This window comes from Pantherophis guttatus, chromosome 7 (assembly GCF_059756535.1).
Source record: "Pantherophis guttatus breed Tessera chromosome 7, ASM5975653v1, whole genome shotgun sequence".
Taxonomy (NCBI): domain Eukaryota; kingdom Metazoa; phylum Chordata; class Lepidosauria; order Squamata; family Colubridae; genus Pantherophis; species Pantherophis guttatus.
In genome coordinates this window covers 24,854,333-25,116,603 of record NC_142069.1, presented here as the reverse complement: position 1 = coordinate 25,116,603, position 262,271 = coordinate 24,854,333, and the positions used below count along the sequence as shown (strand labels likewise).

Here is a 262,271-nt window from a genome sequence, read left to right as displayed (position 1 = left end):
GTTGCACAGGGAACTTTTGGCCCAAATATCTCTTTACTGCTCCCATTGTTCATCTCTTCATGAAAAACTCAATGAGTTTTTAAATACAATTCAAGCAGAGGTGGTATTCAGCTGGTTTGGACTGGTTTGCCCAAACCGGTAGCAGAAATCACGGGCGCCCCGGCTCTATGCCATCCTATTTAGGCACGTTTTTGAGGCTGGGCACATGCGCAAAAGGTAGACACGGGCACGAACCAGGCACACACATGTATGAAGTGAGTGTGTGTGCGTGGCGAACCAGTAATAACATAATGTGAAACCCACCACTCTTCAAGGCAGAGCATCTTTAACAGAGGTTCTCAGTTGATTTGCTAAGTAGACAATGTGACACAAAGTCCAGGAATTGGTGGTAACTCAGCACAGATCACATGCACCTTGCTTTCAGGTTGAAAGAACTGCTGGTGTCTTGTAAACAACATTGCCTTCTCTCTATCTCAGGAAAAAGCAAGAAGGATAAAGAACTCGTGGGACAGGAGAATGCAGTGGTAGGATGGAACATGTCCAGGATGGAGAGGAGGTCTGCATTCTTACCATGGCATTGATCTCTGTGTTCTTCATACCGATGGCTATGGGCTGGCTTCATGCCAGAGACCCCTGAATATATGTAATACTCTCTTTTGTTGAATGCTAATATGATGAATAAAATACAAATTCATTTAAAACATTTCTGAATTCATAGTGGCTTTTAATCATGATGTTTTATTTTAGCCAACACATACTGAAAGTACAGCTAGTTCCAATTTTTTTAGCATTCAGTTTTCCCCTGGCGTTTTAAGAATAAATTAAATCTAAGATTAATTAAATTTTAAATTTGTTTGCTGGTTCTATAGTTTTTGTTCATTTAAATATACTACCCACATTAAGCCCTCAGATCCCTTTTAGTGGTGGGCTAGCACAGAAAAATTAAGACTTGAGGTCAAAATGTCCTGGGAAAAGCAAACAAAGTTGCAACCTATTTAGCCACCAAAGGGTGAAGGCGAGATAGGCACAAAGCATCGGTCTGATTTCAGACTGTAGTAGTAATTTGCTCCAACCGTTGGTAAGAATTAAATTAGGGTTTAATTTGGGCATTATGTTTTAAGAAAGTTGGTTCAAGGGTAAGATTAAAAGGCAAAAAGGGTTTTTTTAAAAAGGTTTTAAAAAAGAGCACCTGTTTTAGAAAAGAGTAAAATAAGTGATGGCTGTTCCCTTAAAAATTCATAAGAGGTTTCCAGTCCCAATGGATCTAAATATTGTCCTTTTTTAAATTTGTTGTTATGAGTTGCGAAGTCGTGTCCGACCCATCCAGGCCTTCCTGTCCTCTATCATCCTCTGGAGTCCATTTAAGCTCATGCCTAATGTTTTGGTGACTTCATCCAGCCACCTCATTCTCTGTCGTCCCCTTCTTCTTTTCCCCTCAGTCTTTCCCAGCATTAGGCTCTTCTTCAGTGAGTCCTTCCTTCTCATTAGGTCACCAAAGCATTTGAGTTTAATCTTCAGGATCTGGCCTTCTAAAGAGCAGTCAGGGTTGATCTCCTCTAGGACTGACCAGTTTGATTGCCTTACAGTCCAAGGGACTCTCAGGAGTCTTCTCCAGCACCATAGTTCAAAGGCCTCAATTCTTTGGCGCTCAGCCTTTCTTATGGTCCAACTTTCACAGCCATACATTGCAACTGGGAAAACCATAGCCTTGACTATACGCACTTTTGTTGGCAGGGTGATGTCTCTGCTTTTTAGAATGCTTTCTTTAATTAAAGACATCAATTTGTCCATCTCGGCAAATTCTGTCAATTTCACTACTCGTTCCTGATTGGTGGGTAATGCTGAGCTTTCCATCTTTGTGCATATAATCACCGCAGTAATTATATATAGAAATCATTTTGATTATCCAAGAAACAAATTAAATCAGGCCTTCCTCCTTTGATGAGGTCTGTGAAAGAAGACAAGTAAATAAATCTTGCTTTATAGCAATATAAAATGTTATTAACCATGTTAACATTGAATAAGACCCAATTGGCTAAAGTCATCTATGGTGCATAAACTGTGATGCACAAGTCACCATATCTATAAATAAATACATAAATAAATAAATAACTTTATTGTCATTATACATGTATACACAGTATACCCATACAACGAAATCCACTTAACACCCAAAGACCAGGTCCAACACACATAACAATCCCCAAACACACTCCCACCCACCACAATTTCCCACCCCTAAGCTACCCAAACTTCCACACAACAGACCAAGTAATACTGTCCAACAGCTCACTGATGGTGGCCCTTTAGTTCATTGTTGAGTGCAATTATAGCTCTGGGATAAAAACTATTCAGAAAACGTATGGTACGAGTTTTAATTGTTCTGTATCTTCTGCCAGAAGGCAACAGTCGAAAAAGATTGTAAGCAGGATGGGAAGAGTCTCTGAGAATGTTATGCAACTTTCTCAAACAGCGAGATACGAAGATGTCGTCCAGGGCTGGTAGCTGGAGTCCGATGATATTATGGTTAGTTTTAATGATTCTCTGTAAAGCTTTTTTGTCCTCTACAGAGCTGATCCCATACCATGCAAGAATGCCATATGTCAGGACACTCTCAATGATCCTGTGATAAGAGGACAGAAGTAGATGCTGAGATAGATTTATCTTCCTGAGCATTCTGCTTACAGAGTGAGTTAAACCCATATCAAACTAAATGAAAGAATGTGCTGATTATCACAGGGTTTGGTTGAAGATCTAGTACTCTCTAGATCAACTCCCAGACCTAAAAAGTATTCACACATTCTAGTGAGAGAGAAATTACCTGAGGATGGGCTCCAGCATGAGTTCAAAAGCTCAGAAGACTAGACCTCTGGTCCTGGTGACTGACCCAGATTGCATCCTAAAAGTTATTATTGCCTGGAGTTTGACACCACCAGTATCATTAGGATATTGCTCACCCAATTGATCAACAGTATCTTCTTAGAAAATTTCAATGTACAGTTAGGAGAGGTTCAGGATTTCATACCTTCTGTGATAACTAAGGGTCCATCTCAGCTAAAATCTTGCACCATACATAAAAGAGTTAGATTTAATATTCTATTCTGGTGGAGCTGGAGATCAGAAGGTGGAGGACTCCCATCTGACTTAAGTGTCACAAATATATCACTCTATCAGTGTTTTAGGCTTGACAGATAATATACACTAAAGCTCTACCCATTTGGAGTACCAGTTAAACTGGTTTGACTCAACCACCTCATGTGGTGACTAATCCTTCCATGAAGGTGGGATTTGTCCCTCCCTGCCTAGAGGAGGCAGCTATAAGACCTCTTGGAGGGGGGTGGGGAATTATTCACTTGGCCAGGAAATCTCTGCAATTACAGACTCATTCAAATGATATTTATGATCTGTCCCAATTTAACCAAGCTTTCAGCCAAGATATAGTTCTGAAACTAGTTACCTTATTGAATGACTTATGCCAGAAATTGGATAGCAGGTGTGTAGCCTTGCTGGCCTTCCTAAGGGAGTTTCAAGTTTCATCATGCATGGTAGTAGGAACAATGTTTCTAGAAGCCTTTTGTATCTCAAGAAAGATATAAAATCAGTTTATTGATTCAGATCCCCAAGAGTTAATACAGATCCTGATAAGTCAGATGAGAAGTTGTCCGTAATAAAGTGTTTTTCCTTTACATTTTATCTAATAGCCCTAGCAACATAGAGTTTGAGGTAACACATCTGCTGGGCTAACATTTTTTATTTCCCCTAGAAATTAGGAGTTGCCTGTATTTCATAAAAGAGTCTTCCTCCTGTGCTGATTTGAACACCGTTGTTGACAGACTGGCTGACTGTGTAATGGGACATTTGCCAGGGAGTCCAGCTGCTGCTGTCTCAAACAGCAGTGGAAGGGATGTGAGATTCTCATACTTTTGGTGTTATCAAAATAAAATCTAAAACCTTGTCCCAAGCAGGGCAACATTCAAGAAATTAGGATGGGATAATTAAGTACCTCTGATTTATTATAGCTTTGGTGAAGATTAAGATTTGTGGATGATTGAATTATGGTATTTTTTAATTTTTTATTATTGTTGTTGTATGTTATATTTTGATTTTTTTTTAATTGCTTAGATTTGATTGAGTTAAACATAACCATTTGTTATAACCATTTGTCTGAAAGGGTATAGGGTTTCTTGCCTAAGCAAGAGGTTGGACTAGAAGACCTCCAAGGTCCCTTCCAACTCTGTTATTCTATACTTAATAAAGTACAGATCTATCTATCTTAATTACCTTTCTTCCTTCTGAGCTTCATGGAAGGATTGAGCCTTGGGGACACTATACTACTTCTTGTCAGTGGTGGGTTGCCTCCAGTTCAGACCGGTTCACAAGAACCGGTAGTAAAACCAGTGGGAGGCTCTGCCCACTGATCCAGACGTCATCATAAGTGATCGGGGCATGCGCAGAAGCTTCTGCGCATGCACAGAAGAGCATGTGTGCGAGCGAAGCTAGCGCACACGCGCAGGCAAAATGCAAACCGGTAGTAAAGGTAAGTAGAACCCACCCCTGCTTCTTATGCTGTTCCTTCCTCTCAGGCTGTGTCCAGAAGGGGTGCTGGGAGATGGCCATAGTTGAACTGGTTCTATCTTATCTCCAGTGCTACTCAAGATGAATGTGAAATTGTTGAGTTAAATTAAGTGATAAAGTTCTTGGAGCTAAGATTCTTTCCAATGTTGTCAGATTTGGTTGTGTTATGACATCTTGGTTACATCTTACATGCATAAATACAATAGTTATCTACTACTGTATAATGCACTCTGGTTTGGGCTAACTTGAAAAATATCCTGAAACTCCTCCAATTTATGCCAAAATTGGAAGGCTGCTAATGGTGGAAAGTATGAGTCTTCTGAAGCCTGCAATGAAAGATCTTCATTGGTTGCCAAGTGTGCATCTGGCAAAATTTAAGATGCTGGTGCTGAAATTTAAAGTCCTGAAACACTTGATCAGCACAACTATTTTTTCTCTTACACACCACATTAGTTGATGTACTCTGTAGAATGAGTTTATTTGATGCTTCCATAGCAAGAAATTATTCCTTCTGGCATATAGGAGAGAGACTTGCACCCTATCAGAGTTGAGTTTTAATTCCATTTAGTGCAGCTGTAAGGAAACAGTTCATGTCCAGTTTTTAATAAATAATTATATTTAGAATTAATTGTATTATTAAATTAGTATTAAATTAAATTGCTTGTTTTAATTTTTTACCTCTCTTGAGTACTCCATAGAATAGAAAGGTAGAGGTATAAATAAGATAAATAAATGACTTACAGTTTTGCAGATGACATAAAATCAATATGGGATAAATGATAATTGATGTCTTAGAAAATGGAGAAAAAACCAACGAGAATGATCTTGACAGGTTGGGGAAAAGAAACTAAAAAATGAAACAGAAAAAGACAAATGCAAAACTCTTTACATATGAAAATTATGCTCAGATATTCAAAGGGAGATGCTAGATTCAGCAAAAATACATATGAAAAGGTTTGAGTTGGGTGTGGCATGTCAATCAAATTTTCATTCATTAACTTTAATAGTTAATTTTAAAAATTACTTTTTGAATTTTTCTATTTTAATTAATTATCATCTTGATTTTTGTGCTGTTTTTTCTTTTGAAGTTTAAGATGCCTAGAATCTGTTAGGCCTTCAGGGATGTTTAATCATCTTGTAATCAGCTGTAACTGACCACAAACTGAATAGAAGTCAATGGTGGGATGTGGCTTTTAAAAAAGGCAAACATAAATTTAAGATGTGTTGAAAGAAACATAGTTTTGAAATCATTGGGTATGTCTAGCTTAATGAAAAGAGGACTAGGAATGACATGATAGCACCTTCCAATATTTGAGGAGCTGCCACAAAGAAGAGGGGGTCAGTCAACCTATTCTCCAAAGTATCTGAAGGCAAAACAAGAAGCAATGGATGGAAATCGATCAAGAAGAGAAGCAACCTAGAACTAAGGAGAAATTTCCTGACAGTTAGAAGAATTAATCAGTGGAATGATTAATTTTTGCCTCCAGAAGTTGTGGGTGCTCCAACACCAGAGGTTTTTAAGAAGAGACAGGACAACCATTTTTTTTAAAATTTGATTTATATGCCGCCCTTCTCCGGAGACTCAGGGCGGCTTACAATGCGCTAAGCAATAGCCTTCATCCTTTTGTATATTTATACAAAGTCAGCTTATCGCCCCCACAACTGGGTCCTCAATTTACCTACCTTAGAAAGGATGGAAGGCTGAGTCAACCTTGAGCCTTGGCGAGATTCGAACCAGCAGTAATTGCAGGCAGCTGGTCTTAATAACCAGCTTAATAACAGGGTGCCTTAGACCACCATACTACCAAGGCTCTTTGTCTGAAATGGTATAGGGCAGTAATGACTAACGCTTTCTGGACTGAGTGCCCAAAGTGTGTGTGCGCAGACCCCCTCATGGGGCCCCAGCCCCCCGCACATGCGTGGCAGAGACCGATAACCAGCTGGCTGGTGGGAGGCGTGCAGGCATGTGCAGCAGAGCTGAACTGGGGCAATGTCTCATGTGCCCACAGAGAGGGCGCTGCGGGCCACCTCTGGCACACATGCTATAGGTTCGCCATCACAGGTATAGGGTCTCCTGCTTGAGCAGGGGGTTGAACCAGAAGACCTCCAAGGACCCCTCCAACTGTATTATTCTATTATACTTTATATATATTATTCTGTGTTGGTTAGACACCATCTGGCATACTGTCTCCAGTTCTAAGCACCACTATTTCCAAAGGGTTTAGATAAAGGGTTTAGAAAAGATGGTGAAAATGCTCAACAACTGGAAAGTTAAGTCCAATATGGAGAGATGAAGGAATTCTTTAACCCTGAGAAAAGAAAACTGACGATGGGTTGTGATAGCATTTTTCAAATGCTAAAGAAATGCCACAGCAAATCTGCTCTGATCATCCCAAAGGGCAAGATATAAAGTAGTGATGTTAAGTTGTAGAAAACTATATTGTAGCAAAATATTAGAACCCTAATTACTTTAGTATCATAAAGTATCAAAAGGCTAAAATAAAATTAAGTTGATTATTTTGCAATCTAATCTTTAAGGGGTCTAACAACAGTTTTTTTCAACATGACTGGCTTTATTTCTTATATTTCTATCTTGCCTTTCATTTAGGTGATCAACTCAGCAGAGGGATCCATGGAGGGAGAAGGAGTAAAAATGGTGGCTGGGGCCATGTAATTGTAGCCCTGTCCTTTTTTTCTATGCACTGTATTCACAGCTGCCATTTTGATAAAAAAAAAAAAAAAAAAAATCTCCTCCTCATAAGTCTCCTGCAAGGGAATGTACAAATCTCTCCCACCTCCATTTTTTCCCCACACTACCGCCATAAGATATGTTGGGTGGAGAGAATGTAGCTGGCTGAAGGTTACCAGTGAGCCTGCCTGGCTGAGGATGGATTAGCAATTGGGTCTCCCAGTCCAATTGTCCTAGTCAAACACCTTAATCATATACAATACCAGTCTAGTTCTCTGAGTGTATTTTTCTCCTATCCCCTAAAACCTGACACTATGACTTGTGACTCAAAGTGACTCATAGTGTCACTTTGAATGACACTATGAAAAGTGAGGTTTCCCATTTTAGTCAATTAATGAGCAGAGACCACAACTAACTAGAGTTTAGTTGTGTTTCTCAACCTTGACCACTCGAAGATGGCTGGACCCATGCTGGCTGGGAAATTTTGGGAACTGAAGCAGTGATGGGTTGCCCCCGGTTCGGACCGGTTTGCAAGAACCGGTAGTAAAACCGGTGACAGGCTCCGCCCACTAACCCGAATGTCATTATAGACAATCTGCACATGCAGACACGATGCAAACTGGTAGTAAAGGTAAGTAGAACCCACCCCTGAACTGAAGTCCATCCATCTTCGAGTTGCCATGGTGGAGAAACACCGAGCTACAGGTATGATGCTACTCGCTCCTGATTCTTGTTATTTTATATGATTAATCCATAAGAATCTGGAAATAACTTTCTCTCACCACTTATGAGGAATCACTCCCCATAAAGGACTGAAGGATGCTAAAATTTGCAACAAGAGCTGATTAAAAAGCCCAAACTATCCACTGTTAACCTCTGGGTTGGCAATTGGATGAGGGGAAAGATTTGGCCTCAAGGCCATTCTTTTTCTTTGTGAAATCTCCCCAAACTCAAAGGCAAACTAAAATTAATAACGAGAACATCATTTACCATGTAAGAAAAAAAAAATGAGATGACCTGTTTCAAGAAGACAGATCTCTTTGTGCTACAATCCCAGGAAAACCCCATCTTTCAAACCATACAGGCCCTCCTTTGGAAGGACTTCTCTTTGATCCTGTTCCAGATGTACAAGATGATTTCCCCCCCCCAATCTGTCACTTGTGTCTTGAAAACACCAATAAATAAGTGCCAAGCAAGCTGCCAACCAAACAACAAAAGGAGGAACAGTAAGACGATTAAGAGAGAGTGGATGTCAGTCCAACTATAATAAAGCTAGTATCAGTTCAGTCTGCAGTGATTTAAAACAGCTGCCGGCCGGCCATAGCCTGTGGTGGAGCAGGGCCAAATTCTTGGACACTGAGTTATTCTTAGAAATATGCATACAAGCATTGGCAAGCTTTGTTGAAAGCTGCCTGTTGCCAGGGCCCTATCAAATTCATGTGCCAATGGATCTTAGAGCTATTGTTCATATTTATGAAAAAATAATGTGGCTTTGCTTCAAATTGCCCAAAGGTCAAAGAGATGGAATAGCCAACATGCTTCAAATTCAGTTTTATACCATCAAATAATAAAGTTGATTGTGCTGTTGCTTAACAAGACAAAAGGTACCATCTATCATCCATCACCAATTTTATGTTAAAGTAAGCAGAGTAGAACATTTTCTCCAACCCGCTGATGGAAAGTGAACTGGGCAATTTTGTGTTTGAAGTATCTGGACATGTGTGCAACTCCTCAGTGTGATGAATCTCTTCTTAAGGAAGAACCTTCAAACCCTGGGAACTAACAGGGCCCACCCACATAGGCTTTTCAATTTTTTTGGACAGAAAGAAGTATAAAAGACTTTCAGTTGACCATTTTGTTAAGATTTTTTTCTGAATTCTGGTATGTCATGAATGTCTCATGTGTTCTAATCTGGTTTTGATCCTGGGTTCTATCTTCTGTTGCAGTCTCAGCTTCCTGTCAAGGTTCCAAGTAATACACCCTGTCAACCTTGAAGCTGACCTGACCAAAGCCATTTTGAAGCTTTAGTGTTGCCACTTCCCTTGCAGGCTCAGGTACAGCTACAGCTACACAGTCTAGTGGTAATAAAATGAATTATACTGAATCTATCCAAAGGATTATCCAGTTAAAAAACTTTCCCCACAATAGCCAGGTAGGACCAGGTAGCACTGGCCAACTAATGATACCCCACAGCTTGACTTCAAAGTATGTCTGATATTCATGTGTTTGTCCCCTTTTAAACTGTCCAGGTTGGCAGCTATCATTTTTTTCTCCAACTTAATATGATAGAAGCCTAAAGTCATTTTTCATTATATCTGTCCTGTATTCCTTCCAGTGAACTTCCTTAGTCCCTTTGGGTTCTACTATTATTGGTGATAGTGAAAAATTCCCTGTTTACTCTTCCCACGTCTTGCATGATTCCATATGCTTCATCTTTTTTCTAAACTAAAAAACAAAACAACCCATATATACTTTTTCCACACAAAAAAGATGATTCACTCCTTTTTACGTGTTTTGATAACTTTCTCAGCATTTCAGCATTTCAACAGTCCTCCACCCTCCCTTCTATAATCTGGTGAATATTGGACATATTTTGAAATAATATAACAGATAGGAATATACAGTAAACCTCCAAACAGAGCAGTATTACAGATAACCTAAAGAATGTCCTGTTAGACAATCTATGCAAGGCCTAGTGGGGAAATCAGGTTTAGGGCCATTTTTGAGGTATGGTGATCGCAGGTCCTACAAATCCTAGCTGCTGGCTGCCTATGGTTTAATCCTGACACTCTCTCCTGACAGGCATGACCTAAATAACTTCAGAAATGGTTTGCTTGTTTCCTAAGAAAGAGTAGCTTGACAGGATAACAATTTCTTGGTGAGCTAGTGGTCTCCCCTTCACCAGATGTGTTAGAGACTGTGTCAATCAGGGATGTTTTCTTTGGAATCCTGCACTGAGTTGCAAGTTGGCCTCAATCTGACACATAGTCAAAAAGACCTTGACTATGTGTCAGATTGGTCTAACAAGTGGCAACTTCAAATCTAAACCAACAAATGCTCTGTCTTACACATTGGCAAAAAAATTCAAAACATAAAATACAAATTAGATGGACATGACCTTGTAGATGACCCTCACTCTGTCAAGGACCTTGGAGTACTCATTTCTAAAGATCTAAGTGCCCGAGCCCACTGTAACAACATTGCCAAAAAGGCTTTAAGAATTGTTAACCTAATCTTGCGTAGCTTCTTCTCTGGTAATGTTTTATTATTAACTAGAGCATACAAAACATTTGCTAGACCAATTCTTGAATACAGCTCATCTGTCTGGAACCCGCAATGTATATTGGACATAAATACAGTCAAGAGAGTCCAGAGATATTTTACGAGAAGAGTCCTCCATTCCTCTAACTGCAATAAAATACCTTATGCCACCAGACTCCAAATTTTGGGCTTAGACAATTTAGAACTACGCCAATTTCAGTCTGACCTAAGCATAGTACATAAAATTATCTGCCACAATGTCCTTCCTGTCAATGACTACTTCAGCTTCAACCACAACAATACACAAGCAAATAATAGATACAAATTCAAGGTAAACCATTCCAAACTCGATTGCAGAAAATATGACTTCAGTAACAGAGTGGTCAATGCCTGGAATGCACTACCTGACTCTGTAGTTTCTTCCCCAAAGCCCCAAAACTTTAACCTTAAACTGTCTACTGCTGACCTCACCCCATTCCTAAGAGGTCTGTAAGAGGGGTGCATAAGTGCACCAGCGTGCCTACCATCCCTGTCCTAATATTCCTTTTTACTTACTCTTTTCATGTATTCAAATTATGTTTATACTTTTACCTGTTATCCTATATATGCTTGACAAATAAATAAACTTAAACTTAAACAATGGCTACTTCCAATGCTAGGTTGCTTTTAATTAAGTGCACTACTACAGTCATTTTATCATGATAGGAAAATGAATCAGTCTAAAACTAAGATGACTACCTACCTGGGAGTGGTTCAGTTAAGCAATCCTTTAGTTGGCCTATTCCAATGTATCATACCGTTTATAGGAATTCTTTTCAAATAATTGTTGTTGCATCTTTCTTGGGCAGAAAGATGTTGTTCTATCACTTCGAAAATTGAAACTGAAACATAAGTGGAATTTTTGAAAAAAAAAATCCCCAATTGAAAGATAACATTTCTATTCTCCTGACTATTGGGATAGGTTGTTTTGCTCAGTTTCTCATTTTCCAAGCTTTCCATTTTTTCTAATAACTTTCTGTAATAAATGTGTTGCTGCTATGTTTTGGGTGTACTGACCAAGGTATACATATGTATTTATGTAACTCGTATAGTTTATTTCTCTATTATTTCTCTATTATTTCTAATATTTATTTCTCTAATATTTCTCTATTGCACACATTGCACACATCTAATAATATTTCTCTAATATTTCTCTATTGCACACATTTATTGTTTTTGAAGGGTAAAGTTAAATACTTGGACATATGTTACTCCTACTACTTTGAGAAAAGGTTAGTTTCTGTAGAGCGATGTGTCCATTAGAAATTTCCTTTTAAAAAGTGAATTTGTTTTGTATTTTTATGACTCTTCATATTTTAACCCAAGATTACAAATAAGACAATTTAATTTAAAGCTGAAATATAAATTTTGTTAAGCTAGGTGACAGACTCTGCCATGTGAGAATTGGAAATAAACAATTAAGCTGTGTTCTTTTGACTGAACTAAACATAAAAAGCTTTTTCTTGGACTAAATTGCTTTGTTTGTTTGTTTCAAAGGAATTCCTGGAATGTAGAAAGAATCTATATTAAATTAAATTGAAACAGGATCCTACCTTTATTATGCATGGCTAGTTTTTGTTGATCGCAAAAACAAAAAAGCATGCTGACAGAAGATTAATTTCTTAACAAGAGGCAAGTGTCAACAAATTAAGCTGCTAGAACAATTCTAGATAATATTCCATAAAATGTTTTAATCAGGAATTATTTATGTTTTAATCATCTCTAAAGCCTTATGCTGTTGGCGCATTTGTGATCTCAAACATGGAACAATGCCAGTGGGAAGCTAAAAATGTTTTTGATTATTATCTTGGAAGTCTAAAATTCCTTAGGTGAAATTTAGTATGAAATGCATCCATGCAGTCATGAAGGTGAGTGTGTATGTCAACATCTGTGCTTTATTAAATCTGAACTATTTTTACTAGGCAGTGAACTGGAGAGACCAAATTCTCTGATAAAACCAGAAACTCTTGGAATGGGTTGTTGAAGACATTCCTTGCTGCATTGTTCATCAAGAAAATGCAAGTGTTTTATGTTTATTCTCTACCCATCCCCAAACCCTAAGAGAAAGAAAAGTTAAAAGAGCATCAATTTCTTAATTTTTGTATATCATATTTCAGATGCATTACAGTATCTCAGTTTGGGTGAACCATTGATAGTAATTAAAATCCCCACCAAACAACATAAACTTCTAATACTAAGTATTATGTATACATTGCTGAACGGTAAAGTATGCAACCCAAGTGAACAGTGGCATCAATTCCAGATAGCAAAGCAGTGGCAAGCAATTGAAATATCAACAAACAGAAATAGCTCCCAGTAAATGTGCCACAGCCAGATGATTTATCGAGAAAGACTTCTATAATAAGGAGCTCCCATTTAAGGCTGCTATCCCAATAGAAGGGAATAAATCCAGTTTTGCTGAGAGGAATGTGCTTTCAGAGTAAAACATTTCAATTTTACCAAACATTTTAGACTCCTAGGCACTCATGGGAAGCCAAAGCATCTTGCAAGTATTTATTGCTATTACCTTCATATAATTCATATTCTTCCCAATACGGTTATTAATTTCTCCAAAGTGGGGATGAGGATGGCTAGTATCATTTATTTGAATAAAATGATGCAAAGCAGAGAGGCTACTGCCAAGGCTGAACTATAAGCAGCTGTCAGATATGAGCTATAAAGCAAAGCCGAAGAACAAAGCCAGGAAGTTGGAAGTCAAAAGCCAGGAAAACAGATACTAGGGATGCGCACTGCTTCAGATTTGAAGGCCAAGATGTCCTTCAGATCATGTCAAGTTGCATATTCCTTAAACCAAGTATGCCTTTTCCTGGGATTGTGGGCCATTGTCACATTAAACATTACAATATGCTGGTAATTTCTGGTAGAACTCTAGAGGCCACATCTAAGATTATACATTGTTGTTAGGTTGGGCTACCAGTTATCTGTGCTGTTCCATTCATTCTCCTATGCAGACTACCTTCTTGTCTTAATAAGTAAAGAATGAAAAGCAATGGTATAAATTTAGGAAGCACAGAAAATGTTCTGTGCTGCCTGTTACAACCTTGCCATTGCTTGCAGATAGTTAGATATTTATTGCAGCCATAAATCTTTAATCAAAGTAGGAAAAAAAAGCATGTTGCAGACTGCATCGAAAACAAGCTCAAGTGTTTTGCAAAAGAGTTTGAAGAAATAAATCTCAGATTTAGAAATTTTAAGGATAGTCCCTTTCCAGTCCAAGCTGCATCTTTTTTATATAATCCAAGCTGGCAGTTTAGTAGTTAGGATTGCTAATGTTTAGTGGTATTGCAGTATTACTTAATAGTACATAAGGTAAAGGTTCCCCTCGCACATATGTGCTAGTCGTTCCCGATTCTAGGGTGCTCATCTCCGTTTCCAAGATGAAGAGCCAGCGCTATCTGAAGACGTCTCCATGGTCCTGTGACCGGCATGACTAAACGCCAAAGGCGCACGGAACGCTGTTACCTTCCCACCAGAGGTGGTCCATATTTTTTCTACTTGCATTTTTTACATGCTTTCAAGCTACTAGGTTGGCAGAAGCTGAGTCAAGTAACAGGAGCTCACCCCCGTTACGTGGCGCTAGGGATTCGAACCGCTGAACTGCCAACCTTTCGATTGACAAGTCTTAGCCACTGAGCCACCGTATCCCTAATTAATACTATATAGTAATATTCTATTCACACCTAATAGTGATTAAAGGCACCTGGTTAAAAGCACCAGGCTTAAACTTGAGAGACTGAGTTCGTCCTGCTATGTGATTTTGGCCTATCACTTTCTCTGAATCCTAGAAAGAACTAATGGTACCACACTACAGAAAATGCTGCCAAGAAAACTGGATGGATTTGTCCAAGCAGTCACTGGAAGACAATAATGACTCAGAGCACGAAAAAACAAAACAAAACAAAACAGTTTAACTAATTTGCTGAATACTCAAATAGACTCTTCCTTTCTTTGAAGTGGAGAATTTAATCCCCCCCCCTCATTCTTTGGTCGTAATTTGCAGGCTTTTCACAGGTTTGAGATCCAGGCTCTGGATCAGCTGACTAGCTGGCACCATGTCTCCTCCAGGTGTTTTTCTATCACTACATTCCCTTCAGTTAATTTCTCTGCTTCTCCTAGAAATGCAATCCGGTTAAGTTTTGCATCTTCTGAATCTGAAGACACTCGGATGTAATCAAGGTCTTCTGTTAAATACTTACCCAATTGTGCCACATGAGTTTTAGGGAAAGTCTATACTGATATTAGCTTTCAAAAGTTGGAAGATATTTACCATGGTGAAAATCAAAGGGTACATTTGGCAATTTTAACTGAATGTCTCCATAGATCAGGGTTGTCAAACTCGCGACCCACAGGCTGGATGCATCACATGCTGGCCATGCTCACCCTCGGTTTAGCAAAAGGGAAAAAAGTGATACGTCATGTGACAACGTATCATCATGAGTTTGACAGCCCTGCCATAGATTATGAAGACAAAGTATATTTAATATTTTTCATCATGTGTTCCTATCAATTTGCTGTTTCTGCTTACAATAAGTTTATCCTGACTGCTTTTTTATTAGCAGATGTTAATATTTTATTATTCAGATGTTGAAGTTGGGGAAAAAAATCTATCGATAACCCCATGCAACATCCAGCATAGGACTACTTCTGCACACAGTGAGAAATTAAAATAGCACTGAATATTTTATCCTTCAGAAAAAAGGATTAAGGGGATAGGATGGTGGAGAAGCATAGTACTCTTCAAATATCTGAAAAGATGTTACTTAGATGATCAAACCTTACTGTCTGTTACTCTGCAGTGCAGAGCAAAGGATAAAGGATTTCAGGTAAAGGAGGGCATATTCAGTAGAAGGGAATCACGAGTAAGAGCACTTTAACAATGGAATAAATTACTCAGAAAAGAGGTGAGCTCCTTTCTGCTGGATGTGTTCAGTCACAGGCTGGAGTGCCATTTCTCTGGGATAATTTTATATGGATTCCTGCACTCAGTGGGGATTGGCCTCTTCCAACAATGGGTTTCTGTGACTTTCTTCACCCTTTAGTTCCCCCAAGCTGTCAATGCTCACTGTTTTTATTTTCTGGGACTGTTTCCATTGACTGAAAACTTTTCATGCTTTCATAAATTTGTAGTTAACATAGTGTCAGGCGTGAACACTTAGTGTGCAAAGCTCCTCATCCACCACATGCTGCCTGCAGGATAATCTCTCAAGTGATTGGCTTTTGAACAAATTATTCTACTCCAAATGAAGCTGTCTCTCATAAAACCTATGAAGGAAATTAATATTTATTATAAAACAAGTGAATGCTATAAATAGTATCCAGAATCAAAATCCTTACCCTTACCAAAGTTTACAACTTTAAAGGCTAGCTATGAATCAGAGGTGGGTTTCAGCAAGTTCTGACCACTTCTGGAGAACCGGTAGTGGAAATTTTGAGTAGTCCGGAGAACCGGTAGTAAAAAATTCTGACTGGCCCATCTATTCTCTGCCTCCGAAGTCCCAGCTGATCAGGAGGATATGGGGATTTTACAGTATCCTTCCCCTGCCATGCCCACCAAGCCATGCCCACCAAGCCATGCCACGCCCACCAAGCCACACCCACAGAACCGGTAGTAAAAAAATTTGAAACCCACCACTGCTATGAATGTTAAGCTATCACCTAGAGTCAGAAGCAGAGTGAGGTATATTTGCCGGTAACAACTGCAGGAAAACTCTATTGTATCCATGTTCCATTTGTAAGCTTCCCATACAGCGTCTGGTTGGTCATGGGAAGAAGCACAGTGTCGGCCATGAGACGGTTTTGCTTCCATCCTGCATAGCCTTTGCTATGTTAATACCTGGTGTACTGGTAAAGATTGGCCAAGCCCATGTTCTAGTGTACCCAGTGGTGGGATTCAAATAATTTAACAACCGGTTCTCTGCCCTAATGACCGACTGGGTGGGTGTGGCCATGGGGGTGTGACACTCGGCCTCCTGCTCCCCCCTGGGAGCAAAAACGGGCTGTGGGGAGGCTGCACCGCCAACCCCCGTGCCCTGTTTTGGGCCTAGTAGGACTCCCTGCAGCCTCCTGGGAGCAAAAATGGGCTATGGGGGAGCCACACCACACACCCCACTCCCTGTTTTGGGTCTAGTAGGCCTCCCTGCACTTACCTGGGAGCCAAATGGGGCGCATGGGGACTCCTGGAAGGGGCAGGGAGGGGCCAGCCAATTTAATTACCGGTTCTCCCAAACCAGCCCGAACTGGCTGAATCCCACCACTGAGTGTACCCTTAATTATAGAAATCAGTTGGTTAACTTTAGGCTATTAACATACTGTATATTTTTGAAAGAAACATAATAGGACTGTTGTATGTAGAACTGTGAACTTGGTTGTCACAACTTGGAAAGCAACCATCCCGGATGGAAGGAAGGCTCAAGGCCAAGTCTGGGAAGATTACTGTACTATAGGAAGATAACAATAAAATAGCCAGTAAAAGATCTGGTTGTTCACGCCTGACATACATAATTCTTGCTGGATCAGCACTTACTTATAAAGGTTCCTTGAGAAACCAGTCCAAAGAGTTTGAGACTTTCTCTTTCAGCAAAATATTCACGACACAAGCAACAACTGCATCCATTCTGTCAATTTACTTGTGAAAATAAAGTTTCATTTCCTCAGTCAGTAGCCTGTCTTATATACAAAGATCAGATATTAACTGCAAACATCCAGAGGATCACTACATGGTAACAATGAGAGCTTCTGTATCTCTTTGCTGCTGTTTAGTGATCATTTGCATTTTTGCAACCCAGGTTTAGGGTTAGGGTTAGCAGACAAATACTGTTTTAGATTCCTGATATGCAACATGTCAAGCCTAATATGAGACCCAATTGTTTGCCAATTGTCTGAGTTCCTTTCTAAGGCTATAAGAATAGAAGATATGGTTAATTAACTCCCAGGACTGCAAAAACTGAAAAGTTGACAATTTGCCAGACGCTTTAGGATCTGTGGTTGAGCACATGAATAGCCAGTTATCAATAGGACTAGGTACTTCATCCAAGCACTTCCCCAGTTGACTGGAAAACAAGTAAGGAGATGGAATCTCTATCAGTTTCATAAATCTCCCAGGTTAAATGGAAATAAAAGCTTCTTTAGAAGATCCAAACAAACCGTTCTTAAACTGGAGAAAAGAACAGTATGATGGATGTGGACATAGATAATATTTGCTCTCCTGTCCCATGAGGGCAGGAGTAAACGGTGGGGAAGGATGCCTTCTGTATATATTTCTGAAATGTGCATACGGTAGATCCATAGACATTAAACAGGAAGCTAAGCACAGTTCTGTTTCAAGTTTATATCCATAACTCTGCCGGGCTAATAATTTAAAAGTCCTGTCATCCAATGCAATGTCCCCTGGTTTTTAGAATGGGGTTCTTTCATATTTTAAAGAGATGTTAAAAGTCCAGAGGAAGTGTCCCACATTTGAAATAATGCCATTTTCATTACAATCAACACAAGTCACGTTGATTTACTTGAGCAGAGAGAATTTGGCAGTCGAAACAAAACGAGGCTAATAATAAGCCATTTTTATTTTTTTTGTTTGAGCCTCCAATGGCCCGGCTTTGTTTTTCCTATTTCCATCATGTTGTCAAATGGAATAATCATCAAAATGTTTTTGAATTTAAGCCTCTCTCCCAAAGGCAAAATAAAAATACCCACCACGTTATTTCACTGCTCCTTGCCTGCAATAAGAAACTTACGCCTGCCATTTATCTGGAAGAGAGAGTTGGCAGCTGAAAAAGATAACATTCTGAACATATTTCCTCACATTGTTTTACCTGCTCTAACTGTTCACAGATGGTGTCTCTAAATCTTGCTTTATATGTTATTAGAAAGAGATACACATAGCTTCAAGACCACACCTCACTTCAGAAGCATTCCAGCTACAAATTAATCCAACCCTCTGCCAAAGATGGCTTAGGAATTTCCTTCCTAATTTCCCCCTTTTTTTTCCAGCTTAGCGTCTACAGAATTGCTAGGAATAGTCTCTCACCGGCATGCCCTCTCTAGGGTCAGAAACTTAATTCCTTCCCTGTATTTAGTGGCAGCACAGAACAATTCTAAACAACATTAGTCGTCCTTAAATATGATTGAGTTCCATGGGCCTTAATCACAATTCATTTGTCCTCTTGATTTCAAAGGAACTCTAGAAACACTACTCCCCATTATTTTTCGGGTCTCTCTCTCACTTCCTCTCTCTCTCTCTCTCTCTCTCCCTCCCTCCCTCCTTCCCCCCTCTCTCTCCTACATGAGATTCTAATGGCTTTTACACAATCTTTTAGGGCGAATCTATGGCACGCGTTCCAGAGTGGCACGCAGCGCCCTCTCTGTGGGCACTCGAGCCGTTGCCCCAGTTCAGCTCCGCCGTGCATGTGTGCACACCTCCCACCAGCCAGCTGATCTTCAGGTCTCTGCCATGCATGTGTGGCGGAGGGGCGCGTGCGGGGGTTGTGCATGCATGCATGGGGGCGGGGCGCATGCAGGGGCCACGCACACATGTGTGGGGGCAGGGCACATGCGTGGGGGCCGCACATGCTTTGGGCACTTGGTCCGGAAAAGGTTAGCCATCACTGTTTTAGGACCATGTCTTACATTTAGATTTTGACTTTATGCTGGGGCCATAGACCATAAAGTGCGAGGGATCAGGAATTTTTTCTCAATTAATTCCTTTGGCCAGTTTGTGGGTCAGTCTGAGTAATAAAGACAGAGCTTGAAAATATTTTGGCCATGATATCACCATTTCCTTCTTTCTCACAAACAAATATAGATCCAGACCTCCCATAGTCTTAGAATAATTAGAACACGTCCTTGTAAGTGTGGCCTTCAAAAAGAAAGATATTCTTTCCAAAAAAAAAAAAAATCTACTCCAGATTTTAGTAGTTGTTATAATGCAGTTTTCCTTTCTGAACATTTTTACTCATCAAAATAAAAAACTTTCACACCTTAGCCAATTAGCTCGTCAGTTTTCTGAAGACCTTTCAAAGCTTTCATTCTTCAGGTTTTAAGTCAAGCATGACTCTTATTTCTCAGGAATTGGTTTATTGGTTCTACATGATAAACAATTGTAGTTACAAATAATTAAGTATGTTGCTTACATGCCAACAGCCCAGGTTGCTTCTTTGCATTCTCAAGCACATAAATGCACTGGTACATTATGAGGATTCTTTCCACATTTATAACTGCAGTCAATCTTTAAAATATTTTTCCATAGCTGAATCTATATAGCACACCTTTGAACACATCCTCCTTTCCTGTGAACATTTTTGAAGCCTCTTTGCCTGACACTGATGAATCTGAAATGTTGCCCCACCTTGCCTCATCATTATCTGTCTTCGTAATGCCTCTTTTTTTGAGATGTATTGCAGTGGGCAACTGTCAGTAAAAGGTAAACATAAGAAATGGTGCATGAAATATGTCCTATGGTGGTAAGCAGAGGCCTCTGAAGATCCAGAAGGTTATCATGACAACAGCTTATTCTCTATTGTCAATTGGCCCAAGAATGACTTTATGGGGCTAGCTCGAAAGATAAATTTACATGTGATTTGTAGCAGTGGATTGTTGATGTGTGTTGTATGTCAATGTATGAAAGGGGGAGGGGAAGGTCCAGCAAGAAAAAGAAAGGCTACTGTCAAGCATTATAGTCACTGTTTTGATGTCACATTTGTAGTTTGGATGTTACTTTATATTGCTACTCTTAACATATGTATACTTTTTCTTCTGTTAATGGATTTGGATATATGTAATAAAATTACATTGCCTTGTCTTCCTGCCTCTGCCAAAGAAAGTCTTAGTGTCAGTCCAATCTGCATCTTTTAAGTGAGTTGTTAGAACAGAATTACGGAGAAAAATAAACAGCAAAAATCAAAATCCTTGTAAACTAAATACGATAAGCGAATTAAATTTACTTACTAAACATTTTCTTAGCAATGTTTTTGATCAGCCACCTAAAGCAATGGAAGAGAGCCTTCCTTGGAAGAAAGTTTCATAATGTTGCAACAAGCATCTCAAGGCTATTTGTTCATAGATTCATCCATCATATTAATGGATGTTTTGTTGGTTAAGTACATTAACCCATAATCCTTGCTTTACACACACTTCATGCTAAACCAAAGCCAAACAAGCCAGATCAAAGCAACACACTGTGGGAACCGAGTTTAAAGATTATTTCAGTAGACAGGCAAAAAGCACCTTCTTTTTTCTTTTTTTCAAATATCCTGGTTCAAAACTTGGGAAAACTAGAGAAGAGACACTTATTGTCCAATTGTTGCTGAACTAAACTCTCAGCATCTCTCTTGATTGATCAGACTGACTGAGGAGATGTCGATCAGTAACCCGTAAAAGGCCACTTTTGCCTAAACAAACAGGATTTTCTAAATATCTTCAATATGATTTGCAAACAAATTTGAAACTTCCATAGGTTTCATTAAGATATGGTAGATATTTGTGATAGTTATACAGCTTTCCCCCTTGCAAGTTTCACATCTTTGAGGAACTTTCCTATCCAACTTGAATATGCATAAAGAAGTCATCACCTAATTCCTGGACACTGATGATGGTGTGCTGAGACAAGTAGACAGACATACAGTAGATATAAAACACAATACCCTACACACTGTCTGTCTGTCTGAATACATAATCAGAAGTCATATTATGTGAACAAATAATACTGTATGTTATATCTATTATTATTACTGTATTCCCCCCAAAATAAGACCCTGTCTTATATTTTTTTGAACCCTGAAATAAGCGCTTGGCCTTATTTTCAGGGAGGTCTTATTATTTTGGGGTGCGTGGAGCAAGATGGGGCTCCTCTTGTCATCTTACCTGATTTCCAGCTCTGTCTCCCTAAACCTAACCAGAGGAAATGGCGGGGACCAGCTGCGCATGCGGTTAAATATTTTGGGGGAGGACTTATTTTTGGGGAGGTCTTATTTTCAGGGGAGGGTTTATTGTTGGGGGAGGTCTTATTTTCAGGAGAGGTCTTATTTTCGGGGAAACACGGTATATAATACTGTTGTTATACAGTATGCCATGAATGTCTGAGCATTTATTGTATTATGTAAGGAAAAATTATCCTGTAGTGCATCGTCTTTTTTTCTATTTCTTGGAAGCTGACCTATAAAATGCTGCTTACATTTTTGTTGTAATTCTGGCTCTACTTCAATAAAGAAATATTTGCAAATTTTTGTTCATAAGTCTCAACCATAAATAGAATTCTGTAAAGTTTTCATTTGAAAATATAGGGATTGTTGTCTACTTAAGTCATTTCTTGGGTGAAATCTAGAACTCTTGTGGCTGTTATTTCTAATAAACTCTTATTCTATTTCATGTTATATGTTTTTCTTTCTTTGAATTCTCTTTTACATTAACCATAGTTAGAACAATCCTCCTGGTCCTAAATAATTCTCAGTGGACAATGATGTTGAAAAGGAGTGTGCCTAGTATGTATCAAAATAAATGAAATGGACTAGATTTCTCCAAGCCTTTTATAATTAACTGAAAGATGCTCAATTTTCACCAAAGATTTTCAAGTAAGCTGAAAGTTGACAATTACAATAAGGTGGATATCAGAAAAGTTCACTTTTTATTTAACCAACTAGTTATATATAATGTCATTAGGGACCACAGTATGTTGATTAAATAGCTGGCGCAGTATATTTATATATAACTATTTGGAGCCTGATTATTTATATTTGCATATATATAAAGAACTTAGACTGACAAACTTAATTGGCTTTAGAATTTTGCACACTTCTGGGACTGAATTACAGGCCGTTCATGTCAGAGCACAAAGGGCTAAGCTGTTCTCAGTGCGCCATCAAATTAGCCCTATTAATTAGTATCTGGAAAAACAAACCTCTAGGTGCAACCAGGCAATTGGCAATTTATTCATGGCATAGTGGACTGGCTCTAATTGCTCAAACTGTCATTCAGAACACAGCACAACTATTAACTTGTGGAAATAAACAAGGCAAAAGTGGGGTGAGGGAAAAACCAGATTAAAGCGGCAAAACTAGAAGAAATATCTTGCCTAATGCTGGATGAATATCTAGGGACCAATTGGTTTCATAAGCTATGAATTGGTTCTTTCACTTGAAATCTGATACTGGTCTGTACTGTACTGAAGGAATGTGAATTAATTTTGTAATCCTTAATGCAGTTATTTGCAACCTGGGACCTGTCACCCCATAGATGGCTTCTGTGGACCCTTAAAATAAAAGATTATATATGTATGTATATATGTATGTATGTATATATGTATGTATGTCTTGGGGTATTTGGGTCTTTTCCCGTGTAAGATTGAGAGTATTTTGGCAATGTTTCGGCAGAATCTCATCTATGATAAATATATTTATCAGCAAATATAAATTTGATATAAAATGGTTTGTCGTGAATGTGACTGCTTGAGGGCTCCTGGACTGGAGCTGAAAGGCGAAAGGGAAGCAGTATGCTCCCCAAAAATACACAAAGATGGAATACCTCTCAGACCCATAGTAAGTTCCATAGGCTCACCTTTACAAAATCTAGCCAGATATTTAGCAAAACATCTTCAACCTTACGCAGAATCTGCTGCTTCATATGTACAGAACTCATACCATTTCATACAAATAATAAAAAAGCAACACATAAAAGAAAGTGACCTTCTTGTAAGCTTTGATGTTGTATCACTATTCACACAAATACCTGTCAAAGAAGCCTTGTCATCAATTAAAAACAAATATCAACTACCAAAACATATCACAAACTTAACAGAACATTGTTTATCCAACACATATTTCATACACAGAGGACAGAGATATAAACAAGTAGAAGGTGCACCAATGGGATCACCATTATCACCAGTCATCGCTAATCTTTTCATGGAAGAATTCGAATCCAATGCCTTAGAAAAAACTGTTAACAAACCAAAATTATGGCTCAGATACGTTGATGACACCTTTGTGATCTGGCCACATGGAAGAGATAAATTGGAAAACTTCTTAGTACATTTGAACAGCCTCCATCCCAAAATAAAGTTCACCATGGAGATAGAATCAGAAAACCAGTTACCTTTCCTCGATGTATTAATTTATAAAAAATCTGATGGCACTTTAGGACATACCATCTATCAAAAGAAGACACATACGAACCGCTATCTCAACGCCAAATCACACCACCATCCAGCACAAATAAACTCTGTTGCCAAAACATTAACCACAAGAACTAAACGTCTGGCTGATGAAGCACATTTACAAACTGAATTATATACACTAACTAATGTACTGACATCAAATGGGTTCTGTAGAAATAAAGTCATCAATATGATCAAACATACAACACCAAGACAGAATAAAAAACAACAAGAGGAACAAAACAATGGGAAAGCCATCTTGCCCTATATAAGGGGAACAACAGATAAAATTAGCAAAGTACTACAAAAACACAACATCAAAACCATATTTTGCACAGATAGAAAGATATCGTCCATTCTGAGAAACCCCAAAGACAAAATAGAATTAGAAGATCAAGGCATATATGAAATCCCATGTGCTTCCTGCCCATCAACATACATTGGACAGACCAACAGAAGAATGAGTGTGCGCATCGAGGAACACAAAAACTCAATACAAAAGCAAGAACACACATCATCATTAGTTCAACATATAAATACAACAGGACACAACATTAATTTTAATAAAACAAAAACAGTTGCAAAAATAGAACATCTCAATGGCAGGATAATCAGAGAAGCAATAGAAATGGAAAAAAGACCATATTGCATGAATAAACGGGATGACACTTCACGTCTGCCTACTATTTGGAAACCTGCTCTCATAGATAGACGAATCTTGACACCATATGTGGAACATGGACCAAACATTGCACAAAAAAATCCCAACCAAATCATATTCAAACCAGCCACAAAGATAAAGCCCTGCCACCTAGTGGAGAAAAACCGACCATACACCCGAAGCCAAGCCAATAAACACATACTGGGACTCCCAACCAATCAGAATGAAAAGGTGGAGCCATCCCAGAATACCAGCACCAGATTTGAAATTCCAACGTCAGTTAGTGCAAAATGACTACTGGCATAAGCCTGATGATGGCAGATGGGATTCTGCCGAAACGTCGCTTCTACCCTTTTAGGGATATATCCACAATTACACGGGAAGAAACCCGAAATATTAACTATACACACACACACACACACATATATATATATATATATATATATATAGGTCTTTGGTTATTCGGGTCTTCTCCCACGTAAAATTGGAAGTGTCTTGGCGATGTTTCGACGAAGTCTCATTCGTCATCTTCAGGCTGGTGTTCTCGGCTTCGTGCTTCCAGGAAGCACGAAGCCGAGAACACCAGCCTGAAGATGACGAATGAGACTTCGTCGAAACGTCGCCAAGACACTTCCAATTTTACGTGGGAGAAGACCCGAATAACCAAAGACCTACATACAAACACCCGCGAAAACCTGAGAAAACATATATATATATATATATATATATATATATATATATATATATATATATATATATATATTATATATATATATATATAATTCATAGGTTCAAATGTATAATACTTTTTTAGTCAGGGTTTTCTCCTATGTAGATTAAGTTGTTTACTTGGCCATAGTGGGGTGATATCTCAAAATCACCACTTTCAGGCTTTTATGTGTGTGTGTGTGTGTGTGTGTGTGTGTGTGTGTGTGTGTGTATTATATTTGCTGATAAAGAAATAAAGGGAGACTAGTATACATCTATTTCAAGCTATTTAGCTCCCATCAGCCAGCGATTCTGCTAATCTTGTGAGATCGCGACCATTTTATTTTTGGTTATCCAGTATATAAAAAGATTGTTGATCCCTGCATTAAGGACATAACAGCCTCTAGAACCTTCCCAATATATTCTGGTCCAGGAGGCCTTCTTCAGTCTGGTGACATCCACAAGCATAGGGATTATAGTACCAAGATTCATCTGCACAGCACTAAATTTGGGCAGGCTGATCTGAAACCTTTCTGTAGACCTTTTTATTTTAGTTTTAATTTCAGCCTCTACAAGATGTTGGGTTCATCCCTATTGGCTAATTAGTTACCACCACTTTCAAGGACCTTGGCTTATATATACAGGGTTCAGAATACATAATTTTCCCTGAAGACATGCAGATGATTTATTATCGGGGTCAAAATATAATGAATTAGCCATATGAGATTCAAAACCGTGGTTTTCTCTGTTGAATCATAGATCTAATTAAGACTAGCCATGGGTTTGGCTATGCCGCTAATAGTTACTTTCCTATGGGGATGTTTGGTTTTGTTTTTAACTGAAGAAGAGAGCATTTATTTCTGTGGGTTCCTCATCTGCAGTTATGAAAAGGAGGACAAAGTCATATAAAACCTTTGCATTTTAGAGAAAACAGCTATGTGTTAGGTTGAAACAGGTGGTCTAAAAAGAATTAGCTGATTTGACTTGATCCCAGAAAACTAAGTTAGTAATTGATGGGAGACCACAGGAAATTCCCAAGTCTGTAGACTAGACAGGGAATTTAAAAAATCTGAGAAGAAGACAGTGACAAATAATTTTGCTACTTTCCCACAACTACATGGTTGTGTCAGGAAATCATCAGGATTCAAGCGGAGGTCTAGGTGCCTTTACTTTTACAAGGGAAAATTAAAATCTGTTTTCTTGCTTGGGTCGTTCATGGGGTGGAATGGGGATGGGGTGTCTCAGTTCATACTGTGAAGTGCAGGGGAGCAGACGATAGGCATCAGTACCTAAGAAGATTCTAGAGCATTTTCATTTTTTGTTTGGGAAACTTTCTTAATAAATTGTAAGAATGCTGTAGACATGGTTTATTAACTTCAACACAGTACCGGTATTTCACACATGCTGATATGCTGATTGAAAGCTACTTGAGTAGGGGTTGGATGACATGACAATAAAGCAGGGGTGAAATCCAGCAGGTTCTGACAGGTTCTGGAGAATCGGTAGTGGAAATTTTGAGTAGTTCAGAGAACCAGCAAATACCACCTGTGGCTGGCCCCAGAGTGGGGTGGGAATGGAGATTCTGCAATATCCTTCCCCCAGGAGTGGGGGAGGGAATGGAGATTTTGCAGTATCCTTCCCCTGCCATGCCCACCAAGCCATGCCCACAGAACCAGTAGTAAAAAAATTTGGATTTCACCACTGCAATAAAGTGAAGGCAGGATATGGCATACTGTAATGTCTTATACTAAATGAAAGCAGGTTTCAGTTGATCATGAGGATGTTATTTTATTGATGGAAAGAACTTCTGTGTTCAAGAAAAAGCAAATGCCGTCAGACAACAGGCTGGATGGGGTGAAATCAGGGAGAGGAGAATTGCTACACAAGCGTGACCATTTTCTGCCTACTGAGAAGCCCTCCATATGTGGGACCTAGAAGCCATTAAGAAAGTACCAGCTGATGGTCTGTATTTTGTTCCAACACTCTTGAGATGCCACCTGAGACAGTCATCTTCCATTCAAAAAGGATGGGAGCATTGATTAATCCCTATGTCGTTCATTTAATCATGGAGAAAATCTATCTGTCGATAATGATGACACATAATTAATCAGCCCAATCAATCCATCTTTTCTCCTAGCCCAAGTTCATGTCCAGCAATAATATAGGACTTGGCTAGAGGTGGTCCCTATCTAATCTTTCTTTCTTTAGATATGATTACAGCAATCTCATTAAACCTAGAATGGGGATGAAATTTTTACCAGTTTGCACAGAATGAGAGATGGAGGCATATACATTTGTGCCTTAGTGATTGTGTGTTCCATTCATGAGGCCCCACCATCCATCTTCACTCCACTTGAATTATATTTAGAAGAAATACAGAAATGTACAACAGACAGAAACTAGCAATCCAGGCATAATTTCACAGCAGAAATCACAAACTGGACTAATAATATATTAATTTTCTCAGCTTTGGTTCATTTTAAGTGCACTTCTGTGACCTTGACTCTCTTCCATTCAACATATTTCAGATTTTTAAAAAACTCCATTGCGAAGAAATAAAACAGTGTGCACACGTTATGATTTAAAGACAGTGGAAGTATTCATTTTAGCTTTAAAAAAATAACATCCATAAAGCTAAAGAACAGCCAAGGCATTGTTTAAAAGCCAAGATTTTATTGCAAGCTGTTATTGAAATTCAGGGTGGTCTTCCTTCTCCGGCAAATATGGGACTTTTTAGCTGAAAACTTTACTAAATACTGCTTGGAATTTAAACACCAGAATATGCATCGTTTTATGATAAATTCTGTGATGACCTTCAGAATGCTTTGTTGTTACCTCTTTTGATAGTAACTTCAATCATCCCAAACAGCAGGGCCGTTATATACTGCAGGCTTCCAAAAGTCTAGATCATGCTGCATAACCATGGTTGGAGAAGAAGAGAGACTAGAAGCAAAATTGCTTGAATCTATAGCCCTCACCGCCAGGAGCTGGTGCTCCTGCCAATTCTTTAATTGTAGCTCACCCTCCGTGGAGATCATGAGAATGTGGAAGGCTGGGCTTGAATATTGGAATAGAACTAAGGAGAAATTGGTCCAAACTCTCTCCTTGGGCACAAAATTCACACTGTTACTCTGGGTAACTAAGTTCACATATTGTGCTAAACAGTGGTGGGTTTCAAAATTTTTACTACCGGTTCTGTGGGTGTGGCTTGGTGGGAGTGGCATGGCTTGGTGGGCGTGGCTTGGTGGGCATGGCAGGGGAAGATACTGTAAAATCTCCATTCCCACCCCACTCCAAGGGAAGGATACTGTAAAATCTCCATTCCCTCCCCAATCCAGGGGAAGGTTACTGTAAAATTCCCATTTCCTCCCAATCAGCTGGGACCTGGGAGGCAGAGAATAGATGGGGGCAGGGCCAGTCAGAATTTTTACTACTGGTTCTCCGAACTACTCAAAATTTCTACTACCGGTTCTCCAGAACTGGTCAGAACCTGCTGAAACCCACCTCTGGTGCTAAATCATAATGCAGTACAGTAGGCTTGGCTTAGTGCAATATGCGATCCAATTCTTTTGTGTTTTGGCTTCATCAACAACTGTAATCAAAGACCCCATATTTTAGTGTAATATATGATTGTCCAAGCAAACATTGAGGAAGGGTGTTAAGATAAAATGTATGAAAGTTTCTTAAAGGAAAGAGGAATGAAAATGCATTAAGTAACATAGATTTCTTATGTGACTTTTCAACCTGGGCATCTCATTTTATGTTACCCATGAAAGACAAAGGAACTTATAACTATTTTGCCCATGTAAAGTTGAGCATAGAATAGAATAGAATAACAGAGTTGGAAGGGACCCTGTAGGTCACCGAGTCCAACCCACTGCTCAAACAGGAAACCCTATACCATTGGCAGTCCAGTCTCTTCTTGAAAACTTCCGGTGATGATGCTCCATCTCCCTTCCTCCAATAAAGGCTGGGCTAAGTCAAATTTGCAAATATTTCTAATTATAAAGGCTGAAAAAATGTAGCTCATTTTGAGTGAAAATTTGGAAGATCATTTTGGACTGAATTATTGCTTTTTATTTGTTTTCTACCCTGTTTCCCCCAAAATAAGACACTCCCTGATAATAAGCCCAATCGGGCTTTTGAGCGCATGGCAATAAGGCCAAGTGCTTATTTCAGGGTTCAAAAAAATATAAGACAGGGTCTTATTTTTGGGGAAACATGGTATTACTAGGCAATGTTGTGGGATAGTTTAATATTAGCCCCAGCTCCAAGTTTTCAGAAGTCCTCAGGCAAGTGGGTCCTTTCTTTTCCATGTGTTTCTAGCACTTTGCATTGTCAACCAATGAAAGAGGAGAGAGAACTGAAGAACAACAACAAAAAAACCCTTCTCAAAAAGATAAAGGGAATTGTGAACAAGGAGTGACAATTATGATTCTTTCCAGCTTGTAATGACTTATACTAGTGTCCTAAGTTGCCATCTTAGCCACATGACCACACAGAAAGAATGGGTGACAATAGGAAGATGAGCAACAAGGCAACTGTCCTCTCATGGTGGCATGGTTTTCAGCAGATGCGTTGATGCCAATCAAATAATATTAGCTTCATAGGGAAGGGGAGGTTGAGGCTGAGAGAATGGGATTCACCAATGGTGAATTGGAAGTTGACCTGATCCCACTGAAGGCTTCTTCATTAACATGATTAGATACTATCCTTGGTTTGAGCAATGGGAGATAGACACAATCAACTACCCTGTTACCCAAAAATAAGACATTCCCTGATAATAAGCCCAATCAAGCTTTTGAGCACATGCGCTAAAATAAGCCTCCCCCCGAAAATAAGCCTTCCCCAAAAATATTTAAATGCAGAGCTGGAAATCAGGTAAGACAGCAAGAGGAACCCCATCTTGCTCCACGTGCCCCGAAATAATAAGACCTCCCTGAAAATAAGGCCAAGTGCTTATTTCGGGGTTTGAAAAAAATAAGACAGGGTCTTATTTTCTGAGAAACACAGTAATATGTAATCATAGTTTATAAGCCACTAAGTCAAAACCAAACAAAACACATAGTGGCATTGAAAAATAGATACATCTGGTCCCTGTGGATGCAAATTTTGAAATTTGTCAGATTGGTGGGTTTCTTCTTAATGTAGCTTCCATCCAGTTCCTTCCCATGCGTTCTGATCAATTCTAATCAGCAGGCAATGTTCTACACCAGGAGTGTCAAACTCGCATCGTCATGTCATCATCACATAGACTTTTTCTCCCTTCGCTAAACCAGGGCCGTGTCACCATGGGCCATGAGTTTGAAACCCCTGCTCTACACAGTCAGCAGTCTGGAAGTCAATTAAAAACTAAGTTCCACTGAATTAGTTGTGGGTAACTTCCAGAGAGGATCATACAGCAATAAAGACTCTTCATCGTAGCTTTTAGTCCCTGGCTCCTGAATAACTATTTTAAATTCTGGAAGGAGGAGGTGGTAAAATAAACTGTTCAGATTCCAGTAGGCATATTTATAGTCCCTTTCCAAAATTGTTTGTGCTGGAAAGCAACTTTCATTTCCAGATGTGGACTTTCAGGGCAGAGTAACCTTTGCACTCCCAAACATATTCAAAAGACTATTGCAATGATTTGTTTGTATTTATCCCATGCTTTACCTACATTACATATTAATTTAAGAAGATAGCAGATTTTAAGATATTGGGGTGTGATTGAGAGAGTAGCATAAGGAGGAAAAGTCTATCAAAATAGACATGCTCTCTAGTTCTTCAAAATGGGTTTCTTCCAATATCATCCTTGTCTGATCATAACCAGCTGTCACCTATAGCTTTTACTGGAGCTCTCCTGCCCTCTGCTGAAAAAATTCAAAAAATGGTTTTAAAAAAACCAATAATAGAAATCCTATTGGAACAAAATTGTGTGTATATAATATAAAGGTGTTCTAAATTTTTTTTAATTATATCACAACTAGGTTTCAATTAACAATGAGCTTGCTAATTTCTATCACCAAATAGCCTTTTTCTTACAGGTTTCTTAGCTATTGGATTCAAACACCAACTCATTTTTAGCCAGCTTCCCTTTTAAAATCATATTTTGTTTATGTGCTACATAAAAGAACACATTGTTGATATATTGATTGCACATATATTTTAATCCTATTGTAAGCTGCTTAGCTAGGCACTTAGGCATTCATAAATATGTAATTCAAAATAGATTTGAACGTTTCGGTCTCTGGCTGCCAGGTAGAAATTAAAAATGGATGCCACCTCTTCCATTTACAGTCCTTTTGCACAATGCAATACATTCTTTCTGTCACAAAGGAAGCCTTGAACTGGTGTACAGCCCTACTCTGTGTACAGTAATAAGTTCACCAGTTCCTGAATTAAGCCTTCTCTCAGGGATACTAACACAAGGCTATGGAGCCTGTTTGGATCACTTATTATTTGTTCATTTGTACAAAGATTCTCTGATGATGGGCCGGTGCATATGTGTGTGTGTCTGTGTGTATACACAAAATAGCCACCAAAAAGCACTTCCACTATGTTTGAGTTCAGTTATTGCACTAATGGTTGTCTGAATTTGGCTTCAGATATTGTGTGAATCCAACTATTATCATCTGTCAATCATATTTTATTCTTTAGTGGGTTGTGAAACTCAGCCAACCATTGGATTTCCAACAAAACATGGCTAAACAAATAATTGTTTAAGAACCAGTTCTATTATACCGGTACTTTTAAAACAGATATGTGATAAATCACTAGAAAGTTGAATAGTTAAGAGTTCTGGAATTGATAAGGTAAAAGTAAAGGTTTCCCTCACACATACGTGCTAGTTGTTCCCGACTCTAGGGGGCAGTGCTCATCTCCGTTTCAAAGCTGAAGAGCCAGCGCTGTCCAAAGACGTCTCTGGGTCATGTGGCTGGCATAACTAAACGCCAAAGGCACCCGGAACGCTGTTATCTTCCCACCAAAGGTGGTCCCTATTTTTCTACTTGCATTTTTACGTGCTTTCGAACTGCTAGGTTGGCAGAAGCTGGGACAAGTAACAGGAGCTCACCCCATTACGCGGCACTAGGGATTCGAACCGCTGAACTGTCGACCTTTCAATCGACAAGCTCAGTGTCTTAGCCTCTGAGCCACTGCAGAATTGATACAAGTTACTTATTCACCTAAAACGCAACCAGTTAATGAGTTTCTAGCTTTCACATTCTACCTGAGCCTTCCTAAAGGCATTCTACTAACTTTGGAAGCACGATGTTGGGCTACAAGCTAGGACTAGTGTACTGTACAAATAAATTCCAAGGACCAGCCTAGATCAGACTCTTAGTCTGATCCTTCAAGAACATTTTCAAAACTTCATAATCTTATTTTTGCTTCTTATTGAGTATCAACCCCATGAAATACCAGACTTTGTGGCAGACTCATGACATATGGATTATATCCATTTCTACCTATCATTTTATTTTTTTGGCTGCCTGTATAATTTTGTTACTCAAAAGCAGAACAACAAAAGTATCATTGTTCCCAGGACAGGGGAACCAGTAATGAATATTCTCAGGAAGGAGAAACGATTTTCATTTGTCAGAAAAATCAAAATGCCCCTTGAAATAAGCAGTAGTTAAATTAAATTATTAGAGTTCCATTACCGATGGCATTTCAGACCAAATATTTCAAATATTATCTCAAACTGTAGTCGCTCCCAGAAGCTAAAATTAAATTTATTGTTGCATTGCTAAAAGCACAACTGAAATTAGACAAATTCTCCCCCTCAATATACACAATTACTAAAATATTTAGTGGTAAGGGGAATTATCCTAAAACATATTATAGCGTCTCTACAGGAAGCCCTCAACTTACAGTTTGAAGGTTTAAAATATCAGATAATGAAAAGTAAATATCATAGCAATAAAAACAGCTGCGCTGGTGGCCAAGTCAACTCCAAAACAATATTTATTTCATTGGGGCTTTCCTGGAATTCCTTTGCAAGCACAACAGACCAAGCTACAGTTGTTTCGCTGTGGTATCTGCCATACCTACCATTACATTTTCTAAAATCTTATGAGAAACAGAAGATATAACACAAGCATTTGGGAGGAAGCAGCTATTTCTTTTAATGTTAACAGGAATGAATGAATAAATGAAAGAGGAAAAAACAGTACAAACCACTGAGAAAATTACAATCAATTTTTAGTAATCTCTTAGTAAGAGGTTCACAGCAGGGGTGAAATCCAGCAGGTTCTGGCAGGTTCTGGAGAACGGGTAGTGGAAATTTTGAGTAGTTCTGAGAACCAGCGAATACCACCTCTGGCTGGCCCCAGAGTGGGGAGGGAATAGAGATTTTGCAATATCCTTCCCCCAGGAGTGGGGTGGGAATGGAGATTTTGCAGTATCCTTCCCCTGTCACACCCACAAAGCCACGCCCACCAAGCCACGCCCACAGAACTGGTAGTAAAAAAAATTGGATTTCACCACTGCAATAAAGTGAAGGCAGGATATGGCATACTGTAATGTCTTATACTAAATGAAAGCAGGTTTCAGTTGATCGTGAGGATGTTATTTTATTGATGGAGAGAACTTCTGTGATCAAGACTGTGTTCACAGTCAATATAAAAGCTACTGATAATCAAAGGGATCTAACCTGGAACCCTTATCTAAATTCCAAAACCTGCTTTTTGAATATATGATTCAAATAACCTTATTACTCTTAAGTAAGTCAGTAATTATTGTAGCATCAGCTTAGGAGCACTTGAATGAACAATAGATTTATTTATTTTTTAGTTAAAAAGGCTATCAAAAATACAGGAAGCAAAGTGTTATTCAAAATATTAGCAACAGCAGCATGCATTCTTGGGCAGAATTGCCCTATATCTACTAATTAATGCAGCATTAAATGGCATCAAAATCGTCCATAAAATTTGATTCTTCTTTCATTTCATTTCAGCACTCCGCTTGATTCACGGTTCCAGCTCTTTCAGGCTTTTTACGTGATGCGATCTTTCTGTGTAATTCACTTGGCAACGAGTGATCTTTGAAGATAACTGATTAAGAAAGAAAAAAACCAGCATGTGCATAATAAATAGTATAGTACTTTCAGAATGTTAAAATAAATTCTAAATTCTAAGATGAAAGGCGGGGAATCATCCTCAGGGATGAAGTGATTAAGCAAATGCTCATTGTACTAATATCAGGAAGCTGCATATTGGAAAGAGCGTCACAGTTCTTATTTCTTATATTATTCGTATTAATCGAATCTCTATTGCTGAAAAGTATGGCAAATAATAGTTCACTGTCATCTAGATATAAAATTAATCAGATAGTAATCAAGTACAATCCAACACAGTAATCCTCGATTTACGACTACAACTGAGCCCAAAATTTCTGTTGCTAAATGAGACATTTGTTAAGTAATTTTTGCTCTATTTTATGAACTTTCTTGCCACAGTTGTTAAGTGAACTACTGCTGCTGTTAAATTTGTAACACAGTTAAGTGAATCCGGCTTCCCCACTGACTTTGTCAGAAGATTGCAACAGGTGATCATATGACCTCGGGACCAGGCGTGGTATTAACTTACCTTCGTTACCAGTTCGCAAATGTGAGCGCACGCATGCGCAGAGGGTCAAAAATGGGACATGATGACGTCCGGGTGGGCGGGCGGAGCCTCCCACTGCCAGTGTTACCGGATCGTGAGATCCGGATAGAACCGGCTGAATTTCACCACTGCTCATGCAACCGACATAAATATGAGTCAGTGGCCAAGCGTCTGAATTTTGATCACATGATCATGAAGATGCTGCAATGATCATAAGTCTGAAAAACGGTCATAAGTCACTTTTTCGGTGCCGTTGTAACTTTAGTCACCAAATGAATTGTTGTAAGTCAGGAAATACCTGTACAAATGATCAAACCCACTGAAATAAGCCACAGAACGCCATAGTAAAGATGCAAGGAGAAGGATTGTTTCTTGGACTTTAGAGAGGATAATTTTCTGAATGTTTGCCTGTCCCAACCTTCTGTGCATAAGAAGGCAATTTTTCAGAAAGAAACAGTGTAATGCTCTTTAAAAAGGCTTGCTTGGAATATATAAATACAACATGGCATTTCCCTGAAACCTGAAGTAATGATTTAAGACAGAGGCTTGCTTCAAAGCTGGTAAGTGATTTCCAGATTTGGATGCTAACAGGAAACTAAAATTAAGTAGACGTTTCTTGATTTATCGAGGTATGCCATCAAAGAAACTACAGAGGAGTTGAATACACAAGCAAAAAAATATTTACATACATTAGCAACGTACCTACATCTGTTCCAAGCTCATAAAATGATGGGCTGACTCTCCCTTAGAATTTGTCTCCCAAAAGTCTGTTCTCCAGATTGTTCTCTCTGGTCAGGTTCCTATTTTGGGAAGAAATCAGACTGGTAGAAAGGTGATTAATGGCAAGGATACTATGTGGGCATGACTTTAAGCTAGTTATTTAGGACTGCACTCAGGAAGTTCTTAAATTCAGCAGAGTTGATTTACCATATTTTGATGTAACCTAAAACATTTTACAGTTTTTAAAAAATCTTCCCTTTATATGACAATGAAGTCCTAAAATTATCTAACTTCACTGTAGCTTGTACACTAACATAGAGTCAGTGCTGGATTACTTCGTCTCTACAAACTTGAAAACTTAAAAATGCCTTATTTTCTAAATACCTTCTTTTCTAATACCTTCTTTTCTAAGTCTTGCAATATGGAAAAGATCTGCCAAGTGCCAACCCAACCCATTTAAGTCTGATTCTGTCAAAAACATTGTAAGAATTGCTAAACTACAAGAATTGGATACAGCAATCCAACAGAGAAAGGGAAACAGTTCATTATCCTTACATCTGACCTATAGTTAGATGAGGGTATATGAAAAGTATATCTTATGAATATAGGTGGAGAAACAAAGATCAAAGGATTAGACAGAAAGAGCAAATGCCTGCATTTCTTCATTGCTGAAATGGGTGGTTCCCTTGAATATTAGCTTGAAAACGATAAACAGCTAAACAGGATTTTCTCTCTTTCTATTTTTATCCATATTCAGTTCTCTTATGTGTACTTGTGTGTTTCTATGTGAGTGGTTTCTGCATTATATGATTTCTGCTTGGGATAATAATTCAATTTAGATTAATTGGGGTGCCATTTTTCTACAAGTGTTCCATTTTGATGAAGAGTAATTATTTTTCCTTCCCTCCCCTTTTCTCTCTCCACTATCTTGTATCTGTCCATTATTTCAGAACCTGGATATAGGAAACACAGATACATAAATGTGCATATGTGTATTATATGTACCCATTTGTTAAGGGGTACAAATTGACATGCCAGAGAAGCATCATGGACAATTTTTGTTTTTACGTTTTTTACATATCGTTCCTCCTGGGAAATGGGAGGTTAATATCAGAAACTCTTAGGAGTATGGCCCTGGAATAATTTGTATAAAAATTCATTGTATTTATTTCTAAATGGCACAGAACTTTTAAAAGGCTTGGTATAAGGTCTGAGTGGCTTATAAAGTATTAAAGTTCCAAGTTTCTTAATTAATATTTTAAAGCCTTGAAACATTTCAAGACATGTCTAATCTAAATGTATATTTTTTCAGATCCATAGAGACACTTGAGCTGAATCACTTAGGGATGCTATTAGAATTGATTTAAATTTTAAATTTAGGCTTTGCAGATGAATCATCAAAGTCTCTAAATCACTTCATGATTTGGTAAAGTGAAAATCAATGCAATGAGAATCTGATATTTGGTAAAGGTAACTTCATACAAATTGCAGCAGGCTTTTGCTGCCTTCAAATTTCATTGTATTGGTAGCCCTGATAGGAAATATCAAATTCCAATAAGACAGACAGTCAGCCTATGCTGAGGATGTCAGACTGAAGATCGGTTTCATGTTCACAGAAATACTTTCACAACTCCTATATTTTGATGAGGTCAAGCTGGTTCTTGCTATCAGATCATATAACTCAGGGCTCTCAATCTATAGTCTGTTTTGCCAAGAAAGATTTAAAATCACAGACTGACAACCTGATGACTACGGCTGCTGACTCTAAAGGTGACTCCCTCACTTAGCATAGTGAATGTAGTGGAAATTAACTTAACTGTTTGCCTTTCTAGAGAGCCGTGGTGGTGCAATGGTGAGAATGCAGTAGTGCAGGCTAATTCTGCCCACTGTCAGCAGTTCAATCCTGACCAGCTCAAAGTTGACTCAGCCCTCCATCCTTCCAAGGTCAGTAAAATGAGGATCCAGATTGTTAGGGGCAATATGCTGATTCTGTAAACCCACTTAGGAAGGGCTGTAGAGCATTATAAAGTGACATATACCGTATTTTTCAGACTATAAGACCCACCGGTGTATAAGACGCACCAAGATTTCAAAGAGGTAAGCAAGAAAAAAACATTTCTGCCCTCCTCGGCCCCCAGGAGCACTCTGCAGGCCTCCCAAACCCTTTGCGTGCCCCGTTTTTTGCAAAAACGGGATGTGCAGCTCAGGGCTTTGGGAGGCCAAAAATTGCTGTATTAAGTGTATAAGATGCACCAACATTTCTTTTAAGGGGGAAAGAAGTGTGTTTTATACTACGAAAAATATGGTAAGTCTAAGTGCTATTGCTATGGTTATCTTGCTGTGCCTAAACTTCATGGAGTGACTTAGGACCTCCATTTATCTTAAAAACGTTTTAAAGCTTCAAATGATAAAGTGTCTCTCCTAAGCATGATGATAAATGTTAGAAACTGGAAGTACTGAAAAACAGTGGTTTAAAAAAAATACCTTTAGGTGCTGTTTTTGTCTGGCTGGAAATCTTGGCTGCTGCAACAGGTAAGCCAACATAAACACCTCCATAATCTCTTAATGAAAAAGACACGAAAGCCATGATTGGATGCCATAGTAAAAGTATAACCTTACACACAGCAAAATGTTTTAATCTTTTTTGGACCGTGTGTTACATTATTTAGTTTAAATGCTCTCTCAAAAGTGAAATTTGGGCACTCTGCACATTACTCATCCTACACTTAAGTATTACTCGTTCTGTTACATTAAAAATTACAATCCAAATTGTAACCTTTGGAGGGGCACTTGAGATATACTTAGGAGGGATATTTAAGCAAGAAGCTCCAGGTGTGTGTCTGCTTACGACTTCTAATTAGTCAAAGCACTTCACATACAAAAGCTCAATGCAGTCCTACAGCAACTATGAGACTAGTATTTGGGAGACTCCATGTTAGAGCATTTTTGCATTTTCCTCACAAAAAAGTGAGCAGGCTAAAATGAGTGGGATAACTTCACACACTCACTCTCAGCCACACATAGACACATATATATCAATGGGAAATAATCCACATATATGTATTCATATGTTCAGATTTACATGTGCCGTCGGCCAAACAATGTTGACTGGCGGCCCCTAGGGGGAGAGCCTTCTCTGTGGGGGCACCTATGATCTGGAATGAGCTTCTCCCGGAGATACGGAGGATCCCGGATCTGCGCACCTTCCTTCGCGCGCTTAAGACTTTTTTATTTCATCAAACTGGACTGGCCTAAACCTTCTCCCCTTTTTAAATGTAAATTTTAATTTGTTTTTAAATTATGGGGTATTTTAAATTTGTTCAGCCAAATTATTTAATTCGTTTTTAATTTATTTTTAAATTTTTGTATTTATGTGTTTTATCTTGTGGCTGTTCACCGCCCTGAGTCCTCCGGGAGAAGGGCGGTATAGAAATTTAATAAAATACAAATACAAAAATACAAAATACAAATACATACTTTTTCATATGAATGTATTACAAAGAAACATACTAATATACCCAGGTTAAAACTAGACCACACTTGAAGTCAGTTGCATAGAAACAAAATGGAGGGGAATTGTGACTCCCCTCCTCCCAAAGGACTCCCATGGAACAATTTACTTCTGAAAGAAAGTATTTCAATGGCTACCGGAAGCAGTTTTCTATATTAATAGCTTGGTAAAATAGAATGCTTGTTTTGTTGGTCAAGATATCTGATGGTTCTCCACAGATGCTAAGTCAGTATTATTATCTCTCCTAACGTATTCCTGTCATGTTCACAATACAAAATTGTTGAAGACATCTGCATCTTAGCTCAATATGTCAGCCATATGCTGGAAGAATGGCCTTGAGCTATCCAGAAGAGAACTTTTGAGAGAAAATGGTGAACTAAAGCTGTAAAATGCAAACACATGACCATGGGATGGTAAAAATGGCTTAAATGCAGCCCATTGTCAAGTACCATATTTTTCAGACTATAAGATGCTCCGGACTATAACACACACCTAGTTTTTGGGGAGGAAAACAAGATTAAAAAAATCTGCCTCTGCTTCCCAGCAATTTGCCTGATTTAGCACAAGCAGCTATTGGCGGTTGGATCTGCCTCCCGGAATACCATCGATCAGCTGTTCCAGGCTGCAGGGATTGCTGCCACCCATCAGCGCCAGCACCACCCATCACCGCTGCCACCTATCGCCGCCTCCACGTGCCCCATTTTCGCCACCATGTGTCCCATTTTCAGCCTTTGCGTGCCCCATTTTCAGCCTCTGGGCGGTCCATTTTCAGCCTGTTCCAGGAGGCAGGGATCCCAGCCACCGCTGCCTATCCCCGCCACCTGGAACGGGCCGAAAATGGGAAGTGCGGAGGCCGAAAATAGGACACATGGAGGCGGAGATAAGTGGCAGTGGTGATGGGCTACAGCGACGATGGGCGGCAGTGGCAATCGGCAGTAACGGTGGCAATGGGCGGCGGTGATTCCCACAGCCTGGAACACCCAATCGGTGGTATACTGGGAGGCAGATCCAACCACCAATCAGCTGCTCATTCTAAATCAGGCTGTGCTGAAGCTGACCAGGCTGTTTGCTGTTTGCTGCAAGGAAGCAAATTGCTGGGAGGCAGAGGCTGGCGGGTGGGGGCAGGCGGGTGGGCAGGGTTTCAGCAACATTCGCTTTATAAGACACACAGACATTTCCACCCACTTTGGGGGGGGGAAGTGCATCTTATAGTCCGAAAAATACGGTACCTCGTTTGGTCATGTGATTGCAGGGGGAGAACGGCTGTCAGAACTCTGAATCCAGATTGTAAATTGGTAAATCCATTGTAAATAAGTACTAAACAACAGTCGTAAGTTAAAGACTACCTTTATTGTGTTTATTGGTTTAGAAGAAAAATTAAAATACTTCATTAAAAACCAATTCTTTAATCTGTGGAGGTTATAATCCCTCTGTTGTAATATATCAGCATAAGACTATATAATACTTTCTGTCTCAATAAGTTTAATTGGATAACCTTGCATACCTTTCAATATTTTGTTCTTTACATCAGTCCATGTTGTTTTATTCCTTATAAAATGGCATGGGTATCTGGCTGAACCAAATGATATAAATTTTAAATCCAGAATTTCTTTGATGAAAATGAACATGCTTTTATAACAGGGCTACCAGATCTTGGCTGCAAAAATACAACAGCAAAGCGGTCATCTGTATTTTTTCCATTCCTGATCCAGTATCTTATTATCTGAATCAGCATAAATATTTGAAACAAGCATTTAATTATATTTGGATGTCAATATCCGCAGTGATAATCTGAGCACACAGAGGCTCATGGAGCATTCCTGTAATAAACTTGATACTATTATGAAACTATAATGCTGCAACTATTTCCCAGGGACAGACTACAAGACAATAAAATGACAGGTTTTCTTAGTTAAAATCTGAACTCCGATTGGACAAACAAATAGGAAGCTGTTGGATTGGGGCTTATAAAACACATTTTAAATAATTTTCTTGACTTCTTTCTCATGACATAGCAGCCTACTTTTGATCAATGCAATTTCAGTCCAGTTCATTGTCAACGCACCTCCTTTTGTCATCTTCTGACACTGATTCATCTGTTCTGCAATTAACAGAAAGAAAGAAGGAAGATTGCTTGTTTTATTTAATCCATTTACATATTGTAAGCAATACTGTAAAATAAAAATATACCGTGCATCGGATGTTTATTTATTATTTATTTATTAATTTTATTTCTATACCGCCCTTCTCCTGAAGGACTCAGGGCGGTGTACAGCCTAATTAAAAACACAAAGACAGACAAAATTTAAAAATAATTAAAATTATTAAATAATAGGCCCAATTTATAAAACCCCAAATTTAAAAACCCATTTAAAACCAATTAAAATCTTTACATTGATAGCCCAGCCTGGCGGAACAACATGGTTTTGAGGGCACAGCAAAATACACAGAGATCAGAGATTTTACGAATTTCTAGGGCAGTTCATTCCAAAGGGCAGGGGCTCCCACAGAGAAGGCCCTCCCCCTGGGTGTCGCCAGCCAACATAAACCAAAAATCACCTGATAGCCATTTAAAGTTAGAGCACTGCAAATTAAAAATCATTATAATATTAAAATATTTTACAATTTAAGTTTTGAATTTAAAAGTTAGTACATTTTAATAATTTAAAAGAAGCGTTTAAAAGCCCAACCTGGACCAGATCTCAAATCTCCTATATCTACGCTTCTCTTCAGGAAAGTACACGTGATCACTGCCATTTGAAAGACAGATATGGATCTTGTACAGCTGTGGTGGCGCAGTGGTTAGAATGCAGTACTGCAGGCTACTTCTGCTGACTGCTGGCTGCCTGCAATTTGGCTATTCAAATCTCACCAGGCTCAAGATTGACTCAGCCTTCCATTCTTCTGAGGTAGGTAAAATGAGGACCCAGATTGTTGGGGGCAATATGCTGACTCTGTAAACCGCTTAGATAGGGCTGTAAAATCACTGTGAAGCGGCATATAAATCTAAGTGCTACAGTGTTTCTCCAAAAAGACGACTCATCTTGAAAAGAAGCCCTATCAAGTTTTTGAGCGCATGCGATCAAATTAAGCCCACCCACAAAATTAGCCCTAATTAAGACCCCGCCCACCCCAGGGTTCAGGGGGTGCGGCAAGGCACACAAGTAAAAAATAAGCTAGGGTGGGGAGGGGGAACCGCCCTACTTACCAGGCCTCGCACACTCCGACACCTGCCTTGTCTTCTTCTGCAACCGTTTGCCACCACTCGCACACATTGCCCTGGCCTCTGTTTCACTTTCAGATGCCTGCCGGAAGGCATCTGCAGCCTATAACAAGTTCCGGTAGGCATCTGAAGGTGAAATGGAGGCCGGGGTGATGCTTGCGAGTGGCGAGTGGTGGCAAATGGCTGCAGAAGAAGTGGGCAACAGTGGGCTCCTGCTGGGCGGGACCGATGGTGCCACCGCCGCGAGGTGAGTCAATAATTAGAACCCTCCAAAAAGAAGGCCTAGCCGTTTTTCCAGGGGTCAAAAGAAAATAAGACCTGAAAAAGACGTGTTTCTTTTTGGAGAAACACGTTATTGCTATTGCTATTGGAAAGCTATCAGAAAACCTGCCTGCTGATTCACTGGAAGATCAAGCATCTGCTCACTTTTTATATCCACCCTATGTCAAGAGAGCTTACTGTGAACGTTTTTTGTCCATATATTTCAGGGAAGTTCTTTCCTGTTTTAATTGAAAGCTTCCTTTATTTTCTGAACATCATCACTTTATAGCGAAGGTTGTTGAGTCCGTGGTGGCACACCAACTTCCACAATTCCTGGAGGAAACAGATTATCTAGACCCGTACCAATCAGGCTTCAGGTGCAGACACAGCACGGAAACAGCATTGGTCGCCCTGGTGAATGATCCCTGGCGGGCCAGGGATAGGGATTATTCCTCTATCCTGGTCCTACTTGACCTCTCAGCGGCTTTTGATACAATCGACCATGGTATCCTACTGCGAAGACTTGGGGGGTTGGGGGTGGGGGGCACTGTTTTACAGTGGTTCTCCTCCTACCTCTTGGGTTGCACGCAATTTGTCTGGGCAGGGGGACAGAAATCCTCCCCAAGGCCCCTCATTTGTGGGGTACCTCAGGGATTGGTTCTCTCCCTCTTGCTCTTTAACATCTATATAAAGCCGCTGGGTGAGATCATTTGTAGTTTCGGGGTGAGGTATCAGCAATATGCTGATGATACCCAGCTTTACAACTCCACCCCAGACCAACCCAGGGATGCCCTTTCCGTGATGTCTAAGTGTCTGGAAGCAGTACAGGTCTGGATGGAACAGGCTCAAACTCAACCCCTCCAAGACGGAGTGGCTGTGGATGCCGGCATCCCCTGATCTAGTGACCCCATCACTCTTGATGGGAGGGGAGTTGCTTACTCCCTCTGAAAGGGTTTGCAATCTTGGGGTCCTCCTGGATTCACGGCTGTCCTTAGTTGACCACCTGACAGCCGTGACCAGCGGGGCTTTTGCGCAGGTTCACCTGGTGCGCCAGTTGCGACCTTTCCTAGATAGGGATGCCCTCCGTACAGTCACTCATGCTCTCGTTATCTCTCTTCTGGACTACTGCAATGCCCTCTACATGGGGCTGCCCTTGTGGTGCACCCGAAGGCTCCAGCTGGTCCAGAATGCAGCCGCACAGGTTGTTATGGGAGCTTCCCATTACTCCCGTGTTACACCTCTCCTGCAAGAGCTGCACTGGTTGCCGGTGGTCCTTCAGATCCGCTTCGGGGTACTTGCAGGACCACCTCCTACCGGCCTCCCACCGCCCAGTGTGCTCACATAGGACTGCCCATCTCCGGATGCCATCGGCCAGACAATGTTGCCTGTTGGTGCCCAGGATGAGGGTGTTCTCTGTGGCCGCACCGACCCTCTGGAACGAGTTACCCACTGGGCTCCAGATGGCCCCCAACCTCCGCTCTTTCCGTGGTGACCTGAAGATGTGGCTTTTTCAACAAATCTCCTGATCTGTTGGGGGTTTTAGTTTTTAACGGTCAGGGATTTTAATTGGATTATTTTAGTATTCATTTTACTGTCTTGTTGTTTTATTGTTGTGAGCCGCCCCGAGTCCTTCAGGAGAAGGGCGGCATATAAGTATGATAAAAATAAATAAATAAATAAATAAATCACCGCAAAGAGCTTTCTTCTTTCACTCAATTGCTGTCTGATACAGGTAGTCCTCGACTTATAACAGTTTGCTTAGTGACCTTTCAAAGTTAGAGTGGCACTGAAAAAAGTGACCATTTTTCATACTTATAACCATTGCAGCGTCTCCATGGTCTCATGATCAACCTTCATATGCTGGGCAACTGACTCATACTTATGATGGGTGCAGTGTCCTGGGGTCATGTGATCAGCTTTTGCGACCTTCTGACAAGCAAAGTCAATGGGGAAGATTCACTTAACAACCGTGTTACCTATTTAACAACTACAGTGATTCACTTAACAAACGTGGCAAAAGAAGTCATAAAAGGGGGTAAAATTCATTTAACAAATTTCTCACTAGTAACATAAATGTTGGGCTCAGTTGTAGTCATAAGTTGAGGACTAGCTGTATAACATTCACTGCGGTTTGCTATAGTGGCTCTCAGTGTTCAGTAGAGAAAGAGAAATTAGCAATGTTTTCAAGCCTGATTGAGTAAAGATCTACTACTTCCTTCTTTGTCAATAAGCATCTGAACACCTACTCTTTTCAGGTAGGTTCAGGAAAGCAACAGTAAATAGGAAACTTCTTGAGAATTCAGTGTTAATCAGTCCAGGCTCCAATAAAATAGCAGAGAGGTTATCTAAAAGGGCCTCCTCTAGTCTATCTCACTAACTCCTCTAGTCTATCTCACTAACTCCTATTGCTTCCTACAATATTTTCATCTTGTCTTCTGTCTATTGTCTCGTTTCTTTCTTCCACTACATAGCACCATGATGGCGAACCTGTGGCATGCGTGCCAGAGGTGGCACGCAGAGCCCTCTCTGTGGGCACGCGCACCATCAGCAGCTGCTCTTCTGGGTTCCATTGCGTGCATGCCTACCAGCCAGCTGCTCTCTTCCGGGTTCCACCGCGTGCACACCAGTGGTGAAATCCGGCCGGATCTATCCAGCTCGCGCGATCCAGTAGGGCTGGCGGCAGAAGGCTCTGCCCACCCGCCAGGATATCATCACACCCTATTTTTGACCCTCTGTACGAAGAGGCACGTGCGCTCACATTTCCGATCCAGTAGCGAAGGTAAGTGCATTTTACCCCTGGTGCACACATGTGCACGCGCTCCAGTTTCGGCACTTGGTGCTGAAGAGGTTAACCATCACTGCATTTTACCATTGCTACATTTAGAGCATGTAGATCATTAGATAGCACAATTTTCTACACTCCGGAGCCTTAGCACTGTTCCGTGCCAACTCACAACTAAGGCAGCTTCCTTGATTCATCTCACAGAAAGTCAATAAAAAGAGTTGGTATGAGTATCTCCTTTTATCAAGTACAAGAAAATGGGAAATTCCACAATAAACACATGCAGTTGGAACATGTAAATTCATTTTAGAAATTTTAAAATATGTCAGGACTTTGATATTAGTCCTACAGTGTTTTGCAACCTTAGCAAGATGTCTGGACTTCGACTCCCAGAATTCCCCATGCTGCCTGATGAATTCTGGAAGTTGATATCCACAGATTTTAAAGTTGCCAAGTTTAAACAACACTGCTCTAACAGTACCAGGAGTGGTATTCACTTACTTTCCCTATCGGTTCGCAAATGTGAGCACGCACGCGCCCTCTCTTCCCTCACATGTGTCCACGCATGCACCCGGCCTTCCATGTATGTACTTTGCTTGTGCACGCACCTTCCACGCATGCACCCAGCCTCAAAAATATGCCTAAATAGGATGGCATAGAGCTGGGGCGAGGGGGGGCGGGCCACTTGCGATTTCCGCTACCAATTCGGGTGAACCGGTCCGAACCGGCTGAATACTATCTCTGAACAGTACTGTACTAAACTGCAGCCTCCCGAGCACAAAATAGCAAAAGTAAATGCAACCAATAGTAACAATAATGAAGCAAAGTGTGAACTTTCACAGTTCCTACAAATAAGGATTAATAAGGAAAAATAAGGGGGGGAAAATAAGAATTTGTTAGACGAAAAATCATTTAAGAAATTACTTTGCAAAATCATAATAATCATACCTTGACTACAGCATATATTGAGAAACTCTATATTTAAAGAAACCATGAAAAAAGTTCCTTTTATAAACAGTTTGATTCAAAGCACTTAACAAATTAGTAGAATCATATATCTTAAAATACAGAGTTTTCTATATTTCTTGGCATCGTTTTAGTGGTCATCTGGATTTTTGCATCCCAGATTTAAACCCTTATAATGTGGTTTATTTGATTTATGAGGCTGTCAACTTTTTTTTAAAGAGGGCAAGGAGTTTTAACTTGTAATAAATAACAAATTGCAAATCCCACCTCATATTTACTGACAGACAGCCAATTGGCATCAGAATTTCAATCAACATTCACCAGGGAAAGTTGAGTTATATCATATAGGTACAGAGAAGTGGCTCAATTTCTAAATTTTTTGCTGGATTTATGAGATTTATGATAGTTTTTTTATTTAAAAAAAGATGGAACTTCTGTGCAATGGAGCAAGCAGGTGTGTGCTAAGAAAAAGGGAAAAAAGCTGAATTATTTCCAGCCTCTGATTAAAATGGAGTTTACAAGAAACAATTTTAACAGAGATGGTATTTATTTTAAGGGTCCGATCTATATATATATAAAAGCAAAAACCACTCATGCCGTAATCACGAAATCTCCAGAAGCATAAAGCCTACAAACTTGAAATTTGCCACGTATGTTCCTCTTGGCTTCTAGGTGCTCACTAAGAAAGGATTTTTCGAAATGACTATCAGAGTATTAGTATTTCCTATATTATTAATAACATGCTCTGATGCTAAGGAGTTCTACTCCCGCTCCCCACCTCAAAAGAAATCTGTTCCAAATGCAAAACACAAGCAGAGGAGACGAGTTTCACTTTCAGTTTTACTTTCACAGCAGCAAGCAGCTTTACTTCAGAACAGTTGAGCTAAGCCACGCCCAGCCTCCTTCTTGTCTCCTTCTTGCTCACACAGCAATACTGTTTCAGTTTCCAAATATCCCTCAACTCTCTCACACACTGACAGGCTGCTAACCAGATAAATATCGATGGATGCTGCGAGCTGGGACATTCTACTCCCCCTCCCCGTCTGTTCCAACTGCCAGTTGCATTATATTAACACACTCTGATGCTACTGAGTTACACATTCTGCATTAAGTTTCAGGCTGTAAGTGTCAATTTATCAAGCCCGAGCACATAGTTTCGTAGCGAAGCATGGGCGTCCAGCTACTTGAATTATGAAAGGTAGAGTGCAAAGTACAATTTTAAACGTATCTCCTTGTGTCTAAATAGGAAGGAGAATAAGTAGAGCCTTGTGGCAAGTACCCACTACTTTTACACCCTTTAAGCTTTTCCATTCTTTCTAATAGATGAAATCATAAAATATCTGTAATTTGGGGCATTTCAAGTATCTAATTAATCAATATAATGATATTCTAAGTGCAATTACATTGCAAAGAATAATCAATTTCACAGCTCAAGGAACGAAGTATTCTGTTTCTTCCATGCCATTAATAGTTTGAGAAATATCTTGGACTTGATTAGACCTCCTGCTAGAAAATATTGAAAAGACACAACTCAAAGAAGAGATAATGGTTGTGTAATACAGGTGTTCAGATGAATACACATGTTGTTGCACACTAGTGAAACAGATTTTAGTATACTTTGAAATTAGTCTATTTTGGTGTATCTGTTATACTTTTTACTTTTTTTACTTCTTCTGTTCAGTCATGATTGATTCTCAAAGACTGCCTGGACAAGTCCTTGCAAGGTTTTTCAGAAGTGATTTGCTATTGCCTCCTTCCTAGGGCTGAGAGAGAGTGACTGGCCCAAGGCCACCCAGGTGGCTTTGTGACCAAGGCAGGATTAGACCTCACAGTCTCCCAGTTTCTGACCTGGTGCTTTAACCATTACATTAAATTGGCTCTCATTATAGCTTTACGGTCTTTTTAATGGTTTTTCTATGGATTTGCATTTGGAAAAGGGCAAGGTGCATTTCTGGTGACAATCTAGGTATGATTATTTTATAGTAAACATTTTGATGACTCAGTATTTATTTATTTATTTATTTATTTATTTATTTATTCGATTTCTCTAGCCGCCCATCTCAGTCAATGACTGGGTGTCTTACAATTTTTTTAAAAAAAGGCAATTAAAAATGCTAAAAACATTTAAAAACAATAAAAATACTAGAAAGATTAAATGCACATAGGAGCAAGATGCTTGGCCAGTTAGCAATACAGTCAGGAAACGGGATCCTTAATGCACTCGGGACCCCAGGCATGGGAACATAGACAGATTTTTAGGACCTTATGAAAGGCTAGCAGAATTGGGCCATTCTGATCTCCGAAGGGAGGATGTTCCATAGGGCAGGAATAACTGCAGAAAAAAAAAGCTTGTATTATATATTAGATAAGACCTACTGTATATTAAGTTTCTTTTTTTCTGACCAATTATCTCTGCCCAATCTACAGGAATTTTTAAGATTTTCTGTTTTGACTTCCATGGCAAGCTATGTGCAATATCATAACAGACCAGTGCCATCTTGTGGTCTACTGAATACTGCATTGTGTTTTATTTTTGCAATTCTCTTTTAAAATATTGTCCCAAATGTCTGTCATTTTTTAAAAACAATTGTAACCAACACTTTTTGGATTTTAATATGCAAAGTTAAAAATAATTTATTTCTTTATCTATTTCTTTTATATTTATTTTATTTTATTTATTTTATTACAAAAATCTATGTACCCTAAATCCATGGAACTCTGGGCAGCAAACAGTTTTCATATTTTATCTTTTCTCCGTTCCAAATAAAATTTGATTTTGTTTATTTCTGCTGAGATTATTCTGTCTCTCAAGGAGGAGAAGGGCCAGATATCTAGTTACCTGATTCTAAACCACACATCTAAGAATTTATAGCATATAAAGTATTTCATTTTTCCATGTTTATCTTTTCAATAAACATGGCAGTACAAGTTATGGGAGCCCTCTCTCATTCTTACACCAGGGTTAGGGGGAGGATATCAGGTGATGCATCCTGTTAAAGATAGGTAGGGGGAGCAGTACCTATCAACCAGTTGCACCAAGACATTCTCTGGGGCTAGAGTACAAAAGCTCAGAGGGTTTCAAGAGGAGGCAGAAGTTCCCCTTCCACTCTATAATCTCAGATACATAAGCCTTTAAGAACAACAACAACATATGATTCATCAGTGACATCTTCTCCTTCACTACATTTTTTTCTTGAGAAATCCTTACCTATTAATTTGTCATTGGCTAAGCTTTGATTAGCTTCTGGCTACAAAATGGTCACAAATTTTTAGATATGAGCACTTTGCATTTTCAGCTTCACATAGATGTTCCGAGAATGATGTTTCTAAGGCACTTATGACTACTATTATAATTGGATTCACAAGTATTGTAATTTCATTTCTGCCTAATTGTCCCCGACTAAACAAAACCCATTGCTTCGTCGTCATCCAATTCTTGTAATACCTGTTCTACCAATAAGACAACCTTAAGAGAAAGCGTGCAATTATTATTATTATTTCATTATGAGACTGGTTTGCAAAATAAGCCACAACTGATTGGGTTAACACAACATATTAAACCATGACTTATATAACACAAAACCTGGGTTCATGCGTCACACTAAGCCAAAATCAAGAAATCACATTTTGGTTGGCATGAACAAATAAAGACTAGGTTCCTAAAACATCTTAAGTCAGGGATGTCCAACCTTGGCAACATTTAAGACTTGTGGACTTCAAAACATCCCCAGCCAATATGGCTGCCTGGGGAATTCTGGGAGTTGATCAGGGGTGAAATTCACTTACCTTTCCTACCGGTTCACAAATGTGCACACACCATTGTTTGCGCATGTGCAAAGCCTTTAGAGGCTGAAAATCGTAGCAAAAAAGGGACATCATGATGTCTGTGTGAGTGGATGGGGCTTTGTGCAGTCGGCTCTACTGTATCACGTAATCCAGTAAGAAACAGCTGAAGTTCACCCCTGGAGTTGATGTCCCTGGTCTAAACTATCAATAAGCAACCCACATTTCAAGTTAGCAGGAGTTTGTAGTAGTACCGGTATATACATGCTAATATACCATCCCTGTCCTAATATTCCTTTTTACTCTTACTCTTTTCATGTATTCAAATTATGTTTATACTTTTACCTGTTATCTTATATATGCTTGACAAATAAAATAAAATAAAATAAAAACATGCTAAGTCATGCAACATGCTTTTGTAACATGCTATGTCATTCGACATACCAAGTTGTACGAACATAATAATTGTAGTTTGGTTTTGGTGCCTTCAAATCAGTTTTTGATTCTGGTGATTACCTGGACTGGTCCTTGCAGTTTTCTTGACAAGTTTTTTCAGAAGTGGTTTACCATTGCCTCCCTCATAGGCCTAAGAGAGTGGGACTGGCCAAGGTCACCCAACTGTCCTTGTGCCTTAAGGGTGCACTAGAACTCATGGTTTCCAGCTTTTAGCCTGATATTTAACCACAATACCAAACAGGCTTTTTTGTTCAATAAACTGTGGCTAAACAAAATAGGGCTTAGCGTGATCTAATTGACAATCTACTCAAACTACTTAGAAGCTATCTTGATCTTGTTATGTATTCTGTAATACTTGGAAAACATAACAGAAAATAGAAAAAACATATCAAAATATATACTTACATTACTTTTGATGTTGCTGTGGTACCTGGAATGAAAAAAATGTGAAAACATGTTTGTGAACTTAGAAGTTACATTTTTCCCTCCATATATCTGACCAACAGTAGTTATGGGAAGCCTAAAATGACCCCCTTTCAAGAACAGTGACTTCCAATGTTCTGCAAATATCATTCATTTTTCCCACCTCCACTTTCTTTAGTAAGATCAGTTTCAGGATAATTTAATCAGGAAACCATTGTCCATGGTTTAATATGTTGTGTTAACTGTGAATACATCTAGACCTTTCACATTCACAAAGCTTTTTCTCACCTTGCTACTTATTTGCCCACAATTTGATTCAGTCAAATCATTCAGGCAAATCATTGCCTACAAAAGCAAAATATTTTATTTGTTCCAGCTGGGTATGGAGCAGGAACTTTGCACAGGAGTGAGAATACAATCAGACATCAGGTAAAAAATAATTAGGATGGTAAAAACAATCACGTTGATGCACCTATTTTGTTTATAAACCAGACTGATGACCTCACAGCCTTAGCCTAAAACAGCCATTACCGTAGAAATTTTCTGCATTAAGTGCTGCATCTGCATAAAATCTCTTTTAGTGTTTCCGGTAGCTGACTGAAAGTGTTAGAAGAGGCTTCTGTCCATGCCCAGAATAAAGTATAGAAGCTTTTATGTTATTAAAAGTGCTAGCTTGAGCCTGTGAGGCCATGAAAAACAAATCAACATGTACTTTTGCTCCATGTTTTGTTTTGTTTTTTCCCAAGGACTGGACACACAATAACATAGCAGATATGTACGCAATGCTTTACAGCAGCGGTCACCAACAGGTGGTCCATGGACCACTGGTGGTCCGTGAGAAAATTTTGGTGGTCCGCAGAAAAATTATTTGCATTTTTTATATTGCACTAAAACAGGGGTCCTCAAACTATGGCCCCTGGGACAGATACGTACAATGAATGTTTGTGTTTCTGCAGAGAGTCTCGCCCTTCGGGCCTCCTTAGGACCCCCTTTTTGTGTGGGTCAGAGTGGGGCAGAAATTTCGACTTGGGGTCTGCTTCAGCCTCCTGGTGCGGGGCTTTGGGCAAAGGCTGGAGGGAAGAGGGCCTTGTTCCAATGAGACTGCATCATGCCTGGAACTGGCTGTCCATCTCAGCCCTCTGTGCCTCCAGGCACAGGTACCTGGCCTTGCACTCCCACATGTCTTCCCTCTGCTTGGAAAGCCTATGCTCGTAGTCCTCAGTGAGGTGCTTCTGCCAAGCCTCCATCTTAGTCAGATCCAATTTGAACTGAGCCAGCTGTTTTGCCAACTATTTCCCATGGTGGCTGCTTAGCTCCAACAACTGCTTCCTGTTGGGGCCCTAAGGAGCCTGGGTGGGGAGGCGAGGAGTGGCAGGGAGGGGAGGGGTGAGTAGAGGCCAGTGAGGCACCCCTCAACATGAGTGACCGAGTTGGCCACACCCACCCAGTCACATGACCACCTAGCCACACCCACCCAGCCAGTCATTAGGCAGATCATATTAGTGGTCCGCGGGATTTAAAATTATGCATTTAGTGGTCCCTGAGGTCCGAAAGGTTTGTGACCCTGCTTTACAGGACACACCTTCTCCAACAACAGGCTCTGGTTGCTGTCAAGCTCCAGGCCGAACTCCTACCAGGATATGCTGCTCACTATAGATTGTGCTCCTGGCAGTTGACTTATACTCTCCTTGCCTCCGTGTAATAGCTGCCAATCTCCAGACATTGCTTCCACTTCCTAGTTTGCTTGCCATTTTCTGATCTCCCTTTTTTCTACACACCTACGCACACTCTGTCTTAGGATTTGTTTTTGTAAGCTAAAGGCCTGGGTGGGGTGAAGCTATCTCTGAACATCAGCACATCCTTGAAAATGCCAGGGTGTAGCTTAAATAGTCAGGTAGCTGAAATACTGTTTGTGAGTAAGATTGTGAGTAAAGTAGTGAGTGAGTGAATGCACAAGGAAAGTAGGGTGGGAAGCAGTTCTGCCTGGCTGCAGCTGCTTTTCCCAAGCACAAACTACTATCCCTGCTTCACTTCCTCACACATGAGGATGACACATTGCTTCATGGAACTACTTAATACGGCAATTCAGTCAAATCACTGTGAAATTGAATCACTCCTTCAAAGCTTTGCACAGCTTTACTAGTTAGTAAATTAGGGGTTTATGACTTAATGGACTGTGTAAGGCTAACAACAATGGCTCATTTAACAAAGCAAGTTTTTGGCTTTTACAGATAAGAAAATAAACACATCTTCGTTGCTTGTTTAGACCAATTTCTAGTTTATTTGTAAATATGCTGCCAGGCACAAATAACCATGAGTATTCGTTGCATTTAAAGCACAGAAGAATGTATTACTGTAACTTATACACAAGAATCTAGTCAATTAAAGGTCAATCCTAAAGTGGCACAAGATAAAGATCAATGGAATTCATGGGGCGCGGGACTCTTCTGGCAACACAATGACTCCAAACTTATAGCGTAGTTAACTCCGCCCTCCAGCTCTGCCTGCTTTGCTGCATATGCTTTTGTAAATTGATTAGTGTACACAGGTGTTCAGAGGAATAATTGGAAAATTCAAAACAGTGACCGTGCATCACCCACTTTTTACATGTGCCATATTTGCAATGCGCATAAAAGAAACAGGATTTTGATTTTAATTTTAATTTTAATTTTTTTTAACTTCCCTACAGATGCTCTTATATAAAATGAGTTATATAAAAAGCAACAGTAGCTAGAAAGATGTCAGGAAACTACAAACAAATTATTTACTCGTGTTTGCATATCATTGTAAGAAGTAAGCACACATCCTTCTCCTAGGAAAATGAGATATTTTAGGAAATATTAAAAGGGCAGAATATTTCCCCTAAAAGGGAGGCAGAAACTCCACCACCACCCCCTTTATCAATGGGCCATTAAGGCCTGACCCAGTCTATTCAACATAACAAAGATCTACCTTCTTCAGGCGGAGCCATAGTATGAATTGTCCAAAGCCCTTTCATTACATCATCACCCAGCAAGATTCATCCAAACTTAACACACAAACAACCTAAAAAGCTAGCTATGACCTCTGACAGCAACCAATCAGGATACTCTTCCTGTGCCCTAGGAAGTTCAAAGCCAGAGGGGGTATAAAACCCAGGGACTCTCAGCATATCTTCCATTTTCTGCCCAGGACCTCAAGCCTTAAACCTTCTTTCCAAGCAACTTCCATGAATCCAGTGTCTTTTTCCCCACTTGGAACTGAACCCAGAGGGACATTTCTTCCAACACATTCTAATCAAGCAACAAACAATGATGCCATTCTGTGCTTGATTGCCTTAAAGCAACTTATGTTTTATTCAATGACTACAGTTTGCACATCATTACATTTTAAATAGGGGTTCTCATCTTTTGGGGGGGAAGACAGTTTGGAGTTGTGGCTGCCTTGGAGAAACCGTGTCTATTTGTGGAATGGCCATCACTGTGAGTACCTTGCCTGATTGGTAAAACCCAAACCTACCTGTTAAGATACTTTTTCAAACAGTTGTTCCCCAAAAGAGGAGAATTCAGGTAAGCCTTGGTATATACAGTAACACAACTCCATAGTATCTATTCTGTGCTCTGCTTACAGTAATTCATGTTCTTGTAACCTCTAGGCTAGACCATTGGAACATACTCTACATGGGGCTGCCCCTGAAGACCATTTGAAAATTTCAACTGATGCAGAATGTGGCTGCATGCGTAGTAAATAGTGCCAGATGTACAGAACACGTAACAACACTTCTGCATGAACTACATTGGTTACCAGAATGTTTCCGGATGCAATTTAAGTTACTGGTATAAAATCCTGCATGGCTCGAGAGTGCGGTACCTGAGGGCTCAGCTTTTTTCCAAGAGTCTCTACCTGTCCAACTAGGTGGAGCATAGTAGGCATGCTGCAGATCCTGTCAGGCAGAGTGCCAGCTAATGGAGACCATAAGACAAGCTTTTTTTTTCTGCAGTGATTCCTGCTCTAAGGAACATCTTCCCTTCGGAGATCAGAATGCCCCCAATTTTGCTAGCCTTTCATAAGGTCCTAAAAATCTGTCTATGTTCCCATGCCTGGGGTCCCGAGTGCATTAAGGATCCCGTTTCCCGACTGTATTGCTAACCGGCCAAGCATCTTGTTCCTATGTGCATTTAATCTTTTTAGCATTTTTAATTGCCTTTAAAAAAAATTGTAAGCCACCCAGTCATTGACTGAGATGGGTGGCTAGAGAAATTGAATTAATAAATAAATACTGAGTCATCAAAATGTTTACTCTAAAATAATCATACCTAGATTGTCACCAGAAATGCACCTTGCCCTTTTCCAAATGCAAATCCATAGAAAAACCATTAAAAAGACCGTAAAGCTATAATGAGAGCCAGTTTAATATAATGGTTAAAACATCAGGTCAGAAACCGAGAGATTGTGAATTCTAATCCTGCCTTGGTCACAAAGCCACCTGGGTGGCCTTCGGCCAGTCACTCTCTCTCAGCTCTAAGAAGGAAGCAATAGCAAATCACCTCTGAAAAACCTTGCAGAGACTTGTCCTGGCAGTCTTTGAGAATCAATCATGACTGAACAGAAGAAGTAAAAAAAGTAAAAAGTATAACAGATACACCAAAATAGACTAATTTCAAAGTATACTAAAATCTGCTTCATTAGTGTACAACAATAGATGTATTCATCTGAACACCTATATTACACAACCATTATCTCTTCTTTGAGTTGTGTCTTTTCAATATTTTCTAGCAGGAGGTCTAATCAAGTTCAAGATATTTCTCAAACTATTAATGGCATGGAAGAAACATAATAATTCATTCCTTGAGCTGTGAAATTGATTATTCTTTGCAATGTAATTGCACTTAGAATATCATTATATTGATTAATGAGATACTTGAAATGCCTCAAATTACAGATATTTTATGACTTAATCTATTAGAAAGAATGGAAAAGCTTAAAGGATGTAAAAGTAGTGGGTATTTGCCACAAGGCTCTACTTATTCTTCTTCCTATATAGACACAAGGAGATACGTTTAAAATTGTACTTTGCACTCTACATTTCATAATTCAATAGTCTTCCACCACTCCCAAGTGTTGACACATGAAGTCTGAAATAAATGCACTCAAAACTGTCTATTTTGAGGGAAAAGGGAATGAATATAACTGAATTGGGCAAAGAACACTAAAAATCTTAATGTTTATTTTCATCATTACTTTTTAAAGTGTCAATGTAAAACATATTCCCTTAGATTACAGTACAGGAAACATTTTTAAGATTAATGTTTGCATACAATGGAGAATATTAAAAGTAGAAAAAAGTAGAACTTAGAGTAGTATATGTATATCCAAAATTATGCTAACAGAACAAGGCGCATACTTATTTATAAGTCCCATTGAAATCAGTGGAGCAGCTTCAGTGTCACAAGGATGAAAAAAACATATATATTGTTAGGATTAAGCTGTGCTGATTTTAGTTAAGACTTGTTTCTGAACCAGCCACAACATTGGGATAGAATAGAATAGAATTCTTTATTGGCCAAGTGTGATTGGACACACAAGGTCTTTGGTGTATATGCTCTCAATGTACATAAGGAGAATAAAATACATTCATCGAGAATAAAAAGATACAACACTTAGTGATAATCAAGGTCACTAATAAGCTATCAAATCATACTATGAAACAAAGACAATATAAATTGAAAGATACAAGCAACATGGTTATAGTAATAAGTGGGAAGAGATAAGATACTAGTAAGGAAGAGAAGAATAATAGTAATAGAGTCTTAGTAAATTATTTGACAGTGTTGTGGGAATTAGTTGATTACAGTATGATTAGCAATCATACTGTAATCATTTACAAAGCAAGAGTGATAAATATACGTGATGGTGCAATTAAAATAATTGAATATGTTGTCTTAGGCACAAATAAATCCTCAAAGCTATTTCGTTCCTGCAGAAAAAGAGGAAAGGCATGCATGCATTGCTGCCACGCCCTCCACACACACCCAGCAGACAAACACAGACAGTTTGCCCCCCACCCCAGCCTCTTCTTGCCTCCCCAAAACTGCTACAGCAGAACTTTCTTTCCAGTTCTAGAAGTGCGCGCCCGCGCGCTCTTCCTTCTCCTCGCCAGGCGCAAAAGAAAAACAGCAGCTTCTAGGACAGATGGAGCCTCTTCCTCCTCCAGTAGTTTCTCTCTTTTTAAAAAAATTCCATTCACTCGACTCTATTTCTTGACCCGCGACTCCTCCTGTCCTTTGCCGCCACCCCACTCCGGAGTCTTCCAGCTTTCCCCTCCCACTCCCGTTTTGCGTGCGCCTTTTCCTGCACCGCCTTATTCCGCGCTCACCTTTGCTGCCAGCGCTGGTGACCGTGGAGTTCCCACAGCCCATCGCTGGCAACTCCAGCCGGTTCCCTCGCTGGGGCGCGCTTCGAGCGAAGCCCCCCCCCCCCCGAGGAGGACTCCACTCCTCCCGAAACAGCCTGGAACGACAAAACGATCCGCTTCGTAGTGCGGCGACAAGGGGGCGGGGATGGAGAAGACGAGGAGATGATGGTAGAAGTCGCTGGAGGAGCGAGAGAAGAATCCGTGCCGAGGGGACCACTTGTCTTTTCTCCCGATCCGTCGTCTTGGCAACAACAGAAGCCAATCAGCGTTCCCTTCATCTTTTAAGGATGCTTTCCTACTGGCCTAGCAGAAAGGAGCGGGGTTTCGAATGGAGAAGGAATTGGGTGCGGTTAAAAACTCAAGACTTGGACCAGCAATTCATAGGGAAGTCCACTAGAATGGTCATTGGTGAAGATTATTATTTTTTAAAAAAATTGATTTATATGCCGCCCTTCTCCGGAGACTCAGGGCAGCTTACAATGCGTTAAGCAATAGCCTTCATACTTTTGTATATTTATACAAAGTCAGCTTATTGCCCCCACAAACTGGGTCCTCAATTTACCTACCTTAGAAAGGATGGAAGGCTGAGTCAACCTTGAGCCTGGTGAGATTTGAACTTACAGTAATTGCAGGCAGCTGGTGTTAATCACAATGCTATCAGTCTGCTGAGCCACCAAGCCCTGTAATTATTATTGCTTTTCTCACCTTGCAATCCTTCCCTAACAACTATTCAGTGCTACACTGCCTTTGAAATTTGCCATTTTCTTTCCTTATCTATTTATTTTACATCCCGCATCACCATTATGTATACTTCTTATTTTCTTTGCAACAGCTACTCTGGCAGTGGGCTGGACTGAGAAGAGTGACTGGCCCAAAGCCACCCAACTGGCTTTCATGCCTAAGAATTATGCCAGCTGATTCATAGGGAGGCTGTTTCCTGGTTTCTAGCCCAGCACCTTAACCACTACACCAGACTTGCTAATAGATATCTTATCCAGTTAGGTATACAGAAATATATGTGGAGTGAATGGTTGGACCCACAGGTCTCCTCAGGGTGCCATCGGCCAAGTTATGTCAGCTGGCGACACCCAGGGGGAGGGCCTTCTCTGTGGGAGCCCCAGCCCTGTGGAACGAACTGCCCCCGGAAATTCGTAAGATCTCCGACCTCCGGGTGTTTCGCTGCGCACTGAAGACCCTGTTGTTCCGCCAGGCCGGACTATCAACACAATAGTTTTAAATTGGGGTATTTAAATTTTTGGGGTTTTAAATCTGAGCCAATTTATTTAATTATTTTAAATTTTACATTGTTGTTTTGTCTGTGTTTTTAAATAGGTTGTACACCGCCCTGAGTCCTTCGGGAGAAGGGCGGTATAGAAATAAAATTATTATTATTATTATTATTATTATTATTATTATTATTATTATTATTATTATTATTATTATTTATTTATTTATATATTTATATATTTATCTGTTACTGTTATCTATATCTAATTTAAGGAGACATGAGTACTTCCAAGAAGGTTTAAAATAGTATCATTAATGAAATAACAATGCTAGATTCTCTACCAATAGAGACCAGATTGCCACCTTCCTTTATAGCATTCAAGAGGATGGTGAAAATCAAGCTGTTCTGGACAGTGTTCTAATTAGTTTTGACCATCATTATTTTTTATATTTCCTTTTATTTATCTGTATTTGTTCTTTCTTAATTATCTTTTTTTCCCTATTTTAATATGTACTGTGGTTATTTTCATGTTTTTATATCTTTTAACAAAATTGCTCTAAATGATTGTGGCTGGAGCAAGTATGGAACATTCTCTCAGCTCCTGGTTCTTCTGACCATCCAGAGACCATTGCTTTGCAGTGTCCTTGTGAAAAGCAACCATACAACATGCAGCTTGGGTGATCTCACATCATTTCTTTATCCAGAGAGGGTTGAAGGAATCAATTTACTGGTTGACTCTCTGTTCTTGGCCACAATCATTGGCTCTACTTTACATGGGGCCATCTTTTACCCATCATTCTTTTTTGGATTTTCAGTATCTCTTTGTGAATGTGCAAATAAATGTGTCTTTCTGAGAATAATTTCTAGGAGCCAGTTCAAAGTCAATAGAGTTTTGAAGAAACTTTGGTGTAGTATGCATGCTGTAAGACCAGTTTTAATAGATCGTGATTAGCTTTCATTGAAAAATTCCCTGGAAATATATATTTTAATAAGGTAATCTAACAGCATATTTATGTATAAATCTATTTACTTCATGTTATATCAATTTATACCTCTCTCGCTCCCTTGAGCGTTGGGAAACCTACTTGTTTCTCAGTTAATACAATATCACAAAGTTTTTGTATTTGGCAATCGATTTCTTGCAAAACAGTGAGTATCTACAGAGGGAAAAGGACAATGTAGGTGTGATGTCATCAGGCAAATGCCATTACTTTTATAGCAGACATTGTGACATAAGTATTCAGTGATGGCTATTGCATGTTGAAGTGTGTATTGTTATTTTGGTGCCATTGGGATGTGTTATTTTAGTGGATATGCAAACTCCACTATGCATAAGTATGAGTAGAAAGAGGAAAAGGTGAGAACAAGAGAAAGTGACAGCTTCAGATGTTGTTTCTGAGTGATGCAGAAGAAAGTAGTGAGTTGCAGTTAGAAACAGAATCACAGAACAGGTAACATTTGATCTGACGTATTAACATTATTTTTTAAATATACTTCTAAATAGTGAAACTCTGCAAGCTATGCATACTCTGTGTTTAATGGGATTTACTGCCAGATAGATAGCAGTCTGAGTAATTAACATTAGCTAGGTTCACTCATCGTTCATTGTAACCCATGATTTAACCATAGCATATTGAACAAGCCATTGAATCTGATTAATACATACCGATACAATCATCCATTCTTTTTAAATTCAGCATTTCATTGTCTCTCTTTGTCATGTTAAAGTTTAGTCTTTTCTTCTCATTATAATACTAAGACCACTTCATCATGCCTTCTAAATGTGACTTTGCTTATAGTTAATAGTTAGGATACTGTGAGAGGAATCTAGGTGTCTTAGTGGGTCACCATTTAAGTATGAGCCAGCAGTGTGCTCAGCTGCCTAAAAAGCCAATGCAACTCTAGACTGCATCAATATAGGGATAGCGTTAAGATAACTAGAAGTGATAGTATTACTTTACACTGTGTTGGTGACACCACATTTGGAATATTGTGTCCATTTCTGGTCACAAATGTTAATTACTTATACAAAAAGATGCTGAAATCCTGGAAAGTGTGCAAAGAAGAGGAACAAATATGATAAAGGATCTGGAGGTTAAATCGTACGATGAACAGTTGAGGGAACTACTGTAGATATATTTAGCCTATCAAAGAGAAGGATGGGGGGAACATGACAGCTGTCTTCCAGTACTTGAGCGGCTGATACAAAGAAGAGGGGATTGACTTAATTCTCCAAGGCACCAGAGGGCAGGACAAGAAGTAATGGGTGGAAGCTTGTTAAAGAGAGATATATAATCTAGAAGTAAGGATAAATTTTCTGACAGTGAGAGCGACTGATCAATGATAGTTTGTTTCCTGAGGTTGTGGGGTACTCCATCACTGGAGATTTTCAAAAATATACTGGACAACCATTTGACTGGCATAAGGGCTCCTGCCTTGAGCAGGAGGTTGAACTAGAACAGGGGTCTCCAATCTTGGCAACTTGAAGACTTGTGGATTTCAACTCCCAGAATTCTGGGAGTTGAAGTCCACAAGTCTTCAAGTTGCCAAAGTTGGAGACCCCTGAACTAGAAGACCTCCAAGATCACTTCCAGCCCTATGATTTTACAATGATTTTATATTTGTTTATTAATGGGACTCTGGATTTTTTGTTGACACCTGGATTGGAGAAGACGTTCTTTATGGATTTGCTATAGTTAAGAGTTGAAATTTGGAATCAAATGTTTTTTATGTTAATTAAGAGGAGATGAGAAATAGTAAAACTGTTTATAGTTGTGATGAGAAGTTGCTTTCTTAGAAGGGGCTCTATTTTTTTTTCTTTTTCTTACACCTTTTATTCTACCTTTTTGTTTTCTTTTTTAGTTTTTAAAAAGACTAAAGTTTTTAGTATTTACTGTTGTTATTGCAACTTTTAATATACTTATTTTAAAAAATAGGTACTGACAGAGACGCATAAAAGCCTGTTTCTACTGCTTTGTATGGCACAGAATCTTGTTTCTTTTCAGTCCTCCATAATAGCAGGCTCTTAGAAAAATAAATCATAAATCATTGGTAATCATTGATTTTTATTTAGCAGTACAGTCCTTATCTTCCTGAAAGGATGACAGTTTTATTGTGCAATTTCAAAGGTGTAAAATGTCAAGCTTGTTTGCCACCCAAAGTGTTCAAAGCTGAAATCTCTTCTTTAAGCTGTTGTATTTGGAGTGCTTACTGGGGCTGGTGGGCACCTAACTGGTTGGCAAACTGCTTCCCTCAGCTTGAGGTGCCAACCTATAAGCAGTTACCTAACAGAACAGATGAGGCACAGTTAGCTGTTATTTAAGCTGTTACCATTACAATTTGCACTACACAACTGGGGGCACCATTTGCGGTTCCTCATGAGAATCATATTTACTCCCATTTTATAAATGCAAATAGTACATCGTCAAAACTTCAAAGATAACAAGGAACAAAATCAATACATCTTTAGAATAGAAACATTAACATGGGAATACATACAGTCAGGTCCAGAAATATTGGGGCATCGACACAATTCTAACATCTTTGGCTCTATACACCACCACAATGGAGTTGGAATGAAACAAATACAATGTGCGTTAACTGCAGACTGTCAGCTTTAATTTGAGGGTATGTACATCCAACTCAGGTGAACGGTGTAGGACTTACAGCAGTTTGCATATGTGCCTCCCACTTGTTAAGGGACCAAAAGTAATGGGACAGAATAATAATCATAAATCAAACTTTCCCTTCTTAATACTTGGTTGCAAATCCTTTGCAGTCAATCACAGCCTGAAGTCTGGAACGCATAGACATTACCAGATGCTGGGTTTCATCCCTGGTGATGCTCTGCCAGGCCTCTACTGCAACTGTCTTCAGTTCCTGCTTGTTCTTGGGGCATTTTCCCTTCAGTTTTGTCTTCAGCAAGTGAAATGCATGCTCAATGGGATTCAGGTCAGGTGATTGACTTGGCCATTGCATAACATTCCACTTCTGTCCGTTCAAAAACTCTTTGGTTGCTTTTGCAGTATGCTTTGGGTCATTGTCCATCTGCACTGTGAAGCGCCGTCCAATGAGTTCTGCAGCATTTGGCTGAATGTGAGCAGATAATATTGCCCAAAACACTTCAGAATCTTCATTCCAACTCCATTGTGGTGGTGTATAGAGCCAAAGGTGTTAGAATTGTGTCGATGTCCCAATATTTCTGGACCTGACTGTATATAGGTAGTCCTCAACTTGCAACCGCCATTGAGCCCAAAATTTCCATTGCTAAGCTAGGCAGCTCAGTGAATTTTACGGTTTTTTTGCTACAGTTGTTAAGTGAATCATGCAGTTGTTAAGTGAATCATGCAGTTGTTAAGCAAAACTAGCTTCCTCCATTGTCGTTGGTTTTTAGAAGCCAGCTAGGAAGGTTACAAATGGCATCATCTGACCCTGGGCAGATCAACTATCATAAATATATGCCCAGATGCCAGATGCTCACATTTTGACCACTTGACCATGTGGATGCTGCAACACTCATAAGTGTGAGAACTGGTCATAAGTCATTTTTTTCAATGCCATTGTAACTTCCAATGGTCATTAAACAAATAGTTGTAATTCAAGGATTACCCATATTTTTTTTCTATCTATCTATCTATCTATCTTATCTATCTATCAGAATAGAGCTGGAAAGGACTTTGGAGGTCTTCTAGTCCAACGAAGGATTTTGGAGGTCTTCTAGTCCAACCAACCAATCAAGCAGGAGATCTTATACCAGTCTCTTCTTAAAAACCTCCAGTGATGAAACACCTATAATGTCTGACAGCAAGCTGTTCCACTGGTTAACTGTCCTCACTGTTAGGAAGTTTCTCCTTAGTTTCAAGGTTGCTTCTCTCCTTAATTATTTTCCATCCATTGTTTCTTGTCCTGCCTACAAGTGCTTTGGTAAACAGGTTGACCCATTCTTCTTTGTGGCAACCTCTCAAATACTGAAATACTACCATATCACCCCTAGTCTTTTTTTTCTCTAGACTAGCCAAACCCAAATCCTGCAACCATTCTTCATGTTTTAGTCTCTAAGTCTTTTAATCATCTTAGCTGTCTTCTTTACACTTTTTCCAGAGTCTCAACAACTTTTTTGTAATGTGGTGACCAAAACTGCATCCAGGTGTGATCTTACTACCATAAGGCTTTATAAAGTGGTACTAATGCTTCACATGATTTTGATTCTATGCCTGTTTATACAACCAAAGCTTGTATTAGCTTTTTTGTCTGCCGCCAAACAGCTGACTTATATTTAAGTGATCTTTAATTGATGGTTTTCTTTTCTTGAAATCATTTTCATGGTAAATTAAAATGTTTTTTAATTTTTTTTCCATTTTATTTAGTTTTTAAAAAGAACTGGGTGAAAATGGTACCTCGGAGAAAAGCACACACAAACCTGTGTAATTAACAATTACATCAGTGGCTTTTTCAAATTACAATGCAAGCACCATCCTTGTCTCACATTTGAGACTGGGGGAATGGGAGTTTTAAGTATAGTTCCAACCTGGATCACAGGAGGGAATGCTTGCTTTATGCACCAAGGAAAAAGCCAAGGGAGGTAAATAGGATCCTACAGCAGCTTTTTTTCCCATTGCAAATAGGAAATTATCACAGATGAATTAGAACCTTTTTTGGGACTTTTCTGTGATTCTGAAAACAGTCAAAAACATTTGGGGGGGCATCATTTCTTCTAATGCATTATTTCAAATAGCTGAAGCAGAACGCACAAAACAAATGTATTGTGTTTACTTTTAGACTAAGCCCACTTGCTGGATTAATATAATCACTTGCAGTTGCAGTTTTGAATGCAGCTAGATTGCCCTCCTTTGTATAAAATGCCATGGCAGAATTTCAAGGAATGTTTGAAGAACTTTGGGCTTAGTTCAGAACAAGCTTGCTGCTCTTTGCTTTGGTTCTTCCCACCAGAAAGCAAGGCTAACAGAATAGACGGTCCTATTCAGTGGATTAATTAATGCAGATCTAAGAGGTTGGAGGTGGGGGGTTGATGGGCATTTTTTCAATTTTATGATCATGTCATCAGCAGGACTGAAAGTTGTTGGTCACAAAAATCAACTATTTATAAATTTGGTAGCCATTTCCTCAGTTTCCAGAATATATTCTGTATTTATGCTGGTCTATGACCATAATGAATTCCCTATACCTCTTTTTCTTTATTTTTTTCTCAACTGGTAGGGTTTTTTTCCACACTGCAGATTTTCTAAAAAATGACTCTGAGTCACTCTCGGAAGTAAAGATAATGCTAAAGATTACAGTAGTACTTTTATTTAGTCTTGTGCTGACCTTTTAAATCACTCAAAAACTGCTATTCGAGTGTAAAGTTCAATTGAAAATGCATACATGCTTCATGCTTACAAAACATTTAAAAAAAAAACAACATACAAAAACTGTACAGTAAATATAATCATCAAGTGCAGCGGACTGCATGATGATTATCATCTGCAGTTAACAATAGCAATAAATACAGAATTGAAACTCTAATGATAGACCAGGAAATCTTTCAAGGGCTCACACTTTAGGGAACATAAGTATATATATATATATACATATGCGGTTCACTAAGCAGCAAAGGCAGCTGAGGAACATCCTCACCACCATCACGGGCCCAGGAAGGAACAAAAGAATCAGCATTCTAAGAAAATCTCCAAATTCTGCAAAACTGATATTTAAACAGGGAGCAATCCTCCTTCGAAGTAGCCCCATGAACACTGAGAATACTCAAGAGGGGAGGGGAAACTAAGGCGAGAGACTTGAACTGCAGCATGCTTGGGGTGGGGGGGGAGAGAAGGCCTGACTGCCTAACAACTTGGCTGGGGGACCCTCCACACTGTAACATTTAGTTATAACCCTCCCTTGTTGTTTGCACTTTGCGCCTCGGCTCTTTGCCTTAAGGTTGTGAGTAACCAGGGCGGAATGCAACACAGAAGAGTTAATGAGGAAGATCCTCAATGCCACACTTCCTGCTGCTCTCCATTTCTCGTCCTGCCAGAAACAGGAACCAGGAGGAGGAGGAGTCCTAGGCGAGGCGTTTGCCCTGCCTTGTTGACCGGGGCTGGGCATGCAACAGGCGGGAGACGTACAACCTGTTTAACACACCCCTGGGTTCCTGGACTGCGCCCCTGACCCCTTTCTCCCTGCATTTTAGTGTGGAAGAAAGGAGAAAAAAGGAGGCTCCGGAGGAAAGACGCCGGATTCCGCAGGCTGTTTTGCTCGCGCGTTCGGTCTCCTGGGCGAAGCCGACCCGAATCCGACGTGTCAGCAAGAACGTTTGGCCAGCGCTCTCCGCTGCGAAACCAGCCTAACGCGATTCCCGATCGCCTCTCTCTCTCTCTCTCTCCAGCGCCAGGCAATGCCCGCCGTCGACAAACTTCGCTTAGAAGACGCTCTGCAAGATAGTCCGCAGGTATCCGATCCTGGACCAGGCTTGAGTGCACCTGATCTGCGGTTTGGGAAGGGATGGCGCAGCAGATGCCGTGCAAAAGCTACCTGCCGTCGGGGCGAGGGACGGGGGACGTGGGCAAGGAGGGGGTTAGAAGGAAAGAAAGGTCGACGGTAGTGACCGGGAAGACGCGATTTAGCCGAGCTGTCTTTATAGGATAGAGTTTTTTACGGTCGCATCAAAGCAAATCTGAGACTGAATTTATCTTTTCCCAACAAAGCATAGGAAAATGACGTTCTGCAAAGACTGCAGTCTCCCCAACTATTATCCAAATGATACTGTCGCGCCTTCTTCCTTCTGTTCTCTATTATTCTCTTTTGTGGTACCAAGAGAATAACAATATTATTTAAACTGATCAAGCGCTATCACTAAAATATTCAAAGTGCTTTGGAGAGCAGAGACGTGCGTTGCAGCACAATAATGACAAGCCAAACTTGTAGTATTTACAGATCCTGGTCATACGGATCATATAAAAAAAAAGAGCAGGGTACTTAACAGTCGTAATAAAAATAATGCTCACCCGGATACTGTACTGTGAAAACACCCCTTCCGAGCAGTTGCTGTTAATGTGTCAGGTCTCAGGTTACAACTTGGAAAGGAAGGGGAGCAGGGAAGGGTTAACAAGGACTGGAGGCAGTATACTCTGAAAATATTAATGAGCTTTTGGATGGAGGAGGTGGAGACAGGAAATACTGCAGCTTTATTAGTGTATTCGCTCCAATTTGACAAATCTAGGTCACTCTGAAGAAAAGGGAGGAATTTTGCAAGAAAGAAAAACAATCCCTCTACCTGAAAGCAATTGGGAAAAAAACCCAATGGTTTGGAATGATAGGGTGTTAATTAAGGTTAAATATTGAGAGGCCACAATTAAAAATTATGTAGGACAATTCAATGTGGAAGGAGGAGATTGATTGTTCAAGGCTGGTGAATTTGGGGCCTTGGTAAATCCTTCTGGTCAGTCAACTGCCTCTTGTTAGCAAGGACCAAATGACTTTATTAGCAAACAGCCCTCTCACTCTTCTGGTTTTAGATCTTTGTTAAGCATAGCAAAGGGGGATTTTGGTTTGTGGACAAACAAAGCAATATAGTATGATTCATCCAAATGGATGCAGGTGCTTAAAAGTCTTGGATGGTTCCTGATTGCTGTTTTGTGCCAAGGGACCAGGACAATAAAGTGAATGTAAAACAATTTTTTAAATAGTTTTTTTAAGAAGTCATTCCCACAATTGCTGAAAGTCTAGCGTTCATGCTTGTTTATAATTTATAAAATGCACATGTTTCCTTGATTTGTAGATGTCTTAGATATAGTTGCTTAGCTACCTGGACACAATTTTTTAGTGAAGGAGTGTTGACAGAAATAACTTGGAACTTGAGATATTCCAGAAAAATAATAAAGGTCTATCACATTATTGTGTCAATACATATTGAGAGATCCGAGATGTAATACTTTGGGCTAATAAATTAATTTCAGTTTTTATTTTGGTCTAGAGGCAGTTCAAAGTGCAAGCACATGGAGGACAATTTGTAGTTGTAGTTTAGTTCTGAGGTAGCTAAACTACAACTCCCATCATTCTCACTATGGCTGTGATAAGTAAGAGTGAAGGGAGTTGCCATTGGACTGGTGGACATCTGGGTGGGAAGGGACAGCACATGCATTTTAATGTTACTGTGCAAAAGAAGCAAATTACATGAATTGTGCAATAATATGCAAGCATCAGTTGCACAGTGAAATCCTCATGGCTTGAATCTAACATCTGTATTTGGACCCCATGGAAGGCCACTTACCCATTTTGTTCCACTGATACATGCTTGCACATTTCATATGTATATAATCATTTTTTCAAGGAATGCCATCTCCCCCAGCGTGTTGTCCACCATATGTGTTGAATTATAATTTAGATCACCCATGTTGATTAGGGATAATGAAGTTGTCCTTCATATTTGAATACTTTGGATAAAAACTGATGGGGCTGGTGTAGGTGGGTTTAGGAACCACACTCAGAAAATATATTCTTTTAAAAATTGATATTTTAATCATGCTAACTTTTGTTTGTAATATATCTTCCATCAGGAAATATACTTTGAAAGCTATTCATTGTCAATAATTATGCTGCTTAGGTGTTATGTTGCAAAACAAAACTTCTTAAATCCAACTCTTCATAGGTCCTTTCTCTTCAACAGCTGAAAGTCTTCAGTGTAAATACAGAAATGAGTCTTGGATTATAATCCCTATATTCTTTTTAAAAATTAGCCAGAGGATAAACAATAATATTTAGAGGGGATACCCAATTATCACACCCCCACAGACATCAATAAATACTAATTTCAAATAATTTTGTATATCTAACACATACCATCAGATCTCTTATAATGGGACTATTATCTTACAGAAATAGTTTGCTCCATAGTAACTTGAGAGCTGTAATAGGGTATGTATTGTGTGGCATTCCCATAAATATGTGAATATTTTGAACAGTAAAGATTTCCTAGTCAATATTCCAAAATGTATTTTGTTATTATTGCGGCAGGATTTTTTTTTATAGTTCTGAATTCATTTTGCTGCTTTGCTAAGAGTATCCCATCATTCTAATTTGCCTCCTGTTGTTTTGATTTACCTGATAAGAAAACATTTTCCATTGTGGCTTTAAATAATTCCATTAGGGAGACAATCAAGATTGCAAAATGGAGTTATAGAGATGTGGCGGGCTCTATTTTGATCAGAAGAAAAATGTCAGATTCCATATTTTGACAAGTAATTTTATTAGACTAATTGCTGTGCAGCTTCTTCAGAGCTATTCATCAGGCTAGATCAGTGATGGCTAACCTTTTCAGGACCAAGTGCCCAAAGTGCGTGTGCCCGAACCCCCAAAATGCAACGCACGCACACACACCCCGCACGCCCCTTGCCCCCGCTCATGCACATGTGGCCCCTCCGCACACACCCCCAGCATGTGCACATGTCCCCCCCACATGTGGCCTGCCCCCTAACCTTGATGACCAGCTGGCCGGCAGGAGGCACACGCGCATGCGCGGCGGAGCTGAACTGGGGCGACAGCTCATGTGCTCACAGAGAGGGTGCTGCGTGCCACTTGTGGCACACGTGCCATAGGTTCGCCATTACAGGGCTAGATTTTTTTTTTTTTATTTATTTTTTATTTATATGCCGCCCTTCTCCAGAGACTCAGGGCGGTTTACAGTGCGTTAAGCAATAGCCTTCATACTTTATTTATACAAAGTCAGCTTATTGCCCCCACAAACTGGGTCCTCAATTTACCTACCTTAGAAAGGATGGAAGGCTGAGTCAACCTTGAGCCTGGCAAGATTCGATCTTACTTTAATTGCAGACAGCTGGTGTTAAATTACAGTGCTTCTGTCTGTTGAGCTAAACCAGGCTCTTTAGATAATAGACAAAGCCCTCCCAACATACCTCCTAAGTGGCAAAATCCATGGAAATGACTCTCATCACAAATTAGGCTCTGCCAGGAACTCCAATACAATTCTTAAGATTTAGATGGATGAAGAATCAAACCATTTTTAAAGGGTTTAATTTTTAAACCATTTATTCCACACAGGAAACAATTTTTATTTATTTATTAGTCATATTTCTATGACTAATATGCCCACTCTCCGAGGACTCTGGGCGGCTTACACCAAAGACAGTATACTAAATAGCATATTGCCCCCAACAATCTGGTTCCTCATTTTACCCACCTCGGAAGGATGGAAGGCTGAGTCAACCTTGAGCCAGTGAGATTTGATCCGCTGATCTGCTGAATTAGCAGTCAGCTGAAGTAGCTGCAGTACTGCACTCTAACCACTGCGCCACCTCTGCTCTTTAACATTAACTACAATAAAAAATGAACAGATTTAAAGTGAACAGCAGTTAAAATTCTATAAAAGCAACAAAATTCATATACACCATGATATAATCACAAGAAAAATAACATGTTTACCATCATTAAATGTAGTTTACTATCTAACTTACTGCTGCCCTCAACATTTGCTTCACTTCTATCAATCATCTCACTTTATTAAATAAACAAGTGTTCAGATCCCTCTTAAATTACGGTATTTGTCCAATGAAGAATGAAGAAGCTTCTCAAAACATTTCCCCCTAGACCAGGTTTCAGACATAGAACATGATCAAATCCTTCTTCTTCTAAAACCTCTAAATACTTTTTCTCTGAAGTTGTCCTGTGTATTAACATAAACTCTCTGGCTTCATGCCTTAATTTGTCAGTAATCATTTGGTAAAGCCTACATAACTAGTCATTGCAGTACATAATTGTTTTATGGATTTTCTCTGTTTTCCTGACCATGTTGCCTCCCCTTTTAATAATCTCATTTGAAGCATTTCCTGACATTCTTCCTTAAAAATTACACAATCCTCCTCTAATCTGGTATCCTCGGGAGCTTGGATTAAAACTCCCTTTTTATCACCCTGTAATCTCCAAGTATTCTTTGTTTGTTTGCCTCCATTCCACTTTCCCTTATTCTCTGGTTTCTCCTGCAGTAACTTGTTAATTGACAGAATTACCCTTTCATGCTCAGTAATGGGTTAATGCAAATAATGCAAATTGTCATATGGAGTGTTAAGATTGGCTTATGCTCTATTATGATATCTTGCCACATCATTTCTTATTACATTTTAAATTATGTAAACCCTATGTAATGCGGTACACATTGCCATGCATTTTTCTACAGCATATAAATGAAAATATAACATACTTTTGGAAATAAAAACCTCCCCCACAGTTACAGTTGTCAGGAAAAATCTTTTCTAAGCCTAGATCTGTTTCGAGAAGAAATTCTTCTTTTGAAGTTAATAGAATGTCTGAATGGCCCCTAAGTCCCCCTTAGAGTTTTTAGTTTGAAGGGGTAACCCATAGTAAACATCCAAAACTAAATAGGTTAGCTGGTCACACCCTTCCCTATTACAATGTAATGTATTGAAGCATTTATTCCAAATCTGGTATAAATATTTATTATCCCACAAACATGTCCAACAAGCTTGTGCCCTTTTTTGCACCTTTCCCTTTCATTAGTGACTATGCAAGGAATTTTCCACAATGCAAGCAACCCTTTCAAAACATTTATCTCAGTATTTTTCAACCTTGGCCGCTTGAAGAAGTGTGGACTACAACTCCCAGAGTTCCCCAGCCAGCTGTCTGGGGAATTCTGGGCGTTGAAGTCTACACATCTTCAAGTCGCCAAGGTTGAAAAGCACTGATCTAACTGATAACTGATAAGCCAGGGTCATCTAATAAATAGAGGGAGTCTTTCATAGATGGCGTGGTTTTACTATTGAATTTATTCCACCACTATATAGTAACATCTACCAGATTTAATTCTACAAGAAAAGACTATGGGCGGTCACTAGTTCCAGTGGCTCTGTGTACAGTAATAACAATTGTTGGGTCCCTGGGCTTATGTCCCACTTGTGAACTTCTTGTCAACAACTTGGTGAACAGAACTCTGGATCACCGAATCTTTGGCAGATAGCTATCTCTGCTGAATGATTTTTTTTATAATTAAGGTGTTGCTAACGGAAGAAAAAAAGATGCGAGAACTTTTGAATGATACCTTTATTCAAGATTTCATTTATATGTTTGTTTTTAAATGCCTCAGACCCGCTCTTTGCTGAGCGTATTTGAAGAAGATGCAGGAACACTCACAGAGTACACCAACCAACTGCTTCAAGCAATGCAGAGAGTCTATGGGGCACAGGTAAATTAGTTTCCATGAAATACACTGGATATTTTTTTTCCTTTCCTTTTCCAAAATACATTTTTAATTCTTCTTACAGTTCAAGCTACTATTAATACAGGTAGTCCTCGACTTTTACAACAGTTCATTTAGTATCAGTTCAAAGTTACAACAGCACTGTAAAAAGTGACTTATGACCATTTTTCACACTTATGACCGCTGCAGCATCTCCATGGTCACGTAATCAAAATTCAGGCCCTGGGCAACTGATTCATATTTATGACGTTTGCAGTGTTCTGAGGTCATGTGATCCCATTTTGTGACCTGACAAGCAAAGTCAATGGGGAATCCAGATTCATTTAACAACCATTACTAACTTAAACACGGCAGTGATTCACTTAACAACCATGGCAAGAAATGTCATTAAATGGGGCAATACTCACTTAACAAATGTCTCACTTAGCAACAGAAATTTTGGATTCAGTTGTGGTCATAAGTTGAGGACTACTTGCATTTGAGTAGTGATTTGGCCCAGAAATTTTGGACATCAATTTCCATCAGCCTGGCCAACATAGCTGTTGGCAAGGAATTATCAGAGTTGTTGCCCAATATATTTTGAGGACATAAATTGTGATTCCTAATCTATTTATACATCATGTGATTTGATTTTACCTCTTCTGAGGTAAGAGAAGAGTTTTGCTGTTATTGATCACTGTATGCGAAAGAGATGTTACAGAAATAAAGGAGCCCTTTAAATTTTCATATCTTCTTCGTTTTCTTTACCTTGATCTAACTGTGTATACAAAGTCCAACCCTTCCTATTGTTTAGATATGAGTTCTTTAAATTGTAGCTGTGGATTGCATCACCACCCTTAAATGCCAGGTGGAAAATCTGAAGCTCAGCATTTTATGGAGCACCTCTCCCTGACCTCGTTGGACTTGCATCTTATTTCAAGAATATGTTCATCAGAAAAGCAATTTATTAACATATTTTGAATTACTGTAGAGATGAGTGTTAGTGATTTTGCACAACATATTTTTCTTAACGATTATTTGAAAAAAGTGGTAAAGGCAATTGTTCTTTGTAAAGTATGTAACATTTTGTGATAGGTTTCAGCTACAGTGTAAGTTTTATTGCAGAGCAATACAGTTTTATTGCAGAGCAATTTTGTGAATAGTATAAAAATTAGCTTTATTGAAATAATTGACATAAAAGGAATGAAATTGCTGTGACTTTAAAACAAAGATGATTTTGCTGAAAAACTTGCGTATTTTTTTTAAATTTTCATGCTGCCTTCTCTTTTTTCTTCCTACGTAACTGGAAAAACCTTACCAGGACTGTATGTCCTCTCACTTACTTGAAAAGCTGGCCTGCCATGTATAAATCCTGATTGATTACCACTTTTCAACTTATAGCTTCAAGATAGTTTCTTTAGAAGTTGAATAACATTTGTTTTAAATTATGAACTTTAATTCAGGCATAATGACAAAGTAAAAAAAGCAGGACTAAAATGTGACAGCAGTGGCTTTTTATTACCACAATTTGATCTGTAATCTTTCCTCATTTGTGTGGTGAAAATAGCAACAGATAACCAATAATGAGCAATGTGCTAAAGAGCACTGCAGATTTCTGTTTATTTAGGAGGCAGATTTCAGGAGATCCAGAAATGTATGGATTCATGTATTGATTTATTAATCTGTTCTTTGGGGAGAGGAATTTAAGACCCTAAAATCATACAATCTGCCTCCAATCCAGAGATATGCTTCTAAGGAATAATTGTTATATAGATTAGAAATAGAATAAATACAAACAACCCGATTTGAGGTGAAGCCTGTGATTGTAATACAAAATTGGAGTCTTAGATTATATTTTTTTAAAGTCTTGGCTATGCCTAGAGGCTCACTGAGATTTGTTGCTTTGTCACAGTTATAACCTGCTTTTTGATAAGAACTCAAGGTGGTTGTAGTGTTACTTCCTCCCATCTTTTTCACCACTCCAATAAGTCAGGTTGGGCTAAGAGAGAGTGGCCAAAGTCTCCCACAGAGCTTCAGTAGCTGAAGGCAGACATGATCCTGGGTCCAAATATTACCCAGTCCTGATTCTACATAGCTGGATAGAGTCTTTTTTAATAGTTGGCTTTAATGTGAATTCTCTTCTTTAATAGTATCCAATAAAAGACATTGCCTAAGCAACATCTTGGCCCAATCTGCCACTTTTTGCAATAGAGCATGTCATTTAAAAGGCAAATGCAGTCCTCCTTTGGAAACAGTTGTGCAGTCCTTTCATTGTAAATCTTTAAGTAGTTGTGCAAATCAGTAAAGAGACACATTCTCTCTTTATAGAATGAAATGTGCCTGGCAACACAACAGCTTTCCAAGCATCTTCTTGCCTATGAAAAACAGGTATGTACAGTCTTCTCCTGAGCAATTTCCACATTGTGGAGATGAAAAGTAGACAGAGTTTAACCTTCCCCTAGTTTTGCTTGATCATCTGCAGAGATTACAAGGAGACTAACTTGTTCTGACATATTCTGGTGGCCAGAAGTGTGGCAGCTTTTAAGGGCCTGCTTTCTTCATTTGAAACGGCACATGGAATTGATTCTTAAAACTCAAACAACGGTGTCACTTGTGATCGTTTCTCTGTTCACAGTAGCGGTGAGGTACCTAGGATGTTTGCAGGGAAGGTAGAAAATGTCAGGATGACAATCACAGCCACACAGTAGAAGCTTTAAAAAGGGGTACAGCTTCAAGCCTACCTATCTTGACTTTTTGCACCCCTTTCTAGATACCCCGGGAGGAACATCTGGCCCTCTGATGTTGAGGAAGATACTGCTGGCATTTCTTTCAGTGGGTCATATTGGTAGGAAACTTTAGAAATGTTAGGAAGCCTATATGTAAGGGAATCATACTGGTATTTTGCAGAAATTTGCCAAAGATTATATTTTGCAGTGTGATTATAATCTATCCCTAGTGGTTGAGTGTAGAAGGTGGTGGGGTAGAGCTTCTATCACTTTGGGTTAGAAATAATGAGAAGCAGGCTCCTTTTTCTGTCTGGCTCACAAATACCCTTAATCTTGCTGAATGAAATACTTCTGATTGGGCTAAATGTGAGCTGAACCTTCTTAGACTCATTCTCATTTCCTTCTTTGATTAAGTGCTGCCATTAATCCTTGTTAATTTGCAGAATTTTGCCTTGGGGAAAGGAGATGAAGAAGTGATATCTACGCTTCAGTCCTTCTCAAAAATTGTGGATGAGGTAATCCAAATTATAACTCGCTTTTCTCTCTTTCACTCTCCTGATTAGAACATAAGGATGCTAGAAAATAAAAAAAAAGCAGTTAATGCAGAGAATAGGGTTTGCTATTATCACTATTACTATTATTATTTACTAGTGCATAAAATACTCTGGATGTTATTGCCATTTGAGAATTTTTCTATTTTCACCAATTAGCATGGTGGTGCTAATTCACAAAATTAGCATTTTCTATTTTCACCAATTAGCAGAGATGAGAACTAGTTCACGAAGATAGTGTTTATGAGGAAATTGAGTCATAATAAATGTGTTAATCTGTAAAGTGTTTATTTTTGTAGTTTGTACTTAATATTGTCATCATTGCCCAAATGCAGTAAAACCATTTCTGAGTTTTTACAATGTAAGGCAGAGATAAAACACTTCTAGCCTTCCAATTAATTGCTGAACTTCAAAATCGTATGAGGCTAAATGTCATAGTTTAAAGGCCTATGAATTTCCCCATTCATGTTCATAGACTTTTTGCCATATTCTTGTCGTCAGATGTTCTAAGATGATTCCTCCACAATTTCTATTACTGTCCACAGTTTTTCAGAGGCAGACAGGGATTTTTTTTTTTTTTTTTTTTTTGCTTTTTCCAGCAAGTTGGTTTCTGCTATATCTTCCATTTTGTCTTGTTCTCAAACAACTTCATTATTTCAAATTTGTTTTCTCTTAGGTATTTCACACCCTTTCCCATCTGGTTTTCATTGTTTAATTACATCCAACCAAAATCCACAATTTCGTGAGCCCCTCAACACTAAAACAATAATACCTTTTGTAGAGCATTAGCTGTTGCAATTTATCCTAAACAGTCTTAAGGTTTGTATTTGGGGGGGTGGGGAGAGAATTCTTTAATCTCTCCATCATGTAGCTGACTTGGTTAAGTCTGTAAGAGTTGGTCCTGATTAGTACTTGGTTGGGAGACCACTAGGAAATCCAGTAGCTGTAAACTAGACTAAGAAGAAGAAAAGACATTCTGGAAGAAAAAAGCCACTAGCTTCTTTCATATTGTTGGCAAAAGAAAAGCTATATGGAAGGAACAAGGGAGATTTTCTTTTTTTTCCTGAGAGTTCACTAATCTCTACTCACCAAGGTATAATATACTGGAGAGAAAAAAAATTCAGTCTCTTTTAATAGCTCAGTTCTGTGTATGACTCTGCATACACAAAAGCACCTCAGACAAAATGTATCAGCAATTCAAGTATACAGAATAATTTTTGTTGAAGAGTCCATTATCCTGTCCATCTTTTTAACAGAACACTTAACAGAGGTATCCTGGTGCCAAAATGTGGCAGGGGGTTTGTCAAATACATACAATACTAGGTCTTCAAAGAAAGTTTTGATGTTTTTCCCCAGATGCTCTCCCTTTCCCACAGTGTAAACCATTTAGTGGCCCTTGTATTTGTCAATGATGATGAATCATACCTTTAGTCTCCTTCTTGTATTTATGTATCAACCCACACTTGAAAATCAATAACCATTTAAAAACCTCCCTTGGATACTACAGTGTTCTGCTAGGAAAAGGAAAAGAAAGAAAAACATAACAGCTATTTGGTTTGGCTAAAACAGCCACATGGGCAAAGCAATACAATATGTGCAAATGAAACTGAAGTTTGCAGAATCAATATAAACATCCAAGTTAATTTTGCTTCAGAGCCTCTCCTTAAGTAAACTCTCCAGTCATTTGATAACCTTGGAGACTTGCTTGCTCAACTGTAGCTATACAGTGGGGTCTTATTTGTGAGTTGAGTCTTTGCATTTTGTAAAGTAAATTCCCTTGGAACATTTGAGGGAATAACCTTAGTGTTCAGCTTCATACACTTTTAAGATATGATTAGTTTCGTCACTAGAGGCAATTCACAGGATACATGCAGATATTCCGGATTTTAAACTTGGATACCATGTGGGAAAACTACAGAGTTTTTCTCTTGATCAGTCTTTACAAGATGCTACCTTCTGAATGTGTTAAGTTGTGCTCCTATCATCCTTATGCTGGTTGGAGAAAAGTTGCACTACAGGTAGCCCCCGACTTACAACAGTTCATTTAGTGACTCTTCAAAGTTACAATGCAACTTTAAAAAGTGACTTATGACTGTTTTTCACAGTTACAACCTTTGCAGCATCCCCATGATTATGTGATCAAAATTCAGAGGCTTGGCAACTGATTCATACTTATGACCATTGCTGTGTCCTGGGGTCATGTGATCCCCTTTTGCGACCTTTTGACAAGCAAAGTCAATGGGGAAGTCAGATTCATTTAACAACCAGGTTACTAACTTATCAACTGCAATGTTTCACTTAACAACTGTGGCAAGAAAGATTGCAAAATGGGACAAAACTCACTTAACAAATGTCTCACTTAACAGAAATTTTGGGCTCAATTTCTGGTCATAAATCGAGGACTACCTGTACACAACTGGGGGCACCACCTCCATTTCTTCATGAGAATCAGATTTTCCCCTGTTTTATAAACGCAAGTAGTAAATCCTCAAAATGTCAACAAGGTACAAAATCAATATATCTTTAGAGTGCAAACATTAATATTGGAATACATGTACAGGTAATCCTTGATTTACTACCACAGTTGAGCCCAACATTTCTGTTACTAAGCAAGGCAGTTGTTCAGTTAATTTTGTCCCATTTTATAACCTTTTTTTGCCACCGTTGTTAAGTGAATCACTCCAGTTATTAAATGCGTTGGTTAAGTGAATCTGGCTTCCCCCATTGACTTTACTTGTCAGAAGCTGTCGGGGAAGGTTACAAATGGTGATCATATAACCCCAGAATAATGCAACTGTCATAAATACATACCAGTTGCCAAGTGCCCAAATTTTGATCATGTGATCATGGAGATCAATGCTGAAATGCTTGTAAGTGTGAAAATCACTTTTTCTGGTGCCATTGTAACTTAGAACGGTCAGTAAATGAATGGTTGTAAGTCAAGGACTATTTGTAAATATAAACTGAGGAAGAGTTGTGGTGAAATCATTTACAATCAAAACTTCACTCCATAAATTTTTTTGTATAGATGAAGATAAATCTGCTGAGATCTACTTTATAGATATAACTTATTCTGTAAAACCAAGCATGGATGAGTCCTTAAGGAAGTTTTTAAGACTCTTACTGGTTAATTTGTCTTCCCTTCTCCCTCCTTCCCTCCCATACTGTTCATCAAAACAAATGCACTTTAAGTACTCTTTTATTGCTCAAAAGATGTTCCACAAAAAATACATCAGACTGCTAACTTCATATTTAGATTGATTTATTTTTAAGGTTTCCTGCAGTGAACAGGAGATAGGACTTGACAGCTAAAAGGGCAACTGTCTGTCAGTCATTTAATCCCTGCAATTATAACAGAGTTTAATAGTAATAAACAAAATTCAATATTTAACTATTCTACATTAAAAAGTTGATAATTCTGTATTGATTTTGAAGATAAATATTGTTCTTACATATATGTATGTATGTATGTATGTATGTATGTATGTATGTATGTATGTATTTTATATATATTAGAGAGGATACCAATCTAGCTATATAGGTGAAAAGAAATAATGTTGGTTTTCTCCAATCCAATGTCGATTTTTTCTTCCTTTCTCTAATTTCCTTTGCTTATATCAGCTTTATTATGATTATTATCTAGAGGTGAAATTGAGGCTGAGAAATATTTCCAGGATTGTAGTACCAAGATAGTATCATTGCTTTCCTGTTTTTCAGCTTAACGTTTTACATTCTGAACTGGCAAAACAGCTTGCAGACACAATGGTTCTTCCTGTCATCCAGTTTCGTGAGAAAGATCTTACAGGTAAATAATTGAAATGTTTCTTCCTGGTTGAGAATTTCCACAGGCTGTTTTCTCATTACCAGGTAGTCCTCACTTAATGTCCATCGTTTCAGTGACCAGAAAAGTGTTGAACGAAGGGACTTACGACGGTCCTTGAAGCCCTTGCAGTGGTCACGTGAACAAAATTTTCCCCCTCCTTCAGTCCCACCCACATTTACAGCTTCCTTTTGGCCACCTGTCTATGTGTTGCTGCCAGCTGCTTCTGCTGACCAGCCCAGTGCATGTGCCACAAATGCAACTTCTTTTGTGCCAGTGCAGTGAGGGTCTCTGTCAGGGGTGAAATGCTCTGAAGTCTGCTACCGGTTCGCTTTGCTACCGGTTTGCTTTGTGTGTGCATGCACAGTGCACACCAAATGCGTGCACATGCACCATGCGCACAAGTGTGCATGCATGCATGGTGTGCACCAAATGCATGCTTTGCATGCATGTGTGCCACAGGCCGTACTGCGCAGCGCTGGAAAAGGAGGATTAAGGAGGATTCAGAGTCTGCAAAGGTAAGTAGAACAGTCGGGGGGGAACAGCTGTGCTGGGGGGGAACAGCTGTGCCACGCGATTTACATTCGCTAGAAGCAGGATTTCCTGCTTTCTAGCGAATATAAATCGTGCAGCACAGCTGATCGTCAGAAATAGCATTTATTACTAACCTGTTCAGGCGAACAAGTCCGAACCGATAGCATTTCACCCTGGTCTCTGTTGTGCCCCACCAAGGGCCTGTGCTCATGTTCTGTTCAAGGCTTCCATTTGAGCCACATCCAGGGCTTCTGTTCATTAAACAAGGACTTGTCTGGCATGCAAAAGAAGGCGAGTGCAGAAACCAAGGCCCTAATCAACGTTCAGAAGAAAGACCCAGCTGCCCTAGGACCATAGAAGTCAGTGTAAAAGAAGACCCCGACTGATAGCAATGCAAAGTGAGGTGGGTGTGGTGGCTGGCAGGGCTGGGGGAAGGAGCAGCTGGCAGCAATGGGTAGATGTGTTGCCAACAGGGCAGAGATGAGAGAGAGATAAATGGATGGGGATAAGTTGAAGCAGAAGCAGCCCCTACTCTTGGGGAACTGTTGCTAAATGGAGCATTTATGTGATATTTCATTTAACAACCCTGACACTTAGCAACAGGTAGGGTAGTTAAGTGAGGACTATCTTTTTATGATTTCCCCGAGAGAATATGTGAATAGAAAATTAAAGGGAAGTATAAGATTTGTAAACTAATAAATTCCTTCTCTCTTTCAAATCTGTAAGATGGGCAGTTGGTTATTTAACTGCCCTACTTTAGTTAAATGGAACTGTCAATAAATCTGAACGTTTTAACTTACACACCAAGTAAATGTACCAGAGATTAGAAGTTGGATTTAAATTTAAAAGTTTACACTACTTAATTTTCTACATTAATTGTATCCAAGCTCATTAAAAAGAAGACTTCAAATGTCAAAAAAGAAAAGAAAATTAAAGGGAAGAAGTACACTATTTTTTATTTAAGAAATCTCAAAAGATATAAACAGGAATAATATATCTAATAATAACAATACTGAACACAGAACAGCTTACCAGTACATTTCTCTACATACTTACTTCAAACTAAGAAAGACAATCCTGGTGGGTGTGGTTATATTATAAAAATGGGGAAAAAATGAAGAAAATGTGATCTTGTCTACAACCTTCAAGCTTTTACCCATCCTAGTCCTTTCTAGATAGGCTGCCAGATTTCCCTGCTGTAAAGTAATTGGATTCAAAACAGAAATTGTAATAAAACAAAGATGTTACGAGGACAGCAGCTTTCCTTCCTAAGTTTTCTTGGATTGATTAATGAAACCTATTTGGTGAGAACTGTATAGAAATTTTTAAGTAAAGCAGATGGAAATTAAATTTAAAGGAAGAGTTCTATTTCTGTCCAGGATTTAATCCACATATCTGGAAAAAATATGCAATACATACATTGTTGGTTTATCTTCTTTACTTTCTCCCTAGAAGTAAGCACTTTAAAGGATCTCTTCAGTCTTGCAAGCAATGGTATGTCTTACATTTTATCTTTGGTTTAATAGAATTCCTTGGTGCATATGCAGCTTCAGTTGTGAGGCTCAAAGGTTACCTTTTCTTTCAGAACATGACATCTCCATGGCCAGGTACAGCAGGCTACCCAAAAAGAAAGAGAATGGAAAGGTATGCGTTCCCAGTTTTAGGATTATTTTTTTTTAAAAAAAACCAAATTCTGGGCGTGTAGAAAAAAATTCAAACGGGCAGAAAGTTGAATGCGACACATCTATTTCATACAAATAAAAATGTGATGGAAACGATTGCTTAAAATGTATGGTAGCATTTGAATTATTTGGAAGTGCCTTCCAAATGATGGGTGCAGTTCTCAGGATGAGAGTCCTGAATGTTGAAATATGCAATAGAGGCCAAGTGCTTTCAATAGACTTTGATGTGATCTTATCTTTTGTATGTTGCATTCTTCAGCCTCTTTTGAGAAAAAAAAAAAAAAAGTAAAAAGCTGTCTGCTGATACTTGTCTGGATTTTATAAACATTTTATTATTCAGCTAAAGGCTGAAGTTGCCAAAGAGGTCGCCAGTGCCCGAAGGAAGCAGCATCTGTCATCATTACAATATTACTGTGCCTTGAATGCTTTACAGTATCGTAAAAGAATTGCTATAATGGAGCCCATGCTGGGATATGCACGCTCACAGGTATGTAGTTCTAAGCAGCACAGTTTTGTAGCTAAGGAGCTGTGAATTATTTTTCAGTGCAGTGGGATATCTCATTTGCAAATGGTGCTTCGTATATGTCTGAGCCTGATATAGCTCCCTAATATTTCAGCCACTTTATATTCAAAGCACCTGTGTTCCTTAACGTTGTAAACCAAAGCTTTGATCATTTTTATGCGTGATTGATAAAAAGTATGAATAATAGCCTACTCTTAAACTAACAAATGTAAGGCTTGTTAAATAGATTGTGTACATCAACTTCCATGGGTTTTAATTGAAATGAGGAATACTGATGCTACAAGACAGAATGCTTACAATTATTTCGAGAGAGGATGGGGAGAAGGAGGGAGGGAGAGGGAGAGAGAGAGATGGATGTGCAAGATCAGAGACTGAATTTAAGTTGAATTTCAAGGAGATATTTTGCCTATAAACAGTGTTTCTCTTGGTGCCTGCCAGGCTTTTTCTTTTTAATCATTTTAATAATGATTTGAATTTTTCAGAGCATCTAGGACCATGATGGCGAACCTATGGCACGTGTGCCACAGGTGGCACACAGAGCCATATCTGTGGGCACGCAAGTATTGCCCTAGTTCAGCCAGCTGATTTTCAGGCCTTCTGGGCCCATCAGAAGTCAGCAAACGTGCTGTTTCCAGCCTCCGGAGGGCTTGGGGAAGGCTGTTTTTGCCCTCCCTGGGCTCCAAGAAAGCCTCTGGAGCCTGGGGAGGGTGAAAAACTGGCCTTCTGGGCCCAACTGGGAAATGGGCCGTTATGGCCTCCAGAGGGCCTCCGGGGACTGGAGAAGGCCGTTTTCACACTCCCCAGGCTCCTAGAAAGCCTCTGGAGCCTGGGGAGGGTGAAAAACGGGCCTTCTGGTCCCACCAGAAGTCGGGAAATGGGCTATTTCTGGCCTCCAGAGGGCCTCTGGGGGGGGGGAGGCCGTTTTTGCCCTCCCCAGGCTCCAATAAAACCTCTGGACCTGGGGAGGGCAAAAAATAGGCCTACTGGGCCCGCCATGCCATCGCGTGCCAAAAGTGGGGAGAGTGCAGGGGGGCAAGCGGGGAGAGTGCAGGGGGGTGGGGCGCATTGAATTATGGGTGGGCATGTGTGTGCGTGACCCACCCGCGCTCCCCCAGTTTTTGGCACACAATGGCAAAAAGCTTAGCCATCACTGATCTAGGATCATATTTTATTTCTAAAAAATAGTCTCGACTTTCACATTGTTCCATAGATATTCAAAAGACTAAAAATAAGATGCAAATTAAGAATGAGTCTCCTGCCAGGGTTAGGCAACTACTGCAAGTGTTTTAGACTGACTGTGCCCATGGTGATGCTGTTTTATGAATGGCCAAGCCCCCATTTTCTTTGAGGATCCACAAAAAGCTCTGAAAAGGCAAAGTACAACTACTGGCTTCTCAATCATATGGAGCGAGCCATTTGCTAGTCAAAGTCTTCAGCTTCCTTTTTTATACTCTTCAGATTAATTTTTTGAAGAAAGGAGCAGAGATGTTTTCAAAAAGGCTGGATGGCTTTTTAACATCGGTTACAAATACAGTGCAGAGGTAACATTATATTCCTGTTTATATTGCTTTGCAGTTTGGGGGAAGGAGGAAAGCTGTTGCTTGTATTGCTCTTATCTACATGAGCAAGAAGAGAGAAGGGGAGAGAAAAAGGGAGATATAATTGTTTTGATGTGAAAATACTATCAAAAGCCTGTTCAACTATGATTTATATTGAAATCCAACTGATATTTTGCCATGCTGGCATGAGTTTGACACTCCTGGTCTAGAGCTAAGATGCAACAAAAGTGATTCCTGAAAAGTGTTGTCTGCATTTTACAGGGAACCTGATTTGGAGCTATGATCAGCTTAGAACTTTCATCATATAAGATATATATGAAATCATGCTGCTATTGTGATTCATAATTACTTGCAAATGCACATTCTTACCCTGGTTTGTAGCTCTTAAGTGCTTATGAAAAACATATTTGTAAATAACCTTTTAATGCCCAGCTGTATTAATTACATACATAAAAGTTCACCAGAGGTAGCGTGAAGGTGAAGTGCTTTAATTTTATTTATGTATTACAGCATCCAAGAAGAATCAGATGCTGAAGTTGAAGCCATGCGGGTATCTCAGCAAGATCTGCTTTCAGTTGGTGAATCAGTATATACGCCCGATTTTGATGCTTCTCCTGTCATCAACAAAAACCTCATCCAGAAAGCAGGCTACCTAAACCTTAGAAAGTAATGTGAAAGCTCAGGAATGTTTTATTTATCTTGGTAGATCGGTCATTTCAGCTTTTTTTTTTTTTTAACTATCAGTACTTCTACCTAATTTGGACAATAAGAGGGCTAAAAATATACGAAACACCATTTTTTACATTTACTTTGAATCGGAAAGGGTGATAAGATGCTTCTTGTACTATGGAAAAATACACTAATAATTACAATAAAGTGCCTAGGATCCAGATGTTTGGGTTGAATAAAATATTTACCTATGTGTATATGAGGGTCTTTTTAAAGGTCCATGCACAGTAACTTCAACAGAAGAGCTGGGAAAAAAAACTATTTCTCTTTTTTTTCTTTTTTCCATTTAGCCTCTGCTTATGGAAGTTTATTAATATCTAGATATGCTTTAGACATTGCAAATATCAGTTCCATTTGTGGGATGCATCTAATAGTGGTAAAAGTAACAGTCTCCACTTGTCCAGCCATATTTAGTAACTGTATAGGCAGGTTACTGATCGGGACATTTCAGATAATGAAACCTGACTCACCAATGTAGCAGCGTTATAAAATCCAACATCTGAAAGTATATAAAAGCTGTAACCAGTGATATAGCCATGACAAAATATAGACTTAAAAATCCATGCGCTGAAGACAATCAGACGGGCTTGTTGGAATGAATTTGGCAAATATGTTCCAGTGCTATTTTTTTAAAATCTTGAAATGGTATATATATATATATATTTGCAGCAAAACAGGCCTTGTGACAACCACGTGGGACAGGCTGTATTTCTTCACTCAGGGTGGAAACTTGATGTGTCAGCCCAGGGGTGCAGTCGCTGGTGGATTGATTCAAGATTTGGACAACTGCTCTGTGATGGCCATTGACTGTGAAGACCGACGTTACTGCTTTCAGATCACCACTCCAACAGGAAAACCGTATGTGGGTCAGGAGATGGGGATCAAAGCATCTGCTAGAAGGAAAGCTTTGTCGTTCTTGGCGAGGTTGCATTAACTGAGCTGCTTTGTGTACTCCACTTAATCTAAATCAAGTTTTTCTGGATTATATAGGAATTACTGCAAAAGTAATTTTGGTGTTATACATGTCTTTCCAGTTAAAGTTGTAGCACATAATCAGTTTAAAGTAGCCAAGAGGCAGGGACTGCAGCAATTTTTTTTCAGTTACACCCCCATATTATGGAATAGCCTCTCATGAGTTTAGGTAAGTGCCCTCCCTCTTGAATGTGAGCCATCAGGAATAACATTTGGAATTTAGCAGTATAGAAATTTAAAAAGGACACTGTTGTCAGCATCTAAGAAAGAACAATATAGGCATTGTATAATAATTAGGTGTATTGCACTATTTCAAGTGGTGTGGTGTGTCCGAGTTTGTTGCAGCACACACAGTCAGACTATTCAGCAGGATTCAAATGTCTTTATATACATAATGACACATAAGGGATACAATACCCTTGTAGGTTTTTCCACATTGTAGAGAAGAGAAATAGCAAGTACAAACAGCACAAAATGAAGAAGGCAAACTGGAGGAAAGAGAAGCTAGTGCCCTCAAACTTATATACAGAACAGTTAAGCCACACCCAGGCTCCAAACTGTCTCTTATACAACAAATACTATGTTTCAGTTACCAAACAGCCCTCATTGGCTGACCTGTTGCTATGCCCTATTCCAGTACATGAATATACTCTGACACAGTGGCCTAGAGATGGAGCTCTCACCTCACAATCAGGAGACTGTGAGTTCAATCCTAGGTAAAGGCAGATATTTCTCTCTCTGGGCACACTGAGAAATATATTTGCTGAAAAAAACTCCGCATAGATGACAGGAAGAACATCCAGCCAGTAAACACTCAGCTCCATTCAGTTGCCCAGACTCCACTCTGCAAGGGATTATGGGGTCATTAAAAGAGGATGATGATGATGATGATTGTACTATTTCAGCGAACAGGAGCCAATTTGGTTAAGGAGGTTAAGGCTTCAGCCTAGAACCAGAAGTGGTTTAGCAGGCAATGCTAAACCACTTCTAAAACTCCAGGGGTTTGTCCAGACAATTACCAGGAGTCAGTTCTGACTTGAAGGCACACAAGCACATTTCAGCAAATACAAATAACCTTATATCTGTACACCAAGCAGCAAATGCCAAATTGGCTTTTTCTTTGCAGTTCTAATAGTTTCAAGGCCTATCCATCAGGCGTTTGATCCAGAATGTTTAATCTAAAAGTTCGAAAACATTTTGATTTGATTTCTAAGGCTGCCCAACTCAAACAATGTGATTCTGGGAAGGTTATTTTTTGCTCTAAGCTTAAGTCACTTTTTTGCCCACACATGTGAATATTTTATGCTTGGCTGATTTCACAACATTAATATTCTCCCACCATTAATATCCTGCGAATTCAAACTTTTAGATCTCAAATTGTATTGTGTTGTATTTTTCATTCATGCAGTCTTGAGCAAGAATGATACATATGTGATACTCCAGTGAAATAGTACTAATGGCTGTGTATTTTTTTTTTAGAGGCATAACCCTCCAGGCAGAAAGCAAAAAGGAATATGAGGAGGTAAAACATTTCACTGTGAAAGGAAGGTTTTAATTTGTTAGATAAAATCAATTCTACCAATTAAGAATTCAAGAATATCCAGGTGCCTTGTTTTAAATATTTGCTTTGTTGTTACAGTGGATAAGTGCAATCAACAACATTTCACGACAGATCTATCTGACTGACAACCCAGAAGTGAGCATGTTTCAATTTTTTTTTCCAAATTTATTTATCTTAGAAGATATGTTCACTTATGATTCTGTGTTTATGCAAGAACTTTAAACAGTATTACTTAAAGATGCACTTCTCTTTTATCTCAGGCAGTTGCCATTAGGTTAAATCAGACAGCACTGCAAGCTGTGACTCCAATTACGAGCTTTGAAACGAAGCAAGGTAGTCACTCCTCCAGGTACCTTCATGTTCGCCTTGTATTTTGTCCTTCCCCATTGAATATAAAACCTTCTTTTCCGCTAACATGCAATTTTAGTGTAAACCGAGAGTTCTATCCTGGGGGAATATTTAATCCTGCATCTCCTCTTCTGGTTATGAAGTGGAGAACTGTTCCACCACACAATAAAGGGGTCATATAGCAATAGTACTTAGACTTATATACTGCTTCACAATGCTTTGCACCCCTCTCTAAGTGGTTTACAGAATCAGCATATTGCCCCCAACAATCTGGGTCCTCATTTTACCGACCTCAGAAGGATGGCAGGCTGAGTCAACCTTGAGCCTGGTGAGATTCGATCTGCCAAACTGCTGGCAGCCAGTGATCAGCAGAAGTAGGCTGCACTACTGCATTCTAACCACTGCGCCGCCACGGCTCATCATATATTTATCAATCACATGCCAATGAACGAATATTCGCTTAAAATATACTCTCTGCTTCAGTGGTGAAATCCAAATTTTTTTACTACCGGTTCTGTGGGTGTGGCTTGGTGGGAATGGTGTGGCTTGGTGGGTGTGGCTTGGTGGGCGTGGCAGGGGAAGGATACTGCAAAATCCCCATTCCCTCCCCACTCCTGGGGGAAGGATATTGCAAAATCTCCATTCCCATCCCACTCTCGGGCCAGCCAGAGGTGGTATTTGCCGGTTCTCTGAACTACTCAAAATTTCCACTACTGGTTCTCTGAACTGCTCAAAATTTCCGCTACCGGTTTTCCAGAACCTGTCAGAACCTGCTGGATTTCACCCCTGCTCTGCTTATTATTCTTTCTCATTCAGCCTTTGAAACTAGTAAAACGCATGAAAAATGGTAACCTTAGTTATTTTTTAATGGATTTTCCATTCATAATAATCCGTCATGCTTTTTGACTGCATATTTCAAATGGCCCCCTTCCTGTCTCTTTTCCTTTAGCCAGGATGGGAAGTGCATGGATATTCTAAATGACCAGACAGTTCCAGAGGAGTCTGCTGAAGCTCTCATCCCCACGGAGTTAATTGCACCTGGAACTCCCATTCAGTTTGACATTGTGCTTCCTGCAACAGAGTTCCTAGATCAGCACAGGGGTGGAAGGTACGGGCTGCCAACAATCTTTCTTTTGACAAGGAACTCTATTTTTTAAAAACTTTTCTTAGTATTGGAAAATGGTCTTTTAGAAATGATACTGTTCTGTTGCAGACGTACCAATCCTTTTGGAGAATCGGAAAACGGCGAGAAAGAGGATGAAGCAGGTAGATACTCTAAGCGCTGTTCATCGCTGCTTGCTTTGGTCTCAAAGTCATCCAGGTTAATGTCCCACTTTCGGAGACAGAGCCATTTTGCCTGTGCTATTAAGGCCACCTGGTAGTCTGTTTATTGTCTGTTAAATGTGGCTGTGGGATGTGCAGAATAACGATTTCCTTTGGCTTAAAAATGTATAAGCAGAAGTCAACAGTGTTTCCGATCTCTGTAGGATGGGGACTAAGTTGATTTTAATTTTCTCATCCTGCCTACCTGTGGGCAGGATGAGAAAAGAGCCCAGTATCAGCTACGCATGTTAAGTGTACCCATGATATACCACTCTTCACGCACATTTTTAAAATCATTTTTTCCCCTTCATACATTAGCTTTATTTATAATGATGGACGGAATGACTGAGGGCACTTTTCATAATTATCATTCTCATTGCACAATTTCTCAGTTATTAGAAGAGTTTAAGTGGTGACTAGAAGGGTGCAAAAATTAACTTGTAGCCCATCCCCATCTTTCCTTTCTGCTGCACTTTTTTTCTGTGGTAGCTTGGAAAGGAAAAGTCTAGTTTCCATGAGGGCAAGCAGTAAACATTGGTGAAAGGATACATTTAGTGCTAAAATGGCTAAGAACCTGGGGGTGGAGATGAGGAGATTCCTACCAGGAGGAAGCCGTCAAGCTATGCAAATATGATAAAGAAATAGATAAAAATAAGCTTCAGCATTTGTGCTGCAAACTGCATTTGCATTGATTCCATGTTTACAAAGACAGATTGCAAAGGGTTGCTAATTATTTCATACTCAGGATGTGATAGTTTATAACTGAATATGTGAACTGCCCCATTGAAAGAATGTTTATGAATGCACTGCATAGGAAGAGACAATCTGGAGTTTATATACATGTGCAAGCTTTAGCTTAATCTCGAAAGCCCCTTGTAAATGATCAGACCAGCTTCTGGTCAAAGCAGTCTCTCTCTCCCCCAGTGTCTTGCTACGTGAAAAGGCGAGTAAGGAAATACAGGAGGAAATACAAGTAGTCCTCTTTTAGCAACGGACTCATTTAGCAACTGTTCATAGTTACAATGGTGTTGAAAAAGTAACTTTACAACCAATCGTGGCATTTTTCATAGGTCTGTAAAGCAAAGGAAAGCTAAAGTAAGATCATAAGCATGGTGGCAGTTTCTTAGTGGCCATTTCACCTAGAGACCAAGTTGCTGGTTCCGACTGTGGTTGCTAAACAAGGACCACCTGTAGTAGAAAGGAAGTGCTGCTCCTTCCTTGCTTTGGTTTCTTGTCCATACTTCCATCAGTATATAGCACCCTAAAAAAAAGCAGCCCTCCATGAAAAAAAATGAATGTAGCCCTGATATTATATGTTTTAGAGCAGGGGTGTCAAACTCAATTTCATTGAGGGCCGCATCAGGGTTGTGTTTGACCTCGGGGGGGGCTGGGGGGTGTGTGGCCAGCTCAACATCACTTGTGTCGGGGGACCCTGTGGTGGCCCAAGCATTCTGCCAGCAAAAACACTTCCTGCAACCTTCTGCCAGTGAAAATGGAGCTCAGGAGTGACACATGTGGCCCTCCTGAGCTCCTTTTTCGCTGGCAGAGGCACTTCGAGCTGGTCCTTTGCTGTTTCTAGGGCAACCCCGCGGGCCAAATCTAAGCACCCCACGGACCAGATCCATCCCCAGGCATTGAGTTTGACACCCCTGTTTTAGAGTATTTATCACCACTTAAGCATCTATATGTAAACTAGGATTTGATATATATTGCAGATGGGGAGACCTCTTTGAAGTAATAATCATTTTTTCAGGAATCTATTGAAGAAAATTGTTCTTATGTCAAAAGGCAATATAAACAGATTTCCTTCCATTTCTCTCTCCCCATCCCCACCTCCAGATTCACTCCTACAGCACATGTTTGTAGTTCGGTTTTTAGGCTCTATGGCTGTCAGATCTGACCATACAGTGGAGGTGATATATGAAGCAATGCGGCAGGTGTTGGCAGCTCGGGCTATTCATAATATTTTCCGTACAACTGAATCCCATCTCTTGGTCACCAGCAATGACCTGAAGTAAGCAAAGTTTGCCTTCTCTGATCCATTTACACTTATCTTTCCCTCTTTTAGTTTTGTTGCCCTCTTTGTAGTTTTCGTTGTAAAGTCATCCTAAGAATGGAATCAGTCAGAGAAAAAGCATTAGGGAAAGGAGGCAGATTTTGTTCTCTGATGCACATCTGCTTGTGTTTTGTGGGAGGGGCTAAGAACTAAGAAAGAGTTTTGCTAGATCAAAGGCATGTCTAGTCAATCATCTTTATACTCTTCAGTGCTCAATTTAATAGCCAAGACCTTGTGTATCCCAACCTGCTAGTAGTGAAAAGTATTACTGATGATGAAGGCAATACCTAGCCTTCAGGAGTGGTAGTTATTGATCACAGTTCTTCAGGGCCTGGAAAGGGAAGGGAGATGCCACACCCCACCCCTTATTACAGGAGTTTCAACTGCATCAAAAATCCTTTTGTTCATAGAAGATTTCCTCTGGATTCAATCGGTAATCATGATGAGAGTTTATTGCCCTTTAAACTTGAACATATTTTTTTTCCATTAACAGATTGATAGATCCTCAAACACAAGTTACAAGATCAAATGTAAGCATATGCTTTTCTTTTATCACCACAGAAAGATTGCAGTCCCCGAGAATTTAGGTAAATTTATATTATTACCACTTTCTTTTTCAGTTTGAACTAGCCAATGTGACACAGTTTGCTGCTCACAAGGAAAACAAGAGGCTGTTTGGGTTTGTGGTTTGTGTCTCTGAATTGTCAGGTGAAGACGGAATGAGTGCTTATGTGTTTGAGAGTAACACCGAAGGTGAAAAGGTATGGAAATAGCTTTGTTGTATAATTAAAATTAATGCATGTAACTGCTTTCTTCAATTAAATGGAGTGTCATTAGGTAATGACCCAATCTGTTTTGTAAAATGAAGTCAAATAAAAACAGCAGTAGCAGCAAGTTCATTATAAGAGTATAAAATGTGCAACTAGCAAGATTTGCAAGCCTCAGAATGGATTGGGCCAAACATTTTGCAAGTTTTATTTCCAGGGTTTTGTTTTTTGGGTTTTTTTTTTTTTTTGGAGTTCCAATTCTTAAAACCTCCCAATAGCTTGTTAATAATCTGATTCACCACAAAATTGGTCCTGGTCTTGTCCAATTTCAAATTATAGTGCACAAAACTTAATGCAGCCTTCAATCCAGTAGACTTTGATTTACTAAACCATTCATTTAATGATGGTTTGAAGTTACGCTAGTGCTGAAAAAAGTGACTTAGATTCCATCCTTGAAGTTATAAATGTTGCATGATCTCAACTGTCTTGTGATCATGATTTGGGCACTTGGCAACCGGCTCACGTTTACAATGGTTACAGCATCCGACGGTCACAATCATCCCCCATTGACTTTGCTTATCGGAAGGCGCTGGGAAGGTTGAAATCACAATCATTGGAAACCCGACTCCCCAGCCGGCTTCCAATAAGCAAAGTCAGTGGGAGGTGCCGGATTCGCTTAATGACATCAATTCACTTAATGGCCATGGTAAAATGGCCGTAAAATCAGGTCCAGCTACATGATGACTCACTTAACAAATAAATTGCTTAGCAATTGAAATTCTGGCCTAGCTGTATTTGTAAGTCAAGGAGTACCTGTAACCTTGATATAATGGCTTATTAATCAGTTCAAGTAAGTTAATTTTTTTCCTACCTTTATTATTTTTGTAGATAACTCAAGGCAGCAGTTTATTTGTATCACAATTTTATTATTTATTTATTTTACAAATAACTCAAGGCAGTGAACACATCCAACATACCTTCCTCCTATTTTCCCCACATCTTTGTGAGGTGAATTGGGCTATGTGAGGTGAGAGTGTGACTGGCCTTGAAACGGAATGTTTTCTTCTGGTTATAGTATCCAGTTAAAGTGATCCATTGGTAGAATTTCATTTGTTAATTCCAACCTGTGGCTTGGAAATAGAGCAGCATTACTATAAAATGAGGTATGGTTTGTGTTGCCTTATGCAGGTTGTTGGATTACAATTTCCTTTAGCCATAGCTAATATTATGAGCATTACAGTCAGTATATGGATTGTTATATGGCTAGTGCCAGACAAATAATTTCGTACAATTTCCTTTAGCCATAGCTAATTATATTATGAGTATTATAGTCAATATCTGGATGGTTACATGGCTAGTGCCAGACAAATAATTGGAAGTAAACATCTGTTCTAAACGCCTGCCAGTGCCAGAAAGCTGTTGCTTCAGCAACAGTCTGAAACATCTTTCTTTGTCATAAATGCTGCTAATACAGCATTGTAAAGCTTTCACAGACTATTTGGTGGTCTTAATATTATTGGGAATTCTGCCATATAATTTCTGAGGCTGTAATCCAGATCCAATAATAGGAGAAATTATTTGGGAAATACTGAGCTTTGTCTATTTATTTGCAGTTTTAAATAGGTAGTATAATCAACAACAAAAAATGTAAGTGGTACTGAGGCAGATTCTGTTTTTTCTGTAGATTTGCTATGCAATAAATCTGGGGAAGGAAATCATTGAGGCTCGAAAGGTAATATTTTTAACTTCATGTTCCTTATCCTCTGAATTAAATCTTGCTTTTGATTCTCTGGTATTGTTATGACTACACAGAATTCAAACAAATCATCTTTACTTTGGAATTAAGAGGATATGATCTGGAGCTAATTCTATCTAATAACTAAGTGATTTCAATGTTTTGTATAGTGCCAGCAGTGTGCATGTGATGTGCTTAGGGAGTCCTTCAGCCAATAACCAGACATAAATAAATAACATCTAATTTGCTTACAGAACAGGTATTTACTTTTGCTGAACTTAAACATGTTTTCAATGAACATTAGGCTGAGCCAAAAATGAGTTTCATAATGAAGGATTATGAAAATCAATATAAGGTCAAAGAAATAAGCTTTGAAAAGTTCTTGCTTCCCTTCAAATATCACCCTCTGTTGTCTTGATATAACAGCAGTGAGTTTTAGGACTTCAGTTTGTTTCTTGTCAAAACAAAGAGTCAATTTGGTGTTGTGGTTAAGGCATCGGGCTAGAAACTGGGAGATCATGAGTTCTAGTTTTACCTTAGGCACAAAGCCAATAGGGTGACCTTGGGCAGTCACTTTCTCTCAGCCCTAGGAAGCATGCAATGGCAAATCATTCTGAAATCATGCCAAGAAAAGTAAATGGAGTAGTCAAGGCAGTTGCCAGGAGTCAAAAACTGACTCAAAGGTTGGGGGGGGAGGGGGGGAAGAGGGAGGATTTCTTGGGCCCATATAGACCCCTTTAGAAATTATACATTAAACATGACGAATCCAGTCATTTGTTTGGAGCTTATAATTTTACACATCCACTTTAGCCTAAACCAAGTATTGCAGGGTGTGCTATTATCATTTTGTCTTCCGACAAGCAGGTAGGTGCTTATGTCACTAACTTTAGAAGCCATTTTGTGGGAGTACCCAAAATAATCTTAAAACTCCACATGTGAAAAATTAGGCCATCCTTATTTGATTTCCATTTCCATTTCTCTAGTCTAATTCAAGAAATATACACAGGAATTTTTGCACTCACATGAACTGATATTCTGAGAAGTTAAGAACTCTTGTTTTTCTATTGTCTAATAGAATCATTTTGTCATTAAAAGTACAAAAGCATTCCAATATGAGGAAAATGGTTCTAGATATTATTTCAGTTGGAATTTAAAATGTCAACTGAATAACTGACTCCAGGAAAGTAAAAATATGAAGTCAGTTTACAGTGTTTGTAAAATGATTAACAAATCTTTCTCTAGCCATGTGAATTGTTAAGATATACAGTACCTTATGAGAACTTTTGAGAAAGTCACTGCAGGCATAAATAGCAAAAGCTTTTAGGGGCTGATCTGGTTTGGGAACACAACAGAAAGGAAACTGGTCCTCTTGATTTATAGGCTGCTTTTTGAAAAGCCATTTATGAAATTACATTTTATTTGCCTTGAATAATTTCCATTTGTCATTTTAATTATAGGATCCAAAAGCTCTAGCTCAATTAATATCATCCATGCCTCTTACTAACGATGGAAAATTCAAGTTACTGAATGAGCGATCAGAAGAGGACAATGCTGTACATGGAGAAGGACAGGAGTCAGAAGCATAACTGATAATTTCTCTCAGTGGAGATGATGGTGCCCATAAAAGAGTATGCCCTGTGCTCTCAGCTGTGGTCCAACATAGGTGGGCTAGAGGAAACCCCAACAGATGAGAACTTGATCCAGATATTTGGTATAGAAACTGACAGACTTTTAAAAATTCTTCATCAGTACCAAGACATCCTGATACTGATGAGAGGACCACAAGGTCATCACTACCACCAGCAAAGATTTAATTGCTCATGAACATGCATTCACAAAATTTATAAATAAATACACACCTGTTTCACATAATTCTATTAGCTATAGTAGAGAGGAAGAAATTGCACAGGCCACAAAGTTTCTGAAAGTCTGAATTAAAATACAGAGGCACTTCACAGAAAAAAAATAATATTTTGCATCTTAAGCAAAATAGGTAGAAGAATTTAAATGTTTGGAATATAGTTTAGATAGCAGAATTGAAGTGTTTGGATTATAATCTCAGTGATAAATACTTTATTTGCTCCTATTTGCATACCTTTTAAAAAGTAATGGGAAAGCTATTTTAAACTAGGCTATTTAGAAAGCGATTCAATAGCAGTTTCTACTAATATTTATTTTTATACTTTTATCTGAGTTAAGCTTTCAAAATTAAGTGCCTAATTTGTGATAATATAAAACAAATAACTCAAGCGAATAGAAAATAAAAGGACCAGAAAGCAAGTTAGAACGATTATGAATCTCAGTTATTTACCAAGGCTGAAGGAAAGATGAACGAGTGGTTGTCACTGCTATTCAAATAAGCCTGTTGGCTAACATTTTTGCACTGTTCTGTAAGATGAGATAATGGCTTTCCTACTTTCACATGGAAGTTTACAAATTTGATAGAAGAGGGACTCCATTCCTCAGACAAAACAATTTCTTCCAACCTAGATATAAGTAGCACCAGAAGCATTTTCGCACTGCCCTGGGAAATGCAGTTTCTTCAGAAAGAAGATCAAGCTAGCCAGTGCTTATACTATCTTCCTTATTTGATATTCTTCCTTGTGGGGCCAGCACAAATTTGGATATATGTGTTTTGGCAGCTTTAGGTTTACTCTTTTAAATTATAAACACATTGTAAGTAAATTACAATGATAGCTGGATCTCATGAAGAATTTTATCTGTCTTTGATGGTTTATATGTTAAAAACAAGGTCCACATCTTGCACTACAACAGTTTCAGCAATAATGGTTAAAGTAAGAGCCTGAAAAATAGGTGAGAATTTATGTAAATTATAGTACAGGACATGTTATGATTTAGTAACATCTTAAAAAGATTTTTAAACCAGAAGGCTAGAAAAATATCAGTACATTTTCTGAAAGAGTATTGTACTGAAGTTTTCTGCATTAATGATATTTGAATTGTTCTACTTAGTACAATAGATATGAGCAGAGGTGGGTTTCAGCAGGTTCTGACCGGTTCTGAAGAACCGGTAGCGGAAATTTTGAGTAGTTCGGAGAACCGGTAGTAAAAATGCTGACTGTCCGTGCCCCCATCTATTCTCTGCCTCCCAAGTCCCAGCTGATTGGGAGGAAATGGGAATTTTGCTGTAACCTTCCCCTGGAGTGGGGAGGGAATGGAGATTTTACAGTATCCTTCCCCTGCCACGCCCACCAAGCCACGCCCCCAGAACCAGTAGTAAAAAAATTTGAAACCCACCATTGGATGTAAGTAGATCAAATCATTTAAGTGCAATAAGCTTATAATAGCTGAAGCTGCTCCCAGGTTAATATTAACGTCCAATCTAGTTGATATAAACTATATGCAGTGAAACAGAAATGGATCATAATTAGACTGCTTTAGAGCAGGCCTGTCAAACTGGCGGCCTGCAGGCCCGATAATGGCCCATGCAGGCCACACCCACCCCACCCCTGCAAAGCAAAAACACTGTGATACCCCTGCTCTAGGGATTGAAGCAGAAGGTATTGTAGAGATTCCACACAGGTATCTTAGTGGTGATTCATCCATAAATGAAGAATTATTAGAACTGACTGACAAATGATTATATTTAAGCAAGTATACTTCACTGTTTTTGTTATCCATTAGGAAGAACACATTTCTAAAGGAAATTTATTTCAATACTTACTACAGAATAAATTATATTTCAGTTAGCCCTATGAAGTTGATTAAATCAATCCTAGCGTTCTGGCTTAGCTGTAGATTGAAGTATCTACATTGGCAAACCTGGTTCTCATTAAAGATAACAGCACATTCAAGGAAGTCAAAACATTCCAGGCTTGTGACCACTATATACAAATCCATTTTTTTTCCAAAGTTGCATTTATTAACATTATGTACAGAATATCTAACAGAATAAAGTATTGAGGTAACAGGTTTTTTTGTTTTGTTTCATTTCGTTTTTGTAAATGAATTTAAGAGTAAGACATGTTATAATTTTGTCCCTTTCATTCCTGAGAATTTGAACATAGGTGGAATAGATCAGAGTAATAGATCAATGACAACAGGATCTCCCTTTCAGAAACTTTGGCAGAAGCTCAAACATACAAATGTACAAAATATTCATGGCTTTGCTGAGTCAATCCCTATCACTCCTGGTAGGCCTTGTGATTTTATTCTGGAAGACCATGTAATAAATAGCCAAAAGGACCTTAACTGGAAGTGACCTAGACATTTGTGTTCAATTATGTATTTCATAGAAAATAAAAAGATTCCTTACAAATAAAGATTAAGAATTTGAAAGAGAAAAATCTCTCTGTGGCATGCTTTTGTAAATAAAATACATGGAGAAGATGCCATAGCTACTGTCTCCATGTTGGAAGACAGATTATTCAAAAGATGAAACGGGAGAAGGCAAACAATAATTCCATATCTTACTGAACCCACCACCGATCCCATACAGTTATGTTAAATAATTCCTAATTCCCCTGTTTAATCTGCCACACATGTAACAGCCCTGAAAGGCTTGTATCTACTGAAAGGCCAAGTAGTATAACAACTCTTTCTGTGGCAGAAGGACACGATATTAGGCTCCCAAGAACTGTTTTTCATTCAAGGCCCCAATTACCATATTTTTGCATTACTTGCTTTTACAATTTCAATGTTTGTAAGAGTAGCAACCATCACTATATTCACAAAGCTCTATGTATACATATTCACAACAACATTGCATATACTGTACATGCTTTTAGAATCTAGACAATTTCAGGATGCTTTTTTCAGTATCTCACAAAGATGTCAGTTTGGTTAACACTGTACAGTTTAGCCGTGTATCTAAAATAGGAGTCTCTCAAATTAAATGCCAAAAAGGTATGAAAATGAGTATGTTTATTACAGCACATAGCTACCTTAAGCTTAGTATGCTTATACAGTCTCTGGGACAATACAAGTTGTCCATTTAAGTCAGCAGTTTAATTGGTAAAGTCTATGAATTAGACAGGGTTTTTTTTTTCCAAGGGGAATTATATGCACTAGGAAAACAAGCAGTAACAACCATATTAAGGATGTAATTTGATGCATTTACTATTATTGAATCCATTAGGTATAAGAATATTTTAAAACTTTCTAATAACAAATTTGCCCCCTTTTCAATCACATCTTAGATCAAAATAGCATATGTGTCTGGAACTCCAAATACTGTGCTGAGTGAGTATTACAATAAATTATGTGATATTTCACAGCACGTCTGGATCGCTATTAGACCGATGAGGTGGATGTTCTATGTCAATCTGGTCCCATCAATTTCAACAAATCACAGTTGCTCTAGAGTTCTATAGAACACAAAACAACACATAAATCAAACTATACATTCTGAGAAACATTCCCCTTTTTCAACCCCCTCCCAAATTATCCCTGATCCCGCCCAGGAGCAGATTTAAGTGAAGAAGAAGAAAAGGAATCTATTAGTAGACAAGCACAACTTAAAAACTATTTTTAAAGATTAAAGCCCTCTTGTTTTAAAATTTTAATTTGTTAGTTTTTATTATTCATATTTTCTTTCTTTGCAAAGTCAAATGGTAATCAGAACAATTATGTTTTTTTTTAAAAAGCATTTTGGGGGAAAAATCAGTGAAACTGCACTTTGTAATTAGGGCTCTGCACCCTTTGAAAAGTATTCAGAAGAAACAATTCAGACCTCATGCAAAGACAGCACTTATCAGATACTCATTTAAGTAGGCATCTGTGTGAAACTCATGAGACAACTGGACTTTCTTGGGTTTTTTTTTTCTTTTGACGACTTTTCAAGTCATCCAAGAAGCTTCTTCAGCTCTGACAGGATAGTGGGGAATAGAAGGATGACCCTGAGGACACAGATAAACCTCCAAGTGCTTCAATGACCCTCTAAAACAGTGGCTCTCAACCTTCCTAATGCTGCAACCCTTTAATACAGTTCCTCATGTTGTGGTGACCCCCAACAATAAAATTATTTAAAACCATTGAAAATATGTGTTTTCCGATGGTCTTAGGCAACCCCTGTGAAAGGGTCATTCGACCCCCTAAGGGGTCCCGACCCACAGGTTGAGAACCACTGCTCTAAAAGGATGCAAATTACCAGCTGTCTGCAAGGAATATAAATCTTTCCATTCCCCACTATCCTGTCAGCTGAAGAAGCTTCTTGGATGAGAAGCAAAACGTCTTTAAAAAAAACAAAAAAACAAGAAAGTCCAGTTGCCTCCTGAAAAAGCACCTTTCGGACAACCATGACCTGGATGACTAAGAATCTCTCCAGACTTTCATCTGTGTGAAAGGTACATTTTTAAAGATTTGGTACAAACACCTCTCTCAAAGCAGCATGCTTTCCTTTCTTCTGAGGAAACCTGGAAAAAAATCAGCTAAAGAGATGCTGTCTGATGCAAATCCTAAATTGCTTCTTCCAAATCATTTTTCAAAATGTACACAGTTCTCTTTTATGCTATCTCACTGAGGTACTATTTGCTTTTTGCAATTTTGCTGGATAAGAACTTACTCTGAACCAGAATCTATAAACTAATCATTATTTTCTCAGCCACTGCTTTTGGATGGGTAAGCCCATCCAAATTCAGTGCAATTATTGTTCCCCCTTTATAAAATAAGTAATCAGAAATCACGGTTGTATCACGGTACGGGATTTCAATATACTGCCGTTAAGGGTGTATGCAATTTAAACCAATATTTAACATTTCGTCTAGGTTTGGCAGAAATATATAGAACAAGTGCAAGTAATTTCAGGGTAGGAGTTTTTGTCTTTGGGGAGGAACATAAATTATTATTTCTGAATGCTGCAAAACTTGTCTTATTTTAATAGAGTTTCTAAATTGTAAATACTATTAAGAAAAGCCATACAATCGCATCCGTAAATTAACCATACCAGAGCTCTCATTTTACAAGAGGATCTGCAGAAGAAGAATTTGAAAGGTCGTTGCTTGTTTTTGTGGATTCTTCTGTAATACAAAAAGCTAATTTCAACAATCTTATATTGTGAATATTGAGTAAAAAAAAAGGAAGATTTTAATACATTTTTTTAAAATCATGCAATTAATTCTGAATTAATAATTTCCAATGGACAGCTGTTTGTGAAGGGATTTTATATGGGCGTAGAATCAGAAGGAATTTGTCCCTAAATATCAGGAGAAATAAAAGAGTGAAATGCCAAGAAACAAAAATATGGGTACCATTTATCTAAACAGCAACAAACATGTGTAAGTTGCCTCAAAATGCAAAAATATTCCACACTCAAAAACTATTCTGTGAATAGATTATGCCACAATCTGAAATTCCTATACTTCGTTTTCTGTTAAGACTACAGTTCGTTGTTCTCTCTTCTAAACATAAATTATATACTTTCCAAAAGGACGACATTCTATTTATCTGATGAAGTGGACTGTGCCCCATAAGGACATAGGCTATAATAAATGCATTATTTTTAAAGTATTACAGATCTTTGTTTTATTTACCACTACAGGTAGCCCTCAACTTACAGCCATTCACTTAGTGACCACTCAAAGTTACAACAGCATTGAAAAAATGACTTATGACTGTTTTTACACGACCGTTGCAACTTCCCCATGGTCACATGATGCAAATTTGGATATTTGGCACCCGGTTCATATTCATGATGGTTGCAGCATCCCAGGGATCATATGATCACCTTTTGTGACCTTCTGTCAAGTAAAGTCAATGGGGAAGCCAAATTCACTTAACAACCATGTCACTTATTTAGCAACTGCTGTGATTCACTTAACAACTATGGCAAGAAAGGTCATAAAATGGGGCAAAAGTCACTTAACAACTGTCATTTAGCAACAGAAATTTTGGGCTAGATTGTGGTTGTAAGGATCCCTATAGTAGCCTACTATTTCATTATTTTTCCTAGCATCATTATTTAATCTGCTCAGTGAAAAACCACAACATGAATCTACTATTGCTTCTAACTTATATAACTTATAGCTTAGTGTACATAGGAACAGAAAATCATTTGCATTCAGCACCAGAACTCCCCAGAGAGCAGAATATTTCCTACTAACCTTCACTGTCTTTTTTATCTTGGTTTTCTTCTGCTGCAGTTTTATCTGCTCTAAAAAAGATCCTTGCGCTGCTTAGTGAGAAATAAAGCAGTTCAAATTCCTATGAGAAATGAAAAAAAGATCTGCATGTTTTAACATGCCACATAATCACAAAATCTCCAAGTTATTTTAAGGGGCATAAATATATGAAACTCCCATTAATATTGTGCACAATTTATACCTGAATTATCAATAGCATCTTTTACATCTTTTATATATTATCAACATAATATAGTGAAGAATATCATTCAAAGCATAAAATTAAATTTATTTTTCTTCATTTTGCTTTTTAATGTCCTATTTATAATGTACTTATTTCTAACTACTTGTGCTCCTTTGGACATTTTCTTGTCCAAGATCAATTATTTATAATCCATTAATAAAATTTGCTCCAGATGTCATTATCTCAAAGGGAGAAATCATTTTTTGTTGGCCGTTCTGGATAGTTAAAGGGAATTGTTTCAGCCTGCATTATTTGCATTATTTTGGATGACTTGCATTATTTGGATGATTCATGGACAACATTAGTGCCTTAAGCCTTGAATTAATTTAACACTTCAACCCATTAAAAAAAGAATCGGACTCAAATGATTTCTTTAAAACAGTTGATTATCCTGAAGCTTCCAGGGAAGGAGAACTGTAGATGACTCTACAAAAGATCAAGGAACTGATAAGTAGACCAGTCCCTTGGAACCTCTCCAGATAAAGACAGGATGAGAGTTTGCCCACATACGCTCAGTGGTGGATTCAGCCAGTTCTGTCCAGATCACGTGAACTGGTAGCGGCAACTGTGGGAGGCTCCGCCCACTTGCCCAGACGTAATGTGAGACTACTGCGCACGCGCAGAAGGCTGTGTACATGCACGCACATTCACATTTGCGAACCAGTAGGGAAGGTAAGTGAATCCCACCACTGCTCCAGATACATGGAGAGATATGGAAGGAGACCATAGGACAGTGGGGTTTTTTTTGTGGATTTGAACGCCAGGAAACAACTGTATTAGCCATCTTGCTCACAATTACAGTGGAGACTGTGTGAGTTCACAAACCTTACTTTCTAATAAATTTTGGTATGGATTAAACCAAGGTTGGGCACTTAATTTTCCCAAGGGGTCACATAAGAATATTGGGAATATTGTGGAGGGCCACCCCCACCCCCACTATCCCACTTCCAATGCCTCCCCCCCTACCACCGTGGGCCAGACTTGGAGCACCCATAGGCTGGATGTGGCCCGAGGGCCGTGAAATGCCCAGATCTGGATTAAACATTAGTGATTCACCAAAACTGCCTTCTAGCAAAAACCTCAGGGCAGTTTTTGAGTATTTTAAAATGTTATTGCATTATTGGCACTAAATTAACAAAGCTTTTAAGAGATCCTATCTTTCAGTACGCATATACCTATTTGATGCTTCAAAATCATTTGAGACTGTAATTTAATGATTTAAAATACCTGCAAACAGACTTCCAGTCGCTTATGAGTAAGATTCATGGTCTGTAGCAACTTCTCATCTTGACTAGCTGATTGGACATTCTGCTGTTTTGCTAATGCTCTGATTTCTTTCACATATTTCTCTCGTACCGACTGGAACCAGTGGAGGGAATCAAATTCTTGGTACTGGTCCAAGAGTTTCAAAATGTAAGCCACACCTGAAAGATATGGATATTTCCACCCCACCCCCAATTAAAAAATAATGAATTTTGCACGTTTGTTTTAAATTGGGCTATTTTTATTATTCTCGGTTTATTTTTATTTTGATCAATGACCAGTATAACACGAGTAGTTATAACTTCAAAAAATAAAATATCAAATATCAAACAAAACAATATTGTAATAAAGATTATCAGGATAAAATTACACAATGTGTTTATCCTGAAATACCTATAAAATTATATTTATGAAATACAGATTGTAATTAGAGTATTTAATTTACAGTTTATAGATGATAAAATGCAGATTACAATTAAATAAGGGTATTTAATCAATTTACACACAAAAACAGGCAAGTGTATACACATCCAAAAAATCTTTTATTCCTTCAAATAGAAGCCAGAAAGAAGACAGGACAGAAAAGGGAGTTGGAAAGTATGGATGGCTCTATTAAAAGAAGGGAAAGAAAGACAGGGATGTCAAACACAAGACCCGTGGGCCGGATGTGGTTGGATCCAGCCCCCAGGGCCGTTTTGGAAAATATAAGGGGCCGGCCTGCATTGCTTCAGCCTGGTCTACCCATTGCAAAGTGGAAACATTGGGCCAGCATGGCTTCGGCCTGGTCTACCCAATGCAAAGAAGGAAACATCGGGCCAGTGTGGCTTCAGCCCAGTCTACCCAGTGCGAAGAGGAAACATGCCAGCAGTTTGGGGAGTGGCATCAAGCTGGCAATGCCCACCCAGTCGGCCACGCCCACCCAGTCAGCCACGCCCAGTGAGTGGCATCAAACTGGCCATGTGCATCCAGTTGGCCACGCCCCCAGGGACCCCCAAGGTCAACCACAGCCCTGATGCGGCCCTCAATGAAATTGAGTTTGACACCCCTGAAGTAAGATGATCCAGCCCAGGCAAAATTGGAGGGAAAAAACCCGGACAGGGATGAAAAGCTTTCTGCCTCTTTGATTTCAGCAAATATAAGATGATTTTCCACTTCACAATTCACAATTGCTGATTTGGAGAAAAAGTCATCTTATTGAGTAAATAAAGCAATTCTACTCCTATATATTTTCAAATAGTTAGAAAAGGAGATCCGTACAGGAATATAGGTAGTCATCTACTTACAACAGTTCATTTAGTGACCATTCAAAGTTAGAATGGCACTGAAAAAAGTGACTTATGACTGTTTTTCAGTTACCACCTTTGTATGTACCACCCCATGATCATGTGATCAAAATTGAGATGCTTGGCCACTGACTCATATTGACCAGCACCGGACACAGCACTGACTGGTGCAATGACCCAAGGTCATATGATCACCTTTTGCAACTTTCTGACCAGCAAAGTCAATGGGGAAGCTACTTAACATCTGGGTTACTAGATAGTCAATTGCAGTGATTCACTTAACAACTGTGGCAAGAAAGGTTGTAATATAGGGCAAAACTCACTTAACAAATGCCTCACTTAACAACTGAAATTCTGGACTCAATTGTGGTCATAAAAGGACTTCCTGTACTGCTGTCGCACTTACCCATAGCAAAGCCATCATCAGTAAAAGCTGCGCCAATTTTGTTCTTTTTGTTCAGTTTCTCTTTACAACTGATTGAGTGTTCGATAAAATTGAGTGCCTAAAAAGAAGAGACCAGGGATTGCATGAGGTTGCCCAAATAATTACCCCAATTTAGTAATTCCAAAATAATAAAATCAAACCAGAAGTTTAAAGAATGCTACCCTGGTTATACCACTTGTACATATTATTTCTGATGGCATCTCAGAGATATTCTTCAGGACACCTTTAGTTCTGGAAAATGACTTAAGTGGAGCAGAAACATAATTTTAAATAGAAATGTTTTGTAAGGTTATTGTCTTAATATTAAGTCAGGCCAGCGGAAAGCGCAATTAGCTATTTGGCCTCAAATATTTATCCAAAACCCTGAGCAGTGTGGTGGCCTAGAGGTGGAGTTCTCACCTCACAATTAGGAGGCTGTGAGTTCAATCCTAGGTAGTGATGGAGATTTCTCTCCATCACAATGAGGCACAATGAGTAATTGTCTGCTGTGAACTCTGCATAGGCATCAGGAAGGGCACCCATCCAGTAAACACTTAGTCCCAATCAATCGCCCTGATCCCACCCCAATTGCAGGTTGTTAAAACCCAACACTTAGGTCTGTAAACCAAACACTTAGGTCTGTAAAGCACATGCTCTTTCACTGGACAATTCCAGTGTGATGTCTTCTATGTTGTAAATGGATGCTTTTCCCCACCCCTCAAATACTAGCTGTTTCAATATAGGTACATTTTACATGTGTGATCACTTTCCTATCTTTAAGTCGATTGTGGATGCTTTCATTATGACTGTGCATTGCTATTTTTGTGAACCACCAAGAGTCCTTCAAGATTGCAATGGGGTATAAATGGGTTAAGTAGATAAATAATTTAGTATCATTTTTGTTATCTAAGAAGTCAATTAATGCAAATACTAACCAGCGGGGGAACAATGATATAAAAATTGCGTAGATGCATGTTCTTTAGACTGCGGAATTCAGGAGCAAAGACATCCACAAGCATCTTGAAGTACTCTGTACCTTCTGCAGAGCTGCAGGTGAGATCGCTAAGTACAGAATCCAGCTGCCTGCAAAGCAGAGATATAGCCAACAGTCTGGAGGAAAAATGTCCTGGTCCTATACTGTTTAGAGATGACCTATTCTTTTCATAATAATTACATACAGAAATTAAAGCTGCTTGTTTCATGATGATCTTTAGCACAATTTTAGAGAAGTGTTCAAATCACCCCTTTGCTACCTTAAAGCAACTTGCCTCCTTTCGAGAAAACATTTAACATATTCTTTAAAAAAAAAAAAAAGGCCCAGCATGGCTGGCTGGGGAATTCTGGGAGTTGAAGTCCACAGGTCTTAAAGTTGCCAAGGTTGGACACTCCTGACTTAGAAGGATAACTGGAATCTAAGCATTATTCAAATACTTTTGGGAACCAGCTTGCCAACTTATCATACCAAATACAGCTGTTGGAAATAAATTAAAATCAAAACCCCATAATTGTGGGAACTATCTTCCAAGCTGTATTTACAAGATTGCCAAATAAATAACATGCACTAAGTGCGCATATTAAAAACAAGTTGATATCCTCAACTTGCTAAAGGAAGAAACTATTATGCATTATTTTATCACTAAGCAATTTAAATACAATTCCTGTAATTTTTTTTTAAAAATACACACTTCTAGTTCTAATTATATAATATATAAATATCCGCTTGACAACAGAGTACTTGGGACAGATTTTAGTAAGCACTGACAACATCTATATAAGGTCAAACTGTAAGCCTCCTACTTTAATGTAGGCAGTGGAGAATTTTCTTATTTTTCCATGCACAGATTTAAAGAAGTAAGTTTAACAACATTTGGAGATGTGAATGGTATGGAAGGATTGGGAAATAAAATCTCCCACAGAACATTGTCAAAGGATCTAGCAATGGGATGGTGGTGAAAGTCAAATGGTTGAGAGTATTATATGCACTATTTTGAGCTTCTGGAGGAAAGGTAACCTATAAAACTAATGAAAGAATAAAAAATATCAATAACTTGTATCCTGAGCTGTCTCAACCTCAATGAACTTGGAATTTTGCCAATGAGAAAATAAATGAATGACCCTGTAATAGAAACATAAGAATATCAGAAGGACCCCAACTCTATCAGGTCAATATCTTTTTTGGTTCAACATCACGTTCCCCTTTGTCACTAAACTGCTGCCTTTGAGAAGCTACACACAAGTCAAATATAACTCTCTCCACCAGATGCCCCTGAACTGGTTCCCGCAGACTTTTGTAATACATAGCTATGAATGGAGTTCAACATTATATTTTATTGAAAGTTGTTTGAAAAAGAGCAGTGCAAGTAATAGTGAAATATTTTTTATATTTGCATTACAATTACCTAGCTGCTTGTTGTGTTTCTTCTGACAGACCTTCTTCTTTCACAAGTTCTTCAAAGTTGACAATATCTTCAAGATCAGGAACAAATCTACAAGTTTTGTTAAGTTTTTCATATAATTAGACATTTTAATATATAGATGTATGTATATAAATGAACATAAATTTTCTATTTTACATGCTGTATTTCTATTCCCACCTTATCATAAGCTAGTTCATATTTTATTAGCAAATAACATTGCTTTGCTCTCAAAAAAGTACTTTTGTAACATATTTTACATCAACAAGAAGGCATACTTCTAGCCATCACATTTTCCAAGTTTGCAGGTATGCCAGCAGTTTGGGAAGTGGTGTCAAGCTGGCCACACCCACCCAGTTGACCACACCCACCCTGTCGGTCATACCCCATGCCCCCCCAAGATCGTCAAGCTGGCCACGCCCACCCAGTTGGCCATGCCCAGTGAGTGGCGTCAAGCTGCAGGAATCAAGTCCCAAAAAGAAGTGTTATGATATCTGACAGCAAAATTTCTATATTTACCATCATTAAATGCTCTTTCGCATCTTGCGCTCTTTGTATTATTTACACTTCTATACTGACACCCAAACTTCCTATCATGTTACTATAATTTTTACAAGTATGAACTGTCAAATTATTGAAAATTTAATACGAGTATGCAATTTTAAATTTACTAAACAGATGCACAAGTATAATATATTCGAACAGAAGAAACAGATCCAAAGGATTGCTGCAATATATGTTAACTACAAAGAGAAACATTGAAGCAGGAAGATCTGCAAAAGATGTACAACAATATGGACAGACAAGATAAAAAGTATTGGTGCATACCTAATTGCACTGCTACAGCAGTGAAGTCCACCAGATCTTATCATTCGTACATAGCCCATAGCGTTCCCTTTAAACAAAGATAGTAATATTTGAATTTATATTACAGAAACAAATATAAATAATTGGAATACTAGCAAGATGAATTTTATCATTTGTTAAATAAACATGCTGGGCATATTTAGGAGAATTTATTCTCTTCAGCACATTTAAATAGTATTATTTTCTAATTCGGCTGTGAGAGTTGGACCATAAAGAAGGCTGAATGCCAAAGACTTGACGCTTTCAAATTGAATAAATTGGAGAAAGTTCTTGAGACTCCCTTGGACTGCAAAGAGATCAGATCAATCAATCCTAAAGGAAATCAACCCTGACTATTCTTTGGAAGGACAGATATTGAAGCTGAAGCTCAAATACTTTGGCTATTAAATGAGAAGAGAAGACTAATTGGAAAAGACCCTGATGTTGTGAAAGGTTAAAGGTGAAAGGAGAAGGAATGAGACAGCAGAGGATGAGATGGTTAGATAGTGTCATTGATGTAATGAACATGAATTTAGGCAAACTCCAAGAGACAGTGGAGCACGGGGGTTGGGGGGGGTGGAATGCTATGGTACATAGGGTTGTGAAGAGTCGGACATGACTTAGCAACTAAACAACAAAATTTTCTAATTCAAAAGAAAGTTACTCCATATTGCTCCAATGTTTGGACAGAAAATTCCTGACTTTTAATCATGCTTATTTATTATTATTATTTATAATAATCTACAGTAGCTAGAGAGTGGCAAGTTGTCTATCCCAGCCTAAGCAAACACTATAAATTAGAAAATACATGGGCAGCAGTTATGTTGTGCAAAGACTAAGATTTCTAAAAGCCACATCTCCTATTTTTTTCCATCTTCTACTTAGAGATATAACAGCACAATCCTAGTAGTAAGGGACTGGAGAGGAAAACTGATTTGATATATTTATGACAGGGCTCTCCACAGGCCAGAAATTTCAGCATAATGATATAGAACAGGGGTCACCAATCCGTGGCTCTGGAGCCGCATGTGGCTCTTTCATCCCTCTGATGCGGCTCCCTGTTGCTGGTCGGCTCCACAATTGATAGGGCTTTTGGTTAGGACAGGTAGAGGAAAAAGGACGCCATGCTAGGAGGAGACTCTATGGTGGGGGAACCAGACTTCCGGTTGGCTCCAGATGTCAGCACTCCAAACTACATTCGTTCCAGGGCTGACATAAGGAGGAGAAGAGGGGGCAGCTGGCAAGAGGATGCTTGACTTTTCACCTACTTATTTTCCCTGAAGATAATATCCCCTAGGAGATGGGATGGGAGGAGGGACATTCCTGGGAGCTGAAATAGTAGATATGGGGAGAGTGATTGGAAGATGGCCAATGAGACTCAGAGAATTGGGGAATGGAAAGGGAAGGTTTGGGGTCAGGAAGTCAGTTTTGGCTACGACATAGTCGGGAACAGATTGTCGTGCTTAATAAATGAAAGATTTCATCAAAGACTATTTGTTTGGAAATGCAATTTATTTGAGACGACACCGAAACCTGACAGCAGAATTGAATGGGGGCTTCTGGTTAGGACCTTTGTGGCTCTTTGAATGTTTAAGGTTGCCGACCCCTGATATATACACATCTTTTGGTGCTGGCAAATTCCCAGCCATATCAGACTTCCTACAATACCTCAGTGTATCTCAACCTTAGCAACTTTAAGATATATGGATTTCAATTCCAGAATGCTGGCTGGAGAATTCTGGGAGTAGAAGTCTATGCACCCATTTTTTATTGCTTTTAAAATAATGAATCGACAGAGAATTTATGTTCATACCTATCTGGCTAATCAATTGCCTGAATTGGTCAAGATAACTTTGTCCGTCTGGTGTAATCCCAAGTTTTCTGATCCCCCGATTGAATTTCTCTGCTCTCTCAAATGGATACTAGAAAAAAAAATTAATACATTACAAACAAGTATTGTTTATGAAAAACTAATATCAAGCCCTTTTGAATTCCCCACATATTGATGCATTTTACTTCTACTTTATTAATTGCTATACTCCTATAAAAAGAAGACATGATATATTTTTATAATGAAGATTAGTTAAATCTTGTAATAACTGCATTGTCCTTTACTCATTTGCAGAAACGTCTGAAAATAGCTTCTGCCAGGGGCAGGAGGATGTAAAGGTGGTTAGTGCAGGATAGCCAGGTTCCTCAGCAGACAAAGTAGCAAGTGTAAGAATGACTTACAGGAGCAACTTGTGACCTTCCCTGACAGCTTCCCCACTGACTTTGCTCACTATGGGATGCTGCAACTGTCACAAGTTTGAGACAGTTTGTCAATTCTCGATAGTGATCGTGTGACTGCAGGCATACTGGGATATCAGGACTTTTGAGGGCAGATCATACAATAGATACTCCTTGTCCAGTGCCTACTTTGGTCACTCACTGAATGAGTGGTCATTAACTGAAGACTACCATTGTAGAGTCATTCAAGAGACTGAACTAGTCTAAATTTTATGTGTATACACGCACAGGCTTATTTTAGAAGAAGCACTTTGAAATTTCTCTATCCTTGGTATTAATAACCATGATCACTAAATAAAATTCAGTTTTACATTGGGATGGGTAATGTCAGGGATAAACAATACAATGTCCTCAAATAGCTTTCTTGGCACTCACCACATTCTTTGCCTTCTTACTATATTTTAGTAAATTGCTATCTTGTAAACTGATCACAATACTTTCAGCAGTTTTTGATACTAAATAACCCACCTCATTTTCTAACCATATTGTGCCCATTGGTCCCAAAAATTTGCTTATTCTTGGCTCAGCTAACTACAAACTATTCTAAAATATTATCCTAAAATTTCTTTCCAGAACAAATGTAGTTTACTTATATGGGCCTTATTTTCAAATAAGCAAATACAGGATTGTGTTCTCAGTGAATTTAATACTTTTCTCATAAAAGAGAACCATGAATCTATAAGGGCTTGTAACGTACCTTATGATCATTGTGATCCTTAATTTCTCTAAAGAATCGTATATCTTTGATCAATCTGGATTTGATGTGCTCATCATACATAAATTGACTGAAGATGTAAAATTTCTTTCTCAGAAACTGGTATGTGAAATTTACCTAAAAAAATTTAAAACAAATACAATTTTAAACAATCCTATCCCTATTGATAAAAGCAGTATTTCACTCTCTCATCGTAATGTCCAAGTACCTGCTTATTAAATAGTTGGGTGCTATTAAATATGAAGTCATGTCAGCACTCAAACACGGTCACTAATCCTGGATATTGCACCATAGTATCAGTATGTACGTACTATGTGGAGTGGGAAGCAGTGGTGGGATTCCAATTTTTTTTACTACCGGTTCTGTGGGCATGGCATGGCTTGGTGGGTGTAGCTTGGTGGGTATGGCAGGGGAAGGATATTGTAAAATCTCCATTCCCTCCCCACTCCAGGGGAAGGTTACTGCAAAATCCCTATTTCCTCCCAATCAGCTGGGTCTCGGGAGACAGAGAATAGATGGAGGCAGGGCCAGTCAGAGGTGGTATTTACCGGTTCTCCAAACTACTCAAACGGTTCTCCAGAACTGGTCAGAACCTGCTGAATACCACCTCTGGTGGGAAGGTGATATCATTAATTCTGCTATCTTTCTCGATGCAAAGTACATGTAACCATACAAAAGCAGTGTTCTGTTTGCAGTAATATATGAATACGTTCCGAGACTCAAATGTTAATCTTGTTTACAATTCCACAGTTCTCCAGAAATGAATAAGTTTTGTTACTCTGAGCTATTGATATCCAAAATTATTTGTGAAAAGCAAACTGCAAAGATCACCCTTATTTGAAATTAATAGTCACATGGTGAAAAAAAATGATTTTAACTAGCATCTTCAAAGTTGCACTTGTGGAGACAGACAATCTGATCCTGTTGATGCACCAGTTAAACATCCCAAATTGGTAGGTAACACATTAGTAGTTGTAAAACCAAGAGCAATAGCTTAGACTTAAGGTACATTGAAGACACAAAAACCAGTTGTTTCATATATTTGTCCTGATTCTATTAACTGGAATCCTTTTAAAATAAAGATACCAAAGATAGTAACCACCTTGAATATCCACTGGGCAGAAAACAAATTGAAATAATAACAACAGCAACAATGCAACAAATGGGTTTGGAGAAATGAGACTAACTTAGGCCACAGTGGCAATTCTGATCCCTTAAACCTGCCTATAACTGCTTGAATTAACTCATGCTCATTCCCACATCTCAAAAACAGCTTGAAAAATCTTGCTTCTGCCTATAGTTGATATACAGTGATTTGTTGCATGCATCTACATGCATCTTCCTCCGAGAATTTACTTTTACGTTCTGCATTAGTAATTAACAATCTTTCACTTTCATGCATAGATTACCAGTGAATTACCCAGCAGAGATCTATTTGAAAGTTGCAAAAACTAGAAAGCTAAAGGAAGCTATAAAACACTCGATGTTGATACGAAGTGAGAGCTCCAGCCCATAGCTGTTCTTTTGTGACATGCCACAAGGCTCAGTATTCTCCCCACTACATGAAGCAGGGTGAGATAATTTGCCACCATGAGTTGAGTATCATGAGCATGCTGATGATAGTCAACTTTGTATCTCCACCCCTGATGATCCAAGTGATGCTGTGGCTTCCCTCTTGTGGTGCCTGGAGACTGTAGAGGCCTGGATGGCAAGACTGATGGCTTTGTGTGCATGGAACTTCAAGATCCAGAACTTTTAGCATCCTTAGTTCTGGATGGGGCTGCACTACCTCAAACAGTCTGCAACTCGGAGGTTCTTCTGGACTTGTGATTCCTACTCAAAGAGCAGGTGGCAGTCATGGGAAAATCATGGAAAGGAAAGCCTTTGCACAACTTCAGGTTGTGTGCTGGTTGCATCCTTTCCTGGATTGGGAGTCCCTGCACTCATCACTCCAGCTCTCATGCTTGGATTATTGTAACACGCTCTACATGGGTCTACCCTTGGAAAGCATTCAGGAGCTATAACTGGTGCAGAGTGCAGCAGCACAGACAGTTCTTGGGATCCCTAGAGTGGCTCATGTTATATAGCTGTTCCACAAGCTGCATTAGCTGCTATTTGCTTCTGGGTACAAATCAAGGTGTTGGTTGTCACCTTTAAAGTCCTGTATGGTATGGGCCCAGGTTACTTGAGGAACTGTCTCAGCCCAATGGGACTGGCCGGCCCCACCTGTGCTGGCAGAGGGGCATGCTGTAGGCCCCATAAGTCTAGGAATTCTGGCTGCAGGGTTCAGGAAAATATCTTTTTCTACCATGACTTTTGCTCTTTGGAACAGTTTGCTTCCTAAGGTAAGATCTGTTCCCACCCTTCTGGCCTTCCATAAGAGCCTGAAGACAATTGGCTTGGGGCTCCAGAATATCATGCTGGAGGTGGTTGATGGATTAAGGAGATAGCAATAGCAATAGCACTTAAACTTACATACAGCTTCATAGTGCTTCTACAGCCCTCTCTAAGCGGTTTACAGAGTCAGCCTATTGCCCCCAACAATCTGGATCCTCATTTTACTAACCTCGGAAGGATGGAAGGCTGAGTCAACCTTGAGCTGATGAGATTTGAACTGCTGAACTGCAGCTAGCAGTCAGCTGAAGTAGCCTGCAGTACTGCACTCTAACAACTGTGCCATCTCGGGTGCGGGGGGAGGGGAGATTCCACCTCCCCTCCCCCCCGCACATTCTGTTTCCTCCCATCTTTTAATTGTACTTTTTATTGTTATCAGAAGTATTTATTTTTATGCTTTTATTGTAAGCAACCATCTTGCCTCAGCGGGGGGAGGGGAGATAATTAATTAATAAAATTTATTTATTTATTAATAAATAAATAAAGCAAATAAATCAATGCAACTTTAGGCCATGAATTTAAAACTTACCCCAACACTCAAGCTCAGATGTATCTTCATGCTTTATTTAAAAAGGGATAATTTTTCTATTATGATTAAAACGTGCTCTATACTGTTTATAATACACTAAGTAAAGAAATCAATGCTAAATCACATAGCAATACTTACTGTTGTGTTCATGATTCCTGTGCCATGTGTTCGAATTGAATTAGCTATGTGTCTTATATTTATTGTGTTCAGATGTTTGTTATTGCTAATTCTTTCAATGAAGATCTGCAACGACACAATTGTTGTATAATTTTAAGAGTCATCGAAAGGATATCCGTTAATAATTGGGGTTTTATCACTTTTCCCTCACCTGATTATTGAGATTGTACAGGTATCGGGATACGAATACATGAATATTTCTCATAATTTCTAGTACATCCAAGCCCTGAAACAAAAAGAGGCAATTTAAAAATCCAAATAAAATTATCTGAGAAATATATTCGTATGGCCATCCAATCCAATGAAACAGGATCAAGTCCTTCTAGATCTTCTCTATATGGGACTGTCTTCCAATGGGATTTTGGAAGCATGGCTTTCCCCATTCTTTGGAACTCTCTTCCCATGAAGATCTGGTCTGCTCCTTCCCTCTTCAATTTTAGGAAAGCAACTGAGACCTGTTCCGTTTCATCTAACACAGACGGAATGCATGTTGTGGTTGAAGACTGGCAATTTGGTATGTTTTCTGTTTCTTACTTTGATGTTGTTAATATTTGGAACAGAAGGCATACAAATAAAGAATGTTTAAATACAATGAATAAAGGTAAGTATAGAAGAAAGTTCATTTTCAGACTAGAAAATGTATTCACTTATTTTGGAACTAGTATTTAATTTCATCCTTGAATAACAATTTATAAGCAATCACAATAAGAATATACCTCCAAAATGATAAAAAATACAGCATATCCAAAAGCCGATGCAACTCTATTACATGTCTGTTGCATTTAAACTCAGAGCAATGTATTTCTTTTTATATTGTATATATTGGAGAATGCTCAGCAAGAAGAAGTCCTATTTAATTGCCTGTTCCCTAATACTAAGAGCAGGAATTCCCTAATTCCCATGGCTCAGAACCAGGGTACTTACGAGACCGCCTTCTGCCACCAGTAGCCTCTCACGGACCAGTTCACTCCCATAGAGAGGGGCTCCTCAGGGTGCCATCGGCCAAACAATGTCGACTGGCGGCCCCCAGGGGGAGAGCCTTCTCTGTGGGGGCACCTGCCATCTGGAACGAGCTCCCCCCGGAGATACGGAGGATCCAAGATTTACGCACTTTCTGCCACGCCCTAAAAACGTTTTTATTCCAACAGGCTGGTCTGGCCTAACTCTCCCTTTTAAATTGGGTTTTAAATGTTTTACATAAATTGGATGTTTTTAAATTTGTTTTTGAGCCCAAATTATTTAATCTATTTTAATAGCTTTTAACTTTTGTATGTTATTTGTATTTTTATCTTGGCTGTTCACCGCCCTGAGTCCCCTGGGAGTAGGGCGGTATATAAATATGATAATAAATAAAATAAATAAATAAATAAATAGCAGAGAAATAGGAACAATTTGTATAAGAGTATTTGTTTACTAATGCCATTGGATTTTAGGGAAAAATAAATAGTTATTAATTACTGGGCAATAGAGCCACACTTCGCTTGAGCTCTTGCATTTTAAATTTTATGTTTGTTTGAAATTGTTTTTATATTTATTTTCCTTAGATTGTAAGCCACCCAGAGTCACTCTGGATAGCATATAATTTTAATTATTAATGTTAATAATATTACTCAATCAATTAATTAACCAATCAATCAATTAGTTAATGAAAATTTACGAATAACTTTTAAAAAAAAATACAGAACAATTTCTTTGTACATTTCATACCTGTTCTAAAGTCTGGCTTGGAAGATGTGCTTCTGCCATAATTAAACCATAGCGCTGAGTTGCTAAATTCCTCATTTCACTGTAAGTGGCCCAGTCATGCAGAGCTACTGTAGTTAGATTGTAAAAAGTCTTGTCTAGATAATGAGTCACATGAGCTGTAAAAAAGAGGGGGAAAGATAACTTTGCCAAATTAATATATGAAAAACCTACTTATTCCAGATATTTCGTTTCAGCGTTAAATAATGGGAGAAATGCCTCTTAAGTAACTTCCCAAGTTACAGTTAGCGTAAAAGTTGAGACACTGAAAATAAATCAAGTAGATGAGTTTTGGAACTGTAACAACAGCAATAAACCACCCAGAGTCATGCAAGTAAAAACAAATAAATGTCTACCTTTGATATCTATGAACCGATTAAAAAAGCGAATTGGGTTTAAAGAGAAGAAGTGAGCAAGATCCTTCATTCCAACTTTGAATGGATTTCGGTCATCTAGTTTTAAGTGCGTGTGTACTGACAGGCGCAAATCCTTTTCAATTTCTTTGCATAACTTGTCTAGAAGGTGCTGCTCAAAACAAAAATGTTGTAAAAGTTTATTTTCAGAGGATGGCATATCTTAATCTCCACAGCACACTGGTTAATAGATAAGAATTCTATAAAGCAATCACAAGATTGCGCCATCACGAACTGGAAGAAGAAAGGAACACTTGACTCTGGCAATATTTGAAACTTGAGTTAAGAGATGGCAGCCCCCATTACAAAGAGGCAGGGTAGAGATGCAAAATGAATTTGACTTATACCGAAGATAAAACTCTGAAGATTTTCACCTGAAAAACTATCCACTTCAAAATGACCTTTTATATAAAAATTGTAATCTTGCTAGTTATGTGCAGGTTCATTCCTGCAAGAAGTAAGACAATTTCTCATGAGGATCCCCCTTTGGTTTTCAAATAATGTTCTAAGCCATAAATATATTAAGCAAATACTGTAAATATCTATGATACAACATTTTTTGCCTTGTTCCCTACAGCCTAATTATTGGCCACAGACAAATAATTATCAGGCATCTGTGAGTATTTTATTTAAACCATAAGAATAAATTATATGATTAATTGTCTATCACAAGTTTTATCTTAAGAGGCAAGAAGGAGGAGGTAGAGGGTAGACAAGATGAGAATAGTTTGTATATATGCTTTCATTAAAAAAAAAGATATAGCTACAACTAAATAATCTGTCTAAATGAAAACAATAATTGAGAAATGGCTTTAAAAAGAACCAAATAAACATTGAAGGTTTATTTAACCTCCAATAATTAAGAAGCAAATTTTACTAAATTTAACAACCTGAAATTACCTGTACATATTGAGATCGATCATGACTGAAATATTAAAATTAAAAATATAAATTTAATATTAAATTACTGATAAATATATTTAATATTTCAATTCTAATACAGTAAGATATTTTTCTACAGGTCTACAATAAATTACATGTTGTTATTCTTTAGCTTACTTATACCTACTTATACCTTGGAAATTTCCTGACAGTTAGAACAATTAATCAGTGGAACAACTTGCCTCCAGAGGTTGTGAATGCTCCAACACTGGAAGTTTTTAAGAAGAGATTGGATAACCATTTGTCTGAAGTGGTGTAGAGTTTCCTATCTAAACAGGGGATTGGACTAGAAAACCTCCAAGGTCCCTTCCAACTCTGTTATTCTAAAATTCTATTCTAATTCGACAGTTACTAGACCACTATATATTTAACTTTATGTAAACTCCTGTTAATCCTTAATAGATTTGAATACACACTCCTTATACAGGTGTAATTCAGAATAAATACAATACATGCACTCTAACCTTATTGAAAACATCCATGATTTCTCTGTCATAGCTTTCTAGGAGTATTTCAAAGGAATCCAAATGCCTTGAGTGCATCATAGCTGGTACACAATCCCGCAATGCTCTAAACATATACTGAAAAAATAATCCAATTTAATAAAGGATTTGGGCAACTATAAATATTCACAAACACTAAAAAGTAAACACAAATTATTCAAAATCCAGATCCTAAATGGTGGTCCCTTAAAAGTGAATTTTGAGGGTTTAGAATTAGAAGAATGGGTCTCTAAAATCATCCAACTTGCACAATCTGTTTGTGTTTCTCCCTGTTTTGTTTGCAAAAGATCTGAAACTACCGTGTTTCCCCGAAAATAAGACCCTGTCTTATATTTTTTTGAACCCTGAAATAAGCGCTTGGCCTTATTGCCATGCACTCAAAAGCCTGATTGGGCTTATTATCAGGGGATGTCTTATTTTGGGGGAAACAGGATATAAACTTGTTGATAAATTATAATTTTGTTAATGTTGACTACGTTCAATTAAAATTATATTGTTTTATAACTATGGTTTGTTTCCATCAAGCATAATTAGGATCGATAATAATTAATGTAGATTTATGTAATATACACTAGCATGCTGATTGGGGAATTCTGAGAGTTGTAAGTCCACACATCTTAAAGTTGCCAAAGTTGAGAAACAATGCACTGTTTATAAAAGTGGAATGAAAGCTATTGAATATTTTGTCACAGCTTTGCTTGAGAGGATGAGCATGTAAACCCAATTTACCTAATCCAATTTACTCAATCCTAAACATTATCCTACTCAGCCTCAACTTCAAATGAACGGTTCTCCTCTATCTACTGTATCATCTAAGCCACAGATGTCAAACTCGCAGTGTCACGTTGCTGTCACATGATGTTTCCCAACACTTTTCCCCTTCACGGAGCTGGGGTGGGTGTGACTTGCGTGTGACGCATCCAGCCTGCAGGCCGCCAGTTTGATCTAAGCTATGATTCAGGAAATAAATTTAAGACATGATTGATCTCCTTTCTTTTTCCTCTTTTAATTTTTAGCTCTGGAACAAACTATATTTCATATAATTTAAAAATTTGTAGAATGGACTTGTTCTTATCAATTAGCAATACTTGAAATTATGCTAGAATTACAGGTAGTCATTGACTTACCTGAAACCATTTGTCTAGTAACCATTCAAAGTTACAACAGCACAGAAAAAAATTACTTTTGACCGTTTTTCACACTTATGACCATGGCAATATCCCCATGGTCAGATGGTTTAAATTTGGGCATGTGGCAACTGGCACGTACTTATTATAACAGCTGCACTGTCCCAGAACTATATGCTCACCATTTGTAACCTTCCCAACAAGCTTCCAAAAAGTCAATGGGAAAAGCCAGATTCTTATAACCACCACATGATTCACTTAACAACTGCCTTGCTTACCAATGGAAATTTTGGGCTCAGTTGTGGTTGTAAGTCAAGGACTACCTGTACAACATCTCTGTAATTTTCCTGGATATTTCAAATTTAATGTTTTACTTACATGTAATCTCGCAGCATCCACTGCATTTTCATAAACATCATCCAAATAAATTGGAAATATTGTTCTGTGCCAGTACAAAAAGCAACAATCACACTGTGCTTGGACTCTAAGATGGAAAAATTAACATTACTAAGAAAATAAATATTCACCATTCATGCAGAACTAATTTCAAAAAGCCGTATGTTTACTCAGAATGCATTTTACAATCTATCTTCATAATTTTAAGGGACAAAACTTGACTTCTAAACAAACATACATTCTCAGGGGTGCTGAATTCTATTTTTAAAGCTCAATTTTATAATGAAAATATATCATCCAGTCCAGGGGTGAAATGCTCCGGATTCGGACCGACTTGGGCAAGTAGGTAGCAATGATGGCCAGTGATTCGGAGAACCGGTAGCAATGGCAGCTGGAGGCTCCGCCCACCCGCCCCATTCCCCGGAGTCGGGGAATGCACCATTCACCGATTCCGGCCTTGCCGCGGAGCCACTGTCTGCTTGCCCTTCGCCACGCGGTATATCCTACTGCTCACCTTTCTCCCGCAGCTGGCTGTCAGGGAAGGCAAGCGCCCAAAAGTTACTGGAGTCGCTCACTCTACTTCTTGAATGAGCCGCTCTGGTCCACGCGCCGGCTGCGCAAGCGCACACCGTTTATTTAATTCAGCAGCAGGTTGGGTGTGCGCTTGCGCAGCCGGCGCGTGGACCAGAGCGGCTCATTCAAGAAGGAGAGTGAGCGACTCCAGTATCTTTCGGGTGCTTGCCTTCCCTGACAGCCAGCCGCGGGAGAAAGGTGACGGGTAGGACTCCGAGGAATGGGGTGGGTGGGCGGAGCTGCATGGTGAAGGGCGAGCAGGCAGCAGCTCCGCGACAAAGCCGGCGTCGGGGAATGGTGCATTCCCTGACTCCAGGGAATGGGGCGGGTGGGCGGAGCTGCGGCAGAAAGGTAAGGACACGCCGGCAGAATAGAAATTTAAAAAATTTTCCCTACCGGGTTCTGTGGGTGTGGTTTGGTGGGAGGGGGTCTTGTGGCTGAGTGGGCGTGGCTGTGAGTGACATCGAGTTAGCCACGCCCACTCACTCACAGGACACCCCCCCCAAGCCACGCCTACAGAACCGGTAGGGAAAAATTTTAGATTTCAGCCCTGATCCAGTCCACAGCAAGCATCATGACACACCACCCTATTCTGGGTATCTCAGGATGTAAGACTTTTTATCATTCTATAGCTTTATTTACCGTTCCCTAAGTTCACTGATTAAGGCCAACTTTTTCATAACTACTTGAAGAGGAAGGAGTTCTTCATCTTTAAACGTTTTCTGCAAAAAAAAACAAAAAGAGGGACAAGCTGTTGGTTACATCACTGGTTGCTATCAAACTAACATTTGCATCAGTCATTAACCACAAAACTCTTTATATTATTGCTTATTAGAAGATAAGGAAGGAACGGTTACACTTACCATTTGTGTGCCCACACTGAGGGCAAGAGAAATTATGAGTCTCCTCTGTTTTGTGCTAGGGCCATTAAGGGTGTTTTCAGCCAAGACAAGAGCAGAAAGTACATCAAGGCGCTGTTCACTGTACTTTTTGTCAGAAATTACTCTTTTCTTTAAATGATAAAGATAAAGGGGAAGGCGAAGGGACAGAGAAAACCGGTATTTTGGGATTAGTACTTCAGAAAACTCTTCAGCCGGTAAACTTTATTTCAGAGATTGACAAATATATTTCTTTTTTTAAATTCCAAACTAAGCCAGTTTTAAAGCCAAAACAAATTAATCCAGTGATTATAAATTTACATACTAGCAAACCAAAGGATCCCTTATTTGGCATTTTCATACCCTAAATGAGCATAAATGATGTCAGGATTTATTCTTGCCTCTCTGAAGTTCCTTATAATTTATTCCAACAGAAGCTTGTCTAGTTTTTATAATCACTGAGCTTAAAATTGATTGAAATTGCTTTCCTACCTTGGCTACAGCAATGGCATTGAGAGCCTGATGCTGAAGATGCTGAATTATATGTGTGACTGAATCAGCAACAGTCATACTTCTTCTGTAAAATGTATATTCTATTGCCTGAAGTTGTTCAAATGTCAGAGCGCAAAATAAAAACAAAAGTTAATATAAAATTCTGGATTCAATCGGTTAATCAATTCTCAGACTTATTGTCTCATCTGCACAGAAAAGGTCAAATTTAAAACAAGTTTAATTAAAACGAAAGAATATATGATTTTTTTCAAATCAAAGTCAAAGTATATAATTTCTAACATAGTATGCTATGCACTTTTGAAAGAAGCATCATTAAGTTATATTAACAAATCACGAACTATATTAACATTGCAAGGATTATGCTAGATTTTTAGATAAATGTATATTTTTATGTGTGTCCCATGAATGGGTTAGACACAAAAATAATTAGTTAAATCTTAGCATGAATTTGGATTCAGGTGTCATATTTTAGCCATCCTCCAGAGTTAACAAATATTATTTTACTAAGATCAAAGAATGCAGCAAAGATAACAAAACATGCAACCACAGAGATATGTATACCCTAAATGGAATCAGACAAATACATGTTTTTATATTGCCATTTACTAGAACTGTGCAATGTTTCACTTAACAGAATATTACTTCAGATTGTGAATATAATAACTGTTTGCAACTCTTGAAATCATCAGTAGAGAGTGGCCATGTGATCCTAGGAAAGGATGCAGCTGCTTTAAAGAGCAGAGACAGGTGCTAGATTCATATGCTTGTGCATTCTGAAGAACCACATTGAAGAGCTTACTGTCCAGGTTCGTCCTATGTCATCAATTAAATATGCATCATTTATCCTAAAATGTTATTAAAGAACTACTATTGATATTTGTGTCAGTGAGGATATGCAAACACCTCAACTTACTTTGAGTAGTTCCACAAGCCTGCATAATGCTTTAACTGAGGTTTTAGTCATTGGCTTCTGCATTGACATATGCAGATTCATTGTAGTTGTGACTATGTTTCTAAGGCTGTAAGCATAGAGAAAGCCCTAAAATGAAAAAAATGAATCAATTACATCTTCCTTGTATCATTATAAATTTACATTTCTAAAACATTTGCCAGTTTCTTGACTCTTTGTGGATAAGGTCAATGGCAGTGACCAGTGCAATCTCTTCCCATATTCAATGAGACATCTTCTGTCCTATCAATACTGAAGAAATTGATTCAGACACCTCCTGGCTCTTCTGAAGTTCGTGGTCAATATCTTGTTTTGAGAGGAGCTTTTTTTTTTTGTGACCTTGAAGAAGGTTGTCGTGTACCATCTCCTTAAGAAATCTTCCTTAAATGCAACTGTATCATAACCATTGCTCTGTCTCCAACTTTCCTTTTTAGGAACTCTTGTTGAAGTAATGAAGGAAAGACAACTGCAGAATACTCTGGAGTAAGCAGGCCATCCAGCCCTTTTCAGTCAGAATTGAGACCCACTGAAACTACCAATGTCCATAGTATTGTTCCACAATTGAATCAACAATAATATTGATTTGAATTAATGACATTGTTTTATGGTTATATTTTTCAATTTTAAATAACAAGAGCCTTGGTAGTACAGTGGTCTAAAGCACCCTGTTATTAAGACCAGCTGCCTGCAATTACTGCAGGTTCAATCTTGCCAGGCTCTAGGTTGACTCAGCCTTCCATCCTTTCTAAGGTAGGTAAATTGAGGACCCAGTTGTGGGGGCAATAAGCTGACTTTGTATAAATATACAAAAGGATGAAGGCTATTGCTTAGCACATTGTAAGCCGCCCTGAGTCTCCGGAGAAGGGCGGCATATAAATCAAATTTAAAAAAAAACAAAAACATATCAATCAATGGGTTTCAATTAACGCTTCGAATTTAAAAATTTTAGTAATATATTAAAATAGTGATATATTAAAACATTTTGGTGCCTACACATTGTATTTCTTAAGGCAATTTACTTATTTACAGATATATTATTTTATCAAGTTAATTGATCAGGGTTGTTGGTTTTTTTGCCTTGAATACTAAATAAAGTATTCTATCTTCTGTTCTTTTTTCCAGTGTCTTACTAATATCATCATATAATTTTATCTGTGCTCATTTTATGGAAGTTTTTTTTTAAATTCTTACTTAAGATTTATAATTCTATTTGTAATAATGTATTTTGTATTGGTCAATGACTGCAATAAAATCTATTCCTTCATAACTTCTAACCAATTTGTTCATAAGAATGGGGGATTGTGTAATATGGATCCGATTGTATCCTGAATATACAATATTTTCTTATTGTTTTTTTGAAACTAAGCATATACACACCTGTATAAAAACATTGCATCTATTACTGAGGTCTTCAGCAAATTTATCCATCCTTTGTTCCCTTGACAAAAGAGATTCCATTTTCATCATCCAGGAGCTCACAAATACATAATAAGTTTGCATTTCTCTAAAAAGAAAATGAATAATATTTTCTTAAACATTTTGATACATACTAAGATTTCTAAGGCTAAACACTAATTGGAAATGGTGTCTGAATACAGAAACAATGGCTTGTTATCAAGTGCCAAACCTACTAGGACAAAGCAGAAATTTGTAGGGAAGAAAAAATAAGTGTTTACTCCTCAAACTTACTTTGTAAGCAACTGAGCCTTTTGCTGTAAAAAACTTTCTCTCTGTAATTTAATTGCATGAAAACTTTTTCTGTCCAGAAGCTTGGCAACAGCTGGCATCTTCTGAATCAAAAAGTTGTCAGCAAACCAAATGACATTAGCTGTTAGTGTGATAGCCGGCACCTATAGCATTAGCAGAAAATTTTAAGTAAGAGAGAGAGAAAAATATTTTAGAGTAGATAATAGATTTTCATAACAAATGTATTCCAAGACTCTTAATGAACCATTCTTTTACTACACAAATTTTACAATTATAAAAATGTTCTAATTTTACTTGCATTGTTCTGCAAAGCATTCCAAAACATAAAAAATAGGTCTGATCTCAGTCTCATATTATATATAACACCACTTCATTCCCCAAAGTTATTTCCTCAGCATTTAAAAATAGTCTTGACCCTGGACAATATTTGCAAAAGAAACATGGGCATGGAAACATTAGGCATTTTTTGTAAGATAAATGGAAAGGAGATTTGATAACATCCCATACTAAAGACTATTTATATGTCCAGATACTTTTGTGAAGAAGGGGCTAAGCCATACATGAATAAATAATAGCTCTCGCTGAAATCCATAGAAATTTGTTGTACAGTTATGATTAAAAACTTGATAAAAACTTGATAGCACTTATTGTCAAACTACTAGCCATTTTACACAATGGCATTATACCAAAACATGCACTTCATCTTTTACCAAACATTCTAAGCACTACAGATCTGAAAATACAATTTTGCAGTTGCTTTAACTGGGTGGTTATAAAATTTGCAAATCTCTTATGCAAATTTTCAAGGTATTGTGGGAAGGGTATCTTATAGAAGTTCTTATAGACAATTTGACAGAAGGGTATCTATTGTTTATGAAAGCAGTTCAATAAAAAAGTAACATCACAGTGCCAATGTTTATCATTTATGAAATGGCATTTCATTTGCACTATGACATTGCATCTACTGTTTGATAAAATGATATAAATTGTTACAGATATTTGAACTGTTTTACATAAAGCCTTTTGTATTGAGGTCCACTAAATCAAGCTTTCATTCTAATAAAGAGCAGCAACACTAGGCATTATCAAAAAGATTGAATATGATCATAAATTTAATTCTGATTGTTATTTATTGCAATGTCATTCATAAGCATCTTATCTAATTTTATGTTGGTTATGAAATTCTAAGTTCAAATAAAAGTTACAAGCAGTAAAATATTCACCTTTTTGCAAATGTCCAGTAACAATTTGTAAAATTTCTTATCTACAGTTCGAAAAATCTGAAAATGTAGTACAAAGAGACCACAAATTCCAACATACTTATCTCGCTGGTCAATTTCAGAAGGTTCACCTTAAAGAAACAGGCACAAAAATTATTTTCAAAATTTACCAAAAAATATAGAATCTTAATATTAATATTAAAAGGTTATGTTCTGCATTACCGAGTTTAGCTTCAACATTTGCAAAAATTGTACGAATACTATGTGCAAACTCTTCAGCAAATATGCTGTTCTTTGAAACTGACACGCCTCCATTGAGACAATCAAATTGCTGTTCTATACAAGCCTGAATAAGAGAAATAAAAGCAGCTTTCAGTATTATTATTAATGAGAACACAATCATATTCAAAACTTCATTAAAAACAAATCATAGCATGTTACTCTTACTGTGTTCTATTAAAATAAATGTTTTATTGGAAATTTAAGAGTATTAACATTTATTCATAGGGATTGTTGGTTGACCATCTCCATTTTTTATTTTTATTAAATTCAATGTATACATTTATGGACTGAAACCAAAAGTATTTATGGGACCCACAGCCCATTTTTACTTTGCTTCCTTCTTATCAGAAGTGAGTAAAAGCAGCCAGAAATGACTGTAGTCTATATGATGTTCAACCAGTCTTTTAATTTGTGGTTTCCAATAGCAACAGCACTTAGACTTATATACCCTCCATAATGATTTACAGCACACTCTGGGCAGTTTACAGTCAGCAGGATCTAGGACAACTTGCTGTGGCCAATTTGCTGCAGTCAACTCATGGCCAACTTGCCACAAGACAACAATTACACTAATAGTGAAGAAATGGTGGAATAGAATTATTAAAGAAAGGAGAGACAAAATGAAATATGAATGACAAAAAATAAAATGTTTTAATTATTTTAAATAATTAAACTGAATTGTTGAATTGTCTGGTGACGAGTTGTCCTGTGGCGAGTTGGCCATGGCGAGTTGTCCCTCAGTGAGTTGGCCGTGGCGAGTTGACCGTGGAGAATTGTCCAATTTCAGAGTCAGCATCTTGCCCCAAACAATCTGGGTCCTCATTTTACCAACCTTGGAAGGATGGAAGGCTGAACCAACCGTTAGAATTCCAATACTCTCTCCTTGAAAGTGAAGGAATTTTTTAAAAACAAGGGGAAACAAAAACTTTCTGAACAAAAGATCCAGAAAACTTACCCCCAACAAACTAATTTCTGGAGGCTCCTAACATTTTGACACTTAATATGTCAGCACGTTTAAGCATACAATTCAAAAAAAGAAATAGAAGCATACCAAATTAAAATCATCAAAACGTTTGGCAATTTTACACTATAGATTGTACTGTATTGCACAATTTTATACTACAGATTCTACATGCCACATTTACACTCTGTAAAGGAAATTAGATAGTATTTATCATATTACCTGGAATATCATGCCATCCAATAGCTGACTTTCTAATTTTAACAACAATTTTTCAAATGGTTTCAGTTTATCTTCTTGGATTCCAAATTTAGGAGGATTGTGATGGACAGATTTTAATAGTCTGGTCAAAGAAAAGAGAAAAAAATAAAGGAATATTCTTTCATGGAGTCTTTTATGGACCTCCCAAAGGTGTTTTTTCAGGAGGCAACTGGACTTTGTTTTTTCTTTGAAGACTTTTTGCTTCTCATCCAAGCAGCTTTTTCAGCTTTGACTGGATGGTGGTGAATGGAAGGATTTATATTCCTTGCAGACAGCTGGTCATTTGCATTCTTTTATAGAGTTGTTGAGGTCACTTGAAGGTTTATCTGTGTCATCAGGGTCACCTAGATAGTGCAAATGGGTGTGAAGCCTTCTTGGCTACAGGATGTTTTCTGCCCTGTATCCTTTCACTGTTGAAGACTGGCGCAGGCTGTTGGGGATAAGTCTGTGTTGTCTGCACCTCAAACTGAAGGGCAGATGGTTCCTGCAGTCTGCAATTTTTCTGGAATCCGTTCATACTCCCAACGTCAGTTGCCTCCTGAAAAAGCACCTTTGGGACAACCATGACTTAGATGACTGAGAATCTCCATAGACTCTTTCACGGACGCAATTAAGTTTTAAGAATTTTTAGAAGGTTAGAGTTAAATCAAGCAATTTCTTTTGCTTCCTTTTAACAAAGGAGATCTTTTGTTATAGAAGTAGCTTTGCAGTTCGACTGCATTCATATGGGGCAGCAGGCCTGTGGACAGGACAGATTTATCCATAGGGCTAGCCTTGATGAAAAAAAGATGGTCATCTACATTATGGCAGAAGGTATGTGTCTGCAAGGGTGAATTCAAAAATATTCCATAATGATTGGGCATTGTACCAATAGCTCTATAAGAGTCACCTTATAGGGGAGATGTGTGGCATCAAAATTTAATAAATAATTACAATATTAAACGTTTATTGTCAAATAAATAATATTTAATAAATATTTAATTAAATAAGTCATATTTAATGGTCCCTTCCACCAAAAGTGTCATCTTGTTGGACCCAAGCTGTTCCTTCTCAGTAGCAGTACCAGCCCTGCAGAACAGCCTTGATCTTGTTAGTTTTTTGGAAGACTTGGCTATTTTTTCCAGGGATCTGGAGGTTAAGTGAGCCCTGCTGCTTATTATGCATTCTTTTGTGATTGGGGATTACTTTGGGCTCATCAGTTTTATGCTTGGTCTTTAATTTCTGTAGCCCAGTCAAGAGTTACTTTTGGTGGCCATGTGAATTGTATTAAATACAGAGAAACAGAGAAATAGTAAGTATCAATTACTACTAATAATGTCTTATGGAGATTCTCAGTCATCCAAATCATGGTTGTACCAAAGTTGCTTTTTCAAAAGGCAACTGGACTTTCCTTGAAGCTGTTTCGCTTCTCATTCAAGAAGCTTCAGAATTGTCAGTACTGAAGAAGTCTATTGGATGAGAAGCAAAACGTCTTCAAGGGAAAACAAAATTTAGTTGCCTTTCGAAAAAGCACCTTTTGGATACTAATAAGGAACTGCAAGATCTTTTAGAAGTATCCAATAGAACTTCCACTCAAGGCCCATTATTATGAACAGATAACTGTATACTTTTAACTACCTTGTTAATGTTATTTTCTATGGTGTTCTATAATGCTGTATAATAAAGGTATATTTCTATAGAAAAAAATAAGCAAATTTACCCACATACCTTTTGTACATAGTCCAGTGATCTTTCAGGGTGGCATGATTATTTACTATCTCATCAAGTGTAAGTAGAACTGTCAGTAGTTCTCCAAGATGTTCATACATAGTCTATTGGAAAAATTACAGCACTGATCTGAGAACATATCCCATACACCCAGCAGAACTTACTGTAAATAAGCAGTCATAGGATTGTACTCAAAATATCCCCCGGAAAAATACTTAGCACTACAGATGTAAATATCTGTATAAGAAGGTAACAGTACTGAATATAATGCATTCTTCACTGTATTTTTTTTTAAACTTACTGGGAAATAAGCGAATACTGGGAAATAAGGGATCCCAATAAACAGACATTCTGTTTGTGTATGGAGTTCTATTACATACAATATCATTTTTAGTATTAAAAAAAATCTGCCAAGGAAGACCTGATATACTTAAATCAAATCTTAAGGTTAACAACTTAAAGGAATTTTATAATAAACAGTATAAAAGTAAAATTTTACCTGAAAATGAACTCCTGAAGTCTCTATCACTTTAGGTGTATTCCTGGAAAACAAAACATATTTCATGTTACTTAATAAACACGTTTTAGAGACCCAAGCCTTTTGTATTTCTAAATAAATCTGAAAATTACTTCCAATATGCAAACCATAAATGGGAAGGTAATTTTTGCAAACTGAGACCTACTAATACAATTAGCATTAGAATCAAATTAGCACATCCCAGGTAATTATGGAATACAGGCCTATTCAAGTTTTGATCCAGAAAACTAAACATCACCCATTAGCCAAGTATGCTACTCAGCAATTTTTAATCCTAATCCACTGTTTCTGCAATGCTAACCAACTGTGATTCCAAAATCACTATGGTGATGTAATTATGCAACTTTTGATAATCCATAGTGGAGAACATTCAGTTTCATGAGGCATAACTATATATGATGATTGGAATAATGCCTTGGCTTAACTTACTAAGTCTTTCGTTCGACTCTATATTTTAAAGTATTTTATGTTTTATTACAAAGAAACTGATTACTAATCTCATCTGTTTAAAAAAAAAGCATCTTAAAAAGATACTCAGGAGAAAATTGCTGCTTGTTAGAACAGTGAAGAGACTACAGATGCAAACTACTTGCAAGACAACTCGATTACTTGAACATGGATTGGGAAATACCGCAGAGCAGTGGTTCTCAACCTTTTCTTCACCACGGACCTCTTTAAATACCTTTTGTGGCCACAGACCATGGCCACGGACCCTCAAGATTTAACTGAAGATTTAAATCATAACATTTCTTCAAGCCTTTGCGGATCCTCTGTGACGACATCTCATCCCCCCAGGCGTCCATGGACCACAGATTGAGAACCACTGTTGCAGAACTTTCCAGAAACCCAAACATTTTAGCCAAGGTTTTTAATATTTTATAAGGGTTGGCCGATCAACAACTCATTTAAGAGAATGTGCCACAGCATGCTTTTGGCTTGTTCAAGTGTACCATTCCTTTGGCACAATTACAAAAAAAAAGGGATATGGAAACATTATATTGAGCCACAGTGGCGCAGCGGTTAGAGTGCAGTACTGCAGGCTATTTCTGCTGACTGCCAGCTGCCTACAATTTGGCAGTTCAAATCTCACCAGGCTCAAGGTTGACTCTACCTTCCACCCTTCCGAGATGGGTAAATGAGGACCCAAATTGTTGGAGACAATATGCTGACTCTGTAAACCGCTTAAAGAGGGCTGTAAAGCACTGTAAAGCAGTATGTAAGTCTAAGTGTTATTGCTATCTGCAACTTGCCATGTTAGCAAACTATAAATAATGAAAATGATATATACTTTCAAAACACAATATGTTTTCACCTAAAATTGCATTAATTTAAAATGGAAGCTTCTGATACATTACATGATTTTCATAACAACACAGTGTGATATAGTACTCCTTGACTGAGAAAAGTGACTTATGACTGTTTTTCACACTAACCTCATGTGAACAAAATTTGGGCACTTATAACAACTGCAGTGTCCAGAGTCATGTGATCAATTTTTGCAACCTGACAAGCAAAGTCAATGGGGAAGACAGATTCACTTAACAACTGTGTTACTAACTTAACAACTGCAGTGATTCACTTAACAAACTGAGGCAAGAAAGGTCATAAAATGGGGCAAAACTCACAACCACCTTGCTTAACAATGGAAATTTTGAGTTCAAGTGTGGTCATAAGTCAAGGACTACCGCTACATTGAAAGACTATCGAATATTTTTTTATGAGGGCAAAGATCAGTGAGACCCAAAACATTACCCTTCCCCCTGAAAGCTGATTAACATGTTAGACCTATAATTTGTTTTTAGCTAGCAAATAATTACTTGTTACTGGTATAAAGGGCAGCTAACTGGTGCACTATGTTCATCACCACTTCATAGCACCGTGTCACAAAACAAGACAGCTCCTGCAATGATAAATATGCACTGATCAGTAAAATAAATACACTAAATACACTTATTTTACTCACAAACGATTCCATATTACTGGATGAATCACCTACCTTTCCATCTGGGAGTACAAGGTGGCAGTCGTAGGAAGTCCTTCCTCATTTTATCCTCCCAAGAACAATCCTGTAAGGTAGGCTGAGCTAAGAGATTGCAACTGACCCAGTGATATCCATGGTGAAGAAGGAACTTTGGCACACGCATGTATTTTAATAATTAAACCAACTACAGTCATAATAAACACGAGAGATTTCTTGAATATTTTGTTTGGAATGGTATCCGATCCCTTTTGGCTTTAGTATCTCAGTGCTTAGTTCTGTTTATAGTGCAGAGTCTATAAAAGCTAAACAGTTTATGTTCTGCACTGTTATTGTATTCTTTAATTCTCTGCATTTAATTCAACCAAAAAAAACATGATACTAGGCAGGTGTTTTGAACTTCGACTCCCTGCAGCTTCAAACATCATAAAGAATTGCAAACAAAAACAAAAACCGAAGAAGCTATAACTCAAAACCTCTGGAGGATATCAGGTTTTTTATTTAGCCTCTTCAGAGATCAATGTCTGAAAGGGAAAACAGGCAGCAGCACAACTCATTAGTTATTTAAGAACTGCATAGAAGCAACCATGTATTTGCTGTAACTGGCTCTGTAGCAGGAAATTGAGTAATAGTCATTTCCGACTCCACTTAGAGAATGAATCTGCATCTATATTTTCTGTTCTGTGGAAACAGATTTACTTTGAAAAGTTGCAAAAGAACAGTAATACGATGAAAAATTTAAATTTTCTGAATTTATCTTCAAACGAGATGAAAGATTGGCTTTTAAAAGACTGCCAATGTGTTCCAGTACTGGAAAAGCTGGATTAAAGCAGGAAGCCTCGGGTTCAAGTCCATCCTCAGTCATGGAAACTCACTGGGTGAATTTGATTCAGTCACTTTCTCTGAGCCCAGTCTAGTTCAGAGGGTTGCTATTGTGAAGATAAAATAAAGGGAAATCCCAATGTAAACTGCCCTAAGCTTTTTGTGATAGGGTATACAACAAATAAACAAAGAAAATTAGAACTTATTCCTCTGCAATTCTAAAATAAAAAATGCAAATAAAATCTAATAAATTGAAATTTTAAAAAATTCAGAAAGTTGACTTCAAGCTCATTTTACTGCCAGAGAATTTTTTAAAAACCAACTTTCTTTTTGTTAAGTGTTGCTTAGCAAAAACCAATCACAAGGTCCTGAAATTATGCCAAATGCAAAGGCATGACTATGAACTACATACAGCAAAATTCAAGTCCAATAAATATATTGTTTGTTTTCATCAAAAACATTCTCTTTTAAGATGTTTCCCGAGCTATACTTGCAGCATTAACTAAAAGCGATTCTTCAAATAGCTACAGTTTCTGCAAAACACACAACTTCATATTATTTCTAAAAGTCAATTGCCACGCTGCATATACTTTTTTTCTGATTTTCAAGGGAGGAAATGCCCACAACATTGAATCCCTTATTAGGAGAAGCAATAGAAAGTAGAGAATAAAGAGTAGATTCATTGTCTGCCATTGGATTATCCATCTAATGTTATCACTTGAACTATCTTTTCCTTATTAACCCAAATCTAGCAGAATTGTTAGTCTTGTTGCTCTTTTTCAAGGCATACAGATTCATCTGCAGATGGGGAGTGTTTTAATCTACCACAGACATACTACAAATAGATGCATGCAAGAGTCTGTTATAAAATCTGCAAAGGAAGGTGGACAAAAAAAAAAAAGAAGAAGAGAAAAACAGAAAGCTAAGAACAATACAACTCTACTTACCACCAATTCACCCAAGGACATTTTACTTAAATCACTTTTGTTGTTGTCATGGGGGGAAAAATCCCATAGCACAATTAAGACGTCGACCACTTAGTAAAGACAAAATTCTGCAAAAAATCGGTACTATAGATATTACCTGGAGAAATGAAATAAATCTTCCCATCTGTATTTGACTATCTCCTTCCACCTTACTGGAATCCACAGCTTGAAAAATAAACATGAAAATTACCCTACTTTGAGAGAACTCAATCATTACTAATCAATTACCCCCAAGTATACCGTAGCCATTTTCCCCGAGTCATAATTAAAGCATACCATTACAAATCATATAAAACCAATAGAATTCAAATGAAAAGCTTATCATGACACACTGCTTTCAAGTTTAAATACTTTATTATCCTATACTATGCAAAAATTACCCAGTACACAAAAAGAAGCAAAGGGGGGGGGATTTTATTCCCTTACAGATTTGGCCATTTAGATCTATTTGCTTGGATGCTTCCCAAATAAATGTGCTTTAATTTGCCAACCTTTTTCCCAATCCCTGCATCACAGTCAAGAAGAAGCTATTGATAAAACAAATGTGACTTGTGTAGTTGTTTCAACACTCTCTTTGCTTCCTGCCAATGAACCAAATAATCAACAGTGCCTTGTTTTCATTTTGGCAGCATCTCACTACATGTTTCAAAATCAGGCATGACAGGAGAACAAACTTCATAAAGATATTACCTGCTTAAGATAATAGCGGCTCATGTTATATTATTAGAAATACACACAAACAGACACACAGACACACAGTAAAAGTCTGTTACTGAAGGACACTTCTAAGCATTAATGAACTAATAACAAAATACTACTCTGAAAGCTGTGGATATGCATTTTACTTCGAATAGAAAACAGAAAGTCAGCTTCAGAAAACATCCAATACTGGTCAGGCATTTCTATCAAGTACTTGTAACTTCCGTACTGTCTGCTCACCATTTGGGCATTAACATTCTATTCATCACAAGATCAGCTTAAATCAAGATATTTCATGGCTTATCTATCAAAGCATCCAAACTATATTTCAGTAATGAAACTATTTCTTAAACATGTCATCAGTATTACCGTATAATCTCAAAGTTCTAAACTAAATTAAAAATCAGTTCCCACATATAAAATGCAAAATGCATTTGATGTGACATATGGTCTACTATTGCTCTTCATAAATTTATTTTGCACATGCAGAAGAGGTAAAACTAATCCATTTTAAAAGAAGCCCTTCCTATTTGAGAGGATGCTACATGCAGGCTGTTCCTATCCTATAGCTACTGTTGGTAATGAGGCTGGAAAGAATTCCAAAACTTATGCTCTGCTTTTCCTATCTTGTTATATAATTGGTTAAGCAAAGATTTAAGAAAGTTTGCTGTTTCTCAATAACAAAAGCATATTTGAAGTTTATTACTGCATACAGAATCTTTGAATAGATGTGTCCCATATTAGCATAATTAATATACAATACTTACTTCCTTCACCATAAAACAGGAGGCCGTTATAAAACTTCGTTTCTGCCTGGGAATAAAAGCAGATTTTTTTTCTTGCACAATACTTTATATAGTTTTAGTTTATAGAAATGCACGATTACATTTTAAATATCAAATATGAATGAAACATGTACCGTATTTTTCGGAGTATAAGATGCACCGGAGTATAAGATGCACCTACCTTTTTTGGTGAGGAAAAGAAGAAAAAGAAATCTCCCTCTGCCTCTGAGCAATTTTGCCTGATTGCAGCAAACAGCAAACAGCCTGCTTTACTTTCATTTTCGTTTTCAGCATAATTAGCACAAGGAAAAAAAAAATCTGCTCCAGCAATTTACCTCTTTGCAGCAAGCAGCAGAGCCCTGCGCAAAACAGCTGAGAGCAAATCAGCTGAGTCGGGAGGCCATCCAATCAACTTGTGCTAATTAGGCTGTGCTGAAGATGAAAGGAGCTGTTTTTCTTGCTGTTTGCTTGCAAGGAGGTAACTGCTGGGAGGCAGAGGCCAAAGAATGGGGGCCAGTGGGTGGGCGGGGCTACATTCGGTGTATAAGATGCACCTAAATTTTCACCCCCTTTTAGGGGGGAAAAAGGTGCGTCTTATACTCTGAAAAATACGGTATGTAGCGGCTTATACATAATACAAGAGATAAAAGAAAGATTTTACCTCATGTTTTAACTTTTTGATTTCACAGCAAAGAGCAGCATATACAGTGATGACTTTGTTCAGAACCTGGATAAACAAGAGAAAAAAAATCCAGGCTACTTTTATAAACAGAATAAAGGAGGGGAAAGAATGTAGGTATGATACAAACTTTAATACAGAAATAAATATGTTTAATTCAAGATGGACATTTCAACTTTAAGAACTGGGGACATCCTTATCTCCTTGTCACATCTTTTAGTTATAAATCTGGGAGCAGAGAATATCTTGTTTATTACTGATTGTTGGAAAGCAGCTCTGGATATTTCTAGTGAAAGGCAAGGTAAAATGATTTAAAACTTACAAACAAAAGATATATTTTGTAAAGCACAAAAAGAAACTGCAATATGTTTGTAATATGTTTTTGACACTGAGCAACGTACCTTGTTTTCTGTCTTTATGAGTTCAAGTAAGGAAGACTGTTCATAAGGCAAAAGCTAAAATTAAGCAAAAACACGAATGGTTTAAGGGGAAATCAGAGATTTGCAACATGATTGTTTTAGCTAAATGAAATAGGAAGCTTAATCCAAACTGCAATTACATAGGACAAACCCTGTACTATACTCTGAGGAAGCAAGTACCCTATCGGAGAGCCAAGAGAGCCTTTAAAAATTTCATTCCTAAATTATTAAACAGGTGATGATTGTCACAAGCAAAATAGCAACAACAGTCAAAATCCTGAAATATAAATATTGGAATGGGGTGGAAATATTATACCTTACTTCTAGAACAGGGATGTCAAACTTAAGGGCCGAATTCAGCTCGCAGGGTACTTAGATCTGGTCCGCGGGGCTGCCCTGAAAACAACAAAGGACTGGCCCATGGTGCTCTGCCAGAGAAAACAGAGCTCGGGAGGACAGGCCCTCCCGAGCTCCGTTTTCGCTGGCAGAGGGTTGCAGGAGGCCATCACAGCTGAAAACAGAGCTCAGGAGCCCGTTTACGCTGGCAGAGTGGTCCAGCCACCACAGACACCCCCAACACAACTGATGGCCCTCCATAGCTCTGTTTTTGCTGGCAGAGAATTGCAGAAGGCAGTGGCAGCCGAAAACAGAGCTTGGGAGCTCATTTTTATTGGCAGAGCGCCTGGGCCACCACAGGCGCCCCTGACACGAGTGATGTTGAGCTGGCCACGCCCCCCAGCCCCCCCAAGGTCAAACACAACCCTGATGTGGCCCTCAATGAAATCAAATTTGACACCCCTGTTCTAGAAGCTTATTTAATGAGTACATAAAGGATTTTTTTCCCCAACTACAATATTTCGGTACATGCATAACAAATGAATAGCTGAACTAATTAAATATAAACAAATACACCAACCAACTTGGGGAAAATTGCAAATGCTTCTAATGGTGGCCTGAAGCCAAAATAGTCTACAGCAAAGTACATGGTGGCAGTTAAATATTAATTATTCAACAGGAGGTGGTTCTAGAAAGATGGCTCTCAATGTAATTATTCAAAAGACAGCATGCAGGTATTCCCTCTTCAGTGATGTTAGATTAATCAACAGACTTTTCAACATGTACCCAGAATGGAACTGGGGGGAAAGTCCCACATAAACAGGGCAATAGGTTGGGGAAAGTTGCTCTGAATGTCTGGTTGCCTTACAAAATTCTGTGCAAGTATGGTATGTAATTGAATAGTAAGAGGCTTGAGTAAAATGGCATAAGCTCATAAGGCATACACATACATTTAATGCAATGGGGTCAAGATTGAAGTCCCAAACATCTCCAATGGAATCATCCAATGCATCTTCAATTCTCTTCAGCTGGGAAGTATATGCTTCAAGGAATTTCCCATAGTTCTTTAACTGCACTTCAGCATGGATTTCTACGAGTAAACAGCATTTTCATTATAATATTTGGAAATATGCTGATTAAGCTTGGAATCACAGAAATTACCTAAATTCAAGCAATTACTTATTTACTTTTTTTAAAAAATCACTCAAAGTCCCCTCTTCCATTTTCTTCACAGAGGTTTTTTGCTCCCAGTCTGTTATTTTAATATTATTAAACAATCTATTATAAGGATATATAATGATAGTTTTAATATTGTAGCAAAAAAATAACATTTCACAAGTCAGTCATTCTGCTATTTTGATAACGGAATTTATTGCAGGAAGGTTTATAAAACAGACTTCAAACACTAAAGATCCAGTGAAGTCTCCCTAAAGCAGAAGTTTTACATTGATGAGTTACATTATTTTACAAGTTTTACATTGATATTCCAACCAACTGTAGGGTACCAGGCTGGGGATGAATGAACTATAAATTTCATTATTAATGTGTAAGACGGTATGCATGCTGCAGTTTTGTATTAGTACAAATAAACATTCTTTATTTAAATGTTTAACCAAGGAACTGGAATTACAAGAGGCAAAACAGGAAACTGTTTTTCTTTTTATACACTACTAAACATGGCTGCTTACAATAAAGCACTTTAAATTCTTTTTCGTATCTACAACTAAAGAGACTGCATTTTAAAAGACTCAGTTTGCTTTATGATTTCAGCAACAATATACAAGTGAATAAGTGATGTAAATGCACATTATGTTTTTATATTGACAAAGCTATTTATAACCAAATGTCAATGCAAAGGCAAAACTACTCAAATAAATTCATTATATTATGTCATTTTCTGGGTAACTATTATGCAATATATTTCATAAGATAGTTTTGTAATTAAATATTTCATAAGTGACAAAATATGTATTTTATGCATGATAATTAAAAACATGTGCAAGTGTGCAGAATATCTCCAAGAATGGTATATATTCCAATTAATATTCATATCATAATGTTAACACCCCCAGTTCATACACATCTGTAAAAAAGTCCCAAAATATAAATGAAACAGACTGTCAAGTTCCAATTTCTGCAAATTAAGGAGAGAAATGCATCCACCAAACCTCTTAATTACTTCAGCATGACTACATATTTCAGCAAAAGCAGAGCGCAGCTGCAAGAATAAAGTCTCTACCCAAAAAGATAGAGTGTAAAATGTGGAGAATATCTGCCAATTACCAAAAACAACACAAAAATAAAATAAACTAGCTGGAACAATCAAGTGAATCGGAAACCAACAGAAAGCAAAGAGGAAGTAAAGTACTATCAACAGGGAAATTGCTGTCGAAGAGAGAAGAAAACATAATCTCAACTGGGAAGAGGGAGGGCCTTTACAGGAAAATCATTCAACCATCATAGCAGCAGAAGTCTGTAACATTTAGTTCTTATAACTTATATAGGTAGTCCTCCACTTACAACAGTTCATTTAGTGACCATTCAAAGTTACAACAGCACTGAAAGTGAGCTAAAACCGTTATTCATACTTATGAGCATTGCAGCATCCCCATGATCACATGATCAAAATTCAGATGCTTAGCAACTGACTCATATTTATGGCAGCTGCAGTGTCCAGAGGTCACATGATCACCTTTTGCGACCTTCTGACAAGCAAAATCAATGGGGAAGCCAGATTCACTTAACTTAACCATGATACTAATTTAACAACTGTAGTTATTCACTTAAGAACTGTGTCAAGGGTTGTAAAATGAGGCAAAACTCACTTAACAAATAGTTCACTTAGCAACAGAAATGTTGGGCTCAATCGTGGTCATAAATTGATGACTACCTGGATTACAATAGACATTATACCCCGTTACATTATCATTAGGCAAAATTATATCAGAATTAATGAAATATGCAGTGAAGATCATTTACTCCGTATTCATCTGAGTAAACTTTATCTCATACTGCATCGCTCACTACCACTAAAACACATTAGACTCCTAACCTCATTTATAAAAATGCAGTAGAAATGAAGAATTTATTCTCATTTTATGCATTATCAGTCCTGCAGAGGGGAAAATCTCAATCATGTTCACTATAATACTGATCTATCTTCAAGACGCACAAATTATACTCCAGTTTTAATCCAGATTAAGCTAGGTCTAACCCACCCATCCCTTATATTCCAGATTCTCAGTAATTATTATTTTACATCTTTCAAACTTGAGCACTCTTAGATAAGTAGATGCAGTTATGGGGACCATTCCTTCAGTTTAACTAATCCTCATTTTTTTAAAAAAGCCATAGTTTACTGTTGAACAAAAGTGCTTTAAATCAGTGGTGAAATCCAAATTTTTCTACTACCGGTTCTGTGGCTGTGGTGTGGCTTGGTGGGCGTGGCACGGAAAGGATACTGCAAAATCCCCATTCCCTCCCCATTCCTGGAGGAAGGATACTGCAAAATCTCCATTCCCACCCCACTCTGTGACCAGCCAGAGGTGGTATTTGCCAGTTCTCCGAACTACTCAAAATTTCCCGCTACCGGTTCTCCAGAACCTGTCAGAACCTGCTGGATTTCACCCCTGCTTTAAATCAATTACAAACTGTCAATCATTTGAAGCCATGTTAGCAAAAAAACAAAATCTTTCGCAGGGGCACACAAATATTTGCCATGAATTGCCAGAATTGCCAAATTCAATCTTAAATTTTGCCCTCAAACATGTTAATGATCACCTACAGAAATTAGGGTTTGCATTTCAATTTCAAAATACCCCTAAAACTATTCATTTGTGTGTGTGTGTGTGTGTGTGTGTGTGTGTGTGTGTGTGTGTGTGTATGTATACCCTTACAATATGGGTAGAAACGCAAGGGCTGAGTAACACAAACGGGCAATGTGTGTTATATTCCGTAATTCACTGGAAAGAGGAATAAGATTTCAGAACAACTTTTTAATCACAAACTTTCCTGCTTCGGACAAGACGTCCTGCGTGTGTCTGTTGTATATCTGGGGATTTGGCAGAGGTTTTTTTTTTTGTTCACCTTTAGGTAGGCAAAGCAGTGTGAACTTTGTGTAAAGGGACCCAAACTCTCCTTTTAACCCCCAGCCACCTTGACTGGGGAGAAACGGATGGACACGTCCTTTTGCCCCCCAACCTTAGCAGCCTATGGACAAGCGCTGGGCACAAGCTAAGGTCCTTCCTTCGGCCCGGGAGGAAAGAGTTAAATTCATCCCGGAGGAAAGACCCATTCATTCCGCCGGGACCCGGGTGGGGGGGAAACCTTTCGACGGAGAGGGCTTGGCCATTCTCCCAAGAGCCGGAGCACCACTGCAGGCGCCCCTCCGCAAACCTCTCCCTTGGTTTGGCCGGATTCAAAGCCTAGGTTCCCACTGCAGGCCTTCCCCACCCCACCTCTTACTCTGAGAGCCGTCGTCAACGCGGTCGAATTCCCAATCCGGCGAGAGGGTCTCCAGCGCCATGACGGACCCACATCCAACAGTGGCGGCGGCGGCGGCGGCAGCAGAAGCACCGCTCCTACTACAAAACACGGGATTTCCTGCCACGCCCGCAAGGCCTATCGGTCAATGTAGTTCTCAGGTTTAGAAGGGAGCTGGACGGAGAATGCGTGGTGCGCGTTCGATAGCGGCTCCTGGCGGATGAGGCGTCCATAATCCGTAAGAAGAGTGGCTGTGATTACTTAAAGTGGCAGGTAGAGGGCGGTATTGCTCAATACACAGCTTTTACACACAAATAGTGAATTGATTATCTTGTGACTTTGGTCTTTGGTCTCAAGGAAAAAGTTATGGATCTTGTTATTAATAGGCAAGATTTATATTGATTGTTTCCTAGTATGATTTGATTGCTTATTTGTACCCTATGACTATCATTAAGTGTTGTACCTTATGATTCTTGACGAATGTATCTTTTCATGTACACTGAGAGCATACGCACCAAAGACAAATTCCTTGTATGTCCAATCACACTTGGCCAATAAAGTATTCTATAAAGAATTCTATTCTATAAGGTAAAGGTAAAGGTTCTCCTCGCACATATGTGCTGATCGTTCCTGACTCTAGGTGGCGGTGCTCATCTCCATTTCAAAGCCGAAGAGCCAGTGCTGTCCGAAGACGTCGCGGTGGTCATGTGGCTGGCATGACTAAATGCCAAAGGCACACGAAATGCTTTTACCTTCCCACCAAAGGTGGTCCCTATTTTTCTACTTGCATTTTTTACGTGCTTTCGGACTGCTAGGTTCTATTCTATAACCCTGTCTAAAATATACAGTTCTATATAAATAGGGTCAATTTATAATACAGGATTTGTGCCTGATGTAAGATGAGGCCAATCTCCTCCTGGTGAATTAAGTAACAATTCAGAATTTTCAGCTATTATATCCTGTACTAGCTTGGCAAACAATGTAATACTGGAGAAAGATAACAAAAGCCAAACCTTGATGAGATCTTAACAATAATGGTGATTTTGAGTTATCAAACTTTTACCAAATAAATATTTGATACAGTTGACTACACATGATTTGTTTGACAGGGAAAGTGAAATGTCAAAGACAGTAAATGGAACGTGTGCTTAAAACGTTAGTAGCCAAGAAAAAAAATGAAGCTGTGCAAAATGTTGAAAAATGGTAATGCTGGTCCTGAAAAAGTGCTAAAATATGAATGAATGCTTATGAAATGGAGTTTTCAAATATATACAGCTGCATTTGTGCCTGATGATTGGAAGAATTATGCTGTTGTTACTATTAGCAAGAATGAATGCAAAAGTTATAGGGGGATTAGATTGTTAAGTGCGCCTGGAAAGGTATTTTGCAGAATTTTGAGTGAAAGTGCAAGTGACAATGAACAATAAGCCCACTACTATAGTGATAGTTGACACATATGCTATTTGTACAAAATATCCTTTAAACCAGAGGTATCAAGCTCAAGGCCCAGGGGCTAAATCTGGCCTGCAGGTTGCTTAGATCTGACCCGTGGGGCCGCTCTGGAAACAGCAAAGGACTGGCTCACGGTGCTTCTGCCAATGAAAACGGAGCTCGGGAGCCAGTTTTCTCTGGCAGAGCGCTCAGGCCACCACACAGGTGACATCGAGCTGGCCACGCCCACCCCGTCCCAAAGTCAAACACAACCCTGATGCAGCCCTCAATGAAATCGAGTTTGACACCCCTGCTTTAAACAGATACAGAGCAGGGGTGGGTTTTAAAAATTTTTACTACCAGTTCTGTGGGCGTGGCTTATTTTGTGGGCATGGCTTGATGGTCATGTGACAATTCTTTAGGATTTAGCAGAGGTACTGGTCTACCAGGCTTTTAACTGCTTGCAGAGCTGTACCGGTCTACCCATTTATTTTTGCAGGCACTGGTCTATTATTTATTTATTTTATTTTATTTTATTTTATTTTATTTTATTTTATTTTATTTTATTTTATTTTATTTTATTTTATTTTATTTTATTTATTTATTTATTTAGTTAGTTAGTTAGTTAGTTAGTTAGTTAGTTAGTTAGTTAGTTAGTTAGTATACCACCGGCTTGCTGAAATAAGAAGGTCTTCAATGCTCGGCAGAAAGTACGGAGGTCCGAGATCAGTCGTATTCCTGGGGGTAACTCGTTCAAGAGGGCGGGTGCCCCCACAGAGAAGGCTCTCCCCCTGGGGGTCGTCAGTCAACATTGTTTGACCGACAGCACCCTGAGGAGACCCTCTCTGTGGGAGCGGATTGGCCGGTGGGAGGTTATCGGTGGCAGAAGGTGGTCTCGTAAATACCCGGGCCTTAAGCCATGGAGCGCTTTAAAGATGAGAACCAATACCTTGAAACACACCCGGAAGACCACCGGGAGCCAGTGCAGCTCACGCAGGAGAGGTGTTACATGGGAGCGCCATGTCGCCCCCATAATTACCTGCGCGCTGCATTCTGGACCAGCTGGAGCCTCCAGGTGCTCCTCAAGGATTTATTTTTGCAGGCACTGGTCTACTCATGTATTATTGCAGGCACTGGTCTACCCATTTATTTTGCAGGCACCAGTCTACTCATGTATTTTTGCAGGCACTGGTCTACCCATTTATTTTTGCAGGCACTGGTCTACTCATGTATTTTTGCAGGCACTGGTCTACCCATTTATTTTTGCAGGCACGGGTCTACCATCAAACTGCCTTTTACCACTGATCAGCTGTAGGGCGGCCCTTTGAAGCCCCGAGGCAAGAGTTTAAACAGTTTTTCCTTATAGCCCATCAGCTGGGACTCAGGAGGCAGCAATAGATTGGGGGTGGGGCCAAATAAAAGGTAAGAATAACCCGGGGGGGCGGGGGGCAGAACCTGTTCAGTGATATCATATCGTCTCCGCTACCAGCTCGGCGGAACCGGGCGGAACCGGGAGGAACCCACCACTGATACAGAAATTGCTATGGTAGAGTTCCCCAATCTTTTTGGCTTTGCAGACGGGGGGAAAGGGGGAGGAGACGGAATGGTTCCACACAAGCAGCAGCAACTGTGTGGGTTCACGCACAGCTCTATTTTCACAGGTGGTGAGCACATGCGCCCACCGTCACACAAGTGGGAATCCACATGCACATATGCTTTCCCACTGCTTCTACGGCCCGGTTCTGAACCGCTCACAGCCCAGCAGTGGGCCGCAGCCTGGGGGTTGGGGACCCCTGTGCTATGGTATAGCCCTTATTGTACCACCCGCATCCTATTTTAATTTTTTTGCTTAATTTGCATAGTTTGCCCATTTCACAGTAGTGAGTCTAAATAGAGAGCCACAGCATATAAAAACACAATTTAAATAATATCAAAAGAGCATAAGACAGTCAAGATAACTAACTTGGGAAGGGCAGGGAAACTTGATGCTGAACATGAATGTGCAGGTTAAATTCCTCTTCTCCAGCATGAAATATATGAATGTGAGAAAATTTATAGTGTAGCTGCTGAAAAGTTAGGAAAAGTTTCTCCCATCCTTAATGTATCAGCTTGCAGTAGCCCAAGTAAAAATACAATAACTTTAGTTTAATTCCTCAAGAGGGGACACATGTTGTCTTTAGGAAAGAAAGTATCAACAAGTTTAAAAAAGCCAAAATGGTGACTACAACTGTCTGTACATTCCTTTTTATGTGTCACATATGTTGCCTATTTTAAAGGGGGAGAAAATGATTTATCAATGGTGGATGACTTAGCCTTAATTCCAAATGAGGTTTTTAAATTGGACTTTGAAACAAAGCATTTTTACTGATATCTGAAAAAAACAGTCGTTCACCTAAAATTATTACTGCTTTTCCTGCATATTTTTTCCTTAGGAACAAATACACATACATATAGTTTAGGAAATAAAAGTAGAATAGCTGCACCACGCCTTTTAATTAACAGAACTAGGAATTCTGGAATTCTTTGGGGAAGTTAACTTCTCTAAACAATGTTTATAGTTTGCTTTTCTTTATAAAAGAAAGTTCAAGCATCTGATATTAAACAGTGTAAAGGAATCTTAATTGTTATTAAGACCCTTTCTGCAATAAAACCCAAAGATGGGTAATACAATTCAATATGTAAAGAGAGGCAAAATGCTAGCATGCAGTAGAAGTTTAAAGTAATGAAAATAACTTGGCATGAGAGAAAGGTTAATGTGGGTTTTAATCCAAGTATAATCTAGATAATAGCAAACATCTCATCAAATAATAAAAAATTGCCACAATAAGGGGAGTGTGCATCATTCTTGCCATATAACCCAAGTACAGTAGAGGAAAAGGAAAAAAAAAATCAGAACTAAAACAAGAAAAACAAGCTGCCTGTGAAAACTTGCTTAAAAGGTTTTTCCCAACTGTGAGAAAAATACTATTATAGTGGATTGTCACAAGATAAATGAGAGATTGTGTTACAAAGTAGACAAGCAAGGTATAGCATTCACACCGTAGGTTTAAAAAAAACGTTCTCCAGTGAAATGTCTTGTAATATTCCCAACTTTCTCCAAGACATATTGTATTACATAGGTAGTCCTTGATTTATAGCCATTCATTCAGTGACCATTTGAAGTTACAATGGCACTGAAAAAAATGACTTATGACCATTTTTCACACAGTTGCTAAATGAGACAGTTGCTAAATGAGGAGATTACTTTTCATGGGGTTTTTTTGGGGGGGGGTAGAAACAGGGACAGGCTACTGTCTTTGGGCAGGTCTGATATTTATGTATTTAATTAATTGGTATGGAATTGCATTGGAATCTATACCCTCCTGTCCAGAATAAAGGTAGGCAGGAATTGTATGAAACGTTTTTGGTCACAACTGGAAACAATCTCACCAGTTTGTTTAATTGACTGTTCCTATCAAGACAAAACAAACTACCTTTCCCTTCTGTTTTGAAGGCAGGAGTAACGTCTGCCCTTCCCCAGTCCTCTGGCAATAAGCATATCCTCTGATTTCTCAAATAATCACCAAAAAAGACACCAAGGTGACATCTGCACATTTCTCCAAGATTCTCCCTTGTTAATAGAGAGAACGTACTCATGATAACCAGTCCTCCCTAATTCTTGACTACCTTGACTTATCTTCTTCGTCATAGCTAGATCCAGATGTTAGAAATTTGAGCAGAAAAATAGATCTTCCCCATCTGTAATCTTGCACTATGCCAAACTTTATGAAGGCTCCTTCTCTCCTGCATTTTATGCACTCGGACAGTCAGAGCAAGAAAAACCAGGCCTTAAGAACTGCCCCCACGCTGTGCTCCAGATGGGTGTCATTTGCACGCAACTGGATGTCGTTCGCACACCCAGCCAGCCTGGTCCAATGGATGAAGAAGATTGGAAAGGTCATCTATCGTAATAAGAGGGATGGTAAGCTTGGAAAGGCCCAGTAGACAAAAGTAAGCGAACAAGACTGCGGCTACATCATACATAACCATCTCTTGGTAAAATCTGCACCTGTTGAAAATCTGCTCTGTCAGATAACAGCTATGATTCATCTTCACCTAAGCCTAACCCAGATTCGGAGGAAGGCTCCCGGCTCTGAAAATATGCTGCGTTCAGACAAGCAGGAGTTTCCCCCGCCCTTTGTTTCAAATGCAGGTGGGAGATTTAGGAGAAAGGCCTGCCCGCCACCAAGCGCGCCTCCGCCGCTGAATCGCCCCCCTCCCTCCGCTTGCGCGACCCCGCCAAGCTCTCTTTTCTCTGGCTCGGAGCCAAAGGCAGCCCGCTTGGGTTGCATCAGACGAGACGCTCCTCCTGCTGCTGCTGCTGCTGCTGCTGCCGCTGCGTCCCTTCTAGCTCAGCCTTTCGGCTCAAGATTGCGCTCCCTCTTCAGGTGATCGATCCTGCCTGCTGAGGCAAGCAGGCGGCTGGTCCTCGGAGCTGCTCTCCTGCAAAATGCTTTCCAAAAGCAACCACTTGCTCAGGAAATTCTCGACCACAGCCAGGGTGAGTAGGAAGGTGGGGACGTGGACAGAGACTTCGGTCGAAAGGGTAGAAAAAAAAGGATGCTGCTATCCACTCCTCTTCCTCTCTCGCCTTCCTCCCCTCCTCTCCCCCCCCACTTTGCTGCCCGGTTGGCGGGCGGGCAGATGTTTCTCAAAATTGGGCTTCTGGGACAGACAGGTCAGGATTGAGGCAGAATTTTGGTTTGCCAGAGGATTGGAAAGGAAAAAAGGATGGGAGGTGAGGCAGGAGAACTGTTGTAATGTGAACAGAGGGTGTTTTGTTTTTGCTTCTTGCTGTTGTTTTAACAAAGAAGAAATTCAGCACAATTTGGATGCTGGTGTTCTTCCAAAGGCTTGCCAAAAAGTTTCTGCTTATGTAGGATGCTGTCAGTCTGAAAAAATAGCTCGGCGTCATGACTGGGTAGGATAATCCAGCCATGGGATAAAAGGCATTACAGTAGGCTCCCTGGGAAAAATGGGATGGTTGGATTTTTTCCCATGTTTTTTTTTTGGTGTGTGTGTGTGTTTGTGTGTACTCGCACGTGCAGATGCATGCAGCAAGTAATCCATTCCTTTCAGACTGATACATGTGCCATAATTCCTGGACATGTTCAAAAGAATTCCTGCTATAGACCTGGAGATGTTGCATTTTATATATAACTAGTCATTTAATGTTTACCTTAAACTATTTCTCACACTGTATGCCACCGTTCTTCTTCAGATTGCACAGGGTCCTTCACATCAGCCTTGTAGGGTAGGCTCACACGAAAAAGATTAGTTCAATATCACCCAACTAGTTTCATAGTAAAATCTGCCTTTCTAATAATTTCCCCCCTTCTGCAATTTGAGCCCCTAGAAAGCAGTGGGGACTAGAAATCTGCAAATTCCACACTATCCTGACCCCTTCTGACTGGGAATTATGGATCTCTTTCCAAATTGGGAAAGGTTATATTGTAGTGTACTATTTTCTTACTGATTATGTAGTTAACTGTTGTGGAATACTATTTTGCCTTAGTATGTTAAAACATTTTATTTGGAGCCTGAGCATTTTCCAAGGTTATGGGGATTTTTTGCACAGAAAATGCTTTAATCCAGATGTTTTAAATATTGTGTGTGCATGAGAGATGAAGTTCTACCAGCACTATTTCTTCTGGAGACGTACCGTACAGTATGGTATTGTCACAGAAAACTCAATTGTACTAAACAGGACTAATGCCCTGAAATGTACTTCTGTGGGATTTGCACTGAAAGTTCCTTTAGTTCTTTTCTTAATCAATTGCTTCTAATTCTGTGTGCAAATTCACAAACTCAGCCAAGTATCTCTTGCTTTATTGGAGGTGGGGTTGCATATGTGCTTGACAACACATATGTTTAGTGAACTGCCAGCCTCCTAAATAAATTTTTAGAAAAAAATCCACGTTAAGGAATGAATATAGCAAGAAGGCTTCATATGAGCTCCCTGGATTGCATCAGCAATGTTAAATATGAGAATGAATGACTGACGACAGCACATTGCCTCTGGATAGACTTTACGAGTTTACAGCTGTAAGCAGAACAGCCAGTAGACGTGGAAATGATCACATGACTTATGCTTTAACCACATAAAGACTCTTTCAAGCAGCCACATATTGCAGCCAAAATTATGTATACTTAGCTATGCACTGGAAATCCACCTCCAAGAATCATAGTATAAACCCTTGTGCTTAAATTTGGTTTCTTGAGACTTTTCTCCAAAAGAAAAAGTCTTAGTTTTTTCCCCTCGCTTGTGGGTTGCCGTATTGACAACAAAAAAATTAAATATGACCCACATCCAGACCCATGTAGATTCCTGACGAGATGCCTTTCTATTTCTTTATATATTCATTTGTATACGCATGCAGTGAAATAAAGGGCTTTCAGGTTTGTTTTATACACAGTAATTTTGTTATATTGATTTCACTTTCATAGAAAAAAAAACCCTGTTTGATTGTATTCCCATAGTGTGGGTAGGCTTGTTTTAGTGATAGTGATTGTATTTGTATTTGTATTTGTATTTGTATTTGTATTTGTATTTGTATTTGTATTTGTATTTAAATAATAATAATAATAATATTAATAATATATAATTATATTATAATATATAATAATAATTAAAATAATTAATTTGTATTTAAAACAATAGTGATTGTTTTAAATACAAATTAATTATTTTTAAATTAATTCATTTATTTATATTTCGTCATGTTTATGTAGTGTATATTGGACCTGGTGACCGTTTGAGAGCTATATGCAATGATATTTCATTTTAAAGTATGCCAATTAATATACATTTAATATGACAATAAAGTTATTCTAAATCTATAGTTTCTTGAAAAATTCTCACTGCTATGTCCATATAAATATCATCTAAAGATATAAACCATGATTTGCAAGTCCCAAACAAAAAAAAACCCCTTTATTTATTTATTTATTTATTTATTTATTTATTTATTTATTTATTTATTTATTTATTTATTTATTGGTTTGATTTATATACCGCCCTTTTCCGGAGACTCAGGGCGGCTTACAATGCGTTTAAGCAATAGCCTTCATACTTTTGTATATACCTGCTTAGTAGGGCTTTTGGGGCCCCCCCAAGCGGTGTTCTTTTTTATACAAAGTCAGCTTATTTCCCCCACAAACCGGGTCCTCATTTTACCTACCTCGAAAGGATGGAAGGCTGAGTCAACTTTGAGCCTGGTGAGATTTGAACTTGCAATAATTGCAGGCAGCTGGTGTTACTTAACAGTGCTTTAGTCTGCTGCACTACCAAGGCTCTTAAGGTCTTGTTTCTCTTTCTCCATATGAATGAATGGTCATTGGACAGAAATAAATCCACAAAGCAAAAACAGAAGGTCTTCATTGAATCCACACCTCCTCACAACTCTGGCACCAAGATGAGTCATCCTTTAAGGACATACCTGTAGACTTTCCCTCATCCTTGGCTCAAGGCTAAATTTAAATAGGTTACTTTTTTGACCCAGTGTGGAAATTGTACATTTCATCATCTTCAGCCTTCCTGTATGCACAATATGCAGATATGGTGATAACGTAATTGGCTGAGATCTGTCCAGTTCCTATTGTTTATTTTGGACTGTGGCATTGTTGTCACGTGGATCTGATAGGCAGGTTCTTGGTGCAACTTGTCTGGTAGACCCATGTAGACGTTATTTCAAGGTCACTTAGAATGGATCACTAAGGCAGTAAAGCAAATGACAAACACCATTGCTCTAGCACAGTGTTTTTCAAACTTGGCAGTTTTAAGATGTGTGGACTTCATGTCCCAGAATTTAGAGTGCTGACTTAGGAATTCTGGGAGTTGAAATCCACATATCCTAAAGTTGCTAAGTTTGAAAAGCACTATTCTAACATTTGTTTGGACTTGCTTCCTCTCCAATTCAGGTTAAGGAGGGAAATCATTGGTGGCAGAGAAATGCACTTATAATTGCCCTTTAATTTAGTCCACACTTAACTATTAGGATACTACTACCAATCTGGCTCATTAACATTCATAAAGCAAAAGAAATGTTGCTTTATTAGCGGTTATTAAGAAGAGAAGCATAATGAAATCAGCCAGTGGTGAAATCTAAAATTTGTTACTACCGGTTCTGTGGGCGTGGCTTGGTGCCGCCCCACCAAGCCACGCCCACAGAACCAGTAGGGGGGGTAATGTGACTGGGTGGGTGTGGCCATTTTTTTTAATTTTTAATTTTTTACTTTTAAAAATATTTTTTCTACAACCTCTTCGGCGATTTTTTGAAAAATGCTTTCAAAAGGTTCTGACGATCCCATCTGAGTTGCCTGTTCGTCAGAGGGTTTTTTAAAAAGTCTCTAGCCATCAGGCAACTCAGCTTGGCTCGTCAGAGGCATTTAAAAGAAAAAAAGCCTCTGATGACCGCGCGGCTCAGCTGGGCATGGGGGGGGCAGGGACTTTTGCTACCGGTTCTCCGAACCACCCGCCTCCATCGCTACCAGATCAGGTGATCTGGTCCGAACCGGGAGCATTTCACCCCTGAAATCAGCATCAGGAGAAGCAAACATAAGCTACATACAAGGTAAGAGCTCATTTATGATTAGGGAACTGAGTTTCAGCTTTTTTGTTGTTTTTACTATGCAGGGTTAAGGCATTTGCTATATATACTATATAGGCATTTTTTTTTTAGTTTGATTTAATTTATATGCCGCCCTTCTCCTGACACTCAGGGCGGCTTACAGTGCATTAAGCAATAGCCTTCATACTTTTGTATATTTTATACAAAGTCAGCTTATTGCCCTCACAAACTGGGTCCTCAATTTACCTACCTTAGAAAGGATGGAAGGCTGAGTCAACCTTGAGCCTGGCAAGATTCGAATTTACTTTAATTGCAGACAGCTGGTGTTAAATTACAGTGATGTAATTAATTGCAGACAGCTGGTCAGCAGACAGCTGGTGTTAAATTACAGTGCTTAGTCTGCAGAGCTATCCAGGCTCTGCTTGTCCTGAAAGAATTTGTTGACCATGTCCATAAGATAACTGGATGGCCACTTGTCAGAAATGATATAGGTTCTCCTGCTTGAGCAGGTGGTTGGAGTAGATCAGGTCTCCAACCTTGGCAACTTTAAGCCTGGCAGACTTCAACTCCCAGAATTCCCAGCCAGCAAAGCTGAGTTGAAGTCCTCCAGGGTTAAAGTGGCCAAGATTGGAGATCCCTGGATTAGATGACCTACAACGTCCCTTCCAACTCTGTTATTCTGTAACTGGGACAGAATGATTATAGAGAAATTAGCTGATCTTTGGAGGTATTTTTTTTAACTGAATTTGTTTTCCTTTTGTAGGACTACTATCAAAATAAACTAAAGCTAGCTTTAATAGGCCAGAGTCTGTTTGGTCAAGAAGTCTACAAGCATTTGCAAAAAGAAGGGCACAAAGTGGTCGGAGTGTTCACAGTCCCAGACAAAAATGGAAAAGCGGATCCTTTGGGTAAGTAGATAAGCTCTAATGGCTACAATATGGACCAGGCAGCATTTGAATGCAGAATCAATTGTACTTTTCTTATGTTCTAGTTCATGTTCTTACACCAACCTCAACAATGCCTGAAACCATGTGGCTTAGATATCCGAGGGTAAAGGCCACTTGTTCTGACCCAGCTCCCCAAACATGGCAAACCCTCTGAAGTTAACTCAAAGATTCCTTTATTAGGAGCGCCAGCAGCCCTGGCAAAAAGTTTCTCTCTCACTGCAGGTAACAAGTCTGTCCGGCAGGGAGATGAATAGTTGTCTGCTACATCTATTCATCTCCGCCCCCTGCCTTTTATCCCCAGAGCTAGGGTGGGGCTTCGCTAGCAGCAGTGGCTTTTCCTTCCCAAAGATCGGCCCACAGGTTTCCACTGCTCTCCTCTCCTCTGCCTTCTGCGCATCCGCGTGTCAGGCACTAGACCCAGCTGTTCCTCCTCTTCCTCATCAGCCACCTCCAGACCTGGGGGCTGTTGACTCTCCATCTGAGGGCTGACGGATCGCCCAGGCTCCGCCTCTGTCTCTCTCTCTCTGCCAGCTCCATTCCCTCTTTCCCCTCGGAGCTCTCAGGTTGCCTTGATGCTGACCACGCCTCCTAGTCCTGATTTGTCTGTTGGAGGAGCCGGCGGCTGACAGGCTACAACACCACTGTGGTATTAAAGTAAGATGCAAGAGTGCAGGCTTTCTTGGCTATAGTGCTACTGTGATATCTGAATGGGTTCTTGATATGTTCCTACATAAGTTATTTGCATCTATTTAGTTAGTTGAGAATGTATTGCTGCAGGAGTTAAGGCACTAGGCTAGAAGCAGGGAGACCATGTATTCTAGGCACAAAGCCTCTGGGTAACCTTGGGTCAGTCATTCACTCTCAGCCCTAGAAAGGAGGTACAAGTAGAACTTGACTTACAACTGTTTGTAACATTCACCAGCACTGAAAAAAGTGACTTATAATTGGTCCTTGCAGTTACAGCCATTGCAGCAGCCCCACTGCCATGTAATCAAAATTGGTGCGCTTGGCAACTGCCATGTATTTACAATAATTGCAGCATCCCAGAGTCATGTGATTGAACATTTGTGACCTTCCCAGCTGGATTATGTCAATCAAAGTGAAAAGAGGAAAGCTGTATTCACTTAATGACCACATGATACCCTTAAACTGCAGTGATTTTCTTAATAACCATGACAAAAAAGTTGTAAAATCGGGCGTGACTCACTTACCAACCACCTTGTTTAGCAGTAGAAATGCTGGTTCCCAATTGTGGTCGTAAATTGAGGATTACCGCTAATGGCAAACCTCTTCTGAAAAACCTTGCCAAGAAAGCTGCAGAAATTTGTTCAGGCCATCGTCAGGAGTCAACACACAAAACACATATACACACATACGCAAATTCATTAATTGGCTATAACACATATTTTTATGACAGTTATTTCAACTCCATGCTGCAGGTTATATTTTAGTTCTGAAATCAAGAAAAAAAACACTGACAAGCCTTTTGTTTTCCAGCCTCAGCTGCCGAAAGGGATGGCACTCCAGTCTTCAAATTCCCAAGGTGGAGAGTTAAAGGCAAACCTATCCAGGAAGTTCTTGAAGCCTATAATTCGGTTGGAGCAGAATTGAATGTCCTTCCATTCTGCACGCAGTTCATTCCAATGGAGGTTATTGACAATCCAAAGCATGGCTCTATTATTTACCATCCCTCAATCCTTCCTCGCCACCGAGGAGCATCTGCAATCAATTGGTAAATAGGCTTAATTCAGGGGTGAAATTCAATTTTTTTCCTTACCGGTTCTGTGGGCATGGCTTGGTGGGCATGGCAGGAAAGGATCCTGCAAAATCCCTATTCCCTCCTCACTCCTGGGGGAAGGATATTGCAAAATCTCCATTCCTACCCCACTCTGGGGCCAGCCAGAGGTGATATTTGCCGGTTCTGCAAACTACTCAAAATTTCCGCTACCGGTTCTCCAGAACCTGTCATAATCTACTCAATTTCACCCCTGGCTTAATTAGTCTAAGTGCTATTGCTATTGCTATTCATGTGGCTTTATTTGGCAAATTTATGGACATGTCTTGAATTGCCTTCTTTTAGGTTTGACTGCCCTGTCAAGTCTAAAGGTAAAGGTTCCCCTTGCACATATGTGCTAGTCATTCCCAACTCTAGGGGGCTGTGCTCATCTCCGTTTCAAAGCCAGCGCTGTCTGAAGATGTCTCCGTGATCATGTGGCCAGCATGACTAAACGCCAAAGGCACACGGAACGCTGTTACCTTCCCACCAAAGATGGTTCCTATTTTTCTACTTGCATTTTTTACATGCTTTCGAACTGTTAGGTTGGCAGAAGCTAGGACAAGTAACGGGAGCTCACTCCATTACGCGGCACTAGGCATTCGAACTGCTGAACTGCCAACCTTTCGATCGACAAGCTCAGTGTCTTAGCCACTGAGCCACCACATCCCTCCTGTCTAGTCTACAGTCCTGGAATTAAGCATTAATCCAGACCCTGCTTAACCTCTGAGATCAGGCAAAGTTGACTAGTAATGAAGGTAATAAAGAAAGGAGATTTTTTTAAAATTAAGTCATGTTTTACTTATTTTCAGGACTTTAATTCAAGGAGATAAGAAGGCTGGATTTTCAGTTTTTTGGGCAGATGAAGGTTTGGACACAGGACCAATTCTTCTGCAGAGGGAATGCGATGTTGGCCCAAATGAAACTGTTGATGACTTGTATAATCGGTTTCTTTTCCCAGAGGGAATCAAAGCTATGGTGAGACATCTTGACTGATCATAAATAGCTAAAAGGTTTCACTGTACTGAGCTGTGGAGAAAAGCAGACCAGGAAGAGAGTGCATATTTAAACAATCTCTCTGCTGTGTGAAGAGGGCAAAAAAGACACACACAAAAAGGATAAGGTGCTAATTGATTATGAACATATGACTGAGAGAGAGATAATACAAAGGTTGTAAATGCAGCCATTGGTTGCAAAATGAGTTTTTCATCTCTGTCATAACTGCGAATAGTCATAGTAATGTCAAGTAATTATGAAACTTGTGCTTTAGCACATCTGGAAGGCATTTAGTTGGGGAAGATTGCAGCAGAGGCCACAGCTCTGGATCTATAACTGAAGGGATTATTTAATCCTATAAAATATATTGAAGGCTAAACTGACAACTGAATATGGGATTTCTTAGGACTCATTTATAGAAATATGGGAGTTAATCTAGGAGTACCATTCTACCAGTGGTGAAATCCAAATTTTTTTACTACCGGTTCTGTGGCATGGCTTGGTGGGCATGGCAGGGGAAGGATACTGCAAAATCACCATTCCTATCCCACTCCGAGGCCAGCCTGAGGTGGTATTTGCCGGTTCTCCGAACTACTCAAAATTTCCGCTACCGGTTCTCCAGAACCTGTCAGAACCTGCTGGATTTCACCCCTGCACTCTACCCTGTTCTTATGACATTGGAGCCTGTCAGCAGCTGTTCTACACCTAAGCCAATTAATAGGAAAAACAAAGTCTTTTTGGAAAAGCACCTTTGGGACAACCATGACCTGGATGACTGAGAATCTCCACAGACATTTAGATAAATGAGCATCTGTGTGGCATATGAAAAGAGCAAAGGGTCTTTGGCAAGGACTGGAATGTGAATAAAGTATCTCTCCCTTTCCAGCAACTTCATGTGTGGGGAGCTATGTTGGGAGCTAGACTGTCTAAGGCAAGGAATGTTAAATATGTCAATAAATAACTACCACTAACACCGTATATAAGAAGTGCAAAGCAACGTTTCCAATAAGCTGCGGCAGGAGAAAGCATAGCTGATTTTAAACTTGGAGGATGTAAGAATTCTGTTAGGGGTAATTGACTGCTTATAGAGATTTCTTTCTTAATATAGAACAAAGATTTTTTGTTAACTGTACCATAATACAGGTAGTCCTTGACTTACAACCTCAATTGAGCCCAAAATTTCTGTTGCTAAATGAGACATTTGTTAAATGGGTTTTGCTCCATTTTACGACCTTTTTTTGCCACAGTTGTTAAGTGAATCACTGCAATTGTTGAATTAGTAACATGTTTGTTAAGCGAATCCAGCTTCCCCACTGACTTTGTTTGTCAGAAGGCCACAAAAATATGATCTCATGACCCCTGGGATGCTGCAACCGTCATAAGTATGAATCAGTTGTCAAGCATCTGAATTTTGATCATATGACCATGGGGATGCTGCAACAGTTGTAAATGTGAAGAACGGTCGTTAAGTCACTTTTTTCAATGACGTAACTTTGAATGGTCACTAAATGAACTGTTGTAAATTGAGGACTATCTGTAGTGAAGCTGCAGTCAGGATTAAGTCAGTTAAGGAGAGGGAGCCTGACAGTGCTTGTGGTTGAATATGCAGCCTCTATGGCCAGCCATATACTAGTGTTGTGTATTTCCAAAACTTCTACAGGATTCAAGACAGTGGTGAAATTCAATTTTTGTTAGTACCGGTTGTGTGGGCGTGGCTTGGTTGACATGGTGTGGCTTGGCGGGCATGGCTTGGGCATGGCAGGGGAAGGATACTGCAAAATCTCCATTCCCACCCCACTCCAGGGGAAGGATACTGCAAAATCCCCATTCCCTCCCCACTCCTGGGGGAAGGATATTGCAAAATCTCCATTCCTACCCTACTTTGGGGCCAGACAGAGATAGTATTTGCCAGTTCTCTGAACTACTCAAAATTTCCGCTACCGTTTCTCCAGAACCTGCTGGATGTCACCCCTGATTAAGAGCTCATCTAATATCAGCACTGCTTCTGACTACCGGTACTTTTACCGGTACCAGTAAAAAAATGTTTGCTTTCCTAGATCAATCAAAGCTGCTTTTTTGTTGTTGGTGTTTAGATAGAAGCTGTGCAGCTAATTGCTGATGGCCAAGCTCCTCGAATACCTCAGCCTGAAGAAGGTGCTACCTATGAAGGCATCCAGAAGAAAGAAAATGCCAAGGTACATTGAGCAATAGAACATTGTTCTTTAAAAGCCAGGCATCTCGTGAAGAAGGAATGGGCTACAACACAACAAATGGGCTGGTTTAATGATTTGCACTAAAGTTTTCTTTACTGAACAAGCCATGATTGACAGAATATGCTCATCTGCAATGTCTGGTTTTGTACAGCATTCCAAGCCCCCAAACAAATCACATGTTGGCTTACTGGGATCTGGGTTATTTTTCTTCCAACAGACTAACATGGCCATTCGTTAAGTCTAAAGCAATGTTTCTCAACCTTACCAATCTCAAGAAGTGTGGACTTCAAATCCTAGAATCACCCAATCAATAAGAGTAGTGTTTGTCAACCTTGGCAACATGAATATGTGTGGACTTCAAGTCCTCAAAATTCTCAAATCCATACAAACAAGAGTTTTCATTTTTTTTAAAAAATCCATCTATTTGCATTAAGGTGAAATACCAATTTGTCCATGATTTCTCTACTGGTTTTTAATAGTAATTATTTATTAGGCAGAGAAAATGTTTTTGTTTTTTCATTCATGGTTTTGAGTGAATTCCAAGAAAATGACTATTTCAGCTTCAACCACAACAATACACGAGCAAATGATAGATACAAACTCAAGGTAAACCGTTCTAAACTCGATTGCAGAAAATATGACTTCAGTAACAGTGGTCAATGCCTGGAATGCACTACCTGACTCTGTGGTTACTTCTCCAAACCCCCAAAACTTTAACCTTAAACTGTCTACTGCTGACCTCACCCCATTCCTAAGAGGTCTGTAAGGGGCGTGCATAAGTGCACCAGCGTGCCTACTGTCCCTGTCCTAATATTCCTTTTTACTTACTCTTTTCATGTATTCAAATTATGTTTATACTTTTACCTGTTATCTTATATATGCTTGACAAAATAAACTTATCACTTATGAAATAGTGCTTTAATGTATTATTAGAAGCGTAGTGACCTGCTTGGCATTTCCAATGTAGGATCAATTTCTATAAAATAGCGTATTTTTCCTATAACAAGAATGAGCCCCACAACCAATATAGAAATTCATTTAAACATTCTCCATATGAATATTTAAAATGTAATTTTTAAAAGTGCATATCAGTAATAGTATAAACATTATGGCACATTTACTTTAAGTGATCACATTTTAATAAAGGAACTACGAATTTACATCCTTCCTGAATCAATTTATTTATCATTCATTGCCATCCAATTTTCTGTGCGTTATTAAAATTGAAATTCTGTGTTTGTTTCTGCCTGCAGTTTTTTGTCATATATATTTTGGGTGCACATTGTATGGAATTTTCTTTAATGATGCTGTACGAAACCTTACACATTATAAGCTTTTGTGGATAATTGTTCCAAATGTAAATGGTTCATAAGAAGTCTTATTTATTAAATTTATATCCCGCCCTTCTCCCCGAAGGACTCAGGGTGGTGAACAGCTGAGAATTAAAATAACATGCAATATAAACGTTAAAATAATTAAAAATAAATTAAATTAAACGGCCGCCCAATTTAAAACCCCTAGCAATACAATTAAAAAACCCCTAAAACCTATTCAGGCCAGTCTTGAGCAAAGAAATACAGACTCTTGTGGGGGTAATGTACTATTGTTGTCCATGGTGTAAAAATTAAATTGACAAAAGTTTAGAATTTCAGACTAATATAAATTGTGGTTGGCCTTAGCTATGGTTGTTGAAATCAACTAACTTTAAACCATGGTTTGAAAGGAAATTGTTATAAACAAATTATAAGATGCATTGATACCTAATATAATGTTTGAATTACCGTAATACTTTATTGTAATGGTAATAACATATTAAATTCATATGCTGCCCAACTCCCAGTGATAAACCAGGATTTGTCTCTCAGGCAAGCATAGAAATGATCTTTGGGAGGGGGAGGGAAGGGGCCAGGAGGTTGTTCTATCTTGTTGTGGTTGTATTCTGAAAGCCACTTATATATAAATAGGAAGAGATCAATTTTGCCTCTTGGTTTCCTAGATTTCTTGGGATCAACCAGCTTTATCTTTGCATAACTGGATCAGAGGACATGATAAAGTACCTGGAGCCTGGGCAGAAATCAATGGCCAGGTAAAACATTACAAATTATAAAGTTACTTTATCTACCTTGCTGTTAATGTAAAGGTCATGGGTCCTTTATGCATATTAAATAATGATCAGAAATCCATTGTCTTGCTACCATTATTATTATTGTTATTGTTTGTTAGATGCATGCTGCATTTATTCCTTCAGGAGCAACAGCCCTTTTGTGATTGATTTAATGAAAGAGAGTGACAAGGTCATCTTCCTGATGATGGGCTTCTGATCGGATTTCATTGCACAAACTCGAAAAGAAATTGCTAGAAAACGTGGAATAATTTGATAATATAAAAAGATAAATTTTGGTGGTAAAATATGCTGATGACCAAAAAAAGTCAGTAGCGTGCCTTTTCTCTGGAATCAAACTTTCTTCTATAGGACTTTCATTTAAGATAAATTGTAATTGGTTTTTTTAATGTGAACCTTCAGTTTAAAGTAGTCTTTCCGGTCCAATTGAAAGGAAAGAACAAATATGTTACTTCTATCGAATTCTTTCACTTGCACAAAGCTACTCATTGCTCCTACTCTTTGCGAAACCAAACATAATAAAGATTATCTTCGTTATAGATGGTTACTTTCTATGGCTCATCCATTCTTGATGGCTTAACACCTTCAGGTGAAGAACTGGAAATACACGGTGCTACAAAACCTGGTCTGGTAACTGACAAAGGTCTGGTTCTGTTTGGCAATGATGGAAAGACGGTAAGCTTTTAAAGATAACAGTGCTATTCAACTGAAATTAAAGACCCCAATTAACTAACGCTATAAAGATTTTCATATAGAATGTTTCTTTACACATTTTGTATGAGCCTCTTGGATAGGACCAAAGCCAGGACTAAATTCATGATAAGAAATTATGCTGAAGGTATTAAAATGAGTTAGTAGCCCCCCCATTTTCCCCACTCTGCTGACTGCCTTTTCTATGTTATTTATTCTGCAGCTGCTAGTAAAGAATCTTCAGTTCGAAGATGGAAAAATGATCCCAGCATCTAAATACTTTTCCACCGATGAGGTAGCTGCAATAGAATTTACTGAAGAAGAGAAAAAGATGGCAGAAGATATCAAGGTAAAGATTTGGAGGGAGAAAAATACAAGAAAGTGAAACCTAGTTTAAAACTGATTTATTTTAATTTATTTTAAGCCTGTATATTATATATCTTATATAAGATATATATATATATATATATATATAATATAATATATATTTATATAAGATATATATATATATATATAATATAATATATATTTATATAAGATATATATATATATATATAAATATATATATATATATATATATATATATATATATATATATATATATATATATATATATATATATATTTGGTCTTTTAATGACCCTGTAATCCCTTGCATTGGGGGGGTGGGTCAGGGCAACTGAATGGAGCTGAGTGTTTACTGGCCGGATGCTCTTCCTCTTGCCAATGGAGAGTTCGCAGCATATATTTACTCATTATACCCAGAGAGAGAAATATCTGCCACTACGTAGGATCAAACTCACAGCCTTCTGATTGTGAGGCGAGAACTCCACCTCTAGGTCACTGCACCACTCTTAAGAATCACTGGCTGCTGCACATTAAAATATGTTCCAATTTTAGTGTTATACATTACTGTTGTGAGCCACCTAGAGTTGCAATTTAAGACAAAAGCCATAGAAATATTTTAAATAAATAAATAAATAAATAAATAAATAAATAAATAAATAAATAAATAAATAAATAAATAAATAAATGCATTTATTTTATTCATTTATTAAATTTTTATGCCACCCAACTCCCATATACGGTAACTGAGTGGTATACAAGTTGTAAGATCTGACAGGATTGGCATGCTTTGTGTCCCCTCAGTTAAATATTATTATCTTAGAATCAGGAAGGATGCCTTCTCTGTGTTCACACCTGCCTTCAGAACTGCCTCCCCTTGTGGTCTGTGTGGTGACAATTCTGCTGTCCTTCAAAAGAGTCATGAAACCAGAACTGTTTCCACAGGCATTGGTCTGGGGCTATGTGTGAACATTCCTCTGATAGGACTGACCTTTATTGTGTCAAATTATTTATATTCGTATAATTGTGTAATATAAATATTATACATAATATTATTTATTAAGCTACCCAGAGTCATATTGCAGGGGATATGGATGGCATAAAAGATTAATAAAATAAAAATAAATATTGTTTACTTTGAATTATTGTGAATAGTATAGATTTGTATGCAAATTGGGAACCATACAAATTGGATTATAATTACAAGAAAGTAAATATTTTAAAATACAATGAACCATAGAGCTAGTTAGGCACATACTTTAAGGAAATGAAGGTAACATCATAGAACAACTTGATTAATAACTAATGATTTTCCTCCTGAGAGGAACTTTCTTAGGATAATATATTCTCTAAGGTTTTTAATCTTTGTACAATACCTGGAAAAAAACTTTGCTTTCCAAATAAATCAATTTGTTAGGAATTTGCAGCATCTCAGATTTTATCCTCCCAAAATGCTTTGAAGTTTGCAGGAGCACAGATTTAGTACATTTTTTCAAACACTTTAAGGCAGTGTGTGTTTTTCCCTGGGATTGTGTCGCAGGAAAAGATGAAGCTGTCTTAAAATGCAGTTGGAGACAGGTATTATTACATCATGTCTTCTTCTTCTTGTGCCATATCGGTCAGTGGATATTGGCAATCATGTTGGTGATCCTATTTTTATCAACAGCCGCACAAAAAAATGCTGTTGAGTTTTGTCCAAACCAGTCCCTTAAATTTTGAAGCCATGATGTTCTTCTTCTTCCTGGGCCTCATTTGCCTTCAATCTTTCTTTAAAGGATTAAGTGAAGTATGCCGTATTTTTCTGGGTGTTGTATCACGTGTCCAAAATATTCTAACTTTCGTTTTTTTATGGTTTTGATGATTTTCTTTGGCTTTCCCAGACAGCTTATCACTTCCTCATTTCTGATTTTTGTCAACCCCACTTATACGTAACAGCCGCCTGTAAATCCACATTTCAAATGCTCCTAGTCTTTTCAAATGGCTTTCTTTCAGAGACCAACTCCCCACTCCATAGAGCAGGATAGAAAAGATGTAGCATCTGACAAGCCTGATTTTCAATTTTAGGCTTATGTCATGACTGCATCATGTCTGAGAGATCAAATCTATACCCTAGTATAGATAGATACTAGTTCAACCCTAGTATATATAATAATATATCCTAGTTAGATTAAAAAAAATAATTGGGAATAATTGCAAGCACCATATCTTTTGATATTGTATTTCACAGTTACTTGTGCTGTCTGAAGAAAAATGTTATTTTCTCCATACAAAATAAGTTCCGGACTACTTTTCAAAGTTTTTTTCTAAATTTGTTCAGACATCACATCCTCGGCCCGGCATATAGTTATGAATCATTGTTCCAAAGCCTTCCTGTTTTTCATCTTCCTGCTCCTCCAGCTTCATGGTGAGGAGTATAGGTACCATAATAGGGCGATTAAGATTTTTTGATGCTCATTTTAAGGCTGTGTACCTTATTAGTAGCTTGGGTTATTTGTGTCATTGTCTCAGGATATTTCCATCTTTTGCAGTCCATTTGGAAGGGAATTTTGAGCAACGTGGCTGAAATTGAAGACACCACTGATTTCTTTAAAGCTGGAGCAACATCGATGGATGTGGTTAGGTAATTCACTGTTCTCTAAGATATTGAAGAGCATTATGGGCATCTCATAAAACAAAATTGAATTTTCGTATTACAGATAGTCCACATTTAGTGTCCGTTCAAAGTTACAACAGCAATGAAAAAAGTGATTTATAACCATTTTTTACACTCATGTCTGTGGCAGTATCTCCGTGGTCACGAATTAAAAATTTGGATGCTTGGCAACTGACTCATATTTATGACAGTTGCAGTGTCCTGGGGTCATCCTGGGGACTGCTTTTCACAGTTACAACCTTTGCAGCATCCCCATGATCATGCGATCAAAATTCAGATGCTTGGCAACTGGTTCATACTTATGACCGTTGCAGCATCCTGAGATCATGTGATCACTTTTTGCAACCTTTTGATGAGCAAAGTCAATGGGGAAGCCAAATTCACTTAACCACTGCAATGATTTACTTAACAACTGTGGCAAGAAATGTCGTAAAATGGGGCAAAACACATTTAATAAATTCTTACAACAACATCAATGTTGGGCTCAATTGTGGTCCTACATGAGGACTACCTGTCTTGCCTGTTAGCCCAGCCTGTGGTAGTCCCAGTAAGCAATTTTATCACTCAGAACAAACAGAATTATTTGTTAATTCTGATTAATCTGTTAATGTTTTTATTTAAAACAGACATGTTCCAAAGTGCCAATTCAAAGACAAAGGTTGTGGAAAAAAAGGGGAAGGGGTGGGAAAACTTTGGTATATATTATTATCCCATTAAGTTTTCTACCAGGCGGGGATAGAAGAACAATAAATTCCAAAGCGCAATTTTAAAAAAAAGTTTTCTACCAGATCAGTGTTAGACAATCATCTGTTAAAGATTCTTTAATATGGATGGTTGCATGAAGCAGATGTCAACTTGCAAAGCTTTCAAGTTGCCATGAACAGGAGGGAGGGAGAACTGATAGAGCTGATTGATTTCCCTAACTGAAGCTTCATTCCATACATGCTTTCTTACCGCAATCAGTAGGAGGGTGTTGGATTTCACAGCCAGCCAAAGTAGTTAATTGGAGAATGTGATTTATGACATGGCCAGGCAGGAGGGGAGAGACAGGATCATAGAAGAACGTAAATCTACATGGGATTAGTTCTAACTGCATCCGAATATTGCCGAAATGGTGCTTCTAATAAATGACTGTATTTCTTTTGAAGTTTGGCTCATGGCTCATGAATTAATTAGGGCATCTTTCGGAAACTTCACAGCAGAATTAGTCCCTTCCAGTGGTGGGTTGCCCCTGGTTTACACCGGTTCTATAGAACCAGTAGTAAAATTGGCGGGAGGCTCCGCCCACAAACCCCAACATCATCAAAATACTTCTGCACATGCGCAGAAGCTTCTGTGCATGCGCAGAAGAGCACGTGCACAAGCGAACCGAGCACACACACACACGGCCCTGCTGCGAACCGGTAGTAAAGGTTAGTAGAACCCACCCTTGGTCCCTTCTAGCTTTATGATTCTTTATCCATTTCTGGACTTGACCAGTTGTTTCTTTTTCAATGTTTCTATATCTTAAGGGTGATTGAAGAAATCAAGCAAAAATGTGCTGGACTTGAACTTCAGAATGAAGATATCTACATGGCCCCCAAATTTGGTGATTTTGTTCAAATGGTCATCAGAAAGCACAGAGGAGAAGACAAGGAAGAATTAGAGATAGATTATGTGAGCTGGTTTCTAAAATGTTATTGTTATGTACATTTGGGTATACTCTAGGCAGCAGATCGGTAATAAATACTGAACAATCTAAATAATTCCATCATAAGCAAAATCATAGTACTTTCCAGTTACGTACTGTATATATTTGTTCAGTGGTTGAAATGTGTTAAGCCAGCAAATATTTGTCCGTGAGTGTGTGCATATGTGCATACGTGTAACTTTGAGTCAGTTTGACCCTTGGTGACTCCCTGGTGAAGGCCCTGTAGCTTTCTTAGTAAAATTTCAGAAATGATTTGCCATTGTCTGCTTCCTAGGGCTGAGAGAGAGTAGCTGGCCCAAGGTCACCCAACTGGCTTTACGCCTAAGGCAGGACTAGAATTTGTGGCCTCCTGGTACATAGCTTGATGCTTTTAACCATTACAAATTGGCTCTTTGATATTTTTGTGCAGTTGTGGAAAATTAGTATTTACTATTTGCCTTGTGATGGAATCTGAAGACTGCATTCAATGCAACTACCGTACTTGGGCTATAATCAGTTGGAGAACATATGCTTGTTACACATCATGTTTTCTGTAGGAAAGCATTGTTTCTACGATACTTTGCTAAACCAAATTGTTTGTTTGGGTCCTAGGTTTCAAAATATATTAACCATATGACTATAAAGATGCCGTATCAATGTTTCATCAATGGGAGATTTGTAAATGCTGAAGGTGGAAACACATATGACTCTATAAATCCAACAGATGGATCAGTGAGTAAACCTTGATACAGTAATGTTTCCCCCCACCACCCGAACTATTCATATTTCAAGCAATCATAACATGCTATTGGTGGCTATACCAATGTGTTCATAGCTTCTTTATTATTATTTTTTCAAAAGCAGAATATAAGCAGCAAATGTTGCTTAAAAATAGCTGCATTTTGGTGAATTGCATTGCATTGGGCATTTCTTGTGGCTTTTAGAGGGTATGCCAAAACAAAAGATCCAAAATGTAATAATTTGTAAATTAGGCATCTTTTCCTTATGAAGAGGATGCCAAAATTTATATTGCAATGTTGCCTGCAAGTATCTAAGAGACATTTCTGCCTAGTGATTCTGTAGTGACATTTCATCTCCCTCCTATGGATAATCAGATTGCATGCATAATCAGATTGACAACCTGTCACCATCAGGGAAATAAGAAATATCTGGTAGAAAGGGTTTTTTTTTCCATTATAAAACTGGGGAGGGGAGGGAAGTAGCTCAAGGCTCAACTGTTTGCTGACAACAAGTGAGTATCTCTCAACTGAGAATTTCTGTACCTATCAATCAGTTATGAAGGACAAGCTGATTGATTACTGATTGCCAGGATTGCAAGCTGACAACCAAGTAAATGTACTTTTCCCATAGATTCTTGTAATCTTGAAACAGAAAAGAGTCTTGGGCTATGATCAAGATTTAGGCAACAAAGGTAAAAATGATCATCTGGAAGTGGCTCTAGTATCTTCCAGTTCTTGATATTACACTGCCAGAATTTCAAAATACATGTGTTGATATTTGGTGTCCCAGCACATCAGAAAAGTATCTATCTGGAAAAAGTTGATATGTATTGAAATTAATAATAGTTAATATCCCAAAAATTGTCTGCTATTTTACCAACTCTGTTTGTTGGAGATATTAATTGAAGACCTAATAATAACATAGGAAGGAGTAACAAATATTCAACACCCCTTTAGTTTACTTGTTTGTATTTTAAAGATTAAGGTTAATTAATTCGAGTCATTCTAATACTGGGCAGTCGAGGAAATTGTAGCCTGTGTTGAAAGTATAAAGCAGATTTTTGCATAATTTTTGTAAAAAAAAAACAAAACAAAACTAAGTGATTTGTTGTAGAATCAGAGAACTCTGGCAGTATGAACTGAACAAAACATGTCATTAAAGCCAGCAGCTCTGTTCAGATGTCGAATTTAATTACATTTCTTTGAAATTTTGGCTTAATCATAGAACTCAACATGCTTTGACTTAGGTTCCCTTGAAGTTGAGCAATTAAACAAGCCTGACCTGTATTTTCCTTGGTTTATTTAGTTCTATCTGCAGACTCAGAATTTTGCTTCCTCTGAGAAAAATAGGCAGATTTCCTAGTTCACACAAACACACTGCTAAGCATATAAATGCTCCTACAAGATAGAGAAGCCAAGAATGAATAATCCAACAGCATAGTTTCACATTTCTTACATTTAGGATTAAGCCAGGTAATAAAGCTGTTGGTTTTTGGTTTTTTAAGTTAGCAACTTCTTATCTTTATGTAAGGTGATTGCTAAAGTGTCACTGGCTACGGTGAGTGATGTTGACAGAGCTGTGGCAGCAGCAAAAGATGCCTTTGAATACGGTGAATGGGGAAAGATGAATGCAAGAGAAAGAGGACAATTAATGTACAGGTATGGCATGCAGAACACCTTATATTGTTACTTTTATTTCTGTTCTGTTTACTCTGTTATCGTAATATCTCCAGTTGGATAGTGTAGACCCATGATGGCGAACCTATGGCCCGCATGCCAGAGGTGGCACACAGCACCGTCTCTGATGGCACATGAGCTGTCACCCCAGTTCAGCTCTGCTGTGCATGCGCGCAGACCTCCCACCGGCCAGCTGGTGTTCGGGTCTCTGCCACGCATGTGTGAGGGGCTGGACGTGTGCAGGGGGGGCCGCACACACATGCACAGGGGGAAACGTGCAGGGAGTGTGCATGCGCGGGGGGGCAGGGTGCATGCAGGGGGCTGCGTGTGCATTGCATTTTGGGGGTTTGGGCGCACATACACATATTTGCACACGCACACGCGCTTTGGGCATTCGGTTCGGAAAAGGTTAGCCATCACTGGTGTAGATTTATTGAAGGAAACAGACAATATAAATATGAATTTTTAGTTTTCTCCTTTCAAGTTAGTTTTTGACTTCTGATGACTGTCTGGTCTACTCCCTGCAGTGTTTGGGAAGTGGTTTGCTCTTGCTTCCTTCTTAGGGATGGAGAGAGTGATTAGCCCAAGGTTTTGTGTTTAAGATGGGATTAGTATTTGTGGTCTCCAATTTTCTAGCCTAGTGCCTTGACCACTACACCAAACTGGCTCTAAATTTGAATGTCATGTAACCCCAAATCCTGTATCCATAGTATGATTTATTTTAAAGGATACACAGCAGTTTTCAAACTAAGGGCCGCATTTGGCTTCTGAGCAGCTCCTAGATAGAAGGGCATAAAGTAAAAACATCTAGGCCAGGAGAAAACTAAATTTAATTTGTATTTTACTTTAATTAAAATTTAATTAAATACAATGTCCATTTAAACATTCCCTACATCTCTGACATTAAAATGTGCAAATATCTTTGGAAATATTCTTGCAACCAGTGTTCTGAGACAGTTTTCACGTTGTAAGTCACTGGCTAAAATGTGATACTTATTGATGTACTAATTACTTAAATGATTGGAATCCTAACTAAGGAGGTCAAGATGATATACTGTATGTGAATTCTACTCCTTCAATACATTATTTTTACAGCAACCTTGTAAGCTTCAGGTTGCCCAGGTTTAAATAGGTTTAATTCTAATGTCCCTAGATTTTCCCTGATAATTTAATATCATATAGCACTGTCTGTTTGTTCTTTTCCTGTTTCTTAGAAGCTACATTCACATCAAACTGATTTTCAATCATGGTTTATTAAAAGACATAAAAATGAGATTACAAATAACACTATATTGAAAATCAGTCAGCCTCATCATGACTTAATGTAATGTACAAAGCAGGCTTATCAAAATATGAAAGATTTTTCCACCCCTGGTTTCCAAATTATTGCTGAAAAAAATGCCCTGATCTTCAAATCCTGCACAATTTTCATGTGATTTAAATTTGGTGAGCTTACTTTCCAGAGTAGCAAGTTTCAGCACGAATTCCAACCGTGCCGTTTACAAACATGTCATGTTGTGTTTTTGTTCTCCTGTCTGTGATTCTATTGAAAGACTTGCAGATCTGATGGAAGAACATCAAGAAGAGCTGGCAACCATAGAGGCTATTGACTCAGGAGCTGTGTACACATTAGCTTTGAAGACCCACGTAGGAATGTCAGTGCAAACATTCCGATATTTTGCTGGATGGTGTGACAAAATACAGGCAAGCTAATATTTGAGTTGATGTCAAGTCTTCAGTATTATATGTGACATTATTTAGACAATTCAATGGTTTCAAAGAATTAGTGCAGAGAAAAGTAAAAATGCACTACTTAAGGTTTGCCTTCCTCAAAGACTAATTCTCTTCCAGAATTATTATATGGGTCAGACCTAAATTCTTGCTAAAGATAAAGGCAGCCCAACCCAGAACAATAGCAGAGTTTCTAAGCAACTCAGACGAGGATTGAATGGGGTGGCCAGCAGCTGAAGTCCACTTTTTTGAATTAGGCAGTCAAAAACAATGCTAATCTCTCAGAAATAGGAATTCATTTCTGAGAAACCAGGCCCTATCCTTATGTTAAGATTGAACAACTTTATGATAGCAAGCATTTCACTTAATGGGGCCATGGGTAATTATCCAAAATGGCATATCACACTACTGGGCAGAAATCTCGAATGCTTTTTGCTTGTGGGCTAATTTCTGCAATCCAGGGAGACATTTATGAAGTGCCAATTTTTAAAAACTGCTTAAAGGTGGAAAACTACAGTATATCCTCAGTTTTCAGTAGTGATGGTTGGAGTGGATTTTGGGGAACTTTCATGAAAGGCCAAATGCAAGCCTGATTTATAGTTTACCAACTCCTGTCTTATGTAAGCAGTTGTGTGTGAAATGCTTACAGGTAATCCTCCACTTACAACCATTCATTTAGTGAACATCCGAAGTTACAACGGCACTGAAAAAAGTGACTTATGGCTGTTTTTCACACTTAAGACCTTTGCAGCACCCCCTTGGTCACATGATCAAAATTCAGATGTTTGGCTCATATTTATGACGGCTGCAGTGTCCCGGGGTGATGTGATCCCCTATTATGACTTTCTGGCAAGCAGAATCAATGGGGAGGCCAGATTCACTTAACAGCTGGGTTACTAATTTAACAACTGCAGTAATTTACTTAACAACTGTGGCAAGTAAGATGGTAAAATGGGGCAAAACCCACTTAACAGCCATCTTGCCTAGCAACAGAAATTTTGGGCTTAATTGTGGTCGTAAGTCGAAGACTACCTGTATTACTTTTTAAAATAAAAATATCAGTTCTGGTTCTGGTTTTATTCAATGAAAAGAACACTGCTTTTAAACTGATTCATATACAGGGTTATCGGGGGGGGGGGGGAATCCTACACTGAACAGACACAGATAATAGTAGAAAATGTCCATGTAGCTTCCTCACTACCAGTATTTTTATCATGTATATTTATCAGCATTTGGGATGTTTTAGGAGACATTCTGTAACTGCCAACAGGTTATTCAGACACATGTGATGATACAATTGATGCCGCTTTCGTCATGACTGTCATTTAAAAAAAAAGGATAAGTGTTTTTTCATTTAGGGTTCTACCATTCCAATAAACCAAGCACGACCAAACCACAATTTAACGTTCACCAGAAAAGAACCCTTAGGGTAAGATCCGTTGTGTTTGTTAATGAAACCAGACTCCGATTAATTTTACTCATAAAATGCTTCTCTTGTGTTTTGAAATTCAAATTTGCTTTTGTGTTTTATTTTCTCCCTGCAATCTGAAGAGTCTGTGCTATTGTTATTCCATGGAATTATCCACTGATGATGCTGGCATGGAAGAGTGCGGCGTGTTTGGCTGCTGGCAATACTTTAGTTCTGAAACCAGCACAGGTAACATCAATGGCCGTAGATGCCTTGGAATACAGCATTCCTTGAGGCTGGCAGTTCTAGCCTGTCAGAGATACAGATGTAGAATGTCTTTTAACCAGATGGTTAATCCATTATGGGCCTTAATGGAAAAGCACAGATAGCAATAGCACTTAGATTTATATAGCGCTTCATAGTGCTTTACAGTTCTCTCTAAGTAGTTTACAGAGTCAGCATATTGCCCCCAACAATCTGGGTCCTCATTTTACCCACCTTGGAAGGATGGAAGGCTGAGTCAACGTTGAACCAATTAGGATCAAAGTGAATTAGCCTAAAATACTGCATTCTACTGTGCTACCATGGCTCAATTAAAAATAGAATGTTTGTGAACAGCATTAAAGTACAACATTTCCAACCTGGTGCCCAGAGGCACCTTGCTATCAACAGTAATGGGAATTTAGTTATATATTTAAAATATTTATAGCCTGGCTACCCTCCAGAAGATCTTTCTCTGAGTTACATTCATACAAGCAAACCTAGGTAATAAAACCCAAAAAGATAAGTGAATGGACATAGTAACATCTGGACATACTTATTGCAGGGGATACTATAATGAAATTAAAATGTATTCTATGAAAACCTGTCTATGGTGTATCTCTACAATCTAAATTAAATTGTTTTTATTTAGGTAACTCCGCTGACTGCCTTGAAATTTGGAGAGCTCTCTGTGAAAGCTGGATTTCCTAAAGGCGTTATCAATATTTTACCTGGTTCAGGTACAGTGGGAGTATAAATATTTATAGCCTTTCCTAACCTGTTGCCCTTCAGATGTATTGTGAGTATGAGACCCAGAATTGTTAGTCTACATGGCCAACAGTTGGGAATTATGGAATATGTAATTATCACATGTCTAGAGGGCCTCAGCTTGGGTTCAAAGAGTAGTTCAGGTGGAAAGAGGTACAGGAGCATTAAACAACATTCTGATTCAAAATCTCCAGCTCACAGTTTCAGTAAAAGTCATGGTTTTGTATCTCTCGCGTCATGTAGGTGGTTTAGTAGGACAACGCTTATCAGAACATCCAGACATCCGTAAACTTGGGTTCACTGGCTCAACACCAATTGGGAAACATATCATGAAAAGGTAATCCTTTCCTTTCGTAATATTTCTCCGTGCAGGATCTTAACTTTTGCTCAGTGGGAAGTTGTATGAATGCTGCTTTACCTGAGAATCTCTGTGTCATTTACCAGCTAGAATCACAGGTGTCAAACTCGCCATGTCACATTGCCGTCGTGACATTTTTCCCATTCTTGTAGCTGGGGTGGGAGTGGCCTGTGCGTGACGCATCTGGCCCAAAGGCTGCCAGTTTGACACCCCTGATCTAGATAATCAACATTGCCAGAATAATACTGAGTTAAACACTGATATTGATTTGGATCCACCAAACTTGCTCATGTGAGTATTTTCCCTGTTTTTGTATACTCCTTCCCACTTCCAAAATTTGCTACTACAAGTTGAATGACCTTGGCAAATTTAGCTAGGATCTAGTCAAAGTAAGAGAAAAATGTCAAGATACCAACACAATAGTTTAAGTATGATTACTATTTAACTTATTTTGGGGAAATAACCAAAATAAGTATATAATAAAATTTTTATACCAGAATATGTCTTAATATCACTAAGAAATGAGGAAAATGGTATTTGATTTTCAGACTTCTGTCATTTATCGTTTTTATTCATTATAGCTGTGCTGTCAGTAACCTGAAGAAGGTTTCTTTGGAACTGGGTGGAAAATCCCCACTGATCATATTCAGTGACTGTGAACTTGACAAAGCTGTGAGAATGGTAAATAAGCTTTTAAGCTCCATATAAGATTTTCTTCAGAAAGAGTATCGTTAAAATGTCCCTTACTACACTGTGCCTTTTTTACTAGTGTTCTGGAAAAGAGTGTGCAACCTCCAGCTCTTACCACACTACATGAGTCTTTTACATTTTAAAATCCTTCTCAAGCAATTGATGCACATAGGAATACCTACCATTTGGGCTGGAGAGAAGATTAGAAGAGAATTAGGTAGAGGATTGCAGAAAGAGAAAGATGGAGAGAGAAAGACATCTAAGAAATGAAAATTGGTGGTTTCTTCCTTTTTGGTTCTTGACGTACCCACTGTTTGCTTAAGCCCACATATTATTTGCAGGTCCACAAATTAGTCCCAGAGGAAAGAAGTTCTCAATATTAAATATTCAGTATTCATATTTCAATATTCTTAAAAGACAGTGTGTTTTAACGATAAGCAGCACAGTAACTACAGACCCCTCTTTGATGATCCTTAGGTTCCCTGTACTATTTGACATTTTCTAAATGTAGTTTAAAAAATTTAAAAGGATGCCTCAAGAATCAGATTTATTTGTAGCGATGCCTTCTGGCTATGCAAAACTGGGATGGTAAAGAACATCTTGAAAGGCTGATTCACTTTCTGGTAAATTAATATTTTAGGACCAGCCATCCTCAGCAAAGGCTGGTTTTTCATGGCAGCCTATCTGAATACATCAGAGATGTCAAACTCAATTTCATTGAGGGTTGTGTTTCACCTCAGGAGTGGGGGGGAGTGTGACCAGGGTGGGCATGGCCAGCTCAACATCCATTTTCAGCCGTGATGGCCTCAAGCAGCCCTCTGCCAGGGAAAACGGAGCTCGAGAGGGCCACACTCGGCCCTCCTGAGCTCCATTTCCCTGGCAGAGGCACTGCGGGCTGGTCCTTTGCAGTTTCCAGGGCTGTCCCACGGGCCAGATCTAAGCATCCCGCATGCCAAGATGCGGTCCACAGGCCTTCCATGGCTTTCAAAATTCAGAAAAGGTATCTAGCTCTAAAGACTGCCTGTTTTATATTATTAAATTTTGTTAAGTTACTAAATATGTATAATAAATTTATTGGGTACTGCATACTGTAGTCCTTGATTTATCGGCCATAACTTTTTTTACGTCCTCCAGCTTCCACTATATACAGAAAATCCTTTCTCGTTTTTGATGGATATGTTACTCTTCTCCAAGCTGGCGCTCTCCAGATGTGTTACAATTTAACTCAGTGTTTCCTGACAGCAGAGGGAGCTAAAGACCAACACATCTGGAAATCATTAGGTTGGAGAAGCTGAGCTACACAAAGAGAGACTGAGATTTAGCTTCATATTATCACCTTGTTAACCCACCGAGTGAGAAGTTTTTAAAAAGAAAAAGATTTCAAGGCATCCATAAAAACAACCAAACCAAAAATGGAATATTCTTTTTCTTACGATTCAGGGCATGGGAGCAGTATTCTTCAACAAAGGAGAGAATTGCATTGCAGCTGGTAGACTGTTTGTTGAGGAATCTATTCATGATGAATTTGTTAAAAGAGTGGTAAGAAACTTTTAAGAGTCGATGTTGAAAAATAATTCTGCTGTACCTATCGTTGCTTTGTACAAGTAGTCTTCAACTTACAACACAATTGGGACCAGAATTTCTGCTGTCAACTGAAGTGGTTGTTAAGTGAGTCTTGCCCAATTTTACTAATTTTTATCAATTTTTTTGACTGTGGGTGCTAAGTGAATTACTCCATTAATCACGTCGTCATTAAGAAATCTGACTTTCCTCATTGACTTGTCGGGAGCTGCCTGAGAAGGCTATGAAGGCAATCACGGTATCCTGGGATGCTGAAACCACAGTAAATATATGCCAATTGCCAAACACCTGGCTTGTTGTAAGTCATTTTTTTCCAGTGCTGTTGTTAACTTCAGATGGTCACTACACAAATGGTTGTAAGTTGAGAACTACTTGTAGTTGCAATATTTTTCATTGATAAAATATGAGTAATGGAGCGAAGCCCTATTTTTTTCAGTGTTCATTGATTTTCTGAGGTGGCAGAGTTACAGGTTTGTTTACTTTTGATCAAGCAACTTTTATTACTTTTCAAGCTCTGCTGACCAGGTCCTACAGAAGGTACTTTCTGTTTCTTCTTCCATTTCATTGGATACGGATGGATATGGATCTGCCCACTAGCAAAAATTACTGATATGCTAGCAGCTTGCTTCAGCATCAGATGTTATGTTATGGGCATTATAATGTGAAATACAGTATCTGAAGAATTCCAGACCATTTCCTTATATTTGGTTTGAGGTTTAGGAACATATTGCTGTCACATACTACACGGCAGTGGTAAAATCCATTTTTTTACTACCAGTTCTGTGGGCATGGCTTGGTGGGCATGATGTGGCTTGGTGGGTGTGGCAGGGGAAGGATACTGCAAAATCTCCATTCCCACCCCACACTGGGGCCAGCCAGAGGTGGCATTTGCCAGTTCTCCAAACTACTTAAGATTTCCGCTACTGGTTCTCCTAACTGCTCAAACTTTCTGCTACCAGTTCTCCAGAACCTGTTGGATTTCACCCCTGCTACACAACTGTATACTTCTTCTGTGTGTAGATCAAACTTTAAACTGCCAGAAGGAAGCTACCTTCTTGGCTTTGTTGTTGGCCAAAAAATAAATCATTATCGGGACATGTTTCTGGTAGTAGCCGACATATCAGCAGATGGGCTGAGCTCTGTGTCTCTCTGTGGATAACATAGTGTGTTGTTATCCACTAAGAGCCTTCACACAAGCATACTGGTTTTACATTAGTCACTCCAACTGCCGACTATTCAGGGCCCTCCAAGTAGTATAAGGGAAGTCAGATCCTTCAGCCAAATCGTCCTTTAATGTTATTCCTTGCTCGATGATCTCCTTCCTCCATCTTATAATTCAAGTTTGTTCTTGTCTACCCTCAAGAATGTTTGTTCTTTCTATATAGGGCTCTGTAAAATATAAGGTGAACCAAGAGAGGACAATGTCTTCTACTGTAACTTTAAAAATAATAATCTAGGCATTGTTTTAAATACTGTAGAATTATTGTATTATTATCTGTAAAATTTTAGCTGGTATATTACACTATTTAATCCCTACTTTCTTTGAATAATCTTTAGGTGGAAGAAACCCGGAAGATGAAAATAGGTGATCCACTTGATAGAGCTACAGACCATGGACCTCAAAATCACAAAGCACATTTGGAAAAGCTTCTGGAGTACTGCCAAACTGGAGTAAAAGAAGGAGCAACTTTATTATATGGAGGAAGACAAGTATGTAGACCAGGTAAGTAAGATCTAATATAGCGGTGATGGCAAACCTATGGCAAGTGTGCCACAGGTGGCACACAGTGCCCTCTCTGTGGGCAGGCGAGTGGTTGCCCCAGTTCAGGTCCCTAACTCTAACCAAAATGTTTATTGCTGTTTTTAGAATAGCTAATTCTTCAATTTTATTCCTGCAGACATAGCAGTATCACAAGAGTCAAGTAATTATAAAGCATGTAGAGGAAGAAGGCAACTGATCATAAAATGCACAACAGAAACTATAAACCTAGCTCCAAATGATCTATGACACCCTTGTTTGGAAACTAAAATTATATTGAATGGATGCTCTTGTTAAAATAATCAATTGGCTAAAAATTGAAGGCCTTGTTTATTAGCTAAGTTATATATATATATATATATATATATAAAATGCAGTGAGATCACCTATGACCCATGTATCAAGATAGAAAATGATAGAGATTTATAACTACCCTTTTTTTTTTCATTAGGCTTCTTCATGGAACCTACCATATTTACCAATGTTGAGGATGACATGCATATTGCCCATGAAGAATCCTTTGGGCCAGTGATGATCATTTCCAAGTTCAAAGATGGGTAGGTTCTGTTCCAATTAATGCTGTTGTTTGCTGCAGCTTTTCAAACCCTAGATCCGTGATGGCAAACCTATGGCACATGTGCCACAGGTGGCACGCGTAGCCATATCAGTGGGCACGCCAGCTCAGCTCTGGCATGCATGTGCACGCCGGCCAGCTGATTTTCGGGCCTTCTGGGCCCACCAGAAGTATTGAAACAGGCTGTTTCCTACCTCCGGAGGGCCTGGGGAGTGGGATGGGGGGGAAAGGCCCGTTTTTCTTTCTCACCTGGCTCCAGATCCTCTCTATGCATCTGGGAAGGGCGAAAACAGCCTTCCCCACCCCCTCGGAGGCCTGAAACGGCCCATTTCCCAACTCCCGGTGGGACAGGAAGTGATGTTTTTTGCTGTCCCCAGCCTCCAGAGACTCCTAGAGAATCATGCAATTGTTAATTTTGTGGATTAAATATCATTGTTATATCCATATATTCATTACATACATTCTGGTCAAGTTCTAAAATAGTTCACAAAAATATCAGATTGGGTATACAAATGGTTCTAAGCAATGTTGTTTTAACCAGATTTCAATCAATTGGATTTCAATGGCTGGTTTGCAATTCTAGAGTTATAGAATAAGATATATAAACCACGATTCCTAAATTACATGCTTGAACTGAAATAAATTTTATTATGAATTAGCACAATATGACCACACAATGTATGCTACAAAATCTGAGGATGAAAAATAATATGGAGTGATAAATTTAGCATCTTTGGTATGTTTTATGCTGTCAATATCTTAGATGTTTCTTTATTGCCACAGAGATGTTGATGGAGTGTTAGAACGAGCCAACAGAACAGAATATGGTTTGGCTTCAGGTGTTTTCACCAAAGACATAAGTAAAGCACTATATGTCAGTGACAAACTGGAAGCTGGAACTGTTTTTATTAACACGTATAACAAAACTGATGTAGCAGCACCATTTGGTGGATTCAAGCAGTCTGGTTTTGGAAAAGATTTAGGTAAGCAGCACTTCATATTTTCTCTTTAGATTCCAATTACATTTACAAAGTGACATGTAAATGTCACTTGCTTCTCACATTCTTTCCTTTGTTCTCTTGCCAGAGGTCCGGCTCACATAGCCGGCAAGAATTATTTTCAAAAATGTAGCAATTAACTTTTCTTAGTTAGTGAGGTGTTTTATTTTCTTTATAACAAATAAATGAGTTTTATTAGAAACCTTCTTCGCGTTTCTTTTCTGAATATTGCAACAAGGAATAAGCCTCGATTCATCTCCTCCTCTAAACCAGGGTAATTAGTCCCAGAGCCAAACATGGGGTAAGAAATTTATCACCTTCCAGAACTCTTTGGCTCTTATTCTGAATCAACATGATAAACAACATGAAGGGTTTTGTAGTGTAACAACAAATATTGATTGTTATAGACTACTTGTTCTCTGGTACAATGTGGGTTTTGTAATGGAGCAATTGGGAAAATGCATTTGAAAGCGAGTTGTGCTATTTTATCCTTAAAATCAGAGCACACATCCAATACTGTAAATTTCAGCCTGACAGAACATGGAATTTAGGACGTGTTGCAAAATGCAGGATTCCTTTACAATAGAAGCAATCTTTTAACATCTTAAGATGCACTTTAAAAAAAAAAAAAATGGCTTTGGTCCTTGGATGATCAAGGCTGTAATTCTGCCTATTCACTCACTCACTCCCTGCCAGCCAGACATATAGGCTTAATGATCTGTTGTAAAGCATCTTCTCAAAAAGGTGGGAGGATTCAGACAAGTGCAAAAATAGGATCTGGAGAGACCACATTGGTCCATGGACTACTGTCTGCCTACCTTTGCTTTGAATTTCAAAGCTTGAAATCCTGTACCAGTTCTTCAATTGTTTAATGGCCATGTTTTTATCCAGCAATTATTAATTGCCTACCTTAAGTATCATTTTTTTAAAACAGAAAATGCAAGCATGGATAGTACTAACAGGATTTTTTTGGTAATATGTTCCATCTTCTAGCCACCTCCCCAGAGTACCTCTCACCAGCCTGATCTTCCCAGAGCCTTCCCAGTCTCATCCTTCCCCTCCTAGGAGCTGAAACATGCAATATGGACATATCACATTGGCTTGTCCAGCCTTCCTAATTTCCCTGTCCTCTCCGTGCCCATATTAACTGGCCCTCCAATCTTCAGTACCTAGAGAAGGCTGTCTCTTGTATTGCCTTCTACTAAACAAATTTCCATTATACTGAGGGTTTACTTGGTTCTGAGTTCTACCTTGCTTTTTGCAAGCACTTGCAATGTGAGAAACTTTGCACCCTTGGACACTCCAACTACTGCAGACTTCCTTATTCCTTTTAGGTGAAGAAGCTCTTAATGAGTACCTGAGAACGAAAGCTGTAACTGTGGAATACTGAACAGCTCAGCCAAGAAGCCGCATTCTTCCTCTGACCCACGGCAACTAAAGGATTACAAACAACAAAGTAGAAAATGCTTCCTGGTGTGAACATGCCAGCCAGTGTCTCAGTGCAATGATCCAATTAAGAACATTTGCATTTATTCACAATGGGAGTTCAACACTTGCTACGGATTACTGTGATCATAAAGTACTTTTTCCTGTAGCTATCATGTTCTCCTCCATCTGCTGACATTTAGGGCTAAATGAAGGTGAGACAGAAATCTAGAAACCATCAAATTTCTGATATTTTTGTCTTTATGAACCTTTTACTTAAGTTGGAAACATGCTATAATTTTTTTTATTTGTCCTCGGTAACCATTGGGGTCTTGGCCACTTTACACCAGCATCATACTTTTTTCCTGCAATAAACATTTTGCATATTTGAACTAAACTCAGAAAACCAGTTCATCATAAACATGGTTTATGTACCCAAGGAAGTGCACTTATTATGAATCTGTACAATAAAGAATTGAACATCTGTGTTATTCACCTAAATAAATAAAAAAAAAAGTAGAACTATTTTGTAATCTGTTTGCCAATGAGTTGTATGTGATCTCTAATTGTGGGTGCCAATTACATTAAATAAATGCTTTTTGGATGTCCTGTAGTATTTAATGACCTAGTATTGCATCTGTAAAATAATCTCTCTCGTGCTCTAATACATTTACAATGTTCTAAAGTCAGGGGTCCCCAACCCCTGGTCTGTGGCATCAGTCCACATGTCAGAAACCGGTCCATGCAAAAAAAGTGACAGCCCAACTATGGGACGCAGGCAACACACAAAACCGTGCTCCCTCAGGTCCACGGAAAAACTTTTCTCCACAGAACTGGTCCCTGATGCCCAAAAGGTTGGGGGCTACTGCTCTAAGTCATACAATACATATTAAGTTTTGATTCAGGGAAAAAGTTTGAACACAACCGTTCTGAATTATGCAACAAGACATGATTAAAGCCATGGATTAATACAATTTGTGAAGACAACCATGCCAGGTTTTGAATGTATTTACTACTTGCAATTGCAAAATATTTATTGAAAACAACATTGTATAACATTGTGGTATAAAATACAGTGAACGGAAAGATAGACTACGGTAGTGTTAGTCTCAAAACAGATAGCTGCTCTATCTAAGCAGAAAGATATTTTGCCATTTGTATCTTGTGTATGAGTTTTCCAGGAGTATACTATGGAAAATAAATAGAAAATATTGGTGGATTGTGCAAGGGCACCTAAATTTTATTTATATTTATGTATTACAATTATTATCAACTCAAATCAATACACAGCAAGATGGTCCTCTTTCCTGAAAGTTATGGACCATAATCTACCATGTACAGTATGGGGCTATTACTAGTTGCTAATTCCAGAATATTCAGCCTATTTGATTTTTCATGTCAAACATTCCCGATTTACATTCAATCCCATTTTCAAGTAAGCAATAACAGGTCAAATATTATTTATTCAGAAATAGGATGATCTTATTCAGTGGAATATATGTTCCAGTAATAATGCATAATCATAACAAATTGCCCATAAGAATAAAACTAATTTCAGCTCAAATTGGCATGTATCTTGCAAGTTGATGCCTTTTACAGTATAAAGCATACCTTAAAATTATTTTTTATTCATCTTAAATAAACTTTATGAGAATACAAGGCATATTTTAATTTCAAAGATGTAATGTGATCTCAAACTGGCTGGGGTTATAAACTCCCAATTTGATTTGTAGCATATTTTGGACCTTTAAAATATACTGGATTCCCAATGGCATTCCTCATTCTTCATTATGAATGCTGCTTATCCACAAAAATATCTTTCAGTCTAACACAATTCTTTCACCTTGACCTTAAAGGACAGTTTATGCAAGGTGAGTAACCTGTGGTGTAAACAAATGAGCTTGAATCCCAACCAGACCTGGGAGTTAGGAATGTAGTTCATTTGGAAGGCCACTACTATTAACATATAACAGTGGGTCACCAGCGCAAATACTTTGTAATTGAAAAAATCTAGAATAAATTATCTCTTTTCCACAGATGTTTTCTTTGATCTCTATGTAACCCAAGAATTGGTAGTAATCTGTAATGTTATTACAGATTAAATCATAAATAGTTCATAGCTATTATTCTTTTGTTTCTGTCTGGTCCAATTATTTTTTCTGCTTTCCCCTCAATTTTACAAATGAAATCCTCATTAATTTCTTCTGACTTGATAGCAGACCTACAACAGATTTTTTTTACACCTCTCCATATATCAAGTACACAAGCTTATTAGTAGTACACAGCGCAACTTTCCCAGAGGCCTTGAAAAAATGAGGATTACATGTAGATATTGAAATGGCGGGAAAATAAGGCCAATTCACCTACTCAGTTTTTACCGTCCAACATTTCTATTCGTCCTTCTCTTTTTGACAAAGGAAACTTAATATTTTCTTCGGTAACTTCTTCATAGGTAGAGCTCTCCTCACATTCTGAATCATCTTCTGATTCTGTTGTATCACAGTCATTCAGTTCTACTAAGGCCACATTCTGTAATAATTTAAATAATGAAAGTAAGATAAAATTAAGTGCACAATGAGAATGTAGATGTACATCAGTTTCAGTGCTGAACTATGAAATCAAAAGCAGTTAATTTTTATTTTCAATAGCTTAAATAAGCATAGTTCTATACTAACTATAAACAAAGTCTTTGTTTATAACTAAGAAAAAGCAGCTAGATGGATTAATCCATTAATTGCCTTCCATGATCAGAGGCTGAAAACACTTACAAAACAATTGCTGAAAACAAAGCACCACAGAGCCAGTGGCTCTCATCTGCTGCTTAGGCAAATCTTCTGGGCATGAGTTGGTTACCTCCATCAACAAGCAATGCAAGATTAGTTTTGAAAGGAATTTTGGAGACAATGTAATCAAAGGTCTTTAGTAAAGGAAGATGCTAACTGCAGCAGTCCTCCTAAATCTGAGACTTTTCTGGGTGTCTGGTGTATCACATGAAGACTTTGTGACAAAGCTTGGCCTTGATCATTCTGATGGGGAATTTTCAGAAATGCAACCCTCAAACATCCGGATTGCATATGGGAGAGAGAGCTACTCTGACACTTTGCCTGAAATATTTTTATGTGCTTAACTGAAAAATGTTATGACACCCATCCCCTTGGCCTCCTAGAACCATGGCTTTTCAGATGGGTTGTGGAGAGTGTTATATAGCAATGCAACTTTTATAATTTTTTTAGCTTTGTAATTTTAGTCATGATTTTATTTTATTTTTAATTTGTTCCAATTTTAATACTTAAACTGCATAAGCTGTCTTCTCTCTGGCTAGTTTCAGGGGTCAGATAAATTTGATAAATAAAAAATTACTTCAGTAATAGCAATTTCAACAAAAAAAGATAACATCCAGATGTTATTATGGATAATAGTTTTTGTCTAGACACTAAACAACAAGAAGAAGTTATTCTATTTTGGGTATATCATAAACATGAATGTAATGCTCTATGCCAAGGAATTAACTAGAAACAAAAATATATTCACCATTTCAATTATTTTTTCCATCGAAGAATCTACATGTTCAATGTCAAACTCTTGGCTAGGTTTGCTGTCCATTTCTCTTCTCAGCTGATTATTTGCACTAGCCATCTGGGGTAGAAAATTCTGCACCTTATCCAAAACTAAATGTACAGAAATGTGTTTATGAAGACATTAATATACTTTTAAACTTTTAAAGAATTAAAAAAACATTACCGGTAAGGGTAGGAGGAACAAAGGGATGGCCAGCAGCATCCCACATATAGGGAATGAAAAGAAACATAGAAAATATAGAAAGACAGTGCTGAATATGCTGTTAATCAACTGCCATATTGCAAGATAAACTTATTATGAAAGGTCCAAACTTCAAATTCATCTGTATTTAATTAAAGATGCTATACAAAGGTATACTTCATTTTATTTACTTTAATCACTAGTAACTGTTGAGGAGCGGAGAAACCAATTTTAATGCTCACTCTCTGTTCTGCATAAATAATAGAAAATGCATGGTTCTTCTCAAAGACTTCCATGTGTATTTAAGCTTTAAATCTTTTGACATTCCTGAAGATACAGCCCCGCCCACCAAAAGGCAAGACTTCATTTATGATTATTATTTTCTAACATACATATATAATTCAGGAAAGGCACAATCCTCAGTGCTTTTTAAACTTGTCTACCTTAATGGGTGGACTTCAACTTCCAGAATTCCAGAGCCAGCACACTGGGTAGAAAATTCTGGGAGTTGAAATTCACACGTTAAAGTTGCCAAGTTTGAAAAACACTGCTCTAAATCAGAGAATAGTTAACTCACTGGTAAAAAATAGATATACTTACTGTTGCTCCTGGGCAGCCTGGTTGTCTGTAAGGTTGTGTCTTTCTTTTTAGCATGTTTTGGACTGAGCAAAAGTGTTTCGCTGATACCTAGAAATCCAGAAGCCCTGCTTCAGTTGAAAAGGCACATACTATTGATTTTACTAGTACAGTATTTCTCTCTCTATAGGTAGCTTTGCCCCCCACCCCCCCTACTGCAGATTAGTTGATGCAAATCAGTTCTTTCAAATAGCTCCACTGTGAGAAGCAAGGCACTTTTTTCAACCCCATGCACTACAGAAACCAAATATTGTAGAGATATAGTATGAACTGAGAAAAACTTTTCAGACTATTGTGCCTTTCAAAAGTGGAAAGCACAAAAGCATTCCCATCAGAAATTTAGGATAGCATTAAATATATGAAGTGATGAAGTGAGAAAGTCGAGATAGAAAGGACTTTTTTCCAGGCGCAAACTCTCATTTTAGCAGAGAGGCGCTTTAACATTTTCTTCAAGTTTGCAAAAAAAGTTGCACCTTAGTTTCGAAAACATTTGTGCGTGATGTTCATTTATTCACGCAAGATCTCACGGCTACCATGTCCCTACAGGACTTTTATTTAGTTATTTATTTTTCCTTTTGGCAGTTACGGTTCAAGAAAAGCAACGAAAAAAAAACCAAAATAACAAAGCTACAGGTATTGCAACGTTTCTCAAACTTGGCAACTTTAAGATGTGTGGACTTCAACTCCCATAACTCCCGAACCAGCAGCCACTGGGAATTATGGGAGTTGAAGTCCACGCATCTTAACGACGTTAGCTAAGTTTGAGAAACGCAGGGTTAGTGGGAAAGGACGAGACCGGGAAGCGCGACGTTCGTTCCTTGACCTGCGGCTCCTCCCTTTGAACACATTCACCGCCAGTTACCTCCTCCGCCTCCCACGGAAAGAAGCACCCGAGATATCTCGGGACCCGCGTTGCCACCGCTCTGCGCCATTCAGCCCGATATGAGCCCCACTCGCGGGTAGCGAAGCGCCCCGCCTCCAAGAGGAAGCCAGAGCATGCGGCCGGCCGGGAACGGCCAAAGCCAGAGTGGCTTCGCGAGTGTAAACAGCGCCCCCTAGAAGCACAGAGGACCTTCGTTAGGCTCGAAAAGGCTTTATGGGAAGTTTTCTATCAGAGTATAAATGCTCTCACATAGTTTCACTTGTATTTTATTTTAGTTACGGTAGCCGTAATTTTCTTTTTGCAAGCCTCTTTTCCAGATTCCAAGTGGCAGTTTTGTGTCTCAGTTACAAGCGACTACACACCATTCCTGCCCTGCAGAGTTGTGACAATTAGACTTAGAATAACTTTATTAGATTTTGAATGTACACCAGTCGGCATACAGTAAAAGGAAATTTCGTTGCATACAGCTTTCAAAGGGTCTACAATGCCATGCTATAGATGACTCCACACAATCAAGCGAAGTATCGATAACTTTGCATTGTCAAAAGAATACCATATCCCATACCGAGGGTTTCCATCAAGCCCCCTATTTAGATTTTTTTTTTAAAAAAAAAATCTAAATGGGGGGCTTGATGGAAATTCTCGGTATTTTTAAAAAATCTAATTTGAAGAAAAATCTGACAGTTTATCCAGACATTTTGTAACCGTTTCAATAAAGATGCTATCTTCTTGATATCTTCCCAAAGTATAGGAAGAGTACTGATACTTCTGAACTTTGGTGTTGGAGAAGACTACGGAGAACACCGTGAACAACCAAGAAAACAAACCAATGAAGAAACCCTGAACAAACCAGCCCAGAATTCTCACTTGAGGCACAAAGCACCAGGCTCAAACTATCCTACTTTGAACACATTATGTGAGGACCAAGCTAAAGAAGGCTCTAATTCTGGGAAAAGTGGAAGGAGGAAAAAGATGACAAGCAGGTGGATGGACTCCATTACAGTGGTGATGAGTGCTTCATTGGAAGACCTGAATAAAAACGAATAGTTATGGAGAAAATTTATTTATGTGGGTATCAAGAATTGACAATGATTTTAGTGCCCTTTAATCAAGCAATCCTCTTGAAATGTGTGCTCTATAATTATAAGATTGTAATAGTGTGTTTGCAACCATCATGTAGATCTTTTCCATTTAATTTTTTTTCTGTAATATTTCAATAAGGTCACCATTATCTCATCAGGAATCATTTTTCCTTGCAAATTTATATTTAATAGACAAACCTGCTAATCAGTTTAAACATTCTTTTTTGTTTCCCTGTTTAACACTGCTATTTTGGGTGGCTGTTGGAACTTCGTTCCCATTCTACCACTGAAATGTAGAGTGTAAATCAGCAATATAGGATAAGCAGATAACTTCTCCCTAGGCCTTTACATCATCCATGGGGTCCATAGCCCTGTTTATTATGGCATTTTATCCTTCTTATCAGCTGTCTGCTCCTATTTATGCACATGGAAGCTATTTCTTGAAAGAGCCTGTCATACACACAACAATCTCTTCACTCCTCAGATTATGAGTCCCCATTCCATTCCATTGCAGAGAATAGACAGATTCAGTACAACTGTTCTAGCTGGTTCCAGCAAATGTAAGATCTTTACAAAAGAAATAATGATTTGATATCAAACACATTCTGCAATACAGCTTCAGTTCTCCATCCACTTCCTAGCAATGAGACCAGCTTGGCTTATCTACCCTTAACTCTTGGGTAAAGCTTACCTTTTTTATTCTGTCTCTCATGCTTCTGTTCTGCATCTTCCATAATAATGATAGGAACATCCCATAAATCAGGGGTGTTAAACTCATGGCCCGCAGGCCAGATGCATCACGCATGGGCCACGCCCACCCCGTTTAGCGAAGGGGGAAAGTCACGATACATCAGGTGATGACAACGTGACGAAGTGAGTTTGATATCCTTGCCATAAATGGTCTCTTCTACTTCTCATTTCCTCGACAAACTGAAAGACAGTTGTCTCACTCTAAGCAAAATGTTCCAACAATTATATTCAACAAAACTGCTTCAGACATTGATGTTGATTATGATTTAACACTGTCATTATAATGTTTTTATTATTCTGCTCTACGATGTTGTTTTTACTGTTGTTGATCTTACTTCATTCAGATTGTTAATTTTGTTTTGTTGATTACTGTTGTGAATGTCAATCATGCTGAGTTTGATTTTATGGCAGAAAAACAGACTTGCTCAAGGAGGGATCCTATTGTCACAGCCCTTATCAGTATTTATTGCCTTACAATATTAAACCTTTTTTTTTAAAATTCTGTCTCAGTCAAAAAAATGAGCCTGAGATTTTGAAAAAAGTACAATAATAAAAATAAACAATGTAATTTCATAGTCCATTGGGGAAGTATAAAAGCAAAACTCATAAAATATGGATCTAATATATCCAAGGAGTGAATCACAGTCCACTATTCTACAGGGCCTGTCAGATAGACGTGGTTAACTTGCAAAACCAGTATTTCCTGAATTTAAACACCGATAAAAACTGTTTGAACAAAACATGACAAGCAGGGATAGGTTCTACTTACCTTTACTACCGGTCCGCAACAGGACTGTGCATGCGCCAGTGGTTGCCCCCGGCGGGAGGCTCCGCCCACTGACCTGGACGTCATCATAAGTGATCTGCGCATGCGCAGAAGCTTCTGGCACGATGTGAACAGGTAGTAAAGGTAAGTAGAAACCACTCCTGGCGTGCTCATGTGCATATCACCCATGATGACGTCATGGCGGGTGGGCAGAGCCTCCCGTCGGTTTTACTACCAGTTCTATAGAACCGGACAGAACTGGGAGCAGCCCACCACTGATGACAAGTACATTTTACTGCTCAAATAGTGTAGCTCAGTGGTTCTCAACCTTCCTAATGCTGCAACCCTTTAATACAGTTCCTCATGTAGTGGTGATCCCCAACCATAAAATTGTTCCTAAGACCATTGAAAATATGTGTTTTCCGATGGTCTTAGGCAATCCCTGTGAAAGGGTCGTTCGAACCCCAAAGGGGTCCCAACCCACAGGTTGAGAACCACTGGTGTAGCTGTACATAGTCTTACAGAATACATATTTGCTAAGTAAGTGCCATCAAATTCAGGGGTTCTGTCTGAACTTAGAAGTTCAGAACCAATTTATATTATTCTTTAGTAAAAGACTGAATTGTCATATTGTGCTAAACCAGGGGTGTCAAACTCAAGGCCCGGGGAACACATCCGGCCCGTGGGATCCTTAGATCCCCTGGAAACAGCAAAGGACAGGCCTGCAGTGCCTCTGCCAGAGAAAATGGAACTCACGCTCCGTTTTCGCTGGCAGAGGGTTGCAGAAGGCCGTCGCAGCTGAAAATGGAGCTCAGGAACCCGTTTTTGCTGGCAGTGTTCCGGCCACCACAGGGCCCCCTGACATGACTGACATCAAGCTGGCATGCCCACCCTGGCCATGCCCCGCCAGGCCTCCCAAGGTCAAACACAACCCTGATGCATCCCTCAATGAAATCGAGTTTGACCCCCCTGTGCTAAACCATCAAGCAGATTCTTTGCTCTTTTGCCTAGCATGATTAGATTATGCCTTAAACAGAGGTCACTAAACTTGTCTAATCCTCAGGTATCTCATCCTAAAGCCAAAGTGCAAACAGGGCAAAGGTTATGTATGGACAACCAGCATTCATCTTGGGACTCTTGGTTTTCTTGCTAAACATGGTTTGCTTTTGTTAGGGTTTGTGAAATAAGTGACAAAGGGTAGCTTAATATAGGTAGGACAATAGGTAGCCAGGTTATTAATAGGGCTTACAAACCACAGTAGGTAGATCACATCACATGTTTTATAGTCCCAAACCAAACAAAACACATTATGGACTAGAATGTTGTGCAAATATTGCTTTAGGACACATATTTAATTTGCAGTTTGAAATTGGGAGGTATTATCTAGCTTGTGGCAGTTAATCTTTTGGAATCAGTGGGAATATATGAAATATTGAGATCATGTTAAGGGCACTCTTCCAAAATAGTTGCCACAACAAGTTGATTAGAAGGTAAAGTGAAGGCCGGGCCCCACCTTAATCTACTCCTCTCCTTACCCAATACCTTCTGAGCAACTGGCATACTTCCCAAAAAAGGACCAGGGATCATTGTTATGTTCTATAATACCTACACTTTAGCGTTATTATTTGAGCCATGAAACCGTGCAGGTTGTAAAATTTAACACCACCATGCAGGTGTTGTTAAAAACTGAAGTAAATTTCCTCAATTAAGTATGACCAATGCTAAGTTCATACTTCACTATGAAATACTCCTGCAAGCCCATTCATAAAGACTCCTAGGAATAAAATTAAAACAATGCATCATATGTTAACACCTGGTACAAAAAACACATTGCCTTTAAGAGAGTGGTAGCACTGAATTGCATTATATGAACATATAATAAGCTGAACACTGGCAAACAGATGCCTACCTGTTATTTTTAAAAACTTCTGCTAATTGTTAGACCTGGCAGGTGCCTCTGAGATTAAAACATTTCCCTTAAGGCATTCATATTATCTTTTACTAAAATTACTCATAGGATGCAGTTTATTCATTCTACAGACTAAATAGAATTTACTCTGTGCTTTTGATTGTTACAGATATTTTTTATCAAGAAGTGCACACCTTGAGACCAGGAAAAGTAATTGAGTAATTTAAGAGACAGCAATGAGAAATGACATTTCTCGTACAAAGTCCAATCCACATCATAGTGTTATTACAATATTCTGTGAATATCCTATGATGTACACGTTTGGATTGTGAAGAAACCTATTAGAACAAACAACAAAATGGAATCAAGATTCCAGTCCACCTTATCTTTCTCGGTTCCTGAAAACTCTTGCTTATATTTTTGTGCATTACAGGCCAGGAAAATTTTGGTAAAAAGTAGCCTATATAACTTTAAGAACTTTTTTCTTTTGAATTAATTCTATGTTTTACAAAGCAGCATTGGTTATTTATTTATTAAACAAATTCAAGAAACACATATTATATTACAATTTATATAATAACTATATTCTATAAATTATTTTACACACACACACACACACACACACACACACACACATATTTGCTACAGGTTTGCTCGCGCAGACATGCGCAGAGTGTATTTGATGACATTCGGGTGGGGGGTGGAGCCTCCTGCCTCTGTTGCTATAGGTTCGCCCGAACTGGGACAAACTGGTAGAAGCTACCACTGATATATATATATATATATAAAACAAACAAATATGCATCCAAATCACACATAAATGACTCCAGGCGGCAACTGAACCTGCAGCCCAATTCTTTCTACATGAGAATATAATCTTGTGTATCCTGATCTGCTATTAACCCAAAAGTAATTCCAATTTGATCTTATAGAATTTTCTATATCAAAGAATGAAGGAAGTTCAATTTGGAGACATTCGATCAAATCATTCAGTCTAAACTTCATTTAATTTGGAAAGCTGACTAATTTGATCAAGTTACATTCAAGTTATATTGCTTCTCATCCTTTTGGTTCCGATCAAGAGTATAATATTGCACACCTCTATTATTTAGTCATTTCATCTCCTTTTTCCCTGTTCTTCCATTTTTATCATCTTATCTGATGAATTGTAGGGTACTTGAAAGCTTTTACAGGTAGTCCTTGACTTATGATGATAACTGAGCCTTGTAATTATGGTTGTAAATCATTTATTCATTCATTCACTTATTTTGCTGCCCAATTCATTTCAAAATGACTCTGGGCAGCTTACAGCATTAAAATCATAACAAATAAATATTTATAAAACAATAAAATGGAAATTAAAATCAAAAATAGAATTATAGTTAGAAGATAGGGAGTGGGAGAACAGGAAGACAGTCGTAAAGCAAATCCTGTTAAGTAAACCTATTGATTGTTATGTAATTTTTTTCCCCAATTGGAAAAATGTCATAAATCATATTCACATGAACCCTGGGTGCTGCAAATGACCATACATGCAGGCTGGTTGCTGAGTGCCAAATGCAGTTATGTGACTGCCAGGGGGCAGACATCATAACTTTGGAATCATGTTGTGAATAAGCTTTTGAGGCGGTCTGTCATAACTTCTAACAGTAAAGTGACCAGTCATACTTTGAGGACACTTGTATCTCTTTTGTGATCTTGAATTGTTCTAATGTGTGTTCTGGAACTTTCGTTTGGCCAATATGGCTTCTTGTGTTAATGGAATGGGAATGGGAATGGGAATGGGAATTAGAATAGAATAGAATAGAATAGAATAGAATAGAATAGAATAGAATAGAATAGAATAGCTTAGTATGCTATAGTATGCTAAAAATTGAGAGGTATAAAGGTTGCTACCACTATGAAGCAATTCATTTGCTTTAAATAATGGGCTGCTTAAAAGGAAAGAAAGAATGAGATTAAAGTATACTGCTCAAAAAAATAAAGGGAACACAAAACTACTGTATGTAACGAACAAAGTATTTAATAAGGCTATTTCATTCATTCAGATCTCGGATATCTTCTGCTTGTGTTCCCTTCATTTTTTTGAGCAGTGTATATTTCTGCTATTTTCTTTGCCCTTGTTACAGCTGCTTACTGCCTTGCTGCAGAATTGAAAGCAGTCTTTTGTTTTTTTCCCCCTTCAAATTATGGTTATTTTGTGATTCATATCATATTGTTTTGCACAGTTATCTCTAGTCACTTGATATGAAGAACAACATTCATAAATATTTTTATTCATCTTTAAGAGGAAAGAATTGCTCATCACTTGGTTCTTACTTTGCACTCCTTAAACCCTGTTCCTCCCACTTGCTTCTTCCCAGAGCGGAAAAAAAAACACATTGCTGTAATGTAGAGAAAGCAGATTGCAGCCAGTTTTGCCTCTGAGCTGTGCTGAATTTTGCCACAGTAATAATTACCCGGGCTTGGCTTTATCTCTCTGTAGCTGGTCAGCAACCTATAAGCTTATCATTTACTGACTGCATTTTGTGGCTACAATATGCATTTGGGCTGCCCTACTTGGGGAGGCCATCGGGCTGGCTTGCCCCCTCCAAACTCCGATGCAACTATGCATTGGCTCATTCAAAGGAATGCAGCATGACAACCCCCTCCCCAGTTTCTCCTCGAGTTCCTCCAAACAGGTCCGGCCTCAAAGGCTAGCTGGGGATTATGGGTGCTGGAGTCCAACTCCAGTTGGAGAGCCCCGGATCTGGAGCAGCTTGGATCGATCAGGTGGCTGTTCACCCCGCAGCCCTCCTACCGAGGATCCCCATCCCGACCGCGTGGGAAAGCGGCCAGTCAGTGGGCTGGACGCCGTCGCCCCTTTTTTGTCCCCGTTCCCTCCTCCCCGCGGGCGCCGGGCGGAGCGGCCGGTCCTCGGAGGAGGCATCGCCGGCGCGCACCGGCCACATCACCCGGGCTGGGTGGGGGGGTTCCCGGCTAGTCACGCCCCTCGCCCCCGCCGACTTTGGCCGCGCCTGCTCAGTGGGGGCGGAGGCCCCGAGGAGCTGTCAGCAACTCCGCGGCCGCCGGGCAGGTTCCTTCTTCCTGCGAAGAGCGGGCAGCTTCTGGGCGTTGCGCCCGACGGAGGATGGCAAGCGGCGGCATCTGCTGCGGGAGGCTGGGGCCAGCCCCGCCGCCGTCCCTGGCCAGGTAGGTCTGGGGAGCGCGGAGATGGGCGCCAAGGCGGGGAGCCCCGGAGGAGGGGATTCCCTGGCCTGGAGGATCCCAGAAGGAAAGCCAGGCAGTCGGGTTGCTCTTGGTTAGGAGGAAACGTGCCTTTCGCCTCCGTCACCCGGGCGGGGGCTTCCCCGGCTCCCTCTCTTGAAAGCCGCCTTCCTTTCGGCTCTCCCCGCCCACCCGAGACAGTTGAAAGGTGGCAGCTTTCAGCTACCCTCCTTTCCTTTCTCACTTCCCACGGATGGCAGATGCACTGAGATCTCCCTTCCACGAGGCTTGGGTGGGTAACCCTGTGGTCTTGCATAACGTCCCGGGTGGGCATTCCTCAGGATCCTAAAAAGTAGGTCACTTCCTCCCTTCAAGAGTTGTTAACTGTGTGGATATTTATTTTTTTTTAATTTGATTTATATGCCGCCCTTCTCCGAAGACTCAGGGCGGCTTACAATGTGCTCAGCAATAGCCTTCATCCTTTTGTATATTTATACAAAGTCAGCTTATTGCCCCCACAAACTGGGTCCTCAATTTACCTACCTTAGAAAGGATGGAAGGTTGAGTCAACCTTGAGCCTTGGCGAGATTCGAACCCTGCAGTAATTGCAGGCAGCTGGTCTTAATAACCAGCTTAATAACAGGGTGCCTTAAACCCCTGTACTACCAAGGCTCTTTTTAATATTTCCCCCCACCCGTCCCCTCCCCATCCACCCCATTGCTCTTTCTTCCCAGCTTTGAAGGGGCAAGTTCTACAATTCAGCTTGATGACGTTAGTCATAGTAGATTACACCAGGGATATGTGATACCTTTGTGATTTTTGCTGTTTAGGGGTTGGAGGAGGAAAGCTCATGGAGGTGAACTTGGCTGAGTCAAGGAAGTTCGGTAGAGAGCTCTTTAAAAGATTGCTGGCAATGCCCCAATTCAAGGCCAGGCATATGACTTGATAAAGGTCAATCTGTGGGTTTTTTTTTAAAAAAAATAGTACTTTTTGTTATTGGCATAAGTATGCATTGGCTTAGCAAGTTCTTGCTTTATAAAAGATGAATGACTTGAAAGTATATGAAAGTCAGAAAAACCAAGGAGAAGTTTGGTTATTGCTTTCATGAAGCAGTAGGCAATAAACAATTGGTTTTAAAAATAATTAACAGATGATGTTATGGACAATAAACTAGAAACAGAGTAGAGATTAGAGATCATGGAGAGCATACTGGAAACATCATAAAAAAGTAGTGCGATCGTTTTCTGTGTATTTTATTCTCAGTTTTTACTTGAAGATTAAATATCTGGGGGCTATGCCCTTCATCACTGCTTTGATTATATGAAGTTATATCTGTCTGGTTTTAATCTGGTTACCAGAATTTGTCACAAACTATAAATTCTACACCACAAACTTTTGCAATTCAAAACTCAAGATTTTCCACCCAGCAGCTCTGGCATGTTGGCTGTTGTTAATCATTGAAGAATAGGTATCTGAGACAAGGGAAGAAATTTTCATCAACTTTATTTCTAAATAATGTGGGCTGAAATTCAATATTCAATATATTGTTATAAAGGTTCAATTTTAAAAGCAGAAAGCCAGACAAATAAAACATATTAAAGCTAAAATTTAAGGATTAAGTTATTGAATGCTAATTTTCACTAGACATTAGCCTTTAAAAAATTGTTCCAGATATGAATAACAACCTCAGCAATATGGTACAGACTAGGTTTGTGACACTCTAAATCAGGGGTCTCCAACTTGGCAACTTTATGCCTGGTGGACTTCAACTCCCAGAATTCCTGGCTGGGGAATTCTAGGAGTTGAAGTCCGCCAGGCTTAAAGTTGTCAAGGTTGGAGACCCCTGCTCAACACTAGCCATTTTAAGTGTATGAACCTTAACTCTCAGAATTCCCCAGCCAGAATGAGGAATTCTAGGAGTTGAGATCCACACATCTTAAAGTTGCTGAGTTTGAGAAGCTCCCAAATTTTGTATAATAGGTGTGTAAGTGATCCAGTTAGCCTTCTACAGAAGTTTAGCACATCATCTGACTAAACCCTTACAAGATGTACTGTAATCATGTGCCATCCCTTAAATTATTTGAACAAGTCTGTGTGGGAATATGCTGCTATGTTGGTAGTATCGCACAAAACTGTAGGGAACAGGATTACAATGAATTAGAAATGAGGTGATGAATGAGACCATAATATTTTGGGAATGTAATCTGAAGCAGAGATAGGTAATCAGGACCTCATTAAAATGTGTCTTGATTACAGCAGTGGATAATATTGAACAAAAAGCTCCTGAATATTTTGGATTTCTAATCTCAGTTTAACATTTTGGGCAGCTGTGATTACTTCCAGTACTTCCTTGGCATTAAGAAGGATTATGAAACGTGCTAAATTTGTACTTTATTTGGCAGAGAGAAGCCCTCAAAATTATGAAAACATAGCAGAGCTTAATTTCAATGGTTTTCTATTCCGTAGGTATCTGACCTTTGCAGGCGTGGGATTCAAAAATTTTAGCAAGGGGTTCTCTGCCTGGTTGCTGGGTGGCGTGGCCATGGTGGGCATGGCCTAGTCAGCCTCCTGCACCATGGGGAGGGGGGTGCCCTCCCCAGACTCCGGAGGCTTTCCTCGAGCCTCTGGGAGGGCGAAAACGGCCTCCCCAGGCTCCAGAGGCCCTCTGGGGGCTGGAACGGGCTCGTTTCCAGCCTTCCCAATCTTCCGGTATGCCCATTTTTCACCCTTCCCGAGCCTCCACATGCGCCCTGCACTTATCTGCATCCAAAACGGGCCATGTGGGGACTCCTGGGAGGGGCAGGGCGGGGTGGTCAGGGCCAGCCAGGAGTGGCATTTGGGGGTTCTCCAAACTGCACAGAATCTTAACTAGAGGTTCTCGCGAACCCCCAGCAGCCCACCCCTGGATCTTTGGCACTATCATTTAGCACAGTTTTACTTTAAGCAATAATTGCCTTTAATAGTATGGAAGTATGGAATTGGCATGGGAATCTTGCAGTTTTGTGTTGGTGGAGAAAGAGAACAGAGTGGCACAAAACAGATATAATCTATCAAAGCTAAAAGCTGCAACTACTTTTGGCTCTGGTTCTGTTTATCATTATATCTGATGTTATGTCCCCGAGCTGCAGTCCTACCCTTGGCAGGCTTTTATAGCTTTTCATGAGAGATTTTTTTCAACCGTCTTGAAAACAATTGAAAAGTTATGGAATCCTGTTATTGCTTTGAGTTACAACCAGTAATAATAGTAAAATATTTTAATATCTCCTGGATATTAGAAAAAATAATAATTTCTCTAGGGAAATTTTTTCTTCTGCTTATCCTATTATACTAATTGATTTGGCCATCTTTGTTGTAAACTAAAAGGGCAGCCAAACTATTTACATCAAGGTTATTAAGTTTAACTTTGGTTAAAAATTAGGGATCTTTATGGTATGGGCCTCAGGAAAGCATTATCCTAGCAACTTTACTTCTTTTACCTAAATTTGATCATTTCAAGGATGCCTACATGTCTGTGAGCCCATTATAATTCCTACTTAGGAAACTTCTATTATTGCTGCCTATTTTCTAGGTGGGATGCCGTAAAAGCTTTGGAAAGAAGAGCTAAACGTAAACAGAGAAAAAAGGGATAAGTATAAGATGCTGTGGCCCTTGTTATGACTAGTATGCAGATGCTGAGATACTTTCTCTAAGGAGTAAATTTCCATTGATAAAAAATGGTTTCACAAACCTCTTTTAGGGTGGCCCTAGTTGTATCATTTTTTCTTATTTGTTTCTGTCAAAATGTTTACCTTGCCCAACTTTAAAATGCCTGTGAAGACAGGGGAAATAACTTCTGCTTGAGGCAAATATACTGCTCAAAAAAATAAAGGGAACACAAGGAGAAGATATCCGAGATCTGAATGAATGAAATAGCCTTATTAAATGCTTTGTTCTTTACATACAGTAGTTTATATACTGCTCAAACAACTAAAGGGAACACAAAACTACTGTATGTAACGAACAAAGTATTTAATAAGGCTATTTCATTCATTCAGATCTCGGATGTCTTCTGCTTGCGTTCCCTTTATTTTTTTGAGCAGTGTATATTAGGCAGCTTATTTGCCCTGAGTTATCAGTTCATTAAAAAAAAGTCAAAATCTGGATAAAGTTTTGGGTATTGGCTACTTGTCAGGTGTTAGTTGAACACTTCTGCTTTTTACCAGTGCTTTTGTTCAGTCATCTTGAATTCTCTTGCACTCCATCTCTTAGCTTAGTTTTTATTTCCCTGTAAGATAAAATGTTTAGCACACTTTGCACTAATGATTTTGTACTAAATATATATGGCTGTTCTGCAGATACTGGAGTTGGCCCAAACCTGCTGGTACATAACTGTTTGAATACAATATCTTGTCAAATTGCAGTTCCTGTAGTCTGATAAACCGAAATAACAAGCCATGTTTGACTGTGTTTAGTGCTAAAACACCGAATTTGATAAGCCATTGTTCTGTTCTTCCCCAGGGCTGCTACATCATTGAAATTTACATAGTGAAAACATTGGAAACCTATAACAGTCAGCATGATTTATTCAGTAGCTGGGAAGTTCACTCCATCCCACAATTTATATCTGCAGTTGAAAATGTCAGCAATGGATTGGATTCAAAACTATGATTTGATTTGACATTTGAATTGATAATGTTAGAAGAGAGGCCCTTCAAATATTGCTGTCTAAATTCTAGCATTCCTTACTAGACAATGTGAGTGGGGAGATGAAGTTTATGAACATCTGGAAAGAAAGAAAGATTATATTTCATATGTAGAGCTAATAAATATACTCTAAGGAATTCAAACAAGCAGGCTCAAGGAAAAGAACCTTATCTGAATCATGAGACCCTGTGCACAGTCGTTCATGCCTTAGTGGATTATTTAGTGGATTACTGCAAAGCGCTCTACATGGGGCTACCCTTGAAGAGTATTTGGAAGCTACAGCTGGTACAGAATTCAGAATGCACACAATTCTGGGTACCTCTAGGGTGGCACATGAACACAGCTATTGTGTGAGCTTCATTGGTTACCAGTTTGCTTCTGAGTCCAATTCAAGGTGTTGGTTATTACCTTTAAAGCCCTATATGGCATGAGTCCAGAGTACCTGACTCAATGGGACTAGCCTGCCCCACTCACTCCACCAGAAGAGGCCTACTACAGACCCATATGCTAAGTAATTACAGCAGGTGGGGTCAATGTGAAAAACCTTTTCCAAAAGATCGGACACAAGAGACTTATGTATTGGAGTAGAAAAAGTGGATAGATTATGTGCAGAATAAATATCAAACTAGGAAATATCAGATAGCTTTTAATTGAATGTATTATATAGTGATAGAATAATTGGATTGTGAAAATGTGAAGAATATATAGTGGGTGGAGGGATTCAAGTTTTATAAAATATGTTTTTGATTTGGATTATACTCTGTGGAAGTCCGGGGGGGAGGGGAGGGTTAGGGGGGGTCAGGGAGGGTTAGGGGGGGTTGGGAGGGTTAGGGGGGTGAAATTGGGGAGAAAATGTATTTGTAAAACTTTTTCAATAAAAAAAAAAAGAGAGAAAAACCTTTTCCACTGTGGCTCCGGCCCTGTGGAACTCTCTACCAGTGGACAGAAGAAATGCCCTACTCTTTTGGCCTTCTGGAAACTGGCTTTGTTGGTTGGCCTGGGGCCCCAAGTGGGACACTCATCATTGGAGGTGGCTGACAGGGTAAGAAGACCTCATCTCCACCTTGTCCATCTCTTAGTTCTGGTTTCAGTAGCGGTGAAATCCCCCCGGTTTTATCCGGTTCGCCGAACTGGTAGCACCGGCAGTGGGAGGCTCCGCCCACCCGCTGGGATGCTATTACGTCCTGTTTTTTTTACCATCTGTGCATGTGCAGAAGGTTCTGTGCATGCGCAGAAGAGGCACATGCACTCCTGTTCCCGAACTGGTAGCGGTAAGTGGATTTCACTGTTGGGTTTCAGTATAATTTTTGAAGTTTTAATCTGTGTAGTTTTAATGTTTTAATATTTTAATTATTGTATACTTGTTTTTATAAATTGTAAGCCATCCAGAATCGCCTTATATAGGGGAGATGGGTGTCATAAATATTAAACAAACAAACAAACAGATCAATAAATATTCAAGTTAGAAAAAATAATCTAGGTGGGAATAATGTGATCTGTATCTGTTCATAAATCGGTGCAGTTCTTCAGATCAAGATGCAGATTCAGTCTCATTCTGCCCACCCATCTCTCCATGATTTAATTCGCTGCATGCTTAACTTTATCATTGAGTAATGAAAAACTACTACTGTAAAATAAAGTACTTTAATACTTTAAAGATCAAGAAATATTTTAGCAAATCAAAACAAAATGTTGCCTTATAAATCTTATAGGTCTGCCCATTCCATAACATTTTAGCAAGTAATTTTGCTGAAAATCCTGGTATTATGAATTATCTATGAAGCATCAGGAACACCATATAAAATGAGAAACCATTATGTCATAGGATGTACTTATTTGCTAATCTAGTAAACACGTGAGCAGACCGTTAATCTGGTTAATCAAAATAGTTTATGATCTGAGCCATGAGGCATACTTAATGCAGACAATGTAATTATCAGTAATCCAATTTGGCAGGACGAGTGAAGAATTAACAGGATTACTAATCATATAAAGATCTGGCAGGAATTTAAGTGAAATATAGCGCATTCAGAAATGATAAAAATCATTGGATGCTTCTAAAGTCTATATACCTTGCAAGAGCAAGTCTAAACATCAAATCTCATGGCTATAAATGTTATCTAATATTTGTTCTTTTATTTTTCCTTTTCCTCCTCCTCTGAGTCCAAGGGAACTTAAAAGTGTATATTCTTATTGTCTGATAAACACACTTAAGAAAATTCTGCAATTTTACATCCTTCTGTCATTAGGCATAGTTTATTTTACAGAAGTTTAGAAAATTTGTTTTGAAGTTAACATCACTAAATCAATGTAATATTATAGGATGCATCTGTATGTAATATTATGTAATTTTGTATATAATTAAAGACAATTTCTGCAAATACAGAATTGATTCTAATGACAATATAACTGTTTTGCTCTTGGAAAATTTTACTCCAGAATTATGAAGGATGCATAAGGATGATCTTCCTCATTATATATGGGAAGCACATCTAAGATATATTGTTTGTTTGTCAAATGAATCAATAAGAAATCGTTTAAGTATAAAAAGTTTTTCAACTGTTTCTTTCGTTATGTATTGTTTGTTTCACTATATTGATGCCTGATCTCCACTTCATTAAACATTGGCTACTTCTGACTGCATAATTTGGCTTATATAAAACATATTAAGCATTAACAAAAGTTCTTCAGCTAGTAACTTTTAGTTTTTAATTAACAATGCAATGCAAAGAATACTATTAAAAATATTACCATTTAAATTGCTAAAATGAAGTTGGAATGCCTTTAAAGAAAATAAAAGGCACATTTGTTTTCTGTTTGATTATTTTTTTCATGCATTGCTTTCTTTAATCACAATCAGTAATAAAATTAAAAGTATCAGTATAATTCCATTCATTTGTTAGGGGGATTTTCTAGTACTTGATGCATTGGCAGACGATATTGTATTTTGAGCTATAAAAAATGTGATGTTAGAGCTGTACTTTCTTGCTTTGCAAAACACTTGCTTGCCAAAATTATTTTATAACTTGAAACAGAGGCTCAGTGTCACTGCCCTCTGCTTTATATTTGATTTGTGTGTTGTTTAGCAGGATTTTTTATGATGGTGTTGATGTGACATGCAGAAATGATCCTTTATTGTGATTGAGGATTAAAGAGATTAAGGAGTTCATTGTTCATTGAAGACAAATTGAAAACTTCTTAATCTTACAACACAGGACTGACTTGACCATAGTTTCAACTGGTAAACTGTGAACATCTTAGATTAAGATAAAACTAGGATATTCCTGTAAGCTTGGTATTTGGACTAATCAGCTATCAGTAGACACATAGAGATAAATCACATTTACACACCATTCAAAATGGACAATAAAAAAAAGCTTCGAAGGAAACAATAATACCTGAACGTATCTTCTCCAGCAGCAAAAAGCTAGATAAACAGGGATTAACCCTAGACAAACGAGCAGAAAACAATAACCTAATTAAGAAATTATCAAGGAGAAAAACAATACTCCCAACAACATTCATTGCGCAAGCTATTGTATATAAATAGGACTGAATCCCACACTCAACTAACACTAATGATGTTTTCTAGTTGGATAATGAAACATCTGCAAGCAAACCACCAAGTTTAGAGAGCACCAAAGACTAGTTTAATTGAGTTTATATACAGTATTCTCTGAAATTATCATTGTGTCTTCATATTTTCTTCTGAGTTGTACTTGTGTAGAGGATTTAGCAGTAATATAACTCAAGGATGTAATTGTGTTGTTAGAATGCAAAAATATTATAAACCACTCAAAAAAACTATCAAATATGAGAAATAGTAAAATTAATTAATTTTTGCTATATTGTTTTTCAGATTTAAACTGGGTTATGGAATTGTTCAAGACCAAAAAGTCATAAAAAGAACACTTTCTACATAGTAGACAAAAAAGCAGTTTCTGTGTTCCTGTATAACTATACAATTTGTTGAGAGCTGAAGTGATTATCAAAACAATATTTCCAAAACAGTATGACTAATTGTAAAGGAAGATCTGTCAGCAAGAAAAGAAATGATAAAGCCTATAATGGAGAAGGATTTGTAAATTGGACTATAAATCTAAATGCGATTCAGTCCGACAAATTCTTGAACTTACTGTCGAGTATGGTTCCAATTGTTTATCACAAAACCCAAGAAGAGAGACATAAGAAAGTAAATAGTCTCTGGCAAGATGGATTGCAGCCATCAGGACACAATTTCAGTATTAGGACTGATCAACACATGGATTATCATCATTTTTCAGAATCAGCCTATCATGGGAGTAATGGACATAATTCATCAAGCTGTAGCCCAAAGTATGATAACTTTGCAAGTTACAATTATTCAGATGGGACTGACTCCTCAGAAATGGATGCTATGCTGCAGGACAACCATTTATCTAGCGACAGTGATGAAACCTCTCCCATTGTGGAAGGAAATAGAAAACAGCCCAAGGAATCTAGTAGCATTATGGCATTACAGATACTTGTACCATTCTTGCTAGCAGGATTCGGAACAGTGTCTGCAGGAATGGTTCTAGATATTGTTCAGGTAGGTATTTGCTTATCATATAGTACTGTAAACATGACGCTTCTGGATTAGGGTTTTAGATAGTGTCATCTTTATAAACACTCCCATGGTTCTCCACAATTTCTGCTTTTTTCCCCACTTGAAGAATAATCTGTGGAATTTTTGACTTCATTCAAAATCTCTGGAGTTTTAATGCACGTAGGTGAGGGTAGGAAAAGACCTGTTTTCTCACAAGTTTATTGTTGTAATTTAAGTCTAATTAGTAGAACTAAGAACTGTAGATTCAGGAAAACCCAAAGATGCTTCTTGATGGATTTAACTCTGTCATTTTATATTTTTTTTAAATATACTAATTATGAGGAGTGCCTTATTTATGATTATGTTCATGTTTTCAGGATGGGGTGATGTAGTGTGGTTTTTTTGAAGCATGACAATATCCCTAGTTTCAATAGCGGTACAGTTTTTTGAATCTCTCCAAATTTTGATTAGATTTTAAATTTCTAGTTATGTTTATCCACAACTGTCTACTGAGGGTGGGTGGGAGATTCATAGAATTATAGCATTGGGAGAGTTACTTTGAACTACTCTGTGGAGTCCCTGTTCAGTTCAGATAACTAAGCTAAAATATCCTAGACAGATGGTTTGTCTCTAGAGCCTCTGCCTTCACCCTGTGAAGAGAACTCATCGTTTTTCTTGATAAACAATTTTACAGTAAAAATGTTTTTATTACTAGATATTTCCTTAACATTCAATTAGAATGTCCTTTCCTATAACTTAGGGGGTGTGTGGTGGCTCAGCGGTTAAGACACTGAGCTTGTTGTCTGGAGAGCCAGCAGCCCAGGTTTGAGATCTGAGCTCCACACATCGGGATGAGCTCCCGTCCTCACCACAGCTCCTGCCAACCTAGCAGTTCAAAAGTACGCAAATGCAAGTAGATAAATAGGTACCACTTTGGTGGAAAAGTAACAGCGCTCCATGACTTCATGCTGGCCCCATGACCACGGAAATATCTTCGGACAGTGCTGGCTTAATGGCTTTGAAACAGAGATGAGCACTGCCCCTATAGTTGGCAATGACTAACGGAATAACCTCCTCCCCACCCATAAATTAAACTCATTATTCATTATGTCTCTTAATAAATAGTGCAGAATAGCTTTTCTTATGTGTGACATCCTGTTAGGTGTTGAAGTTGATATCATAACTTTCCAGTCTTTTCTTTGCAAAACTGAGCACTTCCTATTTGCTCTCTGTCCTCATAATAGTTTTAGTTCTTCATTCCTTAATCATCTTTGTTATCCTTCTCCAAATCTGTTTGTTTCAGACTCGACAAGCAGTCTAACAGTCTGTTCAGTTTATCTGAATTATTTTAAAGTGGGGTTTCTGTTCAGTATCATTCAGTTTATTTATTTATTTTAATAATGATGCTCGAATGGCTGATCTGTTACTTTTTTAAAATAGAGATAACATTTACTTTCTACAAGGCAGTTGGCATTTCACCTGTCTCCAGATTTTCTTAAAGATAATGTATAAAAGTTCACTAGCCCACTAGCATGTTATTTTAGTATTCCACGATGCAATTTATTCTGCTCTAAACAATTGCTTGGTGGAGCACACTCTTGTTAGAGACATTGGGTTCAAGAGCTGTCCTTTCTTTGATTTTTGCCATCTACACTGGGCAGATGGTTTACTGATTTTTTTAAATAAGTATTTGCTGTTGTTCTTAACATCCTTAAGCAGTCTAGGTTAATTCTGAGTTTTGGTTTTCCTGTCACCATTATAACAATTCTGGGCTATTTGTACTCTCTTTTTTTTGGCAAACTGTCCCTGTTTCATTTATTTTCAGATTTTAGTATGACTACACTAAGCTCTTTGTGTAGCCATATTTACTTTCTTCTGCTTTCTTCCATGCTTTCTTCTTTCTGGAGTGGTTTACAATTGTGCTATCTCTCTTTTTAGAAAATCTTACCCATATTATAAAAATCTTTCATATTAACTTTCCCTGCCACAGAATTTTCATTGCTTTGAGTTTATTAAAATCGGAAAGGTCCCAGATATCAGTGTAACTATCGGTACATTCAATTTTACTTTCCCAAGAAATCAAGAATTCCAGCATTATGGTATCACTTTCCAGCAAAATTCCTCTTCTTTCCAACTTCTTGACTTAATTCTTCTCCATTGGTTCATACCAAGTCAAGAATAGCTGATATTGGCTAGAGCTTCCTTCATCCTCTGGAGAAGAAAGTTATCAATAAGGCAAACAGAAATTTCCAGGAAGTTCCATAAGTCCCCTCATAATCCTTTCATGTCTGTTAGAAAAAAAATACTCAGTTTTAGAAATCATCATCCATATATTATCCTTGATTGGGCAGGCAATTGTAGGTATTAACAGTGTCAGTATTGTTTTTATTAATTCTCCACCTAATTTAATACAAAGGCCTAACTATTTCCAAATGATTTTCATTGCATACGAGCAGCTGCAGTTGTAGTTTTTCTATGTTATATCATAGAAAGTGATAATTTCCAGTGGAATTGAAAAATACAGAAACTATTTTGTCACATTGCTAGTAGAACAGCATACTTCCTTGAGCTGATGGGTTAGATTGACGCAGATTTGTTTTGGTTCCTCATTAGTATTGAATCATTAACTTCCAGAATACTCATATCTTTGCCTTCTTGCAGAGTCCAAGGGAGGGAAAAAATCCTTCTGCCCTTCAGGGAATCATTATCTTGTGTCCTGATCAGTGTCTCCTTTTCTTTCCCTGAAGGTTTAGTGTTGTTATTTTTTTTGCAAGGGCCTGAAACTGTTTCTGAATTCCAGAGGTACATATTATTTTCTGTGTCACATCTATTTGCCACTCTTGACCTTCAGTTTGCTTCATTGTCTCTAACGGAGAATTGCTTCCTGTTTCAGTTTTTATTGTGTTGCCTACTTTTTTTCCTGATAAATCTTATCTTCTTCCTGATAAATTCCTGATAAATTTATCTTCCTGATCAATCTTTTTTTCCTGATAAATCATCTTTTCTCATTAATAGAGAAGCCATAGACGTTGGCCACTACTTATTCTAATTATCAGGCCTTCTATTTTCTTTCTTTCTTCTACTTAGTGTAAATCTATGCCATTTTGTTGTTCTAAGTGAGGAGCATAAGCATGTAACAAGTAGCATGCAGGAAATGGCTGTTGAATCCTGCCTATTCATACTCATGTTTGTCTTTTGAAATACCAGTAATAAAAAGCTTTTGTTTTTTTGTTTGGTTAACCAAGTGCGTCTGCCATAAATTCGTAACAGAACCTGTCAGATCCCTTCCTGGAATGTCCACCCTCTCTTCCCCCTCTACCTGAGTTCCAGTTCCAGTCTTGTAGCATTTTCTCCATGTGAAAGAGTTCATCTAGGTAGGTAGTGATGCTGCCATCACCTATTCTAGACTAGGGAGATGGTCCCCCTTTCATAGCGATGTGGTGGCTCAGTGGCTAAGGCGCTGAGCTTGTCGATCGAAAGGTTAACAGTTCAGCAGTTCGAATCCCTACTACCGTGTAACGGGGTGAGCTCCCGTTACTTGTCCCAGCTTCTGCCAACCAATAGTTTGAAAGCACGTAAAAAATGCAAGTAGAAAAATAGGGACCACCTTTGATGGGAAGGTAATCACGTTCCGTGCGCCTTTGGCATTTAGTCATGCCGGCCACATGACCACGGAGACGTCTTTGGACAGCGTTGGATCTTCAGCTTTGAAACGGAAATGAGCACCACCCCCTAGAATCAGGAACGACTAGCACATATGTGCGAGGGAACCTTAACCTTTACCTTACCCCCTTTCATCCAGAGTCTGGATGGTAGAAAAGAAAACAGGAGATATTCCTCCCCCAGAAGTAAGGAATGGCTCCATCAAAGTCCCAGTTATCAAATCCAAGTGGTTTTGGAGAGCATGGTGTTAGTATGAATCCAACACAGGAGTAACAATAGGTTGACTATTTCATTTTATTTGTACTCTAAAATGAGAATCAGTGGTATAAGATTATTCACCTCTGTCCTCCATTAGTTTGAGAAATAAAAAGGCCTCATACTTTGTAAAGCAGCTAACCATTAGTCAGTTAAAAAAAAAAATTAATAATGTAACAACTTAGCTTGGGCAATATAGCTCCAAAAATACCAATAAATAACAATATTTATTATTGTTGAATAGCATTGGGAAGTGTTCCGAAACATTACTGAAGTTTTCATCTTGGTTCCTGCATTACTTGGCTTGAAGGGTAATCTGGAAATGACGTTGGCATCTCGACTATCTACAGCAGTAAGTTCGGGTAACATTTTGGGGTTGATAATCAACTATTTCTTTAGGAGTAGCAGCATTTGTAGTAAATTGTCCTTCTGACTTCTACCTCATATAATAGATCTTTTTAGTAAATTCTTGTCTAAGGGCAGGTAATGTTGTACGACCATTCAAAGTTATGATGGCCATGAAATGGGTGCTTTATGTCCTGTTGTAAATGGTCACCCGGTTATGTGACTGCATGTCAGACAGGTCAGCTTTATGATGGATCATGGCATTTTACATTCTACATTCACGTGACTGCAATCAAAGTTTCTGGCAAAAAAAAAAAGCCCTTTAAAACGAATTAGTTTGCTTAATGACTGCCGCATTTGGTTAATAGCGGCAGTGTTTACTTGAGGACAGCCATGAAATAGGGCGAACAATTGCTTCCGGTCACATGGGTGCCTTGATTTATGACTGCAGTGACTTATGACTGTAATTCCGGGTTCAATTGCAATAATAAATCAAGGACCACCTGTCTCATTCAGAAATCACTGAACTGTATTATCCCTGAGCATAGACAATGCTAGATTGTCAGCAGAAATTCTTTGAGAGTAGATATATAGGTTTGACTGTTTCATTATGTTCATATTCTAAACTGCATACTAACTATTAAGATTCTATTTTAGTTTGCCTTAAGTTCTCTGTCACTCTTTGAGTAGCAGCCTTCCTTTGTGACAATTAAGCAGTTAAATACTTCTGGGCTTTAAAAGAGTTTTATAGCTGTTTGGAAAATATGCATTTTAATAGTGTTTACATGTTACCTTGGCCAACATCTCATATACAAAAATGTAAGAATGAGTTTGGGCTACCAGTGTTTCCATTACACCAGTCTATATCCAATGATCAGTCAGAAGGTCACAGGTATATAAAAGAATAGCATCTTCCTGTTTAGGTTTTCTATTAAGAACTGGGAGGCTTACCATCTCCATTGATGGATGTAATATATATCCATCGTTATTAGTAGCCATTAATAACATAGCTATTCATGAATTTGCTTAATCACCTCAAAAGACAACTAAGAGATGACTATCTGTATATCTGTAGCTCTTTTCCCAGGTAATTATGTACTGGATGAAGAAATAGTTCCTTTTTTATATATTTCCCACCATTTAGTTTCACCTGCTTCTGGCCTTTCTCCACAAAACAATGCATGGTTTGTTTGAATCTGATTGTTATATCACAGTCCCCTTTATTTGATTTTTACCTAAGCTAACTACCTCTCTGGGAGATATTGCTCCAGCATGTTTGTCATTTTAGTGATTTAGCATTTAATCAAGTTACTACCAAGGAGGAAACTACATTCCCACAAAAACTGGCAGAGCAAGCTAAATGCCAAACTCACTCACGCTATTAATGCTACCTAGTTAGAAAATGAAATGCCTGCAAGCAAACAACCCAAGTCAGAGAGCGCCAAGAACTCAACAATTTATTATTAATCCAAATCTATAATACACTTTCTAAAATGCAATAAGCAGAACTATATTAATCAGCTGATTTTTGCAGCTTTATGCTTTATTTTTATAGGATTTATATATGATAATATATGACATTTTGCGATTTTTTTTCATGCCTCCACATTCTGAGCTAACATTTGTACTGAAGTAACCAGGTTTCATTTTCATCAGCCACTCATTGTACCACTGAGTACAATGCACCACTGTACATTTGCCAACAATGTTTATTTGCCCGTCCCTACATAAAATATGCATCCTCATGATCTTCAGTTAGTCTTATGGCATTTTCATACACATAAATATCCAGCCCAAGATATGCTCATTGTTGCCATTTTTGCCTTGCATAGAAGCACTCGGCTAGCACCCTGCTGAAAAACCTTGATGACATTAGGAAAGGGGCTATTACCAAAATTCAGTGTTCAGTTCTTTAAAGTAATGATAAAGAAATGCATTAAGGTTTTTCCGTTGTTAAAATGCTCTATTGCGTTTCATAGGTAAACGTCGGGAAAATGGATTCACCCATTGAGAAGTGGAATCTAATCATTGGAAATTTGGCTTTAAAACAGGTAAGGTCATTAAAGAAGTCATTACAACGCTGTTTCTATTCATTTTGGAAGCAGGGAGAAGAAATATAAGAAAAACCCCTCTCTGATTAATTAATCCAGTGGTGGCTCCCTCCCCAGCAGTGACTCCTGATTTGCTTCTGTGTCTATAGCTGAGGCTAGGAATCTCACTGTGCAGTTGAAATCTGGGAAAGTTCCTGGAGATAATTTCATTCCTCGAGAGTTGTTAAAAGAAATTAAAGATTGGTGGAGACCCAATGTTGACTTTTTTTAAAAAAAACTTATTTTAAGTAAATAATCAAAGCCATTAAAAAGCGAAAGTTAGAGTATTTTGGACATGTGATGCAACACCCAGAAAAATACAGCATCCTTCACTTAATCCTCCAGGGAAAAATTGAAGGCAAACGAGGCCCAGGCAGAAGAAGAACATCATGGCTTCAAAACCTAAGGGATTGGTTTGGACAAAACTCAGCAGCACTTTTTCATACGGCTGTTGACAAAAATAGGATTGCCAACATGATCGCCAACATCCGATGATGGACATGGCATAATAATAATAATAAGAAGTAAATAATATAAGCACTTTTTCCATCTGCGTGGAATGAGATCATAGCTATCCCTCTCTATAAGAATACAGGAAATAGATTTAACCCTGCCAACTATAGACCAAGAGCATGCTTAATACAGTAAGCAACTATATGGGAAGTATCTTCATTTAAAACTGTTGGATTGGATCCAAAGTGAAAATATTCATGTTGATATTCAATAAACGGGATTTAGAGGAGACCGTTCAACCTTAGACAGCTGGTCTTGCACCATTTAGCCCAAAGGCACTCTTTTTGCAGCCTTTGTGGGTTTCAGATCTGCTTTTGATCTGATTCCAAGGAAGAGGCCATGGCCAAAACTTCAGGAATCTTCAATGGTTAAAAAAATTGTTGCTTCTTATTCAAACTCTTTATTCTAAAACATTTCATTGAGAGTCAGATGTTCCCATTGAGGGCACCTATCTGATGCTATTTCTATTTTAAAAAAATAAATAAGGCAAGGTATTCTAGCCCCCCCTCCCCTTTAATATGTATACCAGTTGAATAATTAAAGCTCTCTATCATCTAATCATCATTCCCCAGTGTTAGCAGATTGTGCAATTCCCAGCCTGCCACATTCAGAGAACATTTTATCAGTTTTCCAGGTGGCAGTGAGGGGGCCATTGATGGCACTGGCTTCTTTTTGCCTTAAAGAACAATTTACCAAAATTACCAAAAAAACCCTTGACTGCTAGTGTTTGCATGACACAACAGTAGGTTAGCTAAATGGCAAAGGAATGGAGATCAGGTATGTATTTGCAATATCTTGGCATGCAATTCTACGCTTATTTTGGGCACACATTTCTCTTCTCAAGCAAGTCAACCCAGTATAGCTTCACAGTTTTCTTAAGAGTTTTCTATTCAATCCAGGCACATTTTATTCCCGCAGCTAGCAAAGTTTTTCTTGCTAAGGTCATCTCTCAGCTTCTTCATGGTGTACCGATTTGCATTTTTTACAAAGTTTAATAGCTTGGAAGCAGTCCAGTCCAAATTTATAAATGCCACGCTTGCAGTTCCAAATGCATTTTGAATCTTAGTATGGTTTCTATGGCTGCCAGAACCTGGTTCTACCACTTGAATTTTGGGATGAAATTGATGTTTTCTCTTTTGGGTCTGGATCCACTGGTTCTCAGGGACCATTTTACATCAACCTGGCTAACAAAAACTAATAGTAAACTGAAGACCCTAGATTTCTCTTTGGAAACTGTTCGTTGGGGTTTGCATCTGAAATGTTAATACTAGTTTAAGCCTAGTAGTATCCAACCCCACAGATTATGGATTCTTCTTATAGGGCAGTGATGGCGAACCTTTTTGGCACCAAGTGCCAAAAAGGGAGCACTTCACAAGCACGTGCGTGCTCATCAGGGCCACGACCATGAAGATGAGCTGTCCAGGGGGCATGCGCACACCGGATAAGGTTACTGCTGCACATGCACACGTGCCGATCAGCTGGCCAGCACGCATGCTCACGCCGGAAAATGGAAGACCAGCTCTTCTGGTTCCCGGCACTGCCACATGCACAAAATCCAGCTGATTGTTGTGTGCGCATGCGCACAAGAAACCCAGAAGAGAAACGGCCAATGCCGTGCCAGGCAACATGGCTCTGCATGCCACTTTGGGCACATGTGCCATAGGTTTGCCATCATGGTTATAGGGGCATGAATCATCATTTTGTCTTCTCTTCATTTCTAATTCTGAAATTTCATGGGGTTTTTACTTTGACCAGGCATGATGTACTCTACTATCTTCAATTTTGTGAAAGAGGTATAAAAACATTCCTTTTCAGCTGTGCTTATACCCATATGGAGATGTTTCTATGCAATCCATAAACTGTATCCTCCTTTGTTATGCTCTCTAAAGGGATTCTTGGAAGACATATTTTTATCCCATTTTAAAGAATTATTCTGGTAGAGAGCACAATATCTGTCTGACAAGTTCTTTTATCTGAGCAGGATCCTGGTATCTCTTTCCAGGTTGCCTGATTTTGTGCTAACATTTGTTATTTGCGTCTTTGCTGCAGTTGTGATTTGGCACAAATTTTCATGATTGCCACTGCTATGTGTATTGCAGTTATTATAGTAACATGTATTTTTATTGCATTTTTAAAAAGTTTTATTAATAATTGTTACAGATTTATGCATTTTATTGTGTGACCGTAATAAGGGTGTGGTGACGATGATGTTAGATGTGTAAAAAATGCTGACATTTGATGACAGTGCTGTAAACACTAAATGTAACGGGAAAGGTGAAGCCAATATTCCTGATTGTCTGTTAAAACCGAGAGTACACCATTTTCAACAATTACATCACAACATATATTTTAACCATTGCATCAAAATGTGGTAACTCAGTTGGCAGAAATGGTAAATCATCCTGAGTATTTTGGATACAGTGAATTGGGTCTATTAAATGCACATGCTGTCCAATTTGTCCATCGTATCTGAAATCCATTAAATCTCCATTTAGTACACTAAGAATTCATTGCATTGATAGTTGCTTAATTTCCTGAGTATTACCCTCAATTTTATAGAGAACTCTGTATAATCTCCATTGTGTTTATAGGGAAGCCTACCTTTTCTCATGTTAAATATTTATTGTTGTTTTGTAGGTACAAGCAACAGTAGTTGGTTTTTTGGCAGCAGTGGCAGCAGTCATATTGGGTTGGATTCCTGAAGGGAAATACCATCTTGATCACTCGATTCTTTTGTGTTCCAGCAGTGTAGCGACAGCCTTCATAGCATCACTTTTACAGGGTAAAAAAAAATTGTAATATTTTAAATGTAAACACCATTAATTTTAACATTATTAATGTTATTATTAAAGAGTAAGGTTAAGTTCACTAGACTCTTGTCTAATGGTAGATGGCTCTTTCCATAAGTACAAATAAGCAAATTACAATTGTATTTTGAGTTTATAATATTTATTTATTGATCACTTTCATTCATAGTCATTGGTTTTTATTTGCCCATATTTGTCATTGAACCTAGAAAGCATAACTCTTGCCAACTACCAAACATAAATTCTTTTTTTTATTAACAGAAATATTTGATTTTAATCTGGGCCTACCAGAACTTTCAGATTATTTTCCTCTTTGGCTAGTAAATTATGTATTATTATTATTATTATTGGATTGGATTGTTTTATTGATATATTATCATTATCATCAGAGTCCATTGCAGTGAGAACTGTCATAAATTAATACCTATAATAAGCATCATTGTTACATGGATGATAGGTCCACACTTGAGTGAATGTACAATCTAAAATTCAACATAAGAATATCAGCAGAAAAGGAAAAAGAAAAAAAAACAGAAGAGAAAGACAGAACGGAAAATCTGGTTGAAGAATATAAATGTATTTCTTTTATAGAAATTTAGAGCTTATTTTTCTTGCTAAGGTCTTGCTAAGGTCAACGGAGAATTAAGTTTCTCAGCACATTAGGGGTAAATGAAGTACTATAGCCTTCATCATTCTCTTCTGAGGTACTTTCATAACTCGTCTAAATTATCTTTTTAATGGTTTTGCTATAAACATATTTAACATTATATGTTACTTTGATTAAGAAGTAACACTATAAATTTGTGGGTTGTTAGTTAGAAACACAATACCCTGACATATGAATGAACAGTACATTAAATATAGGTCATCTGTGCAAATGCATCCAAAGCAGAGGTGAGTGTCAGCGGAATCTTTGTGTAACAACTTTATCAATTGTGGGTTTCATCTGTACTACATCTAAAAATGATTATTAAAGCACTTGGCATAAAGCAATTTTTCATAACATGTCATTTTTAAACATAGCAATGACAAAGATGGTAATAAAATAGTCTATAATTGAATTTAGAAATAAGGAACATTTTTATTTGAACTCCTCTGCTCTTCTGTTTTTGAATATAGAGTTACAGCATAAGATTGACCCACTTTCTATTACAATGGTTCTAGGCATAATAATGGTTGGTGTTATTGTTGGCTCTAAGAAAACCGGCATAAATCCTGACAATGTCGCCACACCTATTGCAGCCAGCTTTGGAGATCTAATCACGCTTGCAATTTTGGCATGGTTAAGCCAGGGTTTATATGATTGCCTTGGTAAGTATTTTCTTTCACGCTCCTTTGTAAGAACTAATTCACCAGTTCCAACTATCTTAACTCCCAGCCATCTTTTTGAATATATTTCCTTTGAGTAATATTTTGACAGAAAAACTTGTAAGAAGAGTTCACTTACTTGAAACTAAATGTGTTTCCAGATATCTCAGATACATCAGCATGAGTATGATTCTGTTCTGTTCTGTTCTGTTCTATTCTATTCTATTCTATTCTATTCTATTCTATTCTATTCTATTCTATTCTATTCTATTCTATTCTATGAGATTAAATGGCATTAAACTGAATCAATTTTTATATGGTTAATAAGAAAATAAAAAGAAAAATGAAGAAATATCTGGATATCACAGGGATTATAAATGAAAGACTTATGAAAGAACAAGACAGGATGATTGAACAGTGTTGAAAGTACAGGTAGTCCTCGACTTACAACCGTTCACTTAGTGACCATTTGAAGTTACAACAGTACTAAAAAAAGTGATTTATGACCATTGGGGCATCCCCATGGTCATGTGATTTATATTCAGATGCTTGACAACTGACAGTTGCAGTGTCCCGGGGTCATATGACCACTTTTTGACAAGCAAAGTCAATGGGGACACCAGATTCACTTAACAACCACGTTACTAATTGAACAACTGCAGTGATTCACTTAACAAATGTGGCAAGAAAAGTCGTAAAATGGGGGCAAAGCTCACTTCACAAATTTCTCACTTAGCAACATAAATTTGGGGCTCAGTTGTGGTTCTAAATTGAGGACTACCTGTATTCAGTTCAATTGCTTTTTATACTACAGATAGTTCTCAACTTACAACCATTCGTTTAGTGATTGGTCGAAGTTACAACAGCACTAGAAAAAGTGACTTATAATCATTTTTCACACTTGTTTTTTAAAAAAGTTTTTTATTTTATTTCTTACTAGCTGTACCCGGCCACGCGTTGCTGTGGCTCAGTCTTGTGGGTATACAATATTTTTTGACTGAGTGCCAATAATTTCCCTCTGTAGCTCAGGTCACGCCTACTTTGCCTCCGTCCCACCAGTCTTTTCACTCGGTCGATTGGATTCAGACCTGAGTTGCCTTTCTCTATGTTTCTTTTTGGACTTTAACGTCACTTAATCAATTGCTTTCTTGGACTTTTACCTATTTGGTGTTTGTATTGGGAGAACTCCGCGTCGTGGGATTGGCGGAGGCCTCTGCCCGGGCTGCCATCGGTGAGTTTGCATTCCTGGGGCTCCAGGACGCTGGCCAGCGACAAATAATTTGAATCCAGCAGCCGTCTGGAAGTTTGTGTTCGGACGCCCCCGAGGATACTTTGCCATGGGTGTAAGAGCTGGTTTCCTGGCTTGCCGGTATAACCGCCTTCACCTTCGCAGCTCTCCACACCACAGGCGGCATCGGGGTCCCTGCCAAAGGTACGGCATCTCCGTTAGTCAGGAGGACGCTTCGCGGCGGTTGACATTTCCCGCCATTTTGCTTGTGGGTTTGACGGCGGCAGCGCTGAGGGGAAAAGACCCGGCTTGCGCCTGCCATTGTAGTGCTGCGATGTTAAAGTCCAAAAAGAAACGTAGAGAAAGGCAACTCAGGTCTGAATCCAATCAACCGAGTGAAAAGACTGGTGGGACGGAGGCAAAGTAGGCGTGACCTGAGCTACAGAGGGATACGACACAGCTCAATTCCAATGCAATGTTGCATGAAATAATTAAATCAAAATGAAAATAAATCAAAATCTAGAAAAATTCAATTTAACAATGCAATCGGAAACATTGAAATGGAATCATGAAATATTTAGTATAGCATGTGTTGCTTTTATGTCCAACAGATGGTGCTGTTTTTCAAAAAAGCATGTGTTTACCTGTCAGACGGTGCTGTTTTTCAAAAACGCATGTTTTTACCTGTCACAGGTGTGACATCTATATATAGTAGATTTATAAAAACATGTGTGTATTCGAATGCAATGTTGTGTCAAAATTTCAAAGCAATCGGTGAAGAACTTTCGGACATTTAAGATTTTGAACAAACGAACATTTACATTTTTATTTATATAGATAAACATATTGTAAATGTACATTCTCTTATTCATAATTACTCACACATATACATATACATATATATGTTTTCGTAGATTTTCACGGGTACAGGTATGTAAGTCTTGGCGTATTCGGGTCTTTTCCCGTTTAAGATCAAGAGTATCTTGGCGACGTTTAGACAAGGTCCCACTCATCACAACACAGCCAACCAACCCGCTTACAACAACAAAGCCAACACTCCACATCTCACCACCAGTATTTATAGAGAGACGGCATCTCCGATCACGCTTTGCTTGCACAAGCACGAAGCCGAAGATACCAGCCAGAAGATGACGAGTGGGACCTCGTTGAAACGTCGCCAAGATACTCTCAATCTTACACGGTTAGACCTGAATACGCCAAGACTTACATACATATATATGTATATATAATATATACATATATTAAATACATGTATTTTCTAAAGAAAAAAAAGATTTTTTTAATTACATTCGGGGTTGCTCTTCTACCCTTTCTTCTCCCTTATTTTACAACAATTCTTTTTCTCCTTCTTCTCTCTTTCCCTTCCCTGCCTTCTTCTGTCCTTTTCTACTTTCTTCTTTCCTCCTCCTTCCTCTCCTCTGCTTCCCCTTCCTTTCCCCGCTCTTCTCCCTTCTTCCCCCACTTGAGACCTTTGCAGCGTCCCCCATAGTCACGTGATCAGAATTTGGACACTTGGCCATTGGCATGTATCTATCACAGTTGGAGGATCCCGGGTTCATGTGATTCCCTTTTGTGACCTTCTGACAACAAAGTCAGTGGGAAGCCAAATGCACTTAACAACCGTGTTACTGACTTAACAACTGCAGGGATTCATATGACAACTGTGGCAAGAAAGGTCATAAAATGGGGCAAAACTCACTTAAGGACCGTCTTGCTTTAGCAATGGAAATTTTAGGCTCAATTATGGTCGTAAGTTGAGGACTACTTGTGTTCTCTTTTAATATCCCTTTAAAGCACTAGAGGGTGCTGTTGGGTTGCAGTTTGAATATCTCAAGAAAGCTTTTGTAGATAGCAACTCCTATTAAATGCCCCTAAGATTAAAATACAAACATAGGATACATGTAATATTTTTATTTGTAATTGTTTTAGTGTAAGTACTTCTGGAAAAAAAGTGCTCTAAATATCAGTTTTCATGCATGCCTTTGCATTGTTGTTTTTATTTAGTTATATTCTGATAATTTGGGAGCTTATTGTTTTGTGCACCTCCTAGGGTTGTTACAGTACAGGCAAATTATGTAAGTGTTTTAAAATAAATAAACAATGGTAACTATTTTCAGTGTCAGTTATAATTACTGACGCAAACGTCTGGTATAACTTTTCTTGAGTTTTCTACTTTCCAGTCTAGATTACAGCCCTTTAAGCATCCTGTCTAGGTACTTATTAGACCCATCCCTTTCTGCTCTAAATAAAGTTAGCTGGATACTATCACCTTCTGAAATAATCCTATGGTGAATCCTACTTCGGAAATAGTAGAAAATGTTGTTAGCAAAAGAACTCTAGAACCCATAAGTATTGTGAATTTTCAATAAGAGTGCCCTCTAAAAACTTGGTGATAAGATCAAACTGGTGGTCTCAATAACCTTTCGTTGTTCCTTTAGCAATCCATTTTTTTTAATGATTACTTTGATATTGCCATACCTGGGCTATACTATATTTTCTTCTGGGAGACTAGGAATTATGCAAATTCTGTATGAAGGCTATTGCTTAACGCATTGTAAACCGCCCTGAGTGTTTCTAATCATGTTTCTAATCGTGTTTCTAATCATGAGATATATGTTCGCAATTAAGCCTTATTAATAACAAAGGATGTTTTAATAATTTTATTTAGAATGGGGGAGAATTGCAAGAAAAGTTTCAGTCTGAGAGAAGATACTCATAAAAACTAGTAACTAATTTCCTCAGAATTTTATGATAACGCGTAACGTTTTGTTTTAATTCTAGAGAACTATTCTTATATATCTCCTTTAGTTGGTGCCTTTTTCTTGGCTCTGACTCCTATGTGGATTATAATTGCTGCTAAGCATCCAGCTACAAGAATAGTCCTCCATTCCGGGTGGGAACCTGTTATAACTGCAATGGTCATTAGCAGGTAAGGTGCAGTGGTGAAATCCAAATTTTTTTACTACCAATTCTGTGGGCGTGGCTAGGTGGGCGTGGTGTGGCTTGGTGGGCGTGGCTTGGTGGGCCTGGCAGGGGAAGGATACTGCAAAATCTCCATTCCCACCCCACTCCAGGGGAAGGATATTGCAAGATCCCCATTCCCAGCTAGCCAGAGGTGGTATTTGCTGGTTCTCCGAACTACTCAAAATTTCCGCTATTGGTTCTCCGAACTGCTCAAAATTTCTGCTACTGGTACTGGTAAGGAGCTTTAATGACATTTAGAAAATGTTTAAAAGGGTTCCAAACCAAATAAAGTTAGATGCTGGGAAGGCATTATATAAATTATATAAACTGATTTTTTAAAGCATAGAATAGAAGGCACATCTTCTCCAACTTATATATATATATATATATATATACAAATGTGCTCAGTGTAGCCGCCAAGGCAATATCAAAAACAATAACACTTAGACTTATATTCCACTCCATAGTACTTTACAGCCCTCTCTAAGCAGTTTACTGAGTCAGCATATTTCCCCCAACAATTTGGGTCCTCATTTTATTGACTTTGGAAGGATGGAAGGCTGAATCAACCTGAGCCGGTCATGAATCAAACTCCTGGCTATGGGCAGAGTTAGCCTGCAATACTTCATTCTAACCAACACACCACCAAAGCTCTAGAAATGTTGCCATGAAATTGCAATTTCTAATTCAATAGAGAGAAAATTATTAATTGCAGGAAACTAATGTTAAATAAATGTACATTAAACCATGGGGATTGTCCTGTCTCCAATCATGTCTTTGTTTGGTAACCAACAATGTCTTGGAGTGCAATTCCTAACCTGCCTCTTGAAAAACAGAGGTGTCCCTTTGTTCCCCCCAAATACCAATAGCACTTAGACTTATATACCGCTTCATAGTGCTTTACAGCCCTCTCTAAGCTGGTTACAGAGTCAGCAAATTGCCCCCAACAATTTGGGTCCTCATTTTACCAACCTCAGAAGGATGGAAGGCTGAGTCAACCTTAAGCGGGTGAAAATCGAACTGCTGGCAGTCAGCAGAATTAGCCTGCAACATTGTATTCTAACTACTGCACCACCATGGCTCGAAGTTGATTTATGACATTTATTTAATTAAACACCCTATACAATTCCACACAAATGGCTATCCAATCTCTTCTTGAAAGCCTCCAGTGATGGAGCACAAGTTCTGAAGACAAGCCATTCCACTGGTTAATTGTTCCCACTGTCAGGAAATTTCTTCTTAGTTCTAGGTTGAATCTCTGTTTAATATTTAATGGTTAATCCTTGTTCTGCTCTTAGGTGCTTTGGATAATAGGTCAACACCTTCTCTGGGACAGTATCTCACATACAGGAAAATTACTGTCATGTCACCACTAATCCTTCTCTTCATTAGATTAGCCATTCCTAGTTCCCTCAATCATCATTGGAATGCTTCAACGTCAAAATGTTTTGCATACCCCTTATAAATAACAAGCTTTCCAAAATGAAGGCACCCTGTACAATTTAAAGGTGCAGTTAAACTGCAGTGAGAGGTGATTATTCTTTTAGGATTTAAGATGTATAAGGCTTTAAAACTGAATATGATCTTGAGTGGACTTCTGCAGGCACAAACTTACATTTTATCCATTTAGATTCAAAAGACTTCAGTGTGGTTAATTTTTAAATTTATTGTATATTTTATTTATTGCTATGTACTGATCTGAAAGATGAAATTTAGTACTAGATTGTGTTTTCTGTTTTCTGTTGGCAGAAGTAGATTTTACAATAAAACATGTGTAAATGTTTTATTTCTTTATTTTTTAAATTTGCTTGCCATCCATCTCAGCACAAATATCTACAGTATGTTCAAACTCAACTTTTCTAGCACAGTTCAATGTTTTATAGGTATGTTAAGAATATTTCCTGGTTGTGTTAGATTGATTCTTAGAAACCATATAGCAAAATGTGTAACAGACATACATAGCTTCCAAATTATTTCTGTTTTGTTTATGAAGCCACAATATTGTTCAAAATAGTTTATGCAGTCTGAGTAGCCCTGTCTGAAATTTCAATTTTCTTTTTCAGTATTGGTGGCCTTATTCTGGATACAACTGTATCTGATCCTAATTTGGTTGGGATTGTTGTTTATACTCCAGTAATCAATGGTAAGGGAGGCATGGAATTTCTTAAAATTGCTGTGGTTCACTGCATGCTAGTTAGGTAAAAAAATATTCCAGACCAAATCGAGACATAAGTGGGTGGGTATGTACTACTGTAAAGTCACACTGTAATTTTAGAGTAAAAACAGTTCCTGGTTTTCTGTTGTGAAAAGATAAATATACATTCAAAGATCAGATGGGGATAAAAAAATATACTTTTAAACCTCACATAGTTTATATATTTAGATCCCAGATACATATTTTAAAACGTCGTCTTAGACATTTCTATGTACTTCTATATAAAGATTTCTGTGAACATTATACAGATAGATACAAACACAAATACACACATACCGGTAGTAATAACTCTGTTTGTAACATTGTAATAATCAGTATGGATGCCTAAGTAGTTGTATTTCAGTGCACAGATTTTTTTCTATATAGTTTGAATTTCTGCATATATTTAATGTAAAATTGTTAGAACGAGAAAACTGTTTTAGAATTAGCAAAAATTTATCTGGCCACCCATGTTAATCAAATGACTGTGGATGACTAACGTGTTTACAAACAAAATATACATATGAACATAGTAAACTTAACAATAAAAGATACTAGGTAAAAATAATCATGCTGTCAACCAGCATAGCAAAACATCCAAATTGGGCTCCATTAACACTCTGGTCCCAAAGCCTGAGGGAAGAGCCACAGTTTTAAGAGCTTCCAACAGGCCAATTTTGTGGGGTGGTGGGGTGGGGCAGAGGGTTGGTGGGTATGCACATGCATGCCCACACAATTATAAAGGTATATGGAATACTACATACAACAATAGCCAAAAACGTTTTATATCAGGGGTGTCAAACTGGTGGCCTGTGGGCCAGATGCGTCACGTGCAGGCCACGCCCACCCCAATTCTGTGAAGGGGAAAAACGTCACGTGATGACAACGTGATACGGCAAGTTTGACACCCGTGTTTTATATCATATGAAATTACAATTTTCATAGCTAGGACCAGCAATCATATTCCCTTCATAACATCAGCATTAGTTCCCTACTTTTTAGCATGTTAGGCAAAGATCTGTTTCATAAATACAACACATTTTTAAGATGATTGCCCTGGTTTAGTTTTGCTCATCCATGTAGCTCCCATTATACTTTTACCATTACATAAATATGCTGGCAATAGTAATAAGCTGTTGGCTAATACAGGTAATCCTCGATTTATGACTGCAATTGTGACCAGAATTTCCTTAGTTAAGCAAGGTGGTGTTGAAGTGAGTTTTGCCCAGTTTCATGATCTTTTTGCGATAGTTGTTAAGCGAATCACATGGCTGTTAAGCAAATTCAGCTTCCCCCATTAACTTTGCTTGTAGGACCTGGCTGGGAAAGTCACAAATAGTGAACAGGTGACCCTGGGACATTGCCACTGTCATAAATACATGCCAGCTGCCAAGGGCCCAAATTTTGATTATATGACCATGAGCATGCTGCAACAGTCAGAAAGCTGAGGATTGGTCAAAAGTCATTTTTTCCCCAGTGCCATTGTAACTTCAAACGGTCGCTAAACAAATGATTGTAAGTCAAGGACTATTTATAATCACGAAGCAATAAGACACAGTTATGTATTGAGTATGGCAGCAATAAAGTATTAGCACACATAAAAAGTGCTAGACCAATTTCTTAGCCTTATTGTGTAATCATGAATAAACAATGGTATTTTTCCTGCCTGTTCTCTATAGGGATTGGTGGTAATCTAGTAGCAATTCAAGCCAGCAGAATTTCGACTTATTTACATTTACATAGTGTTCCTGGAGAATTACCAGAAGAAGCCAAAGGCTGCTGTTATCCATGCAGAACATTTTGTGGCACAGGTACAAGCTGTGTTGCTTTTTCTTTACGTTCTGATTTTTCTCTCCCAGATATTATTTACAGTACTTTAAGAAAATATTATGATTAAAGATATTGGTAGGTAGCCGTATTTCATTTATGGAGGTTTACAGATTACATCGTACATAGCACATTCCTTTATTAGAATCAAGTACAGCATTCAAACAAAAGCATTGAAGAAATGCCTCTATTTCATTTTTCCTATATGCAGCATTGTTTCTCAAGGGTTGTAGGACTGCTATTTTTTTTTTTAAAAAAAGCAATAAATGTAGTTACTAGCCTTAGTTAGAAAGTGAATTTAGTTCCATAATTTAAAAAATTTCAGAAAAAGATTGTTCTTCCAAAGGTGCTTTTCAAAAGGCAACTGGGCTTTCTTGATTTTTTTTTTCCTTGAAAACATTTCGTTTCTCAAAACCGGAGAAGATTCTTGGATGAGAAGTGAAACGTTTTCAAGGAAAAAAACCCAAAAAAGTCCAGTTGCCTTTTGAAAAGCACCTTTGGGACAACCATGACTTGGATGATTTGAGAATTCCCATAGGCAAAAATATTGTTTGTTGATTTCTTAATTTCTGCAGTGTGTATAGAAAACCCTTTGCTGGATTTTTTTTTTCATGACAGTAAAATGTCATTTCATCATTAAGCCCAGGATATTTAAAGAAGCCAGTTCCTTTGTTTTTCAACATGCTTGCACATGATAATGATTCAGTCATTATGACATATTAAATCAGATGTACCCAGTCCTTATTGGTGTCTTTTTAACTGTCTGGTTTCTTTTATGTCTGTTATGTTTTGTTTCTCGTTATTCTTTTTCAAAACCACAGAAATTAATAATGTTATCTTATTACCCAATGAAAATATCAGTAACCTTCTTATTGGCAAACAGTGTTACTTATTCTTATTTACAGGAGTAAATAATAAATCAGCTCAAGTTCTTCTGCTGTTGGTGATTCCTGGGCATTTAATATTTTTGTACACTATTCATTTAATGAAAAGTGGTCACACATCTTTGACACCCATCTTCATTGTGGTATATTTGTTCACAGCACTTCTACAGGTAAGGCTAAAACATTTTTAAAAATATTATTTATAGATTATTTATGGATGTAACAACTCAGCCCCCTTTTCGTTCACCGTTGCTCAAAATGGTATCTCAGTGATACTTTATGACAGTCGTCCCCAACCTTTTGGGCACCAGGGACTGGTTCTGTGGAGAGAGGTTTTTCCATGGACCTGATGGGGCTTGGTTTCGTGTGCTGCCTTTATCCCACAGATGGCGCTTCATTTGTTTGTGCAGCCTGGTTTCTGGCATGCCGTGGCCCAGTGGCAGTACATGGACCAGGAGTTGGGGACCTCTGCTTTATGATTATCATGAATTGGTAAAGAAAATCCAGTGTTTGCATCTTTAGTTTGGAAGGATTCGTGGGGTACAATACAGCATACTCAAATTTTATAAAGAATTATGTTGTATAAAAATGTTTTTATCCTTTTGTATTATTCAGTTCTTCTGGCCATTATATTTAGGTCTCATTGTCCTTTTATTAGCTACATTAAAATCTGCTGCCCTCGAATATTAGGAATCAAATAGCTAAACTGCACATACTGTACCTATCTCAGTATTTGATTCAACAAGCCTTAATAGCGTTTATGATTATAGCAGCTTAACACTGACATGTCAATTTTTGTTTCATTTTTAGATATTCAATACATTTTAATATTAATCTGCACCCCAGTCCTAATTTTTATTTGTGTTCAATATCTTAAAGAAGCCAGAACATAAAAACTAAAAAGTCGACATGAAAATAACTGTATTTAAGTTACAAAAGATTTGCATTTTTAAATGACCTACGAACTCTATGAAAACTTTAAAACTGCTGAATGAACTTTCCAGTATAATTAATCAGCTGCACCATTTGGGACTGCACTGTTCAAAAAGATGTAGCACTTACTTTTATTCTCAACATTTGTAGATTTACTATGAAATTGGAAGTGAAGATGTCATAGTTTTTGTAAGAAATTTAAATAGCCAAACTTAACGTAGTTTATTCTGTCTATCTACCTACTTGTCTATCTGTCTTTTCTTAGAACTGTTGCTTTTAATTTTTGGATGAAGGGTCTTAAAATGTAAATGGTCTCAACATGTGACCTCAACAGACCAGTCTTCTCTGGCTTCAGAAGCTAAGCAGGATCAGGCCTGTGTAGCCCTAGGATGGACTAGAGCAGGGGTGGGCAACTGTGGCCCTTTTACAACCTGTGGACTTCAACTCCCAGAATTCCTGAGACAGGTTGGGAGTTGAAGTCCACAGGTTGTAAAAGGGCCACAGTTGCCCACCCCTGGACTAGAGAATACCAAACTGTAGGCTAAACTGGGAAGTAGAAACACAATCCAGGAGAAGATAGTGCTAAAACACTTCCATACTGATGCCAAGAAAACCATGTAGTTATGTCCATGTAGTCATTAGTTGAACTCAACTTGAAGATGACTTTACTGTTCAAATGGAAACAGCTGTCTGGGTCACAGACAGATCACAGGTAGTCTCAATTTACCACAGTTCATTGAGTGACCATTCAAAGTTCCCACAGGACTGAAAAAAGTGACTTAGGACCATTTTTCACACTTATGACTGTTACAGCATCCCCATGATCACGTGATCAAATTCAGATGTTTGGCAACTGACTCATGTTTATGACGGTTGCAGTGTCCCAGGATCATGTGATCATCTTTTGGGACTTTCGGACATATATAACAGAGTTGGAAGGGATGTTGAAGGTCTACTAGTACAATCCCTTGTTCAATCAGGTGACCCTATCCCCGTGATGGTGAACTTATGGCACATGTGATTATCTCTGCAGGCATGCAAGCCAATGCCCAGATCAGCTTCACCATGCATGTCCACGCGCCTCCTGCCAGCCAGCTAATTTTCGAGTCTGCTGGGAGACACACTTGCATGTGCGGGGGGTTCATTCACATGTGGGGGGCTGGGGGTTCACGTGCACATATGCGGGGGTGGGGGGGTGCAGCGCCCCCTCTGCACCCCATTTTGGGTTCCAGGAGGCTTCAGGGAGGCCTGCTAGCACAAAACCAGGGTGTGGGTGGGTACGGTGCACCCCCACCCCCCGGTTTGATGCTATCAGGCCTCCCTGAAGTCTCCTGGGACCAAAAATGGGGTGTGGGATGTGTGTCCCCCCCGCAGCCCTTTTGTAGTTCCAGGAGGCTTCAGTGAGGCCTGTTAGCACAAAAATAGGGGTCATGCAGGCATGCGGGGGGGGCGGGGGTCTCACGAGCATGCGGGGGGGCTGCGGGAGGCATTGCATTATGGGTGTCGGCACACATGCTTTTCACACCCGAGGAAAAAAAGGTTTGCCATTACTGCCCTATCCCATTCTGGACAAATGACTATCCAATCTCTTCTTTAAAAGCTGTAGTGATGGTACAACTTCTGAAGGAAACCCGATTTAATGAGATTCTTTTAAATAATAGAAACAATAGCAAAATGATAGTGACAATAAGAATGCATAGTGTCAAGGCTCTGACTAATGAACTCAAGCGAATCAGAACCCTGAGACTTGGCTGCTTCTCAAAGGTCTTCTTTAATGAGTACATCATATCGGCACAGCTTCAATGGGAAGCCAAATCAAAATCTTTCCCGCGGTTTCAGTACAATTAAATTAGGAAATAACCCCATTCCCAAGTGTCAGAGGTCACGTTGGCCAATTGAATTAACTGATGAGCTCTTCAGGCACTCCTTCCCCAACCTTATCTGTGGCCAGTGGAGATGACCTCGGTTCTCATGAAAAAGCTCTTTGTTGTGTCTAGTAATGCATTCCATTACTTCCCCTCTTCCCCCCTGTGTGGCAACTGAGGAACAGAGAGATGGCTGCGGCCAGGGTTCAGTTCAAAGTTGACAGTATAGTTTCCTTGCAAAATATTCAGGTTTTTTTAAGTCTTCATTTTAAGACTTGTCGGCCACATAAAATTGAATGTCAGATAGGAATAACCAAGTCATCCATTTCATGATTCAGAGTTTGTGACTCCCAAAACCTGTCCCTGTATTTCCTCATTTTGATTAAACCTGTAAAGAGTTTACCTATAAAAGATGTTTACCTGTAAAAGATGTTCACATCTTCATGAGAAATCTAAGAACACAGTTATGCTAAGGCAGTATTCTTCTACCTTGGCAGCTTTCAAAATGTGTGGACTTCAGCTTCCAGAATTCCATAAGCAGCATGCTGGCTGGAGAATTCTGGAAGTTGAAGTCCACAAATCTTAAAGTTGCCAAAATTGAAATGTTTAATTGTATGTTTAATAGGACTGGAAATAAACAAGTAATGGGGAAACTTACACTGAACTTTATCTTGGAAACAGCAATTGTTTATTTATTTAAAATCAGAATTGTTCTGCAAATTTTCATGTAAGGTAGAATTCATTAGATTGGCTGTTGATCCTTTCTTACTAAGAATAGTGATACAAATGTTCATGAGGGAATATTTATCTTCTAATGGTAGCTAGACAAACCTGACTTAAAGTAGCAATTCAACAATACTAGATTTTGAAAAGAAAAAATAATAAAATGATAACGTGAGCAGTGTGGTGGCCTTTCTTGATGTTTTAGCAATATAAAGGAGGCATAATCTCTAAATAAATGGTTATTATCAGATATTTGTGAAGACTAACACCTAGAAAATTGCAGAGATCTGCAAGTAAACAATTCACTTTAGCAATCAGATCCTGGCACTCTGAAATAACAAAAGACTGGCTGATTGAAAAACTGTCAGCTAAGTAATGTGGATGATTGTGTATCATCAGATGGTCTTGAGCATAATATTAGTAGTTCTTTTGGGTTTTTTAAAAAAAATATGTCACACTCATTGGATGTGTAGAAATGCAAAGACAAATCAGCAGATAGCAGTTGGAAGGTAGTGTTTTTTTCCATCCAGCTTTCAGAAACCAAATATTATTCTCCAACACAATTTAACATCATTTATTTTTGATAGGAGACAAGAGGGTAAGATAAGAGAGGATACTCCTTGCTGAGAAATGACTTTGCAGTGTGAAACTCAAGGTAGAGTGGGAGCTCAGATTTTTATATAAGGATACAGGTTGTGTCTGTCGTTGTCAGAATTTATAGAAAGAGCAATGGATTAGCTTGGTTAGAACCAGACCATGTCTCAGTGATTGTTGATTGTTCTACAGATCTATATTTATTTGTTACATAAGCTGTGATAATCAACATTTTTTTAAACATTATGTGATATCTAAAGACCTTCTTTTCATTCAAACTAATGACTATATTTGTTATGTTCCGGGCATTCTCACCGAATAAAGTTCTAAAAGGCTCTTGAAAATCCCTGTGTTATGTCATGTTATTTTAGTTAGCTTACATTTTACAACATTTTTAATCTCCTTTTTTCCATTCATACTTTCAGACATCTGCTTTTGAACAGTTGCCCTTCCTCACTCCTTATATCCCCCCACTGCCATATGTTTAACAGATTAACAGAGTTGGAAGGGATTTTATAGGTCATCTAGTCCAACCCCCTGCTCAAGCAGGAGGCCCTATACCATTTCTGACAAATGGCAGTCCAATTTTTTCTTGAAAGTCTCAAGTGATGAAGCTCCCACAATTTCTGAAGGCAAGCTGTTCCATTGATTGATTGTTCTCACTGTCAGAAAGTTCCTCCCCATTTCTAGGTTGAATCTCTCCTTGCTCAGTTTCCATCCATTATTCCTTGTCTGGCCTTCAGGTGCTTTGGAAAATAGCTTGACCCCCTCCTCTCTGTGGCAGCCCTTCAAATATTGGAACACTGCTATCATCTCTCCCCTGGTCCTTCTCTTCACTAGACTAACCATGCCCAATTCCTGTAACCGTTTTTCATATGTTTTAGTCTCCAGCCCCCTAATCATCCTGGTTGCCCTCCTCTGCACTTTTTCTAGAGTCTCAACATCTTTTTTTTAGTGTGGTGACCAAAACTGGATGCAGTACTCTAGGTGTGGTCTTACTAGGGCTTTATAGAGTCATATTATAAGTCAATCCTGACCTACTCAGGTTACTGGAAGGGGAAAATGTTCTGCATTGCTCTCAATGTTGGCTTCTTGGTCAGCTAAAATAATGGGGCTAGGTAATAACATCCCACATTTGGTATGAAGTGACAGGAGATTGCTCACATAGAGATGAGTGCTGTTAGTGTATCTTGTAGGGTTTTTGAAGAATAGGAGATTAACAAATGTTTGCATGAAATTTTAAATGCCCAGTGTTGTCTGTCTGGGAAAAAAGAGGAACTGTCTCAAAAAATCCTATTCCAGGGAAAAGAGAGGCTTTCAAATATATTTGTTTGGATTACAGAGTAGCACACTGAGCACACATATAATTAGCTTAGGCTCACACCTAGCACACATATAATTAACTTAGACTACATAGTGACTTTTTCAGTGAAGATGTTTATCTAAATAATGCATGTTCCTTTTATAATGGGAAAACTAGAAAGAAACTTGATAATTTTAAAATCATGTAGCCATATGGATATTTTCCTTTGTAGCATAAAATCAAAGGTTCTGTGCTTTTAGAAGTATTAAATTATTTCAGGGTGCTAATACTTAACACATTTCTAATTTGGGACTTCGATTACTTAAATTATTTTTAAAGAAATATGAACTTTCAAACTTGTCTCTAAAATATTGTAACACATACAAAGTTTGCAATGTTTTAAATTTGTTTCTGCCTGTAGAAATCTATAGAACTCTTTAGGTTGAAAATATAATTTCCCAAAGGATTAAATTAATTTATGTTATAACGCTGCATGTTGGTTATTTAGTTTAAGCAATTTCTGTAAAAAGGTAAAGAACAAGGAAATTATTATGATTATGGTTCAGATGTTAGTCAGCCAGATGACTAGATTAGACTTTTTAACTACCTATTGAGTTCTTCCCAAGGATCTGGGATATGCAGCTGTTGTTGTTTGTTATTATTAAAGGTATCAGCACAGGATGTAAGCTGTTCCAAATAAGCTACCTTTTGCAATTGACTGAGGGTGATTTTGTCAATGCCAATGCCAAGAGTGTTCACATGGTACTCCAGTTGTTTTGGGATTGCACCCGAGGCACCTATATACAACAAAGTGAAATCACAGCTGCCTGCCAATTTTTTTTCTGGTATTTGGCCTTTATACGCATCAAGTTCTTCCCAAGAACCTAGGATGCTGGGATGTATACCAACATAATATATGTGTGGCCTTTTGTAATTGACAGGAGGAAACCACCATACTCCATTTATGTTTATCTTTCAGGTTCACTTTTCGTATTTTGATACTTTTGATCTTCTCTAATTCTTTGTCTTCTATCCTACTACTCCTTTGTATTGCCACATCAACTTTCCATGCTTTCTTCTTTTCAACCACAGTTAAATCTGGTGTGTTGTGAGCCAAAACTTTTATCAGTTTGGAAATCCAACAATATTCTAACCTGCTGATTTTTAAACTACTTTTCAACTATATGTTTCCATCAAAGTTGCATTGCTGTTTAAGTATAATATTTAATCATGTCCCTGTGTTGTTCTCTCATAGGTATTTATCTTATTATGGATTGCTGACTGGATGGTGCACCACATCTGGAAAAAAGGGAAAGATCCAGACAGTTTTTCTATTCCTTACCTTACTGCTCTTGGAGATCTTCTTGGAACAGCCTTACTTGCACTGAGTTTTCATTTTCTGTGGCTGATTGGGGATAGAGATGGAGATGTAGGAGATTAATTAAATTAATAATGCCTAATTTATCCCATTAGTTGAAATATGAGAGTAGGGACCACTTGATTTAGCATTTCATATGAAATATATTAAGAGAGTAGTTGAGTTTCATTACAGTAACTTCAGTGTTGACACTGATATTAAACAGCCTTAACTTTTTTAAAACAATAAAAAACTAAGATAAGAAGCTTCAAGTATTTTTACACTGCAAAGATTGTTTGGGGCTGGTTGACACCATCTCATCACAGAAAGAGAAAGTTGGCCAGCATTATGTCAGGAAATAAAATATAGTTGATAGGTAACAGAACGATGTGGTTTAACCACTGATGTATCTGCCTAATGAAATGTAGCATGCATTTCATTAGGCAGTCTGGCTATGCATTTGAAGTCATACGATATAATGGGTTCACAACATAAAATAGAGATAACCCATAATGCAAAAGATATTATTTTTGCATATCAATAAGAAAAACAGGTTCAGGTAAGACATTCGATATTCAGTTTATTTTAATTGCTGGCAGAAAAAGGATGGAACACCCTCTGTTCTAGAAAATTAATCAGTTGAAATAGGAAATATGTTTCTCATAGAGATAATACAGTATGATCATGCATGGACAATAATAATGTTGAATTAATGGTTGTAACTCAAGAGGTACATTGACACTGTTTTCAGGTGTTCAAGTTTTGTCCTTTATTGTGATGTATAAAGAATCAAGACTATTTAAAGAAGAAGAAAAGCAGCTTTTGATATGTATTGGAGAAACTACAATATAACTTCTGAAATAACAGGTGGATGCGTTTATTTTTTTATTTTTAGAAATACTTCTTATTAGAAATACTATTGAGTTAGTTTATCTTGGAGATCTTTTATCAAGCCACCCAGAATTGCTTTGGAGTCAGAGACTGCCGAAATCTAAACCAATGAGTCAATCAATCAGTTAGGCATTCATGCCAATTATATGCAACCAATGTTATTTCCTGATACGTTGCAGTTCAAACTTTTAAAAATTTATATTTAGAATACCAACTCATTTTGTAATGAGAGGTTGTTCCACTGAATACTGTTTTAATCATAGCTCTGTTGGGCTAAAGAAATTGCTTGTTTCTGGGAAAACATATCCCGTGTCCAGAATGTTAATGCTTGTTTGAATGACTACTTTGTAGAGTAGTGTCACAGATACTCTTTAGTTCTTAGTTTCTGTGGTACATTGATGATAATGGGGCATTTTCCACTACACACCATTTATGCCTGTTATTTACACAAATGAAAATCAGTAAATGTTTAAACTGGTTTTTGTTTAAATGTTTAAAGAAATTTTTTGCTTTAGATTTTGGGAAAAGAAAAAGATTGATGATATAGATTATTATGAGTTGTGGACTTCCTTGAGTTATTTTATCATTAAACATTAATATTCAGTCAATCCTTGGCAACAAAGTTTCCTACTCCCTGCACTGGAAGCCACCAGTGAGAATTTAACAATTATAATTTATAATTGTTTAATTTTCTACTAAAATTAATTACATTTGGCATCTAATCATTTCCATTCAAATTACATGGAAATCCCAGCTACAGAGTGATGTATTTCAAAGGCAGATTCACGGTAATCTATGGTAGTAGATTAATGCGTGGGACCCAACTGTTCAGATGTGGACTTCTATTAAGACAAACACTCTTGGGCCTAGTATAATTTCTTGATCGTTATCTTCATCTTAATAGTTCAAAATGCTGGCAACTATTCAGCTTGCTCATTAAAATTCTGTAGGTAATTTTCCCTTACTTTAATGATACAGTTTTTTTTTCACGATGACTGTCTTGTTTATTTCTATACTGTAGATGGAAAGATAGAACGGAAATAAGCTTTCAGAATTGGAAAATTAAAATATCCTCCTTGGTTGCTTTTGTTGCCCTTTGGTTGTAATCTATTAGACACTTTTCAGGAAGTAGGTGGACTTTGTGAGGTTTACTTCTTAGTACATATGCACTGTTACCATCAAACAACATTACGTACTAAGCCCAAAAGAGATTTGGATTTAGCGATTAAGGTTTTAATTCTGGTTGAACATTTTTGTAAGGATTCATGGTCTGATGGAAAATATTGTAGTATTTGAAGAATATACAGTTCCAAGAATTATATATACCAAGAAAAATAAAATGTCATCTTTTTTCAGTGTAATACCCTGAATATAATGTATGCATGATATTTTCACTCACTTTCCCTAATTTTTACGTGCTCGTCTTACGATTCATTGAGAAAGACCAAATTAACTATATGTAGACTAGGTTCTAATTATACTGAATTATAGGGAAAAATAAGCAATAATCAGGATGGAATAAAATTCATACGTGTAATATGTATGAGGCAGATCATTAACATGTTTGCAATACAAAAACACATGCTTATAGAGTGCATATGTAAAGCAAGGTCTTGAGGTGCTTTATCAAAAAAATCAATTATTTTAAATGCTCCTTTATTTTAAAGCCTCTACTTTTCTGCTGTTCTGTAAATTCCCTCTAATGCCATTTGATACAGAACCTTTGAAGCAAACGCTGAGAATCCATGTCCTCTGTCACTTGCTAGCCATATAACTCATCCACCATGACAAGTTTAGTTGGAATGACGAAAGTAGATTCAGTTCTGTTCCCTTTATGATTTCATAAATTAGAAGAAAGTAGCACCTGATGGGTTCAAATAGAAGTCCCTGCTAATGGTTGTACTGAGTTGCTAAAAGATTGGAGAACAGTGCGAACACAATCTTTTGTTTTAAGCTGTCCTCTGAAAAGAAAAGTCTAGTTTGATGAAAAGAAGGACTGGGGTGACATGATAGTAATGTTCCAATATCTCAGGGGGCTGCCACAAAGAAGAGGGTGTCAAGCTATTCTCCAAAGCACCTGAGGGTAGGACAAGAAGCAATGGGTGGAAACTAATCAAGGAGGGAAGCAACCTAAAACTAAGGAGAAATTTCCTGACAGAACAATTAATCAGTGGAACAACTTGCCTCCAGAAGTTGTAAATGCTCCAACACTGGAAGTTTTAAAGAAGAGATTGGATAACCACTCATCTGAAGTGGTATAGGTTTTACCTCCCTTCCAACCTATTCCATTCCATTCCATTCAACAGTAGATGTTGGATACTCCTGAATGGAATAGTAGGAAATAGTAGGGATTATGTATACATCTCCCTTCTAATATATAAGCAGTTAAAGACATTAGATTTGGTCACCTGGCCTAAAACCCCATGATGATGATGCTCCTCCTTTCTTCCTTCTATTGGGAAATCTCAGGAATGCTTTCAGCAATTTGGTTCAAAATATGCTGGCCATTCAGTTCTGATGAGATCTAACCTTGGGTTCCTTCCCGCCCAGAGTTGCCTTAAACTGCGAGATGGGCAGCATATACATTTAATAAATACATATGCCTATGGCGTGAATCTTAAAATCCAATTTCTTCTGAAATGTTTTGTAATCCAAGTATAAACACCTAAGAATGTTATGGTAAATAATTTGATTACCTGTATTTTTCTCAAGCTGCACAATTGTTTCCCAGTAAACTGCCCTAGGACATAATGGGATCATAAAATATTAATCATCATGGTCTATGCAGATAGCAATAGCACTTAGATTTATATACCGCTTTACAGCCCTTTCTAAGTTGTTTAGAGTCAGCATATTGCCCCCAACAATTTGGGTCCTCATTTTAACCACTTTGGAAGGATGGAAGGCTGAGTCAACCTTGAGCTGTCAAATTGCAGGCAGGCAGCAGAAGTAGCCTGCAGTACTGCACTCTAACCACTGCGCCACCGGAGCTCATAAAATAACATCCCCTTATTTTTACCAATCATGTTGACATACAATATGTCAGTACCTACTATCTTTTTCACTCATTTGCTGGTCCCTTGCTTGTCTTAGGGAAGCCAGACCATGGAGAAAAGAAAATTTTAAAAATCAGCATGGAGCTGGCATGCATAGATCTGGGAAGCTGAGGAATGTCCATCATAACATTTGAGAACCTTCCTATTAGACAATGGGCACATGATGCTTATTAAAATGAGTAGCTTTTTATGGGTTTCAATGGATAAATCTATTGATTAGAATTGTACCAAGCATATTTTTGTTGTTGTGAAGTCGTGTCTGACCCATCGCGGCCCCATGGACAACTTTCTTCCAGGCCTTCCTGTCCTCTACCATTCCCCGGAGTCCATTTAAGCTCACGCTGACTACTTCAGTGACTCCATCCAGCCACCTCATTCTCTGTCGTCCCATTCTTCTTTTGCTCTCAATTGTTCCCAGCATTAGGCTATTCTCCAGTGACTCCTTCCTTCTCATTAGGTGGCCAAAGTATTTGAGTTTCATCTTCAGGATCTGGCCTTCTAAAGAGCAGTCAGGGTTGATCTCCTCTAGGACTGGCTGGTTTGATTGCCTTGCAGTCCAAGGGACTCGCAGGAGTCTTCTCCAGCACCATAGTATATTTTACATGGTGAAAATTCCATCCCTTTTAAGTCTCAGTACATGACTAAACTTTCAACAATGGAAGCAGAACAGCCACCAGTTGGAAAGTGGTTGATAACCGAGAAATTCTGCAGACCAGTTAATGTAAGATCAGGAGAAAAAAGACAGGGCCATCAGATTTTATTCATGACACCGACTATCAGAATATATACCGTGTTTCCCCAAAAATAAGACCCTGTCTTATATTTTTTTGAACCCCGAAATAAGCGCTTTGCCTTATTTTCGAGGAGGTCTTATTTTGGGGTGTGTAGAGCAAGATGGAGCTCCTCTTGCCATCTTACCTGATTTCCAGCTCTGTCTCCCTAACCCTAAACAGAGGAAATGGCAGGGACTGGCTGTGCATACATTTAAATACTTTTGGGAAGGGTTTATTTTCGGGAGGGGGTATTTTAGGGCATACGCTCAAAAGCCCGAATGGGCTTATTATCAGGGGAGGTCTTATTTTAGGGGAAACAGGGTAGTCTAAGAATTTTAAGAGGAGCCTCGATTGCTGTCTCTTGGATCATTTATTTTGAATGTACTGTTGCATTTTTATCAGTAAAAAACACATATGTCTTAACTGTATCACAAATAGCAGTAGTGTGACTGTTCAATTTTCCAGGCTGCACACGTTTCTTCCCTATTAATGGGGCAACCAGTTAACAAAATAAAACAAGAGCTGGTAGTGAAATAAGCTTACATACTTCTACAAAATCAAATGGTAAACAGATGATTGAAGTGGATGGTGCTTGATTTCCTATTTCATTTTATGATTCTGAGTTCATTTTTAAAAAGAATTTATTGTCACAAGCTGTACAAAGTTCCTATTTCAATAATAATCTCTTATTTTAAAGATATGTAATTCTTCATATCTGAATTGCATTTGATTTCCATCTAAGAAACTGCTAGACTTTCATTTCCTGGGAGAAAGAAATAATCTGATCAGTCTTTTCCTTGTTATTTTTTTTATGCTGCAAAGTGAAACTTTTTTTAAAAGAAAAATCACCTGTGATATCAGTTGCACATGCCGGCTTATTGCATTCACTGTAATAATGTTTATATTCCAGAGTGATAATGCACATTGACTTCAAAATAGCCAAGCTGTTATGCAGCTCCATTTGACTGAAGACAAATGTTGCAATAACTCAGGCATGTCGGGAACATTTATAAATGGCCATTTCACTCATGAAGAAAAATATGATCAGAGAGCTGCTATCATTCTGCTTTTCAGAAGGTCTCATCCTTTGACTCCAATAAAAAATATGGATGGGAAAAATGCATGGTTCACTAAGGCAATTTAAATGTCAGCCTAAGAATGTGTTATGTTGTTGCTTTTTCTCAGTCTTTTACACACACACACACACACACACACACACACAGAGTATATCAGAGTCTTACGTACTTTTTAATAGAAGTAAATTCATTTTTTTAATGCTGGTTTATTCTTTAAGGTCATAGCAATAAAAGGCATACACATGTAACATACATAAATAAATCTACATGTAGTGAATTAATAATAGGCCAGTGGCTGCATTTAAATATATCAGTTTACTGTACTAGGAATAAGCCAGGGGTGGGCTGCTGGGGGTTCGCAGGGGTTCAGGAGAACCTCTAGCTAAGATTCTAAGAGAACCCCCAAATCCCACTCCTAGCTGGCCCTGCCCATCATGCCCCTCCCAGCAGTCCCCACATGGCCTGTTTTGGATGCCGGTAAGTGCAGGGCGTGCGCGGAGGCTCGGGGAGGGCAAAAATGCCCTCGCCGTAGTGCAGGAGGCTGACTAGGCCATGCCCACCATGGCCACGCCCACCCAGCAACCAGGCAGAGAACCCCTTGCTAAATTTTTTGAAGCCCACCTCTGGAATAAGCCAAGGGCATTTTACATTCTCTCCTCTACTGCAGGCGTTGAGGAATTAGGAGTTTTAAGGAATTGTAGTTGTTCAAACCAAGAGCCTGTAGCTTCTGTGAAACAAGCCTTATTCAAACTACCTTGGTGGGCAACCACACACGTGGAATGTGGCTGTGATAGAATCCGTATTTTGACCTGGAAAGAGGATATATTTAAGGAAGGAAACTGGCCATTGCAGAAGAATTCCAGTGAGGGGAAGATGTGAAAAAGTCTTACTCTATCTTAAATACATTAGAAATACATTCTAGGGAGAATTTGGTAGGCTTTCAAAATTAGGTTAGCCAATCAAATTTTTTCCACAAACCCAAGTGGTTTCCTGAGAGGCTTGATGGTGGCATAACAAACCGGCAACAATCTGGAAACCTTCAGACCAGGGGTGGGTTCTACTTACCTTTACTACCGGTTCGCAGCGGGGCCACACGCGTGCTCTTCTGCACATGCGCAGAAGCATTTTGATGATGTTGGTGTTGGTGGGCGGAGCCTCCTGCCGGTTTTACTACCAGTTCTATAGAACCGGTGCGAACCGGGGGCAACCCACCACTGCTTCAGACAGCTTGAGAATTTGCTTACTTCCTAGAATAAGGGTCAATTTGGCTATGGCTCTTACAAAGTGTGTAAAGGCCTTAAGTTTAGTATTTTAGTGCAGAGGAGAGTGAAGGTAAAAAGATAGGTTGGATCCAGGAGTGAAATCTTACCTTCCTTACCGGTTCAGAAGTGCACGCATGCACTTCCATTCTCTGCATGCGCAGAGGGTAAAAAACATTACTTCCTGGTTAAAACCAAGAAGTAACGACAATCGGGCGGGTGGGCCAAGCCTCACACTGCCATCACTACTGGTTCTCCGAACCATCTGCCACAATCCTACCAGATCGCCCGATCCGGTCCGAACCAGGAGCATTTCAACCCTGGTTGGATCCTTTTCTCATCCTTAGAAACATTTATAGTGAAAGTTAATAACTGGTGTGCAAGCTTTATTGTACATAAAAGAATCATTGTACAAAATGAGGCATCAAGGCTTTGGAAGACATTCCAAGATTTGAGAAACTACACAAAGACGTTAACAACAACAACAAAAAGATGCTTCTTTTTGTAGACATCTTTTAATGATGCCATAGTATAAATAATTGTGATACTTAGCACTGCGGATCATTCTTTATTATTTGATGCAAATGCCAAATACCAAGCATTTTTATTTGTAGCCTTCATTGCACCCATGTTTGCAATGAAGGCCACAAATAAAAATGCTTGGTATCTGGCATTTGCATCAAATAATAAAGAATGATCCGCAGCGCTGAATATCATGGCAAAAGAGTTTTCCAAAGGGATGGAAATGGTCCTGTATGGCTAGCTATGAGATATCTAAGGTGGTTGCTGAAATTGTCATAATCCTTCCATTTTGATGATCTCAACTCAGAAGGAGAACTCACCACTCAGAGTCTCTCTTGTATAGATAGGGGCCCTGTGGCCCTACAATTCCACAATGGGCAGTCATCATATACTAAAGAAGTACATCCTAAACTCTAGAATACAGCCATAATACTGAGCAGCAGTGATTGATCTCCCACTAACATTCCTGATTATCTCAAGCTTTCTTCTTTTTATCATATACAGCACTCTAGAGTGGAGAGTCATTTTGCAGTCCCTATGGCTAAAAGGTTTAAAGTCATTTATTTAATGATAATTTATTAAACAAACACAATTGGCTGGGTCCACAAAACGTATTAACCCAAAGCCAAAGAAACCACACTATGATACTATGACATTGTGGTTAACGTGTAAGTCAGCAGTCCTTGCCAAAAAAAAAAAAAACCCTACAAGTTACTCAAAGATTGGAGTATTGAAGGAGAATTGGAGTCCAAGAAGGTTTGGAGGTTTATTGGCTGAGCAAACCACATTTTCTTTCACTTCTTTGTTTTAATTTAAATTTCTTAGAAAAATAATCAGAATGGCTATCTGATGCATTTGCACAGGAACAATTCATAAGTGATTTATATTTGTGTTGGCGACTTATTACTTAGCTTCCTTTTATTAATACTATATACAGATATGTTGTTCGCCTCCTACTACAAGCTTTCTACTGCATTCAAACAGGAAAACATCAAAATCTTCAAATGCTAAATTATATTTAAATTTTTGTTAGGTATGGTAGTTCTGATATGTAGGAAAACATTCTTCATAACAAGAGATACAGGGATAAATATTAATGACCCCCGCTCCACGTTTCTGCTTGGGAATGGTGCAGGTTTCAGAAGCCCAACTTGATTTCAGATGCTTTTTATCTGATGTATCAATAACACACCTACTGCAGTGGGCAGATTAACATTTGGTTACACCACCTGAAAATAGTTGAAAGAAACACTGACGTTTAAATGCATTTATCAATATGCAAAAGGCAATTGAGTAGTTGCAGAGAAGATCAAATCAGGGCAAGATTGCCGTGATGCGAAGGGAACACCAAATAATATTGTCTGCGATGCCACCACCCCCACTTGTCCTAGTGCTCTTAACATCTGTGGAGTTGTTAAACATCATAAATAGAATGACTATGTCTAGAAAGGCAAAATAGAGTAAGTGGGAATGACTTAAGGCTTAAGGAAGCAGTAGTTGGATATATTGTCTGTTTTGATAGTTAGGAGGAAAATCAGCTGAAGATGTTTTATAGATAGCATACTGTATGTCAGCGACAAGACTTGCAAAGATATACCCAAACAATAGCGTAACATGTTGGAAATGTAAGAAATCCCAAGGAACATATTACCATCTATGGTGGACGTGCCCGGCAGCAAAAAACACATGTATTTTTAATGCACCCATAATGCATGTAAGAGAGAACTTCAACAATTGCATGATTGTGGCTGCCTTCTTGATTATTATGACTATTTTTTGCAGATATCCCTGCAACAGGATGCTAATCAGCAGGTTCTGACAGGTTCTGGAGAACCGGTAGCAGAAATTTTAAGTAGTTCGGAGAACCGGCAAATACCACCTCTGGCTGGCCCCAAAATAGGGCGGGAATGGAAGTTTTGCAATTCCCCCAGGAGTGGGGAGGGAATGGGGATTTTGCAGTATCCTTCCCCTGCCACACCCACCAAGCCACACCCACAGAACTGGTAGTAAAATAATTTGAATTCCACCTCTGCCCTGCAACTATCCTTGGCAGCAGGATTTTAATCTCTTTTGCATCAGCATTGTTTCATCTTACACCAAGCAACTACTCAGAATCACGCAGGGTTTCTCATTTATTACATACTCAGTTCAGCACACCCAAGAGATACCTTCAACAGTAGCATAGCCTCATTCCATTGTGTTTTCATTAGCCTCCAACTGATACTCTGCAGGAGAGGATGATGATGTGCTTTTATAAAAAGCTATTGTTTCTTAACTGCTGAAAATAAAGGAAGTACTACCATGAAAAATTGTGTGGGTTTTCCCTTGAAACAGGTGGTTACATTTATGACATCCCCCAATGGGCAACAAAGAGATCTTTGCAATTAAAAAATAAGGGTTTTCCCCATTTCATGTCAGTGCTTACAGTGAATTGTACAGATGTGTTTGACGAGATTGGATACTCAAATGCCTACTTTGTAAACTGGGTTGCAAACTCTCAACCCTCAGCCAGTTTTCATCATATCAATTCTGTACCAGTTGCACCCCAGAGAGGGGAGTAAAGTCCTTCTTATTGGAATACAATTATCAGCTGCACAGAAACATAACTAATAATGTCATATAGCCACCTTGAGAATATTATACAGTTATGTACATTATTTTGAAGTGAGGAAATTAAGTTTGGAATAGTATTAAGTACTAAAGCAAAACGATAATAATCTCGTGACTGATCACCTATTATAGGCAGCAAACCTAGATGCACCATTGAAGAAAATAGCAAGTATATGTTGTTAAGTTTTATCACATAAAATTGGGATGTCCAGCCCAAAGTTTGTGAATAAAGAGCAAAATGAAAACTAAACAAATGTTATTTCAAGAGAAGCACAAATACATATACCCAGATATCAAGATATAACAAATGTTTTCAAATAAAACATGCATAATTGACTAAATATCTATTTTAACTGATTTAGATTACGCAGACACAATATTGTCTGTCTCATTACTTCTGGAGAGCAAAACATGGATGGGTAGGCTATGAGTGAATTATAGTCCCATTGATAAGGACAAATAGGAAGTATAGTGTTCATTGTAGAGTCTGTTTCAATTAAAATATAACTGCTTAAAATAAAATAATAAAATAAAATATAAACTAAATGTAACTTTCAATTGCCCATTGGTCATTTATGGAGTAGGAGTGATAGTCAAATACTATTTTTTCCTCCACAATTTAGATGCTTTTAATAAATAGGGACCACCTTTGGTGGGAAGGTAACAACATTAAGTGCGCCTTTGGCGTTTAGTCATGCCGACCACATGACCGTGGAGACGTCTCCGGACAGCGCTGGCTCTTCAGCTTTAAAACGGAGATGAGTACCGCCCCCTAGAGTTGGGAACAATTAGCATATATGTGTGAGGGGAATCTTTACCGTTACCTTAATAAATGTCATTTAATAATACAAAGTAATTATATTTAAACAGGAAGCTCCCCAACCTGCTGGCTAAGAATTCTAGGGTTTGCAGCCCAACACATTAGGAGTAACCAGGTTGTTATGTTTAGTCAATTGCCGTTTGCAAATAGAGCATCTGTTAAACAACTACACATATATGGGAAACATATTGTTAAGATGCTGGCTTGTAGATTGGAAGGTTGGTCCAAGTACTAACAGGATGATTCTTGCCCCAGCTCCTGCCAACCTAGCAATTTGAAAGCATGAAAATGCAAATAGATAAATAAGTACCACTTTGGTGGGAAGGTAACAGAGTTCCTATCCACAGTGTGCATAGCTATGCCAGCCACATGATCACAGAAGCATGTTCTGAAAATGGTGGCATCTTTGGCTAGGAAATGGAGATGAGCACTATCCCTCAAGTCAAACATGACTGGACAGGAGAAACCTTTACCTTTTACTTATATTTTTGCTATCTAATATATAAATACTCATGTTTTTTCTTAGGGAGAGAGAGTAACCCACCAAACAACCTCTGTTTTTTATGCAGAAGGTCCTTAACATCATTAATGCCAGGTGATGAGGGCCATCTCCTGGGAGTCACTCTTAGTCAGATCAACCTGCATTAGATTAAATAGCTACTGAAGAGCATTGAAATCATATTCATCTGATTCAGTATTTAAAGCAGGGGTCTCCAACCTTGGCAACTTTAAGCCTGGTGGACTTAAAGTTCAATCAAAACAACTGATGAGTGTTATAAGACTTATGTTTTTGTTCATGCAGGGACCAATTTCAGGTATAGAAATCGGTACAGTTTCAGCAAGGTGCAATATATATGAAAACTACTTGGAGCAGACCAATGTCAGCCTTGTTTTTGGCAATGGAAAATGTTCTTCTCAAAGAGCCTGGCAGTATGAATTTTTGATTCACTACATGGGCCATGACAGGATAGTATCATCTTGGTGGATAGTAATTACCTCACTGTTATAAGAGAGTGTGAATGTGAGTGTACCTCTTGTTGCTCTTGCATGTCTACATATATGTGTATCAGTCTTTTTCAAACTGGTATTGTTCAGATATGTTGGATAATTATTCACAAAATTTAACTCAACTTGGAAATTGCAGTCTGGATAACTTTGGAAAGGCTAATACACACACACTCACAAACATGGCTGGGAATTTATAAGGTGCCCTAAGCCTTTGGAGTGTAGATTTGTTTCAGACAACTTTTTATAAACAAGATTGTCCATCCCCTTCCATCCCCCAATAATTTAGCTGTGTCAAAGAAAATTCAGACATTTACTCATACCATCTAGTTTTCCCCATTCTCAGGATAATTCTGAGCATTATTCTGACAAACACTTGATCAAGGCCCACTTAATCAGAGCAGGAATTCTACTCCCTTTTCAGTCACAGTAAATAAGACAGACGAGAACTGTAAAGAAAAGAATTCAATTTATTCTCCCCATAGTATATTTGTCTCCTGTCCGGTGGAACAGCTTTGTGGATAAAAATCATTCTGTTGCATCATAAATAGTCCTCTAGTTGCTTACCTAGTTGTGCATCTCATAATTAAAAAATAAAAATGAAATTGCAAACTACCATAACTCAACATTTTGCAGTGCCATTTATCAAACAGATTTTTTTTTCACTTTCATTGTAATCAATCAGTCATGCGTATTGGCTTAAAACAATTTCTAATCCATAATTTACTCATTTTGTCACAATCTGCGAACTCAGGAGAGAGAGGGAGAGGGAGGGAGGGAGGGAGAGAGAGAGAGAGAGAGAATAGTTACCATCAGAGATTTATCATTTGTGGGGTGAATCACATCTTTTATCACACTTCAGTAGAATATTAATGTGATAATAAAAACTAAACATTACAAACAAACGTATGAATAAGCAAGGTATTAAATAGAAAGGCATTGGCTTATGAACACTTTATGAAATTCTGCAGGATAGATAAAAGGAATCTTTTGTTACATAATTCATTGAATTCATTTCTTCAGGCCATTCATAATTATGTCTTCTAGGTTAGGCATGCTTCACCTATAGTTCAGAAGAACTGCTTTGGACTTCACAGAAACACAGCAGCTGTCATTCGTTCAAGAATTACATTCATTAAAGAGATCTCTTCCAGCCCTATGATTCTATCAGTGGTGGGATTCAAGTAATTTAACAACCGGTTCTCTGCCCTAATGATTTCTTCCAACAACCAGTTTGCCAAACTGCTCAGAAAGTTAACAACCGGTTCTCCCAAAGTGATGCGAACTGGCTGAATCCCACCACTGGATTCTATGCTTCTAAAGCAGCTACATCTTACGTAAGCAACCTGAGAACCTAGGAAAGCTACTGTGTAATGAATCAAAGATTTTGTAATTGTGCTTGCACATGATTCAAAGCCATTCTTCTGAAACATTTTTGAAACATATATAGAGTACTATCTTCAGGAGAAGAAGCCGTGTGCCTCTGCATTATTAGTTGCTTGGTATAAACATGGGAGAATGCTATTACTCCCATGTCCTTCTGGGAGCATGACAGAAATGTTGCATATGTTGCCTCTTCTTCTTTATAAGATTGTCCTAAATGAGATGGTGGAATTCCACCATCTCTGCAATTCCAAAGAACTATGGGAGACATGCTAGCAGATTTCATATTTCCCCGAAGGATGCTAAGTTTATTTTGAGCAACACACCTACAACTTACACGATCAGGTATGCGTGAAAGTCATGGACATCATCTGCTGATTGCTCCTCCTTGTTATCACAACCTCTTTGCCTGCTTACTTTTGAGAAGGTGATATGAGAAGGGGATGACAAACACTTCCTACAAGCACATGAAAGAATGAACTGCTGCAGGCATGCTGCCCGGGCCACTTCACCTCTGTCTTCAGTTTCAAACTGTCACCAGATCCCTCTCCCTCTGCTCCTGTATTACATTCAGCTTTTGAAACATCTCCCTTTCTCAAAAATGCTGTGCTTTTTTGACCTGCTGGTCGGCTGCTGAAACAAACATCTCAAATCCTCATGAGTGTGCAAAGCTACTTGTGTGGCTTTTCGAGTCCCAGTTCCTTTTACAACAGAATTAAAATTGAACATTTGTCTGAGCTGATAAGTTAGTACAATCCTAGGTTGCTCTGCCAACTATTGGGTGGTGGCTGCAATTTTAGGACGATAAAACCGTTAATCATTAAAGCCGTTGGACCTTTTTCAGACTTTTGCTTGAGCTATGCCTGGAAGTCTGAAAAATGTCAGAGTAGTTTAATGAATAGCAAAAATGCTGTACCTTCATGAAGCACATCTTCCCAATCATTTTTCAAAGCCTTATCAGCGATATTGAATAATTTATACTACATTTCAGTGAACCACATGGATGAAGGATTACAGTCCAAAATTTAAGTCAGGATTATGTAGATTAATATATAGGAGTAACTTTCCTGCTTTCTTACAGTTTCTTAAAGTTTCTCCAGTCAGATTGTCATTAAAATCATGTCATATCAGACTGGTTTTGATCTAGTGTGACCATATGAATGGACAGGCCAAAGCCTTTGAGATATTGCAGAGATTTATGGGCCATCCTGTTTCAAGTTGGAAAAAGTCTTGGGCAAGACAAGTAGCTGTCTTGCAGTTGAGTAAAGTTACCTGTGAAATAAGAGCAAGTTTCCAATCTGGACTGGAATGATGTCATTGGAAAAGGAATCTGTCTCTCTATTTAATATTTTTGCCACAGAAATATCTGGATTCTTCTCTCCGAAAAATAACAAAAGCAATCACAGCTTTATAGATTTGCCATAGGTTTTAAGTTTGCTACAAAACACAATAGAATCTGGAAAGAGTTGTTTGTTGTATTTCTGAAATCCACTAAGTTATAGTTTTATGTATCTCTCAGTCTCATCTTCCACATAAATACTACAAATGGAAAACATTCATCTTTAGATCAGGAAGTTAAGCTGGATTTTCAAAATTGTTACTGTGTTCATTTGGGATATGTTGAGCTACATGTTAACAATAATAATATTAGAGTTATTGTCCAATTAAATCAATCTCAGTTGATTAACCGCATGCTTTTAATTGGTTGATTAAATTTTATTTATTTGCTTATAAATCAATAGTTCTGAAGCAAAATACTTCTTCAAATGTTTTAGACAATGCATGTAAGCACTGCTTAAAAGCACGGGAAGAGAAGGTAATTTTTCCTAAAAATTACATCTATTGTTTAGAGAGGAACCTTTATTTAAAATTATCAAGTTTAAAATTTTGCTATCCAATTAATTGGGAACACCTTTCAATGAATGGGTTAAAATTGTTTGACCAGTCTAACTGTGATGACTCCCCTGGACACTTCCCCAGATACCTCTCCAGATGTCAGCTTGGAGGAAGATGAACCAGTTGCAGGAGGCACGTCTGGAGGGGAGTTGGTTAATGGCTCCAAGCAGCCACCTGAGAGGGATTTGGCTAAAGCACAGCTGCAGCAGGACAGCCCTGAGGCTTCAGGTGGAGAAAGCATGCAGCTGCAGCCAATCAGTGATGAGGAAGAGGAACTGCCTTCTGCACCTGATCCAAGAACTTGTAGGGCAGGAAAAGAAAAGATCACCCAGACTACTCACGAAGGGAAAGCCTCATCCTTCTTGATAGGCTGCACCAGATGCTGGCTATCTAGCACAGCAGACAGATGGAAGTGATGCTGGGAACAACATGTTCATTTGTTGTTGTGATTCTTGCCTTGCTTGGATTGACAATGTGCCTTGACTTGCATCGTGCCTTATGAACTCTAGACTTTTGTTGCTTCATGAACCCTCTTGTATTGCGGATTTAATTTTGCCTTGTGAGTTTATTTTGACTGGGAGACTTTCAAGTGCCTTGTGGCCTCATTGGCCATTGCTTGTGGACTAGCATTGGTTTGCTTATGGTTGGACCTAATTGGGACAGTTCTGGGTTTTTGGTGAACGGAATTGCAGGGGAATATTAATAAACCTACTAAATCACAGTTACGTGTGTGTGTGTGAGAGCGGGAGAACACATTAACCAACTACTTAAGAGAACTGGGATCCTAAATAATATTACTACAGCTATTTATAAAAAAAAATCATCATTATTACACATCTTAAAATCAAAGAAGTAGGATTGCAGAAATAATTTTAACATGACCAGCAAAGTAGAATTTTGAATATACTTCTCTCTATACAATATACATTTCATTCAGTCACAGACTTTCAATATTTGTGTGTGTGTGTAAGTGTACATACTTATATGTAAAAATCAGTGTTTCTTCTTCTTCTTCCCAATGATAAAAAATAACATCATAATATCACTTTCTTTAAAAATAATTATTGTTGAGGTCTGGAACTGAGATAAAGTTGCATTACTGCAGGATTTTTTTTTCTCCTGTTATTCTAGAATATAGGTAACCACCTAAAAGAAGATTAGGTATTATTTAATATCGCAGTCTATGCAATGAGCCTTTTAAAATTTTGCTATAATTCAGAACATGATAGACTTTTACAGGAAAAGCACCCCTAAATTGCAGATTATTCTTTGCTATGGTATGAAGTTTAGGATTGGGGTGTCATTTAAATCTGTGGGGCGTAAGGGGCCCATTCTTCCCCTTTCCCCTTTCGTGGAATGATCTTTTCCAAAGACTCAAACTGAGGAATGATGGATACAAACAGCAGTGTATAGATCTGAGAAATCCTGTATAGGTACCATGTCATTCTATTGCTCAGATATGTTATGAAGCAAAGGAAGTGATGAAGTTTAATTGAATAGGAAAAACGCCAAAGATTTTTTTGTGCTCTGACCAGTCTCAGATCCTCTGGGGGAAAAAAATCTTAAGTCTCATTCATAGGAAAAAATGCTACTGTAATTTTGTTACATCGAAACGATCAGTTGGATCCCTAAGAATATTCTGTCTCTGAAAGGTTTGTGTCTAACCATCCAATGATGCCTCCTCGCACGTGATCATTTCATCAGAATGAATTGCCTATCGGACTAGGATTTCCTCTAAGGATAACTGGGAGTCACAAATAACTTTAAATAGTCTCTGGCTTCATTGTCCCCTTTAGGAGACAAGAGAGTGAGTCATGCCATCACTTTCCAGGACATTTCCTTCCTTCTTCTATTGATATTTGGGGTGCACAAATGTGACATTTTAATGTTCTAAATCAGTGGTGGGCTTCTACCTGTTCGTCCTGGTTTGGGCAAACCCGTAGTGGCAGGGGCGGGAAGCTCCGCCCACCTACCCAGACGTCATTACGGATGCTCTGCGCATGCGCAGAAGCACCCGCGCCCATGCGCGCCTGCTCACAGTTCCGAACCGGCAGCAAAGGTAAGTGGAACCCACTACTGGTCTAAATGTTCTGAGACCCAAATGCATGTATCTTTATACGTCTTGCAAAGCAGAGAATCAGAAATCCATAAATCTATGGTAGCCCCCGAGCCCTACTTCCCATTGCAACATTTCCAATTTTATGAGCACATTTATCCCCCCCAATAATAAAATAATATTATGGCAGAGGAAAACTCCAGCAATAAGAACACAAGAAACTTTTTTTCTTTTTTTTTCTTTTTTTGCCTAAACAGCATTGCATTTCAGCTTTTAATGAGGAATCTATTTTGTAAGCATAAATAACCTAAAGGCTCGGATTTATTAAGAATGCAAAAAAAAGAGAAAAAAGAATTAAAAAAATAAATCAGGGCAAAAGGAACATTTCCACCCCAAAACAGTGTAGCACTTACTTGTCACATCTAGAGCTATTGTCACTGCAATTTTCTTACCCTGCAAACAAGGCTGTCCTTTCTTACCAACCATTTAAATAATAAATTTCCAACTATGCTGCTCGCAGCATTACTAAAAAAAGAGAGAAAAATATTAACTTACAAAATAACCAATTCTTCATACATAATTATGACAAATTAAAAAAATCTTAAATTAAACAGCTTTCTTTCTTTCTCTGGGTTCATTTCATTCCGGTTTCAGGTAGCTTGGCACTGAGTAATTGAACATTAAAAAATCAAGTTTGTAGACTTCATAGAGCTGTGTCTGGTGCTCTGAACTGATGTTCTGGAAGAACTCTGCAGTCATTTCATCAGTAGTTCTTGTAGACTTTGCATAAGTGGGGAACTTGAGATAGTTTCCTACTCCTGCTAGTTGAAGGATGTAATTGGAATCCTCCTCAAGAGTCTCGTACTTCCCTATGAGGTCGTAATGGATGTGACAAGGATGGCACAGAGAAAAGACAGTTTGCCAGTGTTCATTAAATGGCTCTTCTCTTTGAGTTTGCGGGTCTATGAGATAAGCCACAAACTCTTCAAATTTTACATCATCACCTTTCTGCAGAGCCTCCTGTGTCGCATTTTTCCTTTGGCGCTTCACGATTTTGGTACCATATCTCTTGTGAAAGGAGGTGTTATATTTTTGGGTGAATTTGTTTCTGTAGGCCGACACCAGTCTCTCAAAAGGCTCACGGACAAACAAGAACTTCATGTAGTTTTTCAAGCGATGGTTGATCTCTGGGATGCTGTACTGGTTGAGTGTTTTCAAGTTGGATGAGATATGGGCTTCATTTGCTGGTATCTCCATTGGATCGGTATATTTTCCTCTCCCAGTCAACACCATCATGACTCTTTTCCAGTTGGTACAGGCCACTTTGGGGACATAGCAATAAATCAGTTCATGATCTTCATCAACCACTAAATGTTTGAGATCATTAGGTGTCAGCACACGGCGTTTCTTATTGGACATGCTGTTGGCTCGGCATGTATCTGTCACTTGATCCCTCCGGATTTGATGAAGGATTGCCGTGCTGGATAATTCCAACTGTATAAATAAAACATAAATAAAGACAACTTAGCACTGTTTGGAAATATTTCTTTCATCTCGTTATTAATACCTTCTGCTTATCCTTGTTGCTAAAACCTACCAAAGTGGTACACTACAGATCTCAAAGATATCCTAGGCAGAAATTGCTTCTAATTCTGTGCTAGAGCTGCTTCTAATTCTCTTCTTTACACATTCCTCTGCTGTTTTATTGGTACACAAAACTTCCTTTACCACTTTGAAATAAAACAGTTACTAAAAATGTACTTTCCTGGAAAACTAGTGGCTTGTTCAAGACCCCCTATCCAGTCTTCTATGTCTAAAACCAATATTACAACTTAGGGATGATGCTCAATCGCATACCTTGTGGGTATATTATTATTATTATTATCTCTTTTATTCATTAAACATTAAACTCAGTCAACTGAACATTTAAAAATGTATCACAAATACCATTGACTGGTGCTAATGGTTGATACAGGTTGCTGCCAGTGTCCTAGGTATCAACCTTACTATTATTATTATTATTATTATTATTATTATTATTATTATTATTAGTTAATCTTTAGTGAGATTCACAGCCTTTGAGGCTGGTTAATAGCTCAGCAGCTCGAGTCCTAACCAAGGACCTAGGAACTGTTAAGGTATCGTCGGAGGATGTAAGCTGTTCCGAGTAAGGTGGTTTTTTGTAGAGTCAAAATGTTCAAGTCTGGCAAATTTAGAATTTCTAAATAGCGGGCTAGCCCTTTGGGTATTGCTCCAAGGGATCCAATTACAATTGGGACAACACATGATTTCTTTTTCCACAGTCGCTCACTACTACTACTACTACTATTATTATTATTATTGTTATTGTTATTATTATTATTATTATTATTATTATTATTATTATTATTACCGCCTATTCATCCATGGCGACTCAAGGCAGCTTACAAAATATAAAATCACATTTAAAAACAGTAAAACTAATAAAACTAATTAAAAAGAATCAAATAAATTAATGTAATAAAATCACCCACCTCCCACCCCAGTGACAGCAGATCACACGAGCCATTTAAAGGGCTCCATCCCACTCCGGGTTCCCCAGGCCTGCTGGCAGAATCAGGTCTTCAGCGCCTTCCGGAAGAGAATTAGAGTGGGGGCCATTCTAATCTCTGGGGGAAGGATGTTCCAGAGAGAGGGAGCCACCACAGAGAAGGCCCTTCTTCTGGGTCCCACCAACTGTATCTCCCTTGGGGATGGGACCCGCAGCATTCCTTGCCTCCCCGCTCTGATGGGTTTCCTTCCCCTGCCGCGCCCACCAAGCCATGCCCACAGAACCAGTAGTAAAAATTTTTTTGACTTCACCACTGACCTAAAGCCATAATTACAGGTGAAGCTGCAGATGGAAGCAAACACATTTTATTGGCTCCTAAGGACAATGCAGTCATAACCTGGTACTGAAAGTATTTCAATCTACCGTTATGAAACAAGGCAATATAAATCTTTCTCTTATTCTAAAAAGACTTCTTCCTGCAACTCTAGTCAAACTCACTTTGAAAGGAGATCAAAACTTGGTGTGACCTTTGCTGCTGAGAACAGAAGGAGGACTCGGGTTTCCAAACACTTTTGAAAATGAACACAGTATGTGCTCCTGCTGTTGATAGGTATCTCAGCCTAAGATTAATTGTTTTGTCTTCCTCGTTGGCAGTGACCTTGGCATGTGAAATAAACTTTGTGGAAATGCACCAAAGGAATTTTAAAATATGCTTCCCAGAAGTAGTTTTTTTTATTTAGTTTTGCTATGTATCAGTGCTGGCTTCTGAGACTCACAGCATCAAATAGGGCAAGCATCAGTTGGCTTTTAACATACTTTTTGCTTATCACATTCTTTGTTTCTAGATGGATATATTTATTAAGGATGTTTGTAGTTCCAAATTGAATAAATTTTCTTTTTTAGAATAGGTTAAATTATAGGATAGGAATACATTATTTTTCCTATTTTAGCCCTCTAATCCTTGACACTGCAAGTTTTCTGGGTAGATTATTTAGTTACTTAAGATATTGCAGCAAAAAAAGAACAATCCTGCAATACAATGGGACATAGCGCATGGATGTTCCAATCTATTAAAAAAAGCCATTATAACAATATGATGTCAAAGGCAGTGGTGAAATCCAATTTTTTTTACTACCGGTTCTGTGGGCATGGCTTGGTGGGTATGGTGTGGCTTGGTGGGTGTGGCTTGGTGGGCACGGCAGGGGAAGATATTACAAAATCTCCATTCCCACCCCACTCCAGGGGGAGGATATTGCAAAATCTCCATTCCCACCCCACTCCAGGGGAAGGATATTGCAAAATCTCCATTCCTTCCCCACTCCAGGGGAAGGATACTGCAAAATTCCCATTCCCTCCCCACTCCTGGGGGAAGGATATTGCAAAAACTCCATTCCCATGCCACTCTGGGGCCAGCCTGAGGTGGTATTTGCTGGTTCTCTGAACTACTCAAAATTTCCGTTACTGGTTCTCCAGAACCCGTCAGAACCTGCTGGATTTCACCTCTGGTCAAAGGATGTCAAAAATCATTGAGCAAAAGTCCTACAGTTTAAGCATTAATATCCCAAATTTTTTTTTCAATGTAGCCAGGAATATTTATTGTAAAAATTATGCTAACCCAATTAAGTTCCATTATATTGACCAACAGAGTGTTAAGCCATGAATTACTGAACAATGGGATTGGTTCCCACAACTAACTATTCTTAACTTACAAAACAATAATTTAATTGCAAATTACACTATTTGTGCAAAATCATGACAGATAGGACATCATGTACCATCCCTTGATGCCACTTGTGGACATCCATGCAGGGATTATAATTGTTAAGTGTTGCATTCATCTAACATGCTGAGTTTACTATAATGTCGTAACTCAGATATTACTGAGAAGTGACCCATTAAATATACTTGACTTTCCTTTTAGGAAACATATTGATATTATCAATATCCCCCCCGAGACTAGAATGGCACTGAAGACCTGGTTCTGCCAGTGGGCCTGGGGAACCCAGAGAGGGATGGAGCCCATTAAATGGCTCGTGTGATCTGCTGTTGCCGGGACAGGGGTTGGGAGGTGGAGGGCAGTGGTGGGTTGCCCCTGGTTCGGACCGGTTCTATAGAACCGGTAGTAAAACTGGCAGGAAGCTCTGCCCACTGACCGGGACGTCATCAGAAGCTTCTACGCATGCGCAGAAGAGCGCGTGCAGGCACGATGTGAACCGGTAGTAAAGGTAAGTATATTTTGTTATATTGTACTACTGTATATTAATTTATTTGATTTTTTTTGTTAATTTTTATTGTTTTAAATGTGGTTTTATATTCTGTAAGCCGCCTTGAGTCGCCATGGGCGAATAGGCGGTAATATAAATTAATTAATTAAATAAATAAATAAATTCTAATATCCAGAATACATTCTCATAAGAAACAATTTTTTTACATTTGCATTAGTATTGGCTGCAGCCATTAAAATAGGTATTATTCCCACCCCACCCCATTATTTAAAAGCACAGAGCTCAAATACCGCAAGAGCCACAGTGACGCAGTAGTTAGAGTGCAGTACTGCAGGCTACTTCTGCTGACTGCCGGCTGACTGCAATTTGGCAGTTCAAATCTCACCAGGCTCAAGATTGACTCAGCTTTCCATCCTTCCAAGGTGGGTACAAGGAGGACACAGATTGTTGGGGGCAATATGCTGACTATGTAAATTGCTTAGATAGGGCTGTAAAGCACTGTGAAGCGATATATGTCTAAGTGCTATTGCTATTTTTTGATCTGGACTACGTAAAGGGCTGATTATAACCTATCTTCCTTTTCCCCCTTCATCCCTTCATTTCAAAAGTTCTTCTTATTTGCCATGAATGAATGAACACACAAACATTCCATAAACATTCCAAGACCATTAATGGGCTTCATAATTTACACAGTCAAAATCTAATTGCAGCAGGAATGTCGCCATTAAATCTTAACAATAGCAATCAATGTCTTTCCTATTTTTCCTTAATTAATACTCACATCGCATTGTGCTATTTTATTCCTTTGCTCTGAAAGTTAAACTTTCATTTAAAATAAAGCTCCATGTCAATTCCATCAAGGTCCTGGAATCATATTTTCATGATTTGTAGACCCCACCCCCACCCTCCAGTGTTTACATTTTGTTCCTGCTGAGGTGTCTGTGTAACCTTGAGCTTGTTGTTGCCATATGTGACAGCCATTCCTAATGTGCGTAAGAGACAACTGACCTAATATGCCCTTTATCCAAAGTCTTAATGACAACAAATTAAGAGTCACATTGAAGCATATCTGCTTTTTTGGCTGCTGACATACCTAGAGACCCTCACACAATTAAAAAAACAAACAAACCCAGACTTAATTGCAAATTAACCTTCTAGCTAGCAGATCTTTTGATTGAAACTGCACTGCAACAATGGTAATTTTTGAAGACACGAATTTGCATCAATATGCTTAAGGGGTTTTTGGCAAGCATTTTGAAACTAATGTTTAATAATCGTTGTTTTGTATATACCCATTGTTTTTTAATCTTCTTGTATGCCGCTCAGAGTCATCTTTTTGCAAGATAGCTGGCAATATAGATTTGATAAATCCATAAATAGATCAGTATTCTCAATATCTTCAGTAGCTAGAAACAGATGTTTCTTCTCAGCACTTTTATGACATAATCCACATAATCCCATTTCACCACTACAGGGGTGAAATGCTCCCGGTTCGGACTGGATCGCCTGATCTGGTAGCGATGGCGGCGGGTGGTTCGGAGAACCGGTAGCAAAAATCCCTCCCCACCCCCATGCCCAGCTGAGCCGCACAATCATCAGAGGCTTTTTATTTTATTTTTAAAAGCATTTTTTCTACAACTTCTTCAGCCGAAAAAATGCTTTTAAAAGTAAAAACAAAGCCTCTGCCGATCAGGCAAGTCAGCTGGGATCGTCAGAGGCTTTAAAAAAAATAGAAAAGCCTCTGCCAATCAGGCAAGTCAGCTGGGATCGTCAGAGGCTTTTAAAAGCATTTTTTTACAACCTCTTCAGCTGAAGAGGTGTAGAAAAAATGGTTTTTAAAATATTTTTTTAAAAAAAAGTTGGCCACGCCCACTCAGTCACATTACCCCCCCATCAAGCCTTGCCTACAGAACTGGTAGTAACAAACTTTACATTTCACCACCTGATCCACTATCAGTAGCAAGAAGGCAGGTGTGATACATGTACAGGTAGTCCTTGACTTACAACCACAATTAAGGCCAAAATTTCTGTAACTAAACGAGAAATTTGCCCCATTTTACAACCTTTCTTGCCACAGCTGTTAAGTGAATCACTGCAGTTGTTAAGTTAGTAACATTGTTGTTAAGTGAATCTGGCTTCCCCAGTGACTTGGCTTGTCAGAAGCTCACAAAAGGTGAGTTACATAACACCCGGAACACTGCAAACATCATAAATATGAATTAGTTGCTAAGCCTCTGAATTTTGATAATGTGACTGTGTGGATGCTGCAATGGTTGTAAGTATGAGAAATGGTCATAAGTCATTTTTTTCAGTGCCGTTGTAACTAAATGAATGGCTATAAACAAGGACTATCTGTACGGAATCTTACTGCGTGGCTTTATTAAAACAATATGATAGTTATTTAGCAGTTTCCACAAACTTCAGCACTGAAGTGACATGCCAGCTCTTACCTAAAACAGTCTGAGATCCCATGAAAATATGCAAATCAGAAGAGATAATCCTTGATTTTCCCCACATTTTAAGATACAGAAATAGTTCTTTTATTCCAAAGTTTGGATGATCCAAACCAGAGGTCCCCAACCTTTCGGACCTCAGGGACCACTAAATTCATAATTTTAAATCCCGTGGACACTAATATGATCCGCCTAATGACCGGTTGGGTGGGCGTGGCTAGGTGGTCATGTGACTGAGTGGGCATGGCCAACTTGGTGTCACTCACATCGAGGGGCACCTCGCCAGCCTCTACTTGCCCCTCCCCTCTCCTCCCAGCCACTCCTTGCTTCCCCACCCAGGCTCCTTAGGGCCCCACCAAGAAGCAGTTGTTGGAGCTAAGCAGCCACCACGAGAAAGTGTTGGCAAAACAGCTAAGTTCAAATTGGATCTGACTGAGAAGGGGGCTCAGCAGAAGCACCTCACTGAGGACTAGGAGCATAGGCTTTCCAAGCAGAGGGAAGACCTGTGGGAGTGCAAGGCCAGGTACCAGCACCTGGAGGCTCAGCGGGCTGAGATGGTCAGCCAGTTCCAGCCCATGATGCAGTCCCACTGGAACAAGGCCCTCCGGCTCTTCGCCACCAGCGGTGCTTCCCTCCAGCCTTTGCCCAAAGCCCTGTACCAGGAGGCTGAAGCAGATCCCAAGTCGGAATTTCTGCCCCCCTCCAACCCACTCAACAAGACCCCGAAGGGGGAGACTCTCTGTAGCAACACAAATTGCACGTATCTGTCCCAGGGGCCGTAGTTTGAGGACCCCTGATTTAGTGCAATATAAAAAATGCAAATAATTTTTCTTCAGACCACCAAAATTTTCTCGCGGACCACCAGTTGTCCATGGATCACCAGTTGGTGACTTCTGATCCAAGCTGGCTTGAAAGCTTCTTTTATATCTGAGCAGATTGCATAGGTAGGGCTTTTTCAAAACTTTGGAGACCCAAACTGATCAGGAACATTTTCTTCCTATACCACAACTTCCTTTCACTGTATCTGTGAATTTATTTTTTGTTCAGAGATGTCAATAGCCCAATTATTGGGATCGTTGATGTAATCAGCATGGAAAGAAGTAAAAAAAAAAATTAAGGTGGTAGCTACCACTGTTCAAAGCCTTGTCCCCTTTGATGTGTATGACATTAATAAACAAAACGATGAAGCTTTGATTGTGTGGTCATAGCCACCAAGTTAACTTTTTTGGTGCTTCTCCCATGTCTGAAATAAGCTTTTCTATTACCTTTTAACTGATCGTTTTTGCTACCTTGAATGCAGCGCTCCATCTGATAAATCTCAAATATTAAACAATTGTGCTGAAATTAGGAATAGGAAACAAAGCACAGTTGCCCCAATTTTTATGAACATCATAGATTGGAAAGGCTAGAAGTAAGTGTTGCAGGTCCCAATTCAAAATACAGCCCGAGGTACTAACTAAAAAAAGAAAAATCAAAGTTGTCAAATTGCCTTTGATCAAAAATCAAAGGCAATTCATTTCATGTCACATTTAACTAAGACATATCTGAAGCAGTGGGGAGACATTATTTGTTTAAAACTCCTGTAAATCATAGCTTGCTATTTTTTTCTGAATAAAAGGAAAATCCTTTCATTTTTACCTTCAGTGGGTTCTTGCTATATTTCTTGCAAGTACTATACATATTTTCTTTACTTTCTTCTTATTTTTCCTCCCTTTCATTATTTGCTCCTACAGTAATTTTACTTCATTTGCTGACAGACATTGTCTGCCTTGCATTATAATCCTTTCATCAGTTTTGAACATCTGCCAAGTCCTCACTGTTTCATTCTGTTGATGTATTTGAAGATGCTAATTTCACTTTGGATGGCTTTGTATCCTATCCCAACTCATTGCATAAAACCCTCCAGCAAGTCCAGAAATCAAGGCATCTTTGCTAGGGTTGTACATGCAAGATCCTCCTCTTTGTCTCCCTGCTAGACTTCAAGGGACAATCAGATAAGGTGGTCCTGATACCCCCTGTGGTCTATGACCTCCAAATGTGATCCCATTGTGCCTTCTCAAGCATCACTTATAGAATATAAATTTTTTATTGGCCAAGTGTGATTGGACACACAAGGAATTTGTCTTGGTGCATACGCTCTCGGTGTACATAAAAGAAAAGATACGTTCATCAAGGATTATAAGGTACAACACTTAATGATAATCAAAGGGTACATTAAGCAATCAAGAAACAATATCAATATAAATTGTAAGGATACAAGCAACAAAGTTACAGTCATGCAGTCATAAGTGGAAGGAGATGGGTGGTGGGAATGATGTGAAAATTGTGTGTTCACTTACCCTCTGGGTAAGTTCTTTCATGGAAAGCAATACATTGGTTTTCACCTGTATGTCAGTCAAATTATAATGAGTATAATTTCCTTGGGAGGAGAGAGAAATAATATAGGTGCAACACACTTTGTGCATGATTCAACAGTTCAAATGATCAAATGGATTTGTATTTTTCATTTCAGGTAAAAAAACCCCACCTAATAGTTAAATATAATCCCAAATGTTATTTCGATCACTGCGCTACTGGATGTTGACATCAAGCAGAAGGAAAGGTTCTCCTGGGCTTCTTAGAATATATCACCAATGAAGATGATGAAGATGGGAGCAGCAGGCTGGTTCAGTGACATTCCAAAAACAAAATATTTTGTTGCTGTATCCTGGGAAGGATTGTCTTAGGTATTGGAGAGAAGTAATTTACCTTGTTAAATTGAATGAAATCTGGTGAAGAAAAATAGAGGAGAATGTTTTGGCCTGGTAGAAAGCAATGCTCACATCTTTTGCCAGCATTTAGTTTGACTGGAAACTAATCTGTCAGTTCACTATTAAGTCAGAGTCATTCATAAAGGAAGAATGTGCAATGAATTTTAGGATAAATATTTAGGAGTCTAAGCCAAGCATGGAAAATCCACACATAGCTTTCCAAAATCTTTGGTGTAGCTCCAAGAACTCCCCCCCCACTGCTATTAAATTAATTTAGTATAATAAAATGGTGAAATTAATTGATGTATATAATCGTATTAACTGTCAGTAACAATTTAAGATGAATTAAATTTTAATCACATCAAATTCTATTGTCTTCCACCATCCACTTTTTTGTAGTCTCCCCCCCCCCCCGAAGCACAAGTGTGGCTAATTGGAAGCCAAACACCCCATCCTGAGCTTCACAAAAGTATTCTATTTTTTAGAGTATCTACTCATCATTTCTACTTTGGTAAGGATTAACCTCCTAGTGAACCTCCATATTCAAGGGATGGATATGCTAATTTAGAGTTGTTGTATTTTCTCCAACTTGCCATACCAAATTTTATTTGCTTCTTCTTGAAAAAAGATAATAGTCATCAGCTGGAATGGAGAAGTGCAATAGATCTCTTAAAATACCTGAAATAATGTCTCATAGATGAAGATCAAGACTTCACTTCTACTCTTTAAGCCTGTAGGACAGGGGTGTCAAAATCAAGGTCCACGGGCCACATCCAGCCTGCAGGGTGCCTAGATCTGGCCCCCGACACGAGTGATGTTTAGCTGGCCACGCCTACCCTGGCCACAGCCATCCGGCTCCCTAAGGTCAAACACAACCCTGCTGCGGCCCTCAATGAAATCAAGTTTGACACCCTGCTATAGGACATAAGCTAATGGATTGGCTAAAGGTTTTAAGTTATGGGAAGACAACTTCCAAATAGATATTGGGGTGGGAAGGACTATTAATAAGAATAATTCAAGAAGCAAATGGCCCACAGAAGTGGTGAACGCTATTTGTAGATGTATTCAGGATAAAGGTGAACATTCATTTGTTGAGGTAGCTTTGATCTGGATCAGTGGTGGGTTCCACTTACCAGTTTGCAATCATGATTGCGCGCATGCAGCACTTCTGCACATGCACAGAACCTTCTGCGTGTGAGCAGACTGTCCGTGATGACGTCTGGGCCAGAGGTGGGTTTCAACAGGTTCTGACCAGTTCTGGAGAACCGGTAGCAGAAATTTTGAGTAGTTTGGAGAACTGGTAAATACCACCACTGACTGGCCCCGTCCCCATCTATTCTCTGCCTCCCAAGTCCCAGCTGATCGGGAGGAAATGGGGATTTTGTAGTAACCATCCCCTGGAGTGGGTGGGAATGGAGATTTTACAGTATCCTTCCCCTGGAGTGGGTGAGAATGGAGATTTTACAGTATCCTTCCCCTGCCACACCCACCAAGCCACACCCACAGAACCAGTAGTAAAAATTTTTAAAACCCACCATTGGTCTGGGCAGGTGGGCGGAGCCTCCTGCCACCATCGCTACTGGCTCGCACGAACCAGGGTAAACCGGTAGAAGCCCACCACTGATCTGGATGCCTGGAAGACGGAGATGGTAAAATGCTCTTCCAACTCCATGTTTCCCCCACTTGTCTGACTATAAAATAGCAGCCTTGGCAGCTTCCCTTTCTGTGCAGGTGATATTAACATTTTGAGGTCAAACCTCCCTTCTGTTGCTTTTCAGTGATTATGACCTTTGAAAGATACTGCTTAGATTCTTTGGCATGCTGTCATTACAGCCATCTGGAAGAGGTTTTCTGTCCTGTGTTTTTATTTTTACCCCTTTGTCTTTGTTTTCTTTTGTGTCTTGAGAGGAGCTCATTTTCCTCTGTTCAACCAGCAACAACAATAACACGAAACCAAAAAGCTAAATGAAAGCTACATGTGTGTAACAGATGATGGATGAGCTTTCCACTACCAGGAAGTCATCTTTCAAATGCATGAAAGGGGAAAAAGAATAGTCAGATATATCCTCACAAGATAGAATTGTTTACAATCATGCACAAGGCTTTCCCATTAAAAAAAAAATTAACCTCCACCCAACCCCAAACAATCAGCCCTCTTGTTTGTGATGTGTCCAATAATTATAATGGTACTTTTTAATATTTACGTTTGTTTACAGTGACATACATCAAAAAGGCATGTTAACATTCTGAACCATCTTTTGGAATTAGAAGCTATTTTCAGATCTACTTTAAAAGCTTGATATTTAAAATTATGGAGCTCATTAGAAGTACTTTTCAACAAAATGTCAGCTGGATGTGACAGCTTCTTTATGTGGCTTTTTAAAGCTGTTCTGGAAACTTTTGAGAGCACCTGAATAAAACCAGTAAAACAGTGGCTGTCAAATTGTGGTTTATGAAGACATCCAATAGATCATTGACTGCAACATTCCTACATCCTCTAACAATCAATTGGCCAGGCCAGGCCAAACATCCTCCACCCCCCACCCTTTATTGTATTAACTGATTTGCACAAATGGATCAGAATCTAAAAATGGATGCATTTGTACATGGCAGTGATAGCACAAGTAGCTTGTGTGTGAGAAGAAATAAACAGGACTTGAATGCAGTTACTGCATTGTAAACTGTAGATACGGTGCTAAGTGGAACTGGGATTCCACACAATCAACATGTAAGAAAAATGCAAAATGAAAATAGGTGGACATGGAAAGAGATACTATTTTTAATATTGATATAGGATTGTAAGTATTAGAAAGATAAATAAATTGACATACTAGAATATGATCGTCAGAAACTATTGTACAACACCAGCACTGTTCAAAATAGTATATATGTTACTCTGTTTTTTACTTTTGTTTTATGGTAAGTGGAATGCCAGGACAATTACACTGTATTCAATATATTTATATGTAAACAATAAAAATATATCTTAAAAAAATATGGTGATTAAGATATATAAAACAAGGATTTCATTGGCTTGGAAATCCACTAATCCCTAGCCCACAGTACTCAGAAATTTCAATTGATATTCCTGAATGACAGTTGTTACGATGATATGTTAAAATTATAAGAACAGTAGTAATATCAAAATTTTAGAAGATAATCTTTTTTATGTTCTTATCTGATATTCTGCAAAAATTTCCTTTCTTCCTTCCATCCACATTGCATAAAATTCAAGTAATGGTTCCTCTGATTAGCTGATCGTAATGTCAAACCATAAACTCTTCTACAATACGTAGTCCCAAATCATCACATTATGGTTTACTCTGATGTGAAATTCCAATCATTTTGTCTGTACCAACAGCCACAAACTCTACAGCTTCCTTCTATAAATACTGTCAAGAAAGTCCCCCAAATGAGAAACAGCATAGAAATCTGCTTTTTTTTTTTTGTTTGGTTTGGTTTTGGCGTTTTCTTTCTTTCTTTCTTTTTTTCTTTATTCATATACAAACTTCTCAGTTGTCCTTTAAAGGAAGCATAAACTGAGAATGCTTATTCCATTTGAGCTTTTAACCTGACAAAAGAGAGCAAAGCAAATATTTACACACAGTACTAAGGCCAAGACACAAATAATTGAAACTTGCCTCAAGAGTCTACAGATTAAAATAACACAGCTCCCACTGTCCTACTTTAAACCTGATGCAAAACATCTGCTCCTGCTTAGGTTTCTGTCATTTCTGTTTTCTTACCTAAACCTGTAAAGAGAAGGCGGGGCCAGATATGACCGTATATAAATTAATATAGAATAGAATGGAATGGAATGGAATGGAATGGAATGGAATAGAATAGAATAGAATAGAATAGAATAGAATAGAATAGAATAGAATAGAATAGAATAGAATAGAATAGAATAGAATAGAATAGAATTCTTTATTGGCCAATTCCACACAAGGAATTTGTCTTGGTGCATATGCTCTCGAAGTACATAAAAGAAAAGATACGTTCATCAAGAATCATAAGGTACAACACTTAATAATCATAGGGTACAAATAAGCAATCAGGAAAGAATATAAATATAAATCGTAAGGATACAAGCAACAAAGTTACAGTCATACAGTCATAAACGGAAGGAGATGGGTGGTGGGAACAATGAAAAGATTAATAGTAGTGCAGACTTAGTAACTAGTTTGACAGTGTTGAGGGAATTATTTGTTTAGCAGAGTGATGACCTTCGGGAAAAAACTGTCCTTGTGTCTAGGTGTTCTGGTGTGCAGTGCTCTATAGCATTGTTTTGAGGGTAGGAGTTGAAACAGTTTATGTCCAGGATGCGAGAGGTCTGTAAATATTTTCACAGCCCTCTTTTTGACTCGTGCAGTATACAGGTCCTCAATGGAAGGCAGGTTGGTAGCAATTGTTGCTAGATTCTTAAAATTCTTGCTAAAAGTAGACAATCGAGAAGGTGGCAGCATTGAAGCTTCCGGCCTAATAGGCTTCCAAAGCTGACACAATCCTTATTGTGCCCAACTGAATATTCAGAAAGAAACCTTCAGGCAAATAAGAAGAGCCGTTCTTTGAAATTCTCTCTTAGCCTGTCTTTTTTATTGCCCTTGTACCTTAAGAAATGTAAATTATTGATTGTACTAGAAAGCCCAAAGGGAAAAATGGGGAGGGGGGAGAAGAGATTGAAAGAGACAGAGAAAACAGGCATTCTAGGAAAGAGAACAGTGTATAAATCAAGATTATTTTTTTTGTCTTTGAGCTTCAAATCCTGTCTAAGCTAAAAAAAAATTCAGAATCATTTGATTGTCCCAGTGAAGGAAAGACACCATCAGATGTCCACCTGTTCCATACAAAGAAACTGAGCCAACTGGCAGCTTAGGTTGATGAGTCTGAAATCCTCAGCCCTATTCTGAGGTTACAAGCTACTTCCAAGTGGGGAGGGAAGCAAGTGCAAGGTACTGGAAAATAGTAGAGGCCTGCAGATATTTCTTTGCATCATCTTCTGTCTGCCCAGAAGAGTCAGTGCTGCCAGACTTGTATTATGGTTTGTTGACGTGGATTGTCCTAAGCAAGTTGTTTTTACAGAAATTTAAACAAACTTATTTTGAGACATATGTAAAATGCATCTGTTTGTAATAATTCTTAAGAGTTTTAATTTATAAACAGAAGTATATGGGAACCTGCAGGTTGTTCGGTAAATCTAACTTTCTCTACGCTGAGAATCACAGCGTAGAAAAAATCTAAAGAATCTGTAAAGAATAAATCTATTCTTTACAGATAGATTTAATATTCTTCTATCTGCACTTCTTCAAGGAGGTATAATAAAATCCTTGTAGCTGAGGACATTTACCCTTGTAAGGTTAGCCTTCAAGAAGGTTGAACTCATCTCTCATGTACTAATGCATTTTATAAAGACATTAGGTCAATCTTCATTGTACCACTAATAGATAAGTTTTCTGGAAAGCCAAATACATTTTACGTGAATCATCTCCTTTGGGATTTAAAACCATTCATTATGTATAAATAGCTAATTTTTGGGTTGCTGTGATTAAAGTAAGATATAATGGATTAAATACTTAATTACTTGGTTTTAAATATTGTGGTTTGATGCACCTTAACTATCAATGTTTTAGATTTATTATCTAGGTAACAACTATATTAACATAGTAATAGAGGAGTGAATATTGTATATGTGATTTATTTTGCTAGACCTTAGTATATTATTGAATTTATTTGCTTCACTCTGTTTTTGTTCTTTTAAATTTTGCTGGTCATTGACTGAATAAATATTGATTGAATTATAATTTATGGTGAATAATAATGCAACACTGAATGGCATACATAAAAGGTATATATGATTATATTATCTCCCCTGCCACAAATTATGTGTACTTCCCACACGGACAATAGGTTAGGAATTGTAGCATTATGTTATTGGCATAATTATTAAATAATTATAGCATTATCTTTCATTGACTAGATCAGGGGTCTGCAACCTTAAACACTCAGAGTGCCACTTGGACCCATTTCCCACAGAAAAGAAAGCATCGGGAGCCACAAAACCCTTCCCATGCCTGACTATTTCTTGAGTGGTCACAAAACTAGCATATGTAATTGAAATTAAACGTTCTGTTTTCTTCCGAAACATTTCTTTTCTTGGATTTATCCATGGCTGGCCTACCAGTGGTTGAAAAGCTCAATAAATCGCATGCCGGCCGATATCGCACATTGATGATTGTGACACATATTTTGAGTGACAGGGAGCCACAGCAGAGGGGTGAAAGAGCCACATGTGGCTCCAGAGCCACAGGTTGCTGATCCCTGGACTAGATTATACTTCATGAGTCATACAGAAGGTAATTGGTAGGCACAGGAGAAGAATCTAAATAGTGGGATCAAACAACAGCAAAAACAAAATACATGTGTGGCTTATAGCAATAATTAATACCAGTCATAGGTACTAACACAATGGAGTTAATCCCAGTTTTACTGGTGTACTTCCTTTCTTGAGGTTTTTAAGAGATTGGACAGCCCCTTCTCAAGGATGTTCTAATTGGTTTTCCTACACATTGAAAAGGGTTGGACTAGATGATCTCTAAGGTACCTTCCAAACCCATAATTCTATGATTCTGAAACCAGTTGCATTGTGAATCCCAGCACTTTAATTATATTGCCTAGAGTAAATAGGTGTGGGAGTAGGTGAGTGGCACTGCACTTGTAGACAATTAAAATAATTAATTGAATTAGTTGAGATAGATAGCCACACCAATCACACAAGTTGAGATAGGTAGCCACTCAAATCAAAAAAAGATTTGTGTGGCTATCTATATTAAGAGCACAACTCTGTGTGGCTCACAACAACAATAAAACTACAAAACCCCAGTGTATTCGTTTTGCTCAAACACCAAATATGTTTGCACATACTTGCCCTATATGTCAATGTCTTTGTGAAACGAACATTTACTCTTCACATTTGAAGCCTCTTCTCATACCTCTGTTTATGGCTGGCTATGCAACAAGTAATTTTTGTCACACAAAAAAATTCAGTGGGCTTCTGTACGCTGCATGCCAGAAATACAAAATCCTTCGGAAACAAATTAAAAACAAGTGTTGTGTGTACTTTCCCCTGAAGTGAAGACTGTAAAATTAAACAGGGTTCTGTTGGCGGGATACCATCCTGGGCACCGAACGGGGAGATAACACAAGACTCTTGTGTTGTTTCCCTTGGAAAAATACCACAGGAAGGAAGACAAGGAGAGCTTAGTTTCTGCAGCTGAGCTATAATGTACCCAAAGGAGCAAGATTAGAGGCCTAGAGTTAATTATGAAAAACAGTGTTTTCATAGGAATGCACTTTCAGACACCCAAATTACCATGTATATTTAACCAAGGCAAATACCTGTGTTGGGAGAGGGAATGAAGAACATAAGGGCTGTTGTATAGAATCAAGCCAACAATCCTTTGGAGCAGGCAACCCAGTGAAAATAGCAGGAACATGGGAAGAATCTGGGAGAGGCAGGCAGGGATGTGTCCCATGCTGTTTGCTGGGAACGTTGAAGCAACTGTGGATGGGGGCAATCATTCTCATTTTTGGGAGGACATCTATTTTTTCTTCTTCTCTTTCTGACACCGTCCTTTCTTTTCTGCTCCCATCAAACAGGCTCACAGAGAAATGCTAGATTCCTTTGTCCGGTGGTCTGAATTGCAAAACTTGCAAAATTCAGCAAAACCTTTAGGTTGAAAGTTGGCGGCTCTCCCTGTTTTGAAGTATCATTTGAAGCAGGGGCCACAGGTATTTGTCCCCCAGCCCTGCAACTCTGGAAACTATTTATTTATTTATTTATTTTATTAAATTTCTATACTGCCCTTCTCCCGAAGGACTCAGGGTGGTGAACAGCCACAAGATAAAACACATAAATACAAAAATTTAAAATAGATTAAAAACCAATTAAATAATTTGGCTGAATTTAAAATACCCCATAATTTAAAACAAATTAAAATTTAGATTTAAAATTTATATTTAAAAGGGGAGAAGATTTAGGCCAGGACAGCCTGATGAAATAAAAAAGTCTTAAGCGCGCGACGGAAAGTGCGCAGATCCGGGATCCTCCATATCTCCGGGGGGAGCTCATTCCAGATCGTAGGTGCCCCCACAGAGAAGGGTCTCCCCCTAGGGGCCACCAGTCGACATTGTTTGGCCGACGGCACCCGGAGGAGCCCCTCTCTATGAGAGCGTACTGGCCGGTGGGAGGCTATTGGTGGAAGCAGGCGGTCCCGTAGATAACCAGGTCCTAAGCCATGGAGCGCTTTAAAGGTGATAACCAGAACCTTGAAGCGCACTTGGAAGACGACCGGGAGCCAGTGCAGCTCGTGCAGGAGAGGTGTTACATGGGAACTACCAAAAAATAGGTGTTGATAGAAAGATATCACAGAGCTGGCTAGAAGAATTTCTTTTCGTTCATTTTTGTATGGTTTGAATTTTTATTTATTGTCACATAGCTGAATATTTAAAAGCATTCTGGGTATCACATGCTACAGAGAGACAAGCCAAGTGCTACGTAACACATCAGTGCTTCTTTTGCAGTTTTAAGATTCAATTACATTAATAAAAATGTCCAGAATAATCAAGGCTGAAACATTAAGTTATGTTAACACCATTGGTGGGTTGCTCCCAGTTCTGTCTGGTTCTATAGAACCGGTAGTAAAACTGGTGGGAGGCTCCACCCACCTGCCAAGAGGTCACCATGGGTGATCTGTGCATGTGCAGAAGCGTGCGTGCTCCCGCTGAGAACCGGTAGTAAAGGTAAGTAGAACCCACCCCTGGTTAACACCACTTCTTAAGTGGAACTCTGGTTACACAATTATGTTTGAATTCCTTCTGGACATAAGGCCAGAAATGTATAGACTGTTCCTCATCATTAATTCCCATTGCCTGTATTCCTTTACATTATGGTTTTCCACCCTAAAATGCAATGATACGAACTCTACATGTCTGTCTGATGTAGTAGACATATTACTATCCATTTATCATATGCTCCATATTTTCCCCAGTTAAGAATTTGACACTTCTGGCACAAATCTATTATGAGCTAGCAGGCACAATTCTTTTCAGTTAATGTGAATTTGCTCTGGGCACGTAAAATGCATGCATACAATTTATTTTAACCTGTTAGAAATCCACAGGGCACATTACACACCCTATCTTATATTTCCTAGACACTTTTGACAAAAGAACACCCTCCTTTTCCATAGCAAAAATATTCTCCCACCCTGCTGCCTGCCTGCCTCTCAAATTTATATGGCCACCCATGCAGTGGTGGAATTCAATTTTTTTTACTACCAGTTCTGTGGGCGTGACTTGG

At 38.5% G+C, this 262,271-nt stretch overlaps 7 protein-coding genes across 17 annotated transcripts in view; 3 read left to right on the top strand and 4 right to left on the bottom strand.

Annotated features, from left to right (window-relative positions):
- Window positions 1-33,027: 33,027 nt before the first annotated feature.
- Window positions 33,028-57,425, bottom strand: C7H12orf75 (chromosome 7 C12orf75 homolog). 6 transcript variants are annotated; one of them, XM_087873802.1, is made up of 8 exons: window positions 57,166-57,425; window positions 50,793-50,817; window positions 48,411-48,480; window positions 40,982-41,012; window positions 40,421-40,489; window positions 37,890-37,966; window positions 35,388-35,485; window positions 33,028-34,133 (listed from the first exon to the last, which is right to left on the bottom strand). In XM_087873802.1, the coding sequence occupies exons 1-7, from the start codon at window positions 57,206-57,208 to the stop codon at window positions 35,405-35,407; spliced, it is 396 nt and encodes a 131-aa protein (XP_087729928.1). In that variant the 5' UTR covers window positions 57,209-57,425; the 3' UTR covers window positions 33,028-34,133; window positions 35,388-35,404. The 6 variants fall into 6 exon arrangements, 4 of the variants coding, with proteins under 4 accessions (XP_087729928.1, XP_087729926.1, XP_087729927.1 ...); XM_087873799.1 differs by having other exon boundaries at window positions 34,009-34,133; window positions 35,392-35,485; window positions 57,166-57,352; XM_087873800.1 differs by lacking the exon at window positions 40,421-40,489 and having other exon boundaries at window positions 40,940-41,012; window positions 57,166-57,352.
- Window positions 57,426-65,276: 7,851 nt separating this feature from the next.
- APPL2 (adaptor protein, phosphotyrosine interacting with PH domain and leucine zipper 2) lies at window positions 65,277-96,450 on the top strand. Of its 2 annotated transcripts, none has more exons than XM_034403433.3 (21): window positions 65,277-65,876; window positions 71,541-71,639; window positions 73,962-74,021; window positions 74,803-74,874; window positions 78,628-78,715; window positions 80,717-80,758; window positions 80,850-80,908; window positions 81,287-81,433; window positions 82,928-83,010; window positions 83,539-83,694; window positions 84,427-84,615; window positions 86,209-86,251; window positions 86,369-86,425; window positions 86,551-86,639; window positions 87,588-87,746; window positions 87,852-87,904; window positions 89,801-89,975; window positions 90,511-90,547; window positions 90,638-90,778; window positions 92,469-92,516; window positions 93,977-96,450. In XM_034403433.3, the coding sequence occupies exons 1-21, from the start codon at window positions 65,823-65,825 to the stop codon at window positions 94,103-94,105; spliced, it is 1,980 nt and encodes a 659-aa protein (XP_034259324.2). In that variant the 5' UTR covers window positions 65,277-65,822; the 3' UTR covers window positions 94,106-96,450. The 2 variants fall into 2 exon arrangements, with proteins under 2 accessions (XP_034259324.2, XP_034259325.2); XM_034403434.3 differs by having other exon boundaries at window positions 65,474-65,876; window positions 80,720-80,758.
- Window positions 96,380-139,289, bottom strand: WASHC4 (WASH complex subunit 4). Of its 2 annotated transcripts, none has more exons than XM_034403450.3 (34): window positions 139,057-139,289; window positions 135,543-135,682; window positions 134,239-134,292; window positions 133,820-133,885; window positions 133,141-133,186; window positions 131,772-131,839; window positions 129,706-129,788; window positions 127,850-127,892; window positions 127,351-127,454; window positions 125,605-125,725; window positions 124,362-124,485; window positions 124,143-124,270; window positions 122,902-123,062; window positions 122,590-122,716; window positions 121,177-121,302; window positions 120,243-120,350; window positions 119,736-119,882; window positions 119,515-119,594; window positions 118,282-118,387; window positions 116,738-116,854; window positions 115,275-115,443; window positions 114,883-115,037; window positions 113,327-113,401; window positions 113,137-113,241; window positions 110,058-110,192; window positions 108,885-108,993; window positions 107,054-107,120; window positions 106,211-106,297; window positions 104,747-104,894; window positions 103,794-103,890; window positions 102,069-102,265; window positions 100,580-100,679; window positions 99,424-99,496; window positions 96,380-97,846 (listed from the first exon to the last, which is right to left on the bottom strand). In XM_034403450.3, the coding sequence occupies exons 1-33, from the start codon at window positions 139,115-139,117 to the stop codon at window positions 99,432-99,434; spliced, it is 3,519 nt and encodes a 1,172-aa protein (XP_034259341.1). In that variant the 5' UTR covers window positions 139,118-139,289; the 3' UTR covers window positions 96,380-97,846; window positions 99,424-99,431. The 2 variants fall into 2 exon arrangements, with proteins under 2 accessions (XP_034259341.1, XP_087729924.1); XM_087873798.1 differs by having other exon boundaries at window positions 139,050-139,234.
- Window positions 139,290-144,398: 5,109 nt separating this feature from the next.
- Window positions 144,399-177,108, top strand: ALDH1L2 (aldehyde dehydrogenase 1 family member L2). Its single transcript, XM_060694535.2, has 23 exons — window positions 144,399-145,045; window positions 149,878-150,022; window positions 151,559-151,793; window positions 152,648-152,813; window positions 154,925-155,026; window positions 157,041-157,130; window positions 157,707-157,841; window positions 158,080-158,205; window positions 160,729-160,820; window positions 162,365-162,509; window positions 163,135-163,254; window positions 164,794-164,921; window positions 166,493-166,643; window positions 168,029-168,099; window positions 168,222-168,327; window positions 168,992-169,079; window positions 169,351-169,444; window positions 170,047-170,146; window positions 171,596-171,694; window positions 173,294-173,459; window positions 173,947-174,052; window positions 174,853-175,052; window positions 176,402-177,108. Exons 1-23 carry the CDS (start codon window positions 144,995-144,997, stop codon window positions 176,455-176,457), a joined length of 2,772 nt encoding a protein of 923 aa, XP_060550518.1. The 5' UTR covers window positions 144,399-144,994; the 3' UTR covers window positions 176,458-177,108.
- Window positions 177,109-177,489: 381 nt separating this feature from the next.
- NOPCHAP1 (NOP protein chaperone 1) lies at window positions 177,490-181,916 on the bottom strand. Of its 2 annotated transcripts, none has more exons than XM_034403659.3 (4): window positions 181,750-181,916; window positions 180,852-180,938; window positions 180,024-180,160; window positions 177,490-179,021 (listed from the first exon to the last, which is right to left on the bottom strand). In XM_034403659.3, the coding sequence occupies exons 1-4, from the start codon at window positions 181,817-181,819 to the stop codon at window positions 178,860-178,862; spliced, it is 456 nt and encodes a 151-aa protein (XP_034259550.2). In that variant the 5' UTR covers window positions 181,820-181,916; the 3' UTR covers window positions 177,490-178,859. The 2 variants fall into 2 exon arrangements, with proteins under 2 accessions (XP_034259550.2, XP_087729922.1); XM_087873796.1 differs by having other exon boundaries at window positions 181,711-181,856.
- Window positions 181,917-188,986: 7,070 nt separating this feature from the next.
- Window positions 188,987-227,860, top strand: SLC41A2 (solute carrier family 41 member 2). 2 transcript variants are annotated; one of them, XM_034403808.2, is made up of 11 exons: window positions 188,987-189,469; window positions 198,027-198,737; window positions 202,897-203,004; window positions 204,977-205,048; window positions 208,238-208,382; window positions 209,572-209,718; window positions 213,746-213,893; window positions 215,992-216,071; window positions 217,802-217,933; window positions 218,855-219,003; window positions 225,507-227,860. In XM_034403808.2, the coding sequence occupies exons 2-11, from the start codon at window positions 198,180-198,182 to the stop codon at window positions 225,690-225,692; spliced, it is 1,725 nt and encodes a 574-aa protein (XP_034259699.1). In that variant the 5' UTR covers window positions 188,987-189,469; window positions 198,027-198,179; the 3' UTR covers window positions 225,693-227,860. The 2 variants fall into 2 exon arrangements, with proteins under 2 accessions (XP_034259699.1, XP_060550517.1); XM_060694534.2 differs by having other exon boundaries at window positions 189,100-189,469; window positions 213,773-213,893.
- A 15,400-nt stretch (window positions 227,861-243,260) lies between these two features.
- CHST11 (carbohydrate sulfotransferase 11) overlaps window positions 243,261-262,271 on the bottom strand; it is a 210,333-nt gene continuing 191,322 nt past the window's right edge. For both annotated transcript variants that reach the window (XM_060694531.2, XM_060694532.2), the window contains exon 3: window positions 243,261-244,449. In XM_060694531.2, the coding sequence (XP_060550514.1) occupies window positions 243,595-244,449 (855 nt within the window). In that variant the 3' untranslated portion in view covers window positions 243,261-243,594. The remainder of the gene's footprint in view (window positions 244,450-262,271) is intronic.

Coding starts and splice junctions, on each gene's coding strand:
- C7H12orf75 (XM_087873802.1), bottom strand. CDS start 57,208: ATGGGCTGTGGGAACTCCACGGTCACCAGCGCTGGCAGCAAAG. Junction 50,818..57,165: donor CACCAGCGCTGGCAGCAAAG/GTGAGCGCGGAA, acceptor TTTTCATTCCAG/GTACCACAGCAACATCAAAA. Junction 41,013..48,410: donor TTCTGCTAGCCTTTCATAAG/GTCCTAAAAATC, acceptor ATTGCAGAACAG/ATGAATCAGTGTCAGAAGAT.
- WASHC4 (XM_034403450.3), bottom strand. CDS start 139,117: ATGGCGCTGGAGACCCTCTCGCCGGATTGGGAATTCGACCGCGTTGAC. Junction 121,303..122,589: donor GATGCAATGTTTTTATACAG/GTGTGTATATGC, acceptor TTTTCATTTTAG/GGCTTTCTCTATGCTTACAG. Junction 103,891..104,746: donor ATATCATTGTTCCCCCGCTG/GTTAGTATTTGC, acceptor TCTTCTTTTTAG/GCACTCAATTTTATCGAACA.
- ALDH1L2 (XM_060694535.2), top strand. CDS start 144,995: ATGCTTTCCAAAAGCAACCACTTGCTCAGGAAATTCTCGACCACAGCC. Junction 158,206..160,728: donor AGATGGCAGAAGATATCAAG/GTAAAGATTTGG, acceptor CATCTTTTGCAG/TCCATTTGGAAGGGAATTTT. Junction 160,821..162,364: donor ACATCGATGGATGTGGTTAG/GTAATTCACTGT, acceptor CTATATCTTAAG/GGTGATTGAAGAAATCAAGC.
- SLC41A2 (XM_034403808.2), top strand. CDS start 198,180: ATGACTAATTGTAAAGGAAGATCTGTCAGCAAGAAAAGAAATGATAAA. Junction 208,383..209,571: donor CATAGCATCACTTTTACAGG/GTAAAAAAAAAT, acceptor CAATGGTTCTAG/GCATAATAATGGTTGGTGTT. Junction 219,004..225,506: donor TGTTCACAGCACTTCTACAG/GTAAGGCTAAAA, acceptor GTTCTCTCATAG/GTATTTATCTTATTATGGAT.
- NOPCHAP1 (XM_034403659.3), bottom strand. CDS start 181,819: ATGGCGCAGAGCGGTGGCAACGCGGGTCCCGAGATATCTCGGGTGCTT. Junction 180,939..181,749: donor TTCCGTGGGAGGCGGAGGAG/GTAACTGGCGGT, acceptor CTGGATTTCTAG/GTATCAGCGAAACACTTTTG. Junction 179,022..180,023: donor TGGAAAAAATAATTGAAATG/GTGAATATATTT, acceptor AAATTATTACAG/AATGTGGCCTTAGTAGAACT.
- APPL2 (XM_034403433.3), top strand. CDS start 65,823: ATGCCCGCCGTCGACAAACTTCGCTTAGAAGACGCTCTGCAAGATAGT. Junction 84,616..86,208: donor ACCACTCCAACAGGAAAACC/GTATGTGGGTCA, acceptor TTTTTTTTTTAG/AGGCATAACCCTCCAGGCAG. Junction 86,426..86,550: donor ATCTGACTGACAACCCAGAA/GTGAGCATGTTT, acceptor CTTTTATCTCAG/GCAGTTGCCATTAGGTTAAA.